General features: G+C 45.2%; 1 protein-coding gene across 1 annotated transcript; it reads left to right on the plus strand.

Annotated features, from left to right (window-relative positions):
- The first annotated feature begins 102,170 nt into the window (after window positions 1–102,170).
- Window positions 102,171–233,947, plus strand: SMAD6 (SMAD family member 6). The gene is made up of 4 exons (XM_086958004.1): window positions 102,171–103,923; window positions 144,062–144,118; window positions 175,229–175,306; window positions 233,234–233,947. Exons 1-4 carry the CDS (start codon window positions 103,197–103,199, stop codon window positions 233,776–233,778), a joined length of 1,407 nt encoding a protein of 468 aa, XP_086814130.1. The 5' UTR covers window positions 102,171–103,196; the 3' UTR covers window positions 233,779–233,947.
- The last annotated feature ends 54,411 nt before the right edge of the window (window positions 233,948–288,358 follow it).

A 288,358-nucleotide genomic window follows, 5' to 3' on the forward strand; every position in this document is an offset into this window, starting at 1 on the left:
GAGAAGGGGGCACTTATAGCGCCGATTCCCTCTGAAATGTTTCCTTCTCAGGTAACCCGATGATTTTGACATGTGTGCAAATAATGCAGCCGGTAACCAGTCTTAATAATCTTTGTAGGTAATAAAAAGACCTTTACAAAATAAAGAAACAGTTTGGCCAAATCCTACGGATAAATAATCCCCTTCACTCTAATAGAGTTTAGAAAACACAAATAAGAAGGTACTCTAGGCAACATCTTTCTCTACAGAAGTCGTCCCCAAAATGTCAATAGCACGTGCAGAACCTCCAAATTGATGGTATGTTAGGCAGCCGAGATGAAACCTTAGGAAGCCACATTATCAACCAGGAAAGAGTAATTTGGCCACCCAATCAAAGCCACACGATATTTACCAATCTGTGACCTGTGCACGAGCAGTGTTTTTAATTGGCAGGTACTCTCTAGTACTCAGTGACTGTACTATTATAATTTAAAATAAAGAGTACCTGCACTTCTGCAATACATTTAATGAGAGAGTACCGGCACGTCTCAGGATTAAACATGTAGTCTTAAGAGTGAGTGCCTGCAGTTCTATATTTCCATCTAAGAGCTGTGTACCCACTTCCTATAATACTCGCATGTTCAGGAGGTTAGGGATGGTTCCTATCCATGCCTTACTATATCGGCTCACCCCCTTGGCCTTGCCAGCATCTCTGCTTTGCTGCTGCCCAATAGGAACCCAGCATGAATGCAGATTGGCAATGGCAAAACAAATTACAAGTGCCCCCTATAGCTCTTTTTCATCAGATAGCTCCGCAGCCTGGTAGGCTTCGACCTAGAAACAAGTTCTTAATTCGTACAAACCAAAGGAGACAGTTGCAGCCTGGCACTCAATGTCTCATGTCACGCAACTACAGATCTCTCACCAGCCTAGTTTTATTGTAGTCGTAAACATAAAACGAGTACGACGAACTCTCTTTCCTTCAGAAGTAAAAGTTTTGTTATCTTTATGGGGCCATGTGTTTGGCCCCATAAAGATAAGAAACCTTTTCCGGCAGAAGGAAGTCTGATGAGCCCGTCCAAGTGGTCCGTCCGACAAAGAGAAAAGTGTACGTCAAACTAACCTCATTCCCAATGGCTGGCCACTGTTTAGCATAAGCGGTGATGCCGGCCAATGGGAAAGAGGGGCGGGGCTTCAAGCCTGCTAGTGAAAGCTCCTCTAAAACATAAAATCTCGCCAGCGAGACTGCGCATGCGCAGCCTAAGCATGCGAGACCTAAAAACGGGATGTGCATTATTGTTAGTCTGCGGAGCAAATACTCTGCACTTTAATTTGCATGTGTATAGTGACTTGAATATAACACACACGAAAATACCCAGATGGTTTTAGCAACTATACCCAAATTGTAAGCTGAAACAAAAAGAAGGGGAGAGAAATGGGGAGAATTATGAATTATAAAGACAATTATTGTCTTAAAGATGCAAACCCTCACTCATCCGAGGGTGACATGCCTCATCATTGGGTTCCCTCTTGCACACTGTGGCCGCAAGGTACACAGTGTGGGCTACAACTCTCCCTCCGGAGAGGAGCGTGAGGTGTTTTTTATTTCGTCCAATGTTAAGATGAAGGAGGGGCAGAGTGCAAAAAATGAAGCATAAATAGTGAGTTAAAACTATCTCCACAAAAAGACACAAAACTTTAATAGTTGTCCTAGGCGGATAGAGATAAAAACAATGTGAAAATAGGGGCATTGATGTTCCCTATATGTCAGGTCAACATGTTTCTGCTTTGATGACTAAAAGTTTGTGACATTCGTCAGGACCAACATCTTGTCACTCTGCTACAACGTGAAAAATTATAAATTACCATACTTAATATATATGGAGAGTTAAGGAACCAGCTGCAGTCTGGTCCGTTATCTGTGAATAAAAACCATTCACTATTAAACCTGCTCATTAGCCACAATATCCACAAAACCCATACAACCAGTGTTAATAAAAACCAGTGCGATAACCATATCACCGCACACGTGTGAGATGGAATTATATCACCTCACCACTTTCAGAAAGATCATCTACTTCTTCCTTCTCAGGTCCTAAATGCACATGTAACAGGAATCTGGAATGTAGCGAGCAAAATAATAAAACACCCTTTAAGGCGGCAAAACTAAGCTCCGCCCCTTTTCTGGAAGGTGCCAGGAGCTTCCCTACTCTAACTGTGGGCAGGCTGAAATGGCAACAATGTTAGGGGACTCAGCCAGCTCCTGGCAGCTAGAATGCGCCTTAACAAGACCACGCTGCAGTAGCAGGGGCCTATGGCAGCATCTGCACCTAGCATTGATTTTAACATTACCCTGGGCATTTTAACCTAACAGGGCCTATACAACTACATTACAAGGGGGGACTTCCAGAATTTAGGGGAGCGAAAAGCAAAAAATTTCCGGGAAAAGGGCCAAGTCCAACAAGCTCTATGCGTTCCTTCACCTAATTTAGCTTGCATAGCTCTATAGAGTTTTGCCACTATGTGAGTGTTGTCTGGGTTTGTGATTATCAGCTGCACTGGCTCTAGCGTTGGTGGCTCATTTGGGTAGGAGGAATAAAGTTTTTTTATTGCCTCGCGGAGTCTATGATTCGTAAACCTGAATAATAATGTTTGGTTACTGATATATGAAAGATCATCAGAGGTGATGAATGTACCATTAATTTATAGATCCCCCATTACCATTAGGCCCACCTGCTGCAACAGTTCTACACTACCTTTGTCAGGGGTAACAGATAGTGAAAGGTGCTGATTGAGCGGCATATTAGGTTCATACAGTGGGCTTTTGTGATCATGCAACCCATTTTTTGCCAAGCTGAGGATGTAATGCTAATTGTATTAATTTCATATTTGGACAGATGAGGTCTGTGATATGGTAATATGTTAGCTAGGTCTATAGGATTGGCGTCTACATCACCTACTGCGAGGTGCGGCATATAACGTACCGGGTGATACCAATAGTGGGCGTATTGAGATGTGCACATAAATAGTATTTTTGTAGAGGTTAAGGGAAGACTTGGTCTGGCAGTTCGGGCTGGCCAGTTCCTATTAGAGCAGGATCAGGGCTGATTTGCTTTTTGCCGTGTCCACAGTGCAAAATAATGATGGGCCAGGATGCTGCCCAAAGTAATTTTACAATGGCTGAGATTGGGAAACATCACTTACAACGCATTTATTACAACGCACTACCATTACAACGCAACCATTACAACGCAAACCATTACAACGCATTGCGCTGGGGGGCGCTCTAGGATAGGGAATATATTTAATTTACTATCCAACACCTTCCCTACTATCCACGGGGACTGCAGTTGGAATAGTAAATTAAATAAATCACTATCCAGCGCTTAAAAGCACTATGCGTTGTAGTGGTATGCGATGTAAAAACCGCGTTGTAACAGCAGGCGTTGTAATAGCCTGCGTTGTAACGACACCGATCCCTGAGATTAATTCAATCATTCCATCCATTACTGTTTTGGATAACATTCTGGGCCAAACATGGGATGTTATGCCCAGACGTGGGTCCTGTACACACTGTGTCATTGGAACCAAGCTACATATGGCTGATGATCCCTAACTAGGGCAAAGCCAGTCCGCGGTTGCTTGTGTCCCACTTTAGGGAAGATCTGACTGGACTGTTACCATTGGAGCAGAGCCAAGACTGATTTGCATATGGCTGGGTCCAAACTGAGGTGGAATGTTGTGCAAAATAATGATGGAGTGTGATACGGCCCTGAGAAATTATCAGTTGCTGAGAATAATTCAAGAATTCCATCATCAGCTTTTTGTGTACTTTCATGATGTGAGGTTAACTCTGTCTCCGATCCACCTAACATCTGGGTGCACCACTGAGTTGTTCATTTTCAGGGGGTAGAGTATCCCCACAGGAGTGATCATCAACAAGGCACAGGCATTATATGTTATTATTCAGACCAAACACAAGTGAAATCCTCCTTGAATGTCCACAGCCATGCGAGGTCTAGACCCATATTGAAAAGCAGCACAACTGCATGAACGAAGTCACAACAGAAAACCTGATCATGGGAGGACAAGAATGCACCTCACAACTGTTTGAGTAGCCCGCCATACTAGAAGAGTCTCTCCGCACACCAATAGTGAACTGAAAAATATGAACGTGGGAGTTATATTCAATCCTGACCTCTCAATCATTCCCCATGTCAACACAGTTGTCAAGAGCGTCAATCTTCAGCTCACTTTCTCAAGAGAATCCTCTCACTCCTCCAAACTGATCACTGCCTGTGATGAGAGTCCTTGTGGTGGTCCTCTTACACCACTATAACATCGTTTAGAGCTACACAAAACTCTGAAAGAAGGTTGTACACAGACTACAGATGCTTCAGAATCAGAAAGAAACAAGCATTTGCAATGCAATAGGTCTCGCATTAGGAAAGTTAGAGCTATTGGTCTTGTAAATGACAATTTTTTAATTTATGTGTTGGTTTTGAAAATAGCTAAATTAATAGCTTTGTCATTTACAATGCCAATAGTTATAACTTTCACAAATGTGACACCTATAGCATTTGTAATGCAACATGTTGTGTATTTATGTGACTTACATGTATTGATCTTTACGTCTTAATTAGAGCAGCACATAATTATATATTTTTTTCTCCTAACTTTGAATTGCCTTCAAATACATGCCGGGAAAGGGAGGGGGGGTGGAGTTATTAGCTGCCCTGCTGGTATGCTGATCCAAACAGCGGACAGCAGCCACATTTATGCAAGGACGGGGTGGGGAGATAATGAGCTCAGCATTGCAGCATGTCCAAGCTCTGAGGCGGAGCGTTCTTCTGTTAAAAACAAAATTAAGTAAAGCATGTGAAATGTAAGCATGCACAACATGGGCAGGACGGAGATAAGGGGCTGTGAACAGCAGGCACCATTCATGTCAGTGGGACGCCCAGAAACCGGAAGGTCCTGCTGCAATTAAATATATTTGCAATTCTTTGGGATTAGTAGACTGGAATGCCATAGTTCAGGGACATAAAAAAGTATCACTAGATATGACGCGTTGAAATGGAATTCCGTACCTCGCTTATCTCATCATCTGACTGTTGTGACCTAGTTAGTGACTGCGCCAAAGTGCATGAAAGTGACTCACTGCCTTTTATTCCCTGCAATCTACAACACAGACCGCAAATCCAAAGCTAAAAGAGGCGTTTAAGAACTGTCGGTGATGACGTCGCCACAGCACGAGTCCTGGAAGGGAAGTTTACTAATGCAGTTGTTTTCAATTGTATCAGAATGAAGAGCGCTGATGAAAAAGACCAGCTTTAAAAATACTTTATTTCCGATGTTTTAATCGGATAGGACACATGTCTTTGTCATGTGTCGTTTGAGAGATTAAAGCAGGAGCCTGTGTTATTTCCCTGACCACGGGAAGAGGATACAATAATAATATTTTAATGAAAGTAAGGGGCTTCAGAAGGCGAGGAGACATAAGGAAGCACAGACTGATAGAGGTGGAGAGGGCAAATAAATGGAGAGAGAGCGTGGAGGCAATGAACTAGAGACGGACAAGGGAATGAAGCCAAGAATAAGGAGGAAAAAAACCAAACATCGCCGCCGGCCTGCGACCAGGAAGTCAGGCAGGCCGGGCGGGACAACCGGAAACTGGAAGTAGGAGGGCGGGAGCCTACCCCGCCTCCCACGGAAGAGCCGCGGCTGTTTCGAGCACCGGAGCAGGCAGGAGCATACCCTGCGCCCCGGTGCACTCGCCCTGAGATGGAGGGAGGAAGAGTCCTGCTGCCGGCGCCTTCCACGAGGCTCCCCGGAGTGAGGGAGAGCCATAGAGGAGCCCTGCAGCTGCCGAGGAGAGCTGCCGCACCAAGGAAGCCGGTGAGTTGCTGAGCTGCGAGGGTGGGGGGCATGTGTGTGTGTGTGTGCGTGCGGCGGGGGGGGGGGCTCTGTGTGAGTGTGTGTATGTGTTCTTGGAGTCTGTGTGTATGCATGTGTGTATGCGTGTGTGTGTTTAAAAGAGGCTGATGACTGTGGGGAGGGGGTGGGGGTGCGCGAGCGAGTGTCTGTGTGTGTGTGTGTGTGTGTATGTGTATGCCCACGCATGTGAGCGAGCGAGTGTCTGTGTATGCGCACGCATGTTGCTGCAAATGTAGAAGGAGCCGACGTGAGCGTGCACGAGGTGAAATCCAGAGGAAAAGCGTGTGGCACCCTCTTGTCCAGTCATTCCCCCGAAGTCGATCACTATAGTTGTCGATTTGGACTGCATCCTACGGATGCTTACCAGCTCGACCTAAAAATGGGTCTGAATCTGCAGTGACACAACACATGAAGCAAGCCTTGAAAGCACTCCTCTGGCTCCCAGTAGGTTCAAGAATAAAATTCAAAGGGGCAGATTTACGAGTTCTGGCGCATCTCTGCAAATCAGCAGGGGTGCGCCAGAAAAGATGCGACACGCAATTCCCTCCCTGTGCCACCACGAATGTGTCACATTTACAATGCGGCGCAATGTGGTGCAAGGATAGGGCGATGCGTGTCTCATCCTGTGGCGGAAGGGAGGCGCATTGCTGGAGTTGTGTCACAATAACAACGCAGCTCCAGCAATGCTCAGGGGCGTCCTATACCTAACATGTTGCGTCACTCCTTATGCCTGCTTCAAGCCGGCGCAGAGTTTTGACGTAGCATGGACGTAAAAGTGACTTCGTGAAATCATGTAGATTTTACTGCGTCCCTTTTACGAGGCGTTCCTTCGACGGAACGCCCACCCTGCACCAGAACGCCCACATGAAACCTAATGCAGGTTTCATGTGGCGCAGGGCTTTACAACGTGACACATCTGCCTAGATGCGTCACGTTGTAAATAAGGCGCAACGTGGAGCATGGTTTACGCCACTGCTGCGTCACAAAAGTGACGCAACAGCAGTGTAAATGTGGTGCATGGGGCTTGTAAATCTGCCCCAAAATTCTTTGCACCATGTGCAGGCCTTGCTTGGGTGAGAATCAGGATGCCTGAGTGTAGTAACCTCACCTATGTGCCCAATATAAAAATAAATATAGCAATAGCATCTTCCAACGATCCTTTGGGGAACAGACGTGGAACACAACCCTTTTAATCACGAGGGTCTGGCTGGGTAACTCCCTGAACTCATGTCTCAAGCCTTGGCTAAATAAATTAAGACTTTAAAAAAAATACAGCCTTGAAAACAGAGGTTTTGAAGCATGCATTTGACTAAACCTCACGCATACGGTACAGGTACAAAAGAATATCAGACTGAGATCTAGAGCTCTGTAGAAATCAATGCGAGGTGTGATATAATTTTTTTTTTTAAAAGACATTATTAACCGCAGTGGCACACTATACCAATCCCGAGTACAACAGCCAGCTATTTTCTCATAATATATGCAACTCCCACCAGACAAACTTTTCAGCCGCTGTGCTATGGAAAAGTGCCTCACAAGCTTTTATGGGAATCTGGTTTTGATTCTTTTGTATAGTTTTTTCCCCCAGCTGTGAGGACTATGTATTTCTCATTTTTTTGGACAACTTGTTACATGCTTGTCTACTTGTATAATCAAAATCTAATAAATATATTAAATTCAACCACACACAAAAAAGACACCACCTAGTCACACATTGGCCGGCCTTAGACGTTGTGCGAGCTAGTTCTTTCATTATTTATTCTCTGTAATCCTGCATGGTAAGGCCTTCATTTCTGCCGGCAGGGCAGCCACAGTGCTGGAGTGAAACGTCCATGTGACAGATACACACCTCTAAAACAGTAAGAATCCTCTTTCGTTATTAAAGCGTTAACAAAAGGGTCGATATAAGATTACAAAAGCTCTCTTAAGGCAAGCCTAATATGTGAAACGTGCAGATATCACGAAAACACAGGAGACTTGTGGACATTCGGGAAGTTTTGGTGGGGGTTGGGCAGAGTGCTATAGGAATTTACTTGACCCCTTGATCTGCACAATTGAAAAACCAGGGAGATCTGTTCTTGGAAGCTGTCAGTGAGGTATTCTTCATTACACAAGAAGAGTGGGAGCCCATCACTCACAAGTGCAAAGTGTGCCCGACAGGGCAACTAAATATCGGGGAGGGTTGACAGGTACCTTTGCATTTGAGAACTTTCTCCAACCCCCTCCCCCCAGCACGAGTTTATTTTCTGCACTCATACCAGTTTAAGGAGAATAATGCTTCATGTTGGACACAGTTATTTCTTGTGAAGCTTGTGCTTCTAAACTCTGTTTTGTTTCAGCATGTCTATAATATTGAGAGCAAACCATCTTAAATCAAGGCACAGCCGCATAATGTTTTTCACAGTAAAGCTTTTTAAATGCTCCTACATGCATGATACATTTTCTAGCCTTTTGGTTTTTGTGTCTTTAGACTTTGGTCTCTGGGTGCTGTCTTTTTAAATGCTCCTACATGCATGATACATTTTCTAGCCTTTTGGTTTTTGTGTCTTTAGACTTTGGTCTCTGGGTGCTGGCTTGGGAACAAGAATGACTAGTGGGTGTCCGGTTGGTGCCCCATCTGCTTTTATTCCCTTCACTCTGCGGGTCGGTGTTGTGAGCTCTGCACATTAAAGCAATCAAGATAAAAGGAAAAGGCTACGATGGTTTCTGATAGGGCAGTAGTTCATAATCATCTCTTCATATTGTGCTTTGGGAAGTTAACACACTAGGGGGCATATTATCAACAACTAGCGATATTTATCGCTAAATAAGCTTAGCGACATTTTTTTTTATCGACGCGCATTGCCGGATTTTATCGCAGAGATAACGTGCTATTAGCAACGTTTATTTCCAATGCGATAAAATACCCGGCGATAGCGGCGAAATGCGTGAAAATCACTCGGAAAACAGCGATATTCAGGCATTATCGCTAATAGGGTCTTAGCCTGAATATCCATCTCCCATTGGATATGCAGGCTAACAAGTGGTCTGAGCAGGCGTTAGGTTTTGGTGATATTCGCGCTTAGTGCACATTTTTTCAGCGCTACGCCTGTGTTGATAATAGACGATAGCGATGTTAGCAACTGCTTTCAGTCGCTAACAGGATGGGTACACCCACTTTGCATGTCATAAGCGATAAATATCGCTGACATGCAAAGCGGGCCCCAAACCCCTCGCTATCGCCTAAAAGCTGTCGCTAACTATCCATCTAGAACTCCCACTTGTAAGTAATACACGTGGCTTTACCTGTTTATAGCAATTCACTCCACTATAGTAAACCAACATTATGGTTCTTATAATACTTTCCCTGTATGTTTATTGTATTCTATTCAGGAGGAGTGTCTTATATATTATCATCAACACTGCACATTTATGGGCCTGTTGTTTGTTTTTATAAAACGAATACAAGAACAGATACCTCGAAATCGATTTTATTAGTAAGTGATCCATCTTAATTCCATCTACTGCAGAAATGTGACTCCAGCCCCATCAATGGTTATATAAAGGGCGAAGTTTATTATCACTGTTCAGACAGAAAGTGGTTTCATATCTGTAAAATAAATCGAGAATAAACGGTAATACAGACCAATACTGTTTAGAATAGGACCAGTATAACATAAAGTCATGCCAGGCATTAAGTAAACATCTTTTTTAAGGACAAAATATAAATATATATGCTTCCTCCATCATTGTTTTACCATCCACAGGTATAGGCTAGATAAATAGCGGACCATAGCTACTGATTATTTATCCAGACCTCTTTCTGGTCGCTTCTAAAAATAGGCGTCTTCTCATTTACAGATAAAATCGTCGTGCATCTGCACAGAGCTCTATCACATTCATCTTGACCTGCCAACTGAGCTGAAACCACAGTATATCTCTGTTTGCCATCTTTATTGTGGTAAGAATACTCATCCCATATACACTTCTCAAGGATGGTAGCGAACTGTCTAACAACAGTCATAGTAATGTGTTATAACGATTAGGATGATTGAACTAGTCAATTTGAATAGGACATTTTAGAAATTGGTGTAAATATGTGTAGATATGAATGTATTGTATTTTTCTAAGATGTATGTATATAAATGTATATATTTTTGTAAAAAAACTTTTCCTTTCCATTCTACTCTAATTATTCACTGTGTGAGGCTATACATTATCATATTGAAGGCTTTAATTCCATTCTATTCTAATTATTCACTGTGTGAGGCTATGCATTTTCATATTGAAGGCTTTGTTGACTTTATAGTGTAATGTATCAGGTTACCTATTGTGCAAGTATATATATATATATATATGTAATAGTTCTTTTCTTTTAGTGAATACCGGTATTTATCAATTTGTTATGTTAGAGAGGCACTCATATTGTATCATTTACATTTATGTCCTGTGTTTTATAGAGTAGTGGATGGCTACCTGATGAAGGCATGTATGCCGAAACGCGCATTGTAAGACATCTGCCGCACTGCCTGAGTCAACGTTTTCATCTATCGCATGAATTTGCATATAGTTTCTGATAGTGTATGAATTTATCCACATGTAATTTATTTCTGATTTTCAAATGCACTTTTGTATCATTGTTCCATCTATTTAAATATGAACTTTGTATAAGTCAACAAAAAGAAAAAATAATTTAAATAAACTAATCAAAATAAGCATTTCTTTTGTTTATCAGGTTGTTGTAGAGTGCTTATCTCATATATGTCTATAATTGAGACATAGAAGGGTATTCTTTCAGCTAATAATTGTTTAGAACCTTTTTTAGCTATACTTCCTTCCGCTAACTGCTGTTAGCGACAGCTTGCTAAAAGGGCGATAAAATTATTGCCGCTTTGCAGCTGAAAACGGCCCCTAAAGCGGCGATAATCTCATATCGTCTGCCTTGATAATATGCCCCTAGGGTTTTTAGAAAGCAGGGGCCTGAAAACAACTTCCGAAGCTCTCCAGCAGATCACTGTACTTTAGTGCTCGGAGCTGCATGGTGATTGGTTGTGTTACAAGCTTTGCACTGTGAATCATGTCCTAGTTTATGGGCAAGTCCTGCTAGGTAACAAGAAAAAGAAGACAGGTGGGATCTGGGAACTGAGTGTAGAAGTACGAGCCAAGGGAAGTGCAGCAGCCTACGTGAGTGATCAACATTGTAAGATAAGTTACCGAAAACTCCTGACTGCTTTGTGTGTGCATCTGTGAGTGTCTGCAGCCATTTTTGTGTTTGAGTGAGAGTGCTTGTATGTGTATGTTATGGGCCTACTCCTCGCATACTAGTGACCCTGGCATAATTGCGGTATCCATAACATGATAATGCGTGCCCTTGGTATACTGCGTGCCCTGGCAAGATTGTGGTAATTCTTGGCATATCATGGGCATTTGTGCTAAAATAGTGTTTTCATAAAATTAATACATTTTTGCATTTGGAAATTTAGTTTCTTTTTACAATTTTTTTTATTAGATAGCAAATAAACTGACAACTGACAAGATGGAGTTTATTCACTTTCTAAATATATGTATCAATAAAACCTAAGCTAATATTAGAGTCCATCAGTAACGAGATTGGTACTCATGTAAAGCCCTCTGATACCTGATATCCTCGGGTCTAGTTCACACTATGAAAAACTCTAAAAAAAAAAAAATTTTTAAAGGTGTGGTAACCACTACTGCAGATTTCCCTCTTAGATTGGTGTAAACGGTCTGCTGCATGAACCTATTGGCTATCCGTAACGTAAGCTAAGAAGTACCACTGGTGTATGGGCAACAGGGCTGGACTGGGAACCAAAACCGGCCCTGTCAAAGTGCTCGGCCGCCCCCATGCCGCTGAGCTCTTTTCCATGGCCGGTTTTTGGCCGATTTTGTTACAGGGCCGATTTTGCAGCTATGGGAAGGGGCCCAAAACCGCCCCCCTCCCCGCTACGGCCAGTCCGGCTCTGATGGGCAAGTGTAAGTGTATCTAGATGCTGTTTGTGGCATGATGTTTTGATATAATTGTATTTTTTTTCAGCCTTTCCCTTCAGGTAGATTCTTGTTATCCCTGAGAATCTACTTGGAAGAGACATATAGAAACATTAAAGTCGGTGCAATTGAGAAGTTAGGAACAATGCTATGAAGAATGACAATGCGAAATTGTATTTTCTGAGTTGCATGCATCACCCATGGCTTTTTGCACATTTTTATGAAAATTGTGCAAAAATGCATAATTTTGCCACTTTTTCGGTCTCGTCTGAGCCAGCACATGCGCTACTCTGGCGAGACTTTTAGTTAGCGGGCTTCAAAAAGGCAACCACAGCTTGTTGTGAGGCATTGAACGTGCGGTTATGTGCTCACGCGCGCGCGCCTTGATCCACCTCTTCATCTTGCTTGCTCGCGCTTCAGCGCACCTCCCCCTCCCCCACCACAGAGCATGTCTCGCGGACGCGCGTCTTGTTCAGGTAGGAGCGGATCAGTGTCTTTCTGAGCACCGCCTGTATTACAAGCTAGAGACCGGCGGCAAACTAAGCTTCCGAAAAATATAACCACCATCGTCACAAATTATGTCCAGTTGCCAATTTTTTTTTTTACTTTAAGTGCTTCTGTTGGCCCTTTCACAGTCCCCGGGCCACTAAGTCAACAGGACACTTGCTGTCGCGGTCTCGTGCCTGTCATCTCGCGTCAGTGAGTGTGGAAGCACAACCGTGTTTGCAGGAGTGGTGTGATGGAGCCCGCTCAGTTGTAAGAAAATATTCCTGTACTCCAGTGAAGCCATTTTCATGCAACGGGTGATGTCTGACGATCTTACTACGGGTGATGTCTGACATCTGACGTCCAAACCCGCCTAGTAAATAAAAGCAGTGACGTGATTTTAAAGGAAGGTTACATCCCCTTGTGTCCTTGAAAGTTAGCAATACTACCCCCAGCTGTACATACAGACACTGGACTATGGAAATTTTTTGTTGCCAAATCATTCTGTGCCCATGTAGCGCTTCTCTTTTTCTGTTCATCGACGAAGATTTTCTTTTCCTACCTGCGCTTCATTTATCGACTGGACACATCTCGTGTGGAAAACAGTAACACATGCCAGTCAGTCAGTCAAAGAAACTTTATTCGGTTATTTAAAACCATAAAAGCAAGACATGGTATACAAAACAAGTTTAAAATTCAATTAAACATATATGAAAAGACATTACTACACCTTCATAGGAAGTACAAAGAACCGAATTTTGTTAAAAATAAGTGACTGTAAGAGCAAGTTTACAGTAACACATGCAAGTGGCCATCTCAGCACTGTAAGAGCTGGTCATTTTGTAATGTCATCAGTACTTATTTAATCGCTCCCAGAAGGCTTGAAGGATGGCCTGGTCCCTTCAAGAATTTCACCCCATGACACTCCAATACTAGCCACTACTGTTTCTGATTTCTTGCGGGATGCTATTACTGTTGTAGCCATGCAACACAATCCTGGGAGTCCAGTGCGAATAGGAACAGGCCGGAGTCTGTAACCAGTTAGATTGGAAATGAGGTGCCATGAAATAGGACTTTCCTTTTCTAGGTAACATTTGTAGATCTTCCTGCCATTGAGGTGCACTGGAGAGCAAAGGTTTCATCAAGACGAGATTAGGAAAATCAGCCTGAGAGCCCTCTCTAGTTGTGTTGGTAGAGCTGTGTGGAAGCCCAGGTTACAGACTCAAGGCATGTCTCTCTAATGCCCAGGTTTCCTGATCATAGACCCCTGAAGGTTGTCATAGGGGCAGATACTGACCTTTGGTAGGCAGCTTACTCTATGACGCCGAGTGGAAAGTGGGAGGATTGCGAAATCCAACTTAATAGCATTTAGGAGCCAATGCTGGTCATCTAGATTACTGAGACACCATTTTCGGGCAGATGCCTAAGCAGTCTGACAAAAGTCTAAGCCTGCTAATTTGTTCCCTCTGCCAAGGCATATTTTAGAGAACCTTGAAATGCTTTTCAGAGAACAACAGAAAGGAACTTGGCGCATGCAACGGTTTTTATTGGAAAACAGCTCTTCGTTATCCTTGCGTCGTTCTTTCTGTAATTCATCTCTGCTTCATACCCCCTCTCCGAGTCACTCCCTGACTCTCTCCTTCACTCTCTCTGTCTTGTCTCCCCCTCTCTCCCATCTCGCAACCTCCTCCTGGCTCCACCACATGCCATTTTCACCGCCCTATTGTGTGATTGTGTCTGTTGGTCTGTTTGCATGAATATGTGCCATCAACCTACCTCGCTTCTGTGAGCCGTCCTCCTCCCTCACTTCAGTGCGCTGCCCCCCTACTTCACTTGTCAGCTGGCTCACTGCCTCACTTCTGTCAGCCGCCCCACTTCTGCAGTTCTGTCAGCTGCCCCCTATAGACTCTCTATCTGCTGCTTTACCCTCTCATTCGGCTGCACCTGCCTCCGCTTCTGTGACACCCCTCTGTTCTGATACCCCTCTTTCCTTCAGTCATTCCAGTATCTGCTATCACCCTCCTTTCTTTCTGCCACCCCATCTGCTTTCTCTCCGTTCCTGTGCTCACACCTCTGAATAGTGCTGCGTCCCAGTGTAATCTGCTGCCTGGCATCTCCAGAATGAAGAATAAAACATAGAAAACCGACCTCGAAAGCCAAGTGGAGGTAGTTTGCACAGAGACCCTGCACAAATCGCCATCATCCTTTATGAGATATTTGCACCGCATTAAACAATGATAGCGTAAATGTTGGGCAGCCCCCTCTGAAGTTAAGAGCTGCAAAATAACCCCTCTCTGAACCGTTATCAGCGTTAGAGGTTTGCAGCCATGTTACAAAACAATCTGCAAGAAGGCCATATTGCACATCTATGTAAATCTGCAGAAGTATGCATTGATATCACGTGTGAAGGACGTTGGTGGTGAGTCATAGGGTGACACAAAGATTAACAAACAGGGGGACCGATCCACTCTAACAAGCATTTACAAAATCAATAGATCTTGGTTTAATTTGCCAACGAATTTGAAGACAGGCATGCTTAACGAGCAACCGCTCTTTTTGCCTTGTGGTGAAAAAAATACGAACCAGAAAGAAAGAAACACAGTAACAGTAAACCATTACCTAGAAAACAAAAAATATATACACACCATGTTTAAAATGTAAGGTTTTAAAAGTAAGTATTAATTACTATGTTTGTTTAAATGTTTGTACTTGATGCCAGTCACACATTCCCATGTGAAAACCCTACGCCTAACTTTAGTTCTAAAAAAAAAGACAAATCAGAAACCTTTTACATCTATATTTGGTTCTTATAGCAATCATGCATCCTAGAGACCTCTTCAGAGCGAGAATATAATAAACTCATAACCGGATCACAAACCGCACACAATGCCTCGCATCATTTAATGTATCACAAATAATTGCTTTTGGCTTCATAGGTTTTCAATAATATGAACCCGAGGAGTTTGAAATATAAATGATCATAGTTAAAAGTGCATGGCTGCTTGAATCTATTTATGTTTCATTGCGTAGCAGCTCATATACACATGTTCAGTATGTCACACTTCGGAAATTACTATATTTTTAAGGGCTTGTGATCTGGTCAGCTGCAGAATGGCAGATTTTCTTACTAATCCCCACACGAGGCTTCATCACACATCTACAGAGTGCCAAGGTAGGCCTATTTGGTTTACCAATACTTCCTGATGCTGTTTTACATCAGCAAAAAGAGCCACAATAAAAAAGAGAGATGAAATGGTTACTGTAATGGCAAAAACAAAGGGAATCAACAGTGAACCAAGTCCGGGTGGAGGCGTTAAATAAGCACTAATGAGCCACCTGGCCACCTGTTCAGTGGAGGGGAGGGTGGGAACACAATGGAGTAGCTGAGTGGGGTGTAAAAATAACAAACATTGGCATAGCCAATAGCTCTCGCCTTTGGGGCCTTATAAGTGTTTAGTTATCCAGCACAATATCCTTGGTACAACAACATCAAGTGTTGCATGGCTAAACACTTATAAGGTCCCAAAGGCGAGACTTATTGGCTATTCCAATGCTTGTTTAAACATTCTTACTGAAGCAGGGAAATCCCAACAACCCTCAGGAGGTGTGCGCTTGCTTGGAGCATCGTGAACATATTGAAGTATTCCATGAATGCCAATTCAGAACCTACAGCTCTGTAGCATATTTATGTCAAAATGAATCTATAGAATGATATATTCTGTTCCATATTTTCGAAATGTTCTAGCTGTGGGAACCCCTCACACCCGAACTTGCTTGTTGGAAAGCAGCCTTGCTCACTCGCTTGGTGAAAATGTGACGTGGGCATGTAACCACACCACCTTCAAAGATGACTGTGATGGACCAGTACCACAGCACCACTGATATTAATGTGAAGGGCTAGGACAAAGGTCATGGTTGACACCGGGCAATGTGTTTCTGCCTTGCTGAGCCTGAAACTATGGACAGGTATTGTGCAATGGGAAGATCCTCAGCTCAGATTGGAAACAAGAAATGTAATCCATGAATGAATACTTTCAATCCATTAGAAATCATGTATGTGCATCTTTTAATAGAGTTTAAGGGTCAGGAAGACAGAAATTGTGGATTTAAGGTATGGATAGGAAACAATCTTGCAATATACCAGGAAGAATCACAGTCATTGCGGGCAAGATGAGTTTTGGAATACTGACTCTATTCAGCAGCATGGGGTACAAAACACTGCAAACAGGCCTGGGAAAATCCCCTAGCCTTACTTTGCAATTAGGCTAGTTAAGAAATGTAAACAGTGGATGCCCATTAAATTGCAACCAATTCAGATAACAATGAGGACTACTGGATTTTTCAAATGTCTTTTGTAAAACGTTTATACTTAAGGTTTGTGTGTTGGGCTAGAGGCATGGGATATCCAGGATCTTACAGACAAAAAGAAAAAAACAGATGTGGCTCATTTGAAATGGCCGTCAACACTCACAGGCTCATAGAATCCATGCTGACGTTAAATGGTCGGGCCCACAGTTCCGAAAGGATCCTTTCAGCCAATAAATGTTCTCCTTTACTTTGGGTGCATTTCCTCAGATTCTGGGGGAAGGACAAAAAACATGTCTTTTCTTCTGTACAGAGAGCTTCGAGCAACGAGACATATCTTTGTCAAACCCCTGTCCAATATTAAATTAAAGGCATACATGCCAGAAAGTATACTTAATTATAGTGCATACTGAGCTGAGTTGCCTGCAGGCACTTGAGTTACAGTGGTGAAAGGTAAAAATTGAGGCAGTTGGAGGCCAAAGTCAGCTCGGCTAATCACGCCATCTGCCTAAGGGCCCAAGGTCCTCCCTGTGTCTCCATGTACCCCACCATCGCCACTTGTCTCTCTCTAGGTGCACCTACTCACACAATATTCACGCGAGTATTGTCAGCTACCACATACAGCCCAGGCCATGAGGCTCCTGTTGCTGTCCCCCACCCATGCCCAGGCCTGCAGCATGTCTCAAAAGGTGTCCCATCTTCTCCCACTCTTTACCCCTGCACCTTATGGCAAGCACCGTGGGTGTCTGAAGCTCCTGAAACTATGCCCGGTACTGTGCCTCCTCACTATCTGCCCGTGTACCCTTACCCACTGCTCATAATCCAAGTCCCTCAACTCCTGAGCACTGTCTCCACAGGTGTCCAGACCTGCCCCATGGCTCTGGATACCCCAGCTTCCACACTATCTTCCAACGTACCTTAAGCCAGTAAACACTGCCTAGGTACCTCAAGCTCCTAACCTTGTGCCTACATGCATTCACCCCCCTCTACCATATCTCCCTAGGTATGCCAGCATCAACATCTTCCATCCATGTCCCTTATGCACACAGTCCAGGTGGCTCTAGCTCCTAACACGGTCTCTCTATACTAGACCCTAAGGGATGCTGGACAGCCACTAAAAGATCAATGCCCTGTCCAGAGTATGTAAGGCCTCTATGCATGCTCAGTAGGGTGGACTGGACATCCACTGCTTTGTGGCAGATGTTACACAACTGCCAAACCCTGAATAGGGCCCTACTTCTCCATATAACTACCCATTTACTATGTCTCGCTAGGCACTCCACGCTCTTCATAATATCAACATACACTATACTGCTTTCTCTGTTTGCTCATGTGCCCCAAGACCTTAACCGCATCGCTGCGGCGGCTTTTCCCGCTGTGCGCGGCAAATTCGAAAATACCGCGTTACGTGACGAGCTGGCCTTGTCATCCGCGCAGGACAGGTAAGCGCGATGACGAGCCCAGCTCGTCAATAGCCTCAAAGGGGTTAACACTGTCTGCCTCAGTGCCTCAAACTGCACACACTTTGCCCACATAATCCACATTTCTCGCATGATCTCTCCATGTACCCCATACTACTCACACTGTCTTTCCACAAGCGCATCTACTCACACTCTCTCCACATACCCCATGCTGCATGTACTCTCTGCACATACCCAATATTCCTCACACTCTTGCCACATACTCTATGCTCCTTACCCTCTTGCCACATGTCCTATGCTTCTCACACTCTCTCTCCACATATCCCATGCTCATCATACTCTCTCCACATCTCCACATACTCCATGCTACTCACACTCTTGCCACATACCCTATGCTTCTTACACTGTCTCTCCACATACCCCATGCTGCTTGTACTCTCTGCACATACCCCATGTTCCTCACACCCTTGCCACATACTCTACGGTCCTCACACTCTTGCCACATACCCTATGGTTCTTACACCCTCTCTCCACATATCCCATGCTCCTCAAACCCTCTCCACATACTCCATGCTCCTCACACTTTTGCCATGTACTCCATGCTCCTCAAACTCTTGCCACATACCCTATGCTTACCACACTGTCTCTCCACATAGCCAATGCTCCTCATACTATCTAAGCTCTTCTGAATGGGTGCATGTTTCTTAGGCTTCTTACACTCCCAGGGCCCTGATGCGATCTTCCTATATCCCCCAAGCCTCCTACTGTCTGTCCTTGCACCCCGAACTCTCAATATGATCTTTTTCTGCACTCCAAAGCTAATCACCCTTCTGCCTTAGTTCCCACATTACCACTGTCCCCATGCTCCCCATAGTCTGTCCATGTCCCCATGCTCCACGCCCTGCTTCTCCAAGCTCCCCATGCTCTGCTGTACCCCTCCCCCTACTCCTCACAGTATTAGGCCATATTTACCAAGTGCCTTGTAGTTTGTTTAACCCCTAAACTCCTCACATTGCCTGTCCATGTACTCCAGGCTCCCTGTGGTCTGTTTACCCGTGTCCCGCCTCAAAGCTGCTCACACTGCCTGGCCAGATGTACCATGCCTACATCACAACTATAACTATGGCGCCCCACTCTACCATGCAGTGTGTTCTCACAAATTATGTGATTTGAGATGTCATAAATGTTGTTATCCTACATCGGATTCAGTAATCCCTATATAAACTCCAGTCCCTAATTTCTTACTAATCAGCGATGTGTGACGCACCAGGTCCCCGATTATAAAGAATTCAACTATTATACATTACAAATTATTATAGACCCAGCAGCCGAGGTGGAGGCAAAAGGCAGGTCAGGTCATGGAGCATAATTGAAGAAGCTGTTTAGCAACAAAAAAGGGAATGGTTGCTTTTCTTTCTTCTGCTCTATTTTAATAGCTTACAATGATAACTTGATAAAACATGTTTATTTTTTGTACGCCTGAGACAGAGAAAAGCTAGAATCTTTTTGCATGTTTCTACACTTTGTGAGCTACTGCTGCTTGTTTTTCGTTTTTTATTTTTCAAGCTGACTTGTATTGAACTGTTTCTAATATCTGTTTGGAACACATATCTAACAGGTTTTGGTCTGTTTAAGTTGGCACAATGTTTTTATTTTTATTCTTCATGTTTGCAAACATGCTCACTCTTTCATATGACATAGCTTTGCACCAAGGTTTTAAGTGGTTTGTGGTAAGGGTGATGGCGTGATCTTGTATTATATGGGATAAAGTACCCCCTGGTGTACATGATAGGGAAGTTGCAAGTCACCTTGGATTCCATAACCTTTGGCCTCGTTCCTATATATGGTTATGAAACTCCTCGGTCACTTGCAATATCCTTATAATGTACGGCGGGAGGTACTTTATCATTTATATAAATGGTGTGACTTTATATGACGTAATATGAAAGGGTATAAGCAGTGCATGGAGAGGGGGTGAGTTAAAGTTATACTTGTATGGTTTGCAAACTGAAAACAGTGTGTATAGAGGTGCACTAGTAATAATAATGTGAAGGTTGTGCATACATTTAAATGCAAGGCATATATGTAAATTTCCAAGTTCTAATGTAAGTTCGGTTTGTTTAGCGAGAAGAAATAAAGTTGTAGTAATTTAAAGGTGTTGCATAGATTAAAAATTTAAGGTATAACTATAATTTTAGAAATTGTATTGTTTGTGTAGTTTAAGTTTGGTTTGTATATAAATAATAATTAAAGTTTTCCTAACTATAACTAACTTGTAACCTTTGTTTTTCTGCATTGACTTTCAATGTTTTATATATACATTTAAAACAAATGTGTTTCAAAACTTACAATCCGGTGTCATTGAATGGAGTGACTTAATGTGGAGTGTCATACAATACAGTGGAGCGGAGTGTAGTACAGTGGAGTGTCATAGAGTGGAGTACAGTGGAGTGGCGTAGCATGTAGTGGAGTAAAGTGTAAAACAGTGGAGTGGCATCACATGAAGTACAGTGGAGTGCTGTATCATAAAGCGTCGTAGAGTGTTGTACATTGGAGTGGAGTGGGATAGAGTGTAGTACAGAGTTGTACAGTGGAGTGTACAGGGATAGAGTGGAGTAGAGTCCTGTAGAGTGGCGTAGAGTGTAGTAAAGTTTTGTAATGTGGAGTTTCATAGAGTGGAAAAGAGTATCTTACAGTGGAGCGTTGTGGAGTGTGGAAAGTGGCATAGCATGGGGTAAAGTACTGTATAGTGGAGTAGAGTGAAGGGGAGTCGAGTGGAGTTGCGTAGGACAGAGTGAAGTAAAGGTTCATAGAGTGGAGTATTATGTTGTAGAGTAGAGTGGTGTGGAGTGGAGTACATTTGCCTAGTGCAGCACACAGTGGAGTAAAGTGTCATAGAGTGGAGTGGTGTGTTGTACAGTGGAGTGGTCTGGCGTGTCATAGAGTCTTGGAAAGTGTTATAGAGTAGAGTGGAGTGCCACAGAGTGGTTTAGAGTGTTGTACAGTAGAGTGGTGTGGAGTAGAGTACAATACAGTGTGTTAGAGTGGAGTGGCATATAGTCGAATATAGATGAGTGGCATAGTGTAGCATGGAGTGATGTAGAGTGGAGTAGTAGAGTACCGTAGAGTAGAGTGGAATAGTGTGTCAGAGTTGAGTGCAGTAAATTGGGTGTTAGGTTGGCATAAAGGGAGTTGTGTAGAGTGTCGTACAGTGGAGTAGAATGTCTTACAATGTCGTAGAGTAAACTAAAGTGCTGTATAGTTGCACTGCCTAAAGGGCACTGTTGTACAGTGGAGTGCTATAGAGTATTGTAAGGTAGAGTGAAGAGGAATAGAGTGTCATTGAGCAGGTGGTGTAGTTGACATGGCTCCCACTGTGAGCATGGGAAGCTAATGTCTTTTGAGATGTCATCAGTGATGTCATGAGTGATGTCACTGACCATGTCATGAGTGATATGTGGGTCATAAGAAGTGCATTGCGGGGCGTGAGTTATAGTTAGCTCAGCTAACTATAACGGCTGAATTTCTCTGTTTTTGTGTGTGTGAAATCTGAGCCGAACCATAACTCCCCTGGAACCTTTGGTTTTTGAAGTGAATTTCTAATTTCTAAGGTTTTTTAAAATCTAGTTCCTAACTATAACCTTTTACGGCCCATGTAGCCTTTGTTTTTTTCAGTGAGTATATATATATATATATATATATATATATATATATATATATATATATATATATATATATATATATATTTGGTACGTTGTCGTCTCAGCAGCCAATGATTCGGTAAAAAGACGAGGCAAACCCAGTATCTGGTGCGTGTTATTTATTTTGAACCCAACACCACTCTGCCATGACGCGTTTCGGCCTGGCGAGGCCTTGATCACATGACAACGTCACGGAGGTGGACTAGCCAATTTAAGGTGCACAGTGCCATTGAAAAACATAGACATAGACAAAATACTTCAAAACATATTGTCTTAACGTCAAGTAACGTGCGTGGCAATTGTTATAATCACAATTTCTTGCCATTAGTAATTGCACATAATTTAAACAATATATGGTTATATTGATTATCATTTGCAATTTAAGAATAATGATAAAACACAATAAATACTTCTCTAAAATGTTTTAAAATATAAATATTCAAATTCATTGCAAAGATAAAAGACTTGGCTTCCCTAAAACCATGGTAAGAGGGTGTAATTCGGACTGCAATACCCAGCATGCCACAAATTGAGGGGTGGTTACATTACAAAGGGTGAAAAGTAATTGCAGTCTGCTCCGTGTTTTTGAACTTTCCCCTTCCCTATTGAATAAGATGCAGGTGCATTGAAACGCGTCAGGGACAGAATCATTTGGGAAAGTGAGCTGGTTTTAACAGAATAAAAAGGATGTTTCCTGTTCTTCTGCGGAGTGGCGTCTCTGAGCTCTGGGGCATCTGGAATAATTTTGGCACGGCGGCCTCGGCCGTGGGAGATTGCACCGCCTCATGGATCGAAGAAGAGGTCTGTCTGGCTGTTTGAAAAACGGCAGCCAGTCTTCAGCACGGAGGAACTCTGTCATTGAAAACCGGAGCACTTTCCAGAAGCCCACTGGAGGGCTACAAACATTGAACAAGAACATTTGGGGTGCAAAAATGATAGCAACTACACGGACCCCACCAGAGGGTGTAATTCGGACTGCAATACCCAGCATGCCACAAATTGAGGGGTGGTTACATTACAAAGGGTGAAAAGTAATTGCAGTCTGCTCCGTGTTTTTGAACTTTCCCCTTCCCTATTGAATAAGATGCAGGTGCATTGAAACGCGTCAGGGACAGAATCATTTGGGAAAGTGAGCTGGTTTTAACAGAATAAAAAGGATGTTTCCTGTTCTTCTGCGGAGTGGCGTCTCTGAGCTCTGGGGCATCTGGAATAATTTTGGCACGGCGGCCTCGGCCGTGGGAGATTGCACCGCCTCATGGATCGAAGAAGAGGTCTGTCTGGCTGTTTGAAAAACGGCAGCCAGTCTTCAGCACGGAGGAACTCTGTCATTGAAAACCGGAGCACTTTCCAGAAGCCCACTGGAGGGCTACAAACATTGAACAAGAACATTTGGGGTGCAAAAATGATAGCAACTACACGGACCCCACCAGAGGGTGTAATTCGGACTGCAATACCCAGCATGCCACAAATTGAGGGGTGGTTACATTACAAAGGGTGAAAAGTAATTGCAGTCTGCTCCGTGTTTTTGAACTTCCCCTTCCCTATTGAATAAGATGCAGGTGCATTGAAACGCGTCAGGGACAGAATCATTTGGGAAAGTGAGCTGGTTTTAACAGAATAAAAAGGATGTTTCCTGTTCTTCTGCGGAGTGGCGTCTCTGAGCTCTGGGGCATCTGGAATAATATATATATATATATATATATATATATATATATATATGTATTCAAAACAAGTTTCCATACTCGTCTAAAGAAACGTACTCGACACTCCAAATTTGCAGGTGCATGAAGTTTTAATGGTAGGAAACAACGCGTTTCACCTCTCGGCTTGATCACGTTTCAGCCGTGAAACCCGACAGTGCCCTTTAAATTTTGTTAGTAAACAATGAAATAGGACTATCCCAGTGTGAAAAACAAACAGTGCAAAATAGTGGCGGCCATTATTGACTGATGTTACAAAGTATATTTCACTTGTATAATGCAATACAGGACTGAGAATACAACGTTTCAATTATATATATCAATACAATAACGCTAATGTATCTTAGCATTATAAGTGGACCTTCTAAGTAAATATGACGAATGTCCTGCTGTTTTGCCACAAACATTATCTAGCCATAGATGTACGCACGATCATGTTAGCGTCTAATACGACATTATTTATAAAAGTCCAACTTTCCACTGTTGTTAGAGTCCCGCCCAAGTGGGCATATTAATCGATATAAAAGTTTGTTCACAGCGTCCATTCGATTTATCACGTGCTATGGTCCCGCCCCAGTGGGCATGTGACCTGATGTTTAATAGCACTAGTCCATAGTTTTAACCCATCCGTTGCAGATCAGTCCACAAAGTGGTTTTCAAGTTAATGGTCCAACCAAATCATTTCAGAAAGCCTATAAAAAGTTAAAAACATATATAAAATCAGACACCTGGAAAGCAACTATAAATGCAAATTAAGTACATATTTCATACAGTATTCATGAAAGGTGTACAGCCAATTCTTCATTGGAATTTAACCCATTGGGGGTCATGCATTCAAAGTCTATTATATATCTCGACTCAAGTTTTCGTAGGGCCAGTTTCCTGTCACCTCCACGAATTCCCATATCGATCTTATCTATCACGACCATTCTTAAATTGTTCACATTCTGGAAATGTTGCTCATGGAAATGTCGTGCTACAGGGTACTGTTCATTGAGATTTTTGATTGCCCTTAGATGTTCCATAACTCTCTTCTTCGCTGTATGTATTGTACTGCCTACATACCATTTGTCGCACGGGCAGATGAGTACATAGACACAGTACATGGTGTTACATGAGAGTGATTTGCGAATAGCAAATTCCCTACCAGAAGTGGGGATGGTTAAAGTCACACAATCCTGCCCACTTGGGCGGGACTCTAACAACAGTGGAAAGTTGGACTTTTATAAATAATGTCGTATTAGACGCTAACATGATTGTGCGTACATCTATGGCTAGATAATGTTTGTGGCAAAACAGCAGGACATTCGTCATATTTACTTAGAAGGTCCACTTATAATGCTAAGATACATTAGCGTTATTGTATTGATATATATAATTGAAGCGTTGCATTCTCAGTCCTGTATTGCATTATACAAGTGAAATATACTTTGTAACATCAGTCAATAATGGCCGCCACTATTTTGCACTGTTTGTTTTTCACACTGGGATAGTCCTATTTCATTGTTTACTAAGAAAATTTAAAGGACACTGTTGGGTTTCACGGCTGAAACGTGATCAAGCCGAGAGGTGAAACGCGTTGTTTCCTGCCATTAAAACTTCATGCACCAGCAAATTTGGAGTGTCGAGTACGTTTCTTTAGACGAGTATGGAAACTTGTTTTGAATATACAGGGTGACCGGGAGCCCTACCTCGACCCACCCGAGAGCGAGAACTGGCAAGTTACCGGAACTGTTTGTGCAACATATATATATATATATATATATATATATATAAATATATATATATATATATATATATATATATATATATATATATATATATATATATATATATACACACACACACACACACATATATATATATATATATATATATATATATATATATATATATATATATTCACAGAAAAAACCATAGGTTTTAGGCCATATATAGTTAGGGATTTGCATTTACAAAACCTTATTTTACTCGCATAAAACCATTGAAATTCGCATATATAGTTAGATGCGCTAACTATATATCGCGCACCCGCAATCCACTGCTGATGATGTCACATATTACATCATTCATGACATGGTCAGTGACATCACTGATGACATCATCCAGTGGCTGTCTGTTTCTGTAAAGTTAAAATATGTCTTACATATTGAAGAATGAGTGGATTTATAAGTGTCTGGATGAAGGATTTAGTAGGTGCATGACTGACTGTATGAGAGAGTGATTAAATGTGTCTCCCTGAGTGCATGGGTTAGTGACTAAACTATCTTAATTTGTGCATCATTATATCTGTTGTTCTATGAACTGCTGCATGTGTTGATCAGTAGCTATATGAGTAACTGTATGGGTTATTGATTGGTTGTCCAAGTATTTGTATGGGAGAGTGAGTGTGTGTGTGGGTGTGGCTGGGAGGTGTGTGACTCTGTGCATACATGTGTGAACAGTTTATTCACTAGATCTATGGGTTCAAAACTGCATGTGGAAACAGCTGTATGGGTGGTTGACTGTGTACGAGTGTATTGGTGAGTGAATGGATATCTCAGTGCTACATGTCAAAGTAAGTACATATGTAAAACACAGTACATGTGAGAGTTCACATATATAAATTACTGTGCATAAGAGCCAGTGAATGTGTGAGTGGCTGTATGGATCATTGTGAACTTGTATCAGGGATTGTATAAAAGAGTAAATATGTGTTAGTATATGTTTGAATAAGTAAGGTGTGTATAACTGTATAGTTGAGGATATGGAGGTGTGATTGATTCAGTGCATGACTGACTAGGTGTGTGAGTAACTCCATGGATGAGTGACAGTCTGTGAGTGTCTGTTTACCCTGAGTGTATCTAAGGTTATATTAGAGTCTGAAGAGGTTCATAGTATTATCACATGAATGATGTCATCAGTGATGTCACTGACCATGTCATGAATGATGTAATATGTGACATCATCAGCAGTGGATTGCGGGTGCGCGATATATAGTTAGCGCATCTAACTATATATGCGAATTTCAATGGTTTTATGCGAGTAAAATAAGGTTTTGTAAATGCATATCCCTAACTATATATGGCCTAAAACCTATGGTTTTTTCTGTGAATTTGAATGGTTTTTTAATACCAAATATCAAATGCTGTCAAATGTCAAGTACATGATAGGTAAAAACATTTTCGTGTTTATGCACGCTGATGTGCTTTGAACGCTGCCCCCCCTCCCCCCCTCTTTTCTCTTACCAGTACTCTCTCTTTGCAGATAGTGAAGGGTAGTTAACGCAGGCCTTTGCCCCCGTTGTAATCCGTCGTGCCTGCTTCTCTCTCTATTTGATTGATTGCTATCCAAGCATTTACTGTTTTAGAATTGGTTCTCTTTGGTTCATTCTGTATTTACAAACAAGCACAGAGTCGCAATACTCTGTTTCGTCTTTGCAGATAGTGAAAAATAGTTTAAAAAAACAAAAGGAATCGAGCAAAATCAGTAGGCCACTAATGGGATCTGTTTTTGACCTCGCTAAAATAGAAACATTAAGAACAACCCCTCATGAGAAATACGAAACTAGTAAGATGAAATTAGCTCCACACCATGATGGCTGCAAGAAAGCTCGACTCCGCCGCCCACCCCACCCCACCCAAAATAACGACAAACCCTATGCAAATATTATAAATATATACAACACACCAGCAAAGTAACAGGGTAAAACGTTTTATTAAATAACTATATACATGACAGCCTGCTGCAACATCGATCCAAATGCCTTTTGGTGACTCTTCCATTGTCAACATTGTCCCACAATCCGTTTGACCTGAAACGATTACACAAATAAAACATTTGTGAGTTTTAAATTTCCGTAGAAGTATAATTCACCAATAGTTTTCTCTGTAGATCTTTTTCCATTAACAATCCCAGTTCCATCACTCGCCCAGGATATCACTACTGTTAGTTATCATTGTTGCTTCTGTTTTAATAAAAATGTTTTAAGGTGTTTACTGTTTTTGTTGCGATGTATATATTTATAAGTTATTAAAGTGTAATAATCCTACTATTTTTTTTATCGATTATTGCTGTTTGAGATATTCCCTGTCTACAAACAGAGAAGAATAGAAATATTCTGTCTCCCTTTGCAGATAGTGAAGGATAGGTAATGCAGACTTTTGTCCCCCGTTGTAATCCGTCATGCCTGATTGATTGATTGGCTGGAAATTTATTGTTCAAGGAATAGTTCTTTCGAGGAACTCTCTGTTTGCAAATAACGTGGAATAGAAATATTCTGTCTAGTCTTTGCAAGTAGTGAAGGGTGGGTAATGCGGACCTTTGTCCCCCGTTGTAATCTGTCACTCCCCACTGATTGAGAAACTACTTCCACCCGGACCATTTATTAGAGGTACATCATCTGACTCAACCGGAGAGAACCCCTAATAAAGAAGACATATGTAAAATACGAAGTAATCCCTGTATCCTGTTAAACAGAAACTTTAGCATGAAACACACTTGAAAAGGAAAGGAAAGAAATCGAACAAAATCATTAGGCCTCTGATGAGTTTTTGACTTCGCTAGAAATAAGAAACATGAAAATGGTGAAAGAAGCCAAGCTTGATGTTACGGCAGCCACGAGGTAGCTAGGCTCCGCCACCCCCCCACTGCTCCAAGCATGTCTGTCCCACTGCCCGCCACGCCCAATAACGGTAACATGAAATAAATACAAATCAGCAGATACCTACCCCCATTCCGGAAACTCCCGAAGTGCAACAGGTTCGCGGCTACGCCCATCCGGAAGACGAGGCCTTCGGCACGTGTGGGGCGAGTCCTGCTGGCAGCCGTCGGCCGGGGAGGTCATCCCGTAAGGTGGGCCAGGAGAGGAGCCGAGGTCGACGGGATTCTTCTTCTTTCTTAGATAATGACTGCGACAACGGGGGGGATGTCTTGCATATGCCACCGACCCCCCCCCTCGTATCTCCTGGTCTGGCCCCGGCTTGATATGAGCTCCCCGTTCGGGCCTGAAGCGGCGCCCTGCAGGCCACGGGGGGGATGTCTTGCCTCTGCCTCCGACCCCCCCCCTCTTATCGCCTGGTCCGGACATCACGGATATCAACGCCAGGTGTCGGCGTGGGGTGCGCTGGGAGGGAGAGGCGGCGCGAACGAGCCTCTCCCACCCCCCCAGGTGGGGGCCCCTCAGCTGCACCCCCAACGCTCCACTCACCCAACAAAAGGGTTCGTCCACTCTTGCGATACAGCGACGCTCCACTCGCCCAAAAAAAGGGTTCGTCCACTCTTGCGATGCAGCGACGCTCGACTCACCCAACAAAAGGGTTCGTCCACTCTTGCGATGCAGCGACGCTGCACTCACCCAACAAAAGGGTTCCTCCACTCTTGCGATGCAGCTACGCTGCACTCACCCGACAAAAGGTCTCGTCCACTATTGCGAGGCAATGATGCTCCGCTCACCCAGCGGGGGTCTCGTCCACTGTTGCGGTGCAACGGCGCTTCTGAGTTCAACTACAAAATGAGCCCTGCATCCAGAAACGTTCTCCTCAACTTTGAAGATTCTATAAGAGCCACGGGGGCCCCCGACCCCCGATGGGGAATGACTGCCATGATCACCCACGGAACGACCACGACGTAGCCGCGGGACGTCGGCGCGCTCGCGCCGGCCGCAGTCTTGAAATCACCAAAATCCTGCAAGACTACCAACTTGATCAGTTCCGGTGGGACACCAGTATGACCCGGTAGGAGAGATTTTTGCCTCCCACCCCTCTTTGACTGATGGTTCATGTCGCCAGTCCCCTCTACTACCCTTCAACGTAAACTTTTGGACTGCCGAAAGAGGTCCCCGTCCAACCACGAGTTGGTGGAGACATTTTGACTATACTTGGACCTTCCAGACCTCACCCAAAATGGCGCCGGTACAAATGAAACTATTGTGCCCCGATTGCTCAGCCTTGATATCATGAGATATGTATGCAGTTTTTAGCACATGAATTGATATGGGATAAGACTGATTATATGTTCGGACAATGAATTGATCCGGGATGGGTATTGATTATACGTTCGAACAATAAATTGACATGGGACTTGTACTGATTACACATTCGGACAATGAATTGATATTAAGTTCTAATACATCGTTGATTGCTGTATTTATTGAAGGTTAGAATTGTCGACACTTTTGGTACTTGCTCACAATGAATTATCGATATGATTTTGTCGCACTTGTCGCACTTTTTACTGATTATATGTTCGGACAATGAATTGATCCGGGATGGGTATTGATTATACGTTCGAACAATGAATTGACATGGGACAGGTACTGATTACACGTTCGGAAAATGAATTGATATTAAGTTCTAATGCATCATTGATTACTGTATTTATTGAAGTAATACTGATCTCTCCGCATGAAATTAATTTTCCACATGCTACACAAGTCAATCTCATCTGCCCAAAGTTCTTTTGCAGATTTGGGACCGTTTCCCTTGCCTCTGACTCACTTATTGCTAAGTCATTGGTGGATGTTTTTGCCGGTCGGGGGTTATCCCCCAAATCTCGAAGTTGTGCTTTAGAATAATTAAGAGGGTGCCACCTCTCCATGTGCCGATGCATGGTATGATTACCATAGCGCTATTTTTTTTCGGTCCCTCTCGAGAGTTTTTTTTTTGCAGATGAGGCAGGTAACGAACTTGGCTTTAACTTTCTTTTCATGAGAAGGAAAAGAAAAAAATTGCCAGATAAGATTCACTTTCACATGGGACGTTCTTGGCATTTCTTTTAGTTTTTTAATGTACACGTTCATAAAACGATTACGTAAATGAAACATTTGTGAGTTTAAAATTTCCGGAGAAGTATAATTTACCAATAGTTTTTTCTGTAGATGTTTTTCCATTAACAAACCCAGTTCCATCACCCGCCCAGGATATCACTACTGTTCCCCATGTCATAAACCATTGTTGCTTCTGTTTTAATAAAAAATTTTTAAGGTGTTTACTGTTTTTGTTGCGATGTATATATTTATAAGTTATTAAAGTGTTATTTTCCTTCTACTTTGTTGGAGTGCTATATATTTTTAATGTGACACATAATTGTAAAGACTTTGATGTACAAAAAGGCATCCCTGGAATCTTCCGCTTCAGGCTCAGTCCCACACACCCTCACAGTGAGAATCCCCTCTCCAATCACAATACAGGATGGTTATCAGATTGCAGGAACGCGTGTAGTGTGACGGATCTCATCGGGTGGGGGACTTGATCTACTGTAACTTCTTTGAAGAGGGGTGATTCTTTACAGTTGAGGCCATAAACTACATCTGCAGGGCTAGGTGATAGCCTGGGACGGGCCTGGACAATCGGACACAGAGGAAGAGGAGTGTCAGAGGGTGCAGTAGTGAATAGGGTGAAAGGCAGGTGTCGGGCGGGCACAGGGTGTGATTCTCAGAGAAGAACAGCGCAGATGGGAGGAGGTTTCTGGCCCATGCATGAGAGAGAGAGCAGGAGTGACCAGTGCGTGGGGGAGATGCTTGCGAGGGTGCAGACAGTGGGTCTGGTCAAGGCATCTAAAATAGCTGCTGTGCTCGACAAAAGTGTGGCATTGCAAAAAAGGCAAGATGGCGCAGACAATGTTTATCAATAATGATTTATTTATAACAAATAAAATATTTACTCGCAGTGACAAAATGGCGGTCAACACTTCCCGATTTCCATCGAATCGAACGTTAACAGACGTCACGCAGCAAAAAAAATAAAACCCTCACGCACAACCGCTGGAAGACATGTATCAACATATATGAGCCTCCTCAGCCACCCTCACAAAACATAAGGGATCAGGATACGTCTCCCGTACCCCCTTATACCCTGTAATTTAATTAAACCGAAACACAAAATGGCGAATTCCCGTTTCGCTACCAGTTTGCGGCCCGGTTCGCGATCCGGGAAGCGCTTCTACCGAGAAAAATCTAATTTTTTTTATTTTCCCCATGGGACCCTTTAATAACCCCAACATCATTCATAGGGGGTCAAGAGGGGTCTACCTTGCCCCCTTTCATTAAATTCCCCCTTCGTTTTTCACCTCTTCTTGTCTCTCGATCCTACCGAGAGACAAGATGGCGGCCGCACCGGACTGTTTAGAATGTTGACAGACACCGGAGAGCCAATCAGCATCGCTTCGCAAAGCTCCGTGACGCGAAAAGTACGCGATCTGGAGCGCTATCTGGGACGCTGTCACAGATATATAAATTTTTTTAAACGTTAATTTCTCAAAATCCACTGGAGCACATATATTGAGACCCAGCAAAGGCACATCGGGCTAACAGTCCCTACAATTTTGCCAAGTTTCGTGCAAATCCATTCAGTCGTTCGAGCTAAAAGTGAGGCCAAAGGCCCTATGGAAAAATGAATGGGAAAAACGCGTTTTGGGACCCCCCTTTTTTCTCGGCCCCCCCTTGACGGAACCCCCCCAAATTTTCAGGGGCTGCTCAGAAACAAAATGTGCCATTTTCCTGAAAATTTCAGCCGATTCCGTCCACAAACGCCAAAGTTATTAGACATAGAATTTTCAAAAGTTCCATAGAGAAAAAATCCTAACTATATATACCTACTGGCTATCGCCAGTAGGTAATATATATATATATATATATATATATATATATATATATATATATATATATATATGTCACTCAAAAAATATATATACATTACAATGTAAAGCACTCTGATACCCTCTTGGGTCAAGTTCGCGCTATATAAAACTTTATAAATAAATACATTATTATTATTATAATTATGATTTATAGTGCGCATTGGCCTGATGGAAAGGAGGTCACACCTCCCTCCCTGACCGGCTGGCTAGTGAAGTGGTACATCAAGGTGGTTAGCTTCAAAGGATGTACCACCAGGTTATAAGCAACCAGACTACCTCACAAAAGAAGAACCTTCCCTCCCCCTTCCTCCAGGAACATTTACAACTGGGCAGGTAGGAAAATTAGGTAGGAGGTGTACACCCCCAGAACCCACACCATTAGGGTAGACTACCTGTTCTGTACAACGGAGAAAGACTTATGACATTTTTAATAGAGGTAGAATAGTGGGTTCTGGGTAGAAAAGGTGACACTCCCGGATGTGGTCACTTCAGAGGTGGATTAGCCGCTGGGGTTAGTAGCCCATTGATCACTTGTACCCACACCTGAGCACCCCTAAATTTAGGATTTAAGGGCTAACCCTGACACCAGAACTTCAGTTCTGAATAAACCTGCATCAAAGAGGACAAAGAAGAGACCTGAGTCTGCAACAACAGGACTCACACACATCAAAAGAGTGAGACTCAGCACATGTGGCAACACTCCTGGAACTGCATGATCAAGGTTTGTCCTAGGCTAAAGGTGGGTTCACCCAGACAGAGTGACCCATGTGAGAGCTGGAAGCAACTCTAGACTCCCCTAGACTAGTGGCACCAGTCCCCTGGAAATTGCAGGTAAAACAAACTCCTGATCGGTAGAATTACTGGACATCGGACCTTCTGAGGGATCTCCCAAATCCAGATGGTCTAGTGCATTGTTGAAACTGTAATCCTGCCCTCTCATGAAGTTTCAGGCAGCTATCGCGTTCCCCAGGACCACCGGATGTCGAAGTACCTATCTGCTGTACTTACATCTGCAAAGGCTTTTTGGTCATCAGTCTGGCAACTGGTCCCTTCACTTGATGCTGTATCAAGAGGGAACTCCATACAACTTTAGACTTATGTAAGCAGGGGTCCCATTGCTGAGATTTTGCACCCTGTTCCCTTGCAGTACCATGTAAGCAGTAAGAGTAACTCTCCCATGACTCCAATTCATCACCAAGTACAGACAGGATGATTCTGTACTGGGCCAGGTAAAACTGAACTGACGGTTGTGGCTTGGTCCTGGGATCCAGATCACGTTTACCCTTCTTGGGTTCCACACAACTCGACTTACAAGTGAACGATTGTCACTATCACTTTTTCTCATTGACCGCAATACAAACGTTCTGCAGTACTAAGTTGCTATGATTTATGTTTTCTTCTAAAATCCATAACTCTTGGGATATGTAGTTGATTTTGGTGTCTAAATTGATATAAAAACCTACTTTTTTAAAATAAATTGGTGTTGGATTTCTTTCAAGTTGTGTCAATTACTTATCGTCCATGTTGGCACTCTAAAATACTTGACACATGTTCCTCTAGTAAAGCCGGCCTGATCTTTGCCACACTACCAGGACTGAGCTGAAGATTTATTATTGTGAATCCAAGTGCATCTTTGGGGTCTGTAAGAGTATTGCATGGTGAAGCCTAACCAGCATCACCACATAATACTCCACCTTCTTACTACTAGTAGGAATAAATAATGTTAACCGTATATTTTCTTTTAGATCACAGACACCTGGGAGGTTGTGTATCTATTGAAGGTCTCTGGAAGCCCTAACAGACCAGGCATCTTCATATATGTCATTTCTCCTCTCCAATTCCCGTTTCCACAGAGGGCTGTTGTGACTTAGAGGCTGATATATACAGGAGACACGGGAAATTAGATTCTGGAGACTCATCTCGCTCCTACAAGATATTAACGCAACATTTCATCAACAGGTAGGTTGCGCACCGACATGACAGAATTACAGGCCCAAGAGCACTAGTCTTGTCCAGGCGAGATGAAGTCCCAGAACCCCTCCTTGTCTGATGTTCTTGCAGTACTTGCAGCATTACAAAATGAGAGTAGGGATCTGTGACCAGTGCAACAATCTCAAAGTGAAACACTAAAATTAACCCAGCGATGAAACAAATTACAGTAGGATCCAGGTACACAGCATCAAAAAACATCTGCGAAGGAAACTAAGAAACAGTTGCTAAAGCTTCCTACTTTTGATTACACTGAATCACAAGAGCTGAACTAGAAAAAGGAGCCTCAGGTGGGGATGTATCAGTGAGTTCGGTAGTGAAAGTAGTCACAGTGCAAAGTGTGCTGTTAGCTTCACCTGAGTGTTTCTTTGGCGAGCCGTCTAAATTTGCTACATTTTTTAATCATTGCCAGTTGCACTTTATGTGTAAACCTAGTTGTTTCTTCGATGATCAATCTAAAGTGACATTTGTGTTTTCGTATATGATTTAAATCACAGCCACGTGGTCAATACCTCTTGTGGGATAAAATTACCCTATGCTGTATAATCACAATATATTAAAATCAGAGATGCAAAAGTTATGACATACATACTTTTATGCAATCTATTGAGATGGAATAATTATATTTAAACCAGGCAATAAAGATCTAATTACTGAACTGACCACCCTTAATAAATCAGTAGCAGAGTCAGGATGTCCTCACGAAAAAAGAGCACCTCTGTTTTATGGAGGCCTGAATGGTGAATTCAAGGATCTATTAGCCCAAATGGTGGATCCACAAGAGAATTGTGACAAGTTAACGGGGAAGAAGTATAATAAGACTAATAGTCCCAAGAGAGAAAATAATTGAAAAGAGTGTGGAAGAGCCTGGACCTATGCAGATAGGCAGTCTTCAACACCCCATATCCTCTGAAGAATGACAAGAAGGGCTTGACAAAAGATCATGTTTATAGTTTATACTGCAGAAAAGCAGGTCACTTCTTAAAAGATTGTCCCAATAAACGTAAAGAGGGAATTAAAACACCGCTCTCATCCCCAAAGCAGTAGGCACATGCTTAGATCCGGTAATTGAGGAAACCAAATTGCCGAATTCTGCTGATATGAAGGTCTTTGATTTAGGTATCACCAATGGAAAATATCCCATCAAGCATTTTCACATTCCAGTGAGTTTAGAATGAGAACCCAATTACAAGTTGTCCATTGACATTCAGGAGCAACAGGTAATTTTATGGATGCCGATTTTTCTCATAGATTAAGTATTCTAGATCCATGGTGGAGAGTATTTGCACCTTAGATGGAAGAGAAATATTGGCTGGCCCTGTGAAGTTTTGTACAATCCCATTGAGACTGCCCATGGAAAATGAACACCATGAGCTAATAAACTCTGATGTTATAACTGCCATTCAATTCCAGACTATTCTAAGAGTAGCGTGGCTGTATCAACATAGCCCTGGTATAGATTTAGTCAAAGGTTCTCTTACCTTTCCCTCCATATATTGTCAACAACATTGTAAAAGACCCCCTTTTGAACTTGTAGCACAATCTGTAGGTGAATTAGAGGGATTGAGGGTAATTGTTCAAAAGAAATATCAAAGTGTTTTGATGTTTTTGACAAACAAAAGGCTAAAGTGTTGCCCCAACATAGAACTTATGATTGTAGAATAGACCTACAACCAGGACCCAATTGCCATGTACCAGGATATAGACCCTTACTAAAAAGAAAATAGACATCTACAGCAATATCTGGATGAACTACTTGAGAACGTGCTTATTTGTCCCTCTCATTCCCCAGTCTCTTCTCTTCTGCTTTTTGTCCCAAAAAAGGGGGAGAGAGCTACAAACTTGTATTGATTATAGAACTCTTAATTGAGTAATAATAATGAATAAATACCCTTTACCTTTTATTTTATCCCTTTTGGATCAAGTAAAAAATGCTACTGTGTTCACCAAGATTGATCTTAGTTTAGAGAAGCCTAATATTTGGTACAAGTTAGAGAAGGGATGAGTGGAAGACCGCTTTCTATCCCACATTTGGTTTATTTTAATATTTAGTGATGCCATTTGGCTTTTGTAATGCCCCAGCAACCTTTCAGTATTTTTAAGAAAGTATTACGTGATTTCATTGACATCTGTGCAGTAGTATACAATGATGATATTCTGTTATTCTACAAGACTATGGAAGAACATGTAGATCATGTTAAGAGTATCCTGAAGAGATTAAGAGAATGTCAGCTATTTTCCAAATTAGAAAAGTGTGTTTTTCTTGTGAAAGAATTGGAATTCTTGTGGTTTATTATATCAGCACAAGAAATATTAATGGATCCCAAGAAGGTAGAAGCAATTCAAGAATGGAAATCTCTGCAATCAATTAAAGATGTACAGAGTTTCCTAGGTTTTACTAAGTTTTATGGGAGATTTATAGACCAGTTTTCGGCTTTGAACTGTCCAGCTACTGCACTTCTGAGAAAAGGAATGCTTTTTCATTGGAGGCAGGAGGCAGAAAATGCTTTTCAAACCCTGAAATTCAAGTTCATCAGCCCAATGCTTAGCCATCCTGATCCCTCTCAACACTTTATTGTTGAGGCTGATTCATCTGAAACAGCTGAGGGTGGAATACTATCTCAGAGACATATTAGTACGGGTCAGAAAGACCCAGTGGATTATTATTCTCAAAATTAAGTTCACTTGAATCCCACTATACTAAAACAGACAGGGAATTATTATCAATTAAGTATGCTTTTGAAGTGTGGAGATACTATTTGTTGGGGGCACAACATACTGTCACCATCCTTACTGGCCATCGTAATCTGCAATCCCTCACATCTGCCCAAGCCTTACTGGCCAGTCAGTTTCAATGGCCTCAATTTCTTGCACAATATGATTTTGTAATAACCTTTCAGAAAGGCAGAAAAAATGGTAGGGCTGACGCACTCTTTTGATATGGTCACAATCCACAAGAGAAGGTTCAAGATCCCAGTTTATCAATCCAGAAGAAAAAAGGCTAGGGCTAACAAGACCTCAGACTTTTTTATACGGGTGCAGCAGATACAAGGAACAGAGAATAGTAAAAGCATCTTAAAAAAATATAATAGAGAACAGAAATAAAAGTTATGTTTTATAAATGGAGGTATAAAAATGTACCAACTCAGGAGTTGCAAAATCAAGCTTCAGATTGGTGTCACAATAGCAAAGAACAGATCATCCAGGGAAAAAAAGAACATTGGAATTGTTACGTAGACACTTCTGATGGCCAACTATGGAAAAAGATACACAACATCATGTTGCTACTTGGCCAGTCTGTGCCCAGAATAAGCAGAATCATAATGCACCAGCAGGATTATTAATGCCCATTCTAGTTCCCCCTCGACCCTGGCATACTGTATCATTCGACTTTATAGTTGAATTGCCTCGTACTCCTCCTGAAGGTTTCAGTACAATCTTAGTTATTATAGACCACTGGGCTAAAATGGCACATTTCATTCCTCTAAAACAACTTCAGCTAAGAAATTAATGGGGGTTTTCACACACACAGTAGTTAGCCTACATTGGAGTTCCATAATGTACTCATTTGAGATCAAGAATCGCAATTTCTTTCTCATTTCTGAAATGCAGTGCATGAATTGATGGGGATCAAAATACCTCTGTCATCTAGTCACCACCCTCAAAAAGTTGGTCAGATGGAAAGGGTAAATCAGTGTTTAGAGCAGTACATTTGATGTCAACTGTTACTGGATAGTACACATTGGAATGAAGTGTTATGGATTGTTAAGTTCACTTATAACAACATGGTAAATGAATCTATAGATTTTCCCCATTTCTTTTGCACCTATGGTTTTCACCCAAAAATGTTAGATTGTGAAATACCTGCATCTCAAACTGTTCCGGCCACTCGTGAATTTCAAGAACACTTAAGTAGAATACATCAAATATACAACAAAACCTAAGCCATGCTAAGGACAGATAAAAATGAAATGCTGATAAATACAGAACCCCTGAAAAGGACTATTCTGTTGGTGGTTTAATATTGCTAGCTACAAAATATCTGAGTTTCAAAGAGACTAATACATTCCAGCCTTAGTATATGGGACCATTTAAAATCTGTAAAGTGATTAATCCAGTAGTTCTGAAACTGGACTTACCACCAACTCTAAAGGTACATCCTGTTTTTCATGTGTCTTTGTTGAAACCAGTGGGTGAAGGAACACAAAACTAAAGGAGAAATGATACCCACATAATGTGGTTGAACAAGCACAGAAAAGGGTACATAACATCCCACGAGCAACATTACTGGAAACAATAACCAAACCTGAATCAGATGCCCTTATATGTGTTACAACATATAACACGCAATACAATACAATCAAAAAAATCATAACAAAGAATTGGAGAATACTTATATCTAACAAACTCATGGTCAAATCTCCCTTGTTCTCCTTTTGTAAGAACAGGAGTATTCTGGACATGTTGGTGCATAGCTCTGTGGAAAAACCTCATAAGGAACCAACCACGTGTCAAAGGACATTTACCCTGCGTATCTTGCACAGCATGTGCTTTTATGACACAAAGTAAATTTATCAATCTCGACCTTCCTACCCTTTGGGAACAAAGACATCACACCAACTGAAATAGCTGCAATGTTATAAACACTATCATATGCCCTTGTAACATGCGGTATATTGGAATGATCATGAGGAAAATAAAGATCAGGACTAATGAACGTAGGAGCGCCATCAGATGTAAGACAGGTGCTACCAAATTAGCCACACACTTTTTGGAAAAAGGACATACTGATGTAGACCTTATATGGATCATAATAGAAAAATAGATAACAACAGGGCAGTGGCTAAAAGATTATTGACAAAGGAACAGTGCTGGGTGTAAAAACTAAGGACTCACAAAACGAGTATGAATGATGAAATCCCGTGGGCCCAGCTGAGATACTGAGAATGGCCCACCTGAGCTAAGCTCTGTAAGAATGTGTGTAATTTGAACACATTCTTAATATTGAGGATGAGTTAATAACAACACGTTAACCAACCCCAACATTTGCCTTTTGATCAACTACATACCTCTATGGATTTCCTTCTCTCTCTTATAGCAGGCCCATAGTCTATGTGTACATGTTGACTGCTCTAACATGAAAACTCATTAAGTATAAATACAGCACAGTTTTATGTCTTGAAACCTCGGATTACATTCCATGTACATAATACTTTTGAAACGCCTGTTTTTATTGAGTGCTATTGCTTTGCACAATAAGGATTACATCCACTTGACATCCTTTATTTATATGCGGGCATTACTAATGACCAATCTGTTTTTACTATAACACACCTTTCACCCATCCCCATCAGAATTGACAATGGCGTGCATGGCGGAACGTAATGACTACAATACCCATGATTCAATGGGTCTGTACATCATCTGACATGCATGCTATCCGCTGCACACAGACCGCGTGATGCAGAAGTGACCTACGCCCGTGAAATAGGAACATATAAAGAGTGGCATCCTCCCAGAATATCTCCACCAAAGCTGGGAGGACGAGGGCAGGCGAATGGCTGTGGAAATCCATTGACGAAGTAAGTGATGAGACGTGAGGTCGCCGATTGAAGGAGTTCGTTTCCGATGATTCTAACAGGGATACTCTTACGTATGATCTTCGGATCGCTAACTCTCCCTCCTTTTTTCCCCTCACTTATCTCATCATTTTCCTCTCACATGTAGTGTGTGACTTAAGGGTACTTGAACAAAGGGGGAGTGCAAGGACCACCTGCACTGCTTCCAAAGGCACACCGATAGGAGAGTGAGCTCCTGTATTGAATTTTCTTTTCTAGGTAATAAAGGTATTGAACAAAGTAGTCAGTAGTGATCCATTTTGGAATTCATTTAATCGATGAGTCACATATTACATCATAGTGACTGGTTAGCAGAACAGTGCATTGGCTTTATTTCTTAACGACATCCATTAATCCATAAATTATCCCTATGCATTTTGGGACAATGCCCTTCGTCAGGGGATAGTGGAAGATCTGAAAATAAACATACTAATATCAGGAAGGGGAGCTGGCTTCCACGAAGTGAACATCACAGTCAAAAAGCTGAACATGCGAGTGTTAGTGATAAAAAAACGGGACCAATGGGTTCTCGGATAAATCATGCCTGCAGTGGAAAAGAGTGATTGTCACAAGAAAAGTGCGTGAGAGCTAACAAAAACCAACCGTTAAGTGTATAATGATGTGTACGAAAATCAGAGCAAGCCGGAAAAGCCGAACAATGTGAAGCGATCACCCGTGGGTAACACCCGAAGTTTAGGTGCACTCGGAGAGAACAAAAGCAAGCTTAACTGGAATACAAGAGTGAAGCGGTCGAGGAGTGTAAAGGACGTCAAGTGGCTTACCAGATGTCAGGTGTAGCGGCGCACGACATGCGTGGCTATCGTGGGTCGGTGTTCGATTGTTGAACACGGAAATACATACACAGTGTAAAAGATAGAAAACGGACTATCGTAGGTGTTAGTAAACATGCCGGTGATGACTTATCGAAAAGTGAAAAACGACAACGGCCGTAGCCAGATAGTGAAAATAAAAATGTGGATGTGATAGTCAAACAGAGTAAATCCACAAGTATATCAATGTAAAATAACGTAAACAACATGAGCCGGTAGCGGCAGCCATCTTGGAATGGTCAATCACACTAGCTGATTGATGCAGGTACCATCAGGAAACATTAAGAAAAGCCCAATAACAATGTATATCATAATAGTGAAGAAAAGAATTAAAGCCTGAAAAAGATAAACGAAGAAATGTCAGTGAATAGAGAGGTAGATGAATGTTGATAATAGTAAGGAACCAAAGTTGGGAGAGAAAGGCCACAAAAGGATAATAGACAGTGCTAAAGGGTAAAAGAGAACGAAATGTAAAAGCAGGGTAGACGTGTAAGAATGGTTGAGGTGATGAGTATAAGACAGGAATAGAAGATATTTACAATGAGATAGGGTGGACATGTAAGAATGGTTAAGGTGATGAGTATAAGACAGGATTAGAAAATATTTACACTGAGACAACGAATCATTATAGGAAACAACTATATTCAAGTCTGTCGTTGAGGCCTTTAGGCTGGCAAGCATCAAGTCTCTTGATCCAAACGGTTTCTCTCTGGAGGAGTCTTTTTCTATTATCAACGCCTGATCTCAGCGGGACAATCTCTAACACAAGGAACCTCAGTTGACTCACGTTATGCTGGTGTGTGGTGAAGTGAGCCGCCAAAGGTGCTTTGGTGGTTTGGTTTCTGATGGTGCTTTTATGCTCAGTCAAACGAACTTTAATTTTTCTTTCAGTTTTACCTACATAAGGCAATCCGCAGGCACACTTTAGTAAATATACTACATTCTTGGAGTCACAAGTAGGGTTAGTTAGTAGTTTGATGGCTTTCCCTGATGATGGATGATTCAAAATATTCCCAGGGATAATGTTGTGGCAATGGCTGCAGTTGAGGCATGGTTTGGGGCCTGAATAGTGGATGGAAAGATCAGTGGGTTCAGTCTCTAGGATGTTCTTAATGTTTTTGGCTCTCTGGTATGCAAATAGTGGTCTGTGGTTAAAAATGCCCTGAAAGTCTGGTTCAAAACGAATCATATCCCAGCTTTTTAGGATGATGTTCTTAATGACGGTGCTTCTTGTAGAGTATTTGGATACAAAAACTGGTCTCTGTTCACTGGTGGATTTGATGTGTGGGGACAAAAGATCCAGACGAGTTTTGGTTGCTACACGGTCTTTGGCTGCTTGCAGTGTATGTTCTGGGTATCTCCGATCTCTGTATTTTTGAAGTATTTTTTCTTCCGATGTTTCGTAGGCTTCTGGTTCAGAACAGATCCTTTTGGCTCTTAATAGCTGAGAGTAGGGTAAATGAGTTTTGAGGGGGGTAGGATGACAGCTGGTGAAGAGCAGAGCATTGTTTCTATCTGTTGCTTTAACAAATAGATTAGTTGTGAGCTTGTTGTCAAGTAATGTCACCTGTACATCCAAAAATGGTAGACTGTGAGGGCTGATGGTGTGCGTGAACTCTATATGATCATCAAGATCATTGATGTATTTCAGAAATTCAGTGATTTCATCAGGTTGGCCAATCCAAATTAAAAAAATGTCATCAATGTATCTCCATAAGGTCAGGATGTTGTTTGACCATTTGTTGTGACTCAAGATGTGGTCAAGTTCCATACGGTGCATGAACAGGTTCGCATAGCTGGGGGCTGCACAATTTCCCATTGACGTACCAACGAGTTGAAGATAGTAATCATTGTTCCAGGAAAAGTAACTGTGATATAGTGTGAACTGTATGAGGTCAAGTATCAGAACTTTCAAATCATCATCGATCGGATGGTTGAGTAAAAAGATTCAATAGCTTCAATGCCCCTGTTATGTGGGATCGATGTGTATAGAGCACATACGTCAATTGTTACCAGGGTGTATAGAATGTCAGGCTCCAGTATGACTTGCTGGAGACGGTTCAGGAAGTCAGTTGTGTCACGCATGTAAGTTGACATGGATTTAACAATGTCTTGCAGGTATAGATCGATGAACTTTCCAGTAGGTTCATGAATGGAATTTTTAGTTGAAACAATGGGACGAAAAGGTGGATGGTTCAAGTTTTTATGAATTTTAGGAAGCATGTGTATGCTGGGACATTTTGGATGTGGTTGTATCAGATATTTGTGGTCTTTGTCTGTAATGGTTCCCATTGACAATGCTTTATCTAGAATGACTTTGAGTATGTTGGAAAAAGCTTCAGTGGGATCACTTGGTAATTTCATGTACAGGTTCATATCACTGACGTGATCCGTGACGCTTTTGTTGTAAAAATCGCTGTCCATGACTACAAGCGCACCCCCTTTATCCGCTTTGCTGCAAGTGATGTTGGGATTGTTAACAATTTGGTTCAGTGCTCTTGACTCCCTGCGTTTAAAGTTGTTATACTTGGGGTTGGATTTTTTGAAGCTTTCTCTGATGGAGTTCAAGGTAATCGTTTCAAATGAATCAAATATTTTGTGACTCACTGGAGCCACAAATGTACTTTTGCTTCTTAAGTCTTTACACACATGTTCAACTGGAATATTGGTGGGGGGACTCACATTGGTAAAGAAATGTCGAAGTCTTAAGGTACGCATAAACTTATAGAGGCTTATCTCAGTTTCCAATTCAGAGGTGTTGTATGTTGGGACAGAAGTGGTTCCACGTTCAAGAGTAGACAATTGTAGTTGAGACAGTTTTGTTTTTGATATGTTGATCACGAGGGTTTGTTGCTCCTGGTTGCCTGGGCAATCGGTGTGGTTTTTTCTTTGGCGATTTCTACTCCGCCTGGTTCGACGTTGATAGTTTGGCCTGTTTCTAAAAAGGAACACCAGATGTTGAGGCCGCAGTTTGAGGAACATTATCAGATGGTTTGGGCGGTGCAGTACTCCTGAATGACCTCCCATAGTTCGTGTTACCTCTTTGTGAAGTGGAACCATCAGTGGAACTCCCTTCATCTGAAGATGGGTTGCTATAAGGTTTTTGTTGTCTGCGCTGGGCATAGACTTCTGCCCAACTATAAACCTCCCCCAGTTTATAGTCCATGGTGTCACGTTTATATTTTCAGATTTTTCTATCGTTTATCTCTTTTGTGTATTTGTCGAGTTGAATGTTGATGTCAGCAAGAGCTTTATCAAGATCCTCTTTGGGCATGTTATTATCGAGGTTGTGTTGAATTTGTGTTATTTCTTTTTCCAAATCGTCGATGACTTTCGAAAGTTCTTCAACTATGAATAAAATTTGGTCTAATGAACATCGGTTAAGGATGGCGTACCATCGTTCCGTGAATTTCGGATTGTTCCGACAGAGAGTTGGCTTCAAGGCGATGCGTAAACCTCTCGGAATACGTTGGTCTTTATGATATCTAATTAGAGTTCCAGCATGTAAACGTTGGTTAATGATTCTTTTAGAGGTGTAAAGTAGTTGTCTCAACATACTTGGGTTGGAAAAGGTGCTCGTGGAAGAGGGATCAACTTCCTGAATCAGAGAGTAAATGCGACTGGTTTCTTCTGGGGTAAAACCAAATGTATCAGCCCGATTGGCTGTAGTGCTGGCAATTTCTTCGTAAGACATTTTGGGATGGGTGCCCGCCAAAATGGGCCAGAAGTACGTTGAAAACCAAAAGATGTGGGGAGATGGCGGCACTCGTGGTAGAAAGGTTCAAAAAGGTAAATAATGAAAGGTTGGTATTCGTATTTTAGGGTTTCAGGAAATAGTCCCTTCAAGCCGGTAGGGACTGATAGTTATAATTGAACAAAGGGGGAGTGCAAGGACCACCTGCACTGCTTCCAAAGGCACACCGATAGGAGAGTGAGCTCCTGTATTGAATTTTCTTTTCTAGGAAATAAAGGTATTGAACAAAGTAGTCAGTAGTGATCCATTTTGGAATTCATTTAATCGATGAGTCACATATTACATCATAGTGACTGGTTAGCAGAACAGTGCATTGACTTTATTTCTTAACGACATCCATTAATCCATAAATTATCCCTATGCATTTCGGGACAATGCCCTTCGTCAGGGGATAGTGGAAGATCTGAAAATAAACATACTAATATCAGGAAGGGGAGCTGGCTTCCACGAAGTGAACATCACAGTCAAAAAGCTGAACATGCGAGTGTTAGTGATAAAAAACACGGGACCAATGGGTTCTCGGATAAATCATGCCTGCAGTGGGAAAGAGTGATTGTCACAAGAAAAGTGCGTGAGAGCTAACAAAAACCAACCGTTAAGTGTATAATGATGTGTACGAAAATCAGAGCAAGCCGGAAAAGCCGAACAATGTGAAGCGATCACCCGTGGGTAACACCCGAAGTTTAGGTGCACTCGGAGAGGACAAAAGCAAGCTTAACTGGAATACAAGAGTGAAGCGGTCGAGGAGTGTAAAGGACGTCAAGGGGCTTACCAGATGTCAGGTGTAGCGGCGCACGACATGCGTGGCTATCGTGGGTCGGTGTTCAATTGTTGAACACGGAAATACATGCACAGTGTAAAAGATAGAAAACGGACTATCGTAGGTGTTAGTAAACATGCCGGTGATGAATTATCGAAAAGTGAAAAACTACAACGGCCGTAGCCTGATAGTGAAAATAAAAATGTGGATGTGATAGTCAAACAGAGTAAATCCACAAGTATATCAATGTAAAATAACGTAAACAACATGAGCCGGTAGCGGCGGCCATCTTGGAATGGTCAATCACACTAGCTGATTGATGCAGGTACCATCAGGAAACATTAAGAAAAGCCCAATAACAATTTATATCATAATAGTGAAGAAAAGAATTAAAGCCTGAAAAAGATAAACGAAGAAATGTCAGTGAATAGAGAGGTAGATGAATGTTGATAATAGTAAGGAACCAAAGTTGGGAGAGAAAGGCCACAAAAGGATAACAGACAGTGCTAAAGGGTAAAAGAGAACGAAATGTAAAAGCAGGGTAGACTTGTAAGAATGGTTGAGGTGATGAGTATAAAACAGGAATAGAAGATATTTACAATGAGATAGGGTGGACATGTAAGAATGGTTAAGGTGATGAGTATAAGACAGGATTAGAAAATATTTACACTGAGACAACGAATCATTATAGGAAACAACTATATTCAAGTCTGTTGTTGAAGCCTTTAGGCTGGCAAGCATCAAGTCTCTTGATCCAAACGGTTTCTCTCTGGAGGAGTCTTTTTCTATTATCAACGCCTGATCTCAGCGGGACAATCTCTAACACAAGGAACCTCAGTTGACTCACGTTATGCTGGTGTGTGGTGAAGTGAGCCGCCAAAGGTGCTTTGGTGGTTTTGTTTCTGATGGTGCTTTTATGCTCAGTCAAACGAACTTTAATTTTTCTTTCAGTTTTACCTACATAAGGCAATCCGCAGGGACACTTTAGTAAATATACTACATTCTTGGAGTCACAAGTGGGGTTAGTTAGTAGTTTGATGGCTTTCCCTGATGATGGATGATTCCAAATATTCCCAGGGATAATGTTGTGGCAATGGCTGCAGTTGAGGCATGGTTTGGTGCCTGAATAGTGGATGGAAAGATCAGTGGGTTCAGTCTCTAGGATGTTCTTAATGTTTTTGGCTCTCTGGTATGCAAATAGTGGTCTGTGGTTAAAAATGCCCTGAAAGTCTGGTTCAAAACGAGTCATATCCCAGCGTTTTAGGATGATGTTCTTAATGACGGTGCTTCTTGTAGAGTATTTGGATACCAAAACTGGTCTCTGTTCACTGGTGGATTTGATGTGTGGGGACAAAAGATCCAGACGAGTTTTGGTTGCTACACGGTCTTTGGCTGCTTGCAGTGTATGTTCTGGGTATCTCCGATCTCTGTATCTTTGAAGTATTTTTTCTTCCGATGTTTCGTAGGCTTCTGGTTCAGAACAGATCCTTTTGGCTCTTAATAGCTGAGAGTAGGGTAAATGAGTTTTGAGGGGGGTAGGATGACAGCTGGTGAAGAGCAGAGCATTGTTTCTATCTGTTGCTTTAACAAATAGATTAGTTGTGAGCTTGTTGTCAAGTAATGTCACCTGTACATCCAAAAATGGTAGACTGTGAGGGCTGATGGTGTGCGTGAACTCTATATGATCATCAAGATCATTGATGTATTTCAGAAATTCAGTGATTTCATCAGGTTGACCAATCCAAATTAAAAAAATGTCATCAATGTATCTCCATAAGGTCAGGATGTTGTTTGACCATTTGTTGTGACTCAAGATGTGGTCAAGTTCCATACGGTGCATGAACAGGTTCGCATAGCTGGGGGCTGCACAATTTCCCATTGACGTACCAACGAGTTGAAGATAGTAATCATTGTTCCAGGAAAAGTAACTGTGATATAGTGTGAACTGTATGAGTTCAAGTATCAGAACTTTCAAATCATCATCGATCGGATGGTTGAGTAAAAAAGATTCAATAGCTTCAATGCCCCTGTTATGTGGGATCGATGTGTATAGAGCACATACGTCAATTGTTACCAGGGTGTATAGAATGTCAGGCTCCAGTATGACTTGCTGGAGACGGTTCAGGAAGTCAGTTGTGTCACGCAAGTAAGTTGACATGGATTTAACAATGTCTTGCAGGTATAGATCGATGAACTTTCCAGTAGGTTCATGAATGGAATTTTTAGTTGAAACAATGGGACGAAAAGGTGGATGGTTCAAGTTTTTATGAATTTTAGGAAGCATGTGTATGCTGGGACATTTTGGATGTGGTTGTATCAGATATTTGTGGTCTTTGTCCGTAATGGTTCCCATTGACAATGCTTTATCTAGAATGACTTTGAGTATGTTGGAAAAAGCTTCAGTGGGATCACTTGGTAATTTCATGTACAGGTTCATATCACTGACGTGATCCGTGACGCTTTTGTTGTAAAAATCGCTGTCCATGACTACAGCGCACCCCCTTTATCCGCTTTGCTGCAAGTGATGTTGGGATTGTTAACAATTTGGTTCAGTGCTCTTGACTCCCTGCGTTTAAAGTTGTTATACTTGGGGTTGGATTTTTTGAAGCTTTCAGTGATGGAGTTCAAGGTAATCGTTTCAAAATTTCATTGATGACATCTGGTGTCAGTGGAGAGGGTCTGAAGAAATGCTTACCCAATTCCATCAGTGGCTTAACACCAGACATCCAGACATAAAGTTCACAGTAACATTCAGCAAAACATCTCTGACTTTTCTTGATGTGGTGGTTTTTCCCTATGATAATAAATTGACAACTACCTTGCATCGCAAAGATACCGACAAAAATACGATCCTGCACTATGCAAGCTACCACCCCAAAAGTCTAAAATCCAATTTGCCCTACGGACAAATGTTGAGGATCCGAAGAAATTGTTCCAGGAAGGAAGACTTCTTGATCCATTCGCAGATACTAAGGGATCAATTGCAACGGAGAGGCTATCCTCACAAACTTTTGAAACATTCCACCACACGGGCATGGAACACCCCAAGGGAGGAATTACTGAATTCAATGAAGGAAATCAAACCCCTTGAGAGGCCAATATGTGTCACCACTTTTGGGCCTTATACGAATAAATTGAAATCAATCATTCGAAAGAACTGGCACTTAATCAAGAACTCAGAAGTTCCAATGGAGGAGCCATTGTTTGCCCTAAAGAAGAATAGAAGTATCGCACAACACATAGTTAGAGCCGACCTGGGCACTAGCCAAGCCAAAACTGACCTGCGCACGTTATGGAAACTACCTCCCGTAACCGGCCACCATAAATGTGGCTCGTGCGTTTCTTGCCCCAACACAATTGAAGGTGAAGAGTTCTTATTTAATAACACAAAATGGATACACAAAGGATTCTCAAATTGCAAAACGACCAACGTGATATATGCAGTCATGTGCCCTTGTCCCAAGCTGTACATAGGGAAAACCACACAAAGAGCTAACCAACGAATAGCTCAACACAGATCGAGAATTAAAAACAAAGTGCTGTCCGCACCCATGGTCCAGCACTTTGTGGAACAAAGTCACAGTGAGACAGACTTCAAATGGACCATACTACAGGCCATGAAAATCCCCCCAAGAGGAGGAAATATCGATGCCATGTTACTCCAAAAGGAAGCATATTTAATTCTAAAATTTAATTGCGTGATGGATGGCCTGAACGAAATGTCCGAATTACAAAGGTCAAATTATTGAGGCCCCCGTGAACCCCGCCTATCCCCAAAACTAATATACTCTGAGGAGATCAGAATCAGAGCACTGCACTTGTAACAATGACTACATTAGTCAACACCATTAGGTAAACAAATGTAAAAAATCCGTAAAACTACATATCCCACAATGCCGAGCAGCATTTTTAAATGGGAAACCGCGTTCCGCTGAGCGTTGGAATCTTTTCCGAACATCGGCAAATAGAGTGAGAGTCACGCAGCGTGCAGACCCCAGGATGCGGCGCTCACAGACATAAATCAGGGTAAGCTTCTCCCGGTATCTAAACCGAAGTTTTAAACTAACTAAAAGGTGACCGCGCAGTAACGGCAACCAATGTTGTGCCCCCCCCCTTTTTCATTGTAGAACGTTGAAGTATCGTCAAGTGGATAATTGAGCAACCAGGCAATAAATATAGCAACGCGTGGGACACTCGCTGCAACACGTACAAGTAAGCGGAACAGACAACCGACACATACATAAGTATAGCAGTAATTCTGGACACAAATTGATATTTAACCTCTGACTTCACAGAACAATTACCCATGCGGAACGCGCAGCTAAACTTCTCGAAAAGGTCACCGATGTAGTGAAGGATTAACACGATCATATACACAAGTAAGTGCTAGTGCCCCATAAGTATATTAAAGATAGGAAGTAGTAAAGAAGTTTAAAATCTTATAATTTTTTACCTACCTCTAATTCCTTTAGGTAGTGGTGAAAGTTTAAGATTTACTTGATGCCCCAACTAGAAAACAGATCCCAACATCCATGCGAGACCAGGTAAAATTAATGGAAAGGTTTTTCCTGTTTTTTAATTGGATGAAGCAGGTTGGGGAAAAGGAGATACTAAATGTCCCTTAAATCTTACACCATAGGTACACAGCCCAGCCCTGATGAAGAACCCCAGTGACCAAAGAAGGGTTTGGAAACGCGTCGGCTATCTGGCTGTCTAAAAACGACGCACACATAAATATAGGGCAATCTATTTCATAAACAAATGTACCTCAATGAGCTTAGGTGTACATGATTCACAGTTCTTTTCTTTACTTGAAATGTAAATATTGATGAAAAATTTTCACTGCTTTGTTTTGTGTTTGAATATATCGAAAGCACTGTAATGGATGCAAAAATGTGTTTAAAATGTGTCCACAGTTGAAGGAATGTTTTTTCACTCTAAAAATTGTATAAAGATTAAATGTACTTTGATTAAGCTAATGTATGATAAATACACACCCTCCTGAATCATTGGAAGGAAGGTTTACACCAGCTGAATAAACAAGTTTGGTGTTACAAACTCGAGCCCTGGCACCTCCCTTCTCTCAACTGCAGCATTGCCACAACATTATCCCTGGGAATATTTTGAATCATCCATCATCAGGGAAAGCCATCAAACTACTAACTAACGCCACTTGTGACTCCAAGAATGTAGTATATTTACTAAAGTGTCCCTGCGGATTGCCTTATGTAGGTAAAACTGAAAGAAAAATTAAAGTTCGTTTGACTGAGCATAAAAGCACCATCAGAAACAAAACCACCAAAGCACCTTTGGCGGCTCACTTCACCACACACCAGCATAACGTGAGTCAACTGAGGTTCCTTGTGTTAGAGATTGTCCCGCTGAGATCAGGCGTTGATAACAGAAAAAGACTCCTCCAGAGAGAAACCGTTTGGATCAAGAGACTTGATGCTTGCCAGCCTAAAGGCCTCAACGACAGACTTGAATATAGTTGTTTCCTATAATGATTCGTTGTCTCAGTGTAAATATTTTCTAATCCTGTCTTATACTCATCACCTTAACCATTCTTACATGTCCACCCTATCTCATTGTAAATATCTTCTATTCCTGTCTTATACTCATCACCTCAACCATTCTTACACGTCTACCCAGCTTTTACATTTCGTTCTCTTTTACCCTTTAGCACTGTCTGTTATCCTTTTGTGGCCTTTCTCTCCCAACTTTGGTTCCTTACTATTCTCAACATTCATCTACCTCTCTATTCACTGACATTTCTTCGTTTATCTTTTTCAGGCTTTAATTCTTTTCTTCACTATTATGATATACATTGTTATTGGGCTTTTCTTAATGTTTCCTGATGGTACCTGCATCAATCAGCTAGTGTGATTGACCATTCCAAGATGGCCGCCGCTACCGGCTCATGTTGTTTACGTTATTTTACATTGATATACTTGTGGATTTACTCTGTTTGACTATCACATCCACATTTTTATTTTCACTATCTGGCTACGGCCGTTGTCGTTTTTCACTTTTCGATAATTCATCACCGGCATGTTTACTAACACCTACGATAGTCCGTTTTCTATCTTTTACACTGTGTATGTATTTCCGTGTTCAACAATCGAACACCGACCCACGATAGCCACGCATGTCGTGCGCCGCTACACCTGACATCTGGTAAGCCCCTTGACGTCCTTTACACTCCTCGACCGCTTCACTCTTGTATTCCAGTTAAGCTTGCTTTTGTTCTCTCCGAGTGCACCTAAACTTCGGGTCTTACCCACGGGTGATTGCTTCACATTGTTCGGCTTTTCCGGCTTGCTCTGATTTTCGTACACATCATTATACACTTAACGGTTGGTTTTTGTTAGCTCTCACGCACTTTTCTTGTGACAATCACTCTTTCCCACTGCAGGCATGATTTATCCGAGAACCCATTGGTCCCGTTTTTTTATCACTAACACTCGCATGTTCAGCTTTTTGACTGTGATGTTCACTTCGTGGAAGCCAGCTCCCCTTCCTGATATTAGTATGTTTATTTTCAGATCTTCCACTATCCCCTGACGAAGGGCATTGTCCCGAAATGCATAGGGATAATTTATGGATTAATGGATGTTGTTAAGAAATAAAGTCAATGCACTGTTCTGCTAACCAGTCACTATGATGTAATATGTGACTCATCGATTAAATGAATTCCAAAATGGATCACTACTGACTACTTTGTTCAATACCTTTATTACCTAGAAAAGAAAATTCAATACAGGAGCTCATTCTCCTATCGGTGTGCCTTTGGAAGCAGTGCAGGTGGTCCTTGCACTCCCCCTTTGTTCAATTATAACTATCAGTCCCTACCGGCCAGAAGGGTCTATTTCCTGGCATCCTAAAATACGAATACCAACCTTTCATTATTTACCTTTTTGAACCTTTCTACCACGAGTGCCGCCATCTCCCCACATCTTTTGACTTAAGGGTACCCCTCCCTCACTCCTGAGATATATGACACCCATCAGTTGTGGGTGAGTGAAAGTGTATGAAGCTATACCATGCATTTGTAAAATCCAGAGGACAATATATTTTTATAATTTTTTTTTACTTTGTTTAAATAAGCGTAGTGTCTATCTATGTATGTGGGTCTAAGCATATGTCATATGTTGTATGTCGCAAAACACGCCTGATATACATGGTTGAAAAGAGTGAACACAACATATAAGGGCCATTATTATACCGCCACTAGATTTATATCCACGTACAGTGTAGGTGATGTAATAGCTGCTAATGGAGAACCACTTGATACTCCACAATATTAGCAACGTAGGTGCACAAGGAATGTATGCACTGGCCTCTACTCTAAGTTGATATAGTGAACACGCATGCAGTGGGATATGCTTGCACCGTCTTTATCACAATTGTGGTTTATACGTTCAGCTGTAATGTTTTTGTAAAAATACTCCATATAAATGTGTACTTTACTGAAACACTGGCAGGGCAAGTATTAACTTTGGCCAATTAATTTAGTGCATGACATTGTTCTGCATTTGACTATCCAGGGAAGTTTTTATTTGATACCCTGATGAAAGCCCAGGACCTTTTTAGGCCATAGTGTAGGGCTGAAACATGTTGGTCAACAAAACAAAGGGTCATAGGACCATAACAGTCCATATTACCCCTTTCTTATTTTAGCCTTCCCACCATCTCCACAAATAAAGTGATACCTTGGAGAAGGTGAGGGATTTTTATTATCTAATTAATCTCCCTGGTCACCCTTGATCCTTAAGTGCTCCCTGAAATACGGTTGAGCCCACCCTGACCTTTAGAAGTCACAGTGAACCTGATGAGGAAGCATGACACTATTAGAGTGTGTGAGGGTAATATATAAAAAATGATTTTTTTCCTTTCCTGCCCCAGCCTTGCGGAGCTAGCTTTTCTAAGAGGGGTGTGCCAGATAGCCACCCCAACCATGCCTCATGTAGTCTATACTATTATCCTTGTAACCTGCGGCGGAATACTTTTTTGTAGTTTCAAATGAAGGAACACATGCACCAACTGCTCCACTAACTGTTGACATTGGAAATAGTTTGGAATATTGTGAGAGCAATTTTCGATTCCAAAAGAGTGAAAGGACAAATTTCTTATCTGGTTACCTGAAAAGGATATAAGTCTGAAGATAGATCATAAGAACCCCTGGGTCATGCACTGCGATTATCCGTACAAACCCAAACTGGTGGCATGACCTTTGTGAAGGGTGCACTGCAGTGGTTACGACGTGCCTCCCGATATTGGGTGCATGGTGCAGCCAGCATGGCTCCCAGTATGTGCCATTGGGAAGCTGAGGATGCACTTCTTGATCATTTGTGTTTGCCCCTCCCTTCCTATGTGCTGTTTTGGGTCCCAAGGCATAGAATAAGACTGCGATCCAGAGCCTGCTTTTTGCCTGTAAGTAGGGGTCCTTCATGGCATTCTGCTATTTTTCTGGATTTTCCTTTGGCCTAATTTCTCAGAAAGTCAGTTATTGACCCCAGTCCATGTAGTCCTTTCAAACCATTTTTAGTTCCTAAATACCTACCTGCAGATTTTTGGGAGAGGCCTGAAGCTGCTACTTACTTCTGTTTTCCTGTGTTTGCGCACCTTGTCCTGGAAATTACAAAAAGTAAGTGAACAGTCACCAACAGAAAATTATCCATCAATCCTGGTAAGACGTATATTACTTTATTATTATCAAAGTACTTACTGTCTTTGTGGAGCCTGTATGCATTTCTTTGGTGTGCAACTTCCTCTTCTGAGTGGTATCATGCATTTTAAGAACCTAAGTGACACACACACACACACATATATATATATACATATATTACCTACTGGCGGTCGCCAGTAGGTAGTTATAGTTAGGACCTATGTTCCGTAAGAAATCCCCAACATTCTATTTGAATAACTTTGGTGCCAGTTGACGAATCTTTGCGAAATTTTCAAAACTGGTGGGGCGCTCCGGTTTGCTCCTATCCTGAAAGTCTCGAGGTGATTCATCAAGCGGGGGCCGAGAAAAAAGAGGCATCCCAAAAGTGTTTTCCCCATGCAATTTTCCATAGGAACCTTTAATCGCAGCTACAGCCCGAACTGCTGAATGGAATTACACCAAATTTGGCAGAAAGGTAGACCTTGGTTCAGAGTTGTGCCTTTTTCTTAAATGGTATAAATCTGTTCAGTAGTTTTTTAGATATTAACGGAAAAAATACATATATATCTGGGCGGAGCCTAACCATATATCTCATCTTGAGATCTGATTGGCTGTCAGCACTTCATCCAAGAAGTGTTGGCAGCCATCTTGGGACCAATGTACATGGGAGCACCTCATTAAAAAGCATTGCAGTTAATAGAAGGTTTTAAGACTTTAGTTACATTATAAATCATTTGTTGATGGTACCATACTCATTTTAGGAATTGTGGTGTGTTCTAAGGTGATTTTACCATGTGAAAAAGCCTTCTGCTGGGATATCATGAATCATGTTTGAGAGAAAACTATTTTCTCACGCTCTGACCTATAAGCTAAACTGAGAGCATATTTTCTGTAAATTCACGTTATCTTTCTCAGTCATGTTAGAATGAAGTCTGACATTCTCAGGAAAACATGTACATCCAACATAGGCAGAGACTGTCAGTTGATTCCTTTGTGTTCTACTGCAGCTTCCCAGAGTGTTCTAAAGTACAACAAGAGCGCTAACAGTCCTCCTTATGACACTCGTATTGCACACCTGAAGCCATCTTGATTGGAATAAAGTGGTTACTCTTAAAACATCTAATTTAAAAAGGGACAAAATGAGGGGGTTCATTTTGTCATAGAAAGTGTGATTAGTGCTGCAGAATGAAAAATGAGGGCACATTTAGAGTGACTTCTCAAATCCTCTTCCATTTCATTAAAAAATTCTGACATGCAGACTGAAACATGCACATGAGACTGTAGTAAATGAGGAAATTAGGAAACTTCATAACAAATATGTCTCCCAAGAGACAAAAGAGACAAAATGTAGCACAAATATCACCCAGTAGAAGCCCAAGTATAGCCCAGTGACAGAATGTCCCAGAGTCTTCTAAATAATAATTAGAGCGCTAACAGTCTTACTTATGACAAAAGTAAGGCACACCTGAAGCCATCTTGATTGGAATAAAGTGGTAACACTTAAAACATTTAATTTGCAAAGGAATAAAATGAGGGGGTTCATTTTGCCATAGAAATTGTGATCAGTGCTGCAGAAAGAAAATTGGGGCATATTTTGACTTCTCAAATCCTCTTCTATTTCATAAAAAAATTCTGACATGCAGACTGAAACACGCACTTTGAATACCAGCAGCAGACTGCCCCGGTGTCAGGTTGTCAGCAGCACAAGAATGAATAAATTGCCACTAACCTCTGCCTAGCAGCCAGCTGGAACGATGTTGTGCAGAGAATCCTCCCTCTTCGCCTAAGCACTACCTTCCCCAGTGTAACTGTACACAACTAGGAAAGAGAGCACCCAAGGGAGAAGGTAAGGGGACAAAATAATAAATCATGCTGGAACGTCTTACTTCCGAGTTCTGGTCTCGGTGTGTAATCAGGGACACTGCATATGAAATATTAACAAAATACAATTACCAACAGCACTGGCATAGGCTAGACTAAAGCAATAGAAGTCGACAGTCATATGTCATGCACACAGTAATTAACAGCAAGTACAGCAAGGCTTTGTGGAAAGAAAAACCAGCAGCCAGAAATCTCAGGAATCCTCCAAAGCTCTGGCCAGAAATCATTAATCACCAAACTATTTGAGCACTGCTTGCAATTAGCGAAACATCACACAGGTTTACAACGTGGAATAAGGTACTGCTCTTTAAGTTCCGACTTCCAGTTAACTCCACCAGGGAACAATTATTTATTTATTTATGTAATTTTATATAGCGCAAACTTTACCCAAAGGTGTCAGAGCGCTTTACATAAGGACCAGTTGAAAAACATAAGGACTTAGGATTACATGTGTTACATGAACGATACAAACAAAAAAAATTGCAAATGTACAAGATGTAAAGTCACACAAGGAGATACAATGGATATACTCTAAGAGTCACATAGGAATGGTATATAGTACAAAGGTCTACTGCATATACTAGTGATTAGAGTTATCTCTATTTACATAGGGAAGGGATATGACTGGATATACTCTAAGAGTCACATAGGAATGGTAGAGAGTACAAAGGTCAACCGCATATACTCGTCATTAGAGTTATCTCTATATACATAGGGAAGGGATACACATGGATATACTCTAAGAGTCACATAGGAATAGTAGAGAGCACAATAGTCTACTGCATATACCAGTGATTAGAGTTATCTCTATATACATAGGGAAGGGATACACATGGATATACTCTAAGAGTCACAAAGGAACGGTGGAGAGCACAGCGGTCTACTACATATACTAGTGATTAGAGTTATCTCTATATACATAGGGAAGGGAAATGACTGGATATACTCTAAGAGTCACATAGGAATGGTAGAGATTAGAATACGCATAAGAAGCGTAAGATCAGTTGCACTTTGTAGGAAACAATAAATAACGAAATGAAAACTTCAATGTCAGCAAAAAGCTGAAAGTACAATGCAAACGTTTCACTGTTATCTCCAGACGAACACAACAAGGTACCTGAAGCCTCCTCGCTAGGAGACTTAGAACAGAGTCACGGCCTTCCGATGGAACAGAAGCAGTGTGGAATAATGAAACAATAAACACCTCGTCTCCTCGCGGGGAGACGTGAAAGATGAACGGCAGTCCGTGTTCATCAAATGTTGCACTTGAAAGGAAAAAGGCTTCTTTTCTCCGTCCACCGGCAATCAAGAAACCTGCCGAAAGCGAGACAGGGGAGCGCAGCTACAGGATTTGGAAGTTCCTGCAGACAGGAACCGCGGTTCTTTTGAAGTCCTCAAGGAGTCACGGCAGTACAAAACTCGGATGCACGCTGGATGGAAAGCGTCCGCTTTCCCTCGGTACACTGATAGGATTGTCAAGCGCCGGCCCTTTGCCCCGGAACCCATAATATAATGGGCGGGCCGCAGTGGAAAGCTTCTGAAGTTCTCTGCTATGCCCCTTTGCCTTCTGGGACTAGTGCAGAGACCTGTCAGGTTTCTTAAAGCATCGTCTATGCTGTTCTAGGCTAGGCAGGGTTTGTACTCTGCTCTGCCCTGTGTGTATGTGATATGTGAACGTGACAGTACCCCCTCTCAAGGATCGCCTACTCGGCAGTTGTCCTGGCTTTCCAGGATGGTCTGCATGAAAGCGTTCTACCAGATCTGGACAGTGGAGATTCTGTACTGGTTCCCATGTTCTGTCTTCCACCCCATAACCCTTCCATTCCACCAAATACTGAACACGTCCCCTCACTAATCGGAAATCTAGGATCTCCTGCACCTCATATTCTTCTTCCTGTCCATCTACCTCCATGGGGAGAGGCCGTGCGGGTAATCTCATATTAACTGGGCAGAGCTGGAGCAAAGAGACGTAAAAAACAGGGTGGATACATCAGGTCGGGGGTAAGGATAGTCTCATCGCTACTGGATTGATGACTTTTTCTATACTGTAAGGACCAATATATTTGGGCTTCAACTTGTCCACCCCCTTGAGGTGTAGGTTCTTTGTTGCCAGCCAAACCTTGTCCCCCACTTCGTACTCTGGTTCTTCTGTTTTCTTCCTGTCTGCAAAGCGTTTGTGTGCCACTTGTGCCTGGGTAAGATGTTGTTTAACGTCCACTAACACAGCTCTCAAGATGCGCATAGTGTTCATGGATGCTGGGGAGCTTGGATTCAATGGGCCACTCAAAGGGAACGATATTGGTATGATACCCGTACAGGCAAAAGAAGGGAGAACACCCTAGTGTTGAGTGTTCTGCATTGTTGTACGCAAATTCAGCCATCCACAGCAGTGGGACCCAACCAGTGGTGTTCTATAGCGTAAAACATCGGAGATATTGTTCAAATGTCTGATTGAGGCGTTCTGTTTTTCCGTCTGTTTGGGGGTGATAGCTGCTAGACAGCCTGTCATCTATCTGCATCGTTTTACACAGAGCCTTCCAAAATCAAGAGGTGAACTGTGAATTTCGATCTGTGATGATAACACTGGGAATCCCATGAGCTCGAACCACATGCCGAAGAAAGATGAGAACTAATTCGGAAGATGTAGGCAATCCTTCCAGAGATATAAAATGTCCCATCTTAGTTAAATGGTTAATGATCACCAATATTACAGTCTTCATTTTGCAGGGGGGCATTTCCGCAATAAAATCCATTGACGCAGTATGCCAGGGTCGAGGAGGAAAAGGCAAGGGGTGTAGCAAAGCTGTGGGTTTGGAATGGTCAGCTCTGCTTTGCTTACTTACAGGACAATTCCCAATGTATTCCTTTACGTCTTTTCGTAGTGTGGACCACCAGTATGAACGTTCCATGCAGGCAATCGTCTTATGGATGCCCAGGTGTCCTCCTAAGGAAGTATTATGAGCCCATGATAGAACTTGCTGCTGTAACTCGGGGGTTGGTTTATACAATGCATGAAAATGGTACAAAAGGTCCTCCTTCTCCACCCTGTGTTCGGAGTCTTCCGGTATCCAAGCCTGGACATCGACGTTGGCTACGGAGATCTTGAGGTCCTGCATAAAGTCTTGTGAGGTGGATACTGTTAAGGAAGAGAGTTGGACGTTTTTCTCAGCGAGAATCAATGGGGGGTCCTCTTCTACCGGCCTGATATGATCCCCTGGGTCTTCTAGACGCGAGAGGGCATCCGCTTTCCCATTCTGTGGTCCGGGTTGGTACTTAATGACGAAGTCATTATCGGAGAAAAAGAGTGTCCACCTTAATTGTCTAGGGGGGAGGGCCTAGGCGGGTTTTAGGAACAAGAGGTTTCTATGGTCGGTATAAATTTCAATGGTATGGTGTGCCCCCAAAAGGTAATGCCGCCATTCCTCGCAGACTCTTTTTATCGCTAATAGTTGTTTATCAGTAATTGCGTAGTTCACTTCACTGGGCGTAAGTTTCTTAAAGAAGTACACTATGGGATGTAGCTGTCCAGTCTGGGGATGCCTCTGTGACAACACACCTCCTATGGCGTGCTGAGACGCATCTGTTTCCATGACAAAAGGGAGAAGTGGGTCCGGATGACGCAAAATGGGATATTGTACGAATCTGTTCTTTAGGTCTTGGAACGCCTGGGGTTGCCTCTTCATCCCAACAGTATGGAGTCTTTTTTTGGAGTAGCCGTGAGATGGGGTGTATGACCCTCGAGAAGTCCTTAATGAAACGCCTGTAGTAATTGGCGAAGCCTAAGAAACTCTGAACAGACTTCACATTATGTGGGGTTTTCCATTGCGTGATGGCTTCCACCTTTCTCGTATCCATCTGGAATCCTTGAGCATTAATCACGTATCCCAAAAATGCCACTTCTTGGACATAAACAGGCATTTTTCCAGCATACAGGGAGTGTTTGAGCAGCCTTTCTAGGACCGCCTTGACGTGTATGACATGTTCCTGGAGGTTCGATGAATAGATAAGTATGTCATCTATGTAAACCACGCAACAGGTATCCAAAAATCCCCGCAGAACCTCGTCCGTGAAATATTGGAGACCTGCCGGGGCATTGCAAAGCCCAAAGGGCATCACCCGGTATTCAATCAGCCTGAATTTTGTCCGAAAAGCAGTTTTCCACTCGTCACCTCTTTTTACTCTGACCAGATGATAAGCGCCCCTCAAATCCAGCTTGGTGTAATAGCGAGCGCCCTTAAGTTGGTCTAAGAGAACGGGAATCAAAGGAAGAGGATAACGTTTTTTTACTGTTACAGGGTTTATCGCTCTATAATCGATGCAGGTTCTCAACTCGTTACAGTCCTTCTACGGAATGAAGAAAAGAGGGGATGAGGCAGGTGAAGAGGAATGTGTCCGGATCTGCTCCACGGAACTCGATTGTAGCTTACAAGGGTCCACCTCCAAACGTCACAAGACCTCTAGTTTAATCACACAGAGGCCTTGAGCCATTAGGCGAGGGATAAATGAACCAGGAAGGGAAAGGGAGGGGACAGCTGGGAAAGGGATATACCTGTAACGACAAGAACATATACACAGCTATTAATACTTAATCACTCACAGTCTACTCTCATTAATTCTCGCTAATGTGAGCCATAGGTATCTTATGAATCAGAAGTAACCAGCCGTGGTACAACACCGCAATCTCTCTTGGCACCCTATGTACCTACAGGAACACACAAACGTAGGTAAAAGAGCAGATACACCCATGAGAACCCAGTACAGTATGACTCAACCCTCTCACATCTAACATACCATTAAACGAATGCCAGAGAGCGGTAACTGGGAATCTGATAGGTAAGGTAATTCAGAAGAGACTCTACACAATCATCCGTAGCCAAAACAGGAAATCCTCTCCTCCTTATTTGTAGAATCGGCAGTGCGGGGGAAGCAAGAACCACAGCACTCCGCTCTACTGTGCATAAGGCTGGCTTTAATATAACTAAAGTTTGTAGAGTAACAATCCTGGAGTTAATAGCAATCCTGCAACAGGAGCAAGTCAATGCTTAAAGAAAATGATCCTTAGACAGAAAAATAAACAGGCTCCTTTAGACGGGTGCATGGAAGCGTGTGGCTGTCCTTTACCACTGCGCTCCGCGAACCCCGCACCCAAGAAAACAAGAAAGAAACTCTTCGTAGTTTAAAGCACTACGTGTTGGAGACAAACGGCAGCGCGTGGCTACCTACCACCGCGCTCCGCTTTCTCGGAAGTGAGGCTAGCAGAATACTCGCAAGGTCTGGACCCCCCCGGACGAAAACAAATCCCGCTCATACCTCGATTAAAGGTCTTTGGGCAAAGGTCCGATGCTGCTGGGAAACGCCAACCCGCTGTCTGCAGGGTCCGTCACGGGGCAGCGTCTGTGAAACGGCGTCTCTGGCCAGCGTCTTCGGGACTAGAATTACACGCAACAGGAAGCGTGCGTGCGACAAACAAATACTCCCTACAATGCCGGGAGTTCTGGGTAATGTAGTTCAGGGCTCTGTCTTTCACTACATAGTTCTCGATTCTCTCGCTCGCGCTACGAGAGCACTGTATTGCAGGCGCGACCTGTAGGATCCTGACAGTATGTCCTCCCCCCTAGCGCCTATTAGGGCCAGGCCATCGAGGGTATCGACAGTGATATGCATGAACCACCACAGGAGCATGGATGTTCTGCACAGGCTCCCAGGAATCATCCTCAGACGAGTACTCTTTCCAGGAAACCAGATACCACAACACACCCCTCCGATACTTTGAGCTTTAATGCTCCTTACCACATACTCAAACCCATCGTCGCACAACACAGGAGGAGGCGCACGCCTCCTGGCATCGTAAGCAGGTTTCAGCAAATTACAGTGGAACACCGGATGGATTCTTAGAGTCCCGGGAAGTTTCAACTTGTATGCCACTGGGTTCACTTGTTTCGTGACAATGTAAGGACCAGTGTATCTAGGGTGAAAAATGCTGCGCAGTTTGAAACAGATGTTTTTGGTGGAAAGCCAGACCTTGTCCCCTACTGCGTAAGTTGGGCCTGCCCTCCGATGTTTGTCCTCTCCTCTTTTGTACTCAGCTTTTGCTCAACAGATGTGCTTTGATCTTACTCTGTACCGCATGTACTTTGCGCATCTGCTCCATCACCGTAGGTTGCTCAGCCACCCCATCAGGGATGCTAATGGGGAGAATTCGTGCGTCAGACCCATACGTGGCGCAGAAAGGTGAAACCCCCAATGAACTGTGCCAGGCGTTGTTGTATGCCACTTCTGCCATCCACAACAGGGAGACCCATGACTCTTGTGCATCCGCGGCATAACATCTAAGATATTTCTTCAGCATTTGGTTAAATCTCTCCGTCTGGCCATCCGTCTGTGGATGGAAGCTAGTGGAGAGGGAGGACTGTATCTGCATTGCCTTGCACCACGCCTTCCAGAACCGGGCAATGAACTGTGGGCCTCTATCCGAGATGATCACCTCTGGTACCCCGTGCAAACGGACCACATTGTTCAACAATAACTGAGCGGTTTGACTGGCTGTGGGGAGATTTACGCAAGGAATGAAATGACCCATTTTGGTGACACTGTCAACCGTCACCAGGATCACCGTTTTGCCTTGATCAGGGGGTAAACCCGTAACAAAGTCAACACTGATGGTTTGCCAGGGTCTGTTTGGTGTTGGTAGCGGCATCAGTAGCCCTTTCTTTTTTCCTGTCTCGTTCTTAGCTCGAGCACACTCCTCACATCTTCCTACCCACTCGATTACATCTCCTTTGAGGGTGTCCCACCAAAAGTGTCGTTGCAATAACTGTACTGTTTTGATTACTCCAGAGTGTCCTGCCAGTACGGAATCGTGACACCATGAAAAGGCCTTTTTCCTTAAAGCTACGCTAGGGATGAATAGCTTGGCTTCCTGAAAAGGCAGTCCCTGTTGTAGAGTGCGATCCTTTCCCAACGCAGCCCAAGATACCCATGCATCCAGAGATCTAGAGGTACGTATCAAATCCAAAAAGGTGTTCGCCTGTACTACACAAACCACCTTCCCTGGATCCACTATCGCCTCTAAGGGCTTGGTACCTGCGACTTCACCAGGACGTGACTGTCGGGACAAGGTATCAGCCTTCTTATTTTCTGCCCCAGGCCTGTAAGTGATGATGAAGTCGAATTCGGAAAAAAACAACATCCACCTCATCTGTCTTTGTGTTAAGTTCCTTGCGATCTTCATGTACTGAAGGTTTCTGTGATCCGAGAACACAGTGACCGGGAAAGCAGCACCCCACAGGTGCTGACGCCACTCCTGGAATGCTTTCTTTATTGCCAACAGTTCCTTTTCCGCTATAGTATAGTTTGTCTCTGCTGGACCCAGTTTTTTGGACAGGTATGCTACTGGATGCAGTTGTCCCGTGATCTGATTCCGCTGGGACAATATGGCCCCTATTGCTGTGTCAGAAGCATCCGCTTCCACTACAAACGGATATTCAGGTTTGGGATGAGCCAATATGGGGGCAGAGGTGAAGGCATTCTTCAAGGTTGTGAAAGCTTTGTCTGCTTCTAAGGACCACTTAAACGAGACCCCTTTTCTGAGCAACTTCGACAGAGGAGATGCCACCAAGGAAAACTGTGCTATGAACCTGCGATAATAATTTGCAAAGCCCAAGAAACTCTGCACTTCTTTCACTTTGCACGGCACTGGCCACTCCTGGACAGCCTTCACTTTTTTTTCTGACATTTGTAACCCAGTAGGACTTAGAACCACCCCCAGAAATTCCACCTCTGACACCCCAAACTCGCACTTACTGAGTTTACAAAAGAGGTTGTTTTCCCCCAGTCTCTGTAGAACTTGAGACACATGGCGTTGGTGGTTTTCTATTCTCTCTGAGTAGATGAGAATATCGTCGATGTAAACGACTACACATACATCCACAAACTCCTTCAAGACATCGTTAAGGAAATACTGAAATGCCGCCGGGGCGTTACATAACCCGAACGGCATAACAGTATACTCATATAACCCATAACGAGTCTTGAAGGCAGTTTTCCATTCGTCGCCTTCCCTTACACGCACCAGATGATACGCCCCTCGCAAATCCAAGCGGGTGTATATCTGGGCATCCCTTACTTGGTCTAACAGCACTGTTATAAGTGGCAAAGGGTATCGGTTTCGGACAGTGTTTTTGTTTAACACCCTGTAGTCCACACAGGCCCTCAATTCTCCATTTGCTTTTTTAATAAAAAACAAAGGTGAAGCTGCAGGGGATCTGGAGGGTCGGATAAACCCTATCTTGACATAATGGTCGAGGTATTCTTTTAAATGTGCTGTTTCTGGAACTGACAGGGCGTAAACACGACATGAGGGCAACGTGGCACCCTCCACCAGATCTATCCGACAATCATACAACCGGTGCGGGGGTAATTGTTCTGCCTTACTCTCACTAAACACGTCCTGGTAACACCGATATTCAGAGGGTAGGATGACCTCTTTCTCCGCGGCAGTAGCCACTACCACCAGAAGAAAGAAAGCCGCCATAGGCGGTGTCAGGGAAGAGTCCAGGTGTTCCTTGCATATCTCCGACAAAAACCGAACCTCTTTTGTATTCCAATCAATCAAAGGGTTGTGGTAGCTTAGCCAGGGCATTCCCAGAATTACCTCATACTGAGGGGCTACTATTATGTTTAGTGACAGTTTCTCTCTGTGCCATCCCTCTGGTCCTCTGAAAGACAATTCAAGCACTTCAGTTTGTTCTGTTATTAGACCCGATATTAACGGCTTCCCATCCACGGCTAACACCTCCTCAGGGATCGCTCTGGTGACTCGGGTCAAAGACAATAAAGCCACTAGGCTACTGTCTCCAAAATTCCCTGTGTCCCCGGAGTCAATCATGACTTTGACCTGATGTACAGTCCTCTGGCTCTCCAAGCTCATGGGAAGAACGATATGTGTCTCAGTTTCTTTTAAAGCCAGAACCGTTAAGGAAGGGATCTTCAAAGGTTGGGATTCCCTCTGGTCTTCCGTCGATCACCTGGCACTGCTTCTGCCTCACCAACCAAAGAGACTGCTATACTCTTACTCTTGTTCCATACCCCAGAAGACTTTGGTTTATTGGGGCATTCTTTGACATAATGTCCTTTTTTTCCACAATATAGGCATAACCCCAGGGCTCTACGACTCTCCTTTTCTGCTCTGGACAATGGTGCTCTTACGGCTCCAACCTCCATGGGTTCCGAGCCTGGGTCAAAAGAAGGCAATGACCTCTTGGGAACGTACTCAGACCCCCCAGGAACACGGTCCCACCGTCTTCGCTCACCCCCTCTTTCGCTTTGTCTACCATCTAGTCTTAAGGTTAGACTTATCATGTCTGAGCAGTTAACCGGCTGAGGATCTATCTGGGCTATGATGTCCTTTAATCCGTCTCTTAACCCTTGGTAAAAGAGCGACATCCTTTTTTCCTCTGGCCAAGACGTCTCTGCCACCAATCTATTAAAGTCAGTCAAGTAGGATATCAAATCCCTCCTGCCCTGTCGGAGGGTGAGCAGCTCTCGGTCTGCACTAAAAGTCGTGGCACGCCTATCGAATACCCTCTCGAATTCGGCACGAAAAGCAGCCCAATCCGAGAGGATGGCGTCATTCTTTCTTACCAAAGGTACCGCCCAATTGGCAGCATCTCCAATCAGGTAGGGAATGGCGAAAGCTACCCTTGAGTGATGGTTTGGAAAAGAGGCCTGCTTGCAGGAGAAATGAAGCATTATTTGCGTGAGAAACACCTGCGTTTTAGTTGGGTCGCCCGAATACCGTTCAGGGCTAGGCAACAGTATGGGAGGGGGAACAGTAACCTGCACTTGTGCAGTAGACGCGTCAAAAGGGTTTCTACTAAGTCTGTCCACCTTGTCTCTCAAGGCGGCCGCCTCTGTCTTAGAGGCTGCTAGCTCTTGCTGCACCAGCACCAAGGCATGCAGTACATCCTCTAATGTAGCCATTGCAACCACAATCGAGTCGGGTGGAGCCTATTTCGTGGGCGTGTAATTCTGTCCGGATCTGCTCCACGGAACTCAATTGTAGCTTACAAGGGTCCACCTCCAAACGTCACAAGACCTCTAGTTTAATCACACAGAGGCCTTGAGCCATTAGGCGAGGGATAAATGAACCAGGAAGGGAAAGGGAGGGGACAGCTGGGAAAGGGATATACCTGTAACGACAAGAACATATACACAGCTATTAATACTTAATCACTCACAGTCTACTCTCATTAATTCTCGCTAATGTGAGCCATAGGTACCTTATGAATCAGAAGTAACCAGCCGTGGTACAACACCGCAATCTCTCTTGGCACCCTATGTACCTACAGGAACACACAAAAATAGGTAAAAGAGCAGATACACCCATGAGAACCCAGTACAGTATGACTCAACCCTCTAGCATCTAACATGCCATTAAACGAATGCCAGAGAGCGGTAACTGGGAATCTGATAGGTAAGGTAATTCAGAAGAGACTCTACACAATGATCCGTAGCCAAAACAGGAAATCCTCTCCTCCTTATTTGTAGGATCGGCAGTGCGTGGGAAGCAAGGACCACAGCACTCCGCTCTACTGTGCATAAGGCTGGCTTTAATATAACTAAAGTTTGTAGAGTAACAATCCTGGAGTTAATAGCAATCCTGCAACAGGAGCAAGTCAATGCTTAAAGAAAATGATCCTTAGACAGAAAAATGAACAGGCTCCTTTAGACGGGTGCACGGAAGCGTGTGGCTGTCCTTTACCACTGCGCTCCGCGAACCCCGCACCCAGGAAAACAAGAAAGAAACTCTTCGTAGTTTAAAGCACTACGTGTTGGAGACAAACGGCAGCGCGTGGCTACCTACCACCACGCTCCGCTTTCTCGGAAGTGAGGCTAGCAGAATGCTCGCAAGGTCTGGACCCCCCCGGACGAAAACAAATCCAGCTCATACCTCGATTAAAGGTCTTTGGGCAAAGGTCCGATGCTGCTGGGAAACGCCAACCCGCTGTCTGCAGGGTCCGTCACGGTGCAGCGTCTGTGAAACGGCGTCTCTGGCCAGCGTCTTCGGGACTAGAATTACACGCAACAGGAAGCGTGCGTGCGACAAACAAATACTCCCTACAATGCCGGGAGTTCTGGGTAATGTAGTTCAGGGCTCTGTCTTTGACTACAGAGTTCTCGATTCTCTCGCTCGCGCTACGAGAGCACTGTATTGCAGGCGCGACCTGTAGGATCCTGACAGTATGTCCTCCCCCCTAGCGCCTATTAGGGCCAGGCCGTCAAGGGTATCGACGGTGATATGCATGAACCACCACAGGAGCATGGATGTTCTGCACAGGCTCCCAGGAATCATCCTCAGACGAGTACCCTTTCCAGGAAACCAGATACCACAGCACACCCCTCCGATACTTTGAGTTTTAATGCTCCTTACCACATACTCAAACCCATCGTCGCACAACACAGGAGGAGGCGCACGCCTCCTGGCATCGTAAGCAGGTTTCAGCAAATTACAGTGGAACACTGGATGGATTCTTAGAGTCCCTGGAAGTTTCAACTTGTATGCCACTGGGTTCACTTGTTTCGTGACAATGTAAGGACCAATGTATCTAGGGTGAAAAATGCTGTGCAGTTTGAAACAGATGTTTTTGGTGGAAAGCCAGACCTTGTCCCCTACTGCGTAAGTTGGGCCTGCCCTCCGATGTTTGTCCTCTCCTCTTTTGTACTCAGCTTTTGCTCAACAGATGTGCTTTGATCTTACTCTGTACCGCATGTACTTTGCGCATCTGCTCCATCACCGTAGGTTGCTCAGCCACCCCATCAGGGATGCTAATGGGGAGAATTTGTGCGTCAGACCCATACGTGGCGCAGAAAGGTGAAACCCCCAATGAACTGTGCCAGGCGTTGTTGTATGTTAATGTTAATGTTAAGCCGTACTTTTTGAGCGCACGGCTACCCCAAAAGGGTGTCCCGGCGCTTTAGCAAAGAGGCCCAAAGAGACAAGAAACCAAAGGCATACACACTACAGTCGCAGTGGATTACTTAGTGAAGAACAGAGTCTTTAACTCCTTCCTAAAAGCCAGGAGGTTGTTCGCTTTCCGAAGAGAAAGTGGGAGCTCGTTCCACAAACAAGCTGTCACGTGTTGGAAGGATCGGCCTCCCATCCGGGCACGTTTGACCACAGGCACCTCCATTTTGGCCAAGTCCGCTGACCGCAGCGACCTCCGTGGCACATAGAAAGCAATACGCTTCCTAAGATAGTTGGGACCGATCGCATGAAGGGCTTTAAACGCCAGAGTGAGGAGTTTAAATCTGATTCTACCAGAGATTGGCAGCCAGTGCAACCTAGCTTGTAGCGCAGAGGCGCTGGCTCTCCTGGGCAGGCCATAGATGGCTCTGGCCGCCGAATTCTGGACAATTTGCAGTCTGGATAAGAGATACTTAGGTAGGCCTGCAAAAAGCGCATTTGCATAGTCCAGGCGGGATCCCACAAGCGCCTGGACTACATTCCTACGATACTGCAATGAAAGCAGAGGGAGGAATTTCCTAAGCATCTTAAGGATGCCGAAGCATTTCCCTGATAATCCCAGAATGTGTGGACGGAAAGAAAGATCATCGTCAAACACCACTCCAAGATTTTTTACCTGAGAAGATGGTTTCTCTGGGGGGAACATGTCCTGGGGCCACCATGTCTTCCAACCCGGATCAGGGGCACAGCCGAAAAAGAGCAGCTCAGACTTGTCTGAGTTGCATTTCAGGCTGTGCCGCTGAAACCACGCAAAGACTGCACTCAGACAGTCTTTGATTCTGCCGCCGTTGAAGACCTCTCCCTTCCTGCAGGTGAACAGGAGCTGGGTGTCATCAGCGTATGAGATGACCCGGGCCCCAAACGCCTCCGCTACCTCCGCTAGAAGGGCCATATATATGTTAAAGATGGTGGGGCTCAAGATCGAGCCTTGAGGCACCCCCACCTCCAGCGAAGGCATTTCAGCCGAGAACGGCGGAGCCCAGATCACCTGTCGGCGGTCGGCGAGAAAGGATTGAAACCAGTCCAACACCGTCCCTCGCAGACCAATCTCCCTGAGTCTTGAAAGGAGACCTGCGTGTGGGACGGTGTCGAACGCCGCCGACAGGTCCAACATGACTAACATAGCCTTTCCCCCATGATCGAGCGTATGCCACTTCTGCCATCCACAACAGGGAGACCCATGACTCTTGTGCATCCGCGGCATAACATCTAAGATATTTCTTCAGCGTTTAGTTTAATCTCTCCGTCTGGCCATCCGTCTGTGGATGGAAGCTAGTGGAGAGGGAGGACTGTATCTGCATTGCCTTGCACCAGGCCTTCCAGAACCGGGCAATGAACTGTGGGCCTCTATCCGAGATGATCACCTCTGGTACCCCGTGCAAACGGACCACATTGCTCAACAATAACTGAGCGGTTTGACTGGCTGTGGGGAGATTTACGCAAGGAATGAAATGACCCATTTTGGTGACACTGTCAACCGTCACCAGGATCACCGTTTTGCCTTGATCAGGGGGTAAACCCGTAACAAAGTCAACACAGATGGTTTGCCAGGGTCTGTTTGGTGTTGGTAGCGGCATCAGTAGCCCTTTCTTTTTTCCTATCTCGTTCTTAGCTCGAGCACACTCCTCACATCTTCCTAGCCACTCGATTACATCTCCTTTGAGGGTGTCCCACCAAAAGTGTCGTTGCAATAACTGTACTGTTTTGATTACTCCAGAGTGTCCTGCCAGTACGGAATCGTGACACCATGAAAAGGCCTTTTTCCTTAAAGCTACGCTAGGGATGAATAGCTTGGCTTCCTGAAAAGGCAGTCCCTGTTGTAGAGTGCGATCCTTTCCCAACGCAGCCCAAGATACCCATGCATCCCGAGATCTAGAGGTATGTATCAAATCCAAAAAGGTGTTCGCCTGTACTACACAAACCACCTTCCCTGGATCCACTATCGCCTCTAAGGGCTTGGTACCTGCGACTTCACCAGGACGTGACTGTCGGGACAAGGTATCAGCCTTCTTATTTTCTGCCCCAGGCCTTTAAGTGATGATGAAGTCGAATTCGGAAAAAAACAACATCCACCTCATCTGTCTTTGTGTTAAGTTCCTTGCGATCTTCATGTACTGAAGGTTTCTGTGATCCGAGAACACAGTGACCGGGAAAGCAGCACCCCACAGGTGCTGACGCCACTCCTGGAATGCTTTCTTTATTGCCAACAGTTCCTTTTCCGCTATAGTATAGTTTGTCTCTGCTGGACCCAGTTTTTTGGACAGGTATGCTACTGGATGCAGTTGTCCCGTGATCTGATTCCGCTGGGACAATATGGCCCCTATTGCTGTGTCAGAAGCATCCGCTTCCACTACAAACGGATATTCAGGTTTGGGATGAGCCAATATGGGGGCAGAGGTGAAGGCATTCTTCAAGGTTGTGAAAGCTTTGTCTGCTTCTAAGGACCACTTAAACGAGACCCCTTTTCTGAGCAACTTCGACAGAGGAGATGCCACCAAGGAAAACTGTGCTATGAACCTGCGATAATAATTTGCAAAGCCCAAGAAACTCTGCACTTCTTTCACGTTGCACGGCACTGGCCACTCCTGGACAGCCTTCACTTTTCTTTCTGACAATTGTAACCCAGTAGGACTTAGAACCACCCCCAGAAATTCCACCTCTGACACCCCAAACTCGCACTTACTGAGTTTACAAAAGAGGTTGTTTTCCCCCAGTCTCTGTAGAACTTGAGACACATGGCGTTGGTGGTTTTCTATTCTCTCTGAGTAGATGAGAATATCGTCGATGGAAACGACCACACATACATCCACAAACTCCTTCAAGACATCGTTAAGGAAATGCTGAAATGCCGCCGGGGCGTTACACAACCCGAACGGCATAACAGTATACTCATATAACCCATAACGAGTCTTGAAGGCAGTTTTCCATTCGTCGCCTTCCCTTACACGCACCAGATGATACGCCCCTCGCAAATCCAAGCGGGTGTATATCTGGGCATCCCTTACTTGGTCTAACAGCACTGTTATAAGTGGCAAAGGGTATCGGTTTCGGACGGTGTTTTTGTTTAACACCCTGTAGTCCACACAGGCCCTCAATTCTCAATTTGCTTTTTTAATAAAAAACAAAGGTGAAGCTGCAGGGGATCTGGAGGGTCGGATAAACCCTATCTTGACATAATGGTCGAGGTATTCTTTTAAATGTGCTGTTTCTGGAACTGACAGGGCGTAAACACGACATGAGGGCAACGTGGCACCCTCCACCAGATCTATCCGGCAATCATACAACCGGTGCGGGGGTAATTGTTCTGCCTTACTCTCACTAAACACGTCCTGGTAACACCGATATTCAGAGGGTAGGATGACCTCTTTCTCCGCGGCAGTAGCCACTACCACCAGAAGAAAGAAAGCCGCCGTAGATGGTGTCAGGGAAGAGTCCAGGTGTTCCTTGCATATCTCCGACAAAAACCGAACCTCTTTTGTATTCCAATCAATCAAAGGGTTGTGGTAGCTTAGCCAGGGCATTCCCAGAATGACCTCATACTGAGGGGCTACTATTATGTTTAGTGACAGTTTCTCTCTGTGCCATCCCTCTGGTCCTCTGAAAGACAATTCAAGCACTTCAGTTTGTTCTGTTATTAGACCCGATATTAACGGCTTCCCATCCACGGCTAACACCTCCTCAGGGATCGCTCTGGTGACTCGGGTCAAAGACAATGAAGCCACTAGGCTACTGTCTCTAAAATTCCCTGTGGCCCCGGAGTCAATCATGACTTTGACCTGATGTACAGTCCTCTGGCTCTCCAAGCTCATGGGAAGAACGATATGTGTCTCAGTTTCTTTTAAAGCCAGAACCGTTAAGGAAGGGATCTTCAAAGGTTGGGATTCCCTCTGGTCTTCGTGTCGATCACCTGCCACTGCTTCTGCCTCACCAACCAAAGAGACTGCTATACTCTTACTCTTGTTCCATACCCCAGAAGACTTTGGTTTATTGGGGCACTCTTTGACATAATGTCCTTTTTTTCCACAATATAGGCATAACCCCAGGGCTCTACGACTCTCCTTTTCTGCTCTGGACAATGGTGCTCTTACGGCTCCAACCTCCATGGGTTCCGAGCCTGGGTCAGAAGAAGGCAATGACCTCTTGGAAACGTACTCAGACCCCCCAGGAACACGGTCCCACCGTCTTCGCTCACCCCCTCTTTCGCTTTGTCTACCATCTAGTCTTAAGGTTAGACTTATCATGTCTGAGCACTTAACCGGCTGAGGATCTATCTGGGCTATGATGTCCTTTAATCCGTCTCTTAACCCTTGGTAAAAGAGCGACATCCTTTTTTCCTCTGGCCAAGACGTCTCTGCCACCAATCTATTAAAGTCAGTCAAGTAGGATATCAAATCCCTCCTGCCCTGTCGGAGGGTGAGCAGCTCTCGGTCTGCACTAAAAGTCGTGGCACGCCTATCGAATACCCTCTCGAATTCGGCACGAAAAGCAGCCCAATCCGAGAGGATGGCGTCATTCTTTCTTACCAAAGGTACCGCCCAATTGGCAGCATCTCCAATCAGGTAGGGAATGGCGAAAGCTACCCTTGAGTGATGGTTTGGAAAAGAGGCCGCTTGCAGGAGAAATGAAGCATTATTTGCGTGAGAAACACCTGCGTTTTAGTTGGGTCGCCCGAATACCGTTCAGGGCTAGGCAACAGTATGGGAGGGGGAACAGTAACCTGCACTTGTGCAGTAGACGCGTCAAAAGGGTTTCTACTCAGTCTGTCCACCTTGTCTCTCAAGGCGGCCGCCTCTGTCTTAGAGGCTGCTAGCTCTTGCTGCACCAGCACCAAGGCATGCAGTACATCCTCTAATGTAGCCATTGCAACCACAATCGAGTCGGGTGGAGCTTATTTCGTGGGCGTGTAATTCTGTCCGGATCTGCTCCACGGAACTCAATTGTAGCTTACAAGGGTCCACCTCCAAACGTCACAAGACCTCTAGTTTAATCACACAGAGGCCTTGAGCCATTAGGCGAGGGATAAATGAACCAGGAAGCGAAAGGGAGGGGACAGCTGGGAAAGGGATATACCTGTAACGACAAGAACATATACACAGCTATTAATACTTAATCACTCACAGTCTACTCTCATTAATTCTCGCTAATGTGAGCCATAGGTACCTTATGAATCAGAAGTAACCAGCCGTGGTACAACACCGCAATCTCTCTTGGCACCCTATGTACCTACAGGAACACACAAAAATAGGTAAAAGAGCAGATACACCCATGAGAACCCAGTACAGTATGACTCAACCCTCTCACATCTAACATACCATTAAACGAATGCCAGAGAGCGGTAACTGGGAATCTGATAGGTAAGGTAATTCAGAAGAGACTCTACACAATGATCCGTAGCCAAAACAGGAAATCCTCTCCTCCTTATTTGTAGAATCGGCAGTGCGTGGGAAGCAAGGACCACAGCACTCCGCTCTACTGTGCATAAGGCCGGCTTTAATATAACTAAAGTTTGTAGAGTAACAATCCTGGAGTTAATAGCAATCCTGCAACAGGAGCAAGTCAATGCTTAAAGAAAATGATCCTTAGACAGAAAAATAAACAGGCTCCTTTAGACGGGTGCACAGAAGCGTGTGGCTGTCTTTTACCACTGCGCTCCGCGAACCCCGCACCCAGGAAAACAAGAAAGAAACTCTTCGTAGTTTAAAGCACTACGTGTTGGAGACAAACGGCAGCGCGTGGCTACCTACCACCGTGCTCCGCTTTCTCGGAAGTGAGGCTAGCAGAATGCTCGCAAGGTCTGGACCCCCACGGACGAAAACAAATCCCGCTCATACCTCGATTAAAGGTCTTTGGGCAAAGGTCCGATGCTGCTGGGAAACGCCAACCCGCTGTCTGCAGGGTCCGTCACGAGGCAGCGTCTGTGAAACGGCGTCTCTGGCCAGAGTCTCCGGGAAGCGGAAACACCTAGAATTACACGCAACAGGAAGCGTGCGTGCGACAAACAAATACTCCCTACAATGCCGGGAGTTCTGGGTAATGTAGTTCAGGGCTCTGTCTTTGACTACAGAGTTCTCGATTCTCTCGCTCGCGCTACGAGAGCACTGTATTGCAGGCGCGACCTGTAGGATCCTGACAGAATGTGTGATAAAACCAGATGCCAGGTTCTCTTCAAGATACGATTTTAGGTAACGTGTTTCCGGGTCCGTGAGGGCGTATACCCGACTGCAGGGTATATCAGCTCCCGGTATGAGCTCGATTCGGCAGTCATACACTCTATGAGGTGGTAATTGGGTAGCTTTTTGTTTGTCGAAGAGAGAGTTATACTCTCTAAAAACATCAGGTAAGATGGTAGTACTCCCAGAAATATCCAACGCACAGGCGTTTGCCAATATACTGGCCTGTGTCTCGGCGGTTTCATCGGTTTTAGTCACCTTCTTAGTACAGTGTTCTTTACAAAAAGCAGAACTCAGGGAAATAGTATGAGCTGCCCAGCTCACCACAGGGTAGTGCAAGGTCAGCCATGGCATACCTAAAAAGAGACGAAACTGAAGTGCGTCGATAAGGTCAAACTGAATATATTCCCTGTGTTCCGTTCCAAACATCATCAATATGAGTGTGGTGTGACATGTGACGGGTCCAGAGATCTATGTAGATCCATCGACTGATTTCACAATTTCGGAACTTCCTTTCTTTTCCCACGGAATCCCAATGTTCTTGGCATATTCTTGGTCCATATAATTCCTGGTCGAACCAGAGTCCAACAAGGCTTCTACCTCAAGAGCGGTGGTCTCATTCAACCATAGAGAGACGCAAACGTTCATGTGTGCTACAGCTGCTTGAATGGTGTTTGCGATGACGGAAGAGATCGATGCACGATGCTTGCCCAAATCAGAGGTCTCTGTCTGACTTGGACTTTTTAGTTTCCCGACGACTCGTGGGTTCCCAATATGGTTTGGGCTCTTTGTGTGGTACTTCGTTCAGGGAGTTGAGATCTGGCTCGGCATTCACGTATAAAATGCCTTCCTTTGCCACAATATAAGAAGAGCTTCATTCTTCTCTTTTCTCGTTCTTCAGCGGTAAGAGGCCCTCGGATACTGCCTATTTGCATGGGCTCGGGCCCTTCAGTGGTCTTTAGTTGTTCAACAACTGGGAGTCGGGGTCACGAATATAGGAGGTGCGTTTCGCCTCTATTACTATCCCCTCTTCTCTCTTGTAGGCGGTGGTCTTGTTGTATAGTAAGATCAATCATTTCCTCGCATGTTGAGGGCAATTTTACAAAAAAAAAAATTGTCCAACCTGTGACAATACGTCCTTCAGTTCACTCCTTAGTCCTTGATAGAACAAGGTAGTTCTCTTCTCTGGTGGCCAATCGGTTTTGACGACTAGGCGATTAAACGTAGTAATGTAAGACAACAGATCCTGAGAACCTTGACGTAGAGTAAGGAGTTCACGATCCAACGTCATCATATGGGACTTCCGATCGAATAGTTTCCTCATCTCTAGACAGAAGTCTGGAAACATGTGCAACACAGGGTCATTCTTTTCCATTAATGGGAGAGTCCAACTAGTGGCGTTTCCACCCATATATGACTTCATAAACGCCGTCTTGGCGGCTTCGTCCTGGAACACTGCCGGCTTACAAAAAAAGTGCAATCGACATTGGTTAAGGAAGGTCTCAAACTTCTTGGGGTCGCTGTAGAATCTTTCATGAGGTGCCAAAGGTATGCCTGTGTTCTGGATCACGTGGACAGTCGGAGATGAGGCGGAGGTTGTTGGGGGACCAGGAGTAGCTGCAAGGAACCCACCCCCTGCGTAGGGGTATTCTGAGCAAGGGGGACTGTCCAATCAGGAGGAAGGAGAGTAGCCTCTCTAATGAAGGAGCCGAACCCGGGACTTTTACGTGACAGACCCGCTACCTCCCTACGTATCGTGCCCATTTCTTTTCTTAATTCTTGATTTTCTAACCGTAATGTTTGGACCTCCTGCTGCAGAGCATTCAGGCTTTCCACCAACTAGGCCAACACAACGTTAGTGTCCATCGTTCAGGCTTGGCGTCAGTCTTGGGCTTGACAATCTGTCAGGTTGTCAGCAGCACAAGAATGAATAAATTGCCACTAACCTCTGCCTAGCAGCCAGCGGGAACAATGTCGTGCAGAGAATTCTCCCTCTTCGCCTAAGCACTACCTTCCACAGTGTAACTGTACACAACTAGGAAAGAGAGCACCCAAGGGAGAAGGGAAGGGGACAAAATAATAAATCTTGCTGGGACGTCTTACTTCCTAGTTCTGGTCTAGGTGTGTATTCAGGGACACTGCATATGAAATATAAACAAAAGACAATTACCAACAGCACTGGCATAGGCTAGACTAAAGCAATAGAAGTTGACAGTCATATGTCATGTACACAGTAACTACCAGCAAGTACAGCAAGGCCTTGTGGAAAGAAAAACCAGCAGCCAGAAATCTCAGGAATCCTCCAAAGCTCTGGCCAGAAATCATTAATCACCAAACTGTTTGAGCACAGCTTGTAATTAGCGAAACATCACACAGGTTTACAAAGTGGAATAAGATACTGCTCTTTAAGTTCCGACTTCCGGTTAACTTCACTAGGGAACGGGACGCATAAGAAACGTAAGATCAGTTGCACTTTGTAGGAAACAATAAATAACGAAATGAAAACTTCAATGTCAGCAAAAAGCTGAAAGTACAAGGCAAACGTTTCACTGTTATCTCCAGACGAACACAACAAGGTACCTGAAGCTTCCTCGCTAGGAGACTTAGAGCAGAGTCACGGCCTTCCGATGGAACAGATTAGTGTGGGATAATGAAACTTGTAGTGCAGAGACCTGTCAGGCTTCTTAAAGCATTGTCTATGCTTTTCTGGGCTAGGCAGGGTTTGTACTCTGCTCTGCCCTGTGTGTATGTGATATGTGAACATGACACCCGGTGAGCAGTAGCTTTACTACAGTGATCTAATGAGCAACTAGAGTGCTAACATTCAGAATTTATGGCAAATGTGTGACACATCTGAATGCCTTCTTGATGGAACCAATGGAAAAAACTGAAAGTATTTCCTACTGAGGAGACTGCAGTAAATGAGGTAATTAGGAAACTTCATAACAAATAAGTCTCCCAAGACGGCCACCAGAGACAAAAGAGCCAAAATGTAGCACAAATATCATCCAGATGTAGCCCACGTATAGCTCAATGACAGAATGTCCCAGAGTGTTCTTAAGAACAACTAGAGCGCTTACTGTCTTACTTATGACAAAAGTATGGCACGCCTTAAGCCATCTTGATTGGAATAAACTGGCAACCCTTAACCCCTTAAGTGCTGCTGACGGCCAATGGTCGTCAGCAGCGCTACCTCCCCAGTGCTGCGCACGACCATTGAACGTCCATTCAGCACTAGTTCTAATGGACAGCGCAGCACTGGGGAGAAATGTTTACACGCAGCTAAGGTGTTAAAACATTTAATTTAAAAAGAAACACAATGAGGGGGTTAATTTTGCCATAGAAAAGATGAGTAGTGCTGAAGAAAGAAAAATTAGGGCACATTTTGAGTGACTTCTCAAATCCTCTTCTATTTCATTAAAACATTCTGACATGCAGACTGAAAGATGCACTTTTAATACCAGCAGCAGACTTATGTGGTGAGCAGTAGCTTTACTACAGTGATCTAATGAGCAACTAGAGTGCTAACATTCAGAATTTAAGGCAAATGTGTGAAATATCTGAATACCTTCTTGATGGATTCGAAGTAAAAAACTGAAAGCATTTCCTACTGAGGAGACTGCAGTAAATGAGGAAATTAGGTAACCTCATAACAAATAAATCTCCCAAGATGGCCACCAGAGACAAAAGAGCCCGAATGTTTCACAAATATCACCCAGATGTAGCCCACAGGAAGCCCAATGACAGAAGTGTGCAAAACACTTTTTATTTTTTGTGTTTTTGAAGTTTTATATAGTGCAGACTTGTCAGGTATTGGAGTGCTTTACATGAGCATTGGTTACATCACACAAGAACAAATTCATTTTGGTTTTAGGCATGGGGAGATTAAGTGATTTGACCAGAATCACAGATTGTCGAGCTGAAGCAGAAACCTGGCTCCCCTGTTGCAAAGTCCGCATCTCTGGAAGTAACACCACATCCTCTCCCTGCAACATTTAATAAAGTGATCAACTGGATAAAAAAACATAAAGATAAATAATTTAAAAGTGCTTTGTCGCTATTTGAAAACTCAGAAAATATGTCCTCATTTTAGTTTTTTAGAGCACTAAACATAATTTTGATGCAAATAAGACTCTCTCATATATGTAATTTCTAAAGGAAGTGCTCTAGGTATTACAGTTTTGATTACATCAAGATGACATCAGGTGTTCCACACTTTTGTAATAAATATAGAATGTTAGCAATCTAATTGTTCATTAGGATACTGTTGAGAGGCAGAGGCCAGGGGCACGGACTTTGAAAATTGAAGGCAGGTAGGAGGGTGCAGAGGCAACAATTGGACCACACTGGGCAGGCAGGAAGGGCAGTGGCAGCACAACAGACTATGGAGGGCAGTTGAAAGAGAGCAGGGGCAACAACCCAACAATACAGGACTGGCAAGAGAGGCTGTGGCAATATAATAGTCCATTGTGGGCAGAAGGAAGAGGCTTTAGTAGTACAACCATACATGCCAACAGACCCGATTCAGCCAGGAAACGTCTAATGTTTTTAAGCCCAAATTGGCTTTATTTGATCTGTCTCCTGTCTACATACAATCTCCTCTTTTCAATGTAAGTCAAAGGGGAAAATCAATACCCCATTTTTTTTCAAAACCTCCCTCTTACCAAGTTCAAAATGTTAACAAGTATGGTAAATTGGATCATGGAAGGCAGGAGGAATTGGGGTAGGGACATGGACTCGGAAAACAGAGGACAGGAGGGACATGGAGAGGTGCACCAAACTGACCCTACAGGGCAGGCATCAGGGTTTGCAGCAGCACAATACACCACACAGGGCATGCGGGACGGGAGTGCAGCACAACAATCTATAGAAAGCAATAGGGAGGGGACAGGACCATGCACATGGACAACAGAGAACAGAGGGGAAAGAGGCAATGGTAGATAGCTGACCATAATGGACAGATAGGAGAGAAAGCTGCAGCGTAACAGACCATAAAGGGCAGCAGGGACGGATCAGGGGCATTACAATGGAACAGACAAGCCAGGAGGGAGAGCATAGGGGTCTGCACATGGAAACAGAGGGCTGGGCAATGGGGCAGGGCAGGAGCAGCAAGATGACCATGGAAGTTAGGCAAGACAGGCACTAGAAGCAAGTCACATCATGGAGGGCAACAGTGAGACTATAATGGCATACACACAGACCATGGAGGGAAGGTGGAAGGGGGTCAGGGGCAGCTAGCTGACCACACAGGGAAGGCGGGAGGGGCAATGGCAGCACAGAAGACCATGCATGGCAAGCAAAGGGTTAGTGGCAGCACAATGGCTATGATGGACAAGAAGGAGGGTGCAGGGGCATGCACAAAGGACCATGGAGGATAGAAGGGAGGGTCAGGATCTGGGCACAGACAAGAGAGTTCGGGGGAAGGGGGCTCACAACAGACCATGTGGGGCAGGCAGGAGGAGCAGTTGCAGTACAATAGACCAGGGTGGGCAGAAGAGTGTGGCAGTAAAATGGACCATGGGGGACAGGAGGAAGGGGATAGGGACATGGAATGTGGACAGGCAGGGGGGAGGTGGCAGGGACAGGTTACAGTCATCTGACAATGCTAGGCAGGTGGGAGGGGAGTGGCAGCTCAACAGAACACTCAGCGTAGATAGGAGTGGCAGGTCCATGGAACATGGTGGGCAGAAAGGATGAAGCAGGGGCATGCACACAGACATCAGAAGGCAGGGGGAAAGACAATAGGGGCAGCAAGCTAAGCACAGAGGCTAAGCAGGAAGTAAATTATGGGGCATAGAATTGGGCAATGGAGGGCAGGAGGAGTGGACTGGTACATCATGCTAAATGGAGGGCAGTGGCAGCTCATCAGACCACGCATGGCATGATGGCGGAGGCTAGTCCATGGATTCAGACAACAGATGATATGGAGGAGGTGGATGGAGCAGCAAGCTAACTGTTCAGAGAAGGCGGAAAGGCCAGTGGCAGAACAACGGCCACACAGGGCTGTAATAAGGGAGCAGGGTCATGGTCTTGGACAATGGATGACTAGGAGGAGGGAAGGCTGGAGCAGCAAACTTGGGTGGGGGCAGCACAATGCCAGGCCCTGCTTCCAACCCCCCACCATCCATTGTGATATGCATCTTACTTAACGTTAAAAAAAACCTAGAAATTTGCTGAAAGAAACAAAGATTACAGGGACGGTATAGTTGGACTCAGATTTCACTCAGACACAACCAGTGAAATTCAGCAGTTATAGTTACCTGAGCTAACTATAACTTATGCCCCCTCAATGTACTGCTAATGACCTCAGACATTACATCATTCATAACATAGTCAGTTACATCACTCATGACATCACTCATGACCTCTCAAATGAGCTGTGAATGGAATGGAACTATAATCGCTAGAACTCTATTTAGTGATAGTGTGTGTATATTAACACCCCTTTTTTTTCTTTTCTTTCGTGTATGAACCATTATAAAACGCAACATGCACAGATTAATATGGCCGATAGCCTTACACTTTAAAGTAATGTGCAGTCCATTGTTTATGTTGATGTTTGCAATCCTAAGTATGTTTATTATAAATAAGTCACATTGACGAACATACAGGTATGGCGGTCACAGGGCAAGATATGATGAAATGACATTGTGTGTATATTAACAATTGTTTTCTTTTCTTTATTGTATCAATTCCTGAATTTTCACATCGTGACCAGGCCAATATGGCCGCCAGTTTTTTGGATTAAAGTAATATGTAACCCTTTGTTAATGTTGGCAACTTTAGGCATTTGTACATTTAAATAAGGATGCTACAATGACGTCTTGTATCGTTTTCACGATTTGGACGAGCCGAAATGCGTGGATCACGTCCTTTGCAGATTAAAAACTTCCAAACTACAACCTGAGTGCTGATTCTTTCCTTGTAAGAGTGAGAGGAGATTAAATACATATATATAAAATTCACTGAAAAAAACACAAGTTTCAGTGACATTATAGTTAGAAATTAGCATTTAAAAAACCAAAGAAATTCACTGAAAAAAATCACAGGTTTCATGGGCGTCATAGTTAGTTGGACATTTCACTTGTACAAAACAAGAGAAATTCGGCCGTTATAATTAGTTGTTCTAACTATAACTCGCGCCCCCGCAATGCACTGCTGATGAAGTCACATATTACATCAATCATGACATGGTCAGTGACATCACTGATGACATCATTGATGACATCTCAAATGACATCACTGATTACATCATCCACATGATCATCTGATGCACCTCCTCACACCCTAAAATACAGACTACCATTCTCGAAACCATAGACACATCAATACTAGTGTAGCTACAATATTCTGTGCACTATGCATGCAGACCTCTAACCAGCTACATACTATTCATACACTCTTCTAAATACCCAGTTAGTACCTATGCAGTCTGGGAATCCTTCTGTCTGTCCCATGCACTTCTCCATTCACCCATCCAGCACTATCTACGTATCCCATCACTCCACCAATACCTAAGCCCTTATAAATTCAACAAGCACTTTCTTTGCAACACTGAAATTACTCCAGTTATTAGTTGTATACTTAAGGAATGGCGTGGTCACTAACACAAGTGCTGGTACAATATGTTGTACACTATGCATGAACACCTCTAACCAGCTACAAACAATTGATATGCTCTTCTAAATACCCAGTTAGTATCTATGCAGTGTAGGAATCCTCCTGTCTGTGTCATGCATTTCTCCAATCACCCATCCAGCACTATCTACTTATCCTATTACTCCACCGATACCTAAGCACTTACAAATTCACTATACACTCTGTTTGTAATACTCAAATTATTCTAGTTACTAGTCATGAACTTATGGGATGGCCTGGCTACTAACACAAGTACAGCTATAATATTTTGTGCACTATCCAAACAGACCTCTAACTAGCTCCATACTATTGATACACTCTTCTAAATACCCAGTTAGTACTCATGCAGTGTAGGAATCGTCCAGTCTGTCCCATGCACTTCTTTAATCACTTATCTACCACTATCTACTTATCCTATCACTCCACCAATACGTAAGCACTTATAAATTAAGTGTTCACTCTGCTTGTAGCACTGTCATCATTCCAGTTACTAGTGGTATTCTTATAAAATGACCTAGGCACCAAAACAAGTACACATAAAATATTCTGTGCATAATCCCTACAAATCTCTAAGCAGATACATACTATTGGTTCACTCCATTAAATACTGAATTAGTACCCATGCAGCGTAGGATACCTCATGTGAGTCTCATGCAAATCTTCAATTACCGATCCAGCACTATGTTATTATTGTATCAGTCTGCCAATACCTAAGTACTTATGGGGCAAATTTATAAGCACCCTGCGCCACCAATGCATCACTTTTTGTAATGTAGTGATGGCGCCAGGCACTCTTTCATATATACAAGGAGAGGAAAAGCCACCCTGCATGGTTTTTCCTCTCCTTGTAAATATGACCCCTTCATACACAGAACTTTGCGTTGAAGGGGCGTTCCATAGGTGTTACTGTGGGTGTTCCCACGCAACACCCATTGAACAAGACACATCTCCAGATTTATGAGAAATCGTAAATCTAGAGATGTGTGTGAATGCTGCGCCATCCTAGAGTTGGTGTAGCAAGGCGCCAAGAGGAGAATTGTTTTCATTTCTCCTCATATTTTCCTCTTCCAATGCATGCTGCATTCCACAGCAAAATGCCTATGCCATACTGATTGTTTTTGTGCAGGAAGGTGTCCCTCGCTACACAAAAACAATCTCTACACGACACAGACATCCTTGCACCATGGTGCAATGGTGCCTGTGTCACCGCATGGCTGCAGCTTGTGCAGCATTGCAGAGGGAAGCACAGAGTTGCAACATATTCATGTACATATGTGACATCCCTGTGCTTCGGAAGTGCCACAGTGCAGTGCAACTAAAGAGGTTGCAGTGTCACGCTACAGTACTTCCTCATAAATCTTCACCTATAAATTCACAATACACTACTAATGCATTCTTTCAGTCTATCATGCTGTATACATATATTCAACCAAACTTTCACACATTACATTGCAATTATAGTTCTTTCTTTAACCAGATAAGGTAGTACTGATAAGAACTTTTTTTCTTTTGTATTTTTTATGTGAACAATTTTGTATTTTTTTTGGGTGTTTTTACAAAAAATGAACAAAACAAAGAACGAATAAAACAGGAAACTTTTGGAATTACTTATCATTCCAAAAGCAACAATAACAAAAATTAACAACGATAGTTGCGCTGCACAGCACAAACTGCATCCACTGACTGCTCACCGAAGCATATACGTTTCTAACACTTTACGCAGTGTTGCTCGAGAAAAGCGAATTCCGGCCTAATGTCCATTGCAGGTGTTCCTGAGGATGCTCCAGACGTACCTGCCACAGCAGGTGAGGGGTTCAAAGCAGCTTGCCTCATTTCCTCCCGAGCAAGATTGAGAGGATGTGTGGTCCAGAGATGCTTGTACATAGAAGCAGTGCCACAAGAGTATTTCTTTTCACTGCCTCTTGACAGGACTCAGTCACAAATTTTGCATGTCACCTTTCTCACATTTATTTTCTTCTCTCCAGGAGGAATAGTGAAGAATTTCCACACAACAGATTCCGGCCTCTGTGGACGTGGTGCCTCCTGCAAGAATTCTTCTTCAGAAGATACTTCCTCCTGCTTCTGCTGCTGTCCAGATGCCATTTTGTATGATATTTTTTGAAAAACACCAAACAAAACAAGCAAAAATAAATGGCATTGTCATTTACAATGCCAATAGCTTAATCGCTTGCAAATGCATGACCTATTGCATTTAGACCCACACAGAGCCACACACACAAAGCCACCCACACACACAAACAGAGCCACCCACACAGAGCCAGCACTAAGTTGAAGGCTGTATGATGTATCAGGGTGGGGGGCGAGATGGGGGCCACTCCTTGGCTAGGCACCTAAAGCAATAAAATGTTATTGTCCCTCTTTGTAGGGCATTTGAGAGCAGGGTTTGGCAGTGTAATACTAGGGAGAGGGGGAAGCAGTTATCAGTCACTTAAGTAAATGTGTACTGGTGCGAACATTCACATACGAAGCCAAACGCTTGCTTCGTGTCTCTCTGGAGTCAGGCATCATTGGTGTACACCTGGCTAACCTGAAGTCCAATCACAAGCAGTCTCCTGAAAGTCTGGAACTCGCTAGTGCAACAAAACTAAAGACAAATCTATCACCTCACACCCCCAAACACTGTAGCTCTGGCTGCATTCAGCCTGTGAGGCTTACAGGAGGTGGAGAACTGTAGAATCCCAAGCCACCTTTTTGATTACGAGCTGCAAGAGAACCTAGAACATACCCAGAGAGAGATTTAGATATTACCAATTTAGGTAATGGGCAATACAATTCACTAGCAGGTCTATGGCAAGTAGATAAGGGATCCTATTTAAAATACAGGTAAAACCTTTGCAAGCACCAGGGGCCACATATCCACGTTATTCAAACTGTTGATCCAACCCTTAGTCACACACAAAAATGAAAGTACTTATCCAGATTTCGGAGGAGGCCATAGGCAGGAGGAGACATGGTGCAGGAAATAAATTGATGCTACACAGAAAACACTCCATAACTAGCTACTTCCCTTTGTATGTACGATCTAATTAACACCAGGATAGCTACTAGGAAACAGCTGAGAACTGCATGAAAACGCACAGTTCTTTAAGGAGTTGGCAAAAAAATGTTGGCAAATGATGACGACGGGCACCAAATGTTTAAATAAAAAAACAAGTTGACGAAACAAACACACTACCAGGTAGATACTGGACCCTACAAATCGTTCGCCCTTTAAAGTAGTGACTTTAACAGAAAACACCTGGTCAACAAATAAACTCACTCCTTCACAAGGACGCTGGGGGTGAACGTCCCACAATTCACGAGGAGTCTACTGGATTAATATGACGTGCGCCTCATGTAAACCTCGCCAGGTGTATCAAGGCACTATAAAATACCACAACCAACACCTCTAGAAAGGATTCAAAAAATATATTTACATGTGCCATCGCATACTGTTTATCCACAGACCGTGCGTAGTAGCCGAAATAACAGTAACAGACCACGTGTGAATCCGGGGAAATACAAACAGGTGCACGTGATCCCACCTCGCCCGTTTTATTAGTGGGAGTTGGAGCCGCTGCAAGTGTTAATTCTAAAGTAGAGTTTTGCCTTTGAAAGGAGGCGCACCCACTAGTGCCAGCTTACAGTGCATTCTACCTAATAAAAAAATGCTTGTTAAATGATCTGGTGAATCCTTGCCTATACTTCTTAGGGCATACCGCGATAGTGTTTTAGTACCTGCTGATTCTCTTTTTTTCTTTCTTAGAGAACCCTTTTCCGACAACCCTCCCGAATTCCCCAGTTCCATACAATGTACTCTTACTGTTTGTTGCTGCATTGTAACCATGTCTTCCAGCAGCTCCACTTGTCCTCCGCTCTCTGTGCAGTTCTGGTGGATTGTGGGGGTTTGAGTCTCTCGCATCCACCTCCTCTGCCCTTGCCGCTATGAATGGAGAATCTTTCATTTTGGTCGTGGGGGGCACTAAAGCTGAAATACGATATGTATTGTCAAGCCAGTGTTATGTGAGGCATTGCTTGAAAGACACTGGGAAAGACTGAAACTGAAACGAACAGTAAACCGGACCACCAGTAAAAATGGGTGCAGGTCCCCCACTTGCATACCCCGGAAGCAGCCTTGAACTGCAAAAGCCCATGTGTGCAGTGGGGGAGGGCGGAGCTGAGGCATTACTAATGAACGAGCGGAATAACGCTGTTTCTACAGTGCAGTAGCGATTGCCAGCAAAAAGCAAAAAAAAAGCATTGGTTGCCCGTCCGCTAAAGTGACAATAACGAGACACGCTCTGTGGCGCTGGGGGGTGGGGTTTGAGGGGAGGAGCATTGAAGCGCTGCGAACGATGTGCAGGGAATGCCATCAGGACCTGTCACACAGCCTTACCGGAAGTCAGGCAAGGTTACCTGTGACGGGGGCGGGGCGGCGTCCGGACCGGAAGAGGAGGCAGGTGGAGTTTAAGCGTCTCGCGGCCTGGGGCTCCTGTGAGCGGTGGAGAGCCCCGGGGCCGCCAGCAGAAGCAAGTGTTGCGGGCTACCTTGACCAAGAGGGAGCCCCGGGAATGGAGCAGGCAAGAGCCACAGCGTGTGTCTTGGTGCCTGCCCCTGCCGCGTGCTGACAGCGGAGTCCCTTGATTGACCCGGTAAGTTGAAAAGGGCTGGGGGGGGGCTCGGTGCACTTGTGTGTGTGCTCGTGTGTGTATGTATGTGTGTGACGGCGTGGGGGGGCTCGGTGCACTCGTGTGTGCGCGCGTGTGTGTATGTGTGCGGGGGGGGTGTGTCTGTATGTATGTGCCTGTGTGCATGTGCGCTCGTGTGTGTGTCTGTGTGAATGTGCATGCGTAAACAGCAGCTGGCCACAGAGCGCTCGTACTTGTGCACGTGCCAGTTTCAAATCGCCTCCAAGGAGATGCGTGCGGCCAGGATTGTCTCCTGGAAAGCAGACATGCCGACAAAAGGTCTCTGGCGAGAACGAGCTTCCGCGCGCTTAGTCGAGACCTAAAAAGGGTTCTTGTAGGAAAAGAGATAGCTCTCTCTTAAGATGCTCCAACAAAAATGATTAAAATGAGTCGGGTCCTTCAATAGTCACAGTGGGAAATGGTATGAACCAATGAAAAAAAAATGTTTTAGGTCACATGGGATCCGTGCACTCTGCGCTCGCGAAGCACGAACTCGACGCGACTTCGCGTTTATTATAAGTACAAATATATTATTTTTATAAATATCTTAGATAATCTCTTGCCCTAATATGTATATTAAAGACACATACATATCATTTTAAAACATAAAAAAAATTTGCGGTAGTCGCACACCCAGCGCGCCCCAGCACGTATATGACGTCATGCAGGACCCGCCACGGTACAAGCATCGCATACCGTAATGCGCATGTGTCGCGAATGCGCATGAGCAGGAGTCGCGGACTGGTCGCATACCAATCACGCACATCACATATTATTAAATGTATATGATGTAACTGAAAAACACGCAGCCGTCGCACACCGTACGCGGATCCTTCACAACTTTTTTAAATGGCGGCTAGAATCCGCGCACTCACCGTGATGTGAACGCTTTGGGTGCGCGACTCCGAAAAAAAAATGGAAAAAAAAGAAAATAATAGAAATATATTCAAATAAAAAAATAAAACAAAAAAATTCAACAATATTTCAGTTTCAATTTTTTTTAAACTTTTTGTGTCAATTTTCAGAAAAATATGTAATGTTATTTAATGAATAAAATATTTAAAAATAAACAGTTAAAAAAACTGTAGAAAATCAGTACAAAAATAGGTATAACTACTATTACACTTAAAAATTAGCATTTAAAAAACCTTTGAAATGCACTGAAAAAACCATAGGTTTCAGAGACATTATAGTTAGAAATTAGCATTTAAAAAAGCCTGAAATTCACTGAAAAAACCACAGGTTTTATTTTTTTTTTTTTTAAATTTTTGTAAACCTTTATTCGTGCATATTAAGAGAACAAATACGGGCCTACAACCTTCAGGCCGGCCACGATACGGTTAAGCACTGATACAAGCATTACAGCCCCTGCGTTCCAACGGTCAAGATTAGCAACGATTTACGAGATATACACTGGAGAGAACCTCGACGCCAGGGGGAGGAGAAGTGAAGGTTAATTTTAAAGTTTTTTCAAAATAATTGTATCAAGGAAAAAGTCAGTAAAGAGTAAGAACCAAGGAGATTCGAGTCCGCACGATATCTTCACCAAACAGGAGAGCGGCAGCATCAATAAACAGCAATGAAGTAAAATCTCAGGCAGTGAGGCAATGCAGTTGTATAACAGGATAGTCACTTGAGCAATTACGCACCCCTCCAGTGCCGCCCTCCCACTGTCAACCCCACACCCGGACCCAGAATCGAAACAAGTATAGCGCAGAAACATAAAAAGAAAAAAAGGCCCATAGAACTAATCAGAACAGTAATTACCCCCCCACCCTACACCAATGCGGAGGCTACGGCCTGCCCCCCCCCCCAGCATAGTGCCTGTCGCCCAATAAACCCGAAATATAGACAAAAGAGAGAGTAGGAATAGAGTAAAGAAAGATAAGAAAACCTCACACATATAATAAAGGGGGTGAGAAAAGAATAGAACTATTCTAATCTAAACTCCCAAAAAGAAGAAAGTGGGGAGGAGCCTACGTATTTTCAGAGCGCCCTAAACCCTCGGCCATCTATGACTTCCACACACTGAGAACCCACTACCCCAGAAACGGTCTTGTGGAAATGAAGTATCGCAGCATTTTAAATGAAGGAAGACAAATCGCGACGAGTGCACACAGCATAGACATACAGTTCCAGTCCCAGTCCAGCCCATCCGTGAAGCCATGGCGGTAAAAATCAGTCTAGCCCTGGCCCGATCTCGGGCTTGAGATTAAGCCAGCCCCTACATGAGAGCCCCGCATCCCGTACAGACAAAGACAATATGGCCGCTGTGGAGAAGATGGTGAAGAAGGATCACAAAATGGCCACCGACCAGCTGCAGAAGTCCCCTCGTCCACCACATAAAGTCCAACCATGGCATGTAATGTACAGGAGTCCCACAGAAAGGAGGCAGTAGGCCACCGTAAACGATACATCAAAGATGTTTGGTGCTTCCCAGCAGGATACTCTTGCAATCGCGGTGAGGCAGGCAACAACGAAGCAGGTATCAATGGACGGGGATACAAAGTATCCGATGTTGAGCTTGAGAGCAATTGATCCTGGGTGCCGGGAAAGCCAGTTGCAGGCACCAGTACTGCACAATCACACACAGGTATTAGCAGACCCACGCCGTGTGGAGGACAGTCGGAGTGCTCACGTCCCGCAGCCGACAGTATAGAGTCAAACTGCTCCCCCAGCGCCTTGAAGCCAGCACACATTTGTAGACGAAGGTCCCGTAGGGCAGCCAGAATGGAGCCGCATGTCAGCGGAAGCTGCACCCCCACGTCGGCAGCAATCAGGGAGGGCACAGTGGAGCTGGTGTCTGGTGGAGGGAGGGCGAAGCAGGCATTGGGCAAAACCGGAGTAGCACCCCCCCGCCGCGAGCAGGCAGACAACGCCATGTTACACCGTCGAACGGTACAATGGCCGGGGGGGGGGGGTCGTAGCAAGGGATTAGTTCCCCTCCGGAGTGCGCCGCAAAGGGATAGCCAACAGTCGCCTCCCTTCCCTCGGGTCCTCTGCGAAACTGACTAGGCAATAGAAGAAGGGGGTCGGCAGTCTCCCACAACTCGGTCCACAATTCGGGGCAGGAGACCCGCTGCACCGGGGCTTACCGTACAGCCCCAGCCCTTCAGGCGCAGGGTGCAGGAGATGTCTGGCCGTCCCCCCCAGGCTCAGCTGGCGACAGTCCGTGGTGGGAGGTGAGGTCGGGACCGCGCGGCTCAGGTTGGCACTAGCGGGTCCGGTGACTGTGGAGCCCTCCGCGGACCGTCAGAGGCAACAATGGAGCAGGGGTCCAGGGCGGAGGAAAAAAACACCCATAACTCCGGCATCCGGGCGGGCTGAGACTCCGGGAAAGCGGCGGCGTAGACAGCGCGTCGTCGCACACGTTGCACCTCGAAGATCGACGAGGATAGGATTCAGGATGATAGTCCGAGGCCAAGGGCCGACGGAGCCGGGCGCTCAAGCGTCTGCTCCGGTCGCCATCTTGGCTCCTCCCCGAAAAAACCACAGGTTTGAGAGACGTTATAGTTAGAAATTAGCATATAAAAAACCTTAGAAATTCACAGAAAAAACATAGGTTTCAGGGGTGTTATAGTTAGCTGAACATTTCACTCGTACAAAACCATAGAAATTCCTCCCTTGTAGTTAGTTCTGCTAACTATAAGTCGCGCACCCGAAATGCACTGCTGATGATGTCACATATTACATCATTCATGACATGGCCAGTGACATCACTAATGACATCTCAAATGACATCACTGATGACATCATCCACGTGACAATCTGATACCCCTCATCATACATTAGTATAACCTTTTCATCACTCACTGTAAAATACAGAGTACCATATTTGAAACCATTGACACACCAATACCAGTTACTACATACCCACTCACTGATTCCTAAGTCTACACACACAACTACCCATTCAACATAAGAATCACTTATGCATGCAGTCACTAATTAATAGAACACTATCAAATGCACTTATACACATATATAGACATTGACACATCAGCAGTCATCTTAGTCGGTTATGCATTCATCCTACTCACTCATGAAAAAAATTAATCACACTTACATTTACTCACTTACACAGTTATCCAACAACACCTCATTTATTCAAATACATAGTAACTCATAGGTAATATGTTAAAAAAATCACCATTACAATTATACACTGACTCTTACATTTACTTATTTATATACACCGACTCTCACAAACAATACCTTTTATTTTTTTACTTTGTTGAAGATGTACAACTAAAACATACAAAAACACACAAATAAATACACTCAGTCACCCACATGCACTCTTAAACCTATGCACCTAGTCAATCAACCATTCACACATCTATGCATAGAGCTACACGCACACCCCATCCACCCACACACAAACTCAGTGTCCCATACAAATACTCACCCAACTAATCAATAACTAATATACACATTCATGTATTTAGTGAACAACTGATGCAGCATGTTATACAACAACAGAGACAGTGATGCCCACATACACATAGTTTAGTTACTAATCCATGTATTAAGTCAGACACTTTTAATTACTCACTTAGACAGTCAGACAGCTAATAAATCCTCCATCCAGACAGTTATATATCCACTCAATCTTCAATACAGATTGGTATATATATACACTGCATATTTAAATTTCAAACTAAACCACATTCACTGGATGATGTCATCAGTCATGTCATCAGTGATGTCATTTGAGATGTCATCAGTGATGTCATTGACCATGTCATGAATGATGTAATGTGTGACATCATCAGCAGTGCATTGCGGGTGGGCGAGTTATAGCTATCAGAACTAACTATAACAGAGGAATTTCTATGGTTTTGTACGAGTTAAATGTCCAGCTAACTATAACACCCCTGAAGCCTATGTTTTTTTCTGTGAATTTCTAAGGTTTTTTAAATGCTAATTTCTAACTATAACGTCTCTAAAACCTATGTTTTTTTTCAGTGAATATATATATATATATATATATATATACTAGCAGCCCGCCCCGACGTTTTCCGGGTATGAATTGCTGCCGGCCAGTAGTATATTGTTTTGTAGGATTTCGTTTAGATAGCATTTCTTATCTGTGACTGGCCTGTGAAACGTTCTGATTCACAGTGCACCTCTGATGCACTTAAGAGTGCGCGTTCAGTAGTGTGTGAACTCCAGTTTCCCTACTTTATTTTTCCTTGCAATATTATATAGCGCGAACTCGACAACATGGCATGAGCACAATTTACATTACAGAAGAACACATTCATTTGTGGTAGGCACGGGAGACAAAGCAATTTGCCTGGAATCACAGGATGTTGAGCTGATGCCGAAATTCGAACGTAGCTCCCCAGCTCTAAAGTTCGCAATTCTAGAACGTGTGGCAGGAGGTGTGTCAAAAGTGTATGTCGGTGCTGGCCATCAATGAGAGAGACCTGTGCATTTTTCAAATGGGTGGTGAAAAAATATGAGTATGTTGCTGGAGATGTGGGCCGCCGTGCCACCAATGTACTTACCGGGGAGGGTAAACACCCATTATTCCGCAACTTTCTTTCCGCATACCATACTCCGCATACTTTCATTACGAAGGTACCATGACTCCCCAATGCCATTATAACGCATGACATTACATTTGATATGCTTTTACCACGCATACATTTACAACGAAATTTGTTGTAAACGCATTTATGGTAAAAGCATGTTTTTTTATGTTTGGATAAGGTAAGTATGGGTATAGGGGTATATGTTTTGGGTTACTGAGGTATATGTTTTGGGGTGTTTCTGTATTTTAAGGGTTCAGATATAGTTTTGAGTTATTGGGTACAGGGGTAGTTTTAGGGTTTAGGGACAGGTGTGGGTTTTGGGGTACAGGGGTATTTTTAGGGTTCAGGGCTAGGTTTGGGTTTTGGGGTATAGGAGTATTTTTAGGGTTCAGGGGTAGGTTTGGGTTTTGGGGTTTAGGGGTATTTTAAGGGTTCAGGGCTAAGTTTGGGTTTTGAGATACAGGGGTATTTTAGGGTTCAGGGGTAGGTTTGGGATTTGGGGTACAGGGTTATTTTTAGGGTTCAGGGCTAGGTTTGGGTTTTGGGATACAGGGATATTTTTAGGGTTCAAGGGTAGGTTTGGGGTTTGGGGTACAGGGGTATTTTAAGGGTTCAGGGCTAGGTTTGGGTTTTGGGGCATAGGGGTATTTTAGGGTTCAGGGGTAGGTTTGGGTTTTGGGGTACAGTTGTATTTTTATGGTTCAGGGCTAGGTTTGGGTTTTGGGGTACAGGGGTATTTTTAGGGTTCAGGGGTAGGTTTGGGTTTTAAGGTACAGGGGAGGTCACTTCAAGAATAATTGCCTGGTTTTATTGCAGCGTGCTGGTGGTACACCTGGACCGCGAGGCCGAGGTGGCTTTCAGTCAACACCTAGGGGGAGGGGGCGAGGTACAATGTCCTAGGATCAATGTTCCTTTCTGCCTCAAAATTCCATGAATTATTTTGGTCAGCAAAATACTCAGTCTGCCCATTATTATAATGACAATTATTGTATGGAAGATGAGAATCAGGGTTTCTCTAGCTAGGACAGCCGTAGACAAAGTGAGGGAGTCATTTCAGTTCCACTGGACCAAAATGGGCCTTATGTTGATGTTGTTGCGCTTGGTGTGTCAAAGCCCTTTCTCTTCGATACTGGTGCAACGAAGAGTTCTATTATCCACTCTAAACTCCCTGGGGTACCTTTGTCTGGCTTAACAAATGTTTCTGTAGGATTTTCTGGTGCCCCAGTTCGTAACCCAGTTTCTTGTCCTTTGCCTATCTCCATTGCTCCTTATGATTTGGAGGCTCCGCTTATTTTAACGACTGGTTGTGGCGAGAATTTGTTGGGGTTGGACTTGTTAAAGAGACTGTATGCGACTCTGCATTGTTCTCCTTCTGGTGTACATCCTACTTTAGGTAAGAGATTGACCTCCCCGACATATTTGTCTAGAGACCAACTGCCTTCTGAATTACGTTCCGTGCCTGCTACTCTTTGGGCTACAGGCCCCAATGATCTTGGTCTCTTTCAGATTCCACCCTATGTTGACACCCTCAAGTCCAATGTTAGGCTACCTCGCATTCCTCAGTACAGAATTTCGAGTGAAGGTGAGAGAGCACTGATGGCTATCATTTATGATCTGGTTGAGAAAGGTGTGGTTGAAGAGGCTAGAGGAAATGTGTGCAATAGTCCTGTTCTGCCTGTCCTTAAACGTACTGACTCTTCCCAGCCACCTGTTTATCGTTTTGTGATCGATCTCTGGCAGGTCAACAAGATTGTTGTACCCCAGTTTCCTGTCGTCCCAGATATCACTGCTTTATTGACAATGATACCTGCTTCGGCTGCCTGGTTTTCGGTCATTGACCTCAAGAATGCTTTCTTTAGCATTCCCATTGCTGAGGAAAGTAGGGATATTTTTGGTTTCTTTTTGGGAGGCCGAAGTTTCCGGTTCAAACATGCCCCTCAAGCCTATTGTGAGAGTCCCTCCATTCACAGTCAGGCTTTGAAAACTAAGCTCGATGCTTTCACTTTGCCTCCAGGCACCACCCTTATTCAATACATAGATGATCTGTTGGTTGCTGCTGATTCTGAGGAAATGTGTAAACAAGTTACCGTCTCACTGTTGCATCACTTGTCTGACCTTCATCATAAGGTTTCGCCCTCTAAATTACAATATTGTCGCCAAGAGGTTACCTACTTAGGTCATCTCTTGTCGAAGGAGGGACGGCGATTGACTCATGAAAGAATCCAAGCAGTTGCACAAATGTCTGTACCATGCACACAGAGAGAGGTGTGTGCCTTTTTTGGCATTACCTCTTAATGTAGACAATGGATTCCAAATTTTTCTTTGTTAGCGAAACCTTTGTTAGCACTTACCCTTAAAGATACACCCCAACCTCTCCCTTGGACAGGGGAATGCCAGAAAGGTTTTACTGATTTGCGTACTTCCTTGTGTTCTGCTCCTGTGTTGGGTACTCCGGATTACAGCAAGCCTTTCACACTTTATGTGCACGAGAGAGAAGGTTGTGCATTGGTGATAAGCAACGCCCGTGTGCTTATTTTTCGGCTACATTAGACCCTATAGCTAAAGCATTACCTAGTTGTCTGAAAGCTACAGCAGCAGCAGCAGTTTCTATTCGCCAATCTGCTGGGTTGGTGCTAGACAATACGCTTATTTTCTTGGTGCCACATGCAGTGGATACACTTCTAAACAGGACAAAAACTCAGCATCTTACGAGCGCCTGTTTATCCGGGTATGAGCTGACGCTCTTGGCTAGTCACGTCACGTGCACATCAAGCGATGTAATACCCTAAATCCAGCTTCATTGTTACCGATCCCAATAGAGAAAGACATTCAAGAGCAACATGATTGTTTTCTCCGTACAGAGAAGGAGACAAAAGGTAGGATTGATTTAAAAGATACGCCGCTCCTGGACCCGGATGGGAACCTATGGGTGGATGGTTTGTGTTTTAAGCTCCCCAATGGTGAAACGACTGCAGTCTATGCTGTTACCACTTTGCATACAATTGTGGAGACAGCACGCATTAGGCAGAATTCAGCCCAAGCAGCTGAATTGATAGCTCTGACTAGAGCTTGTGTATTGGCTAAAGGGAAGAGAGTGAATGTGTTCACCGACAGCCAGTATGCATTTGGAGTGGCCCACAGTTTTGGTCACCTTTGGAGGGAAAGAGGATTCTTTACCTCACATGGTACTAAAATACAGCATGGTCAGTTAGTGAATGACCTTTTGGAATCACTTGCTTTACCCACTCCGATTGCATTTGTGAAGTGTAGTGCGCATAAGAGGATCACTGATGATGTGGGTGAAGGAAACGCTTTTGCGGATCAGATAACGAAAGAGACAGCGAAAGATGTGACGAGTCATATGTATGTTGCTGGACCTGCTAGATGGGTCAGTCAAGGAGGAATGTGTGAGGACACAATAGAAAGTGTGAAAATGATTCAGGAAGAGGCTACAGAGAAAGAATTGTGTAAGTGGAGAGATGGTACAGGAATGTTGGATACGACAGGGTGTTGGATAGAATTGTCGGAACACCAACGCTGGCTGTTACCAGATGCCTATGTACTTCCAGTAGTAACTATGGCGCATGCTCCAGCCCACATCAGTGCGAAAGGAATATGCAAGCTTTTGGCTCCAGTATGGCAGAATGCAGGGATTCCTAAATGTGCAGACAATCTTGTTAAACATTGCATTGTTTGTTTGATGCACAACCCAGGAAGAGGGACACCAACCCCAGCAGGCCATTTTGCTCCCCCAACGTATCCTTTTGAGGTATTACAGATAGACTACATTCAAATGGAGAGATGCAATAACCTGGAGTAGGTCTTTGTGGTGGTGTGTGCCTTTTCTAGATGGATAGAGGCCTACCCCCCTAAAGGACAATACTGCCTTGTCTACAGCCAGGGTCCTTCTGAAAGAATATTTCCCGAAGTTTGGTTTACCTCGAATTGTCTGGAGTGACAATGGAAGCGAATTCGTGGGTCAAATCATGCAGAAAGTATGTGCAGGTCTTGGTATTAAACAGAAATTCCATGCGGCAAACCATCCTCAGTCAGCAGGTTTGGTAGAGTGCTATAATGGCACTCTCAAGCTTAAACTTGCGTAGATACAAGCCAGCATAAGTCTTGCCTGGCCCGATGCTTTACCTTTGGCTCTCTTGTCCACCCGAACAGCTGTTCATTCTAGTGTGGGACTTAGCCAATATGAGATTGTGTTCGGACGCCCGCTAATGTCTGGGGTGTCCCTAGACCCAAGAAGTACTCTGACATAGAATACCCAATGCTAATTGACTATCTGCATGACCTTACCACTAAATTGCGTGTTCTCCATCAGCAGGTACAAGACACCTTGCCGGAGGCTTCCTCAGATCCTGGGCACACCCTCCAACATGGCGACTGGGTGTGTCTAAAAAACTTCCAAAGGAAGAGGAATTTGGAGCCTCGCTGGCAGGAGCCGAGACAGGTCCAGCTGACGACACGTACAGCTGTGAAAGTTGTCGGGAAAAAGAACTGGATCCATGGTGTGCACTGCAAAAAGGTGCCCTTGCCTTTGCCTTTCGATCAGTGGGTCCGCGAAGGTATAGGTGATTGTGAAGGAGAGAGGGCCCCCCGTTTGTACCTTTTGGTGATGCACACTTAGAATGGACTCAGTCTGAGAGAGAGGACGATTACGTTTTGCAAAAAGCTGTACCATTGCATCTCAGAATAGATACAACTGATCCAGAGACACTTTTTCGAGACCAAACTGTGCCAAATAAGGACAGATATAATTTGAGGCCTAGAGTGGCAAAATACATTTGAAACCTTTTTCCTTTTTAAATTGCATTTGAAAATTCTGAATTGTATATGTGATACTGGATTCATCCTACGTTAGGTTGAAGGGTCGTGGTAGGAGACCTGAGTCGTGGCAATAGGTCTGCAGGACTTGCAGTGTCATAGGACAGCTAATAACCACAACTGAGTGAGATAGGAAGATTGCCACGAGCAACACTTTAGGGGATGACTTCTGGTGAATCAGAAATTGATAAAAGAACCAAAATGAAGAAGAAATATTGTAAATTATTATTTAATAGATGTGGTGTAGTGCGATGTGTTTTAACTTTGCTATGTGTTTTATTGGCTTGCGTGGGTTGGGTTACTCACACTTTGCAGCCAACATCTTTACCTATATCTACCTCCCAGCCCATACCTTTTCGCACTACTGCTTCCCCACACTAATTTCATACGCTACCAGAGCATGAGCAAATTAGGAGAACGGAGTATTTTAACAATTCCGTCATTCAATTGTTACACCAGCATCAATTGTTGATCAATACCACTGATTGCTGGGTATGTGGACTTTTACCCCATAATACAGATAAAGGAATGCCATATTTAGTTCTACCCTTCTCCCTAAAAGGATCTACTTGGGCTTACACCTCTATGTTTGCCAATGCATATGAGAACCAACATCGACATCCTGTTGGTCCGTATAGGGATGGAATTGACGTTAGTCATGAGGCACTAATAAAAGGAATAGTGGCTATGTCAAAACATTATAAGAAATGTAATGAATTCCACACTGACGAACGACAAGCATACATTGATTGGAATGTGACACATTATGTCACTAGTCTTACAGACAGAGCCAAAAGGAAAAGATCCCCACCTATATATACCGTACCTCACCAAGGTCACGTATGTCTCCAAGGAAATGGTCAAAGTCCTAAGGCACAATTGGGAAAGAGCACTTGTAACATTACATATACCTATGCATCCCAAACGTCTCCACCACTAGTAGCGTCTCAAGGGACATATTTCGTTTGCCATGACAGAGCCTATACATGGCTACCAGCCGATTTCTCAGGAACTTGTTATATAGCTTTTCTCCTCCCTCCAATATATACAGCTCCTTCTGGACATCACAAGACAAGGTACGGTAGAGGGGTTATTGCTTTGGAAGACACAGCAGGACAAGAAGGAGGCGATTTCCTTAAGGGATTCCTCCCATTTTGGGGGCCTATGGCCAATAGTAGAAATATCAGGCATCTCATTCGAGTAGTTCAAGCAACAATAAATGAAACTGTCGGAGCACTGGGTAATATAACTGCCGAGCTTCAGGGGGATCGCCTTATGACATTACAAAACAGAATGGCATTAGACATCATTCTTGCAGATCGTGGTGGAGTCTGTAAATTGATCGGATCCAGTTGTTACATTTACATACCTGACAACGCCCCTACAGTATACCAGGCCATCTCTAAATTATACCACATTGCTGAGTCCATCCACCAGGACGAAGGAAATTGGTCTCTGATGGGATGGTTTTGGGGACTACTGTCTACATGGGGATGGAAAGTATTGACTTTTTTTGGAGTAGTTTTGGCCATCATCTTTGCGTGTTGCCTTTGTTTACAATTGCGCCCCGCAATCTGTGGTCTTTGTGCCACTATGTGTGTCCCAAGACCCATGTCACAGAAAACAGAGAATATGAAGATGATGTTGCAGCAACAGCTTGACGACCTCATGACCATCGACATTGATTCAGATTAGCGTGAGTCTTTGTGAATTGCCTGCGTAATGACAAACGGAGGGTCTGAGGTTCTTTAATTTCGACTCCATCTTACATTCACCGCCATTTTGTGTTGCCTTTACACAGGCTGCTCGATGAACGAAGCATCTCTGCCCTTTTGGACTGCAATGTGTCGAAAACCCCCTCCGTCCTTGTTTTGAAACCAATCTCAGACACTAGCCGACCTAACTAACCCTTATCTGGACTACCTAATCCCCGTATCAACTATCTGTTAGCCTTTAGTATTCTTCTCTTGCCTATCTTATCTTTTTGGCCTTCGCTATTCTCTCCCTGTGTTTTCCTATTTCACAACCTTTCTTTTGAAGCATACAGACATGTCCTGTCATTGCAACACTGAACCATGGGTACCAGTATTGATTAACTCTGGGGGCTGGATAACACACAACATGTAAGCAGAGAGCATTCTGGTTGCACAACACCTTGTTTTCAAACTCTTCTGATTGGCTAAAACTTTGTGCATTGGGTGTATGTTTGTCCAGATGTATTTTGGCTATAAAAGTTTGTGAGCCACGGAGTAAAGTGGCAGTCTCCTGAGAACCTACTTGGTGTACTTCTTGGACAACTGTGCTTAGCTGCAGCTAATAAACTTGGTATTTCTACGCCAACAGAGTATTCCGTGTCTCTCTGCAACAAGGCAGGTGAACTCAAAGATTTCAGGCGTACCCTGCGCCGCCAGGCCCAAAGGCCCGGTTCTTCAATGTGGCATAGAGTGGAGTACAGTGTTGTAGAGTGGAGTACCATAGCGTACACTAGTGTGTGGTGGAGTGGAGAGGTATAGAGTGGAGTTAGGTAGAATGCAGTGGAATGCCATAGAGTGGAATGGAGTGCAATTGAATAATATATAGTGCATTCGCATAGATTGGAGTGGGGTACAGTGGAGTGGCATGTCATAGAGTGGCGTGGGTTGGAGTGGGTGTTGTAGAGTAGAGTAAAGTGGCATAGAGTAGAGTGGCATAGACTGCAGGGGTGGAGAGTAGAGTAGTATGTTGTAGAGTACAGTGAAGTGCTATAAAATGGACTCCTGTAGAGTGGAGTTGTGTACACTGGAATAGCATACAGTGGAGTGGCGTAGAGTGCAGTGGCATACAGTAGAACAGCATAGAGTGGAGTGGAGTGAAGTGCAGTGGAGTAAAATACAGTGGAGTGCTATACAGTGAAATAGCGTCAAGTGGATTGGCGTAAAGTGGAGTGGCAAACAGTAGAGCAACGCAGAGTGAAATTGTGTAAGGTGAAGTGGCTTACAGTGGAGTATCAGAGTGCAGTAGACTGTTGTAGAGTGGAGTGGCATGTTGTAGACTGGAATTACTTGTCATAGAGTGGAGTGTTCTGCCGTCTGTTGAAGTGGAGTGGTGTGTCGTACAGAGGAGTGTTGTGTCATATAGAGGAGTAGAGTAGAGTAGAGTAGAGTAGAGGGGAGGGGAATGGAATGGAGTAGATTGGAGTGAAGTGTCGTAGAGTCTAGTGTAAAGAAGTAATTTCAAAATGTCTGAATGGCTGTACATAAAAAATTTCAAGAATGTAGAATATGATGTGTAGAATAACGAAAGGCAACAATTTGTGCTTCCTTGCATTTCTATAGATTTATCAAGCAACGCAGGGCAACATTTTGTGGCCTTGTGTTACTTGGTAAATCTGACGTAGGTATTGCATTGCCCTTGCGACACTATGCGTGATGCAAGGTTACCTCAATATAGTGATAAGTGTGTCCCTTTGTAATATATTTTGTACTATAAACACATTGGTAGTAGTTTTTTCCTCTACAGGAAATGGAACATCAGAACAAGAAGTGCGAATACCGCTAGGAGGAGACTAAACACTTGGATTACGGAGAGGAGCTCATTAGGGTTCCCTACCGGCTTTTTTCATGGATAATTACGTTAAGGAGTTGGATTAAGGATTCCTTCTGTTCGAGGATACTAAGAACCGAGTGCAACTACAAATGGGTGCACTCTCAAGCTTTGGAAATTATCATAGACTGTTTTGACGATAAGGAGTTGCTTTTTTAAAGCCTCTAATACATATCCAATCGGGAGTAATAGACAACTTGGATCCACTGTTTACGCTGGGGTTGACCGCGATCACTTTCGCTATTGCCTTGATAAAGTCTAAGGCAAGACGAAACACGTGTTGGTATAGACACTGTCTTAGATGCTGGATGTAACACCAACAAGAATAAAGAAACATCATATTGAAGAATCTGAACTGTTTGGACTTTGTATATTTTAGTATGGCCAAGATCATAAAATAGAATATGGTTATAAGCAAATCGTCAATCAAGTGATGTTTGTGTGGTACTTATGATCCAGAACAAATCGTACTTTTCCGATATCTGGGGATATTTTAACTGTTTAAGGGTGTGCTTACTGATGCTCTTTTCTATGTAATATATTGTGCACTGAATGCTGCGGTAACTTGATAGTGTACCATGGTGCATGCCGATGACAAGGCAGTATATAATTTGCTAATGGCTGCCTATACAAATTTAAGGCAGGCATATTTTACTACACTTTAGCTGTGTTCTAGGTTAGGGCCTTAAATATAAGTACGTATTTTTTTATTGTTGTTTCCTACATATTGCCACTTAATTAAAGTGTTAATAGGTAGAGTAATGTATTTATATTTTTATATATCTTTTTTTAAGCTTACAGAGTACTGCTAGTACCTAGAAAGTACCATGCTTTAAACAAATTAACCTTTGTTTAAAAGTGTTTTTAAGTAGCGCTGTATTTTCTATGTATTTCCGTGGTACTCCTTACATTTTGTTTAAAGAATTAAATATGTAAAAAAAATAAAAATACACTTTAGTACACTAAATTTCTGAAATATAGTGTGTATTTTTTTAAACATTTAATTTTTTTCTTTTCTTTTTTTAAGTACCTCAGTACTTCCTAGATAAAACTTTTTTAAATATATATGTAAACTATATACTTTATTACTGTTCCATATGAAGTGTAATCCGAACTAATTGCTAATGCGAAGTGATCCGAAGAGCATGTATGTACTTGTGTGTCTAATTTAGTGACCAGGGAAAGCGAGCACACACTATGATAGATTGCGGTGCTTTCACTTCAGTGACACCCCCGCGAGCCCCTGGATACTTGGACTGCTGGATCGTTCATCCGACAACGGTACAATGGACCCTTAGAGTTGCAGTTCTGTCATTTTATAGCGCTACGACACCACATTTGAGGCACCAAGCGCTATATAAATTATCGTAGCCTGTTGTTGTTTTATCCGTATGACATATGTCAATCTTCAGCAAAAGCCTTAAAGACATTACTACCCGTTGGAGATCTCGCACGCCCGTTGCAGAGCGCCTAGAGACGACTTCTTCGAAGTCAGTGTGATGTAAAGAAGAGCAGGTAAATAGGCTTAGCTTTGTTGATTTTCTTGCTCAGCTCGAGGTGAATGAACCTCGATCGACTGAACGGAGTTGTGAACTGCTTCAATGCAACCCGATAAAATGACTTCGTTGGCATTGAGAAGAGTAGGCAAATAACTAAAACAAATACAGTTACACCCAAAATAAAGCATAACAGTAGACGGATTGGGAAGTCAGAAAAGGCAGAATTCCAGTTAAATGCGGTATTCTTCATTTAATAATAAAAAAACGCAGCTAAATGAACCTGTGAAGGGGTGAGACGCTGGGTAGCCAGGGGAGGGCAGGCCCTCTCTCCTTTTCCTCCCAGGCGCTCTTTACCAGAGGGGGAGGGGTATTCCGGGGTGAGGGTGGAAGGGATGGGTTTTCCTTTAAGAGTTAAGAAACTTGAGAGGCTGTTTGCTCAACAATCAGAGCAGCGCGGAGCCGCCAGTGTGTCTAGACTAGCACATGGTGGGGGGACAGCCAATGGCTCCAGCGCAGAAGTAGGAGGCGTGTGTGCGTCTCCGTGTGTGTGTGTGCGTGCTCCACAAGAACAAAAAAAGAGAGCGAGAGGGAGAAAAGGGGAAAACAGAAGGAAAAAACTCTTCAGAGCACTGCTGGAGCAGCCGGGAGCGGCGCCGCCGGGAGGGCCCCTTCTCCAGAGCCAGCCTTGCTCCTTCTCAGACGCGCACGGGACCCCCGACTCCCCAGCAGCCGCCGGGCCTTGGGGGCGAGGTCTCCGTTCCTTATAAACACAAGGATTTTACAGGACGTTTCTTGGCTTCTTTGCTCGGCGCTGCAGTGGAAGTGCGGTTTTCCTGCCGCTTTGCTTGCTTCTTGGTAAAGCTGCTGTGCAAGGGGGAAGAGTCTGAAAGCAGCCGAGGGTCGTCTCCATTTCACAGACAGAGCCCCCCGCATCTGTGGCCCTGCACACTCGAAACCTCTGTGTTGTATCCATTGCAATACAAGCGCCCCGAAGACTGTCCACGCTAGAGCAAGCACATCGTCGTTCTCCTCCTGTTGGAGCCCCCTCGGTGGGGAGAGTATCCGTTTCAAGCACATGAACTGAGGGTTCTCTCGGGTTTTTACCTTATTTCTTTAATTTTGCCATTTTTGGCCTCAGAAACTGGAGGGGCTCCCATGCAAAGAGGATGTTGGCACTTTGTGACTCTGTGAGCTGATGGTTTTCCACTTTCACGAGCAGTTCACATCCGGATTTACCTGGCTTTCCTTGGACGTGCTGTGACCCCACACGCGGACGTCACTTTAAGGCGAGTTTCTGCGCGCTTCGTGGTGTGCAAGTGAGGGATAGAAATGTAGGACCCCCCTCACCCCCATACCCGTTTTGGATGTTTCATTGATGTTTGCGGGCTCCGGACGGGCATCTGTTGTTTGCAGTTCGATGGACTGTCTCTTCGGAGGGGCCGGCTGAACGTGTGCTGCCCCCGGAGGGGTGGTGCACGGAGCCCCATGCATCTCCGGGTTCCTGCCCCCGAGGGGGACTAGGGAGCCAGGCAAGATCGGACCCAGGAGCCGGGGGAGGAAGGAGGGGGAAGCAACTCCGGATCCTCGTCGCATGTTCAGGTCCAGACGCTCCAGTCTGGTCCGGCGCCTTTGGAGAAGCCGAGTGCTGCAGCAGGGGGAGCATCGGGCCGGGGGGCGTCATGGGGGCTGCTCTGCCAGCCCCGGGGCCAGGCACGGTGGCGTTGCTGGGACCGAAGTGGGGCCGAATGCAGGTACTGCTGGGATCTCATGGGGGCATCATGGAAGCCCCGCGGAGACCCCTGGGCGGTGGACAGGGGACACCTCTGAAACCGACAATGGAGACACGTCTGCGACCCCCGAGGGGCTGGACGGAGGGGCAGCAGCGAGCCCGGAGGACTCGGACAGGACGGTGACCTGCTGCCTCTTCCAGGACAACTCTCCCTCGAGCCCCCGGACCCCGGCATCCCCCCAGTCCCCCGCCATGGCAACCCCAAGGTCCCCTGTTCCGCCCGACCCCGAACTGAAAGCAGTCACCTACTCGCTTCTCAAGCGCTTACGGAGCCTCGAGGCGCTGCTGGAGGCCGTGGAATCCAAAGGAGCTATGGTAGGGGGCTGTGTCCCGCTGCCCCCTCGCTTGGCCGAGCTGCGGGTGGGGGGCTTGCCCGCCTCCCCCCAGTGGCTACTCTGCAAGCTCTTCCGCTGGCCCGATCTCCAGCGCCCTGCCGAGCTCAAGGCGCTATTGGGCTGTCAGAACTTCGGGAGGTCGGAGGACAGTGCCTGCTGCAACCCCTACCACTACAGTCGTCTGTGCGGGCCAGGTGAGTTGGTGACGGGGGTTGGGTGTAGTGGGAGAGAGGGTGTGGTTGGGGAGAAGAGAGTTAGGGCAGTGTTGTGGGAGGTAATGTAGTGTTGATTCGGGTCACAGTCCATGCTTCTGATGGTGGGCAGTGTAGTGTGTCTCTGGAGTACTGATGAGATACTGTGTCCATGAGCGAGAGGCCATGGCAGTGTTGGGATGGACGGCGTTTCTGTGTGTGTGTGTGTGTGTGTGGTGGGGGGGGGGGGGGAGCATAGTTGCACAAGATGGACCAGCATCTCTCTGTATGGGGGAGGGGTTGTGGGACAGTACTATTTTTTAGGATGGATCATTGTTTCTCCGTGGGAGAATACGGGGCACCGTATCTCTCGGGAAGAGAGATGGGGGCTTCTCTGGATGGACGGTGGCTCTTGGGAGCCGAGCATGGATGGGCAGTGCTAGGGAGGGGGTGTGACATTGTCGGATCAAAAGAGGAGTATGGACAGTGTTTCTGTGGGTGGACGTTGTTGCTCCGGGTTGGACAGTATGGTACAGAACTTCTCGAGATGGGCAATGTTTTTTTGACAAGAGACTAGAGTATGGATCAATGCTTGTCAGGTGGACAGTGTTTCTCCTTGGCAGAGTATGGGTAAGTTTGGACAGTGTTTCTCCGTGGCAGAATACGGGGCAGTGCTTCTCGGAATGGACAGTGTTTCTCCGTGGGATAGCATGACTGTTTTCACATGGTAGATGTTTTTCTTAGGATAGAGCCCGGGCACCGGAGTGTGGGCAGTGTTGCACGGGAATGATGAGAGTATGGAGGTGGGTTCGGAAGGGGGTGTTTCTCGGGGGTGGGGAAAGAATCACGTGTGGGTTTATTTTACATTTTTTTTTCTCGAGCAGCGATGAAAACAGTGGTTTCTTTGAAACTGGTCCTATTCCTGGGGCTTGGAGTGAGGAAAGCGCCTTCCCTGCGGGAGTGCTGACCGCGGTGATTTCTTGGGTGCAAGCGATGGGCGGGGGTATCTGCAGGCTGACGATGGGAGAAGAAGTTGAAGGCAGTATTTTCCTGACAAAATGTATCCAGCAACAGTTTAGGCAGGTGTATGTGTGTGTTTTTTTTTCTTCTGGACCAGATGCTGACAATGAGGCAGGTGATTTGTCAGGGGTCAAGGAAGAAGGAATATATATGTATTTTTTATCAGGCAGAAGCCGAGGCAGGGCTTTCCCTGGGTCAGGGATGTGGTATCTGGAATCTGAAGAAAAGACGATTTTTCCGGGGAAGAGTAAACTGTTGGTGATTTTCTGGGAGTATAACTTCTGGGATCAAGACATTTGGTGCCTCTGTGGCAGCGAGTTGAAGCTTATGGTTGCTTTGTGGTGGGGATTGGGGCACGGCTACTGGGGAGCAGATGCATATAAACAAAAGTGGAGGGTGCCTTCCAAAACGAGCAGTAAAGTAACTATGCCCTGTTCCCCAGTACTCACTGTGTAAACTACATGTGTTCTTATGGAACCCACACATACACCCTAATAACTTTTTATGCTTCATCAGGTGCTCACCACCAGGTGGGCTCAACCTCGCAGTGAGAGGGAGCACTTTGATATTCTCCAGACGCTTAGTGTGATCTCAGGATGGAAAATGTTGAAAGAATCTCCAGGGAACCCTAACCCAATCCTTTAATAGGAGGGGCTGTGTGATCTGGTAAACAATATAGCGCGACACTAGGGCATTTACTGAGCCAGTGTCTGTCTTCTAGGTCGACATGTGTCATCTGCTTGCAAGATGCATAGACTTCATCAGGACCTTTAAGACCCTTATACTCTTAACCTATACTGAGGAGGAATTATGCATTCGCACGTGTTCCATGCAAGATCAAGAGATCCTTGCCCAACCCTTCTGTACAGGGCGAGTTGATTGAAAACTGGAGATTATCCGCTTCAAGAATCGTGGCAACGGATATAATCCCGGTCTCATGGGAGCAAATGCGGGGGCCTGCTGGGATCAAAGGTCACACATGCACCAATGCCCAGTGGGGACTTCCTAACCCAAGCCCACCTGCTAGAGAGTACCTCACCAGGTGAGGACCCGATGATGAAGCATGCTGCATAATTAGCACACGGGTATTCAAAATGGATTCATGTATGCAATGGTTTTAATTAATCAAGCATAATAAAAATGTACCTTACCGTACCTGGGTGAGGGCTCTGTACGAGCACATGTAGTGTGCCTGATGAGCACTAAGGAGCAGGGCTTAGTGACTGCGTATTTGGGAGATACTCTCCACTTCTGGTTATGTATATCATTTTGGGGAAACTGAGGGCCTTTTCCCACATAACTGTTCCCCTTCCCTCTCATTGGTTTTGGTACTGGGGTACAGAGCATGAGATAGCTGATTTCTGTGGGGCAAGGGAATAAGGTAAAGGTTGAAGCCAGTGGTTTCTGTGAGGAAGAGCGTTATGGAGGGGCATCTCTCCGTCACTGGAAGGGGTACATGTTTTTTATATGCACTACCGTTTCCGTTGAAGTGTATGTTGCCTTTTGTGTCTGGGGTGGGGCAAATGGCGTGCAGAGGGTGGTATCCCTCGGGCGGGGGAGGAGGTTGGGAGTCTGATGGTTTCTTCGACAGGTGGGAATTCATTCTTTGGTATGGTGCAGACTTGCCCTTTATGGCAGTTGGTGTGGCAAATGCCTTCACCGGTACAGGGGGTGAGGCACATAGGTTCCCTGGGGCATGCAGTGAGTCTGGGCGGTTTTTGGGACTGATGATGAAGTCGTTGGTTTCTCTTGGTCAGGCATTGAGACCAATCAATGGTTTCTCCATATCAGAAAGTGTGCTAGGTAGTTTCTTTGAAATCGAGGATAGAGCAGGTAGCCTCTTAGATCTGGGAGTGAGGTAGCCTCTTAGATCTGGGAGTGAGGCAAGCTGTTTCTCTTGAGGCACGAGGTGTAGCTTCCCTGGATCTGGGGGTGAAGCAGTGATTTCTTCGAGGCTGGGAGTGTAGCAAGTAGCTTCCCTAGGTCTAGGAGTAAGCTGTGTGGTTTGTTTGGGGTCCAGGAGGTGGGCAGTTTGAAAGCTAATCACTTCTCTAGGGCAGTGTTTGTGGTGGGTTCTTCTCTGGGACAGATGCTGAGATTGACAGATTCTCCTGTGCCTGGGACAGACCTCACTTTTCTCCTCGTGTGTTTGTTGCATATTCCGAATAATACTTATGATTTGCTTCTGAAATGTCCATATTGTTAGTCACCCGCTTGATCCAATGGGTACTTTAGTATGTCAATGCATGAGTTTAAAAAAAAATGCAAAGTGTACATCATACGCTAGAAGAGTGTCCTGGGGTGTTACGATCGGTGTAGGGTGCTGTTCCTAGGAGCCCTACGCCCTCGAGTGATATGGTTGCGCAACGCACCCTTAGGGATAGCCCCCCTCCAAGGGTGCAATGCGCAAATTCTATCCTCTTGGGTTTCTTAGAATGCTTAGCGTGTTGCATATAGAAGTTGTCAAAAAGGTGCTGTACCTTTGAATGCCAGGAGGGCACAGCGTGTACCAAGTCTCTCCCTTAGGCACATGAACAGACTCCTTGGCAGAGTACTGAAAATGAGGCCACAAGCACAACTGTGCAGTGATGAACATACGTCACATCCGCTGTGGTTCTAGACACCCACTCATCCTTTCTCTCCTTCAGCATCTCACCTCCTGCCTTTTTCCATAGAGGTGGACCCTAACACGTCACCATCCTCAAACAGCCTAGTTAAAACCTTTCACTCGGGTTTCTGTACTTTTCACAAGAAGCTGCACTTTCACGGCTAGCCAGCTTCATCACTTCTGCCTTTCACAGTCACCCGCCTGCCCTCACCTTACTGCTAGATCTTTTGGCTGCTTCTGATACTGTTAATTATTGTACTTTAGCATTTTTTGGTATCACGTGGGCTTGAAATGTGCAATAAAATGTGTTCCGTACAGGCACCCCCAAACTAAGTTTCCCGGGGCTCCCAAATTCCTTGACATCCACTGTGTGTAGCCAAGGTCAGCCTGGGACACAACATAGGCCTGCCCCCACCCCTCCAAAATGACCCCCATTGGCAAATCTGATAGCTAATAAAACGTAGTAACCTTTTTGAAAATTGGGCCGCTTTGAACTTGTTAAAGACTGTTTTGTACGGTATATGGGAACAAATGTATTTGTGCTTGCTGCAGCCTGTTTGTGGTGATGTCATGGAAATCAACAGCTCACAAGATAATACAACAGGCCCACAAACAGCAAAAAAATGACCCATACACTTGACCTTTCAGACTAGCCCATCAGAGAGTGCATGACTGCCCCATGGCCAGTCCGACCCTGGGTGTTATACACACTTGGATGACCTCTGTCCTCATTCACATGTTTTGTGGGTGGCCTGAGACGCAACAACAAAGTGACTTATGGCTGGCATCAGCTCTGACAGGGCTGCCTCCTTTTCGTACTTTACTCAACCTCTACAGGACATTGCCTCCACACTTGTTTTTTAATGCCATCTATATACTCATGTTACCTAACACTTCTCTTTTTCCATTGCCTATGTTTACCCTCCTTTAGGCAGATGAATCTATCGCACTGCCATCCACTACTCGATGGCACTACGTGTGGTCCCCCGTCTTAAGTTCCTCCCAAATTGAGTTTCTCTGGTTCCCTCCTTTTCAGCACCTATCATTCTAAATAACTCCTTTATCTGTCCTTCTAGGTCCCTGACATTTGCTCACTCCTCTATAAATCCTCTGTTCTGTCCGGCCTGTTCCAGGGATGTTTTTTTATGTTCAGTTTGAATTTCCTGGTACCCTACATCTAAAGCGCATCCCATTTGACCTGTACTCAGCTCAATTGAACTGCCAGGCCCTCTCCGTTTCCCACAGTATTCTTTTGCACCAATTATCAGGATCCTAAAGTTAGCCACTATAATCTTGTGCAAGTTACTTATCGTTACTCTCACTTCATGCTGATACCAAGCTGGGTGGTGCTTTGCATTAACATGGCCATATAGAAACTAATGACATGTTCAAAACAGGGGAAAACACTTCTCCTGCAACCCAAGATTTTGTGGCACTGCACTCCTACCCAGAACCTAAGATCTACCCATAGCAATGTCGTTTCACCCAAGCGCACCTGCACCGTCTGCATGTTCTAGTCCTATATATTAAAGTCTTTATCTGTTGGTACACCTTACTAAGAGTGATCTGTGCATACCACTCACTGAAAAAAAACAGTGATATAAGTGATGTCTCAGGTGAAAACGTAAGTTTAAATGTAACGTTTTCACCCAAAAAAACAGTGGAATTCATTAGGTATAGTTAAAAGAAAGTTATTTTAAACTCGTGCCACCAGCGTGCACAGTGCTGTCGTCAATGATGTATTGCTGTTATCGATGATGTCATGGAATATGTGAGGTCTGAAGCAGTGCGTGGCGAGGTCTTGAGCTACAGTACTTCAATTACTGTGACTGGTGAATTTCAGTGTTTTTTAGAGTTTAAAAATGTTATATTTTAACTTGCTGTTTCACCTAACTTTAATGTTACTTTAACCTTTGTTTTTTCAGTGAATTTCTAGAGGTTTTTTTGTGACGTGAAGTAATATTTTTGCTGCCATACCTGTAGGCAAAAAGCGGTGCCACGCACAGCCTTTGGAGGTAGGCCCAGCGACCAGGTCCTGCGCCCAACCCTCGCCATGCAAGGCATTTGGCTGTGCGTGGCATGAGGTTGGCAGCCAGGCCCGGAACCCCGTAACTGGGCAGCACCTATGGTCTTGCAACACCATGTCCTGTGTGCCACCCACCCCTTATGTGTTGTTGTGCGGTAGTACTTATGTGAAATTATGTGAATTCCGCAATGAGCCTAGCTGTAGTACCGCAAAAAAAACATTGATCCCAAGTGTACCCTCAGGGCATACCTCGCTTACCCCCTTATCCTTTTCTTTTGTTTTCTATGACACAGGCTGCTATATATTCCTCTTCATGTTGCAGCCAGCCTACCGATCCTGTGTTTTGATCTCATGCTACCACGTCACTAGATATGTATATTTTTTTAACCTTAATTTCTCAAAAATTACTGACCAGATTTAGTCCAAATCACACAAAAAGCAGTATTAGAAAAGGCCGGGCCTGCTGTACCTGGCATTACACTTGTGACCTGCAGGCTTAACATACATATTTTCAACTCGGCCTCAACCCACGAAGCTATTTTATAGGCTACAGCAAGCCTCGTGTGTACTATGGTTGTGTAGAGCATTCCCTCAACTTGTATGGCCCCAGAGCTCTCTCTGAATCCGGGTGCCTTTTACGGTCCTGGGGCTCTTGTGACCAGGGTGTAAGAAAGATAGCATTTTTATTGTTTCAAGATATTTAAAACCATCACAATATAAAAGCCAGTCAAAATATAGTATAGCGTGATCATTCAATAAATAAAACAGCATTCGATTCTGTTGGGGCCCGATTTGTGTGTGTGTGTGTGTGTGTGTGTGTGTGTGTGTAAGTGGTCTGTTGATAATGTAGTTGGCTGTACTTTCTGTTGTTTAGATGTGACGCCTACTGCATCATTGCTGTCCTGGTTGGGGTACACTAATGTATTGTTTGTCTGTGGAGCATTAGGGGCACAGATGAGCAGGATTTTGCACTTTCTTTTATTTTGCCGGGATGCGCATCTGCTCGTTGTTCTATTTCGAGCTTCCTTTTCACTGGTGTTGCTTTGATGCCATTCTGTGTATATTCGGGTGCTGATACAAATAATTGAACGCTCCACGGAGGTGGGTACGCTGCGCCAGCTAGATGGCTTTGGGGCAGTGTTGTGCGCAAGCCCGCAGCCCACGTTACATATACGGGTGTTGGTGGCATGCGAATTCAGTATGAGCGACTTCAGGGACATGCAGGCCTAATCCAGACCGAATGCATACAGCCAGGGTATCTGCATGGCAGCGAAAGGGAGTCCACGTGTCAGTCAATGCCACTCTGCGTGCCATGCTAGGGGGCCTTCTAATGGCGCGACCTGGTGAGCCTGTAAAGCGCCTTCAGTGACAGGTGCCCGGGGTGCGCGCGTGCCACCTGCAGTCTTCTGTTGGGTTTGCTCAGCCTTTCACCTTTCCTCCATCAGTAGTCAGTCAGTCAGTCAATCAGAATAACTTTCCTCCATCAGTAGATAAAAGAAGGCCCTTGAGGTGGGATTTGATGGGTGTGCGCATCCATGACAGCATTTACTTTGTAATTAAGGTACTGTTAGTAGCAGCATTACTCGGAGGAAGGGTGGCACTTTACGAGCTGTGCCACGAGGGGACGGGAGAGTACACCCGAGAGCCCAGCCCTAGGGACACTTTGGTGAATGCCAAGTCTGGGAGTGGCTGCGTGTGCCAGGTCCAGGACGGGCAGCAGGAATATTGCAAATGTACCCTACCGGAATGCTCACCGTAGGCATTTTGTTTAGATACTGTTAGAACACAACGTGGCACATAACTACACGTGCATTCTTTATGCAGTAGTAGATTCCCAGCGAGAGAACTCAGTGGGTTTATGAATACACTAAAAGAGTATAGAACAGCCTCCTGGTCGCAGGATTGTATCTCGGCGGGGCTAACCAGCCTGGCACCTTCCTGAGGTTGAAAGCATGAGTACCGTTGGATTAGACAGGGGGAAAACTCATTATCAATCAAGATTTTTTAAGTAAGTGCTAACGAACAAAAAATAGCAACTAGGTACTAGAAACCCGGTGTCACTCTAGAAGAGTGTCTTGGCTATTTTCTTGGGTGGCAGAATGTGCCAACTCGTCTGGCTGATTTTAGGAGCGAATTCCGGGCATGGCATGAAATACCCGTGAATGCCTCCGTGTCCGATCTTCTTCCACATGTTGGTGATACAGGAAGATTTTATCTTCCGATCTTGGACCTCTGCCAGGGACACACGTTTTGCAAGCTGGTGGTAAGGAGCATACCGCACCATTGGCCACTTGGCACCCGAAGCAGCGGGAACCAGTGCTTGTTCTTTCAAGGCCTGTCACACATGGGCGCACATGAGCAGATACAAGCACTGTCCTTGCTGTCCCGTGCTGGAACACCTGCAGTTTTGTCAGGTTAGCTTTCGATGATCAGTGCAATAGCGACTACCATTAATCTATATCACTACCTAGGATGGCGCTAGACACACCTGTGCAATTAGACAAACCACTTGGTATTTTGGCTTTGCAAATGATTAGCGCATTGAACATCGAAAAGGGATGTCGGTGTTGCACCATCATATTTGAAATTTACGGAACGGACCGTGTTAGCACGCTTTTTCTTTGTTTGTTACACAGTGCCGCGGAAACAAATAAGAAATTGCACAATTGGAGAGTAGCTGTACTTGGCAGCCTCAAAGCGCTAGCCAGAATAGAGAGGGGAGATGGTCTGTCAGTGTCAGGTGAGAACAGACAGTTTGCAGAAGGGGGGTGGCACAAATAGGGTGGACGAGATCTCCAGGGCTCTGGAACATGTTATACAAATGCACTGATGCTAAACTAGGCGCACAGAAGACGAGGCGAGGGAAACCTATGAGAGGGAACGTAAAGTGTCATGGGCCTACCTCTTAGGGGGGCCCCCAATTCACCCTCAGGGCTATCAATATCAGTGACCTATCAAGTCTCTGGGCCCCGAAGCACATTCTAGGGCGGGGGAGGGGGGTGTTATTTTGTGTTGTGCCTTGGACGATGGAAGAGAGAGGAGCGAGGGCACGTATTTCTCTGAAGGTGGAACTGGACTTCACCGCATGTGGGCTCTCGGACCTCACATCGCAGAGGGGCATGCACACCTGGTCTCGAGACCAGATCAGAGCATCAGGGACTAATATTCTGGTCCTGGCTGCTAACTGAGTCTGTGGGTTCAAGTCTTGGGACACTTTAAAAAAACAGTTGCACTGAGTGATGTGGAGCAAGTGGGAAGCAGGGCCACTGAACATATTCAGCGGTGGAGGAGCAACTTATGCTGCATGGATAACTATATTAGGCTGCAACAAAGGGCAAATTATGTGGCTCATTGTGTAGCTATATTACTTTTATGACATTGTAACATACAAGTGAATTCTGTCTGGGCAAAAGTTAGTTTCCTCTTATTGACCATACTGGGCAGCATCATGGTGATGCTTTAAAGCACGGCCAAAAGGCAGTGTGTGGGTATGGGAGGCAGATTGGTCCATGTTCGTCAAAAACCATGGATCCAGTCTGGAGCCTTCTTGTATGACTTGTCTTCTCTAGTGGGACAGTAGGTTCAGTTGAAACCAGTAAAGGCAACAGACCCAATAATGGACCGCTGTTGTAAATGAGAGTCCATGGCTGGAGCCCCAGTGGTCAATGATCTGGGAAGTCTACAAATGTTGGAGAAATAGCAGTTTATACATGTTCTATATTAGGAAATGTCCTCAAAGGAAAGCTCCTTTTTTCCTTCAGCTCTTCTCAGCCGTCCACTGATACATGATTGCAGCTGAATGAATGGATCACTTGTGACTGGTGGATCGCTAGATAGATAATCTGATGTATTCTTGGTGGTATATATGATTGTACTGTTTGCATTCGGAGGTATGTTTATGTGAACCTGTTCTTTATTTGACTCAAGGGAACCTTTGAAATTTTGGATCGCTAGATAGATTCAAAACCTCTGTTCTTGGTCATGTGATCTTCAGTCCAGCTCTGCACATAGCGATTTGTAGATCTCCTTTCAGGTGACTTTGGAGCTCACCTCCCTTCCTCTTTTACAGCTCAGGAATTTGAAGTAGTAACAACACAGTGGGACCATGCTCATCTAGAACATTAACATTTTAAATGATGGGTTATTTTATTCAATGGACTTTTAGAACTGTTGTTTCGAAGACTAGACACAATACAGTATTTCTGAACTCTAACCCTGGTGTGGTGCCTCTACGCCGCAGTGTTCCATTTGGCTAGAAGTCACAATTCTCTGAAGAAGGGGAAACTAGTTGGTGCGATGTGAAGATGGGAGCCAACACCTTTATTCACACATCACACCCAAATGCTCGGTTCCGGTAATATCACAGGAAACAGTGGCTAGCATTTCCTGGAAAAGAGCTGAGTAAAAATGTTAAGTTAAGATTCTCTTCCAAAACCTACTTCATTTGAGCTAGAAGTAAGACCCTTTATAGAAACAGGCTTGCAGAGGACCGTGGTCAAGCAGAGGTGTTGATTGGGGGAAATCTACAGGTGTTGCTTACGGCGTTCGGAGTCTCGCCACTGGTGGTGCATGTTGCACGGTTTTTCAAAAAGTCTGCAAGATGACGATTTGGATCACTTTGGCCCTTCTGGTCTTTTTTTACTAAGATTTTGACCTGGTATTATTCTGAGTCTTGAGTCGACACAAGTTTAGGTATGGATAGCTTTTGCCTCCTCTCAAGATTAGCTCTCACCCTACATTTTTGCTGGCTCCTGTTGTCACTCAAAAGAAATTAAGCTCTTTGTGGGGATGATCTAATGGATTCCTCCCAAGGCTCACTGTACATCACCAACTTGCTGCTAGGTACGTCAGTGAGTAGGTACTCAGTCTTCCACCTTCTTTTTTCCTTTCGGTTACCCAACAGCTCAGATCTTCCACCTCTGCAGTACAGCTTGGTCAGGGTTTCTTATGATCACCAGTAGACTGTGGACTCCGTGTCAACTGAATCGCCCTTTCCTCCAGAGTGCGATGCCAAGTGGTGAAGGCGAAGGGTGAGTCCTTTTGCCTTAGGAATGTCGCAGGGAACCCAGACGTCCTGACGGCATTGAAAGGCAGGAAGATGCCATCTCCCTGGGCGGACCTCGCCAAAGGAAGATGCTCCATTAGCGAAGGTCTTGAGAAGGGCTTCAACTTTCTGTCGCTGGTACTGAATGCAGAGTTTTTGTAGAACTCTGCACCTTTTTATAAGACCAGAAATGTTTTTGAAAAAACGTTTTCCTGATAGGGAAGCTAATCTACATGTTGTTAAGGTGACTTCTACCGTTCCTCTAGGGTCTTGATTTTGCTTTCCAGATTGACTGAAGACAATTAAAAATGTAGCCACAGGGAAACATGAGTAGCCGTAGTCTTCAAACTGAAACCCTTTGACTTGAAAAAACACAGTACAATTAGAATCTGTAGAAAACCTGTATAAACATGCATAGCTGCTTCATGTTAGACACCAAGCTTCTTCAAGACTGCTCCAGAGGCATATAGCTGGTGTGTGAATGGACCAACAATGGGGTTAGATTTTTGACGCTTTAACAGTCAGAATAATACACCATCCATATCAAAGGTACTTCTTGCAAGAGTGAAAAACTGACTTTGCCGTGCCTGGGTTTCATTTCAGACCTGTAATATAAAGGTTATGGTCATACAAAGATCTCAACAGGACTCCTCCTAGGTCCTCTGAGCTATCCTACTGACTAGCCCATGTTCTTTATAATGTATTCATGTGAAGTATTTTGCTCCATGTTGGCATCATATAAGATATTGTTTATAAACTCAGACACAAGAATAATTGAGATTTTTTTACTGACACTCACTCTTTTATGGAGAGGCTGACTTAAACTCGTACAAGGGAGATATGTGACTGGTCTGTGCCCCTGCTGTACTGACCTTTCAATGTATTTTAGTACCTTGGCCTGTCAAGACATTTTCAATTTTCTTTTGAGGTACACATCCCTTCGTGGATGTGAGGTGTAGATGTTTGTGGATTTACGCAAGGATGGAGAACCAGATTATGCAATATGGTTGACTAAATTATGTGGCAAGAAAATGCACATTCTGCGGTAGAATTTGGCACATTCTGTGGCACAATTGTTTTGACATTTCAAGATAACATATTATTTCCGTCTAGCCAAAGTTTCACGTTCTTAGTACCAGTTTGTTGCCTGAATACCCAAAGGAAGTGTATTCCAATTTACAGCACTGCGTGTGAATGGACCAATTTCCCCAACTTCTGCTCCTGTAGCCAGGCACCTAATTTATAAGGTGGGACCTAGATCCCTATTGACGACCAGGCACATATTTGGAAACTTTCACGCTAGAATTCTAGGACTAGATTAGTTAAACCCCCCCTGCATAATTTAAGGGATTGTTAATAGGATGGTCTTTAGTTTGTGCAACCAATGAAGTTGCTGTAAATTAGGAGAAGCCTGGTCCTATTTCTGAAGATTAAATAAGAGTATGGCAGTTGACTTTTGTATATGCCGCAGTCAGTGTATAATGATCTTGTTCAGGCCTAGGTAGATTGCTTGGCAAAAAAACAACGTGAAAATGAATGAATGGGTCAATCGCACAAATCTTCTGTACCATGGTAAGAATGGGAAGAGCTATCTCCTAGCACAAAGATGATGGTGGCATGATTTGGAAACCGTTGCAATCTAATCTGATAGTCAAAAGAGGGATTCGCATCTTCTGTAGTTCGCAGGTTCATAACCTTCTTAGCTGGAGTAGGTGTTGAGCCCATAGACTAGTGTCCCACTGGACTGGGATGACAGATATCTTGGTTAGACTGGATTTAATTTGAGATATCAATTCTGCGTACATCCGCCCCTGTAGCTACACTTGCTCGAGGAAGGTCTGAGGTCTCGGCAGAGGTGTGTTGTGGAAGATGGAAAAGAAGTTGTGGATTGTCTTCATGCACTGTGCTGATGTAGCCTTGCAGAGGAAGTGGTTCTAGGTAGAGAATAAAAATGAAAAGGAAAATCAAAAAATATTCGAGTGCACCACCCACCTGTGAGGTAGAGCTTCCAAGATAAAAGTTCTCAGTTGTACTTTTCTTATGAAAAAGACACCCGTTATTCCATGGCTGTCCCAGCAGTTGCATATTGTTTTAATTTATGAATGAGAACTGCAGGGCCTATGGCGATGAATGAAGAGGATTAAGTCCATCTGGATCAGTGTAACGACACTGTTGCCATCTGCAAACATCCAAATGTCATCCGCTGCAACTTGCCTACAGTCATCCAGGAGAGCCCTAATCCACACAGTGTTAAAGCTGAGCAATGTCTACTTGTGCCAGCATGTTGGTAAATAAGGTCGCCTGAACATGTGCCAAAAATTGGCTAGGCCAGCGCTACTCAAGTAAGGTTTCTTTGTTATAGACCTAATACATGCTGTTATTAACTTCGAAGTGGCTACTCCAGAGGAGAACTTCAACAAGCCTATCTACAAGGAAAGGAGGTGAAACACCAAATTAAAACACTGCTCATTTTAAAGTTTTCTCAATCCGTATCGCTCAGGGGGAAAAGTGCATTGCATTGCATACTTTTCCGAAACAGTAGAAATCACATAATTATCAGTGTGTAAAATGCTATTCTATGGCCATTTCCTAATACAGGGGTGACAAGAGCCATTGTTCATTGTCAGGTAACAGTTATGATCACAAGCAGCATACTATTCCAAAAGTGGCTGCCACAGGTTTGGAACCAGTGGGCCAATGTTAACCTACAGCGGTCAATTTTAGGTCAGAATGCAAGCGATTTCTCTGTACTTCACTCCACCACCAAAATCTTTTTGGGTCAGTGACTTGCTGTTAGGGGAAAACGAGTGCAGTTGAGCCGTAAAAAGTTAGATCCTTTTTTAATTGTATGTGTTCACACCCTTTTTTTTATTTTATAAAAAAAAAAAACATCTAGTGCTCCTGATACAGACCAGAATTTCGTCTACCACCATAGATTTCATGATCCAGCGGGGGCTGTGGACAGGCTGGTCCTGGGATGACACTGCAAGCCTATTGGCACTGAAGGAAGTTGGCCCTTCTTGTGCTTTCGGGACATTCGGGTTAATTGGGTCCAGGCTATTGAGTACAACAGCCTTTATAGGAAAAACTAATACTGGCCCTGCAGGGACGCACCACTCTTAATCAAGAGCAAGATGGCTGCCATAAGTAGGATGAACGCTGTACTCCGACACCACAGGCCTGGGTATTCAGTGCTTTGTGGGGTCTGGGAGGGAGCCTGATCAGTAGGAGTGAGGCCATAGCACATTATTCCCAGGTACTCATCAACTGATGAGAGATGCAGCTAAGGGTGCACTAGTCAAGCAGATTCCCACCATTGGGCGCTGAGAAAATGTCTTCTGCAGGTAAGTGGGTCATCTTGTCAGCAGATATGTGACCCGTGCTCACCTTAACTTTATGGGGTCATGCCTCAAAGGCCCATAGTCTTACTTAGTTTTGAAAGTTGTTTGGCTGTCTTGTTTCTCTTGGATCCCAACTTCAGTGGGCCTCCAGTGGCCAGCTGGACAGGTCCAGATCTGAACACAGGCAGTGGACCCACCTTTTGGTAGGGTGACCCAGCTTGATGCAGAAGGCAGGCAGTGGTAGACTTTTGCAGTTCAGGGATAGGTTCACTTGGTTGTCTCTACTGGGTAAGAAAGCGGGCACTACATCGGGCATTGCTCGATCCATTCTGGCTCAGAGGACCAGCGCTTATAGGAAGCTTGGAGATGGGCATTTGTCACTGTTCTCCATTGATGAAATTCAGAAAGTCGTGAGCACTAAGTAAGGGCCAAGGGCGTCCATTTAGGTGAACTAGGCAGGGCTTTCTTGGCCTAAAATGTTTTATGTATTTGGCCAATAAATCCTAAAGTGACCAGATGGAGAAAAAACACTCCATACTTGTACCACCGTAATTTATCTGTGTCTTTTGGCAAAGGGACGTATGCAAACATGTCTGTGTTGCCTACAGGTAAATGGAGGATCTCTTGGCCTGGGCAAAAATGTTGTTACGTTGGAGTAAGCGGAGTCATTTTGGGTTACTCTTTTGATCCAGAATTACAGAAAATTATGAGATTATACCCGTTTGTGTAATTATGGGTAATAAGGCACCAAAATCCTACAGCAGGATGTGAGAAACAATGAACTTAGGGAGCGGCTCTTGCTGTTCGTGTTCTGTTGCATTTTGCACTATTTTCTTGGCACAAAATGCATTCTTGGGACCATCTTGGGTGTGAGGGTGTATCTTGCGTTCAGAAATTAGGGCTAAGTGCTCAGTTGCACTCCTCGTGTAGTCTGGGCAGAGGCAGGAGAGCAGGTCAGGAGCAGAGAGCACGTGAGAGCTGGGAAGGTATAGACCCCTGAGGAAGGGTCCCTGCCCCGAAATGCATTGGGTTCATGTGAAGTGATGAAATATAATCAATTCACCAAATCATGGAGTTTATGTTATGATTGAACAATAAACAACAAAAACTGATGAATATTGGATACATTTTCTCGTGAATGATTTAAGAATGAGAAATTTGTGGATGACCTAACGGTCTAAGTCGAAGAGTGCACACGACCACCAAAGGTGGGACTCTCCACCTTTTCTAGTAAATCATCAGAATAATAGTGTTCCCAGACAAAACACTTCGGGAGTAGTTGCACAAAAATCAAAATTTGATTAAACTAATCATTCAAACTGATAAAAACGAGTACACCAACGGATCTTGTATCATCTTTCATAGTATTGACACGTTGGCGGTGTCCCGGTCTGCGTCTCTCATCCCGGTGGAGTTCTCCAGTTCCAGTCTGAGCATCTCTCTGTCGGTGTCAGTCTGTTCATTGTTTCTGTGTGTATGGCTGCCTGTACCAGGGTTCACGTGTTGCCCATCCTCGGTGTCCCTGTATTGTGAGTGACTGTAGTCCCTTTGCCTTCCTGACCTTGATTCAGTCTGGATGTCTTTGTAAGCCCCGGTGTCTGCTGGGGCCGCCTGCCTGTCCCAGTGCCCTCCCGTCAGTGTCACTGGATTGCCGTCATGGTTTCAGTATACTTGCTGTCACTTTGCAGGGTATGTTCTGTTCAGGTGTCTGTCTGCTCGACCCCTTGGAAGTGTTTACATTCTCCAGTGTCGTCGTGTTTTCCCTATGTAATGTATGTATTTCGACGCTTCCAGTCGCATATATCCTTTCTCAGGCTAGGCATTTCTTTGTTAACGTGTTATCACGTCAGGGGTTAGTTTTGTCCGACGCGGTGAGCATGCCTCTCATTCCGACCGCACCATATGTGCCAGCTTGTTGCAGGGCCACGTGTCCAGGTCTTTGTGCCCACTTATTGATGTGTGTATTCTCAGACTAATGAGGGGAGGCTCGTGTCCCAGTGTAAGTGTCCCAGTGTGTGGCTATATCAGGAGAGTCCCACACACAGTGTGACTGTCCCCCTTTCCCTTGCTTCAGAGGGAGGCAGTCCCTGCCTACCACAGCCTCAATGTGTGCATATTTCCTATCCTATTTGAAGCATATCCCTTTCCCACCTTTGATCTATTTCCTCACCTAGGGTCACTGCATTCTCTGTCCCAATTTTATTACTGATCTGTTCCTGCTCATTGGGTGACATGGTGTCAGTATGTTCTCTTACACAATGTGCCGGTCTCCTTGTCCCAGTGCACTTACATCCAAGCATTTTGCATCATCAACAAAAAAAATCAAAAGAAGCGCAAAATCTTGGGGCGGTCGAGGGCTCCTCACTCCTAATGAATGTTCAAGTGGACTAACCAAGTCAGTTTTCTCCACTAGGCAGACGCTTCAATGCATTTTCCCCATCTTGGATATTCACAAAAAGTTCAAGCAGCAAAACGTGATTATACAAATAGTCTGTCACAGGATTCCAGTTTCATCCATGGGATCTCCCCACAAAAATCAGAGCTCGGGTCCAAGATTACTTTTACATCTAAAACTACGTACACACATCTCCTAGCCCTGAAGGCTCTCCACTGGTTACTTGTCACTAGAAGGTCCTCATGTAAACTGTGATTTATCACCCAGAAGGCAAACAACTGTAAAGATCCTGAATTCCTCCAGATGAAAATAACCAAATACTCCAATGTCTAGGGGTTTACTTTCCAGACTAGCACCATGAACAATCATTTCCCCTTGAAATAGAAAATAGGTGACTGCACTACTTGTAACGGCTGCCAAGTTATAACAGTCCCTCCTAGCAACAACCACAACAAAAGAGCACTGGCAAAGTCAATCGGTCTCACCTATGCAAGAGCTATGGGATTTGCCAATATGTTTTAGTAATGTTGTACACCAGAATGGATGATGTTTAGCATGGCCAAAATGTGTGGGGGTAAAGAGAGTGGCGTGGGGTGGATTAGAGTGGAGTGTTATGGAGTGGCTTGGAGTACAATAGAGTTGATTGGCATGGAGAGGAGTGAAATGGAGTGTCATGGAGTAGTGCACAGTGTTGTGGAGGGAGTAGAGTGTTGTAGAGTGGAAGGGCATAAAGCTGAGTGGAGTACAGTGTCAGAGTTTATTAGAATGGAGTGTCATGTAGTAGTGTGTCATGGAACAGAGTGGAGTAAAGTGGCATGGAGAGGCATAGAGAGGGTTGTGTAGAGTGTCATAGAATGGTGCAGTGTCGCAGAATGATACAGAGTGGAGGAAAGTGCTGTTAGAGCGGAGTGGCATAGAGTGTCCGTAGAGTAGATTTTAATGGAGTTGAGCATCATAGAGTGGAGTGTTGTAGAGTGAGCTAGAATGAACTGGCGTAAAGTACAGTGGTGCAGAGTAGATTGGCATAGAGTGCAGTGGCGTAGAGTGTATTGGTTTTGAGTAAAGTGGGGTAAAGGGCACTGGCGTAGAGTGCAGTGACTTGGAGTAGCACAGAGTTCAGAGGTGTGGAGCGGTGTAGACAGGACAAAAAAATAAAGCCAGCAAATAGAAAGCCTGAAAATGTGAATTACAAACCACAGAGTCAATGGTAGGCAATCGGCAGAATGAATTCCTAGGTCAAGTTTCTGAACGTCCACAAGATGTCTTTAGCAATCCAGACAGCTGTGCTGTCTAGTAAGCTGCGACCTTAAAAACAGAGCCATTGAAACCCATTTGGAATTTAGAAGAAAGTTTAAGAGCTGGATATTCCCAACTGACAGTCTTGGCCACCCTGATGTAGTTTCTTCTAAAAAACAGAAAATGCAATAAAAAGAATGCCTGCTCTGTCCACATACAGAAAGACGCTCTGACCAGTTTGTCAAAGAACTTATTGAAGAACACAATCTATTATATGTGCAGATAGACCTTCTTTCCTCCCAGTGCCTGTGTAATCAAGTACTCTCACCTTGCTTGAACACTCGTGCTGTCATTCTACTACTTACCTGCTCAAGATTGCTTGCACTTCGACAAGCTGTATCCCATTGTATTGCAAAAAACAAAAAAAATATTTATGTTCCTCAAATATCTATCTTCATCTGCCTCACCTGCTACCTTTTTTCGACCAGTAATCAAAACTGCATGTCCTCTTGTTTACATTCCCTTTATAGTCCTGTGAATTTATTGCTTCTCAACCCGTGACCGATAGTCTACAACATCTCATTTTTTAAAGAAACCAATAATTCTCTGACTTGTAATCTGTCAGCTCTCTAATTCTCCTCTTCCCTGCTATTCACTCCACCAATCATTTGCATGAACTAAAATACCCCTCTGCCCCTCCTATCAGACTTATCTAACTCTTAATACCACCAAATAAAAACTGGGATAAAAGCATGCAAGGGTCTCTTTTAAGAACACAAGCCTAATCCCACTAAACAAAAAACACTAAATTGCCTACTAGTTTTGGATTCCAAAATAGCATGCTACTCAAACACCTCACTACTGCAGAAAAAAGAAAATAATGTATAGTTTTATTTTTCAGAGACTTATCCTGGCCTCCGTTCTTAGCCTGGCTGCATCTCTGAGACGTAGAGAGTTGGATACTAGCAAGTATTTAAAGGGTTAAAACTCTTAATCATTGACTGTCAATGCACATTTTTCTTAGTTACCTTTTATTGCCGCCTTAGAAATACTATACATTTTTTTTTAATGAGAAAGTTTGGATACGTACCTGATAAACCCCATAGCGTAGATTAGTGTTAGCTAATTGACTAATACATTTCTTTTTATTCCTCGCTTTTAGATATATTTTAATAGTTTAATGGATTGTAATGATTTAAATGAATCCAACAATACCTTTCCTTATTCTTATACGTCCTGTAAATACTATTGCAATACAATCTTATAAGAGACAGGGTTGCCAAGCACCTGAAGTTCCTCACCAACCATTTCAGGTTGGCTTTCATAAAGGAGACTGGCTCCTTCCAGTTGTGTCAAATGGGCCTTTTGCTGACCCCCACCGTTCCTTGTACCTTGAGCAATGTGCCTTGAACTGAGGTGAATAGCAGCCCGGCCATCCACAGGAATGGCTACAGTCTCTGTACAGATAACCTTGCTGAGCGTTCTTAGAGTCTGTAGGAAAATCAGCAGATGTGGAGAACTTCAATGTGCATATTGTTATTATTGTGCCATTGCAGACACATTTAGCCAATTATAATGGATTTTGGGCAGATAGGAGTAATGCAATTGTAATTGAAATTGGTCAGTATTCTGTTATTTCTGATGCGAAGGTGAATTAGTAGCCCCCTGATGCAGGGGATTGGGGTGGCCCTCTACCTCCATAGGGGGGATGCAGAAGTATATATATTTGCTCCTGTTTTTCTGGATAAAGAAGACTTTCAGTAGCATTAACCATCATCAATAGAGCACTTTGTGGACTAGTTTTGAATTGTTTGATACTTTGCAGGATTGATCCAATCTTTTGACGCCCCAGAAAATGTGTATCAATGCAATCATAAGCAATAGCACATACTATAAGAGCACCCATAAAAATCGGTGTGTATTGTTTTATAAGCAATTCTTATTGACCCAGTTCTTCTGGGCATCTTGCAACTTTTCAGCTGTGTGTAATCGAAGTCCTACTTTCTATAGCTGGGCTTCTTCAGCAGGTCAGAAGCAAACAGTCGCTCTCCCAGCCCATTCATCAGAGGGCACTACTCCCAGCTTCCATTTGCTTGCAGCCCAAGACTTTCCTTCACTAAGAGATTTTCCTCTAGGGACAACTGGAGGCAGCACACACAAAGTCGCCCTTTACCGAACATTTTCACTAACAAAAAGCCACACGTGTTTGCTTTGCCAGTGATTTTATGATCTTAAGCCAATGATACCAGATCCATCTAAAAAAAAAAACAAGCATTTACAATGCAATGGTCTCGGCATTATTAAAGGTAGAGCTATTGGCATTGCTCATGACATTTTTTTTCTTTTTTTTAAACATAAATAAATGGTATTGTCTTTTACAATGGCAATAGGTGAGCATTAGAGAGTAGTAGAGAGTATTCACAGAGCCACCCACACTCACAGAGCTACACACACACACCCACACCCAGAGAGCCACCCACCCACACCCAGAGAGCCACCCACACACACAGAGCCACCCACACACACGCAGCCACCCACACACACACACAACCACCCACACAGAGAGCCACCCACACACATAGAGCCACCCACACAGAGAGCCGCCCAGACACAGCCACCCACACACAGCCACACACACACCCACCCACCCACACACACAGCCACCCACACACACATCCACCCACACAGAGCCACCCACCCACACACAGAGCCACCCACCCACACACAGAGCCACCCACCCACCCACAAACAGATCCACCCACCCACACACAAATCCACCCACCCACACACAGAGCCACCCACCCACACACAGAGCCACCCACCCACACACAGAGCCACCCACCCACACACAGAGCCACCCACCCAAAAACAGAGCCACCCACACACACACAGCCACCCACACACACACACAGCCACCCACACACACACACACAGCCACCCACACACACACACACAGCCACCCACACATACACAGAGCCACACACACACACTTAAACACCTCTAGCTAACACAAAGCCTTTCCACTTAGCATACATTTGCACGGACAGTGCACAGCCACAAACTGTCTCATCCTGCAGTAGATCAATGATACATGCCGCATCTGGAGCACCTTTCCATTCAACATGCAGGCACGCAGAATGCAACTGGGGAATTTCAAGTGCAGCAAAGCATTGTACTGTACAGTACTAACGTATCGTCCATGTTGAGTACTAAAACATACACATTCCAGCCATCATCTGGCTACTGTATGCTCCACCAGTGCCCCCTGCTGTAGAATTCAGAACACTGTCCCCAATGAATAGCGTGCACTGCACTAGAGACGAACCCATAGTCACAAGTGTTCACTATTCCGCACAAGCTTTCTTCTGTCAGGTGAGCCCTGACCCCTCTCCCCCCCCCCCCCCCCCCCACCATACACACATACCCGTCGTGCAGGCACCAACAACAGCATGTCAGTGATGTGCGTGCAGAGCGTCAGAAGCAGTAAGAAAACCCTAGTGACAGGAGTGCACTGCATAAGAGACAACCTCCGTTACCAGTTCACAGCACCAGCACATCAGTGACAGGAGAGCACTGCAATATAAGCAGCACCCAGCTAGGAAAAAAATCAGTATCAATATGAGGAGAGTAACCCTTATACGTCAAGGGAACAGGGTAAAGTAAAGCTCAAACAAAGTAAAGGGAGTTCCCTTGAGTTTGCTGAATTTAGACTGGTCAGTCTATTGTCTAATAGGTGACCCACACACATTCAATCACTCCACAATATGTGTGTCTAAATTTAGGAAAGAAATCAGTCCTGCGCACCAAAATAAAAGTGGCCCACATTAGTGAACTAGAAAGCCCAAAAAAGTGCCCATGTTTACAAACTGGTGCAATTTTAAACTTGTGAAGGCATTATTTTTGCAATGTATGGATTTAAGCTTGCTGCAGGAAATGATTGTTTCCAGGGAGAGATCAACAGTAAAACCAGCCCAGCAGACATAAAACAGGCCCACGAACATCCAAAATATAAAACCTGCCCACACTCTTACTCTTAGACCAGCCTATCAGGCACTGCCTGCCTGCCCGATAGGTCTGTCGGACACTGTCTGTAATAGACACGGTTTATGCCCCGTAACTTCTGGGAAGTCAGGTCACAACCCTGCAGAAATTCTAATGTCTGCAAGGGTGATGAGAGCGCGGTAAATCCTATTCTAAAACTAAGCCTGTTTCTACGTGAGTTTTCCAAAGCTGCATTCTAATATTGCCGAGCAGTTTCTGATTACACTAGGGCAGTTTAATGACATTTATAGGAAATTATATCGAAGTTTAAAGGGCTATGCTCTCAATAGAGTTGATGAAAATCACTACTGTGGCTTAAAGAGTTGAAATAAAACGACATTTTGAAACCCGAGGAATAGAGAGGGAGAATAACGTGTGATTTATTATTAGAAAGAGGCCGGAATGCTTTCTTTGCCCATATCTAGAACCGATTACCGGTAAGCATCTTGCGCACATAAGTGCCAGAGGGATGTTCTGGGCCGACAAATGCCGGATGTACTTTTTTAATCAACGGGGAGGGGCTGTCTGCTCTGGACTCAGTTGGGGCGATGGCGAAGCGCTGCAAATACCGGCGCGTTTCCTTTCTGCGGAGGCAGCTACCCTGCTGACCGCGGTGGCACCGCCTCGCCTTCCGCGCGGGAAACCGTCTTATCTTTCCCAGCTGGTCTTTCATCCCCTTGAAGTGTAAATCCGCGCCCGGCGGACGGCCGACTAATGAACGCCGGGAGCGGGATCAGAGCCCGGTTACTGCTCGCCCCCGGAACCGGGCCCGAGAGGACGCGCGCCTCGGCGCTCCGGAGGGACGCGCAGAGACGCGGGCGTCTGAAGGAACGGGCGTCATCCCACCCAAGGCCTTGATGCAACGCGAGAATCGGCAGTAATTGATAAAATACATACTCGCATTTCCCAAATGGCCATCAAAAGAACATCTGAGCAACATGAAAGTGATTCGTAACACCATCTAAAAACTAGTACGTCACACTTTTTAGGGTTCGATTCCGAGCCAGGCGGGTAATTGGCGTGCATACGTACATGTAGCAGACTTCTGCAGGTACACAACAAATGACACCGTGTCTTTTTTCTACAGGCAATTACTTTTTCTAATGCAGAATACCCTTTACCTCATCAACTGGAAATCCTGCTTACTACAAAATAAGCGGGAGGGGGGCGGGAAACAGACGCTCTGAAATGCACACACGAGCGGGAGGGGGCGGGAAACACACACACGGACAGCAAAAATACACGGAGAGCGGGAGGGGGCGGGAAACAAACAGGGGGCGGGAAACACACACACGGACAGCGAAAATACACGGAGAGCGGGAGGGGGGCGGGAAACAGACAGGGGGAAGAAGGCACGGAGGGAAACAGCCACGATCTTACCTTCACTGCGAAGGATCGAAAATGGCGGACACAAGCTCCGAGATTTTTTCCGATTTGGGGGCGTGGTTTTGATGTTCTGAGTGACGGACAACGTCACTGTCTAAAGAACATCAAAAATTACGCCCCCAAATCCGAAAAGGACGGAGCTTGTTTGGAGTGACGCATCTCTCCTCCAATGGCTGGCCTCCGTTTAGGAAGCCAGCCAATGAAGGAGAGAGGGGGCACGGAGGCGGGACCTTCGCCGCTACTCAAACTCATTAAATCTCCGGCCTAAGACTGCGCAAGCGCAGCCTTTTAGGCCTTCGACCTAAAAAATTGAAGGAGATCCGGCTTCCAGGTGAAGATCTGTAGGCAGGAGAGGTGGTTGGTTGAATCCTAAGTCATGAGACCAAGCAACCAGACTTGAAATCTCCTGCTCGTGTGTCATGGGACGCAATCTGTTCTACCCTTGTGCTGACGTTTCATACCATCAGTGCAAGGTTCAGGATTCTCTTTCTTAAAAAATATATATTTTTAATTTTGATTGATTGATCTCCTGACCTATATAGATTGCACGCTGCCCCAAGTCCGTTGTGAATAGTTCATTAAGTGGATTATTTGATGTGCATTCTGAGTATGTACATGTGTCAGAATAACTTGTAAACAGGGCATGGTGAGCTACTCGTGCCTCGTATTCCAAAACTTTAGACCTTTTCTGATGTACAAAATTCATCATTTAATCTCCTCATGCACCCCCCTCAGTTACTTAAAGTGCTACTGGCTGCCCATTTTGCTCGGAGTTAAACCTAGGGGCAGAGGATTTAAAGTATTGGTTCCCCAGCTCTGGAACTTGTTGGGTAATTATATTGTAGCACTTAAGAACGTTTGGCATTCAGAGGAAGTGTGAAATGTTCATCTGCCAGCGGTGGTTTTGAACTTGGGTTTTTTTTGCCAAGTTTTCTTAATGCTATTCATGCTGCCAGAAGCACCACTCATAAATCAGGCAGCTCCGCACAAATTCATTAGAATTACGGTAGTTGATTTAAGATGACCTTGCTTGCTCCTTTTGGCACACCCTGGGCCTAGCTAGTTTTCAAAAACATTTATTTACCTAGCATGTAGCTTCATACTTTCTGAAATGTAGTCCCGGGCATTAAACATAGTATTTGTCCAAGAAACATATGAAGACCTGGAGCAGAAACCTGTAATGTTCCACATTTTAGATGCTGTATTTTAATTTATTTTCGACATGGCTACCTTTTTATCCGTCTTTATTAACGAGGAAGATTGAGAAAATGCCTTTTAAGTTTAGCTCTTAATGTCGATGAAGGTACCTGTTGAACCAGTGCCTAAAAGGGGGAGGTACTATCCAGCACTGAGTACCTGCACTTCTTTAATTTGAATGGCCGATTACCTGCACATCTGAGCCCTGCTGCAATACATTTAATGAGAGAGTACCTGCACTTTTTTTTCAAAAGCAGACGGGTACTCGAAAGAGTAATAACCTACACTTCTAAATTTCCATTGAAAGCACTGCGTGGAACAACATACTCGTGGATAAGCGATGTGGCCTAGCAGCTAGATGTGCTGGCTTTGGAACTGGGTTCAAATCTCAGCTCTGGCTCATCATTCTGGGAAAATTGCTTCATCATTCAGTGCCTTAAAAAAGTCTTGTTTATTTATAAAGCTCTTTAATTCACTCAGGCCATGTTTCCTCTATATAAAACTGCAAAAATAGTGTATATTTGGCTCCTTCATTGTAAGCTCAATGACCTTTAGTAAGAAAATGGATTTGGGTGACTGCCCTCCTCAAAGAATAATCACAGCCTCCTCAGGATGAACCTTCAAAGACAGCCAATTAACCTGAGCTAAACCTCCTACTAGGAATGGCATGGAGCAGAAAGGATTAATTTAGGGAAATGTGTAAAGTATTTATGTAGTACCAAAACAGCAATAATGTCAAAACCATAAAAATCCCTAACCGAATTACAAAAATAGAGTAAAATGTAAGATTCAAAATGACAAAAATCTAATAAGGGGAACTGGAGGTATAATTTTTTTGCAGTACAAATACCCCCAAAAAGAAAAACGTACCAGTGATAGTCAGTGGTCGTAGTAGACTGGGACCTGGGCGCAGTTTGAGGATTTGAGGATACATCAACTGGATTCATCCTGGTCAAAGATTTTTCTTTCTGACTCAGTCTTTTAAGTCCCAATGTATCACATAAGCCCCCCAGAACCCCACGGGAGGCACTCAGAGACTCAAAGGGTCTCATGTTGGAGGCCAACAGCAGAGTCCAGTAGGTACAGTTTTAACTGGTCAGCTGGGTAGTTACATTAAAAGGCGTCTTGCAGCTTGTTGTCTCCCTGTAGCCACCCAAGAGGTTGGCCAACTGTCCCTGGCGGTGCACTTTTTTTGTCTTGGGTACAAGAAGGAGCAGGCCCAGTCCTGCAGGGCTCCTCTCACATCATAGACAGCAGGCCCAGTCCTCTGATCTTCTGCAGGTCCAGAAAGTGTTCTGAAGTGGGTGCCTGGAGAAGCCCTATTAATGTCTGACATTAACTAGTGGGTGGGAAGACTCCTGGGCCCACCCTAACCAATGGGATAAAAGTTCCTAGGGCCAACTCTACCCACTTGTTCAGTAGTTCCGGTTTGCCTTTCTACAAATAGACCCAAAATGCAATGTGTCAGAGCAATTTCAAGATGGCAGAAGCCTTTGATCACACCAAACTGGGGCTCTGGGGGATGAGGTGTGAATGGGGAGTGCACTATGATAATCCCAGAGTCCTCCTACATCTAACACTAAAATCTAGTTTGAGGCAGGCACTGTACCTACTACAAACCCAGAAATGGAAGTTTTTTAGAACAAAATCAGGATCCCCCCCTTCACCTAGATAGTGGGTACACAAGGTATGTATTGGCATCCTGTTCTCTCCATTTTAAGTAGGCCCCATGTGTTGCATTGTCAGCAAAAAAGGAGGCCCGCAGCCCCCATCCTGCAAATTCTGTTGAGTGCACCGGAGATATCGCTGCCCATATTGTTGTCTCCTGTGAGCCATTTCCCATCTATTCAAGACTAATCGCTGGCTGAGAGAAGCTGGAGAGCTAATACAAATTAGCCGCCATGAACTTCCAGCAGGGAACGGTAACTTTCTTAAAGTTACGTCTCCTTAATATTTATTGAAAATCAGATTTCACTATTGAATTAGATTTTAATAACTATTAAAAATTGTTTTTCTTGTTTGTCCCATTCCCAAGATAGAGTATTCATATTTAATATTGCTTAATATACCAAATCTGTTGTAAATAGGAGCATGGAACCTGGTATCATGTAGGTTACTTTATTCAAGTCTTCAAGATGTTAAGTTAAGTTACAGAGAAGACCCACCAGGAGTGACTACCTTGCCACTCAGCCTGCCTGGTTCCAACTGCCAGTTGTCACCAGGCTAAGCCCCAAACACTCCATGATGTCACCCAAGGTTCTAGTGGTGACATCATGTGAGTGACTATGAAAACCCAGAGGTAGAAAAGAGACAGGCTAAATATAACAAAATCATATTATAATATGATCATAACATATAAAAGGGAGATTTCGACCTCACAAAAGGGTGGATTTTGACAGGTTGAATTACGTTTTTACACTCCCAACAGTCAGGCTACACAGGCTAGGCTTGAAGCCATGATTGCACCCCCAATATAGTGGATGGCACAATCTGTACTACAGTCTACAAGTGACATTTATCTTCCAGGCTTCTGCATCATATTCCAGGGATTTAGAGGCAAGTTAAATGCGCCAATAAGAAATAAGCCAATTTGCCCATGATTATAGGGGCAGCACGTGCACTACTGGTTTGCAGGGGTAAAGTGCATAGTGGACTAAAGCAAACAGAACTAAAGAGTCTGGCAAAACACGAAAATTCCAGTGACCATGCAGAGAAGGTGGACTTCCTACAGATTTGATGTTAAAGGTGTGTCTGTTGTATTGGTAGGGCCACTGGAATTATGCTGTAGTGGAGGACAAAGTTATGTGGCAGGGTTGAAAAATAAATGATGTTGCTAGAAAAAAACAAGTTATGCTGCATATTGCGGCACAATGAGTAGCAGTATTATTTTATCATTTGGTTATTTTAACACATATTAACACTGTCTGGATAAAATTCCACATCCCTCCTACCAGTTTAACACCTGAAATAAAAGCAATCAACAACTGAAAGATTATCCATTAACAATGACAAAAGATCTGCCACTGCATGCAACCACAAGTTCTGCTTTATGTTAAGTAACTTTTAAGCTAGAAACTTTGGTTTGTAAATCCAGAGAGTATATAGCAGGAGCTGGGTTGTGTAGCAAATCCATGATTATATGGTAACTGCTGTGGCTACAGACCCGCACAATCCAGTGGCTTTGTCTACCAGCAGGACTCTGAAATGCAGAGTGAAAAATAGCTGGTATTTTATACAAGTATCAAGACTGGGAAAGAGCTGCGGTCAATTTTCTGGAACTGTGCAACAGGATGCTGCAACTGAATCCAAACTTGAGAATTCAGACATGAAGCAAAGTTTATTTAGACGTGTTTTTTACTGTGTTTTGGAAAGAACGGGGTTACAGTCGGCCCCTGTACCCATTCTTGATGTCATGGCAGTGAAAACCAGTTCTAAAGAGATGTTTGCTAAGTGATGTAGCAGCCAGCAGCTTTGCCTCTTGGCGCTGTGGGGACTGCAAGTGCTTGGCAATCTTCATCGTCTGGACATTGGTATTTCACATACTATCTGTACTAGAGAAAACTATACTCTCCTAATGAACTTCTGCCTAGTCCAGCTTGGCTCAGGTGGAATTTTACTAACCCAAAGGCTGTAGCACTTAACCTGAAATGGTGAATGAGTGTCATGTTATGGTTCCCTGGTCTTCCTGTGCCCTTTTCAGGGTAGCTCTTTTGTTTTCCAGCCCTCTTCTTTCTCTGCCCTCACTCCTCTACTTGCCCATGTCTCCCTACCACCATGCCCAGACAGACCCCCTGGGCCCCACTTAATCAGTGTGTATAGTCTGTGCCTCAAGAGTCTGTCCCCGTGCCCTCCTCATTGAAGCTATGGGGCAATGTCAATGTCTCTGTCCAGTCATTACTGGCTGGAGGGAGGGAAGAAAGCTCGGGGTAGCTATGAAAATATTTTTGAGCAAAAGAGGAGTGAGCGTCTGATGTGTTCAGGCTCCAGCGGGTGGGTAGGAAAATGACATATCTTCTGTATAATTATTTGAGGTTTTCTATAGTGTGGACCACCTTAACTAGACATCACACTGGTACAGATAGATTTATTTACTTTTTAAAAAAATTACAAAGGAATATAATTACATATACCCGTTTAAAATCCATTGGGTCGATCAAGTGAAAACGATTGCCGACGAATCTAGCTTTAGAGGAGCCCGCCAGTAAAGCCAGATGTACAGATACACAGTCTCTCTAGCGCTTCCATTCCTTTGAAAGTTGTGAAATAACACCGCACAGCAGCCCTCGACCAAGTGTGGATACACCTGGAGACTGCAGTAGCTGGCAGATGATGCGAAATAAACTTTAATGCTTTGGGGCCAAAACATTTTATTGTAATTTTTGAAAGGGGAAATGGCCATTTTTTTTCTGTTATAATAAGGGTTCGAAATCCATCAGTTTTTGGTCGCCCAGAACATGACCCAAGTTTGATTATTTTTGAGGGGTACAAAGAAGAAAACGCATGAAATAAATGTTTCCTTTTATGCACAAAAATCTAGTGTGGGAGATCTTGGTGTTCAGAATTCGACAGGAATCACACAAGTAAAAGCCCGTTGAGCCTAAAAACTGAGTTGCGTTTTCTTATGTGTTTATTTCTTGAGCAACTTTCAGGAAACCGCCTTGGAAAGGCTAGTTTTGCCGCGGGGGCCCTGGTGAGGGTGGGAGTAAAGCAGATTTGTTTTTTCCTTTCCTCTTTGGCCTGGCATTCTGACGCTCTTTGAAATGAGATCAGTTTCAAGTTGTGCTTTAAAAGCCTTTCCCCCCTTTCCCAAGGAGGTCCCTGCGCTCTTCAGGAGGGGAGCGCTGATAATACACAGTCTGCCTGCTGCTGGCGCCAGCCTGGCGAGCTGTTTATCTGGCTGGCTGCAGAGAGGCAATTACCTCTGTCTCACTTAAAGCCACAGCCTCCTCTTTTAAATGCCTTATTTTATGAAAAGAAGAAAAACAATTAAAGGGTTGTTTTCCCGTTTAAAGCTCTCTCGCGCATTTTACACACAAAAAAAGAGACGGATTAAAATCTCCTAGGAAAAAAAGTTCGGAAATGTACATTTAAAAAGCTTAGAAGCCCTCTCTGAGGTTGGTGGTCTCAATACGCCCCTTCCGCTCCGTTTGACATTCACTGGTTTCTTAGTTATATTTTTTAAAAGATGGTTAGCAAAGTTTCCCTCCTCGGTGCTGAAGAAATGACAACCGTTTGTAACCGCGGAAATATTGTGCACTCTGCTTCTAAAATGCTTATTAGTGAGCGACTGGAGGAGGTAATGGTTAACTTAGCTGGTTAATGCACCTATAATAAAGATGTAAAACTAAGGTCGCGCGCTTCTAAAGCACGGTAACTGATCGCAAAAAAACGCAGTGTGTGTATATAGAGCAGGTTAGTTAAATAATTTGCGTTTTAAAGTAATTGCTTGTGCCACTTAAAGCTACTTGTAGCGCGCTTGCTTGCTTTCCGGGATACTTCTAGTCGAGGGGTCGTGACATTAGCATTTTTGGTCGAATATTGGCCCTTTACGAAGCTCGCTTTGCAAGCTTGGATTGTCTCTTGGTGGCCTCTGACACGCTGCCTGTCTGTCTGCAGCCTTCTCTCCTGAGCTTCTCCAGCGCTGCTCGGCTAGGACACGCCCCTTCTTGGAACAAGCATTTGCAATGCAATAGGTCTCGCATTATTTAAGTTTGAGCTATTAGCATTGTAAATGGCAATTGTTTTTTGCTTTATGCTATATATTTTTTTTACATAAAAAGCTTCATATAAAATATGTTTTATTAAAGTTATTTATGCAGTATCTAAATTTTGTTTGCATAAAACAGTATAATAATATCTTAGTAAAAAAGTCAAATATTTTAATGGAAATTCACCAAACGTTCATTTATGTGTTGGTTTTGAAAATAGCTAAATTAATAGCTTTGTCATTTACAATGCCAGTAGTTATAACTTTCGCAAATGTGACACCTATAGCATTTGTAATGCAACATTTGTATTTACGTGACTTAGATGTATTGATATTACAAATAACAATGGCTTTTAATTTTTTTTAATACTTAATAAAAGTGATTGTAATTTATAATGGCAATAGCTTAAACTTTTGTAAATAACTTTTGTGAAGATTATGTTCAGTGTATTTTATTGTAACAAAATCCAAGAACAGAAGTGAAATATTAACATCTTTTTGTGACATTTGTAATAAAGCTTGAAACATTGAGAGAACATATTTGTGCTGTGGTGGTGCTGAGTGATGCTGTGGTGGTGCTGAATGGGGCTGTGGTGATGCTGAGTGATGCAGTGGTGGTGCTGAGTGGTGCTATGGTGGTGCTGTGGTGGTGCTGAGTGATGCTGAGTGATGCTGTGGTGGTGCTGAGTGGTGCTGTGGTGGTTCTGAGTGATGCTGTGGTGGTTCTGACTGATAATGTGGTGGTGCTGAGTGACTGTACTCACTGTCACTCTGCACTCACTGTCACTCTGCACGCACTGTCACTCTGCACGCACTGTCACTCTGCACGCACTGTCACTCTGCACGCACTGTCACTCTGCATGCACTCTGCACTCACTGTCACTCTGCACTCACTGTCACTCTGCACTCACTGTCACTCTGCACTCACTGTCACTCTGCACGCACTCTGCACTCACTGTCACTCTGCACTCACTGTCACTCTGCACTCACTGTCACTCTGCACTCACTGTCACTCTGCACTCACTGTCACTCTGCACTCACTGTCACTCTGCACTCACTCTGCACTCACTGTCACTCTGCACTCACTCTGCACTCACTGTCACTCTGCACTCACTCTGCACTCACTGTCACTCTGCACTCACTGTCACTCTGCACTCACTGTCACTCTGCACGCACTGTCACTCTGCACGCACTCTGCACTCACTGTCACTCTGCACTCACTGTCACTCTGCACTCACTGTCACTCTGCACTCACTGTCACTCTGCACTCACTGTCACTCTGCACTCACTCTGCACTCACTGTCACTCTGCACTCACTCTGCACTCACTGTCACTCTGCACTCACTGTCACTCTGCACTCACTGTCACTCTGCACTCACTGTCACTCTGCACTCACTGTCACTCTGCACTCACTGTCACTCTGCACGCACTCTGCACTCACTGTCACTCTGCACTCACTGTCACTCTGCACTCACTCTGCACTCACTGTCACTCTGCACTCACTGTCACTCTGCACTCACTGTCACTCTGCACTCACTGTCACTCTGCACTCACTCTGCACTCACTGTCACTCTGCACTCACTGTCACTCTGCACTCACTGTCACTCTGCACTCACTGTCACTCTGCACTCACTGTCACTCTGCACGCACTCTGCACTCACTGTCACTCTGCACTCACTGTCACTCTGCACTCACTGTCACTCTGCACTCACTGTCACTCTGCACGCACTCTGCACTCACTGTCACTCTGCACTCACTGTCACTCTGCACTCACTGTCACTCTGCACTCACTGTCACTCTGCACTCACTGTCACTCTGCACGCACTCTGCACTCACTGTTTCTGCACGCACTCTGCACTCACTGTCACTCCGCACTCACTGTCACTCTGCACTCACTGTCACTCTGCACTCACTGTCACTCTGCACTCACTGTCACTCTGCACTCACTGTCACTCTGCACTCACTCTGCACTCACTGTCACTCTGCACGCACTCTGCACTCACTGTCACTCTGCACTCACTGTCACTTTGCACTCACTGTCACTCTGCACTCACTGTCACTCTGCACTCACTGTCACTCTGCACTCACTGTCACTCTGCACGCACTCTGCACTCACTGTCACTCTGCACTCACTGTCACTCTGCACTCACTGTCACTCTGCACTCACTGTCACTCCGCACTCACTGTCACTTCGCACTCACTGTCACTCCGTGTGTGTGTGTTTGGGTGTCTACATAGAGCCTCTGAACCCCGGCACCAATGCTCCTGCTGCGCTAATGGAGGCTACGGCTCTGGTCGGTGCATCTGATTAACGAAGGAACTGAGATTAGAGAAGGTTTAAACCTAGTTCATGGCTCTGGGCCCACGGCAATGGAGTACTGTAATGTTGCTGCAGCACCTGGCCTCGCGCTTGTTACATTAGGGACAAGCGTACGTTTTCCGGTCCAAGGTGCTTGAATGTGCAGAAATGGAAGCGAGTGACAACGAACTTCTGCTGCATGTCTAGCTGCCACAATCTGATCCGAGGATGCATGTCCATTTTTCTGTACTACACCGGACACTCAACACTCCTCACTGGAAAGCACAGGGAGCACATTTCCTTAAATAATGTAAGAGCAGAAAGGTATTCCATCATCAAACCTGCACCATTAAAGGCCCTTCCATGATGTTAGCGTTTCTGACTCCCCTAGCTCCGATACCCCTGTGTCACATCCTGTTCGGTGACACACTAGCTCCTCCGAGAAGAACAGATTTTCCGGGAAGTATTAAGGAATATCTGGTTCTAGACAAGAAAATATACAAAGGTACCATGTGCAGCAGACAGCCGCCTTGTGCCCTACAGCACATTACACTCTATGACGCAATGCAAAATGGAGGGGGCCCACAGGCAGAATTTGAAGAGGGCCCCTGAGTCTCCCGTATCTCACAGACAAATCTTGGCCTTCAGTGTGGGCTCACTGGAGGATTTGCAGTCACTCTGCACCAGAATTACGGCAGGGTGTACTTTATGCCCTTTTTACATTAACATAGTCCCTCATATTCAAAACTCCCTCTCCGCCATTCTTCATGTCTCTACATGAAGGAAATGATGTCTGGTGAATGTTGGAGCTGTTCAACAGGGCCTCAAATCACAGCAGCGCGTATATTGTAAAAGCGGTGCCAATTCTGGAGGATTGCATGCAATACGTGTCCCCTCTTTTTGTTGAACACGGTCCTCTGCCTACCTCCTTTAATCCCACTTGTAAAAGAAATATGTGCTGTTAACAGTGAAAACGAAAGCCGGTTGTGACAGTGACTGTAAGTGCTCAGAGAAAACCTGCATTGCAGCATCAGTGTTCTGATGCACCGAGTCCTCTCAGCACCTCAGCCGTCCCCGCTGCTCCAGCCGGATCGTGTTGTTAGAAAGATGAGCTCCGGAGCTCATCCCTTGAAAGGCCTTGCCTGATAATGCGCAGGTAACACCTAGCGTTACTGAAATCCGGAAGTGAGTTTGATCGCAACACAAGGCAATCCGCAAGTCCTTTGGAGAGGCAGTAGTGGCTGGCCACTGAAGCACACATAGAGAGAGGACATTTCTGCTCTTGCCCGCATCCAGAGATAGATGCACACGTATGCATGCACACCTCCGCGCCAGTCAGACGTGCGTACATTCACAACTACAGGTGCAACGTCATATACACACATTAACACACACACGGGCCACCTGTGAGGGAATTAAACTGTGTCAATGTCCTGAAGAATAGGCTCAGGGAGCAACTCTAACGTGTGTTATATAATGAGTTGCGAACTTACAATACAAACCAAATGGGCACCAGGGGCATAGTACAGGCCCCTTCAAGCGGGGGAGGGGGCACGGTTGAGGGAGGCAGGGGGCTCTACTCGAAACTAAATTAAGCGAGATCACGTCCCTCGCCTCACACCCCCACCACCTCCTTGCGAGCCGCTTACCTTGTGCATTCCCTCTGCTGGTCAGCACCGCGATGACTTTACCGGCGCACGAAAGATTCTTAAGACACTTTTTGTCTGTCTGTTTGCCATGAACATTCCGTGTCTTCTACCAGGAAGTCAGGCAGGCCGGGCGGGACAACCGGAAGTAGGAGGGCGGGAGCCTACCCCGCCTCCCACGGAAGAGCCGCGATTGTTTGGCGCACCGGAGCAGGCAGGAGCCTACCCTGCGCCCCGGTGCCGAAGAAGGGAAGAAGAGTCTTGCTGCCGGTGGGAGCCGCTGCACTGAGGATGCCGGTGAGTGGGGCGTCGCCTTGTTGGGGGGGGCGGGGGGCATCTGTGTGCGCGCGCGCGGCGGCGGACTGTGTATGTGTGTGAGCGTGCATGTGTGTGTGTATGTGTATGTGTCCTGGAGTCTGTGTGTATGCGTGTGTGTGAGGGGGGGGGGTTGCCTGTCTGGGTGCCTGCGTGTCTGTGTAAGTGTAAATGCGTGTGCGTGTGTGTGGAGCCGAGAGGAGAGGGGCTGGTGTGTGTGGAGGGGTCTCTGTGTATGCGTGTAGGTGACGGGGGTGTGCCTGTGTATGCGTGTGTATGTGCGCATGCGTGAGTGCTGTGTATGCGTGTGGCTGTGATGTGCGCATGCGTGAATGTTGACGCGCGTGCACGCAGCTCAATCCACGCTCGTCACAGTTTTGTGTCCCTCATTCCCCCGTGTCAGCCGACTATAAGTCTCCGCCCTGGACGCATCCTTCGGATGCGAATTCCAGGGCGAGACCTAAAAAAAACCGTAGTCCCGGAGCCTCGGGCTCCTCCGAGGCAGACATGCTGTCTGGGGCCTACAAAGAACTTTAAGTGGTGGCTGCAAATAGAAGGTGTTGCCCTGTCCAGCCCCAGAGGAACAAATGCAGTTCTGCATTCAAGGTCAAGCAGACAAGAAACATTCCACTCGTATCTGCACATCGCCCCGGCAGCCTTTTATCGAGGGATTTCAAACTAGAACGGAGACGCCCTGGCGACGAGGCACCCCAGAGTGCTCTCCTTTCGGCTGAAGCTTAAAGTAGTGATTCGGCGACGGGTAGTGACGTCACAAAGCCGCGCCGACTTTAAACTGTGGGATGCACACTATCAGGCGCCAGGAGTATGCCTAAATTTGTGGACACAGGGCCACGTAAACAGTTCAGAAATCTTAGAGTCGAGCGCCCAGGTTGTAACAATCCGCCTACTGGAATAAAGGCCTAGGTACCCACAAAAGCTGCCAGTACACGGGACTCCTGAGTTCAAAACACTCGAATGTTTTAGGATGCCATATGAGGGCAAAAACAAACTACATATGTTTCATATAAGACCCTGCTGTGTCAGTGTAAGATGAATTTCAGGTATGTGAGCTCTTCTCGACTGAGACTGCATTCATGGGTTGTGTGCTCCATGCTAGCGCTCTAAAGTGGTAACAGGGACAAATGCTGCATATTTAATTTCTCAAGTAGTAAATGTAGTGTGCGCGACGTGACAAACTCTCCCACTTCCGGCAACTTTTGCTGACTGCCTTTTCCACACTGTGACCTCTGTGGAACCACCAATTACTTCGTAGAGGAACGTACTCAGTATCCCAGGACAACATCAAGGCGTGTTTCATCCGAAACCTTCTAGTGTCTAATAAAGGCTGAGGGGGGAGGCCAATGTAGCTGTAATCCTGGCTCCTGTAAATGCTACAGTTTAAGACCTATGTTATGGTAATTTGTAGTGCACACTACCACGCGGGAGGGTATCTTGGTGATGAGTAGATGTGAGTCTAGCCAATCCTATGGCCTTGTGGGACTATTTAAAAGCCAGGTCTTCAGCTTCTTGCTGACTTCAAGAAGTTAGGAGAAACTCTTATGGGTAGCGGCAGGACATTCTGTGATTTAGGAGCAATGTAGGAGAAGTCTCGACCGCAGAATCTTGTTTTCCAGATGTGTGCAAATTGGAATCTGTATGAGCGGAACTGTCTCGAAGTTTTGTGAAAGCAGAAGAGACTGTTGGAGTATGCTGTGCCCGTGTTATTTAGTGCCTTGAAAGAGTGGGCGAGGAGTTTGAATTGATCTCGTTTGTGTCTGGTGAGCCAGTGGTGCTCCTCTAGGTGTGCTGTAATGTGACTGCAGAGTGGAAAGTTGACTGATTCTGGCTGCAGAACACGGAATAGTCTGCAGCCTTCACATGAGTATTTTTGTTAATCCCGGCATAGATACTGTGCTCATCGTACAATCTGCTTGTGGCGAGGTTGTGCGTCTCCTTGGTATGGAGCATGAGGCAGTGACCGCCTTGACTTGGGCAGCCATGTTGAGTTTGCTCTCGATGGTCCCAAATTTCTTGGTGTTGGTAATGGGGGTGGGTGTTGGTCCTAGCTCTGTTGACCACCAGGTGGAGTCCATGGTGAAGTGCTCTTCCGAAAGATCACAATTTCGGTCTTGTCAGTGTTCAGCTTCAAACAGTTGGTCTTCATCCAGTGAGCGATTTCAGTCATGCAGGCATTAAACTTGATCCGGGTACTGGCCATCTTGTCAATCAGGGAGAGAATGATGCTGTGTGTCGTCAGCGTGAGAGAGGACGTGGATGTCATGAGAGTGGATGATGCTGGTTAGAGGGATCATATGTGTGTGTTGAAGAGGTCGGTCTCAGGGAGGATCCTTGCGGAACTCGGTAAATGAGGTCTCGGCCATCCTTGGCGTTTGGTGCCAGACTGACTGGGTCCTTCTAGTCAAGAAGGAGCAGATCCATCAGAGTGCATGTCCTTGGATTCACATACTTGACAATGTAGATGTACTTCATTCGATTAAAAAAATGTCATCATAAAAGTATGCAATTTATACAATACAATTAAAAAGATAAAAACAAGAACCCACCAATCCTTGTATACATACAGCATCACATACTACCCAAATTCTAAAATCAATAAAATATACACTAAAAACAGATACATGAGAACCATGAAAACATCCTACCAGGGGGACATCTGGCAGTTAGGTTGAATGGGGGGTGGGCTTGGCCCTCCTCATACGTGTCTGCCATGCACTACCCAAGTATTTAGCTACCCCACACACCATAGCAGTAGAGGACGTGTCGGTGCAGAGGACCCGTAGGGCCATTTTCTGACACCTAAGGCCCAGTCCCTTGCATGATGGTTTTAACCATATCTTCCTGGCGACCCTATATGCCGGGCAGGCAGAGAGAAAATGCGCCACAGACTCGTTGGGGGCTGTACAACCAGGGCAGGCTTTTGATAGACCACCTAGATTGTTCCACTCGGAGGTGAAATCATTCACCGGGAGGGTCCCAAGCCTAAGTTTTAGGTAAAGTGATCTATCCAGAGGTTTCCCTATGAACTCTAGGAAGGGTTCAAGTTTCGTTGTCCATTTGATCTCGAGGAACCGCTCAGAGAGAGGACCCCCTGCACCTCTGCATGTGGCCACCTCCTGGACCCAGTCCTAATAGAGCTTCTTGATCACTAACTTGGGAGGCGGTGTTTGGCTCATCCATGATTCACTCAAGCCCAATTGCACAACCAGCTGCCTCAGATTGCTCAGCCACTTGATCTTATTACCCGTATTGAGCAGAATAAGTTCATCTAGAGCTGCTGCATAGTTATGGAGCTCCCGGGTCCTTCTCAGTCGCACCCAAAAAAGTAGTGGGCGCAAGCGCACTATGTCTTTAAGGGGGCGCCTACTCAAATCTAGCCGTAGTGGGATTAGCGGGGTGGAAACTGGGAGGGCCACCAGATCTCTCATGAACTTGTTTTCAGATATAACTAACTCCGTTGTGTTCTCGAACCCCCACAGCTCGGATCCGTATAGGGAAGCCAGTAATACTGGGCCTTCATAGATTGCGAGAGTCGGTGCCACAGGTTTACTCGTCGACTCCCGCTTCTTGTGGGCCTTCCTTGTATCCCCAAAGGTGGAAATTAACCAGTTGTGTTTTTAAGCCAATGAAACTAGAGATTTGGCCTATCTACTTATTGAGAAAGTCACTGTGTTTCCCCTTTTCTGGCTATCCCAAATTTGACAAAACGGCTTCTACCCTTCTAAATGATTTAAATATGTAAAATTACCTAATCTCATATCCAAAGCATGAAGCCCTCCTTCAGCTGTGGATGGAAAGCCCTATGAAAATGGGAATTCAGATTGGGAAGCACATAATGAATACTCCTTAAAACAATCTTTCTTAAAAAAATCTGCAAAAAGGATGTGTATATGTTAGTGCGCCCAACACAGCAAATCTCCTAGCAGAAGTAGTATCTACTAAGGAAAAAGTTTTTAGAGTGAGAGACTTCTAATACACTTCCTGTATCAGCTCAAATGGAGGATTCTTTCATGCTTCGAGTACCAAAACAAAATCTCATGAAGGAAATAGCCTGGGAGGTATCGGACAGTTGTTTGCTAGGCCCCTAAACTACAGAGAAACCAACCCATCATTCCTACGATTTTTCCAAGAACTCCTAATGGACATTATGGATGCCCACTGTACCGCTAGAGTAGCCTCTCTTAGCCCCACTGTAGATCCATCCCGTAAAAACTCAAGGATGTAAATACAATCAACAGTGGTGGGATCCAAAGCTTTTCTAGGGCCTATCGACCAAAAGTGCCCCACTGACTTCCGTAGCACCTAAAGGATTCCTGTCTTAGCACCAGAAAGAGAAGAGGTGAAGGTACAGTTGATTACTTCGATCCTCAGAGCTGTAAACAGAGGAGACTAGTTGGCGTGGGGCCCTGCTGGGGCTATCAGAATTACCTGAACTTGCTCCCTCCTCACTCTCAATAGGAATTCTTTATCAGTGGAAACGTAGGAAAGGTATATAGAAGATCCTAGGGTGACCTACACAGCAGAGCATCTACTGTGCAGACCTACTTCTCCCTTCCCCTTTAACAGAATTTCTGAATCTTTTCATTCCCTGTGGAAGCAAATATGTCTGAATGGTAGACGCCAACGATGCTCCAAGAACTTGAACATTTCTGCATGCAGGGCAAAGTCCAGAAACGAGTGGATCTCTCTGCTCAATGTGTCCGTTAGTACATTGAACACTCCCTGTATTTGAATCACTGAGAGAGAAATCAGCAATTGTTAAGCCCTCAGGAATAAGATGGATAATCCACCAACTCAAGTCCCTCATCACCTGTCGAGTTAGTTTGATCCTTAACAACAAATTCTGTGAACTTGGATACCAGATTGCCAGAATCCATGCCATTAGTTTATGCAGTTGGGATATTTCTGATCATTCATGGTCCTTCTAGATGGCTACTGCTACCTTATCAAAGTCCTTTACCATAGATTCAGCTAAATCTGTTGAATAGGTTACTTGCTTTTAACATGAGATTTTTTGGCAGAAAACACCTACTTTAAAGAATAGATCATTCAGCTTCTTATCCGTAGAATCTGCTGGAGAACAATCCTCCAGGTTCATTGAAGTTCTACCAGGAAGGGTGTAGTTTAGGCATGTTGAGCGTTTTTACAGGGGGCAGAGATGGATGGTGCATTTGGTGGTGAGTGGTCGGCGAATTGAAGGCATCCAAAGTCATGGTTTGACAATATAAAGGTACAATTCTGAAGTAATGTCCCCTGAAATAAATACCTCAAACACATATGTTGCTGAAAGTAAAACCCACAACCGTTGCACATTTACACCGTAAAAAAGCATGCAGAAGCCAATGTGTACTGCAAATTTCCATTAAACAAATTAGGTGAGATCGTTTTTATTGATGGTATTACATGAAATCGGTTTCTACTAAATAACATACAACCGTGCTTGCATAGGCACCGGGGGTGAATGTATGTACCCCTATCTCTGGGAGAGGAGTTGTTGGCACCATGGGGATGGTGAGTGAAGGCCCTTCGGCACTATTACTTCTAGTTTGGAGACCCCTCACGGAGGTGCGACATTCACCCATGAATGAATACATCTAAAAGATGTGGGCTCCCAGGAGTGGGTGAGGGCACCCCAAAGTGGTTTTTGATCGTCGCTGGCAACACAAGAATAATATTTTGGGTAGGTGACTCTGCCAATCCCTCCCTCATTGGGGAGCTGGACACATACAAAAGAGCTGGGAAAGCTTCCCTTGCATTTAAAAATTGCATGAAGTTTCAGAAATTACGCATGCACATTGTCCTTGATGTCTGCCGCTTAATGTCGCACTGATGTGAAATGTTGGTCTTTCATTTTGCTTGCAGAGTCCCCACCACCTCCATACTCCCGGCTGTCCCCTGACGTGGAGAGAAAGCCACTGGGTGAGTGAGATTTTGATTTGTTCAACAGCCGCGTCCAAATCATATGATTTGGTTTTGTAAAAGTCTCTTGTGCAGTGCTGCAGCATGATTCTGTGGACAGTATAAGGTAACGCATAAGCTGTTTTGTGATACAGTAAGGTCAACTAGATAGGATACCGGTAGACTGGTCACTTTGTCTGGGTTCGAGAGCAGGATCTTGAGGACTTGGGTGTACACAAAACCATTCTTGGCTCCAAGAGTGGACAGGATGCAGTGATACAGATGTCCAACAGCTTTCAACACTGGATTCCAAAGTGAGGTGTATGGAATAAGATGTTGGTAGACCGAGGCCTCCCAAACTGGGTTCTGATGATCGGGCCGTAAAGAGGAAAGGCCAAAAGAAGACATCCATCTTTGCCCCTTTAATCGCGTAATTGAACTGTCTAAATGGCATTTAAATATGAACTCAGGTGCCTTCCATGAACCACCACAGTAGACTGACATAAAAGCCTTAAGTCTAGTTTTAGCTCTTCCTCGGCAAAGGTTGTTCTTTCCTTGAGATTCTACATTTAGGTGGTTAAGGGTGCAGGAATGATGGTCATTGAAAGGCTAGCCTGTTGTAAAAATGTCCTGTATGTTGTATACTCTGCCTTGTACCTCTTTCTCCAGCTGATTTCACCCTTGATGTGTGCAGTATTGGAATCCATTGGATGTGCTTGCATGGTTCAAGCCCTGGAAGGTTATAATCGTGTGCTCACATCAACAGCCCACCCCTACTTTCAAGGAGCTTACCATATTGCTACACAAGGTAATATTGCGGTGTTAAAAGTATTGAGTCGGCCAGTATGCAAGACACACTGCCTCATTTTGGAGCAACACCATACAAAAGAGACCCCAACCCCCAGTCTGACAACCATATGCTGGCAAAAATCTGATTTGCTGAGTTCTCAAAGCCCCCTCCCCGCCACCCCTTTAAAGTTTTGAGGACATCTGACAAAAAACACCAGATGGCGGTGATAAGGGTGATGAAAGACTAATAAATAAAACAGAAGGGGCTCTAAGGGTAACAAGGGAGCTAGAAAAGGTGCTAGGGACAAGGGTTATTGTATGTTTACTAGGGTAGAGGTGCCAAGGTCCTGGTAGATGTGGTGGTTCTGTGGAATAGGCACTGGCGCACAGGTTGGAGTAGGGATGCAATGGATTACAAAGTGGCAATAAGGTGGATTAAGAGGTTTAATAATGAAGGTGGGATTAAAAGAACTAGTGTAAAGGCATGGGTTTAGGTACTGTTATATAAGTCCAGCGAGAAGTCCTAGTGTTTGTGTGTATATAGGGCTTGAGTACCTAGTATAAAGGTGCTAAGGTAAAGGTGGAAAACAGGAGTAAAAAACATAGTCAGTGCAGAATGGGGGAGTAACTAGCTACGGTATTGCTAGAAGGATGAAGAGACGTTAAGAGGGAAGATGTTCAGGAGAAAAGGAGCGCAAATAGGGTTAGAGAGTTCAGTCTGTTAAAGGAAAGTAGGTGTTTTGCAGCATGAATAATTTTTTGAATCCACATGCTGTGTGTTATTCTGCATATAGTGATTGGTTCTGGTCTCTTCTTGTTGGTCCTACCTCCTCTTTTTTGTGTGTAGGTGGGCGTAGGCTGTAGCCATTTGGTGCTATGTCCTTCCTCCTATGACGTCCCTCAGAAGCCCTTGTGCGTGGTCGCCAACTTCACATTTTTTCCCCACCTTTGGGCCAGGAAGCTACAGCTGAAGCTCCGAGGGCACTGAGAGTAGTTACATCACATACTGATGGATTGCCAAACAAAAAAGAAGAAAAGGAAAATAACAGAGGGAAGAACACTGAATAGGAGATGGATGTGCACCAGGAAAGGGAACAGACTATGCAAGTCATCGACTACTTAGTCAGAGAATGTATAAAAGGGGAGAGAGAACCACCCCGGGGAAATGGAAAATACTCCCGTTAGGTTCTGCCGTGAGTGCCACTGATAATTTGTCCAGAAGAACAACTACAAGGTCTGCAACCTCTGTCTGCTGAGGGACCTCGACACTAAGACCTGCAAAGTGTGCTCCAAGTTCAGGCTCAAGACCATAAACTTGGCTGCTAGGGAATAACCGGGCATAATGAATCCCCATGCGATCATGCAGACACAAAAGAATGGGGACTCAACGCTGAGGGACCTTGGACTTGGACTGCCGAGTGAGGAAAAGGATAACGTTGAACAGACAGACATAGCGGAGGCAGAAGGCTCCAACATAGTCAGATGGATGTGCACCGGGAAAGGGAACAGACTATGCAAGTCATCGACTACTTAGTCAGAGAATGTATAAAAGGGGAGAGAGAACCACCCCGGGGAAATGGAAAATACTCCCTTTAGGTTCTGCCGTGAGTGCCACTGAAAATGTGTCCAGAAGAACAACCACAAGGTCTGCAACCTCTGCCTGCTGAGGGACCTCGACACTAAGACCTGCAAAGTGTGCTCCAAGTTCAGGCTCAAGACCATAAACTTGGCTGCAAGGGAAAAACCGGGCCTAATCCCCATGCGATCATGCATACGCAAAAGAATGGGGACTCGACGCTGAGGGACCTTGGACTTGGACTGCCGAGTGAGGAAAAGGATAACGTTGAACAGACAGACATAGCGGAGGCAGAAGGCTCCAACATAGTGAAGGATCATGAACTCAAACGAATGCACTCTTCAACGAATACACACCCAGCCACTGGAAAGAGGTCATATAACTTTTAAGATCCCACCCAGAGCAATTCAGAAACGGGGAGCCGCACTGGTAGAAGAGGGGAAAATAATAGCAAACACTTGCTTAAAATCTGCCTTAGATGCGGCTGCCATGGCCAGAAGGCAGATGTTCACAGGAATATCTGTGAGGCGACACGCCTGGCTGTGGGTGTCCAAATTCCGAAATTAGGTTAAGGCAATCCCCATAAATGCAAACTTTACAGGAGAGAACCTGTTTGGAACAGCTATAGATGACAATCTGTAGCAGCTAAAAAAGGACAATGACACAGCAAAGGCCATTGGGGCGCAGCAGTTCCGGGTCAACCCAGAAGGAGTAACAAACCCAACAAGAAAACCCATGTGCTGAAGAGGCTTCCAAATCACGACAACTCCGCTATCTTATCAGCAGACAGCCCATCAACAGGGGTTACACCTACTGTAACAGTCTTGGCTTTTGCAGTATCAGTCCTTTCGGGGCAGAGCCAGGGGAAGATGCAACGTTCCGGAGGAGCAAGCTCCTCCAACAATTGATTTAACAGACCATAAACCCTACCACATAACACCAGTTGGGGGAAGAATATAGATCTTCCTGCAGGAATGAAGGTGGGGTTGTCTCCGACAAATGGATGCTCGACATCGTCCAACACGGTTACTGCGTAGAATTAATAAGGAGTCCACCTGTGGCCAGACCAAAGACAAGATCGCATGGAAGAAAAAAGGCACTGCTTGCAGAGAAGTTTAGGAACTGCTAGAAAATAAAGCAATGGATAAATTGCCCATAGCAGAAATCAGTTAAGGAAACTACTCAACATACTTCCTCACTTCAAAACTGGAAAAACTCCTAAAACCAATCTTGGACCACCACTTTCTAAACAAGTTCATAAAAATGTGAAAATTCTAAACGTCCACACTGCAAGAGGTCATACCGCGACTGAGAAAAGGACCACATGACAACCATAGACCTCAAAGATGACTATCTACACATTTCCATGAACCACAAATACAAGAAATACCTATGATTCGGTGTCAACAAAAAAACCACTACCGATTCAGGGTTCTCCCCTTCAGAATGTAAGCACCCAGGGTGTTCACGAAGAGCCTAGCCACAGTGGCAGACCACTTGAGGAAGAAAAAAATCATGTTTAGCCGTACCTAGACGACTAGCCAATAAAAGTAATCTAGTGCTCGCAATGTGAAAAGAATACAGAACAGTCATGGACACTGTCCACAGACGGGGGCTCACAATACACTTGGAAAAGTTCTAGGAGCCAGAATCCACATGGTCAAGGGAAGAGCCTTCTCCACTTTCAAGAGGATTCAAGCAATAATGGAGCAAGCTTTCCTCTACCGCAGGTGTCAGTTTTTGACAGAGATGTGGGGGATATAATGAACATGCTGACCTCATGCATACCGTCGATCCCAGATAAAAGACTACATATGAGACCATTACAAGAATGGATCCAGAAACAATGGTCACAGGCAATGCGGTGTTGGGAGGATCTCATGGTTGTATCACAGAGTGCAGAAGTAGATGACATGGTGAAACATGGAAACCATAGAGGTGGGCAGACCTTTCATGCAACCAACTCCAGCGATGACAATCATTACGGATGAGCCCCACACAGGTGGGGAGCACATATGGAGGAACTACAAATCAGAAGGCTATGGAAGGCCGTAAAGTGGCCCATCACATACATTTCCTGGTGTAAAGATGGTCTTTCTGGCCCTAAAAGCCTTCCAGAGACAGGTATTGGGAAGGACTTTGCTAATCTAGTCAGAAAATACAACCACGATGCTCTACCTAAACAAGTAGGGAGGAACAACATCGCTTGTACCGTCCAAACTAGCCAAGAGATCTGGAGATGGGCCATTCACAGTGAAATAACCATAATAATGACACACCTGCCAGGCATACAAAGTGGAAAACCAAATAGTCAAAGCAGACTGGTATCTGTTTCACATGCATGGGAAACGAACGAACGAGCACTCCAAGAGGTCTTCCGTCTGTGAGTTACTCCAGACATCGACCTGTTACCTACCCCAGACAACACAAAATGCCCAGACTTTGTGTCCAGGGCACCCACGCTACCGATTCCAGGGTAATGCCCTGCTGATAAGACTTGTCAAGGCAATTTGCATAAGCCTTTCCACTGTTTCCCCTCATACCTAAACAAGTGCAAGCTGTCACAGAGAACATTGATCCCAATTGTCCTACAGTGCGCAAGACCAGCTTTGCTCTCAGATCTTGTGGTAATGGCACAAGGAAACATAAAGTCACCAGAAATTCATGTCATCCTCTCCAGGTAGGGACGGAAGATCTACCACCCAGAAATGAGCACCCTGAGCCAAGTGCCCTGGCTCCCAAAGATAGTTTTCACACTTGAACCTACCTAAACGATCCATGGATATTCTCAAAGAAGCTAGAAGGACAAATACAGGGAAGTGCTACACAGTAAAAAGACAGAGAGATGTCCTGTGGTGCAGAGGCAAAAGAATGTTTCACAACAAAACAGGGGACACCATAGTGATCAGATACCTCAGTTACCTGCTGGAAAACGGGCTAGCATGTACCTTGCTGAAGATACACCTGGCAGCAATAGTAGCCTACACAAGGGGACATATATGAAGAAGCCTCTTCGCAGCAACACGTCTCAAAAAGTTCTTAGAGGGAGCAAAGAGAGTAGCTTCACCCAGGTCCACAGATATCCAAACATGGAACATCAACCTGGTATTGACACAATTTCGGAAGGCACCATTTGAACTGGAACACAAGGCGGTGCAATGGTTCCTAACCTTGAAGAGAGTATTCCTAATTGCAATCACGTCACTGCGCAGAGTGAACAAGCGGCAGGCAGTGACCATCCAAGAACCCTACCTGCAAATACACAAGGACAGGGAAGTCATGTGGATTAGCCAATGTTTCTTTCCTAAAGTCATATCACTATTCCACTAAACCGCGTGGACATACAAGCGAACACAGAGTCAGAAGTGGGCCAAAGAGTACTGAAACATCGATTTGCAAGCTCAAATCCATATGACACCACCACCAGGAGTGACCAGGGATACTACTATAAAATCAATGGACAGCATGTGAATCCATAAAAGGATTAATGCTGCAAAACAAAATGCTTACTTGCCAGTTGGATACATTTTGCAGCTTGAAGAGTTTTCTAGAATCACGTGCAGCATTCCAACTCCCCATAAGAACATGAAGTGAGACAAAAAGGGAAAAGATAACCCAGCACTAAAAGAGATGGAGGAAGCCTGCTAACCCAGGAACTTGCCAAGGAGGGAAAAAATAATCTGAAGATGGTGACCGCGCACAAGGGCTTCCGGTATGCACATCTGATATCATAGGAGGATGGACATAGCACCAAATGGATACAGGCTATGTGTAGCAACGAAAAAGAGGAAAGTAGACTAACAAGAAGATTCCAGACCCAACCACTAGATGACCTAATAAGGCACGGCATATGAATCCAGAACACTCTTCAAGCTTCAAAGCTACTCCTATTGGTAAATAACCATTTAAATCTACTTGATTCTGGCAAAAAAAGTACAAAAGGCATTCCGTCCGGCTGAATTTAGTGTTAGGAATGGTGATAACTGGAAAGGTTTAAGGAGCTAAGAGGGATCTGGCTCTGATGGACAGTGTCAGGAGTCCCCACTGGTGGGTTCGGTGAGGAGCCAGCACTTATGGGCAGTATGAGGAGCGGGCACTGTTGGGCAGTGTGAAGCTGGTGGAGAACGTGTGGCTCCGGCACTGCTGGGCAAGATAAGCTGGCAACGGTAGACAGTGTAACAAGTGCAAAATAGCGGGCAGCGTGAAAAGCTAGTACTGGTGAAAAGTGGCACTGGTGAGCAGAGGGATAGACCTAGGAGGAAAGCTGAGATTGTCTGATGGACATTGTAAAGTACTGCCATCTGCTCACTGTGAGAAACAGACACTAGAGAACATTTCAATGGTATGTATTGGTGTATACCATGAGGATCTGGCACTGGTGTGTAATGAGAACGTCTAGTGCTGTTGGGTAGTGTGAAGAGCAAGTACTCGTGTGGAGCATAGAAAGCTAGCAGGGCAGGAAGCTGTAAGGAGATAACATTTGTTAGTGTAGAGGAGGCAAAACAATCTTAATATTACATCTACAACTGCTGCTGGCTTGTACAATGTAGATGGTTTGGTGCAAGAATGCCAGAGTGATGGGTTCATTGTTTCTGTTCGACAATATTTCATATCATGAGCTTTTATCGTACACATTTCTAACTGGGATATGCATGACAACCAATGGTAATGCCCTTTGATGTGGTACGCATCCCATAACCTCTTCCATGCGTCGGATGGTCCCGGTCACGGTGGGCGTGAGCGTCGAACGGCTGGGGGCCGTCCGATCTGTGCCCGCATCAAATCCCCCCACACCGTGGCAGAATTTGCCCCGTGGCGAAGCGGTTAACTTATTGCCTGGTACTGTGACCTATTTTCTTAAGGCCAATGCCACAGTCTCCTCCTAGTGAGCCAAGGCTCCAATGTGCCCAGTTGTTAAAAGTGCAGTCAAGTAGCACCTGGATGACCTTATGTAGGGCCCAGGTTACTGGTACTGTGGGATGTACGCTGTTTGGAAGCAGCTCCATGGAGTCTTTTTGGGGACCCTATTTCTAAATGGTCCCACACTCTGATGAGTGAACTGTGTCCATGATCCCTGCCTTCATCTGCCTACCTGAACTTGAACATGGCGATTGCAATATCAGCATACAAAGAAATGGGTGATATTGGGGGGAAAAGTATATTGAGGGGTCACTTTGGTGTGTAAAGAACATTGAGGTAAATGGAACATTGCCAGAGTTGGTGTGGGGGAAATTCAACAGGGAAGGAACTGGATTGCATTGACCTGCAAAAAGCAAGTCTGCATATGCATGGTAGAAGAAGGGCCACATCACTGCACAAGGAGCAGGGCCCTGCTGGTGTGATGGGAAGTGCGCCCCATTGGCATTGAAAGAACCAGATGATGTTGGAGAATAAGGTACGGAATGATTCCGCTGTACAAAGAACACTGTCACATTATTCTGATGAAGCTGACCACATCTGCATGAAAAGTTTTGTGCCACATTAGCACAATCATGCTGGCATAATACGAAATTTGGTTATATTGGCATGGAAGAACCAAGGCACCTTAATGGCCAACTTGACATATTGGTGAACAAGGAACCAGATCCCATTTGTGTACAAGGCGCCCACTCATGATGTTGGAGAGAGGGCTTGACTCTTGTAGGGCCGGATGAAGACACAAGGGAATAATTCTGTTTTAAAAGCAGTGACAGGGCCGGAAACAAAAGGTTTGATTTCAGATTGAGTTAGGATGGAAAAGCCTCCTATTTCTAGAGAAGTACTAAATGCATAGGAGAAGCCAATAGTGGATTTTGGCACATGACTCTATTCTAGATTCACAACAGTGCTGTGTATTTTTCTTCCATCTAGTGGGTTGGGCAGAAGGATTTCCTCAAACATGTATAGTTTTTAAACGTAGGCGTTTACTGTAGAAGGGGACAGTATGACTCACATTCGTAACCAAAAGCGTACAGTATCCAGTTCTCTACCTCCATCGTCTGATTATTTTTAGGTTTTGTGTTAGCAGTCAGAGACCTTTTGATTTTACTAAATTATGTATAATATTTTTATAGGGGCTCCCAGCCAGAACTATTTATCCAAAAGTCTCTTATTGTGCCATTCAAATTTTTTTTCTTCCACCAACCACAGCGTCGAGCCTGGGTTAATGTGTCTGCCCACTTCAGCCATTTGCTATCTTTACTGTGGGTGATGGCATTCGCTTAAGCGCCTGAGATTACGACGGCAAGGTGTGCTTTTTAGGACTGGAAATATATTTTTGTTTTAGCCAATTTTGAGATTGTCAGAACCCAGCTAGTTTCTACTAAAAACAAGGTCAGAGAGAAGCGGAAATCTTTTGATTTGACTAAAATGTTATATATTTTCGGCCAATCCTTTATCCTCTTCTATTGGTCTATTTTTGTGCCAATCACATTTAGCTAATGTTTATAGTTTATATTGACGCGGGCAGGCAGCCCCACCCCCCCCCAAATGCGTTTTTCAAAAACCGTGATAAGACAGAACAAACATTGACAAAGCCATAAAAGGCTGACAGCCAACGCCAGATCTATGGGCTCAGACAATTCTTGTTCCATTTGCTCTGAGTTCTGAATGAAGCTCCGGATTAAGTGATGTTGGAGTAGGTTTTCAATGGAGGTGGGGTGAATCTTGCACTCCTGCTGCATATTTCCATAACCCTCCATTTTAACGAAAAACGAAAAGACCATCATTTTAGAACGACTTTCGAGTGGACTTGTTAAAACAGCGACGGTAACCGAATATTTGTGGCTTTTTCTCTTTAGTTTTTTTTTTTAAGGGTGAGGTACTAAGGGGAGGGTAGCCCCTCCGAATCCCGCCTGAGCCCATAATTAGAGGTGTGTGGGTTTGGGGCTGGCAGACTTGTTAAAACAAGGTGCGCTGGGCAGGGAGGCGAGAGGAAGGAAGGAAGGCTCACGATAAACAACCTGAAGAATTTTAATAATGGCAATTAAAGTTTACTTGCCGAATTGTTTGCAGGCTGTTACTGTAACCAAGCCCGCATCAGCGCCAAGTCCTAACCTGCTGCTCCGGGACAGTACGCCCACTTCTTCCCTCCGTTCTACTCCCGTTCCCTCCGGAACAGGGTTCTATTTATATTTAGAATTATTCATATCGATTGCGATTACCAATATTCATTGAAACACGGCTGATGAAATAGCCTCAACTGAGCAAAATATTTCCTGTTAATCTAATAATGCTGCGTTGGTGTCAGCACGGTTTATGGCTCAGTATGAGGGCGCTACGAAGTACAAAATCGGGCGCAAGCTGATGTTGTCCCCGTTTTACATGTGTTGGTGGTTACAGGTGTTGTCCAAATTGTGCATCGTTCCATATTTTTTTTCTCCTTCAAATTACATCTGGGAGGAACTTGGGTGGCCACGGTGGTGAAAAAAAGGGTAATACCCCCAGGTGAAACCAGCCATACCGAAAATGACTGCATGTTATTCCCCATTGCTCAGAGGAAAATATCTTAATTGGATTTAGAAAAGAACAGCCTGATACTACACGGTGATGGGATTTCCCCTGGGCGTTTTGATGTTTTTGCACTGGCGGTTGCAATGATGTCGTTCTCTTTGTCCATAGCTATTAGTTATTTTATTTTATTTTCCGTGTTTTATATAGCGCAAACTTGACCCGAATCAGGTATCAGAGCGCTTTACATAGCGCCAGTTGCATTACATGAGAACACATTCCTTTTTGTTAGGCACGGGGAGATAGTCATTTGCCCAGAATCACAGGATGTTCAGCGTCATTGCCGAGACTCAAACCCAGTTCCCCAAATTCGAAGTGGACCGCCCTAGCCGTTAGGCCAACTCCAACAAATCTGTAAGTTCCTTTTGTGCGGACCTTGAAAATAGCTGCAGGCTGCGTCGCGTGCTGACCCCAGTCCAAGGGCAAAACAATACGAGGACTTTTGAATGCAGCCCCCCCACCCTGGTGAAAGGAGTTGTATCAGGGTAAAGCCTTCATTCAGGAGTCTATTAGGAATGTAAAGGCGATGCCTATTACAGTCATTTTAATATGTGACAAAGTCACCAGATTGGCCAGACTGGCCACCCACAGCCGGCCTTAGCGCTGTTGGCACCCGGCGCGACAATCATTTTTGGTGCCAACATACCCCATGACCACCTCCTTGGATTCTCTCACTACCATCGGGCATAAGTGCCACTCATCTCTTCATTCATAAGTTATTGCTAAAGACAGCGCCCCCCCACACCCCTCCTGAGGTCTGCGCCCCCTCCACAGGTCACCGCCCGGTGCGGCTGCACCAGTTGCACTGCCCTAAAGCCAGCCCTGGCCAAAGCCATCAAGAAACGCATTCCCCTGAGTATCTGAGAGCTGCGTTGTCTGTCCTCTTAGAGATTTGTATACTCTTCTTTGCCTTCAAATCTGCCATGTGAGTTCTTTGCTGTTCCCTCAGTGCCGTGAGCTCTCGTCCACCTCTGAGTTGTCAGAGCTCTGAACATTTTCCTTTGACCCCTCGAGCTCTGTCTGGTTCCATCATCTCTGGGATTCTGCCTGGGCCACCCTCTCTCAGGTTCTGAGAGTCCGATGACTCCCTACCTTCCCTGCCCCAGAGCTCAGTAAATTATCAGCTTCCCATCTGAACAGACAGGGGTATGTCCCGCAGTTAACAAGTGACTTTAAAAAAAGTTAAAACTTTTTGTTTTTCCTGAATCATTCCTAAGTTATCATCTCTGAACCGTTGTTTAGGGACATGCATTGGTAACTTTGGTAAGTTCAATTTTTAAATGCACAATTTTTCTGTTAGTGTGCTATAACTAAGATCGACTTGATTCGCAAGACAGAATCCGCTGTCGATCATTACAAGATGTTGAATAAACTACAGGGTCAATGGGGTACGTTAAAAAGTGAAGGGTGAATAGAATATCAAAGACCGTATGGAGGTCCCCTTCACCCGTTAACAGAAGTCACTGAAGACACGGATCCTTCGAAAAGGACTCCCAATTGGCAAAAGCCCTTGAAAAATAAAGTTCGTCGAAGGTTTCTTTCGAAAAGGACACCTCGGCGCTGAGAAAAGAAGGGCTAACATCATCATCGACGGCCCCGAAGAGAAGCACTTCAACCCTCGACGCCGAACATGCCATGAGATGGAGAGGAAGAAGAGGCTGGAGGCCGAAATGGTGAGCATCCTACAGTAGAGAAAAAGCACTTCGACAAGAAGATGAGCCAATACACCATACCGCCGAAACCCACGTTCGAAGTTGAAATGGACGACGAGGACACGGAACTGCCGAAAACGCCCAAACCAGTCGAGGAACTCTGAGACTAAGACTACTATTTCGAGGGAGAAGGCAACGAAGATCTGCAATCCTACCGGGACTCGACGTCCTCAGAGGCACAAGACTTGGAATGACAAGATTTCAACGCTGAATCACCAGAAGAAGGGGTAGACACTTACTCTTCGAGGCCCTTGCTGCCAGACGACATAGGGATCTACAACATGGTCGTACAAAAGGCTGCACAGACTTATGGAGGGAAAATAGAGGAGAAGCCCAAGGCATGTTTCTTCCTGGAAACTCTACTGCCTCAACAAACTAGGAGCCAATTCCTGCCCGTGCTCCCTAGTGTGCTGGATCAAGGAAGAGAGACCTTTAAGGAGCCAGCAATATGCAACGCTGTGACCCCTAGAACTGAGAAGAAGTACAAACATTCTTGAAAGGACCCTACATACACCCAAGGGTCAGTGCCAGCCAACTCCATAATTGCACCAACAGATAGGAAGAGGGCCAATGTACCCACTAATGCCGGACCACCTCCAGACAAGGAGAGTAGGAGGATGGATCTCACAGGGAGAAAGGTCGAGAGAAATGCAGCAATACATTGGCGCATTGCTAACTCCAACGCCCTGATCAACAGGCACGCATACCAACACTGGGATAAAGTGGGGCAGCTCCTAACTCATCTACTAGACCAGTACCAACAAAGAGCAGCTCACCTGGTAGAAGAAGGAAAGAATATGGTGAACAAATGCCTAAAATCGGCATTTGATGCTGCAGAAACATCGAGCAGGCTAATGATGATAGGAGTGACTGAGAGAAGACATGCATGGCTCAGAATTTCGCGATTCAAGCCAGAGGTGCAAAGCAACATCCAAAATACACCTTTTAATGGAGAGCAACTGTTCTACACGGCAGTTGACAACAAGTTAACGCAGCTCAAAAAGGACAACGAAACAGCAAGGTCCATGGGAGCGTTGCCGTTCAGGGGAATGAGAAGAGGCACACCCACGAGAAGGCCGGATAGTAGAGGAGGCAACGGGCCTAGCACATCGCACCAAAACGTTCCAGCATGGATACCAAGGGAACAACCAAGACCAGCAGCAGCAGGGACAGTAGCAGCAGAACTGGCAGTACCTGCCCCGGGGACAGTCCTTTCGAGGGCGCGGAAACGGACCAGGACAAACACGAAGAGGAGGCCAACAGCCCTCAACCAAGTGACTCCACCATGGAACAGGCCCCCACTCTAGCAACACCTCGGGTGGGCGGAAAGACATAAAGAAAAACTGCAGCCGAACGTTCAACAACAAACAGTACCTCAAACACTCAACACAGATAGGGGGAAGAATAAGAGACTTCATCCAGGAATGGAGGAAAGTCACATCGGACAAATGGATACTAAACATCATACAATACAGATACTGTATAGCGTTAGAAAAAGAACCTCCGAAAATAAAACCAAGAAGCAAGGCACACTCGTTAAAGGAGCTCTCGATCTTGCAGCTAGAGGCGCAAGACCTGCTCAGCAAGGAGGCAATAGAGGTGGTACAGCAAAACCAAAGGAACAAAGGGGTTTACTCAACTTACTCCCTGGTGCCAAAGGTGGGCGAAACACTAAAACCTATCCTAGATCTAAGGTTCCTGAACCAATTCATAAGAACTCAAAGATTCAAGATGACTTCCCTACAAGAGGTAATACCACAAATACAGCAAGGGGACTTCATAGATTTAAAGGATGCATACTTACACATCCCCATCAACCAGAAACACAAGCACCTGCTAAGGTTTGTGATCAACCAAAGCCACCACCAGTTCACAGTACTGGCATTCGGCCTAAAATCCGCACCAAGGGGGTTTACAAAATGCCTAGCAGCTGTCACAGCACACCTACGAAGGCAAGAAATACACGTATACCCCTATCTCAACGACTGTTTCGTAAAGGCAAGTTCGTACAGCCAATGCAAACTACACATTCAGCAGGTCACTAATGCTGACAAGACTGGGTTTCTTGAGCAATTGGGAGAAATCGTCAACAGAACCAGAACAAATCAAGATATTCTTAGGTGAAGAGATCAACACCATACAGGCCAAAGTGTTGCCCAGGAGGAATAGAACATTGGCGATACTGAAGGAAACACACCATTCCACTGGGGATAGACCTACTAGCAATACATCTCCCAGGAAAGGACAACGTGGAAGCACACAGACTCAGCAGGCAGACATCAGCATCCCACGAATGGGAGACAACTAACAGTATTCCGGAAGTGAGGTACACCGCAAATAGACCTATTTGCAACACTGCAAAATGCCAACACTTCGCATCCAGACAACCAGACCATCGGTCACATGGGAATGCGCTATGGATAAGTTGGTTAAAGACATTAGCATACGCTTTTCCCCCTATACCACTGATACACAGGGTACTCAGCAAATGCAGGATCAGCAACATGTCACTGATACTAATAGCACCTTAGTGGGTCAGACAGTCCTGTTTCTCGCAAATAGTGGAAATGGCGCAGGCACCAGCACACAGATTCCCAAAATGAAGGGACCTGTAAACAATGCAGAACAGAAGGGTGCCACACTCAGAGCCAGAGAGCCTCAGCCTGGCGGCATGGCTCCTGAAGACCTAGAGTTTGCAAGCTACCGGCCAGCACAATAGCAGTGCTCAGGGAGGCAAGAAGGCCTACCGCTAGGAAATGCTACGTAGCAAAGTGGAAAAGATTCTCAGAATGGTGCATTAGAGAGAATCTGCAAAGAAAGATCACAAGGGAGTCAACAGTACTAAAATACTGAACACATTTACTGCAAAGTAAACTCAGCTACACATCCGTAAGGATACACTTAGCGGGGATTGTGGCCTACACAAGAGGAGAAACGTGGAAAAGTTTCTTCACCTCCCAGGTAGTAAAGACATTTCTAGAAAGAGCAAAGAGGATCGCACCTCCAAACAGAATGCCAGCACCATCATGGAACCTCAATGTAGTGCTGACCCAATAGATGAAGGCACCATTCGAGCCGATGCACAAGGCGACACTGCACATGCTCACGCTAGAGACAGCCTTCTTAGTGGCTATCACATTACTGCAAAGATTAAGTGAATTGCAGATGCTAACACTTCAAGAGCCCTTCCTGCAGATACACAGTGATAGGATTGTTATGAGAACAGACCCACACTTCATGCCAAAGGTGGGGTCTCGGTTCAACATCAACCAAACAATCCAAATACCTAGTTTTTTCCAAAAACCAACCACAAGCACAGAGAGAGCACTGCACACACTGGACGCCAGGAGGGCGGTGATGCACTATATAGAAAGGACAAAGGAGTGCAGAAAGACAAAGCAACTCTTGTTTCCTTCACAAGCAGTTTATTGGGACGACCAGTTACCAGAAATACCATTTCACAATGGATTGCATAAACCATACAACTATGCCACAAACAAGCTGGGCAACTGTTACAAGGAGCAGCTCATGCTCACTCAACAAGGAAGAAAGGAGCAACAATTGCTGTCCAATGAACAAAGAAGCGCTAGTGGGACAGAATGTCTTACAGCATATATTCGGTAACCAGTGCTCATCTTTCACCCAGCCACTTAGCAGGATATTTCCAGACGTGGGTCCCTTGCTCACTTTGCCACTGGATGCAAGTTAGTCTGGCTGCTGAGGGCTGTTAGCCTGAAACCGGTCCCAGGATTCTTGTTGCGGTCCAGGGAAGACGTGGCTTGGCAGTTCGGGCTGGACTGTTCCCTTGAGGCACACTGTCAAGACTGATTTGCATATAGCTGTGTCTGAACTGGGGTGCTGAAGTGAGCTAAAGAGCGATGATGGATTCAACTCAGGTCTGTGAAAGGGGGTGAGTGTCTGAAAAGTTTCAGTGCTCTGTCCATCATCTATATTGTGTTAGAGCTGGGGCGAGCAAAGGCAGCACGCCTCGCCAGAGGAAAATGACACCACACCGCGGGGATCCTCCCCAGGCCGACCCCTGAGAAGCCGATGGTGCTGGGTGAAGGTGCTTCTAGGTGTTGATGGTGTCTACGGAGCCCCACCCTGGTGTAGGCATAAACATAAGAGGATTTTGGTGCTTGAAGTGGTGGCCTTCTTCCGGGATCCATATAGAGCTAGCCTCCCTGAATGATCAGGGGGAGCTTCATCTGTAGGTGAGTCAGTGATCAGTCAGTTTAGTACACCAACCATTTTGCTGCTGCATATGGACGGAGTAACATGGGTCCTACCCTCAATTCTTTTTCTTTTCCTTGCTTTCCCAGGTGACCCCCCTCCCATGGTCCAGGCAGAGAGGCAGGACAGGTTTCCACTACAACGGTGCCCCCTCCAGACGTTGCCACATTTAAACGCCGAAGGTCCTGAACTGACTGCTGAGACCAGGCCTATGTCCCCCACTTCGGGCACCCAGTGGCTCTTGAGTGGTCACTGCATTGGACCCATATGCTTGATGCACTACGTTAACTGTTTGAGCAGCGATATGTTGCTCTGCCGCCCTGGGGTCAGGAGTTGGAAAAGTTGTTTCATTGTTAGATTTGGTGCTCCCCTAACAAATGCAGGGTGTCAAAGCCTGGGGACCGCCCACAATACCGATGATCAGAAATCCACTCACCCAACCAGCACCCCTCTTACCACTTGTCAAATCGCCATGGATAGAGTATTGTTCCTAATTTGGACTGTCTGGGACATGGGCACAGCTGGGAGGTGTCATGCTGTCCACCAACAAATCGGGTGGCGAGGAACCCACGTAGCCTTCATGCAAGAAACATATCACCCAGGGAAGGATCAGCGACTCCAGAAGTGTTGGAGGGGGAAATTTATTGGGTCAAATTATTCAGCCTTCTTCAGGGGGGGGCACTCATTTAGATATGTTCCTCCTTAATTTTTAAATGCACAGGGGTTGCGGTGGACCCAAGGAGGTCATATGTGTTTGTGGAAGGGACATGCATAGTTGCGGTTTCTGGCATGCATATCGACACTGCTGTTGACGAAGTGATACCACCTGACTTTATTCAATGGGGTCGATTTAAATTGCGTAATTGACCCCCACCTAGATAGTTCTGCCCCCTGACCCATTCCCCCTGCCGTCACACTGCACGCACCGACACACCTAACACTGCGGCTTACACATTGGTAACTAGTAGATAATTGGCAGATCCTGAACCCAATCGCTAGAGATTTTTCCTTTTATTCCTCGTCCCACGATCTAAATCTGTGACTCAAACGCATCCTTTCTCATCCTATCATATAGCTTAAGGCAACAGGGGTAGAAATATCTAGGTAAGGCCCTCTCCAGCCACAATTCAGTACTGTTATACACTGCATGGGGGACTCCGCCCCGTCGGTACCTACCTAGCACACAGCCCACTGCACTTAAGGACCCAGTGCTCCTTGAAACAGTCTGTGAGACTCAAGCTAATTGCAAAGCCAAGAAATAGTAACACAACCACCATGCAACTGGTGGAGTGATAGGTGATGAAAGCCGTGATCCACGGTCCTTGCATTCATGCAGTCATAAGACTATGGCGCACTAATAGTCAAGAACCCACAGAAGTGGAGGCCTCATTGGGGGTGGGTGGGGCCTCGAGTGGGTGACGTGTCAGACAACACAGCGCAAGCTGCACTGTTGGATGCACAGGCCCGCCATGCTTGGTTGCTTGAGTCACTGCGTTGCCTAGACTACTAGGCAGGCCAAAACAGGATGCATTCAGAGAGGAACAAGCCGGGCCAGCTTCCTTGTGTGGCTGCTAAGAAGTGCATTAAACATAAAACGGATCACATGTATCCGCATTTCCCTATATTCAGTCGCCACCACTCAGGAGACTATCAAGGGTGTGCTCTATGAACACTACCAGACCCTCTACAACCTCGCACCTATCGAGCGGTGGGCTGCTGTTCAGGAATTCCTGTCCACAATTGTGCTGCCGGGGATACCCGCAGGGTATAGGAAGCCTTAGTAGGGCAAATAACTGAGGAAGAGATACGGTGTGCCATCTGTGCCTCCCCACCTGCAAAATCATGGGCATTTATAGCCTCCCTATTGAATCCTACAAAACCTATGACACCCTCCTAGTCCCTAGGTTGACAGAAATGTACTCGACCGCCGTGGCGGTAGAGCACCTGCCCCCATCCAGGAGAGAGGTGCTTCTGGAGTCGCTCCCGAAACCAGGGCCCAAACTGGCAGAGGTTGCTTCATACAGACCGCTATCCGTGATGGGCCGTGATTATAAAATCCTTATCAAGGTACTGGGAGCACATGCTCAAATTGATGCACCAAGACCTAAACGGGTTTACAATGCTCAATATCTGGAGATTGCTCAAACTGCTCCATCGCACTGGCCCTACATGGCATGCTTGATCCTCGATATCGAGAAAGCATTTGACACCCTGGGCTTGGACTACATGTTTCAGATGCTGGGTATCCGAGGCAGGCTCCTATGATTGATTAAACTCCTTTACTCTGAGAGGACCAGAGTCAAGATAGGGTGACATTACTTGCAGTGGTTCCTGATGAGCAGGGGCAAGCATCAGGGCTGCCCCTTTTTGCCCTGGCGATGGAAACCCAAACCACCAGCAACCGCAGTCTCTACATGCCAGAGGCTTAGAAATTGGTGACCAGCTTCATGCTGTTTCTCTATATGCTGACAACATCCTTGTTACATCAGGGATGTACGCACCACCATTCCGGATGTAATACATATTCTAGACCGCTTCAAAGACACCTCAGGACTGAGTGTCAACTGGGGTAAGACCTGCCTATTCCTGGTGCAGCTCGACTGCCATGCCCAGGTCATTAAGGCTGGGGCTCATGTCCTTCGGTGGGAGCCGTGACCTCCAGGAATCTGGGCATTATTATATTCCATTTGGCTCAGGATCTAATAGAAAGCAAGCTCACAAAGGCGATTTCCTCTCTGCTGCTCCAGATTGCCTTCTGGTGCTCCCTTCCTCTCACAGTGCAGGGCCAGGTGGCTTATGTTGTTCAGGAGGCTCAAGTACTTTGCAAACCTGCTGCTACGTATTCCTTGTGGCACCTTTCACGTTTTGAATTCTATGACCACTACTATCTGCCTAAACAAATCCAATGGCCTCGCAGGACACAACCTAGCAGAAGTGGGTGCGGAGACAGGCTGGAGTGCAAACCCAGATACAGGAACTTTTTCTCCCTTGTACTGAGTTGCCAGCGCCATCAAACAACCTCCTTCGAGTGAAGCCCTGCCATGTCTTCTTGGTTACAAAATGTCAATTTATAGAGCTTCAATTTGTGTAGTTCCATTTACTGTAATCCCATGGGTGCCAGGACCTTCTCGGCACATTCGGGCAAGTCAGGCAATTTTTTGTCAGATTCCTATCATGATTCAACATTGATTGCCTCTGTGCTGGCTCTTGATATCATCTTACCTGGGTGTGGTCCAACTGGTTGGAGTTTTGTAGACCTCTGGGTGTCCCGAAGGTCCTTCTACATAGCCGAGGTTTATAAGTGTACCCTTTATTGGCCCACTGATGCGCATCTAATGAGCAACAGGTACATATAACTCCAGTCCCTTCTGGGGAACTTATAAAGGTCTGAATATCACCTGCTCAAGTTCCAGAGTTTGTGGAGACACACATTTCAATACACTTTCAGAACAGGTACTGGTGCAGTTATCATAGAGATCAGAGGAAGTCAGCCCAAGTATATTCTGCAACAAATGTTAGCAGGTCCTGAATTGCCAGTGCTTCTGTTTCTGGACCGCAGAACGTGTTTTTTTTAATTTACATGTTCTAGTACAGTAGACATATCTCCTGCATCAGTTGATCACTTATCTTCCTCTTTGTTATGTGGGCATGGGAGTATCAGACCTCAATCTTTGTTCAGCAGTCCTCAGGTCAGACTGCTCCAGAGTCATCTTGCTGTGAGGTTGCCATAACACAAGTTGAGAATCCACTGTGACAGCTGGGTGAGGTTGTGAAGGATGAAGAGGTATTAGGTTTGACACAAAAATATTCTTCATAGATTGCAAGTGCTTTCTACCCTTCATAGATTGCAAGTGCTTTCTACCCTCTATCCATCAGCTGTTTTTCTGCATTACTTCAGTTCATAGTATGTCTCTGTACTTTGCGGGTCCTCCTTCTGACCTCCTTTACACTGTTTTTTCCAGATCTTGGGATTTTGACTTTAGTGAATGGTGTCTTCAGGGGATCTTCTATGTGTTTGTGGAGCTGCTATTATGTTTTGCATTTTTTAGTAGGTGTCTGTGTAAATCACACCTGTTGAGTGCTTCGTAACTGGCCACAGACCGATGGGTTCTGCTTTCCATTCTGTCTGCCTAGTAATCCAGTTGGGGATCTACAGCGACTTCCCTTTACTTATTGTTCCTTCCCTTTACTTATCGTTCCTTCAGGGAATCGAGTTCCAGGGTTCTCCCAGTGTCAGACACGAGACAAGTTGAAGTTGTTGACCGAAGAGAGCGGTTGTCTGGAGAATGGCCAGTATTTGATCAGGAGCCCTTCCATGTTACAATTGAGTTGGATGCGCAGCCAATTCCAATAGGGACTATGAATGAGAAGTTTTTTCTTTGCCTGGTATGGTTACGTTCCATTCTCTGTAGTTTCCTTAGGATTGCTTTGTTGACTGCTTTGTTTGTATTTGTTTCTTCTGAGCTCAACTTCCATTCCAGTGTGCTGCTGGGAATCTTTTAAAGAGCTATGACCTTTTTGAGGTAGGGGAATTCTCAACTTGGGAGGGTTTCAAATTTCCACCTTCCAGTCCCCGTGTTCTGCCAAGTATCTAAAGTTCTGATTTTCCCTTTGGTATTCCAAGTTACTTGGGTCCATCTGTTTGAGTCTGAATTTCTGCTAGACTTCCTGCTTCTTCTGTTGAAAAGATGTTATTTTGAGTTGATTTCCTCATTAATGCAACAATGGAATATATGGTTTACGGCATGCCTAGCCTCAACCTGTGGTTGCTGAGATCTTTTAAATGGTAATTGAACGTGCCATTTATATAGCGCTTACTGCTCTTAATAAGGTGTAGCGCGCTATACAAATGTTTGATTGATTGAGTTTGTGACAAGTAGTAGCATGCTCATGAACCCAAGGTTAGAGGTAAGCAGTTAGTATAATAGTAAAACTTTTTTGTGTTTCCTTTTGGATTGGTTTTGGTAAATGTGTTAATTTAGTGCTCATTGAGATCTCATGCATTTACTGTATCGTTTTGAATGGGATGGATTCATCGAAGTGGATCATTAAAGGGAAGATTTGATCTTTTTTTATTATTAATTTCTGATTATTGGTACTGATGGACATGTGCGACTGTTGGATGAATTGGATAAAGAAGCGAAGAGTTTGGATAAGGTGTCTGGGAGTCAATTGTGATTTGAGAGATTTGGGATAAGTGAAGAGAGTGGAACTATGGGTAGACATTAAAGGGGATATCACCCCCACACCCTCATAAGTGAAATTGAATGTATATACATATAGAAAAAATATAGACATACCTGTAGGAGAGTAGGGTCTGCAATCCTATGATCACCCAGATTTTTTGCTTTTGTTTCACTGGTTTACGACTTTCTCTGGCTGTGGGCCTGCCAATCAGACCCACAGCCTGGCTGTTCTCTTTCTAAATTACCTCATGTACCCTAGGTGCATCTACCAATTGGTACTGGGCCACCTTATCAGACCCTGTAACTCAGGGCATAGGTGTACCCAGGGCTGCCAGGGGCTGCAGCATGTATTATGCCACCCCTGGCTGGCCTCCTAAATTTGACACAACTGGCTGCATGACAGCTGGGGCAAAGTCGTGTAATCACCCTTTGCTGTAGGTGTAGTATACCTATACCTAACCCTAAAATGGACACACAGATTCCTATCAGTCACTCCTATGGCAGGCCTTGACAATCCTGAAGGCAGAGTGCTGGGAATCGTGTGAGATGGTGCTCTGGCACGAGCTGAGCCTGTCTGCAGCTTGCGGAATCAAGTCCTAATAGCTGTTCCATGATATCGCATACCATATACTCTTAAGTGCATTATAATCCTCGCGGTTAAATGCTATCTTTGGTATTGCTTTATCAAAACATGTCGAGTAAGGTGTCATACGAATTGGAATACTAACCCCTCGCCAATTCTGGCGACGGGGTTAGCATTCCACCCTTCTAGAGGGACACGACATGTATGTAACTGTGAACCCCGGTTAAAGTTAACTGAAGCCTCAGCTCCACAAAATGGATGCTGCCACCACAGACACGAGTCTGACCCCCTGCAGCTGGGAGTCCTTCCAGTGAGGGGAGCCTGGACAAAGGGTTTCCTGTCAGGGGCGGTGCTAGCACCGTCCCAGACATGGTTTTGTGTATCCTGGGTAGGCAGGGCTTTACAGGAAGGTGACTGCTGAGTGGCACCCCGGTGCTCACTACGCATAGGCCGGTCTGAACCAGTTCCAGGGGCACACCAGCCCCTGGCCTGGGGAAGTCCGGCATGGCTGAGGGGTGTAACCACCCCCCACCTAGTCCCACCCATAGGCAGGACCTAGTCACCGGGTCAGCCCCCTTTTTTAGTATAAAGATAGGAGCGGGCCCCCTGTTCAAATTAGATCATCTTTGGAATCAAGATACCACTTTCTTCGAAAGGACTTCACGATTTCTTCTTCAAGATTCTCCCTTGTGGCTAAGGAGTAGTCACCCTGCATCAAGCGGGCACCATCCTAAAGAACACTGCGGTCTGCTGCAAGTCCTTCATCACGAATCCGACGACCCAGCTCGACGAGACCCGGCTTCCCTGGCACCTCTGACCTCTACTCACCTCTACAGCCAAGCTGAGAACCGTGAGTGCGACGAGACCTCAAGGGACCGACGATCGCCAAGACTGCACGACATCTTTACTGCAAGCCCACCGTGTGCTCCACTGGTGAGTGCTTTGGGGTCCGAGAAGCCCCGACCCTGCGCAGCTCCAGCACCCAAGATCAGCCCCCCTGCATCTCCACGATCGGCGTGGGGCCCTTCTGCTGTTTGCTGTGCACCGCGTTGTTTGGCTACTAGCCGGCTGGCTTGTGGCCTTCTGAACGACGCCCAACGACTTCACGACTGCTGGTCTGGTTGCTCCAGGCTGGCCCTTGCTTCCTTGTTCAAGAGAGGCACCCCGGACCCTCCTGGTCCACTCCAGACGCCATTTTAGGTCCACCGCGTGGGCTTGAATTTGCCAAGGCTTTGTTGCCCAATCCTGGGTCCAGCGACGCCGACAGCTTCCATCTTCGTGGGACAGCTCGATCCTCCATCCTGGTCGCCGACAACGCCTCCTGGTCCGTGAGATCTTCGAGTCAAGCGTCACCCACTCACCTAGTCGAGGTGGCTACCATCCGGTGCCCTCCTGGTGCCCACTGACTACTGGCTAGTAGTCTCGAACTTGGTCCCCTCTGCTTTCAGGTGTCATCTATCTTCGAGATCCAGGCTTGGATCCAACTGAACTTTCTTCACTGGTCACCGGCCAGCATCTTTTCTTCCGGCTCCTGGTCCGTCTACGAGGATTCCCGACGTCTTTTCAGACCTATGCAGCTGCAGCCCCTGGGCTAGGTAACTTCGGCATTTCGGTGCCCCAGCATAGCCTCACTATCCAAGGGTCAGAATCTACTTTCGTTTTCTCCCTACCAGGTCGGGTTCGCCCGAGAACACTAACTTTCTAATTCCTAGCTACCATAGACTTTTGTCCCGCATCTCGCGTGAGAGTGCACACACTGCACCCGAGTCCCCTAGGCCTCCTAGAAGTAATCTAACGATTCCCTAGTCAAGTCCTAGCGATTCCAAAAGCTATTAGTACTGTACTTACCTGCTAGGAATTTCGCATTCCACTTTCAGAGTATATGGTTTTCCGTGCCCCTCGGGCATTTGTATATACTGTGCTAACTTAAGTATTTTTGTAAGAGTTTTGGTTTGTGCTTAGTACCCTGTCCTCATAAAGAGTACAGGGCTGTTGTGATCTTTAAATAAATAACTGTTTATTTTCATAACACTTGTGTGGTGTCCTTTCACTTGGTATTCAAGGGGTATATGTGTGGTAAACAGCTGGCTTAACGCGCCCTCTCGAGTCTTTAGCCTTAGACTGCTCGTATCCACGCTACTAGGATAGCTGGTCTATAAGGTTGACTTACAACCAATCATCAATAAGGGTTGCTGGACTGATACATAGTGTTCACTAGAATAGTGAGCACTGCATATCAGGCCACCTTCTCACATTGGTGAGCAGCGGTTGGGATTTGAGCTTGCTGTTGTTTTACCACACGTATCCTAAGAATATCTTGTTGAAAGATCACATAAGTACTGTTAGGTACATATAACTAAAGCTTAGAATACTCTGAGTTCTACTGAACCAGCTGTTGTAGCTCCTCAAGGCTTAGCACACCTTGGCTGCAACTCTTAGCAAGGGATCAGTAGGTAAACACATAGTGTAGGTAGGTGCATCACTTACACCACACTAGAAACAGTATGTCGGACAAAGGAGGAAACACTGAGGTTCCCCTTGTGTCAGTTGACCCTCCACAGGTCATCCCTTCAAGATATACTGCGCTTAGCTTCCATGAGTTACGACAAGTGTGTACCTCTAGGAAGATTAAGCAGGGGTCTAACCCCACAACTGCCTTTCTGATTGGTCTCTTAGAGACTCATGATGCAAGGAGGGCTGGTAACCCAGACCCTTCTAATTCAGATGGCAACATGCCCTCCTTACAGGGTCCCTTTGATGCCCAGGACCATCCTCTTCAGGAAGCAGATGATGCTGATGATGAGGATGATGATGTGGTATCAGGGGATGAGGCAGAAAAGGAACAGGTAGAAGTCAGCAGACTAACCAGGTCCAACTTAAGCAGACATGAGATGGGCACTAGGGGACCCTTGGGGCCACTCTCAGGTCAGCTTAACATTGGGAATGGACGAGATAGATCTCTATCAAGAGGCTCTATCAGATCCCTTCATACCAATGGCTCTCAACGTTCCTCTCAAAGGGGAATGACATCTCCCCAGAGGAGAATGTATGAAGCTAAGGAAAAGGCAGCCAATCTGAGGATTGAAAGGGAAGAACTTGCCCTGGCCAAAGAGAGGCTTGCCTTTGCTAGAGAGCAACAATTGAGTGGGACAGTCCCCACTGGTGGCAGCATTGTACCTAGCAATAGGGAAAGGAGTTTTGATACAAAACACCTTGGTAAGATAGTGCCCCCCTTTAAACAAGGGGATGACATCCACAAATGGATTACTGCTTTGGAGAGGGCCTGCACTGTGCAAGGTGTTCCCCCAAGTCAGTGGGCAGCTATCTTGTGGCTCTCCTTTGAGGGTAAAGGAAGAGACAAGCTCCTCACCACAAGGGTGGAGGATGCTAATGATTACCAAGTCTTGAAAAATGCACTGGTTGATGGGTTTGGCCTAACCACTGAGCAGTACAGGGTGCTGTTCAGGGATACCCAGAAAACTCAGTCTCAAGATTGGGCTGACTTTGTGGATTGTGCCACTAAGGCTTTTGAGGGCTGGTTGCTGGGCAGTAAGGTTACTGATTATAAAGGATTGTACAATTTGATGATGAGAGAGCAAATTTTAAACAATTGTCAGAACCAGTTGTTGCATCAGCATCTTGTTGACTCAGATCTGACCTCTCCCCAAGAATTGGGAAAGAAGGCAGACAGATGGGTTAGAACAAGAGTTAAACAGAACCAGGGCCAGAATCAAGGTGGTCAGAAGAAAGCAGACCAGAAGGGTAAGGATTCGAAAGGGGAACAAAATGACCAGAAGTCTTCGACAGGTCCCCAACAACCCAAAGAGGGTGGGGGTCAGGCTCCCCAAAAGAAGAAAGAAGGCCAATCTAAAAGGTGGTGCCAATACTGCAAAAGTAAAACTCACTGGTTTAGTGAGTGCACCAAGAAAGGAGGAGGGCAGACTCCTGCCACTGCAGCCCCTAAGGCACCTGGGCCCCCTAGTACAGCCAGCAGTGGTAGTGCACCTCCCAAGGGTTTGGTAGGGTTAACCCTGGGTTCTGAGGGGAGTGACAACTTAGTTGGCACCCTCACTCAGGCTGTCCTTGTCAGTACAGGGGATATGGATATGTCCCCTGACATAAGTCCCAATACTTTGGGCAAATACAGACAGACACCTTTTATTAATGGAAAAATGGCTCAGGCCTATAGGGACACTTGTGCCAGTGTCACAATGGTGACACCTAGCTTTGTGGACCCTGGACAGATCATGCCAGGTACAGAATTCCTGGTGACCAATGCAAGCAATGTCACTACCAATCATAGTATGGCAATTGTAGCTTTCTCCTGGGGAGGGGTAACTGGCCAAAAGAAGGTTGTAGTTAGTTCAGACCTCCCAGTGGATTGTTTGTTGGGCAATGATTTGGAGTCATCACAATGGTCAGAAGTGGAGCAGAGGACTCATCTGGAAATGTTAGGTTTGCCAGCACATGTGTTTGCTGTGACTAGGTCACAGGCCAGAAGATGCCCCACTGAACAGGTGCTGGATCCTGGAACAATGGACCAGACACCTTCCAAGAAAAAGAGCAGTAGGGTTAAGGCTGTGCCTTCCCCCTTGCCCCAGGTTGTGGATCAAGTCTCAGAGGAGGCTGACCTGCAGGAATTGAGGGAAACTGAGCCTAGAGAGTTTGAACTTGATCAAGTTGAATTCTTGGGTTCAGGGGGACCCTCAAGGGAAGACCTGGGGAAGGACCAGTTAGGCTGCCCTTCTCTTGAACCCCTCAGACAGCAGGCTGCTGCTGAGGCTGCTGGGAACGCCACAGGTACCCACAAGGTATACTGGGAAGATGGACTCCTGTACACTGAGTCAAGAGACCCCAAGCCTGGCATGACCAGGAGGCTGGTTGTACCCTTGTCTCAGAGAGGTTTCCTCCTTACCTTGGCCCATGAGATTCCCTTAGCAGGTCACTTAGGCCAGACAAAGACTTGGGACAGACTTGTCTCACACTTTCACTGGCCTCACATGACTGGATACTACAGAAAGTTTGTCAGGAACTATGGTTCCATTGTGACACCATTAAATGAACTGACAAGTAAGAAAATGCCAAAAAAGGTTCAGTGGACAGCAGGCTGTCAAAAAGCATTCGATGACCTAAAGCAGGCCATGTGCACAGCACCTATCCTTAAGAGTCCAGACTACTCCAAACCATTCATTGTCCAAACAGATGCTTCTGAGTTGGGTGTGGGAGCTGTTCTTTCTCAACTGAATTTTGATGGTCAGGATCAGCCCATTGCTTTTATAAGCAGAAGGCTGACCCCCAGAGAGAAGAATTGGTCAGCTATTGAGAGGGAGGCCTTTGCTGTGGTTTGGGCCCTGAAGAAGCTGAGGCCATACTTGTTTGGCACTCACTTCAAGATTCAGACCGACCATAAGCCCCTCTTGTGGCTAAATCAGATGAAGGGTGAAAACCCCAAACTGCTTAGGTGGTCCATTTCCCTACAGGGGATGGACTTTACAGTGGAACATAGACCTGGTACTGATCATGGCAATGCCGATGGGCTCTCCAGATATTTCCACTTAGAACAAGAAGACTCACCTGGTCAAGGTTAGCTTATTGTCCCAAAGTTTGGGGGGGGGTCATGTAGGAGAGTAGGGTCTGCAATCCTATGATCACCCAGATTTTTTGCTTTTGTTTCACTGGTTTACGACTTTCTCTGGCTGTGGGCCTGCCAATCAGACCCACAGCCTGGCTGTTCTCTTTCTAAATTACCTCATGTACCCTAGGTGCATCTACCAATTGGTACTGGGCCACCTTATCAGACCCTGTAACTCAGGGCATAGGTGTACCCAGGGCTGCCAGGGGCTGCAGCATGTATTATGCCACCCCTGGCTGGCCTCCTAAATTTGACACAACTGGCTGCATGACAGCTGGGGCAAAGTCGTGTAATCACCCTTTGCTGTAGGTGTAGTATACCTATACCTAACCCTAAAATGGACACACAGATTCCTATCAGTCACTCCTATGGCAGGCCTTGACAATCCTGAAGGCAGAGTGCTGGGAATCGTGTGAGATGGTGCTCTGGCACGAGCTGAGCCTGTCTGCAGCTTGCGGAATCAAGTCCTAATAGCTGTTCCATGATATCGCATACCATATACTCTTAAGTGCATTATAATCCTCGCGGTTAAATGCTATCTTTGGTATTGCTTTATCAAAACATGTCGAGTAAGGTGTCATACGAATTGGAATACTAACCCCTCGCCAATTCTGGCGACGGGGTTAGCATTCCACCCTTCTAGAGGGACACGACATGTATGTAACTGTGAACCCCGGTTAAAGTTAACTGAAGCCTCAGCTCCACAAAATGGATGCTGCCACCACAGACACGAGTCTGACCCCCTGCAGCTGGGAGTCCTTCCAGTGAGGGGAGCCTGGACAAAGGGTTTCCTGTCAGGGGCGGTGCTAGCACCGTCCCAGACATGGTTTTGTGTATCCTGGGTAGGCAGGGCTTTACAGGAAGGTGACTGCTGAGTGGCACCCCGGTGCTCACTACGCATAGGCCGGTCTGAACCAGTTCCAGGGGCACACCAGCCCCTGGCCTGGGGAAGTCCGGCATGGCTGAGGGGTGTAACCACCCCCCACCTAGTCCCACCCATAGGCAGGACCTAGTCACCGGGTCAGCCCCCTTTTTTAGTATAAAGATAGGAGCGGGCCCCCTGTTCAAATTAGATCATCTTTGGAATCAAGATACCACTTTCTTCGAAAGGACTTCACGATTTCTTCTTCAAGATTCTCCCTTGTGGCTAAGGAGTAGTCACCCTGCATCAAGCGGGCACCATCCTAAAGAACACTGCGGTCTGCTGCAAGTCCTTCATCACGAATCCGACGACCCAGCTCGACGAGACCCGGCTTCCCTGGCACCTCTGACCTCTACTCACCTCTACAGCCAAGCTGAGAACCGTGAGTGCGACGAGACCTCAAGGGACCGACGATCGCCAAGACTGCACGACATCTTTACTGCAAGCCCACCGTGTGCTCCACTGGTGAGTGCTTTGGGGTCCGAGAAGCCCCGACCCTGCGCAGCTCCAGCACCCAAGATCAGCCCCCCTGCATCTCCACGATCGGCGTGGGGCCCTTCTGCTGTTTGCTGTGCACCGCGTTGTTTGGCTACTAGCCGGCTGGCTTGTGGCCTTCTGAACGACGCCCAACGACTTCACGACTGCTGGTCTGGTTGCTCCAGGCTGGCCCTTGCTTCCTTGTTCAAGAGAGGCACCCCGGACCCTCCTGGTCCACTCCAGACGCCATTTTAGGTCCACCGCGTGGGCTTGAATTTGCCAAGGCTTTGTTGCCCAATCCTGGGTCCAGCGACGCCGACAGCTTCCATCTTCGTGGGACAGCTCGATCCTCCATCCTGGTCGCCGACAACGCCTCCTGGTCCGTGAGATCTTCGAGTCAAGCGTCACCCACTCACCTAGTCGAGGTGGCTACCATCCGGTGCCCTCCTGGTGCCCACTGACTACTGGCTAGTAGTCTCGAACTTGGTCCCCTCTGCTTTCAGGTGTCATCTATCTTCGAGATCCAGGCTTGGATCCAACTGAACTTTCTTCACTGGTCACCGGCCAGCATCTTTTCTTCCGGCTCCTGGTCCGTCTACGAGGATTCCCGACGTCTTTTCAGACCTATGCAGCTGCAGCCCCTGGGCTAGGTAACTTCGGCATTTCGGTGCCCCAGCATAGCCTCACTATCCAAGGGTCAGAATCTACTTTCGTTTTCTCCCTACCAGGTCGGGTTCGCCCGAGAACACTAACTTTCTAATTCCTAGCTACCATAGACTTTTGTCCCGCATCTCGCGTGAGAGTGCACACACTGCACCCGAGTCCCCTAGGCCTCCTAGAAGTAATCTAACGATTCCCTAGTCAAGTCCTAGCGATTCCAAAAGCTATTAGTACTGTACTTACCTGCTAGGAATTTCGCATTCCACTTTCAGAGTATATGGTTTTCCGTGCCCCTCGGGCATTTGTATATACTGTGCTAACTTAAGTATTTTTGTAAGAGTTTTGGTTTGTGCTTAGTACCCTGTCCTCATAAAGAGTACAGGGCTGTTGTGATCTTTAAATAAATAACTGTTTATTTTCATAACACTTGTGTGGTGTCCTTTCACTTGGTATTCAAGGGGTATATGTGTGGTAAACAGCTGGCTTAACGCGCCCTCTCGAGTCTTTAGCCTTAGACTGCTCGTATCCACGCTACTAGGATAGCTGGTCTATAAGGTTGACTTACAACCAATCATCAATAAGGGTTGCTGGACTGATACATAGTGTTCACTAGAATAGTGAGCACTGCATATCAGGCCACCTTCTCACAATACCCACATATCTAAATATATAGCAATGTGTATATATATGTGCACACACAAACGGTGTATTTGCAGATTTTTACATACAAAGCACAAATCCTACTATATAAAGATCCGTGTGTACATGCAACTAGTAATATTTACATGCTCAGTCATTCCTGTGTGTTGTTTATAAACATATATGGCGTGTTCCTAACTAAATACATTTTTGAACCTTAAACGTGCCTTTCCTATAATCATATTTACATACTGTGATATATATATGTGTGTTATCATAGGGGAAAACGCCATAAGTACACAATCATCTACTTAAGTAATCTATAAAAAATGACAAACCTATAAGTTAATCTTTATTTTTTTTTCGTTTTTTATATTTTTTATATGTTTTTTTATGACAAATGGAATACATATGTGTATAAAGACAAACCCTGATATCTAAATATATAAACGTCACTATATCTATACATACGTGTACAATGAATTGCTCCACATATATCTATACTCATATGTACATACATGTAATATTATTACTTGGTCAAGCATGCATGTGTATATCCTGAATAACTGTACATAAGCAGTATGTTGTTGTTTTTTTTAATATCTAAAAAAATTGTTATACACTTAGGAGCATTCCATATGATCATATTTCGATACTAATACATATATGAAGTGCCATAGAAAGAAGCACAGATAGAGGTGCAGTGAGCACTTCACAGATCCTAGGAGACTTTCTGTGGTGTTTTGTAGTGTGGGATCATATAATTGCTTGTTTGTTTACATGCTGTATTCATACTGACCTTCATTCTGCTCCAAGTCCTGTAAATAACAGGTGTTATAACTCAATTAAATAGTACACAATTTATTGACTTGGGACGTATGGGAGGTTGAGGTGGCTTTGCTAGGATTGAATCTGGTGACCTGTAGACTACATTGGATATCAGCGGAAGTGTTTACCTTACTGAGTTATTATTTAGGGCGTGGATGTTAGCCTGATTATCAGTGAGTGGCACTGTGTTGTGCTCTATCCACTGGACCCCGCCTAATGCTTTTTATTCATTGGCCAGGTTGGTGTGAAAGCACCCGTGCTTTGGTCTACCTCATTAGAAATGATTGTAATAATTTTATATTTAATTTTTGTTGAAAAACAAGGTTTTATAGTTTTTAGGCATTGGCTTCTTAAAATATTAATGATAATAAGCTAAAATCACCTTATCCTATACCTTATCTTTCAGAAATCTCCGATTGGACGCTGACGTACACTGAGACGGAGCCCACCAATTCACCCTATGGCACTGCCAGCGACTTCTCTGGTAGGTGTCTCATTGCCATTGGCAAAAATGCAGTATGTGGCAGGGATGACAGGCTGGTGATGGAAGGAGCCTGGCCCCCTTCATTAACCTGAAAACTGACAGTTTTACGGCATTAAACAGGTTATGGTTGATGGCTGTAAAGGAAAGGAGGCCCAGTGGTTGGTATCTCAACTGTACGAGGCAGGAGAAATACAAGTGGCGTTTTTGAGGTACAGAAACTCTAGATAGCCGTATGAGCGGGAGAATGTGTGGTATGTGGGCTGGGGCTGGAGGTTACGGTTCGCCATACGGGAGAAGACTCAAGAGATGCACTAAGTGGCAATAGCTTGGGGTGTTCTGATGCAGATGGAAAGTTATACCAGCACTGGTAAGTGCAGACCACTGAGTATGGCGTTGATCCCTGAAGGGCCTTATGGGAGGTGTGGTGTCCTACTGGGGAGGCCACTTTTGTTGGATTTATACAGTCTCACAGCTTCTTGGCCTCAGTCTCTTATAGAGTGGCCTGTTCTGGAAGAACCCTCTGTTGTTCTGTGTTTTCTGAAGGTTTCGTGTGGCCTGTTGTACCCATTTCTAATGCCTCATGTGGAACATTTGGTCCAGTTATTGGAGCCCCATCCATTGCACTGACTGTGTTCTGGAGCTCAATTCTTCTGAAAGATAACCCCACAGACAGCGGAATACAATGTTGCTTGGTTTATCCTGCCATCATTTCTCATTCTTAGATTAAGAGGTGTCCCAGGATGCTCGATTGGAGGTTGTAGAGGGAATTTTCAAGCTTTAAAAGTTTTTTTTGTAACCCTATCAAATCGAATCACATGGCTTTAAAAAAAAAATCGTGTCTCTATAGATGCTGTATTTATTATTTTTATCTTGTCTGCCTCTGTGGCGTTTAGTGCATATGTAAAGAATATATACCTTTCATTCTGATAGGATTTTATTAGAAGATAGGCAAGTACATCTAAAAAAATCCGGACAAAATTGATCACATGTCTGAGTCTTTCACTGCTGTGATCATAACGCACTTTAATATGGTCGGCCGGTCAGAAAATCCCTTTCAGTCTAAAACGGTCGTCCTTGATTGAAGTGTGTGAAAACTCATAAAAAGTTTGCTAAATTACACTGTGAAAGTGAAATATTGTTAGCTCCTATCTCACAAGACTTTTATTTTTACATCAGGGCACGCCTCATGTTAAAAAAGAAGTCTCACGCGGTACTGGCAAGACACTGGTTGAGGCGGAAAATGTCCCTTGGCAAGAGAAGATATTTTCTGCATAAACCGGTCTCTTCCTGACAAAAAGTATTCAAAATTGTGTAATGCAGAATTTGTAATAATTTCGCAAATGTCACCTAAAGAAAAATGTGGGAATTTTGCTGTGTGGTTAAGATTTCACCATGGTGTAATCCTGCATAGAAGTATGCAAAGTGTTTCTTGCTGGCAAAGTTTCACAAAGTTGCCAGTGTTCATCCTTGATACATTTTGCAAAGTTTACCAGCTTATCTTCATCTAGGCAAGTTTTTATCTTCGCGTTGTGAGAGGACCATATCTGCTTCTCATTATAATTTTCTCTGCATGTTTTCATCTTACTAAGCTTTTTGTGCTCACAATGAATATTGAGTTTCTCCTCTGAAAGTTTATCTTTTGCAGAGCTTGGACGTGTGCAATGGCTTAGCGCAGTAAAGGAAAACTATCCTGCAAAGTTCATCTCACGCAGACATTTTTTTAGTGTTAAATAAGTATAGGTGCAAGATACATTTTTGCAAAACGCCAAGTTTGTTTACGTGGGATCGGGAAAGTGGGAAAATTTGCAAAGTCGCTTTCTTTTTGATAACCTATACGAAACCTACTAAAAAAAATCTTTGCATACCTCTAATCCTCTGACTGGAGAAACATTGTGGGTCAGAAACGGCTAGAAACTCGTAACATATGGTCTAATAAGTATGATAGCATGCACGTGTCCGAGGTCATCTTGCCGGGTCATCTGCACTAGTGCTTCTTGATCGGGATTTCGTTTGTCCATGGTGGTCCGGGTTAAGAACCTGCACGGCATTGGAAGTCAAGCTGACAAATTCGCACTCCACTGTTGCCCGGAAATGGAAGTGGGTAGGAACAGGGCATGTCACTTATTAGTCTAAATAAAAGGTGACAACATGTTTTAAAACTGGTGCAAAAACGTAGAGCCAAATGTATGTAGACCTGGTCGTAAACTACAGGTCGCAATTTGCAACCAGTATTTTTGCGATCATGTATTTTTTTGCAAATTGATCTGTGTGTTAATAGGTCGGTTCACAAAAAAAGTTTTCTACTGGTCCACAATTCGTCTTACCTCATGAATATTAATGAGGTATGTCGCAAATTGAAACCCACTAGGAATCAACACCATCACAGGGATGGGGCCTGCTGAGGTCAACTGACCACTATGTCTGGGATTGCTTTTTAATTAAGCTTTTTTAATATATATTCAACCGGTCCCCCCTAAAGGAAAACTGGATGCATTTACAAAATAATAATAATAAAAAGCATAACTTACATTTTTTAACAGTAGGGAGTAGTCTACTCTTAAATATTTTTTTCAACATTTTCAAAGAGGAAATGGTCCTAAGCAGACCATTTCCTGACCAACGCCAACTAACCTAGACTTCAAAATCCGAGTTACTTCTCTCTCTTGACATTCAAGGATAGTTGGTGACCGGACTGTGTTAACCACCTTATTTTTCATGCTGTATTTTTTTATCCCTGGTTTGTTTCCTTACTGCCTGCCTACGATGTAATGCAATTTCCGTCTGTTTTTATGTTACAAGGTGTATGTAAAGCGCTCTGATACCTACAGGTCAAGCTAGCGCTATTTAAAATAAAAAAAATATAAAAACTTCCCGTTATGCTAAGTAATTTCTTACCAGTACCTTTCAATAGTTGGTAAAAAATGAATGTTTTGCAACTAGAATTCTTTTGCAAAACATACATAGTACTGCTAATCGGAAAGGATGCCCTAAACACGTTCCTTCAAATGCAAATTGGTATGTACTTGCAACCTCAAATTGTGATTTGGAAGCATGTCACTGAATCACAAATTGGATTTACATACCAAAATACCCTTTTGCTGTTTAATTGGGGCATTTGTGACTGCAAAAAGGCTTTGTACATATGACCCTTAGTTTTGTCACTGTGACTGCTGTTTACACTTCTCGTTCAGAAATTGGCTGTTTGATGTATGCAGTTGCCAGTTAGCATCTTATGCAATATTGGGAGCCAAGGAGTGGGTTTTGAACGTATGTGGTAGGAAATTGGCTCCTGCAACGGTTGTACGTATATTTGACTCTCGATATTGTGGGACGGTGCTAACAGGACGGGGACGACCCTGAACCCCCTGGTTTTCAGACCAAAGGTCTCACACAAATGCTACATGCCTGTGCACACGTCTACAACAATTAATCAGCCAACACGTTTTGCATCTGGGGAAGTACCCCTAGACTTCTTTAGGGCTTTCTGGCAATGGGAAGTAGATCCGAATCTCTCTGCCGGTTGTTCTTCCATCCCGGCTGAATAATGGTAGTAAGGATTACAAGCGGATTGGAGGGGTCCAAGATAGGGACCATGGTGTTGTGAAAGTTGAGACTTCACTCTAAACCCGTTATACTTCCATCCCAGCAGCTATATGTAGATGTGTGCACAGACCTGTACCATTCTTTTTTAATATTGAATGAATGAATGTGGTCGTATAGAGCGCAATTTAGCCCAAGGGCATCAAGGCTCTAGAGCGGATCATCCAGCACACAAACCGAGGGGACAGCCTTACAGATATGCCTCAGAAAAAAGCCAGGTTTTTAAGGCCTTATGAAACAGAGGAAGAGAGGGCTGCCCTGATAGCTCTAGAGGGAGAGAGTTCCACAATCTGGGCGCCACAATGGAGAACGCTCTACCACCCCATTTTGCCTTGGCAAACCTAGGAACCGCAAGAAGGTTTTTGTTGGAAGAACGAAGAGATCTGCAGGGGGTATAAAGATGAACAAGTGACTTAATGCCCTCCGGACCGGTGCCATAAAAGGCTTCATGGGACAAACATAGGATTTTAAAAGTGATCCTACAGTGCATCGGAAGGCAATTTAAGTTCTTACGTGCAGCCAAGGCTGAGGCGTATCTAGGGAGGTTCAACAACATCCTCGCCGCAGCATTCTGAACCATTTGAAGACTATGGATGAGACTCTTGTTGATGCCCAGATAGAGGGCATTACAATAGTCCAGTCCGGAAGAAACTAATGCCAGCGTGGCCTGTTTGCGTCTGGAGAAAGATAATGGGAGATCTTTCTGAGGATCCTGATGATCCCAAAACAGGTGGAGACGGTCCTGTTTACCTGACGGTCGAAGGAAAGGGCAGTGTCCGTTAGCACCCCTAGGTTCTTACCATACTGGACTGGGCGGGGCCATTCCCAGAGCGAGGGCGACCACCAGTCCCTTGATCAGATTTCCTAATTACCCCCAAAGATCAGTACCTCAGTTTTCTCCCTGTTCAATTTCAGTAAGTTCTGAACCATCCACTGAGAGAAAGCCTCCATACAGCTCCTGAAATTCTGGGCAGAGTCCTTCACAGAGTGAGTAAGAGACCATTATTTGGGAGTCGTCTGCGTAAGACAGCACCTCCAACCCAAATGATCTCACCACCCTTGCAAGGGGGGCCACATAAAAGTTAAAAAGTGTAGGGCTCAATGAAGAGCCCTGAGGAACCCCACAGTGCAAGGGTTTAGGGGCAGAAAGAAACTGACCCAGTTTCACTCTCTGTTCTCTTTCAGTAAGGAAGGAAGCAAGAAGTCTCAGAGCAGGGCCCTCGACACCTATCTCTCTAAGAGGTGAAACCAGTATAAGGGGAGATGGAGTATCGAAGGCCGCTGTAAGATCCAACAGGACCAGGAGAGTAGTATGGCCCTTGTCGACCTGGGAAAGGATATTGTTGGCGACTGCAGTGAGGGCAGTTTCCGTACTATGGTATCTCCTGAAACCATGTTGAGAGCTATTCAAGAGGGCAAAGTCCTTACGATAGGTACTGAGGTGTAGATTAAGATAGGCCTTCAACATCTTTGCAGGAGCAGGGAGATGGGGGCGAAAATTTTTCAAGACGCCTGGATCTAGGGCCGGTTTCTCCAGAAGCGGTTTTACGACCGCCGTCTTCCATAGGGAGGGAAAGACTCCCTCCGAAATGGCACAGTTCATAACCTTCATAAGAGGTGGAATAACCACTTTCCGGTAGGTTTTCAGCACTTTAAGCGGGCATGAGTCTAAAGGAGAGCCCGACTTAGTACTGTCTAGAAGCTGATCCACGATCTCGCGTGACAAAGGGGGGGAAGGAAAGAAGACTCTGAGTCTGCTCACCTGGCTAACTCCTGACCCCTGTAGAGGGAGGAGGGTTGGACGGCCTAAGGCAGGAATTTGAAGATTCCAGAGTAGCATAGATATCAAGGATTTTGGCATGAAAAAAGGCAGATATTTTGTCACACAGATCCTGAGATTCCACAATTGAGTCTACTACCTGAGGAGAAGTTAAGGAATCTATGACCTTAAAAAGATCTCTAGAGGAATTAAGGGAGGCGGTGACTTTAGAGAAATAAGCTCTTTTTTCCTCCATGATGGCTAATTTATATTCCTTTAAGCATTGTTTGTCGTTCTTTCTCGGAGGGATCAAGATGAGCCCGCCATAGCCTCTCCTGTTTTCGACAGCCTTGTCTCAGCTGTCTGAGTCTGTCTGAAAACCAGGGGGCCGAAGGACTTATCCTCGCTGAGTAATGCTTCTTGGGAGAGGCCAGAATAGCCATTGTTCCTAAAAGAGTGTGCGAGAACTCCAGGGCAGCTGAATTAGCGTTGACGGATCACCAAGCTCCAGTTTATTGGCGAAGGGGGAGAGTGCTTCATTATTAACAGAATTAAAATTCCTTCTCAGCTCCCGCTTTCTAGGACCAGACGAAGGGAGTACTGCTACCTAGGATACAGGTCCAGCGGCACAGCAAAGTGGTCAGACCACGTTAGTGGGACAGGAAGCCCCACCTTCAGCCTAGGGTCATAGGGGGTATACACCTGTTACAACGCAACTTTTACAACGCATACCATTACAACGCATTGCGCTGGGGGGCGCTCTAGGATAGGGAATAAGTTTAATTTACTATCCAACACCTTCCCTAGTGTCCACGGGGACTGGAGTTGGAATAGTAAATTATACTTACCACTATCCAGCACCTCTAAGCGCTATGCGTTGTAATGGTATGCGTTGTAATGGTCGCGTTGTAATGGTAGGTAGTTGTAATGGTATGCGTTGTAACGTCATACATCCGTCATAGGGCCATTAGAAAAAACCCCATTGAGAGTGTGTCCTGCCAGATGGGTAGGGCGTTCCACCAACTGGGCCAGACCGCAGCAGCCCAGAGTTTCCAGGAAAACTTGGGTATACCTAAGTCCATATTTTCCAAATTAAAATCACCAAGGAGAGTGATATTAGGCCTCTCGAGGAATGGCTCTATCAGTTTAATAACATCCTGACTAAACGAAGATCTAGGCCCTGGTTGCCTATAAAACAGGAGGCCAGAGAAAGAATCTGAAGGGCGAGATTTAATAGATAAATAGAAGGCCTGATAGGGATCAGAGGGAGTGGGAAGGGACTGGGTACGACAGATAAGAGAATCCTTGTACAGGATTCCCAGTCCTCCTCCTCTGCGGCCTATTCTGTCCATCGTGGACAGCGCATAGCCGGTAGGACTTGCTATTGTTAGTGTCTATGCAAAGAGTCCTTGTTCAGTATTCAGCCAAGGGACTTCGCTTTGCTTACAGTTGTAGGTTGTTCTCCTAATGGGTTTGATTCCATTGTCCATTTTTAGGTGTGAGTATTGTTGGTTGGAGAGATAAGAAGAGATTGTTTTATCTGGAGAGTTTTTTTGGAGTGTTCGGCTAGCCATGATGTTATTACTTCTAGGTCTTTCAGTAGGTTTATTGGATCTTATTCGGTTTATTTGTGCATAGAGCGGGGTTGCATCTGTCAGTTGGTCTATATTTAAGCTTAGTTCTCTGATATTTTCATTTAGTGATTACTCAAATAGGTTAAAAGATTTTGAAACACAAATGGAACCTTGTTTTACTCCATGTGGTGACAATGAGGGTTCATCTGATGGGTTCTCATATTTACTATGTAGGGTTGTCCATGGTAGTCATTTGCCCATTTTAAAACGGTACCGTCCCTTCCTACGCTTCCTGAATTATGATGAGACGAGTCGGACAGTACCAAATGAGGTCAAGAAGGCCTAGCATGCAAGATCCTCCACTGACTTTAGCTCACCACTGGTCATTGATACAGTTGCTGTTTCAGTGCTGCACCCTTCTCTGAAACCACATTAATTGGCATCGAGCAGGTTGTATTTATGAATGTGCTCTTAGCTCAGAGTGCATCTTGGCTCTTTGTAGTCTGGTTCAGAAACTGTAGATCTGGTCCCATTTTGAAATGTTCTGTGGAGGTGATCTTTTTTTAACAGGAGTTTGACTTGACCTTTCTGCGGGCTGCTGGGAATGTACCTTCGGCCACTGAGCAGTTATTGATTTTCAAGATGTGAGACACGGTGGTTTGGGTTTAGGAGGCGGGAATCTCGGTTTCTATCATGGCATGTGAGTCATAGATGGCTTTCTATAAATTATATTCGGGTATTCACTGAGATGGGTTCAAAATGATGTCTCACCATTGGTGCTCAATCTGTGACTATTATATGGAGTGTCCACAAATGCCATTGCTGACCTTTGGCAGTTTGGGCTAGCAGAATCGTGTGAAATGTTCTAGTTTCGTTTTAGAGGCGCCCAGTATAGCTGGCTGAGCATGGAGATTTTCTTGTTCAGGTCAAACAGTTTTTTCGTCTATTGTTTATTTGAAGATTGTGTTATTTGCCGTATGATTTCCAGTCTCTCCCCACCCCATCCCACCCCACCCCCAACTCACTGATTTTGGGAATGCTGCTGATTTTTTTGCTTTCTTTTTCTTTTTCATGGTTATTAATGGCGCCGACATAACTGGAGCCACGGCAGTTCAGTTCGTTGATGTATGAGTCACATCTTGACCTGATTGAGAAAGTAATGATGTTGCAATATTTTTCCGAGAGTGAGTACATAGTGAAATGAGACAGGGGCTATAGTCCTGAGAGAAAAGGGTATTTCTTTGTGTGGGAGGTATGTTGTGTGCCCATGAGACGATAATCATGGTCCTGAGAGAGAGGATGCAGTTATTGGTACTCGGAGGGCTGAGGTGTCCATGAGGCAGAAGGTACCCTCATCAGAAGTGGTGATTTGGGAGCCTTAACACAAGAGGGGTGGTCCTGAGAGAGAGGATGCAGTTATTGGTACTCGGAGGGCTGAGGTGTCCATGAGGCAGAAGGTACCCTCCTCAGAAGTGGTGATTTGGGAGCCTTAACACAAAAGGGGTGGTCCTGAGAGAGAGGTGACATTTCTTTATCCTGGGCGGTGTGGTCATATTCTCATGAGATATAAGGCCTTTCTTTGTACGGTGTGGCTAGTGTGCCCATGAACCATCCTCCTGAGAGAGATGAGCCATTTCTTTGTACTGTGGGGTTAGTGTGCCCTTGAAGCATCCGGTCTGATAGAGGGGGTAATTTCTTTAGCTTTATGCTAGATGATGTGCATGGCCAGGAGGTACAGTACTGAGAGCGAGGCGGTTTATTTGTGTACTGTGATCTTTGTAGGTCAAAGACAAGGGGCAGTGACATAGGCGATAAGGCTGTGAGGGAGGCTATTTGCCCTGGCACAGAGGACTTAGGCTCTCAGCTTCAACCTTAGTGAACACCTTTTATAGAAAGTAACCACTTTTCTAAGATCTGCCGGAACTACTTCCGGTTTGATGATCGACGGTATTAACTTGTCGACGTGGTTAAAGTTTAATACATTCTATGTATTTAATTGTTGTACCTTTTTTTTAAAAACATTAAAATGTGAAATAAACATTCATGCGATGCAGGCAGAAAATAAATATAACCTTGAGATTGCTCTACTGTATTTCGTGTGGTTTTATGAAATCAAGATGGGGAACCACTTCACAGTTCTGAGGTGGTCACTAGTGTGTGCAGACCTGCCCTGGGCTATGGTGGTCAGTGCTGTCTGTACATCTCGCTATGGCTTCTATGAAGTAGTGATCTCAGATATAGTGATGCCCGAGCGTCTTCCGTAGGGTATTGGCTGGGGGTGTGAAGTGACATGCCCATCAGGAGGGCAGAACTAACCCTGGGCAAAGCACTACGCTACGCTTGCGTAGTTTGTGAAGTTTGCGCATCTTCGCACTACGCGAACTGCACGTAGCACAGTGCGAAAATGCATAACGTAGTGCAGCGGTTATTTTTTGCTTGCTTGCGGTCCTCAACGTCCAGTTGGCGACCGCGAGCAAGCAAAATGACATCCTCGCAAGACTTTTTCCTTGTTCGCGATCAGCAACATCATGTTGCCGATCGCGAGCATGGAAAATAAACCTCCCAGCGAGATGCTCAACGCGGGGAGGTCTGGTTTCTCATTGCGAGTGGTCGCGCATACTTGCGACCTTTTGCGATGAGAAACTACCAGTCCGCGTTGAGAAAGCTGCAGCTCGAGTAAAAATCTACTCGGGCGGCAGAAAAGTACAGCTCGCACTGTGCAAGATGCCATTTTCAATGATTGCACAGTGCCGGATGCTTGGCCACACTGCAATAATTGAAAACTACATCTTGCACAGTGTGAACATGCTACTACGCAGTTCGCGTAGTGCTACGCATAGCTCGCATAGTGCGAAGTGCACTTCGCATAGTGCAACTTCGCGAACCCCGCCCACCCCTAGGCACGACAACAATTGGAGGTTCGACACAAATTTTTGCCAAATTTTTTTAGTCACGTAATAATTTTTTTCCTGCTAAAATCCCTCAAAATGCATCCCTGTGAATAGCTAAGTTTGTTGCCGGGTTTCATATTTTAATGAGCCGGCTAGCATTTTTTTTTTAAAGATTTGAGCTATGTTCTCTACCAAGGGAATGTTTCTCACAATATGAATTACTTCTTTGGGGAGGGACGTGTCGGACAGAGATGTTATATAAGGGAACGACCTTAATTCCTCCCCGGCCCCCCTCCATCCCACCACCCCTGGGAGCCGCCGGGTTGTGATCCAGGATGCCGACTTCCCGTTTTCAATAAGGCTGTGAATTGTTTATTTGAGTGAAGAGACCAGGCCTCAGTCTCGCATCCTGCCCTGCAGCCGGGTCAGGCGCCTCTGTGTGCGAGCAGAGCCTGGCCCTGCGCCAGAGAGGAGCCTTGCTCTAAGATAGGGATCTGTGCTCGAGGGAAGGGTTCCGTGCTCGAGGGAAAGGAGCTGTGCTCACGGGGAGGGGCCGTGCTCTAAGATAGGGATCTGTGCTCGAGGGAAGGGTTCCATGCTCGAGGGAAAGGAGCTGTGCTCGAGGGAAGGGATCCGTGCTCGAGGGAAGGGATCCGTGCTCAAGGGGAGGGGGCAGTGCTCTAAGAAAGGGATCCGTGCTCGAGGAAAGGAGCCGTGCTCACGGGGAGGGGCCTTGCTCTAAAATAGGGATCTGTGCTCGAGGGAAGGGTTCCATGCTCGAGGGAAAGGAGCTGTGCTCGAGGGAAGGGATCCGTGCTCAAGGGGAGGGGGCAGTGCTCTAAGAAAGGGATCCGTGCTCGAGGGAAAGGAGCCGTGCTCACGGGGAGGGGCCTTGCTCTAAAATAGGGATCTGTGCTCGAGGGAAGGGTTCCATGCTCGAGGGAATGGAGCCGTGCTCGAGGGAAGGGATCCGTGCTCAAGGGGACGGGCAGTGCTCAAGGGGAGGGGCAGTGCTCAAGGGGATGGGTCAGTGCTAAAGGGGAGGGGGCAGTGCTCAAGGGGAGGGGGCAGTGCTCTAAGATAGGGATCCGTGCTCGAGGGAAAGGAGTCGTGCTCAACGGGAGGGGCCGTGCTCTAAGATAGGGATCTGTGCTCGAGGGAAGGGGTCCGTGTTCTAAGAAAGGGAGCCGTGCTGGAGGGAAGGGGAGGGGGCCGTGTACCAAGTAGGCCCTCTGCTCAAGGAAGTAAGTGCTACTGGAAAGGAGCCATGCTCTGCAAACGCAGGAGATGTGCCCCGTGACCGAAAGATTTGCTCTAGGGATGCGATTCTCTCCAGGAAAGGAAGAATGTCTTACTAAGTTGCTGTGTTCCAGGATTGGCAGCCGTGATCTACGGAGGTACTACACTCATGCAAAGGAAGCTGTGCACCAGGAGGGACTGAATTCCAAGACGAAAAACTGGTCTCCGGGATGGCACCATGCTTCAGGAAAGGGAGTCCTGCTACCCCAAGGGGGTACTATACCCCAGGAAAGGAAAGACGGCCTACAGATATATTGTGATCGGGAGACGCCGCTGTGCTCCGAGGACGCAGCCATGCTAAGCTCCTGGAGTGGAAGTGGAGATCCGAGGTGCCTGTGCCGCAGGAGATGAAACCTGATCCGAGAACAGTATCCATCTACTTAAAATGAAACCTTTGCTCCAATATATGAGGCCATTTCCAACGAATGAAGCTGTGTCCCATGAAAGGAGCAGGCTCTAGGAAAGTGTACTGTGCTTCAGAAATGCCAGCCTTTCTCAGGAAGTCAGAGTACCAAATCAAGATGCTGCACTTTAGGAAAGAAAGTGGTATATGACGAAATTAGGCTGTGTTCTGAGAATTTATCTGTGCTTTAGGAATAGAAGCTGGGAAATGAAGCTGTGCGCTGAGAACTGCAACTGTGCTTCGAGGACTGCAGCTGTGCTCTGGGAACTGCAGCTGTGCACTGGGAACGACAGCTGTGCACTGGGAACGACAGCTGTGCACTGGGAACGGCAGCTGTGCTCTGGGAACGGAGGTGTGCTTCGAGAACGGCAGCTGTGCTCTGGGAACGGCGGCTGTGCTTCGAGGATGGCGGGCACTGGGAACGGCAGCTGTGCTCTGGGAATGGCAGCTGTGCTCTGGGAATGGCAGCTGTGCTCTGGGAACTGCAGCTGTGCTCTAGGAACGTCAGCTGTGCTCTAGGAACGACAGCTGTGCACTGGGAACGACAGCTGTGCACTGGGAACGTCAGCTGTGCTCTGGGAACGAAGGTGTGCTTCGAGAACGGCGTGCACTGGGAACAGCAGCTGTGCTCTGGGAATGGCAGCTGTGCTCTGGGAACGGCGGCTGTGCTTCGAGAACCGCGTGCACTGGGAACGTCAGCTGTGCTCTGGGAACGGCGGCTGTGCTTCGGGAAAGGCATGCTTCGAGAATGGTAGCTGTGCTCGGGGAACGAAGGTGTGCTTCGAGAACGGCGTGCACTGGGAACGGCAGCTGTGCTCTGGGAACGGCATCTGTGCTCTGAGAACGACGGCTGTGCTTTGAGAACGGCGTGCACTGGGAACGGCAGCTGTGCTTCGGGAATGGCGTGCTTCGAGAATGGTACCTGTGCTTGGGGAATGGCAGCTGTGCTCTGGGAACGGCAGCTGTGCTCTGGAAGCGACAGATGTGCTCTGGAAGAGGCAGATGTGCCCTGAGAATGGTAACTGCTCTTCGAGAACGACAGCTGTGCCTCGAACGGCAGCTGTGCCTCGAACGGCAGCTGTGCTTCGAGATCGGCAGCTGTGCTACGAGAACCGCGTGCTCTGTGAACGGCAGCTGTCCTCTGGGAACCGTAGCAGTCCTTTGAGAACGGCAGCAGTCCTTTGAGAACCGCAGCTGTCCTTAAGGAATGGCGGCTGTGCTCTGGGAACTGCAACTGTGCTTCGAGGACTGCAGCTGTGCTCTGGGAACTGCAGCTGTGCTCTAGGAACGACAGCTGTGCACTGGGAACGGCAGCTGTGCTCTGGGAACGAAGGTGTGCTTCGAGAACGGCGTGCTCTGGGAACTGCAACTGTGCTTCGAGGACTGCAGCTGTGCTCTGGGAACTGCAGCTGTGCTCTGGGAACTGCAGCTGTGCTCTAGGAACGACAGCTGTGCTCTGGGAACGACAGCTGTGCTTCGGGAACGGCGTGCTTCGAGAATGGCGTGCTTCGAGAATGGTAGCTGTGCTCTGGGAACGGCAGCTGTGCTCTGGGAACGGCAGCTGTGCTCTGGAAGCGACAGCTGTGCTCTGGAAGAGGCAGATGTGCCCTGAGAATGGTAACTGCTTTTCGAGAACGGCAGCTGTGCCTCGAGAATGGCAGCTGTGCCTCGAACGGCAGCTGTGCTTCGAGATTGGCAGCTGTGCTACGAGAACCGCGTGCTCTGTGAACGGCAGCTGTCCTCTGGGAACCGCTGCAGTCCTTTGGGAACCGCAGCAGTCCGTTGGGAACCGCAGCAGTCCTTTGAGAACCGCAGCTGTCCTTAAGGAATGGTAGCTGTGCTCTGGGAATGTCCGCTGTGCTCTGGGAATGTCCGCTGTGCTCTGGGAACTGCTGCTGTGCTCTGGGAACTGCAGCTGTGCTCTGGGAACGGCAGCTGTGCTCTAGGAACGGCAGCTGTGCACTGGGAACGGCAGCTGTGCTCTGGGAACGAAGGTGTGCTTCTAGAACGGCGTGCACTGGGAACGGCAGCTGTGCTCTGGGAACAGCGGCTGTGCTTCGGGAATGGCGTGCTTCGAGAATGGTAGCCGTGCTCTGGGAACGGCAGATGTGCTGTGGGAGCGACAGCTGTACTCTGGAAGCGGCAGATGTGCTCTGAGAATGGTAACTGCTCTTCGAGAACGGCAGCTGTTCCTTGAGAACGGCAGCTGTGCCTCGAGAACGGCCGCGTGCTCTGTGAACGGCAGCTGTCCTCTGGGAACCGCAGCAATCCTTTGAGAACCGCAGCTGTCCTTAAGGAATGGCAGCTGTGCTCTGGGAACGGCAGCTGTGCTTTGAGAATTACAGCTGTACTTCGCTTCGAGAACGGCAGCAGTGCTTCAAGAACGGCGGCTGTGCCTCGAACGGCAGCTGTGCCTCGAGAACGGCAGCTGTGCTTCGAGATCGGCAGCTGTGCTACGAGAACCGCTTGCTCTGTGAACGGCAGCTGTCCTCTGGGAAACACAGCAGTCCTTTGGGAACCGCAGCAGTCCTTTGAGAACCGCAGCTGTCCTTAAGGAATGGCAGCTGTGCTCTGGGAATGGCAGCTGTGCTCTGGGAATGGCAGCTGTGCTCTGGAAACGGCAGCTGTGCTTTGAGAATTATAGCTGTGCTTTGCTTCGAGAACGGCAGCAGTGCTTCAAGAACGGCAGCTGTGCTTCGGGAACGGGAGCTGTACGCAGGTACCAGCAGCTGTGCTCTAGGAGAGGCAACCGTGCTCTAGAATAACGGCCTTGTTCCAAGAAGGTATAGCATTCAGTAAAGTTGCTGCATTTCAGGGAAGGAATAAAAGCTTGAATAAAGGACTCCTCCAAAGATGGACGATGCACTAAAGGAAAGAAAGCTGCGCATTTAGGAAATGCTCTGCTTCAGGAAGGTACTGTGTTCAAGGCTGTTACTGTGCTTCAGCAAAAATCCGAACTTTAATATGGAACCGAGCTCCGAGAAGAGAATCTGTGTTTAAATAGCAGCCGGTTTGCCCCCGTACACTTCTCTACATGGGGAAAGGCTGCACTCCTGAAAGGCGTCTTGCACCAGAAAGGAAACCATATCTTAAAGTTTGTGCCTTGCTCCATCCAACAAAGAAATCTAAGCTCTGCAGGAACCTTGTTCCCAGGATAGTTCCTTCTTGAAAGAATGAAAGCAATGCAAGGTAGAAGGTACCACTTTCTCCAATAAAGACTACACGTGGCCCAAGGACAGTTATCAGTTTTGTCCCATTAGGATTTAGACCTTGTATTAATTCTCTTTATCTCCTGACGTCTATAAAGTGTCTGGTTGTCTGCATTTGAATCAGTTTAGAGCTCTGTTAAAGCTCAGATAGTGTTGTGGCCACAGGACAGGACCAGGCACTCCTAGGAGATAGAACAATGGGTCACTAAATCATTCTTACTTTCCTGGAGAGAATCGCCTCCTTAGTGATCTGCACCGCATACAGTACTGGGCTCTAATAAGATAATCCTAGACAGTAAAGCCATGCACCAGGAAAGGATGGAAGACATGCTTTGGGAAAGAGAAGAAGCTGTGCTACAGGAAACGAAGCCATGTTTCTGGAAAAGTGGGTGAGCAATGCTGTTTTACGCCAGGAATGGTGTCATCTCCCAATGAAAGAAGCCTTGCTTCAGGAGTGGAACCCATGCTCCAGGAAAGCAAACCATGCTCTGAAAATGATTGGCCTAATGCTTCCGGAAAGGAATCTATGGTGCAGGAAACAATTCCATGCCCTGGTTCCTGGTCCTGTGATGTCTGATAATGGTACCAAGCTCCAGAAAAGTAAGCCATGCTTCTGGGAGAGAATCTGGCTTCCCATGATGCCTTAGAAAAGGTTGCTGTGCTCTAGGAAAGAAAGTGTGTGAAGAGAGGGAGGTACCCTGATACTAAGAAAAGGGACAGGGCAGTGAAATAAAGAAAAACAAAGTGAGTCCCTAATCAAAATGCAATAAGTGTATGTATCATGTGCTGTACAAGTAACTGTGCAGTGCAGTTCAAAATTAAGGTTATCCCAAATACATAAAACAATCAATCAAATACAAAGTCGCTTAACCCCTTCTCTGCACTGCGAATTCCGCCGCAGCGCGGGGGCTAGGGGGTGAGCGCAGCGATTCGGTGCTCATGATGGCTCCATGCCGTCATGAGTCACAGGTGGCGTGTGCTCATGACGGCGTGGTTCCGTCATGATCATGCCCGCTCATTAATTCGCCTGCACAGGTGAAAAATTAGTGCCGCGTGGGAGGAGCTGCGTGTGCTCATGACAGCTCCATGCCGTCATGAGCACACGCCACCCATGGCTTATGACTGAAAAGCTATTGTCACAGTATCAATAAAATGTATTACAAATAAAACATTATAGTCACATGTTGGTATAAAAACATCTCATTTTCTTAATACATTGTTATAGGTATACAACACAAGAAAACTACACAAAGGTCTCGCAGCGTTTCGGTGAGATGTATCTCTTTCACCTTCTTCATGACAGAGTTTTCTAAAAATTTCTTCACATTTAATATACTGGGAACAGAAAGGTAAAAGGATGTCTTCCGTGGTGTTTATTATTGATAATAGAAACCTTAAAATTGGTAACCAATATATGAGGGTTGCGTTCGTTGGAGCCACCGGTCACTCAGGTTAAATATTAAAACATGAATACCATATCTAAACTGATCCATCCATAGAACTGCAAGTATTCCGTGACTTGAGGTTCAATTCTCAGATTTTTTCCTTTTCGATTATTTCGCCGTTTTCAGTAATTGGCGATGAGATACTGATCTGGTTGCTATGAGAATATTTCAACAGTGAAAATTCAAATCTAATAAAAACACATCGGCCTCCCTGCTTCCAAATAAACGACTTCCGGGTCAGGATGTTTTAATATTTAACCCGAGTGACCGGTGGCTCCAACGAACACAACCCTCATGTAGTCGTTTCCAATATTAAGGTTTCTATTATCAATAATAAACACTGCGGAAGAAATCCTTTTACCTTTCCGTTTCCAGTATATTGAATGTGAAAACAGTTTTAGAAAACTCTGTCCTGAAGAAGGTGAAAGAGATACATCTCACCAAAACGCGGTGTCGACCATTGTGTAGTTTTCTTGTGTTGTATATCTATAACAATGTATTAGGAAAATTAGATGTTTTTATACCAACATGTGACCATAATGTTTCAATTGTAATAAAAAAGTGATAGTGTCACATTACCTTGCCCAATTGTTTTTAAGCAACTATGTATTTGATTGATTGTTTTATGTATTTGAGATAACCTTAATGTTGAACTGCACAGTTACTTGTCCAGCACATGATCCAAACACGTATTGCATTTTGATTAGGGACTCATTTTGTTTTTCTCTAGAAAAGGAAACCATGCTCTGACATGGTGCCCTTGCTCCAGTCAAGAAAGCTGTGCTCCCGGAAAGAGAAGCCACGCTCGGCCCTTGTCCTGTGCTCAAGGAAAGTAAGCAATTCCCCAGGACAAACAATGCTCTGAAAACGGAGCCATGCTCCAGAAACGTAACCCAAGGTTCGAGAAAAGAAGATGTGGTCCCAAAAGAAAGATCTGCTTTGGATATAGTCCTGTGCTCCGGCAAAGTAAGGCTTGCTTTCATCATAGAGTTGTGTTCCATGAAAGGACGCGAATTTAAAGGACAGTGTGATGTTCATAGGGCAGTCTCCGGACCCAAAAAAATGGGCTTTGGTCAAATAAAGGTTCCCTGCCTGCCTCAGGAAGGACACTGTGCTTCGTGAAGGAAACGGAGACCTGGGCACGACTCTCATCTCTTGGAAGCTGAAGTGATCCAGGCAAGCTGCAAGCCGTTCTTGGCGGCCGGGAAAAGCCGTCCCGAGTCCTTGGACCGTGTTCCAATAAAGCAATGCTGGGAAGGCACCCTAGCTCTCGGGTCAGCCGCGTGCTGCAGGAGAGGACGTGACGGGTGAGGATGCTCTGGAGATGGCGCTGCAGTCAGAGGCAGACAGCCGTGCTGCACGACATGACGAGGTTCCTGGGGGGATATTGAGGTGCTTTAGAGATGGAAACCGAGGGGTCCGTGCCTTGCGTCTGCAGTTTGAGCTCTACCTTCTCCTGTGTAGGCTGCACACCGCCTGCCTGGGGGTAACCTTTCCAGTTTCCTTGTCATGGCGGGTTATACGAGTTCCATGCCAGGCAGTTATTGTGGTTTCCAGACCGTGTCCAAAGTTTTCCGAATTATAATCTTAGGCTCACGTCCTGGATGAACTCCGTCATTATTGTGTACTATTGAAGCTTGATTGTTCGTGTTGTTAGCAGCATGTGTATAGAGCAGTACCGTTGTGTGCGTGATGCTGTAGCGCCTTCTGGTCGCTTACCTTGCCTTCTATCTGACAGTCGTGTATACGTTTATTGAGGTGTCTTCAGTGTACACGCACCGTATTTTGTATCTAGGCGAGAATGCAGCCATTTTATAATAATTCAGTGTGCTTTTGCACAGCTCCTAATGCCGCGGTTCATGCCGTTTCCAAGCGCTGTAAATATGGGCGTTTAGTTCCTGGAACCGACTTTCTGTGCGGAGGCCACCAGTGACTGCACGTCCCGCGTTTGCGAGTGACATTCCTGTGCCCTGGTTATGGAAGGGGGGGAGGCGCTCTTGGGCTGCACGCCGTTGCTTTCTCGGAACCCCCTTCTCGTCACCCCGCAGGCCCACAAACCAGAGCTTGCCCAACGCCTCCCCGCCAGAGCCCACCCTCCCCCACCTCGATGGCTCCCTCCTTTCCACCCCCCTCCCCCCTCTCTCCCACTTGCTTCTATCCCAGGGCATTGGGTTACAGGAGGGATCTCGGCTGCAGGAATGCGCGGAATGCAGGAAACACCGAGTGATTTACTCTTAGACAACATTATTTCAACATTTAATTGAAAAGTCTCCTTTCATCTTTGAGGCATTAGTGGTGGAGCCGGGGTCAGAGGGCATTCCTGCCCACCCCTGTCACCACGGGGGGAGGTGGGCGGTGTGGCGGAGTCTCTCAGGCGGCTCATGTTCCCTGACCTCTGAAGGGTTTTTATCGGAGAACAGACTCCCAAACATACACCCAGCCAGGCATTCTGGGGGCCCCTCGCACCCGGGTAACAAGGACACGGGCGGGGGAGTAAGGCGGCGATGTTGAGCTCCTCTGAGGCCCATCTCCGCAGCCGGGGTTGCTCTCGTCTCTGTAAAGACCATGTACCAACTCACTATGCCATTATTGTACATGCCCTCTCGCAGGATTACTGAGGTGTGTGTGGGGGGGGGGGGGGGGGAGTAATCTGCCATTACAAGTATCTTTGGGGGGGGGGGGGCAAGGGCGGTTGGAGTTTGCGGGTATCTCAGCAGCACCGAGGCCCATTCAGAGCAGCTGGGTAAGGGGCCCGTCACAAAACGGCGAGTGTGAGGAGGGGATGGACTCGTTGGTGGGACCCATCCTTTATTTTTATTTTTAGTTTTATATAGCGCTAGCTTGACCCGTAGGTATGGGAGCGTTTTACATGTCCACTATAAATACAGAAGAACATTGCATTACAAAGTAGGAAGGCGGTAAGGAAGCATAACAGAGATTATAACATAAAAATACAACATGAAAAATGAGTAAACAGTGCAGGGAGATTCGTTGATTAAGACTGTAGATATTGTGTTGATAATGCCCCGTATGCTGAGGTGTTACCCCTTGACATCCTAGACCCCTCCCAACCCCAGCGCAATCACAGGTTGCGCATCCAGTACCTCCACCCGAGTGCCATCGCCCGCCAGAATGTCCGCTCTCGCACTCCGTATCCGTCTGGTGCTCCCTCCTCCCGACCGACCCCTCCAGCGTCTCGCGCGCCAGCTGACATACATTCCACTAAACTGCTTTCTTTTCTCGTCTGAGTAAATGAAGTAGTGCGTGCCGGTGCAGACGCACTCTCGGAGTTCAAAGGTCGAACGCTGAAGCGCCTGGGTGTACTGAGAGGGAGGCTGACTGGGGCTGCTGTGTGATGGCGCTGACGCACGAGCTGGCTCTGCTGCCCAGGGCTGCAAGGAATAGAATGGGGCGCGAGGAGTGCCTGGCCACTCCACAGTTTCCACACCCTTCCCACCTTTGACTCAACCCCCTTTTCTAGTTGAAGGAAAAGCAGCCGCGAGTATCCGCTCACCCACGGCTAGGCTTCACAGTCAGAGCAGGGGCAGCCTTAGGCATGTGGAAGCTGTGCACCTGCACAGGGCCACCAAACCCCAGGGGCTACCACTCCAATATATATCCTTAATATAATAATCCTCTGAGGATGGATACATATTTGCGTGGCGGCCCCTGTCAGGGATTTGGCGGCCTCCGACTCCGTTCCACTTCCAAACACCCTGATCCCCCCCCCTCTTTACTGGCCTCCGCGCTCCCCCCCGCCTGGACCCCCTCTTCCGGGGCCCCCTACCTACGCTCCCTGCCCAGGGCCGCTATGAGCCTAGAGCCGCCCCTGGTTAGAGGAGCTGGTGCTGGGGCCGGGTGGGAGCGGGGCCCGGGAAACTGGATTAGGAGCTGGCACTGGCGCGATGTGAGGGGCTTTCACTGAAGGATACTACGAGGAGCGTGCACTGCAGGGCACAGTGAGGCGATTGTGCCGGATTGCACTGGGAGGAGGTTGCATGGGTGTAACTGTGAGGAGGTTGCATGGGAGGAACTGTGAGGAGGTTGCACTGACTGGAGGAACTGAGAGACGCTTGCACTGGGGCGCTTTGTGAGGCGATGGCATGGGTGGGCACTGTGAAGGGCTTGCACCGCTGGGCACTGCAAAGATGCGCACTGGTGGAACTGAGAGACGCTTGCACTGGTGGGCTGTGGGGCTAACTGGTCCTAATGAGCAGAATAGAGAACTTCATTGGTGGGCAGTGTGAGGATCTTGGTCTGGAGGGGAGGCTGTAGAGCATGCATTGTGAAGAGTTAGCTTTGGAATATAGTTTGAGGAGTGTGCACTGGGGAACAGGGTGGGCTACTGGTTCCAATTAGCAGTATGCTGAAATTGATGGACAGTGTGAGGAGATTGCACTATTAGTAGTTGGTACCAGTGGGCAGTATGAGGAGCTTGCATATTTGGGCAGTGTGTGGATTCTATTCTGGTGAACAGTGCAGGGAGTCCACACCTGTGGGCAGTGTGAGGAGCGTGCACCGATGGGCAGTATGAGGAGCCTGTATCAGTGGGCAGTGTGATGAGTCCACTGCAGTGAGCAGGCAGCGTGAATTGTCTGTCGGATGCTTCGCACCTCTGCATTCGCACCACACCATTCTAGCAATGACCGCACAGCCGAGGATAGAAATCTAGGGTTGAAGTGTTAGAGGCCGGGGCTGCCAAACACACGTGTACTCCCAGTCTTCATTTAAGCACCACACAAATCTGGAGCAACCCAGCAGATGTACTAGCCGCCCTCCTTATCAGGTCCATGACTCCATGGAATTTAATTCCCTGCCAGGAAAGTCTTACAAGTGGCAGCTTTATATGAAGAGATCACTGTTGTGCTCAAAGACCTACACTTTTTCAAGAGAACAGCAACGTTAAAACTTGGGAAAACGAGTTCGTGGTCAATCACCAAAGAAACAAAGACCGCGCCAAAAATGTCCCAGACGGAAGCTTCAACTCACAAGTGGGGTGTACCCTGAACCATATCCTCACAAGGGCTGTGATAACCCAAAGACTGTCAAGACCTACAAAAGTGCACCTTGTGCGTCGAATAAAATTAATCATTTATTTAGCATTTCATGTTATACACTTAACAAAGAGAAATATTTCGATTATTCAATACTTTATTGTTGAACAAAGTTTTGGTATTCAAGTACCCTATTCATGTCCCCTTTTATGGTTGGACAATTGAACCCCATCACCACTTCCTTCTAAAAAACAGAAATACAACACATATGGACAAAGTTAAAATAAATAAATATAAATGTATCTACCCCTCCATCCAACTGATAGAATATCATGGAGGCCCAGCCCTAATGATTTTACAAAATCGAACTTGAATCTCCTGTTTCATCCAGTTTCAGTACCATCCTCCAGAGCTCATATTGTGTTGACCTTTTAGTCTCCTTATTAGCAATTCATAGAGACCATTCCACCAGACTTGATGGAGGTCCAGCAATTCAGTGATAACCTGAAGATTAGAGCAAAGCTAAAATTACTTAGCATTGCACTGCCAGCTGCTGTTAAATGTTATCACCCGTGTTCATATAAACCACTCTCCTCCAGTCAAATTCCTATTTATGAACTGCAGTCTACCGCATAATCTCCCGACCTCAATCAAACTTTCTGTGATTTTAACTTTGCTCAAATCAGGGCTCGACCTCCATGATACTCTATTCTTTAGCCTTTGGGCTTGCTCTATCTATCTATCTATCTATCTATCTATCTATCTATCTATCTATCTATTTAGTACATTTTTAAACTTTGCCCACGTGGTTTTATTTATTTGTTTTTTTAGAAGGAAGTGGTGATGGGGTTCAATTGTCCCACTCTAAAGGTGATGTGAATAGGGCACTTGTATACCAAACTGTGTTCTATATGAAGGTTTTGACTAATCAAAATATTTCTCTCCTCTGTTTGTAAATTGTAGTGCATGAAATGCTAAATTAATTATTAGATTCATTTGATTCACCAGGGGCACTTTTGTTCGTCTTGACAGTCGGAAGCTTCAGCAGGACAGCACAAAAGTGTAATCTGTGCCATCCTAAGGATTGGGAGTTTTTGACCAACTCAAAGGATGTCTTCACAAGCGTTACGCACTAGATCCAAGACAAACCACACCGCTTCGTCAGTGTGGACGACAGGATTGAGCCAGGCCTGGTGCCACCTTGTCTGACTAAATTTATTGGTGCTTTCAGATACAGCTCTTGTGTTCCTAGAGTTGCAGCCAACCATCCCATTCCGATCACGCACTCGGGTGAGACCCATTGTCTGTGTACATAGAGTAGGGTGACCAGATTTTCAGGACACAACAAACGGGACACTCATTGACATAAAAATAGAAATAAATGATGGCACTGGTAAATGCATAAACATTTAGTCCAATTTGTATGTCAATGTCTTTTCCGATTTTTTATATATATATATATATATATATATATATATATATATATATATATATATATATATATATATATATAGCTGCGTGTGTTTGTGTGTGTGTGTGTACATATATATATCTCCAAAACACTTAGGGAATCCCAAAGAAAAGACAAGCACTCTAAAGCAGCCTCAAATCCAATATTTATCTTCTTACGGCAGCATCATGGTGGCACCAAAACATTTCAGTTTGGCTGAGCCTTTCTCAGGCTGGTGAACCCCACCTTTCTAAGAACCTATATACAAAACAAACCTCATAGACACAGAAAACAGTAAAATCATGGTTAAATATACCATATCTTTTTAGAAAACACAATATCTCATGTTTGGCATTTCATTAACAACGTTCAAAATATACAAAACTCCTTAGCAGCAACTGGGCAAATAATCAAATACAAATATTAACCAATGCATATTTCAGGCGATAAGACTAATATCCGTGTTGCCAGGTATAGTATTGGATGCATATATATGCTGAAAACTTTTACTAGTATCACCTCCTTATACCGCTGGTCTCCATCTCGGGTTACCCTAAAACACATAGTGTTCATTCCAACAGGAAACTAAATCCAGCAGCACATATTTAATCATAAAGTGTACACTGACACCATATTCTATATGTTAAGCATCCAAATTATTGCCAGGCACCGTATCTATATTTTAAAGGCCCAATCGCACTGTCCAATACCATAATCAATTACGAATAAGGCATCAATTAACATGTAAACATCAGACATATTGTGTATATGGCATTGAATAAAATGGTTCAAATATAATACATACAGGGCAAGTGACTACTATTGAATGAGTGATTTTGCATAATAAATCTCAATGCACCACCTATACACACAATACTTATCAATGACATGTAATCAAATATACATTTTCTACAAGATCAGTTCTAGTACAGTGACTGTTCAATTTCTCCAACCCAGGTACCTAAAAACGACAAACCTAAAAAATATAAAATAAAAGGAGACTGTGATAACCACAACCTGGAACAATACCAGAAAATACATAAAAATCTAAGTAAAAACACCAGTATACATTCCTATATAAACCCAAACTAGTCACCCAAATTAAAGTGTCATCCAGCATCCTATAAACCTAGAGATGTCATTACTCCATCTCCATCAACCTTCATATCTGGAGAGAAGACGAGACCTAACTAAAACAGCAGTTATCGATGCGCCTTCACATAATTGTATATCTAATCAATTCTTGATATTTCAAAATATAGCCTAAGGTAATCCAAATAGGCCAACCAAATTCGGAAAATATATTCATATTGATTCACCTGATGCCTTATCCTAAGAATATAAATTCAGACAGACTGCATCATTCTTGCCAACTCATTCACTGATAAACTGTAACATACACATAATGCTAAATAGAACCATAGGCCCAGTATGATGTGTGGAACACAGACAGTTACCATTATGTGTCCATAATTCTATGTACTCTGCCTACGTGATCTGCCAATTCCTCATCTTTATTGAAACCAATGGGGTGTTTTGTTTGTAAATCCAAAATATATTTGGATTCTAAGTGTCTCGGCCTTCTTGTACAGTTCCCCCCACTCTAACAACCGCACAGAATGTTAACAGTGACACATCACACTCATGCAGGGTGGTGAAGTGTCGGTCAACTGGATGGGCAGCATCCACATTCCTAATTGCTCTTTGATATTCCAAGATATGTTTTCTTAATGGAAATGTGGTGCTACCAATATGCATTAAGATGCATGGACACCGTAATATGTACACACAAAAATCAGACGATCACGTTAAAAAATTGTTTTCTGGATCTCATCTCCGCACTTGTAGGAGAGTTTTCATGAGCATTGACCATAAACCTTCAGGCCTTACATTGCCCGCTCCTGAAACAGCCCATGGCACTCTTTATCCACATCTTATCACTTGGCATTTTCGCATAATAGCTATGAGTAAGAATATCCCCACTTATATAGGAGATTGAAGGCCGAACAGTCAAACATTGACCTATTACGCTATCGTTCAGCAAAATTAGCTAATTTTTGCTCTTGATCTTACAAATGGTATATGAAAAGATCTATTAAAGGTAGTGATTAGTCGTATTGGTTCATCATTAGGGGTATCCCATGTTTTCGGAAATCAGTTGTTTTCATGGGATTTCCTGTCATTTTTAACGTTTTATTGGCATATCCCCTCTCCTTGAATCTAGTATTCAGCAAGGCTAGTTGTTCACCAAATTCCTTTTGTGAATTACAATATCCTTTCATTCTCAGTGTCTCCCCATATGGGATACTGTTCACCAAATTTCTGGTATGGTTGCTTTTGAAATGGAGCACACTATTGCCTGCTTTTTCTTTACAGAACATTGTAGAATGCAGTTTACCCCATCAACCCAGAGTTCAATATCCAAAAACTCAATAGCCCCTTGACCCATCTTGATAGTAAACCTGAGATGAAACTGATTGTTATTCAACAGTTGCACATATCTTTGTGCGTTCTACACAGCACCATTCCACAAGATAAAAAGATCAGCAATATATCTTGTCCATATTAGTACATCATGAGTAAATTCCTCCTACTTGTTCGCCCAGGCATCCTGCTCCTCCCACCAGCCCATCACAAGACATGCGAATCTGGGAGAGAGGCAGGTGCCCATTGCGGTCCCAATCTTTTGTCATTAGTCCAACATAAAAATCATTTCCTTGAGAATGTATTATATTATCTCAGGTAGCATCTTATTGTGCTCGGAAAAACAAACTGCCCACGTCATTAAATCGTGCTCACAAACTTTCAACAAAAACCATGTTCAATACAAGTATATAAAGATACTACATTCACATAGTGATCATAGCATTCAGATTGGTTTAGTTGCCTGTGCACTTCTCTCTCATACATATCAGAATCCAAAACTACAATATTACTACCCTTATCGAATCGTATATATTTTCTAAGACATGTGGGGCTCACCACCTTGAGAAAGGCTCAGTGAAACAGTAACGCGTTGGTGCCACCATGATGTTCTGAAAGAAAATAAATATTAGATTTAAGGCTGTCCTGGAGTGCCAGTCTTTTCTTTGGATTTCCCAAAGTGTTTTGTATATATTGAGTGGGGAACCGCACCTGCACACCCGCAGAAGTGTTGGAAGGGGTCCAGCGACAGTTGCTGATTTGGCAAGATATATCACACAACAGTATGACAGAGAAACGTTTTAATTGTCATATTCTCATGCTACATAGGTGTATCTGGCATGTAGCATATCAATTAAATACATCCTCGGTCATGCTGGGGTGTGTTGCAAGGGGACCTTTATGTTTCTGGCCTTGGGTGATGTGCTCTACAGGGGTTGATTCACCACCCCATTAAATCCTGCTGTTCCGCCTGACCTAATTCATGCAGCACAGTAGGAAACTTTTAAACACATATATGCCCCTGGTGTCATGCGAGTGTGGGTGTGAACGTGAGCCTTCACAGCACAGTGATAAATGTGTGTGCTCACTGGATCCTCTCTCAAAATTGGGATATTTATTTATTTTTGTAAAGTGTCAGGACGTGGAGACAGTCATCGAACAACCGGGACTGTCCAGGCTTATCCGGGACGTCTGGTCAGCCTAGTGAAGTGTGTGCGAAATTTTCGTAATTGCACAAACATTTTGTGAAAAGACAAGAAATGCAAAACCACCATTTAGCGCTGTATTTAAGTGGACACAAAAATGCATTTTGTGCTATAGCGCAAAAAAAGAGCAGTGAAGAACACCCCCTCGCATTCAAGTCGTTTGTGCTGGCAGAATTTTGGAAATTTCGCTTAACGTGAAATTATGTGAGATTATTCCAGCATAAAAAAAATTGTCTCTGCCCCCCTCCGAACTTTATAAAGAGATTGTTCTTTTTCTTAAATTCCTGCTTTAGCAGAAGTGATCATGTGAAGGTTGGCCCTGAAGACATCATACGAAATGATGTTATATGCCATACAACCTTAATGATATAAAACCAAATGATACCACTGGAGGTTTCGCCGCATTACACGTTTTGTAAGGGGGACAGAGCAAAAATAATAAAGTTTCCTAATATTCGAGTTATTGTTTCACAGAGCAGATGCAAGGAGATAGAAAAGGGGCTTTAAATAAGGCAGAACATTGATTTCAAGATGCAGGAGGTGGGTTTATTATTACTATTGCTGCACAGATCTTTATGGCGCTATGTGATTGGCGAAAGCTAACTATGCATGGGCCACATACATCTGCTAACCAGGAGAGGGCAGCATGGAGTGTTCTGCAGAAGAGACACCACATAGAAACATCACATTGTGCAGAAAACGCACAATACCAACGTTGAGGCTTGCCTCTAGTTAGCCCATATATTTAAATAGGCTAGTCGTAGCTGACATGTCACGCAGTAACATATTTTGCGCTGTAAGTTGTTCTTTTGTAGAGATTGTGCCTCCTACTCTTGTTCCATAAGCCCACTAGGCACTGGGCCTTCACATCTGCCTTTTTTCAATTGGTCTTGAAATCCTGAAGCAAAACGAGCAAGTTTCTGTGCCCACGCCTTCCATTTGTCACAGATGCATGTGCCAAGCCTCACTGTGGTGATACCACACTGGCAAACACCAGGAGATGATGGACGGAGCGCTGAAACTTTTCAGACACTCACTCCCAGTCACAGATTTGGGTTGAATCCATCATCATTCTTTAGCTCACTCTGCCACCCCAGTTCAGACACAGCTATAGGCAAACCAGTCTTGACTCTGTGCCTCATGGGAACAGTCCAGCCCGACTGCCAAGCCATGTTTTCCCTTGACCGGAAACAAGCATTCTGGGGCCAGTTTCGGGCTAACAGCCCTCATCAGCCAGGCTGGCTAGAATCCAGTGGCAAAGTGAGCAAGGCACCCACGTCTGCGCATACCCCGCCGACTAAGGACAAACAAAGCAAACACAAGGGGATGATGGACGTTGTGCTGCAACTTTTCATACACTCACCCCCAGTCACAGATCTGGGTGGTATCCCTCATCATTCTTTAGTTCACTTTGCCACCCCAGTTCAGACACAGCTATAGGCAAATCAGTCTTGACCCTGTGCCTTATGGGACCAGTCCAGCCCGAACTGCCAAGCCATGTCTTTCCTGGACCGGAAACAAGAATCTTGGGCCCGGTTTTGGGCTAACAGCCCTCATCAGCCAGGCTAGCTTGAATCCAGTGGCAAAGTGAGCAAGGGACCAACGTCTGGGCATACTCTACCAACTAAGGGTGGACAAAGCGAACACACAGAGATGATGGACGGAGTGCTGAAACTTTTCAGATAACCACCCCAGTCACAGATCTGGGTTGAATCCATCATCGTTCTTTAGATCATTTTGCCACCCCAGTTCAGACACAGCTATATGCAAATCAGTCCTGATCCTGTGCCTCATGTGAACAGTCCAGCCCGAACTGCCAAGTTTCAGCGCTCTGTCATCATCTCCGTGTGTTTGCTTTGTTCGCCCTAAGTTGGCAGGGTCAAGTCAAGTCAAGTCAAGAGATTTATATAGCGCGCTACATACCCATAGGGTCTCAAGGCGCTAGAGGAAGGGTGGGGAATTACTACTTGGGTCCCTTGCTCACTTTGCCACTGGATTCAAGCTAGCCTGACTTAGCAGCGGTGCTACCCCAAAACCGGTCTCAGTATGCTTGTTTCCGGTTCCGGCAAGACCTGGCTTGGCTGTTCGGGCTGAACTGTTCCCATGAGGCACAGGGCCAAGACTGATTTGCATATAGCTGGGTCTGAACTGAGGTGGCAAAGTGAGCTAAAGAACGATGATGGATTCAACCCAGAACTGTGACTGGGGGTGAGTGTCTGAAAAGTTTCAGCACTCCGTCCATCATCTCCTTGTGTTTGATACCACACTGGCCCCATCAGTGCCTCCACTCAGACATTTCCAAACGAGGACCAGGCCCCTGAAAGCAAGCCCACTACACACCGGGCTACTTGAGTGCATAGGGTCTAGGCCTTCTGTTCCCTGGTGCAAGTTCCTTTACAAAATATGTACATTTATGGAGCGCTTACTACCCCTGATGAGGCGTTGAAACACATTTTCCCCATTTATTGCCAGATGTCTATGCACAGAGTAGATACTGCCCACCCCAGATCTACCCTAAACATCATATTCAGCTCTGGGTCAATATTAAATAAATGTCTCTATTAAGGGTCGATGAGCTGGTGCCCTGGCCCACCTCTGACATTAGGGCGAGGGCAGGAGAAGAGCCCCCTGCCTCTGTGGCTTGATCAGCCTGGTGTCCCTGACACAGGATCCCACGAGTTCTGTCTGGTTCTGATGTGTCTCCCTGTCGTGCTCCTGTTCCCCTGTGCTCTCTCCCTCTCTGCTCCTTTTCTTCCTGTCTGTCAGGCGAACAGGCCCCACCGCTTGCAGCTTACGTTTGCTTTGTCTGTGAGGAGCCTTTTTGAGACTGTCTGACCTATTCCAAGGTGCTGGTAGAAAGAACGATTGTTAACCATGATTGTTCGTTGCTCCTCTGATTGTTGGACATATTTGAGAGATGCCAGGCTGTGATTGCTCACCATCTCTGTAAGATGTCGGTCTTTGAATGTTAAACATGTCTGAGAGATGCCTGCCTGTGATTGTTAATGCATCAAAGCCATGAGGTACCCTCTCAAGCCCCAGTAAAAACCACTCCCCAAACAACGCTTGTTCACAGACAAAACAGGAAATGCTGGACAGATATCCCTGCACCCTCACGCACACAGCACTGCTCAAAAGCTGCATAGTTTGTAACGGGAAGTTCTCCAACAGAAAACACTTGTCACGCACAAGAGAAACAGTTGAGTTCTATAGTTATCCCACAAAACACACAGCAAAATGCACACTCTGCAACCTCAGACATACACGGCAACCGTCAGACGTTGAGGCCGAGCAGACCCAGGGTTGCACACATACGACAGAAACATGCATGTGACAGAAACTTGCATGTCTATCTATAGGCCTACTAGACTCGTAAGGAAATGCACTACCAGACTCCACAGGACACGACTGGGCCATGCCATTGGCAAACCCATGTTTACACATGCCGAATCTTTAGTATAACATATGCAAGTGCATTGAAACCCGGTCTCCCGTGAGCTATAAACCGAAACAGTACAGTGCAAGCCCTTGTTAGTTACCACCCATCTTTTAAGTAGTGTGTTTCTATGATATGCTATGGTTGCTGCATTTATACAATGTAGCCGTAATCTGGAAAGGGTGGAATCTTTTACCCAGGTACAGCCTTAGTATGCCCTACAGTTCCACATACAATGGTGTAGGCTTTCGTGATATATCCTTAGATAACCAAAACTGTGAGGGCTTAGCTGTCCAGTCAATGGGCTGGCCGGAGCAAGCACCATCTTTATCAGTTTACTGTTTCTTTTGTTAAAAACCGAGCCACAGCTGTTCCGTTGTTTTTCATATTTATGTCACTGTTTGCTCAAGTTCAGTGGATAAATACAAAAAAGGCCAATCCATTCTACTCCTATGCCCTGTTCCCTTTCCCCAGGGCCATTGAATTTGTGACCTACTTAGACAGAGGATTGGAGCCCATTTTTCCCCAGAATTAAAATAAAAACGTAATATTTGTAATCTGGTGCACACATCAACCTGTCGGTGGATAAACAGCTGAACCATTGCCTCATGTTGTACACTGTAGTGTATGGTAATTTAACAGCCCGATTGTTGAAGGCCACTGACGGAGCCACTCAACCCGCATCTGGGGGCAACTATCTATCTGCCTGTATGATCATTAAGAAGTATTGTGAAACCGTGAGTGTTGGGAGACCGATAAAGCGTTCTCAAAGATCATACCTGGGGAGGAACTAAAGACACAAACTAGTAAGTAGTCAGTCCAGTGAGTGAGTGGGCTGAACATGGATGGCCCTTAAAGCTCCAATATGCGCCAGCCCTGGGGTCTGTGGCTCGTGCATACCCCACAAGTCTCGAGAATGTAAGCAGAAACATTGGGAAAACCCAAGTAACTGTGCTGAATGACTTGTACTTTGTTACAGCGACATTCCTTTCTATTATAACATTCTCTTTGTGAAATAGGGATTTAGATAGGAACATAAGTAACAGGGAGACAAGCCCACCACACTGCAGCCTTTCAGTATCCAATTCCTTCGGTCCTTTTGACAATATTTCCCCTATCTGTTATTTTGCAGTGTCATGCCTGGAGCAGTCATTCAGTCCTCATTGGTCTCACACACATGTGCAACTGATCATCAGTAATGTGGTCACATATGCCCCAGTTAAATATTTTGTGTTTATCATTCAGCCTTTGGCTATTCTCCAAGCAAAATACCCTTTTTGCTTCAAAGCAAATATTATTTAGGAGAAATCATCAGTTTTCTTCTGCGCTTTCTCGCATGTCTGATCCTGCACACCACACCTATGCTGTGGCTTTGACATCACCATGGCGGAGACCAACCCTCCCCTAGCTCTCTGTAGATCTGTTGAGTCGATGTCTGGACTTTGAGGTGACTAGCACCCCATACATAGGTGCATGTTGGAACAAATCTATTAACAAACAAAACTCACACCACCTTCGATCGATAAGTCCTGCCACTATAATCTAGAAACACACCTTCAAACCGAGTGGAAAAAATCAGAAACACTCTCGTCTTTCTTCTGACGACAAGCTGAGAGCTGTCTCAATCAACCTTTCTAGGTGGGATAAGAAAATACATATATGTGATATTGCGGCCCGGCAAGGCAAGTATCTCTACTTTAGGCTTCTCACCAGGCTTCCTCTCCTGGTCACATACTTTAATTTGATCCCAGGTACAACCCAATTCCGCAACATGATCCTGTGTATGTACTTGTCTCCAAATATCAACCGGAACCAACAAACCAAAGAACATATCAATATCTGCAAGCGTAATTACCGTTGAGGAGGCTGCCTTACTCAATTCTTTGCAATATGCAGTAGGATTTTCCCAAGGGTCAGGTAACTGAGTCTTAAGGGAGAAAACCTCACCCCTTTTCCATGGAGAATAAGCCCACTATTCTTTGAAACGGGCCTCTACCCGTGGTGTAGTAACACCATTATGCTGATCCTGCAGCTCTTGTATTTCAGGGTGATCTATGGGGTGGACCTCCCTCATCGGAAACTGAGATACTGTCTTCGGGCTCTTCTCAAGCAGCCTACTCCGATAAGCAACTAACGTCGCAACATTACCAAAAACTTGACCAGCCGCCATATCAGCAACGTATACATGATCCTTAATATCATAGATAATCTGCGGTGCTGCATCATTGAAACACTGCTCCCAAAGCTTGATCAAAGTAGCCGACATGTGCTTGACGGCATGTTGTTGTACAAAAGGCTTATAATCTTTCATCACACCTCACACATCCTCCACACTATAAATGGGGTTACTGGCCCATTGCGCAGCCTGGTTAGCCACTATCTCCTTCTCTGCCTCTTCTATATCAGATCGCACCAACGTTTGTCTTAATCGTTCCTTAAATTTCGTCGAGTCTCTATCCTCAGGGCCACATACTGGTGCCCCACCACTCCGCAATGTCGGGGAAAGAAGGAACACAGTGGGAGTGATAAAAGAGGTAGTGGGTACTAAAGTCGCTGCTGGCTGGGTCGTGGGTGTAAGAGCTGGCAAAAGGGATGCCAGAGCAATAGGCATTGCAGGAATGCTAACAGTTGTAGTTGCCACAGACGGTGAAGACAAAGAAAGGACAGAAGGTGCCTTGGCCAAGGCAGTCTGAACAACAGTAACAGAAGCAGAAACAGCATACACAGAAGAACCGGGTAGCTGGGCCTGTCGGGGAAGAGCGCGATATACCCTCTGCGGGGCATACGGAGGTGGGGGTCGAGTATCTACCAATTCTTCCACAAAAACATCATTTTCTTCTCGGGCTACATAAGATTTATCAATATTCAGTCGAAACCTCCCATCTTCACTTTCAATTCCTATCTGCTACTTCTCCCTATCATGCGTTACAGCTTTCTGAGTCCATGTTTGTATTCTCCTCTTCCGGGCCTCTATCTCTGAACACCAGTATTTTCAAAAGTAATCCAAATTTGTTATGTTGCCGGGCAAAGTGTTCACAAACACTTTGTATCCAATGCTGTCCTCAGACAGTACCAAATGCAAACCAAAATCGGTCCTCAGACCTTACCAAAGACAAACCAAAATGGTACCATATCCACAAAGAACAAAAACAAACTCACCTGATGCACAAAGGTCAAACATTTATTTTCTACTGCCGACTCTTCGGACCACATGGTCAAAACCAAGTTTTCGCCGTTCAGGACGCCAGTCGGGATGACCGCTAGGCCAGACACCGACCGGCCAGACAGACTAGGCAGATGCGAGCTCAAGTCTCTTGTGCAGGGATCCCTGGTCCACCCGTCCGAACCGACCTCCACACCTGTCTGCGGGCGAGGATGGGTCACCCATTGGAGTCCCTGTTCAGGCGCCAACTCAAGGAAGTGACCCGATTAGGGGCACCCAGGTCTCTAGCGACCACCTCTCAACCTTCCACACAAATGAAGAGTCGGTCTGACAGTAGAGAATGCAAACCAAGTATATTTTATTCAGGTACACTCGAGCAGAATCCAGTTTGACCAGCCTCCTAGGATTGCTGCAGAGGGACTGACTTCAGCAAACATAGAGATACATTTTGTACTTTTCTGAACCGGTCCCGCCCATACTGGAAATCTAGTAGCAGGTGTAGCTAAAACAAGGAAGTACAGTAAAACGAGTCTCGCCTGTGAGACCGGACACACATTATCTTTATACCAAGGTCATTCTGTTCGTGTCTATCGCTAGGCTAGTGGGAGAAAGCTTCTTTCTATGGGAAAAGATGAGTTAATAAGAACAGTATATTCATTAGCAAAGCAATACCGAACCTTGAAGAAATGAACATTTCCACGGCCTGCTTCTCGAGTCAGAGAATACGTAGCGGACGACCTGATCCAAAATGGTGGCTTAACATAAAATGGTGCAGTGAATGCTAACTTCACACGAGAACAAAGCACAAACAAAATGGCAAAACATTTTCATTTAATTAATGTGGAGTCCCACAGTCACAGCCGACTGCAGCTGAGCACAACCTTCATCTGGTCCATAGCCTAAAATACTAGAAGCAGGCTACAAGCACTTTCTCATCATAGGGCTGCCAGCCTGCCTGTCGCTCCTGTAATGCAACCATGCCACTCTCCCATCTCCTAGTGACTTAAATCTTCTAATACTTATGTGCATTCTCTTTTACTTTCCATGCTAGATTTCACATCATCTCTTCCAACCTTCAGCCTCACCATGCTTGGACTTGTCCCCTCTGTGGATCATTTTCACAGCTGAGCTCCAAAGTCCCTCTCTGTCTTAATTTTGACCAATGTCTTGTCTCTTTTTTACTTTGTTTCCTCCATTGGATCCTGTGTGACTCATTAACTATCAAACCTGATTTGCTTCCAGAAATAGTTGCTCTGCAGACAGTCCTTTCTTTCACCTCCTTCCCATACCTGACTCCTGGCTTCATGTTCATCTAAATATATACATTTCATTTTTTTTCTGAATGAATGTCCCACTCTCTTGATGTCCAGCCACTTTTTTCTTTCAATCTGTCCCACAAATGTCCTCACTCTGCCCTATATGCAATTGAACATCAAAGGCGATCTAACCTTGCAAAGGACTCGACAGGGAGAGCAAAGGGACATACAGGCTTCAAAATGGCTGACACAACAATAAAGTGGATGGGCACACCGGGCATGTGGTGGGTCAGCTTGTCCCCACGACGGAAAAAAATTATGGAGCAAGCTTGAGAGCTCAGACATCGTTAATTTACCTGGGTAGGAATGACCGGACAACAATGGATGGGGCACACCTGTTGGAAACCATGAAAAAAGATCTAAACTCAGAAGCTGTGGTATAGGGTCCTGCTGGGGTCATGGGGCCTGAGACTATCCCACCATTCGAATGCAGAGGTGCATTGTCACATAGTGCAGTAGACAAATCCAGGAGGAGAACTTAATATTGAAATTCAGAGTTTTTTGCAAAACTTGGTTTGAACCCGTGAGCCAGGCTTTTGTGGAAATGAAGGAGTCCGCCACTCAGGGGTAGGCATGCAGATGTTCACATGCAACATCTTGAGAGCCATCGAACTGGCAAATTGACAGTAAAAAAAATCAGGGAGCTTCAAAGGGCCATCAACCCCATAGGTGTAAGGTGGTAGAAACTCAAGGGGTCCGAAGGGGAGCAATTGATACCCCGCAGACGCTGTGATGCCAGATGGCAGGAGCAGCAGGGTAAGAGTAAAGTTACCCAGTAACGCACTTGCAGCCCTAAATCCTGGCTTGGGAGTCAGGGACCAAACTGACCGATAGTAGCAAGTTGAAGACAGGAATATGCAGGGTACGAGAAAAGGGGCAAAGACACCTCCCAAAGGCTACATATTATGTTTGATATCTGAAATCACGATGCAAAATGTTTGCATGACAGTGATGTTCTTGCCTGAGAGCAGTGACTTGAGATAACGTGTTTGTTTGCATAATAAACTGCAGCCAGCATACTCCACAATATGTCTCTTATAGCTTACAACAGTCTTGATGGGGCTAATGTGGGCTTGTAAGGAGAAGTCCTCCCATTGAAAAGGTTACGAATCTCTTCCGTTTCTATTGCGTCAATGTTAATAATAGCATGTGACACAACTCTGCAACTTACAGAAAAAAATATTTTATACTCTTTAGCTCCATACTTGCAGCGCATCCTCAATTACTCTTTTCATTCTTCTCCCAATTTGATCTTTGATTATGTATGGTCTTCACTGTGTTTGGCTTTGCTGTTTGTTTCACTTCTCAAGTGTGTCTCTGCGTTCCATTCTGTTTAATACGTGTTTCCCTCCATCCTGTGCTGCCACTCGCTGCTGCCTTTTACAATGTCCCTTCGGTCTTAGGCTCTGAACTTCATGCATTTCATAAAGCAGCTAACCTCATTGCTGGTCCTTCACGCTTTATGCTTCAATAGCTTATTCCCATCCCATTGCATACACAGATACGAGATCGGGGGCAAGTGTTCTCTTACATGTTATGTTAGGTCAATATGTATAACGCAATCGATCACCTGTGAGGGTATCCAAGAGCTGGAGCAGGGACGTAGTCTGGGCGAAGCTCCTAGTTGAACAGCCAGGTCTTCAGTTTCTTGCGGAAGCTGAGTAGCGAAGGAGCTGCCCTGATGTGTTTGGGACGTTTATTCCAGGTCTTGGTGGCAATGAAGGAGGAGTACGCCCCTGAATTGCTTCTGCAGATGTGGTGGACCCGTGTCAGGGTGAGAGATGCGGACGGCCCACGTTTGGGTGAGCGAGGTAGAGGGTAGCTGCCTGGATGTGTAGAAGAATTAAAGTCCATCATTGAGCTACGCTCGTCTGGTGGTTTGGAGGGCTGTGTAAGCGTGGACCAGCAGTTTAAATGGGCAATGTTTCGGGTTGGGTAGCCAGTGTAGTTCAGTGAGGTAGGGAGTGATGTGAGCTCTCCTGGGGATGTCTAGGATGAGTCTGCCGGAAGTGTTTTGGATGGCCTGGAGCCTTTGCATGAGCTGGGTGGAGATGCCAATGTAGTGTGATGCCGTAGTCAAGTCTACTGGCTATGAAGGGTTGGGTGATCGTGCATCTTGTGTGTGTGGGGAGCAGTGCTTAATTTGATCTGGTGGATTCCAGAGCTGGGCACTGGCACTTAATTGTCAACACTGGTGCTTGTGACAGTCTGCCACAAGGTGGCGCTGTCTGCCTAAATTACAAATACCCATAACAACAGATAACTATTAATTCACTATACATTAAAAATGACCATAACCTGTCACCCAAGCCATTCTTATACCTTTGGGGGCCTGGAATATTCCGAATTGTTTCACTTGTAGGGTAGGAGTGTGACAGTTAGTAGTTACGTTGTTGTTGTTGCTGTTATTGGCAGCATTGCCGGGGCAGTGTGTGCTGCCAGCTGCAGTGGCCTCCTGAGGAGTAGTCTGGCACTTTTTTCTTTTGAAAATTAAACACTGATGGGGTGCAGTTTGAAAATCTTGTGAAGCATACTCCAAATGAGGCAGCAGGATGCGTTCACAGCATTAACCTGTTTATTCATCATGAGTTTGTCGTTTAGGATGTTGCCATGGTTTCTTGCATGTTCTGTGGGGTCAGCTTGGGCCTCAGTTTAGATGGCTACCAGGAGAAATCCTATGGGGAGCTCTTGTTTCTATAACATCACTTCTAAAGCTTGGAACAACCTCCCACTCCACATCAGAACCTCCTCCTCCTCTTTCTGCAAGAGGCTGAAGATTAACAAACCTATCCTAGGCAGGGCTATGCATTCACACCTGCTCAGAGCCAGGATACACTCTCCAGTGATAATGTGCTTCACAAATACACATAGAATAACATATTTCCTAACTATATCCCTTTCTCCTTCCTTATTTAAGACTTCCCCGTCTATTTTTGTGTATAGCGTCCTTCCTGAACTCTTTCAAGGATGACGTAATTCTACACGTAGCAAAACGCTTCCTCTTAACTTACCTGTTCCCTGAAATTCTTTCCCTCTGGCTGTAACAAACTGGTGCACAACACATACAATCAAACACATACATGGTGCTAGTTATGATTAGCCTATCAGATAGTTCCTATTTCACCAAGTAGCTGCTACCACTCACATGTTCTGGTGGACTGCTGAGCCCATGTATTCTTTTAACTTGTATTCTTTATTTTAACAGTACGTACATATTCAAGGTGAAAAGCTTCTTGTCTAGTCTGTATCTATCCAATGGAAAGCCACTGCCAGTAAAGCATGAGAAAGACTTGCCCACATTTGGAGGTACCTTTGATTTTAAGTTTGCCTCTTTAAAATAGGGAATTTCATGTAAGTAGTAGATTTGATGCTTTCTGCTCCAAATTCGACATGCTTCGGAATGTACCCCTTATTAGAGCCTCCTGTAAATGTTGGCATATTTGACGTGCCAACATGTTCGTGGTTTAAATTGCTGGATGTGCAGTCATTGCTGCAAGTCTCATAATTCCGATCCTTGTGCGAACTCTTGCCCGGAACATGTAATCATGCCCCGGGTGTTATATGATTTGTTAGCTCATATCTGCCAATTAGTTGGCCATGTAATATATTTTGCGGGTTTGCCCAAAAGCACTGGTTAGACTTCCCATGAACAGGCCATGTCCAATAAGGGGAGGGTGTTTGGTAAGTTTTCAGTAAGGTGTGTCGTTGTGACCTGTTGAGGGTGAGGTGTTTATAGTGATGTCTCTGCAGAGTGTATCACAGTGGAGTTGCATTTCATTTGACCTTTCACCACGTGTCAGTAGTGCCTAATAGTCTGTCAGCTTGGGGTCTTAGTAGGACACATGCTGAACTGGGCACGGCTCTACTTTCCTAGGTGTTAGAGGAGTGTTGGTTGTGTGACACATATGAGTCTGATTGCATTGCTGAGCGTGCTAGCTTGGATTTCTGTGTAATCTTACAGTATGGGTTTTAAGTTGTTGTCTGGGTTCATCGAAATAAGTAAATCTCTCTGTGAATGTGATTTACTCAGGACAGCACTATCCTGGTGATCTGACTCGACCCTTGTCCCCTGATTCTCTTGTCTCTGACTTGATCACTTCAGTCTCCTTTTCCAAGTGCTTGTGGTTCTCCAAACATGCTTGTAATATTTGTATATCTGATAGAGACTTCTATCCGTAGAATTATCCCGGTCGTCAGACTGGGGAAAATTCTACAGTAAGGAATCTGCAGCTAGATGGAGCCTCTACCAGATAAGGTTTTGCCGAAGGTAATAACTTGTCCATTACAGCAACAGGAATTACTTGGCCTCTTGGTACATTACATTTTTGCGGGTAGACTTCTGTTTGCTTCTGTGAGTTTACCCGTTGGATGGTCTTCGTGGGATGTGGGGCGTTCCACCCTCGACTTGGTCCGAGTAGCGATGTTTTTTAGGGAAAGGAAGGATCTGGCAATCGAACCTAAGCTGACTAAGCCAGAATTCAGTTGTAGTGGATTCCTGCAAGAGTGGTGGTGTTCAGGTCTTGTGGCTCTGTACTTACCCTGTGTCAATTATGACACTGTTCTGTGTAGACTGTAGAGGTTTACCTACGGGAGCTATGAGATAGGTGGGTTGATGTACACAAAAGAAGCCAACAGGTAGGTATTTGATGTGATGTACAGGTTTAGATCAGCAGAGGAAGGCAAGGCTCTGTGCTCTGTAACCAGTGGGGTTATACTGTCTAGGTGAGGGGTAGCTCTTCTGTCTGTTACAAACAAGGGGTAGCTGTGCTGTTTGAAGTGAGCAGGAGATCAGTCAGCTGAGCAAGGGTTTGTTCTTCCAAAGGTGAGAGATCGCCCTGGGGAGGGATAGCTGTGCTGGTGGCGGTGTGTGAGTGATAGTTCTGTGTTCTACACTCCTCCGGGATTAGTCAGCTCAGCAGAAGACGGGTCTTCTGTGGAGGCAAGTCTACATTTGACCTATTGCTATGGTTGATGGGAGGGAGGGGTAGGGGAGACCCGCTCTCTCATTTGAACATAGAGGCTCGAGAGACAGCTGATCCCCATGCTGTATGCCCTCTCTGATCTTACTGCAGAAGGGCCTAGGCTGCCAGCGTGGCTTCTCCAGTGAGTCAACAGTTTTGTAATCCTGACCAGGGTTGCACAGACATTGGCATGCATTAGAGATGTGGTAGAGGGAACAAGGATCAGAACTCGTCCAGTTTCTCTCAGAGAAAAACAGATCTCGACAGCTGCAAGCAGAACGGCTTAAGACCTAAATTGGTAGCTCTTAGAAGTTAAGTTAGTAAGACACATCCCTTTCTCCTACTGGTGTGTTGAAGACTATTTTCTTTCAACCATGCGAATTCCATATACAACATTGTAACTCCCAGGTGGGATGCACCCAGATATTTGATGGGTATAAGTCATTACCTGTTTCACGTCTGTTGCAGAATATTGTTAATACTTCCAAAAGTGTTACATGCACTTTTCTACTCTGGTGCGCTGCATATTATTCTTTCTCTCCCTCCAAAGTGTTTATTATTTTGTTGTTTTTGCTCATGGGTGTGGAACACACACTCTTCACTCGCTGGTATGTTTTGTTGTTTCAGTCCTATGTTTAAATAACCTGAGGAAAATAACGTTCGTCTTGGGTGAAGTTGAAATTTGTCACTATCTCGATGATGGGGGCAATTCATGAGTATTTGGTGGCAATCATGGTGCTTCAAGGAAATGCGGGACAGTCAGTGGTAATTCATGATGAACTGGGGCAGTCACAAAGATCTTGTTCACTCCACTGTCATTTGGGACAATGGACAAAACATCTTTGCAAATTCATCGCAATCTGGTGGCACATCCATAATAATTTGTGGTGATTCATGAAGATTTGGAGATGATTTACGATGATCTGTCTTCCAGGGTAACATTTTCTGCAAATATATGTTCGGTTTGCCATTTGACTTGACACATAGGGACGTCCTTGGGTATCTGGTGTACATGACTTGTGAAATTGCATATATAATGTAGAAAGCACATGAGGGTACTTGTGAACGTGTCCTGTGATATTGCTTATATATGGCTGTGTATATGAAGGTACTTTCCCACTGCAATGAAGCATTTTCAATACTTGTGAGGTACTAAGGAACTATTATGGGTGTTTTCCTTGCATAAAAGTTGCTTAACGATTTGTTTCCGCAAAACATTGGTGGCCGGAAAATATTTCCACTATTGCACTACTTGTTGGCAAAATATGGTTGGTGGTGCCTTCTCTTAAACAAGAAATATACTTCTTGGTGAAAATGTAGCTTGCAGGCCGCCCAACCCTGACATTGAATGAATGAATGATTGAAATATCTTGGAAAGCGCATAAATTTGAGGAGGCGTCTTGGCGCTGAGAAGATCAGTAAACAAGGGCGAAGTCCTAGGGGATAATTGGTTAAACAACCAAGTTTTTTGGTTCTTCATAAACGCCAGGAGCGTGGGTGCAACTTTAAGTTCCGGAGGCAGACAGTTCCACAATAAAGCTGTGGTTCTAAAAAAGCTTTTGCCTCTCCAAATGACCTGCTTAAAGGGAGAGACCGTCAGCAGGTTGTCTGTGCCTGACTAAAGAAGTCTGCCGATGGTGTACCATACCAGATTTGCCTTCAAGTAGGCAGGTGCTTTTCCGTAGATTGACTTGTATGCCAAGCAAAGAGCCTTACAGGAAATGCGGTGGTGGACGGGGAGCCAGTGCAGTTGTCTGATAGCAGCCCTAGCCGATTGAAATTTGGGGATTTTAAGAAGAAACCGAGCGGCAGCATTTTGAATGGTCTGAAGTTTTCTAAGTGAGCCTTTGGAGAGGTTGGTGTAGAGACTAGGGTAGTAGTCTAATCGCGAGAGTACTAAGGCTAGGACTACCGCTTTCAGTAAGCCAGCCGGCACGAATGTCTCAATTTTCTTAATGGTTCTGAGCCAGGGCAAGGAAGACGAGGTAGTTAGGTTAATTTGATTTTTTAAAAATTCAAATCCCTATCCAGCAACAACCCCAAGTGTTTTTACTTTAGAAGTTGGCGTGGGTGCCAGACCTAAATCTGATGGCCACCAGTGGGACAACCACATTTCTGGATTGTTACCAAATTGGATGCCCTCCGCTTTTCGTGGAGTTCAACTTTAAACAATTGCAGACCATCCAACTGTTGACTGCATTCATACATTTATTAAACGTATCACCAGCCCCACTTTCACCCTTTGCCACTGATACAATAATTTGAGTATCATCGGCATACGATGCCAGGAAGAGCCCAAAAGATCAAATCAAAATGGCAAGTGGAGTGATGTAAAGATTAAATAGGGTTGGGGATAGGGAAGAGCCCTTAGGTACCCCACAAGGCAAATAGAAGAGCCCGGAGTTAAAAATCCCACTTAACAACACTTGTTGGTGACCTGACAGATAAGATTTAATCAACACCAATGCTGAGTCGAGGAAACCCAAATTCTGCAAACAGTCAATATGTACTTCATGATTGACCCTTATTGAAGGCCGCTGAAAGATCAAGCAAAATCAGCACTGCATTACTTTCCTTATCAAGGGTTGATCGAATTTCCTCAAGTGGCTGTGAGCAGCGCAGATTTAGTGCTATGATTTTCTCTGAAGCCGAAGTGCATATCTTCTAGTAAATGAGTAACCTCCAAGTAGGAGGAAAGTTGGATGTTCATAACTTTCTCTGCTAACTTAGCCAGAAAGGGAAGCCTTGCAATAGGGCCATAATTATTGGGATCAAGCGGATCCAGAGGGGGTTTCTTCAGAAAAGGAAGTACAGGCGCAGCTTTTCAGGCAGATGGAAAAACGCCTGATTTAAACATGATGGAAAAGATAGCTGCAAGGGGACGTGATATAACTTCAGGAACCAGGTGAATCACCCAAGGGGTTGGGGAAATCAGACTTAATCAAAGGTATGAGTCCAACAATCTGTGCTGCAGAAAGAACAGCAAAGTGCCCAAAGCTCGCAGGCTTAGCGAATGAGTTAGCGAATAACAACGATGTACCACTGTTGTAGGAATTGTAGGCCTTTCGCCTGAAAAGTTCTGGCTACTGAGTTACAGAACTCTAAATTAGTGGTAGCTGTATCAGCTTCCTTCCGGATGGGCAGTTTTTTTTATTATTTGAAAGAAGGATTTGGAGGCATTAGTTGATTACTTTATTTGTGTTGTGTAGTAATCAGTTTAGTTTTAGCCTTTAGAATTGATTCTTTAGAACTACTAAGACAAATTTTGTATCTCTCTCTCTCTCTCCTCACTGCAATGATTAGATCCCCATTTCCATTCTGGTCTCCCGCACAACCACTCCAGCTCTTTAATGATATCATCCAAGGAACCTGCCCCTACTGCACTCTGTAGAGTGTAGAGGTCTTGCCAGATTTCCAGGATGGTGCTAGAATAGGAATGTTGTGTAGTTTAAATAAAGTATGTTTGGAAACTCGTCTTTATGCCATTCCCAAACATATATTTTTAACCGTGCTCAAAAAATAAGTGCTGGTGTCCAATTTTTAGGTCTTGCACACAGATCACTTTGAGCGATCTGTTGTCGAAGACATATTGTGGACAATAACAATCCTTACAGGGGCGTTGGCTCCGTCCTTTGCTTACCCATGTTTGTCTTTCTTTTCAATCTTGCGTGCTTGCATATTTATAAAAAGGCTTTCCTTCCTCTTCTTGTGTTTATCCCTCCCCTTGAGCATAGCTTCTTCACCATCCTTTGATAGGACTTCTGTCCTTCTTACGCTCCACATCAGGGAACTACTTGCTCCTTTTTTTTTTAACACTGTGGGAGTGCATATGTTTCTTTGCGCTCTCCATGGCATTCTCTTGCCCACTACAGATCCTCACCCTGCACTCGGAGTTGCCCATTCCAAGCTCATTCATTGCTACCTCCACTTATCCTTCACACTTTGCCTCCGTAATTCACTTGTGCAATATTTTCCTACCTTCTTTCTGCCTTTGTCACGGTTATCCTATCTTCCTCCGCACCCCTTCTTGTCCCCTTTGTCTTTTTTTCCTCTTTTCCCCTGGGTCAAGGCCTGGTGAGAAAACAATGCCCCGCTCTGCAAATATGAGCGCCAGCAGCCACCACCTGCAATAACCGACACAGATTGAGGAGTCCTTTTTTAGGTCACGCCTAGGCAACGCTGAACTAGGAGGGCCTTTAGCCATCGGTCTTCAATTTTCAAGCACTGCACTCATGCTTGTGGCAGCATCCACCTTACGGGAGCGAGCAGCGGCGCGCTAGCTCACCTCTTAATCTCCCTTTCTCTCACAACATATGGCTCTCGCGCCGCCGCTGCTTGCTCCTGCAAGGCTGCTGTGGCAGGCGCCGGGCTGCCCTTGCGTTGCCGGGCGGTGGACTCCAACCATGTGCCTGCTGCCCGATGTCTTCGAGCTGCCATTAAAGGGACTATCTGTCTCAGGTCTGATCAACTCAGGGGTGGGACAAACCTGACAGCAACATTTCTGATTTGCAAGTTTGGTGATGCTATGAAGCAATGACTTACTAATACCTTCGAGGCAGAAGTCTCTTTCACCAATGATATCGGCTGTGATTGCTTTCTTTTGGGTGGATGTGAGGGGTCTCACTCAGCACAAGCGTAAAAGCACCTGTAGTCTGAAATCTCGAACTGCCACATTTCTTTAATTCAGCGTCTCAAGATTTTAAAGGGCGGTTCGCTGGGATGCCCCGGTTCTATTTTGTTTTTTATAATATGAATCGGATGTACGCAATTTCAGCTTAAAGTACGTTTGTTCTCAATGCTCCCCACCTGCCGGATTCTTTTCAGAAGGAGGCAAAAGCTTTCAATACACTGCGCTGTTTTCAGCCTCACCTTAATTATGGGGCATGTGTCAGTGCCAGGCTTCCCTTGATTAGTTAAGAATAATTAAGACACTAAAACTTTGCCCACATCCTCGGAGTAAGTCTCGCCAATGGGCCTGGGCTCCCTCTGAAGCAGTGTTTAACGGCTGTCAAACTGACACTCTCGAGCTACGCGTGCGACTGTCTCCCACCGGGACCAGAAGAAGGTGAGAACCAGGCAGTAATCGTGAACTGCCGCCTGGCACCACACACCCGGCCCGCGGCGTGACTTAAGCGGCAGCGATGCCAGTTCTTCTGGTCTCTGCTGGCCCTGAGATTCTGCAATCAGAACCATTAGGTCTCCGAGGAGTGCTTATCCAAACCCTGCAGACCAGGAAGCGCGAAAATGCTAAAACCATAAAAGTGGTAAAAATGAACTACAGGTTGTTTCTATCAGGAACTCTTATGGTTGAAAGCACGACTTAAGAACTAGTTCAGGGGCATTTTTCCATCAACTAGCAAAATCCAGTTAGGTTCTTAAGCTCTGCAAAGGTAGCTTCCTCTAGATAAGTTGTATTATGATGAATTGCTATGGGCATGATTTGAATTGTATTATAGTAAGCACGTACTGTGCATAATTCTGCCATCTACCGGGGTGACTTTGAATAGTATCTTGTATTTCTAATTCTGAAATAGTGGACGTTAACTACAGGCCTTTCTCTAGTTGCCTCGATGAGGACTCCGCACTCGCCCCAAAAGCCCACAATGTCACATCATTCAGTGCCACTTTATAGAATGTTTTTAGGTCGAGTTTGGGCAGCGCATGAGCTGCTTTGCAAGGCATGCTGTATTAAGGTATGGACGTGAAACTCCGCTCACTCTCTGCCCAGTTTTTTTTTCATTGGATTGTGTCATGGTCCATTGTAAAGGGAGGCTTTTCGTTAGTCAATAGGCTTAGTAGTCCCTCCTTAGTACAATCTTTTCCCATTGTATAACCTCCCATGAGGGCACCCCCTTTTATGTATGTTGTTGCTCCATAAGTTTTAATTTCAGCCTCCGAGCACTATTTTCTCAAAGAGCTTTGTCCTGTCTGCTCTTGCCCGCAGGAAAAGGCAGGACACACTCTCTCCTAACGCATTTGCAATCCAATAGGTCTCGCATTTACGAAAGTTTGAGCTATTGGCATTGTAAATGACAATGCCTTTTATTTATCTGTTGAAAAAAAAATAATAATAATAAAAGGCATTGCCATTTACAATGCCAATAGCTCAAACTGGCATAAATGTGAGACCTATTGCATTGCAAATGCTTGTTATACAGTTGTGTTTACAAATCAGCTAGACTGGGGAAGAAAGACATTCACCCAAGCAGGAGCCTACCCCTCGGAAATCAGAGGGGCTTCTGTCAGAGGATGTTCTTTGCTCTCTATTTAATAAACTATTCCCATGGATAAATGTACTCCGTATAATTGTTGTTTTCCAAAAGGCTTCAGTTCAGATACTCCAGGTCCTGGCCTGTGAGAGTTGTAAACGCTAAAGTGTGAAGATTTGCCATTTTCAGCTGTAGATGGTGCCTGTGATGTTGAATGCCAAGGAAGACCACCATGACCATGTTTCTGACTCCATAGTGGTGCAAGGGCTAAGAAAATTGTGATCCTGACCAAGATGAGGATGATGTCTTTGCCAATACATCTTAAATCTAAAATACATCCATTCCTCAAGTAAACTAGTTAGCAAACCTCGTTAACCTCCTCAAAAGAACCCCAAAAGGCACCTCTAGCACACAAGAAAGTGAAACAAAATGGCACCAGATTTAAATGCCATATTGATGGTGCCAGCCCAGAGACTTGCTGACCGTCCTGAACCATCAGCCTTGAAATATCAAAAGCGACCTTGAGAGACAGTCCTAAGCGACAAATCCAACGCCAGCTTCATGGCCCATATACAAGGCTGGGGAGTCCTTTGAGGCTGATTAATTCCCTCTGGAAAACTCCTAGTATTCGACATTTTTAGATTTCTGAGACATTTAGACAACTAACAATTGGGATGAGATTTTAGCCTGGTCTGCGGAGAGGAGCGTGAAAAGCTATGGGGTGACTACGGGATCGCTTCATTGGCACGCCAACTCTGACTTGGTGATGGTCACCACTGCCAGGAAACACGTTCAACCAGGCTACACTGCAGTACCCCCAGCAGGCCGAGATGAGACTAGAGACAGTGGGTAAGGATGGGATGCCAGGGGCCGCCATTTCATGTGGATTACTAATGAGCGCGCCGGCAGGATAGCACACATGGAGGAACTTGTAAAGTCTTTATCGGAGGCGCAGTAAAGGAAGGCAGATGCTATTGTTAAGTAGAGCATTGTAATTGCAAACACCTGCTTCTGGACCTCCCTGGATGCTGCAGACTCCGAAGAGCAGGCAGTTGGCAGCTGGCTGGATGCTTGTGTGAGTCATGGCGAGAGTGCCTGGATCTCAGCCAGATGTGCAGGCACTAAACATGCACTTTGATGGAAATCATTGGCTCGGGCGAGGAGTCAACGAGATCCTAGAAAAGATTAAAAAGGAAGCCGACCCTCAACATCAATGGGAGCTTTACAGCTTAGAATTCCTTTGCGTAAGTAGGAGCCACAGGCAAGAGACAATAACACCAGAAACCTGTAGTATCAAGGCTATACAACCAGACATATAGGTTTTCACAGACTTCTTCATTGCATCAACCTGAAATGCCCCAGAAAGACTTATTTCAGGGAAATATTCAGTCTTCCACTTGAAAATAATCCACCCGGGGAGGCAAGGGCTTGAAGTTTCACTTTCCTGTGCTTCAACATCCCCATCGGGGGGACACTGAAGCTCTTCCTGCAGACCTCGCAGATCACCTCAAACAGGTAAGTACTGCAGATCATCACCTGGGGTGACTTCATAGAATTCATATAGACTTCAATTAACCACAGACTGAGGCGCAAGGTCATGAAACCAGATCATTTTCATTGACTCTTGGACTTGAGCACTCCTAAAAATTGAGCTATCAAGGGAGAACTTGCAGGGGAGGTAGGAGAATACTTCCTGTTCTTGAAACATGACACCTAAGGCCAACACTAGACTTGTCAATTACATGGGTAAATGAAAACCATGCGCTTCCAGGTCATATTACATGAGGTCGTCCAGCTGCTATTGAAGGTGACTTTATGACAACAGGGACCTTAAAAGGTAGCTTACTTGTAGTAGCCACACACAGGGACCACAAAGGGTTTCTACTATTTGTTGTAAGTGGAAAACATTACGAGATAAGTTTTGCCATCTGGAGTAGTATTTAGTAAATATCTATCCAGCCATCTGTCTCAGCAGAGAAGCCATGCATGTTTACCATTATCTATGCAAGTGGTTGGTAATGGGAAATTATTTTCAGCAATGTCAACAAGACACTAACATGATGGTCCAAAAGTTGTTTTAGCTGAATTTCGAAGAGAACGTAAAACAAATTCCACTATACTCCCACACCACAGAAGGGATTCTTTGGAGTGGATGGTCATCAAATACGTTTAGATAGGTAAGTGTATGGGAGAGATAAGCTACGTTCCAAGAATCATTCCGTCTTATCAGATGCATCAAAATCTGATCGGTGAAGATGGTCCTGCAATGGCAGTGATACTTAACCATCATTGGTCGGACATGGTTTAGAAGGTGCTAGTATAGCCGAACTTACTCAAAGTGTGTACCTGAGAAACCAGTAGCTGAATTCGTGATTGGAGCATCCTGCCCTTGAGCTTTTAGAATTCAGATATTTAGATATCTGCTGCAAGATTATGCTACATGGGGAAGTGGGAGCAATTTGGGGTATAGTGTTTGCACTTTGTGGTTTGGTGTTTGTCCTGCTAACTGACGAACAAGATCTATTACGACACCTTCTGCACTTCTACACTTAATAGCCGAGCATTACTATATGTCCAGCAGTGGTACATTTAGACTTATAGACAGGCGGGTTATAGTAGGAATGAAAAACAAACACTTCCAGTCAGAGCTTTTCTAGAGTAACTTAAAATAATGACTGCACCATAATTGCTACCATTTTCAGCATGGAATCTGTCTCACTAACTTAATGCCATCTCCATTTAAGTCAAAGTGTAAAACCCCCATTGAAGTGTTGCCTTTCAATGTGGCTTTTTTTTTTTTAACATTCACTTCCTTAGGCAAGTTAGTGATTTACCAACCCTCACAATTTAAGAACACTTAATACAGTTTTATTAGGACAGGGTTGTTGTACAAACACACCCACCAGTATTGCCATTTACCATTTCCTCCTCTGTTTCCTTTCCAATCAAGCAGTATTTTCCAACATTCTTTTCAAACGTTCAGTCTGCAGCTGAGTGACTGCTGCACACATCCCATGATGGAGCAGACGTTCAGATACACTAGATGCCTCTTCGTAGCTTATGGAAAGCCACACTAAATGAAGGCAATTACCAGAATGGATCCCACTAAATTATGTGGAAAGAGAAAGCGAATTATGTGACATAATACGACACCTTTTGTGGTAGTACTGCTTCACTGTTTTGTCATTTTCCCCAATGTTAACATTGCAGGCCGAAGATTTCACCTCATGTTTTTCAGTTGAACCCTTAAGTACAGGAATTAGCAACTTTAAAGTGTCCTGCCAACACGCAGCAAACGACCTGCCACTGCAACACGTGTCAATGTTTTAGTAACTTTTGATCTATTCGGGCTAGAAACATTTTGTTTTTCTTACAAATCTTCAAAATCTGCACAAGACGATAGATTATGTGGCAAATCCATCATTTTATGTGGATAATGCTGCAGACTTGTATAACTTCTGATGACATGGCTATCGACGGGCAGATAGTTTACAGTAACACCAAGACCAGGCTTTACCTGGGAAAAAACTAGCCCTCGCTTTCGCATGTAACCCACCTGAGATCAATCACTCCTACATGATGGGTCCCTGCAGCTCTCAGCCTGCGGGTTCTCTCCCACCTGAAGCCTGATGTTGGAAAGTGCTTCTCATAGCTGTTGGAGTCAGAGCGTTGTGCAGCTGGTATTGTGCATGCATCGAGGCTTCTACACATTAATGCTCCCTTCCTAACACAAGCGCGCTCCGGTAGAAGTTCTTTTCTCCACTGCATAACCCTGAGGTGCCATACTGATGTGCTTCTGTCCCGCACTTGCCCCTTCACCTCGGATTCAGCGTGGGCGTGATCACGGCACTCTGGTCTCAATTAAGTGCCCTAAGCACTTTGCAGCCCCCGGGCTGCATGCTATATGCATTGTCTTCTTGTGTACGGGTCCCAGTCTTTTTGTTACAAGTGTAGTATTTCCAGAAAGAAACACTTGGGAGCAGTGAGCCTTGCAGTGGCTCAGAATGTGTGGGGTTAAGTGGTAATATCTCAACAATATAACACAAACACACTTGTAGCTAATGGACTGCGCAGGCTTTTAAAGAGGTCTGTAGGTTAAATAGATGCAGGTTTACATAAGTGATGCCAGGCCGCATAATTCGGGAGATGAAAAGCCACAATATCAGCTGGAGCTCTGCGGATTCGATGCGACGCCCTCGGCTTTACAGGGATGCAGTGCAGAAACCCCTGGGTCTTAGAGAAAGCAGAGGCTTGGGGCGGTTATGCGACCGTACAACGCAGGTAACATGGCTTTGCCACGCATTTTTTAGTGCACGTTTTTCCTGCGAATTTTCGTTTACAACGCATGCCAATACCACACATTGTTTTTAGATTTAAAAACAATGTTTTTGTGGCGGTAAACTTACCTTAAATGCGTGGTATTGGCATGCGTTGTAAATACATATTCGCGGTAAAAATATGCGTGCTAAAAAATGCATTGTAAAGGCACCACGAGGTAAAAACCTCGTTGTAACGGCTGTTTCCCCTTGGGGCGGACATTTAAATACAAAGAGTAATCATACAAATAGTGAGTGCCAGGGACAGAAGCAGCGGGGGCTAAGTCAGGGCAAACGATTGAAGCGACCTGGAGCAGACACAAAGGAGCAACTTTGAGTGGATGGCCCAGTGTTCATTGGCTGTTGACTACCAAGAGATGCTTCTGCTGTAGTTCAGTGTCGGCACTCCTGGTTTACAAACGGATGCATTGTCATTCATAAACCTAAGCTACATATTGCGCTTGATGAGATGGTGAGAACCAGGATCCGGGGCCTCACAATCAAATTGTTAATCTCTGCCTCAAGGTCATAATCAGGTAAACTTTCATGCAAATATCTGAGAAAAAGACGCAACTACACATATGCTTGGGTATGTATGTATAATGTGTGTGTGTGTGTGTGTAATAAAAAAAAATATATATATACACACATATTAATGTAAAGCACCGTCCACTAGAGGTACATTTATACGCAACTACACATATGCGTGGGTATGTATAATGTGTGTGTGTGTGTATGTATATATATATATATATATATATATATATATATATATATATATATATATATATATATATTGACGCACATCATAGGTCCAGAACCACCAGGATCCCTCTAGGAACACTAGAAATCCTTGGTGAAAATCGCCATCTGGCCAATGAAACACTTGTATCTCTTTTCACTGTAAAAATTGTCTCACCCATTTAGCACAACTCACCAAAAAGTCATTTTATTTCACTTTTGCTGACGGTCATATCATGCACTGTATGTTATCCTTGAATGAAGCAATTTGTATACAAAAATGAATGAATTCTGTTACGATTTGCACAATACAATCCCTTGATCGCACAACTTCGTATTTTGAGCATTTATTTCTCAATCTAGCTGTGTACCAGAGAACACTTGTTGTTTGCATTAATAAGCATTGTCAAAGTAATGTCTTACCCAAAAGAACCACTTTTTTACTTAACTATATATATATGTATATATATATATGTGCAACAAAGATACCAGTATCTCGTACGCTCTCAGGAACCACAAAACAATCCAGTCGTCTTAAATCTTTGGTTTATTCACACCAGTGTGAATAAACCAAAGATTTAAGACGACTGGATTGTTTTGTGGTTCCTGAGAGCGTACGAGATACTGGTATCTTTGTTGGACATAGTTATTTCCGGGTGCTTCACCGGAATGTACTCCCCTTTTCGATGGGTCACAGCGTTGCAGTAGAAGCAGTTTTGTTTTGGACATTTTATATATATATATGTAAAGCACCGTCCACTAGAGGTACATTTATATACATTGATGATGTTATATATCTCTTGCAATGCACTAATGGATCATTAATCACATTTACTCTTGACTAACGAGTCGCCACCCAACTCTTGCAATGCAGTAATGGACCATTAATCAGAATTACTATTTACTCAGTAGCCGCCACCCAACTCTTGCAATGTACTAATGGAACATTAATCAAATTTACTATTGGCTCAATAGTCGCCACCCGACTGCTATTTACACTTATGGTGGAATGTCTAGTATTGCGTTATTTGGACATGACGGTATGTACTAAAGATGCCTTCCTTTTTCATTGTGAGCCTTCGTAAGTTCATTGCGTTGTTCTTCCACCAGTGTTTGATGACAAAGACCAGTCCATACTCTGCTGTCTCTGGGGTGCCTTTAATATCCCTTCACCCCAAATGTAGCCAACGTGGTTAGGGGCACAAAGGAGGCGGTCCTAGACTACCTAGAGTATCAGAATCTGTGATTTTACAACGTGTATCTGGGGTTTGAAGCTCTGGTGGCCTGGCATTCAGCGCGCTGCAAATTCCAGTGCATCAATGGAGTCTCTGGAGCAAATTGATGGGATCAGCCAATGTGCCACCTAATAGGAGCTGACATGTGACGGCTTGGGGGCAAGGGAGTGGGGAAGCGTCTGTCATACATTGTCAGGGAGCTTAGTACCCACATGACTAAAGAGCTGGGAGCCGTGCCCAAAGCTGCACTTGAGGACACTTCAGATTTTGGATGGAAATGCCAAAGTATAAGCCATCTTCCTGACTTCCCCCACACCACTCTCACATTCTTGAGCACCCATTCACAGACTCCACGCCTCAGACAGAGTAAACACACACAAACACATGCCCACCCACCAAGCAAAAGCTGTGAGCATCTTTCATTGTTTGCATGTCCTGAGAGGACCATCGCTTAGAGCTGCCAAAAGTCAACATTTTTTGTGTAGACGTCATGGTTCTGGGATAATTGTAAAAGTTGCAGTTCGTAGGGATGTCGGATGTTCCAGTTCCGAAATAATCACAGGTGATGTGGATCCAGGTTTATTCAGAGGTGGTCAGCCAGGTTGGCTTCACACGCTGCGGTGCTCTGGGATTTGAAATAACCTTGGCCTGCTGCGCTTGCTTTGTGTGGCTGATTGTGAATTCTATGGCGCGGGCTCTCCGGTCTGCGAACTCATCTTATCACCCTAATGAATAGGACAAAGACCGGAATTAAAACGTATGACCCGGACGTTGTTCATCATTTTCTGCAGGACAAACATAAGAAGTGATTTTTTTATGACGTCACACTTAAAACAATGTTTGCAGTGCAGAAGTCTGAATGGTCAGGTAGTTGGCTGAATTCAGCCATGTAATGTCTTGAGCAGAGGCCTTGGACTTGGGGTTCAGCTTGTAATGTGTGATATCTACAATAAAGGACGGCTTAGCTGTGGTTGTTCATCTAATCTTACGGGGAAAGGGAGCAGAGTTAATGTTATGTATGTGTGATGTAGTTACTAAAGATCATAGGGTTCACATCAGTAAAGCCCAGGGCACTACATTCAGATTTTGCATGTATGATCAGCAGACACACCCATGGCAGTAAACTATGGTTGTTAATTTGTGACGCCTATAATGAATTCCAGGGACCTGGGCTAAGGTTGTTCTCTTGAAGTGGCGGCATTATTACGGCTGGGTGTTAAGGTATAGTTGTTACTGTGATATCATAATAAAAAAGTCAGTGAACAGATATATGTTTTTTTTATCGGTAGTGTCCTCTGAATTTGGAGGTTGTTAATTTGAGATGTCATAAGTGAAAGTTAAAGGACTGAGTTAAAATGTTCAATATTTAGCAGTTAGAGTGACAGTGCTGAGCTAAGGGTGTTTGCAAATAAGTTTGGTCTTCGAGTTAAGAGCCCTCTGCTGAGGTGATCTGTGTAAATTTGCTGGCCACGCGTTTAAAAGATGGGTGGGAGGGTTGACTATGTATTTGTAAGACTAGGAATTCACATTAATATAAAACTAAACAAATTCCAAGCGAATCACTGCAGTCCAAGGCGCCTAGCTAAAGATTATTAATTTCTCATGTGATCCATACCAGCCAGGACGTTGATCTGACCAGGTGTTGAATCACACCTTCTCAATTACCCAGGCCTTCTCAATTACCCAGGCCTTGTTTAGAGGCGGGTGCCAATGGGTCATCTGCCAATGATCGGTGGATGCCCCACCTGCCCAACTCCTAGTTCTTCCATCTCATTAAATGCCTAGAGCCTCTGCTGGTTCCTCTGAGGGAGACTCCTTCATTTGGTCCCACCTGCAACATTCCTGCTTCCTATGCCGCTATTGCTAGTATTGAGCAATTTCACTGAAAGCTGTGTCACCGAGTCGGCAGAAGCGCTTTTCATGAAAAGTCCCCCTTAATCAAGCAGGGGTGCAGTGTTTCCAGCAAAGGCGAGGAGGTGTCTGCTGTCCCATCGGTTTGGTAGCCCACCCAGCATTCTTTATATCTATGGGCCACTAAAATGTGGGACTTGTGATTACAAGCTTCCTGACCTAACTTCCCACATAAATGGATGAATGAGGGAAATCTGAATACAAGATTGATCCCATTTTTTTTATTTTTCAGGCTTTAAAAATGAACAAAAATCCCTTCCTTTTCTGTGTGACTATTGTGTGGATATACGTGGGGTTGCTTTCAAAATTGCTGAGCTATACATATTTTTATTTTATTTAGGGCCTTATTCAGTGGTGCCTACCAGGTGGAACTGCCTGTGTGGTGGCCATCCCAAATATTTGGGGGCCAAAGTGCTCTAGTGGACACAGTGGAGGCACTTAAAGTAACACTGCAAAAGCCAGGCTCACCAGCCTCCCAAGCAAGCTGAAATAGCCAACATATTTCAGGGATTGTTGTAAAATCTCCAAGGCTTTTTCATTTTTTTTAAAAATGACAGCCAAGCTACTTTTTACTGCCGTCAGAAAAACAGCGGCTCATTCCCTTGTAAAGGTGGTGGGAAATTTGTGAGGTGAGATGAGGCCCTCTTAACGCCCACCCCTAAACATCCCTTTGATGTTTTTTGCACAAAGCCTGCTTTTTAGCCAGAGGGGAATTTTACCTATATCATCTTGCATTTTGTTTCCTTTCATGGTGGCTGGGTAGAACCATTGATTTTTTGATTATCGTGGAACCTTTTTAGCCCAGGTTCACATTCTCCTTCTTACAATGATCACATGCCATATCATAATTTAGCGTAAAAGGCCATTTATTAGGACAAGGCTGAAAAACATGTAATCAACTATAGCATAACATTAACATTTAAAAAACATCAAAACATCTGTAATCTGTCATTCCCTCTTTCACCAAATTTTCACTCCGGTGCCCCATACCATGCTTCATTCTTTCCCCCTTCCACTCACTGGCCTCTTTCCATTCTCCAGTCTCTCTTTCTCGTCCCTTCCCAAACATCCTCCAGTAAAAACTCTTTGAACTGTTTGAAGATTCCCTCACACCGCCTTCCTTTGCCACTGCTGCCTCCAACCCCGTGGGGTGGATCTGCCCGTATGTGTATCTCTACCCCCCAAAATACTACCTACACCCTTGCAACCTGTCCGGTACCTGTAAACGCTGTTAACATTATCCCCATAAGCCAAATTTTGCAGGGTGTGTGGACCTTTTTATTTCTTTTATCTGACCAGTGGTGCTCAGGAGTCCGGAACAGGCCGAACACACCTCTCCTGATTCCTGTATAGCTAAACTTAAAGCTACCTCTTCCACCAACCTACCTACCCACTCTCTGCCTGGCCGTGCTCCCTACAAGAATTTTCCTGGGGTTAAGATTAGGCTGTGACTTTCTCTTCCCCAGGGGACCTTCATTCACATCTCTCCTTGTGGTATTTTCTTTCCAACTCTTGTTTTTTAGGCTTTCCCCTTATGCATCTTCTGCTTCCCTACCACCCTTTCTATCATCTTCCCTCCACCACATTCACATGTCCTGACATTGGTGACTTTTTATTTCGGCTTCCGCCGAATTCTGCGTGCTCCCAGTTCTAAGCCCTGTCTGCCCGCCTTTTCTGTGCCCGCCTTGTCTGTGATGGTCAATTTACAATGATTTTTTTCTTTTTGTTTGCTTAACTTTACTGAATTGTGTTGTTAAAACAAGATTCTTTTTTTTCCACCTTTTGTGGTGATTTCTATTTTTGTGGTCTGATTTTCCTGAATCATGACATTCTACGCAGAACATGTTTGTTCGGATGCAGGATGAATCACTGAATACACACAGGCGTCTGCATTGTGTAAGAAGGATTAAGTGAAGGTAGTTGAGGCTCGTGCTGGGAAGAGATCAGTGATGCTTACATACTAAGTAGGACGTTGTGTTTGATGCTGTTTGAACACCAAGCTGTAGAAATTACGGCTTTTGAATATACTGCCAGTACTTATTATGCAGCTGAGTCGTACTCTTGTGAAGTCTTACAAGGATAAAAGATGGAGCCTCATTCACAAAATTGGAAATTGTTACCTGTCTAAGAAACATTAGGACAATCCAGATTTTTATTTCCGGAAACAAGGGTTGTGTTTGTGTCTGTTGGGTTTCACTGCTGCGGGGGTTTAAGATAAAAATAGTAAAGATTAAAACAACTGCTAAGCAGGCCATTAGTAGGAAAGTTTAGTTGCGTGTGCACATTCATTTATTCTAGTTAAACTCTTTTTTTTTATTGAAGAACATTATGTAAAATACATCACTGCCAGACATGCAATAATTACTAAGAGGTTTAAACAGAGATGAGAATTATGCAAATCTCTAAATGCATAAATAAAGATTGAATATAGGCAATACACAAGTCAAATACGCTGGGTTTCATTGTTATAAGATAAAGGAAGTAAAGAGAGAAGGAAGGGAGGGAAAGCGAGAAAGAAGAATAGAAGTATTGAGTCGGATTGTGATATAAGAAAAAAAGAAGTAGCAGGAACAAATATAATTATGCATAAATGCAGGCCACGTACATATAACAAAGATAAAAATTGATCGTTATTAGCTGTAATGAGAAGAATTGTTAGTCGAAGCAATATACGTTAAATAGTGCTATCCATATCCTTTTGCGTTCAGTTGATAACTGTACTGAGCTGAGATTATATTTGTCTAGCCTATGATGCTGGCACACTAAATTCCACCAGCATGAAATAGTGATTTTGTCGGTGGACTTCCAGTTGGATGTGACAAGTATTTCCATTGAAGTCAAAAGATCTACAAAAATCCCCAAATTCTGTTGGTAGACCAGACATCATGCATGCTGCCCAGAAACAGAACATCATGTGAAAGCTGTATAGGAACCTGAGTAATAGCATTAATGTTTTCCCAAACCAGAGGCAAAACATTTGAATTTGGCAAGAAAAAAACATACAAACAGGTGTGAATTGCATTGCCAGCAAATGACTTGGTGAATAAGTGTAGCCTTAAACAAACACACAGGAATGTAAATCAATCTATTATAAAAAAAAGTATGTAGTTTGTGTGAAAGTAGTTTGTATTACAGCTGACCACTCATTATACTAAGGAACATAGTACATGGGCGAGTGTAGGAGGTAGATAACTCATTCAGTGACATAAAAGAACCTGAGTGGAATAGCTGTGGGATGAGGAGTATTCATTTGTTCTTCCAAGCTTTCCTTCGTAGAGGCTTCCCTTTTTGTTTACTCCATGTATTATGCCAAATGGGAACATTTAGGAACTTCGTGGAGGAACTGAGAGGAGGAATGGGAAATGGCTTCAATACGGTGGAAGGAAGCCTGTGAAACAGTTACGGGCGAGCAAAATTTAGGAGGATTGGGCCTAAAAAGAATATATTGTCATGGGAAAGGAGACAAAAGTGCACTTTCTAGAGTGAACCATAATTTATGAGGAGTGCAGTATATCGAGACAGATAAAACAATATTTGCTTGATGCCAAAAGCTGTATGATAAGTAATGAAGTTGGGGAAATTAACTCCACCAGAAACGTTGGGAAGTTTTAATTTATGTTAAGAAATTTGAGGTGATTTACCATTCCATAAAAATCTGGAGAAGGGTTTATCAATTGAGCCCAAAATACCCTTAGAGGTCTCAATAGGTAACATTATGAGAAAGAAATTAATAATGGGGTGGAGCATCATTTTAATAGTGTCAAAGCGACCCCACCATGAAAGGTATAAATGATGGAGTTTAGAAAGGTCATCTGTATTTGCTATAAGCGTATCCTTGAGAGTATCACAATACCATATTCCTAAGCATTGAATTCTGGTGCAGTTCCAGGAAAGTCGCAGATCAATAAATGGTTGTTTGAGGCAATAGTTCTTCAATCGCATTACTAAAAATTGATCAATTTTTAATTTGTATTCCAAAGCATCGGAATAAATATTTTTATTAAAAAATGCACTGAGAGAGCACCCTGGATGAGACATAACTAGAAGGATGTCATCTGCATAAGCAGTAAAGGTAATGTGAATTTTAAAACCGAAAATCGTCTGAATGCCTTAATTGGTGGAGGAAAGGTTCCAGAACTAATACAAGAAATAAAGTTGACAAGGGACAACCCTGAATAGCTCCTCTGTTGATAGAGAAATAAGGGGATTGTATACCACGCGAGTAATACAACAAAGAGATATGTTTTAGAAAGTGAGGGCTGATTCCATGCTACTGTAAAGCTTTCATTAAGAATCACCAGTTGAGGCTATCAACGTGCACATCCATGCCCAAACCCGAAATGATCCAATTGCGCACACCTAACCACATGTTTTTCTGTTTTACAGATGCCATGATGTCTCCCACATCCGGTGCCAAACAGAGCCACTGGTGTAGCGTGGCGTACTGGGAGCATCGCACACGGGTGGGCCGTCTCTATGCCGTTCACGAGCAGTGCGTAAGCATCTTCTATGACCTACCTCAAGGCAGCGGCCTGTGCTTGGGACAACTGCAACTGCAGCACCGCAGCGAGGCTGTGTGCCGCACGCGCAGCAAGATTGGTCAGGGAATCCTGCTGAGCCGTGAGCCTGATGGTGTTTGGGCCTACAACCGCAGTGAGCACCCTGTCTTCGTCAACTCCCCGACCATGGATGGCACTGATGGCCGGGGCCTCGTCGTGCGCAAAGTGCCTCCTGGCTATTCTGCCAAAGTGTTTGACTATGAGCAGCCAGGACTCTCACACCGCACTAGTGTGCTGGGATACACAGATGGACCCTATGATCCGAACAGCGTCCGTATCAGTTTTGCCAAGGGCTGGGGGCCTTGTTATTCTCGACAGTTTATCACCTCATGCCCTTGCTGGCTAGAGATCCTTCTCCGCACACACCGATAATCGGTGCGCCACACAGAATATCCCAAATTATCACCTACCTAGATTTAATATAAAGTTTTATATATTATATGAAAATATATATTATACATGTAAATAAGGGGGGCATTTTTACTGTGTCACTATTTATGTACTGTGCAATGTGTGTTTGGACATAAAACAAAACAAAAAATGCACTTTGTCTGAAAAGATACTTTCAAAGGGGGAACGATGCAGCAGAATTGGGCCACAACACCTTGTTTGATCTGAATTGTTTTTTTTTTCAGATGGTATAGAAATACACAGAGAACTATGCCAGCCACACTTTGATAATAAAAGATTCTCTGTATGGGTTATTTTGTAACTATGTGCTTATTTTTTTGTATGTTGCATTGCGAGAACCTTTATACTCCCAGGCTCGTCTAAGGTAACTCACTAGAGCATCTCAGACTCTCTGCCCTGCGGTTGGAATGCTTACAGAGCTATTCGAGATGAGCCACTGTCCTGTTTAATTTACCGTGGCACTGTCTGCTGCCTTGTAGTGTGTTGGTCAAACCATGGTGTTCAGGGCAGAGTTTGATGGAAAGCTTCTCCTTGGAGAATGTTATAGGTTTTAGTCAAAATTATGGTCGAGATTTTTCTGGGTCCTGGTCTGCATGGTGAAGTCTGCTGGAGGCCCTAGTATTCCAGATTGGAAAATGTTGGAAGCTAAGTCTTCATGAAGAGATTTGTTGGGACCACATTCTGTTGGGCAGGGGTTTCTTTCGTGCCCTAGTTTGTGGGAAGGAATGTGTTGGGACAACAGTCTGCTGGGGGAATACGAATGCGGCCCTCCCTCATTTGAAAAGAGGATTTTTGTGAGGACACCTCCTGCTGCAGTTAGTCTGGGTTTACTGGAGTGGGGTTTTTGGGGAAGCTCAAGGCTGCTGTGTAGAGTTTGAGAGCCACCTGTCTGCTGGCAGGAAAGTAGCCAGAAAATGTAAATGCTCACCACTTAAAACTAAACCTCCAATGCCACAGAGAGATCAGCTCAAGTAAGTCTGACCTTTCCTATAAATGTTCCATTTACCCTTACTTCCACCCGCCTATACCTTCCTCTTCCTACCCTTGCATCCACCTCAATTATTGCATGCTCTTTCAGTTTTCCATCTATACACACTTCTTTCATCTTTTCTTCTTCCCATCGATTTCCTGCCCATTTTCTCAATTCATCGTTTTTACTCATTCATGCATGCTGCCACCATTCCATCCTTCCAATTGTCATTGTGTTCATTAATCCATAATTCCCAACCAGTTGGTGCATCCTTAACATGTTTTCTGCCCTCCGGTTGGTCACAGAGAACAAGAACAGAGTCAGTACAGTACGAACAGTGGCTGAACACCAGCAGTAGATGCTTTATGAATGAGGTTTCAGGGATTGATCATTTGCAGAGCTCTATGATAAAATGTATTATTCTCTAATATTAGTATTATTCCACAAGCTCAATTGTTTAAGGGTTGAGCTGTGAGTGGCAATGGTTTCCTTGGTGCGACAAGCATATTGTGTAACTGGTATTACCTCAGGACTGTTGAGTGAATCAAGACGCAGCTGGTGGAAAAGTCAAGCCAAAGACATGGAAACGCTGTGAGCTTGAAGCCATGGTAGGTGGTAGGAACTAGGTGTCATGTAAACGGCAGCTAAAACTGAATACTTGGGGGAGGAGTTGACCGCAGTGGTCTATGATGGCAACACTAACAGCACCCAAGCCCCCTACAGTTCCTAAAATCGAGGCACGTGTTTCAGTGCTATCGTCAAAAACTTCTACCGTTCTGTTTTGGTTGGTAGGCTGTGCATTAGTAATGTGGTTTAATTGGAAAAGTTTAAAGATGAATGTATGAAGCTCAAGTATTTGTGTACATCCAGAAGTGGCAGGGTGCAAACCACTGAAAAATCAAATTTCCATCTGTCAGGTAATATGCGTGTCTGTTTATTTATTTATTTATTTATTTATTTTGAAAGTTTTATATAGCGCGAACAAGATCTTTGCAGATACCAGAGCGCTTTACAAAGAAGGGGTGCGAACAGGAGAGTAAGTAACAGGCCAATTAGGCTTAGCGCAATTGAGGTAATAAGTGGGGTAGGTACATGAGGGAGCATAGTCAAACAGGTAAGTCAATAAGGCTAACAGTACTAATAGGTGGAAGCAAAGACAATCATGTAAATCGATAATACAGGTAATAAAAATAGCAAAGGGATCGAAATAAGTAGCACAGTTCGGTGCATAGTCTTAAAGAGTCAGAGATAATAGTTCAAGTGTATTTAGCCATGAGGATAGCTTTTACTTCTTTCTTAAAAAGTGTGGTGGAGGAGATGAGCCTGATTTCGGGAGGGAGTGAGTTCCAGATCCTGGGTGCCATTCCTGAGAAGGAGCGTTTATACTTTTTTTCCTTCCGGAATCTTCGAGGCTTCAGCAGAAGATTATTTGCGCTTCTAGTGTTTCTGGTGCCGCCAGAAATTGTCAATTTCTGAGTTAGGTAACCGGGTGAGCTCAGGTGTACCGCTTTGTGTGTCATGCAAGCGATTTTCAGATGTATTCTGGCTTCAAGAGGTAGCCAGTTCAGGGATTTCAAGTCAGGGGTAATATGCGAGTTCTTTTTTGACCCAGTGATGAGTCTAGCCGCAGCGTTTAGAGAAGCTCTTAGAGGTGCGGTAGTAGTTAGGGGGAGTCCGCAGAGGGCGATGCTGCCATATTCTATTCGAGGGATGACTAGTGATTGTACTGCAGTTCGGAAGTCTTTGGCTGGGAGGAAGGGTTTAAGTTTCCTCAAGATATTGATTTGGAAGTTCGCTCCCTTAGTTGCCTTGCTGATATGTTGCTGCATGTTGAGGTTGGTGTCAAGTGTTATGCCTAAAGATTTTGCTGAGTCCACGATAGTGGGTTGGACATTGAGTGCGGTTAGGTGTTTAAGCCAAGTTTGCGTGGTAGAGATCTTCGTTGGAGGTGAGATCAGAAGGAACTCTGTTTTCAGAGCATTGAGTTTGAGATGATTATCTGCAAGCCAGGATTAGGTACTTCTGATCGTTGAGTTCAGGAGCAAAATGTCTTTGGGGGATTGTAATTTGAGATAAAGTTGGGTGTCATCGGCGTACATGTGAAAGTGTACATTAGATGCTTGTAGCAAGGTGGTGAGAGGGTCCATGACTAGGTTGAACAGAGTTGGGGATAGTGAGAAACCTTGGGGGACGCCTAGCGATACAGGTATTGGCGAGGACATCAGGTTGTTGCTCTTGAATTTCTGCGACCTGTTGTGTAGAAAGGAAGTGAACCACTTGAGAACAGTACCAGATATACCCATTCTTGTGTTTAATAGTTCGAGTAAGTTCTTATGTTTCACGGTGTCGAATGCTGAAGAGAGATCCAGAAGGATGAGGAGGCAGGTGTCGTTTTGATCTAGGATTTGAAGTGCATCGTCAATTATGTGAGTCATAGCAGATTCTGTACTGTGCCCTACTCGGAAGCCTGATTGATGAGGGATAAGGAGATCAAACTGATCAATGTGTTTAGTCAATTGTATTTGTGTATAGGTGTGACTTGTCCAATTTTGCAGGAGTCAGGTATGGTTCCTTTTTGAAGTGAGCTGTTGATAATTTTAGTCCAGAGTGGGAGAAGCAGAGGGCTAAAGTCTTTTACAGCGTTAGCAGGAAGGGGGTCCGTGAGGTGATTGGATGGTTTCAAGGTGCTGAGCAGTTTGCCAATTTCTTCTTCAGAGTAGGTGCCAAAGGATGACCATGTGGCATTGTTTTTTGGTTCAGTGGGTGCTATGCAATGGGGCTTGGAGTAGAGGCTTGCGTCAATGAGGAGATCACTCTTTATGTTGTCAGTTTTTTGGATAAAGAATGCGGAGAAGTCTTCACAGGAAGGTGCTTCGCGCACAGTGCTGAGTGGTTGGGGTTGTTCCTTGGATTGTGCTCTGAAAAGCTCAAACAGTTTTCTCGGGCGGTTTTTTGCTTGGTCGAGCTGGAGGCTGAAGAAATCTGATTTTGAGCGTTTTATTTTCCTGAAGTAGGCGTTTCTCTTTTTCTTCAGAGTTTTTAGGTGTAGTGCAGAGGGAGCTGATCTCCAGGTGCGTCTAGGGAATCACCAGGAACCGAGGGGCAACCTACTGGAGACTGCTACCCATCCACTGAGTGGGGTAAGAGGCTATGGTTCCACCCAGGAGAAGTCAAAGTTGAAGCCAGAGCAAGAAACTGATACCCAAGTCCCCCAAAGTAGTAGACTTTACGAATTTCTTACAGAAGCATCTGAGGTGCAAGCTACTGTAAAATACAGCTGCCAATGGGCACTTTTAGATGTCTGGTCACCTGGCTACAAATGGACACTGCATCCCACTATGATAATAGATAGTCATGGAGTCATACTGGGAGAGAAAGGGAACAACGAAGTGGAAGACCGTGCTTCCTGGGCCACCGCGTCTGATAGGAGTGTCTCACACTGGACTGACCGAGATGCAATCCACTGCGTGTTCTGTCCCAGAGAGATATTCAAGTGAGTTGAGGCGAATGGGTTTGGGGGTTGGGGGAGGGTAAGGAATCGCACTACAGCAGGAAATACTTGCGTGTCTCCGCTCATACGAAGATAGTGGGAGAGATGTCAGGGGAGATTAAGATTGGGGAGGAGAGTGGCTGGAGATTAAGATTGGGGAGGAGAGTGGCTGGTATGCACATGATCTGCAAGTCCTTGATTAGCCAGGGCTAAATGTTCTTCAGCTGCAGAGAAGGAAAAAACTGGCAGAAACGCCACTACCTCAATTGGTAAATGCCAGCACCAGGACTAGTATCAGCAGATTAGGTAGAAACAGTAATTGGCTGACTACCAAGGGCTGCAGATGCTAAACTGTTGGGAGTCAAATTGGAACTGGTTGGACCCTGCACTGTCTTTCTTCCCTCCTCAGCATTCCTAGATCAGAAAATAAAACCTCACCAAAAGACCCTATGGCGTGAGATACAAACAAAGGTGAGTTTAATTCAAAGACCCGCAATCTTAAAACACCGAAGGAACTGATTCTAATATATGGTTTTTTTTAGCCTCAAAAGAAGGTAAATGGTCAACTTCCCAGGTGCCTTAAAACGTGTACCAGTGCCGACAATAATATTACAAAAAAATGCCTTCGCTGAAGGAGATAAATGTTTTCGCACCAAACAATTGATGCCAACTGGTATTAGAAAGAATGAATGTGGCTCCAGGATCCTCCCTTCTCAAGCGCAAATGTTAGTCTGCATTTGGATAATGGTGAAGATGCTAGGCGGCATTCAGATGATAAGGAAGAGACCTAGTTTCTCCATTCCTTGCTTACAGGCACAGGAAACACTACAGTACACTACACTTGATTCAGTCACTAAGAAAAGAGAGTCTAAAATGTGGCTGTAATGTCTGAGGAAGCAGAGTTAGAATCTCCATTAAGAGTCTTGGAACCAATACACCAGGCGCCTTAAGATCTTTATTAGCTTAAATAATCCACAAACTGCATCGAAGGGAGAGTCCCACAGGCATGGGCGACGGGGATCCAGTGATCTAGAAAAAGGACGCTTGGAACTTTAATAAAAAGAAGAGTGGGTGGACTGCAGGACTGAATCCCCAGATTAACTAAAGCAACCACAAATCTCCTCCTCTTCAGGGGAGAATCAGGTAACATTTGCAAGTGTGTTGTAAAGAACAGCATAAAGGTTTCACATAGCATTGTGACTGAAAGAGAAGAATGATTTCTTAATTGAATCTGTATATTCATTGACATTGTCGACATACTTTGCAGTAATGAGACAAATAGTAAAACAGACTGAAGGTGACATTTCAAAAATAGAAGCTGCAAACGTGGTAAATCAAAGAATAGCATGAACGATAACCATACACATCAAAATCCAGTGTGCATCTGTGGTTGCCCCAATGCTGGTTCAATGATTGTCATCAAGATTTGGGAACGTGAATTTAATCCAGCACAATAGCAGACCACATTTTGAGAATAAAAGCAGGATATTAAAAGCAGTAAGATGGCAGACACCTCTTCTTACTGTATAAGAATTGACAATGCCAAATTGACACCTCCCTCAAAACCATCACAAGAGGGCATATGCAAGTGTCAGAGGGAGAACATTGCTGTCCATTTTTTTATCACAAGTACGAAAACCACATTTGTAAGGATCAGCATAGATTTGCTTTCAAGGCACTATACCTGGTTGAAAGTGCCTAAGTTTAGGCCAGAAGTATACATCCGGGTGCAACGTGCCATTTGTTAACTCGTCTTTATTCTGGGAACAAGTGAATAGGCAGGCTGACTAAGAGAAGCCTGACAAAGATGAGTAAACAGTCCTATTAGATCACACTTTCAGGATCACTCACAGGCTTACCAACAGGAAACTACTCAACAATGGCCAATCGGTTTATACAACAATAAGGAAAGGCAGAAAAGTTGGGAGGGCACTAGAAAAGACGCTACCACAAAAAAACAATGCAATTATTTATCTGGAGGTTTTAGATTGTGATGCATTTTTCCTTCTGGTTAATTCAGGTCAACCACCTCTTACAGCTCTAAAAAGTGGGTTCACAATCTTTCATGGATCGTGGGCTCCCAGGGATTTTCTGCTGTGCTTCAGTTGTTTGAAGGTGCGTTGGATTGAGTTGTGTAAAAACAGTGACACACAAACAGCTTTTCAGACAGATAAGTCTGACGTACCCTAGGCATTATCAGAATGAAATAATGTGCACACTTTGATAAATGCACCAAAACACAGGGCCGCAAGGAAAGAGTATTTACCACTACTTCTACTAGAGAAAAAGTTCTACTTTTCACAGGAATATCACGACGAGAAAGAGGTAAAAATCAATTGAAGCATATACCGCACCTCAGATGATTAAACAAAGGGGTTTGAGAAGAGAAATTTCAGAAGATAGGTTGATGAAGGCATACCACTCGTCATGGTAAGAGGCTGCGTGGCAATGGTACAGGAAAAATACATATTTCAATATACCTATACATCCGAGACAGAAGAATAAAATTCACAGTAAGTCGAAAGCATTGTTTGTACCTTATTCTACTTTTTAAGTCTGGGTTCATGCAAAAACATGCAGATTCTGCTCTCTCACTTTAGATCAGCCCACTTCATCCATTGTTTTATTTAACTGTCGTTCATATTTTGCTTCCATCCACTACAGCAGGGGCAATGGCTTAGCCCACTTTAGACATTCGTTCTCTTGCACTATGAAAGACCACATTTTACCTTACTACTTGTGCACATCTGCCTAAAAGAAGAGCTCTTTAGTGCCAGGCCTATGAACAAATACACTACTTTGCAACTGCTTTTTACTTTACGTTCTTTGGGCTTTTTTAGTCATATTTGTGTGTTTGAGCTATATCTACAGTTTAATGTAATTCAAAGTCACCAGTACATTTTCTCTACACCATGAAGAATCACAATTTCCTGTGATATGCATTAAAACTAAACAGAATTTCTAAAACACCTTAACTGTTCTATTAAAATTATATGCAATGATTTTCATTAAAAAAAATGGTATGTGTTAGGATTCTCACTTAGGTGGCGGGATGTTTCTTTATTTCCTTATTTTTATGGCAGATCATTACAGTAACAAACAAAACCAGCATTGGCATAGCCAATAGGTCTCGCCTTTGGGGGCGTTATAAGTGTTTAGATGGCGCTATTGGCTTTAACGTTTTTATTGTGCGCGCACCACAGTGATGAAAAAACGCCAATGTTAAAAGGTGCCGTAAATTTTTAAGCTGTGTACTGTGCAATGGGGGGAAAGGAAGCACGCACCACAGCTGCGCAGAGGCGTTATTTAGCAGCTGGTGCCAGCATGCACGCACAAAAAGCAAGTGCTAATAATTAAGTGCTCATGTGCGCACCGGCAGACACCGGCTCAAATTAAGCCCCCAGCAAGGGCCTGTGTTAGTCCCCTGGATCGAGCGAGTCCGAAAAGCAATGTGAGGAAATGAAGCACGCACCGCAGCTATGCACTGTAGAGAGATGTCAAAGGTAGCACGCACCACAGATGCGCAGAGGCATTCTTTAGCAGCCAGTGCCAGCAAGCACGCACAAAATGCAATAGCTAATAATTAAATGCCCATGTGTGCACCGGCAGACGCCGGCTCAAATTAAGCCCCCAGCAGGGGCCTGCGTTACGCCCCTGGATCAAGCGAGCACCAAGAGCCTGTAATACAAGGGACGCCTGGTATGCAGAGGCTGATCTGTAGGCCTTCTGTTAGTGAAATGTGCTGGCTTTCTGAACTGTCCCTGTGTGCAGGCCTCCCACAGAAAACTTTAACAATAGTCCCAAAAACAAAACTTCTTATAATGCTCAGTGTCCTTTATTTTGTATAGTAGGCACCTTGTTGGATGGTTTTGGCATATCAATATAATCAGTGTAGCTGAAAAATAAAATAACGGTGGGAGCGTGGGCCTGTTAAGGGTTTTAACGATCCTGCAGATTAACAGAGCCTAAGCACTTACGTATGTTGCACCAATCTTGGGAGGAGACAGTGGAAGGGAGAGGGGGGGGGGGGAAGAGTGAAGGGGCGGGTGAGGAGCCAGTGAAGAGAGATAAATTGCAGCGATAAGAAACAATACACATACTGTTTACTGTAGAGCCGTCTGTTTAAAGTGTGAGAGGGGTCTGCCTCCTGTTACAGTGGCGGTACTGGTGTGCTTCCTGTCTGGGCAGCACAGGGGCACACATGTTGCTGCTGATGATTTAAAAACTAACAAATCTATATCTTCTATACTAATATAATAAAGAGAGAGCCCAAACCTTTGAGGCGGGTAATCTCAGGAACCACAGCACCAATCACAACACCCAATACAGCGTTGGAAAGGGCAGTTGCAGCAGAAGGACATAGGCTATGCGGACGCCCACCATATACATTTAAAAGGTAAAAGAACCGTGCCAGCAAAGTAGTCCCTTGTGGGCGTGTCTGCGTTGTGCTGTGGGCGTGTGCTGGGGCGTGACAAACACTGGGGGCGTGTGGTACGTTCCGCCCTTCATGCCATGTCTCATATCGTGTGCTGTGGGCGTGTGCGGGGCGCGGGATTATGGAAAAAAAAGCGAACATTGTGCCCAATATTTCATTGTTTTTTCTTCCCAGGTTCTGTACAATCCAGCTCCGGGTGTCTACCCTGCTCCCTTTAAATACCCCTGTACCCCATAATCATAACCTACCCTTACTCCTTAAAATACCCCAACACCCTTAAACACTAACTCATCTTAACCCTATAAATATACCCTGTACCCCAAAACCCAAACCTATCCCTAAACCCTAAAAATACCCCTGTTCCCCAAAATCCAAATCTAGCCCTAAAAATTCCCCTGTACCCTAAAAACCAAACCTACCCCTGAACCCTAAAATACCCCTGTACCCCACAACCCAAACCTAGCCCTAAACCCTTAAAATACCCCTGTACCCCAAAACCCAAACCTAGCCCTGAACCATAAAAATACCCCTGTAACCCAAAACCCAAACCTACCCCTGAACCATAGAATTAACCCCATACCCCTAAAACCCAAACCTAGCCCTGAACCCTAAAAATACCCCTGTACCCCAAAACCCATACCTATCCCTAAACCCTAAAACTACCCCTGTACCCCATAACCCAAAACTATATCTGAACCCTTAAAATACCCAAACACCCCAAAACATACCTCAGTACCCCAAAACATATACCCCTATACCCGTACTTCTTATCCAAACATTTTTTTAAAACATGCTTTTACCATTCATGCATTTATAACGAATTTCGTTGTAAATGTATGCGTGGTAAAAGCATATAAAATGTCATGCCATGCGTTATAATGGCATTGCGGAGTCATGGTACTTTCGTAATGAAAGTATGCGGAGTGATGGTATGCGGAAAGAAAGTTGCAGAATAATGGGTGTTTACCCACCCCCGATAAGTACATTCATGGCACGGCGGCCCACATCTCCAGCAACATACTCATATTTTTTCACCACTGATTTGAAAAATGCATTGATCTCTCTCATTGATGACCAGCACCGACATACACTTTTAGACACACCTCCCGCCACAAGTTCTAGAATTGCGAACTTTAGAGCTGGGGAGCTACGTTCGAATCTCGGCATCAGCTCAACATCCTGTGATTACAGGCAAATCGCTTTGTCTCCCCATGCCTACCTCAAATGAATGTGTTCTTCTGTAATGTAAATTGTGCTCATGCCATGTTGTCAAGTTCGCGCTATATAATATTTCAAGGAAAAATAAAGTAGGGAAACTCGAGTTCACACACTACTGAACGCGCACTCTTAAGTGCATCAGCAGTGCACTGTGAATCGGAGTGTTTCACAGGCCTGTCACAGATAAGAAATGCTATCAAAACGAAATCCTACAAAACAATATACTACTGGCCGGCAGCAATTCATACCCGGACAAAGTCGGGACGGGCTGCTAGTAGTGTAAAAAAGGGCAATAATGTCAATGCCAAAGTTGCAAGGAATAATAAAAAAGAATAATATTATCGTACTATCACAGCACCTTGTGGTGGAGTAGTTTGTCCCTCGGCTGGGGTGGAGAGAACGCGCCCTGTAAGGAAAGCTGCACGGTCCAGCGCCTTGGTGCTTCTGTCAAGGCGCTTTATAATCTAGCTCATGGCGGTTGGGTCTGTCCCTTGGCTGGGGTGGAGGGGACGCAGCTTGTAAGAAAAGCTGCAAGGTCCAGTGAGTTCACAAATGCTAACATCGGAAACCTGGCTATCTGTGTGTGAAATTTGTTTATTAAACAGAAAACAAGAGAACCACATGGGTGTGATGTAGGGGGCACGTGCAGTAGGGTGAAGGAAACACGCACCACAGCTGTGCACTGTGCAGTGGGGTGAAGGGAAGAATGCACCAGAGTTGTGCAATAAGGTGACAGGAAGCACGCACCGCAGATGTGCACTAGGGTGAAAGAAGGCACGCACCATATACCTGCACTGTGCAGGGTTGTGAAAGGAAGCACACGCCACTACTGTGCAGTGGGGTGAAAGGAAACACTCTCCACAGCTGTGTACTGTGCAATGGGGACACAGGAAGCTGTTCAGTGTCTGCAGTACCTGGGAGCCTCCATCGATACACTCAAGGCAAGCGTGTGCCCTTCAGAGGAGGGACGCTTATCAATCCTTCGGAAGGCTCAGGCTCTCATGTCCATTCCCTCGCCGACGGTGAGGACTGTGTCCTCTCTCCTGGGTTCCATGTCTTCTTGTATCTTTCTCACTCCTCATGCACTCCTCCACATGTTTTTTTGACAGTAATATTATATTAATTTTATTAAAACACTTTCTTGGGCTGAAACATTTAAAATCAATGTATTATGGTGTTATTGTGGGTGAACTGATTGAACAAAATGGAGCAAAGCATAATAAATTGCTCAAAGCAACAGTGACAAAGATTTAATTAATCACATTCTGCCAACCCTTAAAATCAATTCAGAAAAGGGGGTGGTGATGAACAGAGTGTCTGAATTGAGCAGACCACTCTTACCCAGTCCAAAGATCAGGGCTTGATCCATCACCGTTATTTATCTCACTGCCCCATCCCAGCTCAGAACCTGGCTATATGCAAATCAGTCTGTCCCTGGCCCAGTGCATCATGGGAACAGGGCAGACTAAACTACCAAGCCAATTCTTCACCAGAAAGGAAACAAGCTACCGGGGACCGGTTTCTGGCATTTCAGCCGTCTTCGGCCCGGCTTGCTTGAATCCTGATGGAGCAGTGAGAAAGGGACTCATGTCTGAGTATACCCTGCCACACCTATAGTGGCCAAAATCGATTCAGAAAAGGGGGTGGTGATGAACAGAGTGTCTGAATTGAGCAGACCACTCTTACCCAGTCCAAAGATCAGGGCTTGATCCATCACCGGGACGAAGACAGCTGTAATGCCAGAAACCGGTCCCCGGGAGCTTGTTTCCTTCCCAGTGTAAGAATTGGCTTTTGTAGTTTGGTTTGCCCTGTTCCCATCATGCACTGGGACAGGAACAGACTAATTTGCATACAGCCAGGTTCTGAAACTGGGATGGTGCAGTGAGCTAAAAAACGGTGTTGGATCTAGCCCTGATCTCTTGACTGGGTGAGAGCTTTCTGCTTAATTCAGAGACTCTGTCCCTCACCACCCCTTGTTGTAAATATTTTTGTCCACCCTAAGCGTGGAAGGGTATTCTCAGATGTGAGACCCTTGCTCATTGCACCATCAGGATTCAAGCAAACCGGGCCGAAGACGGCTGTAATGCCAGAAACCGGTCCCCGGGAGCTTGTTTCCTTCCCAGTGTAAGAATTGGCTTTTGTAGTTTGGTTTGCCCTGTTCCCATCATGCGCTGGGACAGGAACAGACTAATTTGCATACAGCCAGGTTCTGAAACTGGGATGGTGCAGTGAGCTAAAAAACGGTGTTGGATCTAGCCCTGATCTCTTGACTGGGTGAGAGCTTTCTGCTTAATTCAGAGACTCTGTCCCTCACCACCCCTTGTTGTAAATATTTTTGTCCACCCTAAGCGTGGAAGGGTATTCTCAGATGTGAGACCCTTGCTCATTGCACCATCAGGATTCAAGCAAACCGGGCCGAAGACGGCTGTAATGCCAGAAACCGGTCCCCGGGAGCTTGTTTCCTTCCCAGTGTAAGAATTGGCTTTTGTAGTTTGGTTTGCCCTGTTCCCATCATGCACTGGGACAGGAACAGACTAATTTGCATACAGCCAGGTTCTGAAACTGGGATGGTGCAGTGAGCTAAAAAACGGTGTTGGATCTAGCCCTGATCTCTTGACTGGGTGAGAGCTTTCTGCTTAATTCAGAGACTCTGTCCCTCACCACCCCTTGTTGTAAATATTTTTAACCCTTAAAATCAAATGCTGGATTGCTTTCGGCTGTGTAAAAGAAGGTTTGAGGCATGTGTGCTGCAGATACACATGCTTTGCATAAGTCCGCCATCTTGCGTTGGGCTTGCATGATGGCAAGTTGATTCTGTTCCAACAAATTTTCTTCGAGTCAGAGGTCTGCGTGACTCCTCTTCTGGGTAATGCTGCGCATGATCATCAACGCCATCTTCAGATTGATTTATTCCGCCAACGGGTTCGGACATAATTTCTTGCGCTCCTGTTCGAGACTCCTTCGGGCTCCATTCAGTTCTTTAGTACCTCCACTCAATGGTATTGTGTCGATCGGTTAGTTTATTGCCTCCGAGCGATCACCATTTGCTATCTTGGCCTACAGGCTTTGCCTGGTTGGGCGAACTTTCGACTCCAAAGCCCATTGGAGAATGACCTGCTAATGGAATCCACTCCTTTCTGTTCCTGTCCATATTGTAACTCAAAGTATCCTCATATCGACAAATACTCCATTTGCAATCAATGCCTCTCGCCCAATTATTGAGAAGGCCTGTAAGTCTTTTAGATCTAAAAAGACCCTTCAAGACCGACATGCTCTATGCCTAGAAATGTAGCACAAGCAATGTAACGGACATCTTTGGTCGAGAATAGGAGGAGGATGAAGAAGCTTCAGCTGTACACGAGGAATCACTATTGATACATGATTCTGATTCAGAGTCCCAATCCGATTACGACCCAGACTCTCTTCAGCTGATACAGAAGCATCAGATAGTGAGTACCCACACCCCTGACCCTAAGCCCAAAGCATCGGCCTTGACCGAAAAGATAGCTCACAGTCCGCCACTGCAAAAAAGCCATGACGTACACCGAAAGACTGATTCCAATGCCCCGCCCTCTGGCTCAGCACCTAAAGGTCGGCCTACAGTAGGGGCCTCCACCTTCTCCACACCAGGGCCTACAAAATCTTTGGTCTTTGCACCAAAATACAAACTTTCAATTTCGAACCCAACCACAACTAGACATAACCTTCCGACTTCGAAAGGCTTAGTTTTGGGACCGAAATCTCCACCGCAGCCAATCCGCAAGCAATTTCAAGAATGGCTAGACCCGAAACAAAAAAGACTCCAGATTCATCTTGGAACTAAACGAATAGTTCTCCAGCCATCAAAATAACAATCTTTTTAAAAGCAGTTCTCTTTTGAAGAAGCTTTGGATGTTCCTGCCCAACCCTTAAAAAAGAAAGGATACTGCTACCAGTGCATTGCACATCCCTGTACCATCTTCACCTACTCTACAAACACCACCTCCACCATCTACTCTACCACCTCACTCACCACATTTATCTGATGCAGGTGATATGTCTCCTCAATTATCAATGGGAGAAAATGATCAGGACATTCCACAAAACATTCACTCGGGGGATGCTTTGGATGATTATGACATAGAACCCGAAGGGGCTACAGACGTTGATCTATATCCCACAAGACCATCAGCACCTGAGTTTGCCTCTACATATCAGGATTTAATAGCACGTGCAGCAACTTTCCACCAGATATCCTTATATAAGGTTTCAATAGAAGGGGATTTCCTTTTTGAGACTGTCTAATGCACAAAGAGGAGCACAATATTTACCATTACCTAAAGGCATGACCCGTCCACATTTTGAAAGACCCTGTCAAACCTATAATAACACCATAGATTGACAAAAACTACAAGTGAGCGCCATCAGACCCTACCTTTATTAAATGTCACTTAACCCCAGATTCCTTAGTAGTCTCAAAAGCAAGGAAAAGGGCTAACTCCCAAACATCAGGAGACACACCAACTCCAGAAAAAGAATCTAAGATGATAGATGCTTCTGGAAAATCCAGAACGTTTCTGTTGTTAGAGGCAAGATGGCGACCGCTACGCTAGCGGTGTGAGCTGCTCTTTCCCTCGCTCCCGACTGGAAGGAAGAATTGGATGGTAGCAGATAGGAATTGAACCCTGTTTGCCCTTGAAGACGGGCCGCTGAATACCCGCTTGCTGTTTTGGCTCTTCTTGGCATTACGGCATTTCCTCCCTCTCCGCTCCCGGTTCCCGGCTTTTCTGGCTGCAGCTCCCGGCTCCTCCGGCATCCCCGGCTGTGTCTCCCCCGGCTTCTTCGGCTTTCCGGCTTCTTTGGCTCCTGACGCTGGGCTCCCGTTCCGGCGCTCTTCTTGAAACCGACGCCAAGACTTCGGTGCAACGCCAGGACCTGTCGGGCGGAATTTGATGCAGCTGCTCCTTTTGCTTTACTCCTGGTGGATTTCCCGGCGGATTTCCTTGCACACACTCTCATATCAGCGATTTCATTCCTGGCACCTTGCTCGGCTACCGTTTAATCTCTTGCATTTTTCTATAATGCCTCCAAAGAACGCTAATGCTCAATTGAAACTCCCAAACACCAGGAGCAGTAAACTGAAGTCAGTAGCGGTACCGGACCTGAACGGGGCTGAAGAGACTGTGACTACTGGCTCAGCCCAGGGAGCTAAAAAAACTGGTGAGTCTGCTGCTGCTTTATTAATTAAACAGGGAGGAGAGCATAGTAGTAAGAATGTATCACAAACATTACCTGCTCTTTTTGAGAAACAAGCAGCAAAAAATGCTTTGGTGCAATCTTCTCAAATTATTCACCCGGATGGTGTTTTGTTGTTTCCCTCAGAGAGCACAGAAAGCTTGGCTAGGCATCTTCTAACTTTTGGGGAGACCGGGGGTAATGAACCTGGAGCTGAACCTGAACCTGAATCTCAACCTGGAGTCGAATGTATAAATGAAGTTATAAATGAACAGGAACAGGATATAGCCCCATATTTCATTTCTGCCACAGATCCCCGGCTAGATTTTGACCCACCATCAAATGGCATTCTGGGACCTGTAGTCCCTTCTGAATATAATGGTGCTGGTGCTGTTGGTGCTGTTGGAACTGTTGGAACTGCAGTCTTTAACAAAAACTCTATTACATCTGAGGGGGACACAACTAAATTAGTGGCGGAATCTGGTGTTCTCCGAGAAGGTGATGAAGCTTCAAATCTAACCACTATACAGGAGGCTAATGAATTTTTATTTTCCATGTCCAATTTAACATCAGATGAGACCCTGGATAAAGATTGGGCTGATTATCCAGTAGAAGATAGCAGCATGGAAGAGGAAGAAGATGATGGAGTTAGCGAGAACTCGCCCGGCTCGACTATTACAGTCAAGAAACTTCGGTTGAGGAAACTACCGTCTTAGAGAAACAAATCAAGCAACCAGGAAGACCAGCAATCAACTCAATCATGCTCTTCAAATGGTCAAGTACTTTCAGAAACAATTGACTCTAGTTCTGGCCCATAGGTGACTTTGTCAATGATCTACCAAACTATGCTTGCCCATCGATCTGACACAAAAACCGAGATTGCACGTGCCCAAGCCACTTGCCAAAAAGCCAAAAACGCTGTTCGACGTATGTCCAAAATATGTACCGATATGTCAGCTAGGGTATCAGAGGCTGAGATTAGAATATCCACCTTGGAAGATGAAGTTGCCACTCAAAAAAATGAACTTAAACAAGTCAAAGCACAACGAAACAATATTAGTTTTAAACTCACCAAGCTTGAAAATCAGTCTCGGAGGAATAACCTACGAGTTCTGGGGGTTCCAGAAAATTTAGGTGGATCTGATGTACGTAAATTTGTGTGTGATCTATTTTCCTCAGCATTTCCTGAACTGACTTCTCGGGATTGGCAAGTGGTAATCGAACGTGCTCATCGTTTTCCTTTTTCTTTAAAATCAAAGCCAAAAGAAGGGGACTATCCACAAGCGATTTTGGTTAGGTTTAATAACTTTCCGGCCAGAGAAGCCGTCTTTGACCTAGCCAGACCTGATAAAAAACGTTCTGCAAAAGGGTGTAGTTTCTTTGTGAGACCCGACTTTTGCCAGGCAACAGTGTCTAAACGCTGGCATCTTAGACAGTTAATCTCTGGTTTTCAAGAAAAGGGCGCCACGGTCTACCTTCAGAATCCGGCCAAACTGAAAGTTACTGTAAAAGGACAAACGAGATTTAGTGTGTCTGAGATTGTTGCCAAAGAATACCTAGCTTCTTTATGACTGTTTGTTAAATATGTCGCTAAATGCGTATAGATAAGCATTATCGTGTGTAGTTATACATAGTTTCATTTTGAGTGTATTTAACTACGATGACTCTATGCTGATTTAGAATTTTTAGGCTGGTCCTGGCTGGGTTAGGTCAGGCTAGGCTGTCAATCTGCTTGCCTTTTTTTCATGTTTAGCTTTAAAGTTCTTTCTTTTTTCCTTCGAGTCAGATGTGAGGCGGGGGGAAAAGCACTCGGTGATCCCAGGGACTGGCTGTCCCTGTGCCTCATAAGGTGGGTTGGGGGTGTGGGTGGGGTGGTTGGGTGGGTGTGGGTGGATTGGGGGTTGGTGGTGGTGGGGGTGTAAATCTACAGCAGCTGGAACTGAGCATAACTTGTATATTATGGTACTTATTCTGTACGGTTTTCTTTTTTCAGATAGTTTAATTTGTCTTATTAAAAGTCTTGATAATAGCATCATAAGGAGATCTCTAATAAATAAATGTTCAAATGGCAAGAATAATAAATGTTTGGTTCCTGGTGAGGACTTGCCGACATTTCATTATTATTTTCGCTGATGGGTAGGGAAATTAGAATTTGTACCCTTAATGTTAACGGTCTTAATGATAGTAAAAAGAGAGGAATCCTTGCCAAAATGATATATTTGCTACAAATTGATATTCTTTGCCTCCAAGAATCTCCTGTTTCTTGGGGGAAAAGAGATCTATTAAAGAATCTGGGACTAGACCTGTTGATTTGTTCCAAACAAACAGGAATTAAACGGGGAGTAGCCATACTTATGAGGCGGAATTTAGGTACTGTTCTTCAGACATCAGCTGATAAGTGGGGTAGGTGGGCCTCGGCTGAAATTCTACTATCTCTGAATAAGATTATGATTTATTCTGTATACGGCCCTAATCTAGATGACTCAGAATTGTTTAATTCTTTAAACCAGGAGCTAGCATTATATAATATTCCTATTATTTTTAATGGAGACCTAAACATTCATTTGGAAGCTAGTTTTAATATTAGGAAAAATTAAAGTTATGTTGGCTCTAAACCACGGACGCTCAAGGCTTTAAGGTCTTTGGTAATAGATAATGGTCTCTTTGATGCTTGGCACACTTTACATTCTGCAGTTCCTGGGTATAGTTTTTCTTCTGCCCCACATAGGAAATGTGTTCGTCTCGATTATTTTTTTCTTTACCAGTTCTTTTCTGATAAATATAAGAGACAAGTTCTTCCAAAATTATTGTCTGATCATAACCCTATTCTTCTCAGCTTTAACTTGCCATCTATTGGGCCGTCCTCTCAATCAACTTGGTCTTTCCAGAGGAATCTGTTACTACAACAAGATTATATACTTTTCATGTCAAATATTATTCAAGAGTTCTTCCAGATAAATAATGGATCTGCATCAATTCCAATAGTCTGGGATACATTTAAATCTAGTATTAGAGGTGAAACTTTAAAGTACTCGAATTTTCAACATAAATGCAATCGTGATAAATTTAAAAAAGATTGCGACTTGGTTCTAGAAGCAGAATTACGATTGGCAGAAAGTATTAAAAATAATAAGAATGTAGAAGAATCTCAAATTGATTTATCCATTAAACGTAATCAAGTTTATTCTCACATCGCTGACCAGGTAGCATTACGCTATTTTCAATATCGTACAGAAAGTTATGAACTGAGCAAACAAACAGGGAAAGTTCTGGCCCAAAGACTTCGTCAGCGTGCAATGTCTAATGAGATCTTTAAAATCTTCGATATAAATGGAAATGCGAAAACCTCGAAAGGTGACATTGTGGTTGCATTTAATGAATTTTATAAAATACTTTATCACCAAGCTAACCAGCCATCTGATTTAGATATTAAACAATACCTTGACGCAATTCCTAGAACCGAATTATTGACTGAACAAAAAGAGATACTTAGCGATCCAATTATCTGGGAAGAAATAGAATCAGCCATTCTTAGCTTAGCTGCCGTCAAGGCAATGGGACCAGATCAGGTTCCATTGGAATTTTATTGGGTCTTTATGACTGTCTTAAAGCCAGAACTGACCACGATTTTTCAGTCTGCTTTTGCCGGCTATCCACCAGCATCATGGTCGTCCGCCACAATAATCATTTTTTTTTTTAAAAAGGTAAAAATAGTGAAGAGTTAGGCTCATATAGACCCATTTCTCTTATTACGGCAGACAGCAAAATCTTTTCTAAGATTTTGGCTAATAGACTAAATACATTAATGCCATCTTTGGTTTATATTAGACAACCCAGATTTATTTTCAAAAGAGACACTACTGATCATGTTAAAAAAATCATAGCCTTGCTGGATTGGGCTCAGGCCTCGGAGTCCCCCGTTGCGGTGGCCCTGTTGGACGATGAAAAAGCATTCGACACCTGGGGGTTTCTGTAGTCCGTACTAACCTGGATGGGATTTCTACATCACTGCAGTAAAAGTGCTTTATTCTAATCCCAAAGCAGTTATTAGGGTTACAGATATCAACTCTGAAGGTTTTTCTATATCAAGGGGGACAAGGCAAGGCTGCCCCTGTTCCCCCTTGTTGTTTGCCTTATATTTAGAACCCTTTCTCCGTAAACTATGCACCGTAATAGACATCACTCCTGTAACAATTGGTGAGAACCGCTTTAAATACTGGTCCTTTCCGGGTCAGAACAGTACATGACCCTCTGGTCTTTCCCTACCTGGGGGAGGGGGGTGGCAGTAAGGTCCTGCAGTTCATTTTAATGTCTGTGAAGTTTGAAACTTTTGGGCCTTCTGTCTGATCGTGGCACAAGACCTTTGGCAGCCTACCAGTGTCTGGAAAGCACAGTGCTTGGTGGTTGGTGTCCATCGGATGTGGAGGTGAACCCCTGCAAGATCTTTTACTTTCCTTGGCATATGCCATCTCCTGGCATACCTCAGCTTGGCGGCGGGGCAAGAAAGCACTGGTTCTTTCAGTTTCTGTCCTCGAGCAAGTTTTAACCTGCCGTTGTGTTTCCATCTGGTTGCGTGGTGAGGTTGCCATAGTGTTGGCTAGTCTGTAGTACGAGAAGGGTTAGCTACAAGGGTGCTGCGTCTTGCGTATGACTCCAGTTTCTTCACAGCCTGTAACCCGGCGGCATTTTCCTTCTGTCTCTTTTTGTGGATAATCCACAGTGCCACTTTCGGTGTCCAAGCAATAACGTGTCTCAAAAGAGGGCTCTCTTCCTGTGCATGATGCTGCTTTGTCGAATGGGTCTATGTCTCTGTACAGCTTGAACCTTTGAATTGTTTCTGACTCTGGGTAAACAGTCACTCTGTGGGCTACATCGGTTTCTGGTTGGCATGTTTGGCTGTTTAATGATTGGGAGTCATCATGTTGGAACATATCAGTTGGCAGTTCAGGGGGGCAAATCTGTTGCATCTGTGCTTTTTCACACATAGCTTGAGCCAACTTTGTTGGCAGACGATACGGGACCCATTCTGTCTGTAGATCAATGGAAAAGCTTTTGACCACTGCGGTTTAAGTTTTCTGGTAAACACTTTGACCTGTTTCAGTTGTCTTTTTGGTTGTGACCTTCTGCACGTGTTCTGTGAAGGATGCTAGTGCAATCCGAGGGTTGTACTCCAGTTTGGGCCAGACAAAGTCTTTGCATGGCTATTTCGACTTTAACGTAAATGTATTCTTTTAGGTCGGTTCAATCTGCGGTGGCAGAGCAGATCTGTGAACAGTTTCCACTTGGGATAGGAGTGTTTGTCTTGGGGCAGACACTGGCCAAGCGCACCCATCTGGCCGCGTATAGGTGGAGGGAGTCTTGGCCTACTGCATCCCTCTGTGGCCGGTGGCAGCGGGCATACTAGGACTTTAGGTTGCATGGGTACTCTGCAAGTCGCTCCCTGCTGTGTTTGAGGAGCCACATTACTAGGAGCTTCCATGGGTGTTACAACTCCGAGTGGGCAAGTCCCTCCTTGAGAGGGTTGGACGTACGTGGTTCTACAGATCATATCTTGATGCAGTAATGGTTGGGCCCTCTGCGGTGCCCTCATCTGAGGAAAAGGCACGATAGGGCTGCATACATAATTATGCTGTCAGGGTTGAGGCGCACTTGTAATGCACATTTCTGGGTAGGATAGAAAGCTCTGGTGCGTGACTGCAGCACTCGAGGTTTGCATCATAAATTGCTGTGGCGAGCAAGGAAGCACGACTCCGTCCCTCCCATTGGTGATGGGCGGCAGCGTGTCACCGGTGAGATCAGATCCTGTTGCAGTGAAGCTGGTCGCCGAGGTCTGTCAAATGCTTGCTGGGGTGGAAGCCTCTGAGTCATCCCACTTCCTGTTTGATCAGGGGCACGCCAAGCGTAACCCTCCATAGCTTGACTTCTTGACCCCTCAAGGTCAAATCAGCGTGTGTCTTAGTCGTTGGTAAAGATCATGTTTATCCTCCTCAAGATATATGTTCTGAAGTCTCGGTGATCATAACGCGCCTGTGATTCGTTCTGGTCAGCAGATGTCAAAATAGCAGAACGCTATGCTGCCGTCTGTGACGTCACAGCTTCCTAGCATACAGCTTCTTCAGAGTAAGAGGCACACACCTATGCGTGCATTCTTCACTAGATAAGGCTTGCACAAGGTTCTCTTTAACCCCTTCAGTGCTGATGACAAAGCCAGCTCGTCATAGGTTTTACCTGCGCTGTGCTTATGACGAGCTGGCTTTGTCATGAACAATGGGCATCTCAAGACTGCAGCATAGGACGGGAAAACACCTTAGCAGCCAAGGTGTTAACATGATTGCAGTCTCACGCGATCAATTTCTGTGCGGTTTTAAGGCACATACTGTAAATGGCGAAGTGGCGTTCCCCAGGGGTATAGTTTTCATTTGTAATCTTGAACTTATTTAATTTGAATTAATGTGCATAAATGGCAATTCATAACAAGCGACACTGAAAGCGATCGCAAAAGCAATCGCTATTGTAAACAAGTGGTGCGCGCGGGCCACACACGTGGTTTCAATTATCGCGCCCTTGTCTGGGCACGAAAATTGAACCACATGGCCTATTGGTGTCTAATATGCGCACCAAGTGCGTAATAGACACAAACAGGACATGGGCGGAGCAATGCGCCCGCCTTTGGCCAATTGCGTGTAGTCTTTAATACAAAGACGCACACAAAGGCCAATCGCGGAGCACAAAAGGAATCGCTCACGCACGAGCGTGTGCGATTCCTAGACCAGACTCAATACCCAGTTTTTTCACATACTTAGGGGGTCATTAGGATTGCGGTTTTTCCGCATCCTCGGGGCCGGCGGAAGCCACCGCCGGCCCCGAGGATGCGGAAAAACCGCAGCAGACTGACCAAGGACCCACCGCCACATTAGGATGGCTGGTGGGTCCTGGTTTCCGTCCGCAGCTTTTCCGCCGCGGGCGGCTTACAACCGCGGTGGAAAAGCTTTAATATGGTGACGGTGTCTTCCAGACACCGTCCACCATATTTGGATGGGCAGTACAATATGCTTTTCCGCGGCGGGTTTTCCGCCGTGGAAAAGCATGCGGAACTTCACTGCGGGGGCCCGTTGCGGGCCCCCTAGGTGAAGGGGGGTGGGGGGTGCACATGGGGGGTACCTATGGTACCCCCCTGCATTTGCGTGCACAAAGCAGCAGGCACCGCGCGGTGCCTGCCGCTTTGTGCACGCAAATGCTGTGCATGCTTTTTTAACATTGCGGCGGGTGCAGCTTCAAGCTGCACCCGCCGCAATGTTAAAGATTGAGGATGTGACCGCCACCCTGGCGGTCACATCCTAATCTGCATGGAGGGACCTCCGCAGCCCCTGCGGATGGTCCCTCCTACTCTATGGTGGCGGACGGACTCAGGTCCGTCCGCCATCATAATCGGCCCCTAAGTGTCTCACGCTGCGCGTGCACTGCCTACTTCCATATACCTATTCATCCCACCACAGAAAATATCTTAAGGTTTCTGTTTCGGGGAAAACATAATTTCAAAGTTCTTCCCCTCAGAATTACCACTGTACCAAGAGTATTCACACAATGTCTAGCAGTGGAAGTAGCACATCAACGCAGACAAAGCATTCATTTCTTCCCATATTTAGATGACTGTTTAATAAAAGCAAACACACTTAGCCTTTGCAAAGAAAATACTCAACAAACCCTAACCTTGTTATATCAGATAGGGTTTACCATCAACCTACAAAATTTGCATCTACAACCAGCCAATATACAATCATTCTCAACAAGCATTCAACATCGACATACCCAAATGCTGACAGAATACGCAACATAGTAACACTAATTCAACAGTTTCAGAGTCCAATCCCAGCCAGAACAGTTCTGCAACTTCCGGGAATGATGGCATCTTGTATTTCAGTAGTCCCACATGCCAGACAACATGCAAGACCTCTACAAGAATGTCTGTCCCATCAATGAACTCAGTCACTGGGTCAACTTCATAATCTAGATAGCCGCACACTCTCTGCAATGGTGGAATCCACAAAATCTGTCCTAAGGGCAGCCGTTTCAAGACCCAGTTCCACAAATAATTCTAACAGCAGTTGCTTCCCTAATAGGTTGGGGTGCAAATCTCCAGCCAATCACAATTCAGCGCATATGGGATTCCAAACATAAGGATCTCCATATCAATCACCTAGAGCTGCAAGGAAAGTATTCCTAAGTCACTTACAACACAAATTTGTCCTCATTCAAACAGACAATATAACATCAATGGATTACATACTTAAACAGGGGGCACACTTTCTCCAGTTGTCTCAGCATAGAGAATATGGAGGTTAGCGATACATCAGAACATTAACCTTGTAGCAGAACATGTCCCTTGGACAAGCAATCACATTGCGGACTTTCCAAGCAGAACACAGCAACAATTACATGAATGAGAACTACACCCTGCGGTTCTTCTACTGTACTTTCAGAGGTTGAGGTTCCCACAAATAGATCTATTTTCAACAAAACAAAACGCAAAATGACCACACCTCGCAAGCAGGTATCCACATCACCAGAGCAAAACCTAAGGGGATGATGGATGGAGTGTTGAACATTGCAAGCACTCACCCCCAGTCAACTGATCTGGGTTTAATCCAATATCATTCTTAACTCACTCCCACCCCAGTTCAGACATGGCCATATGCAAATCAGTCTGACCCTGTGCCTCATGGGAACAGTCCAGCCCGAACTGCCAAGCCATGTCTTCCCTGGACCGGAAACAAACATCCTGGGACCGGTTTTGGGTTCATAACCCTCATCAGCCACATCAACAGTCCAAAGGCAATGCTCTATGGATCAACTGGTCAGGGATATTTGCATACACTTTTCCACTACTCCCACTACATCTATTCGTGGTCAGGAAACTCAGACAAACATCTTCTACTATGATGCTAATAGCTCCAACTTGGGCTTGCCAACCATGGTTTTCAACTCTGTTAGAGTGATCTCTAGTTCCACAAGATAAGCTTCACCTCAACCCGGAACATCTCTCACAAAACCAAGGGACACCAAGACATCCCATTCCCAAAGAAAATAATCTTGCTATTTGGATCCTGAAGTCTTAGAATTTGGTTACTTAAATTTACATCAAGAATGTATTGATAGTCTTAAAGAAGCTGGCAAACCTTCTATAAGACAATATTATGCGGCTATATGGAAAAGATTTGTTCTATTCTGTCGCAAACCAGATTAACACTTCATGCAAAACTACAAACAATAATTAGTTACTTATTGCATCTACAGACTACAGGGTTGGTATATAATTCTATATGATTACACCTTGCAGCTTATCTGCAAAATAGACATAATTTATCATTATTCAAGATCCCAGTAATCAAAGCCTTTATGGAGGGACTTAAGAGTCATTTCTTGTAGACATCCACCTGCATAGAACTTAAACATTGTATTAACAATACTAATGGGTCCTCCTTTTAAACCATCACTCTTGTCAATTGCAATACTTATCATAGAAACTTGCCTATTTAATCGCTATTACTTCACTTAGTAGAGTCAGAGAAATATAGGCACTAACCCGTGAAGAACCATTTTTCCAACTACCGAGAGACAGAGTAGTACTTAGTACTAAACCCAAGTTCCTACCAAAGGTAGTCTCCAATTTTCATATTAACCAATCAATTGATTTACCTGTTTTTTCCCGCAACCAGCCTCTGTTTCAGAAAGGGCATTACACACTTTAAATGTCAAAAAGGGCCCTAATGTATTATATCAACAGAACTAAATCATTCAGAAAAGCAAAACAATTGTTTATTTTCTTTGCACCTCCTCATATGGGAAAGGCAATTTCTAATTCGGGCATTTCAAGATGGATAGTTAAATGTATCCAAATATGTTATGCATCGCAGTGAGGGTCTCGGTGGGAAGCTCTCTCACTGAAAAGTGTCCCTGATGGAGGCAGTAGTAGGTGCAGTTACAGGATCAGGAAGGTGGGTCACAACACTGGTCAAAGTCAATTCTAACTGGGGAAAACAATTATGTTGCCGCCCTGACAGTTTGGGTAGTACACATGCAGGAACTAAGAGGATATCGAAGATTAACCATGACAAAAGATAAGGTTTTAGCATTTAAATATTTTTTACATTTGCCACTGGATGTGGCCAAGGCGGAGAAAAGGCCAATTTGAACTTGTTCTCTGTCCATGATATAAGATTTTATGCATTGAAGGACAGTACCTCAGCTTGTATAGTTCTCTAGCTGATGTAATAAGATGCCATAATCAAAGAGTCAAAGGTCGCATGTAGGTCAGAAAAGTCTCAAATCTTCTGAGTCACCACCATCTGCAGGTCATCTATAACTGAGGCAATTGTCTATTCTGTTGTGCTGTCAGCTTACATGTCTTCTAACAGACCATTACCTGAGCTCCTAGTGGAAGTTCTTTCTTGTTTCGAAACGAGGACTGCAACTCCTCAGGAATCAGTTTGTTGTCACCCTGTTGAATCATCTGTACAGAAATGGAATTTTCTTATTGTTACACGAGTCTAGTTTCATATAAGAGAACCCTCCAGGGATCTTCCTCTACAGACCAAATCACCCTGGGGCACCGAGATCAGAAGCAAAACTAATTATTCCCAAACAAGACCTACCACTGACTTTAGCATGTTTGCTGTAATTTTTTATTGAAGGAATTTGGGAGTCACTGCAAAGTTTTCTGGGATCTGTACTGCCAAAGTTTCCTCAAGTTAATGAAAGACATCTCCCTCCTATGGCTTGTTAACAAAGCAGAGTCATTTTCTCATTTTAAAAAATATGGGGTGTTGTGGGTTACAGCACCTTGGAAGGATTATTTTTAGTTTGAATCTGTCACAGATTCAAAAGCTGCAGATTACTCAGTTTGGTCCAGTCTTGTGAGGTGTTTTTCATTGTGGGAATCAACCATTGGCATGAAAAGTAAAAGGCTCACCCAAGACATAGAATGCAGCCCTCCAATGGCTTCCCACAGTGCCATCTTGTTTTGCTTTAGCTGATCTCTTGGAATAGCTAAGGAAAAAGAAAACAAACAAAGCACAATACTGAGAACTATCAAATATTTCTTACAGGCCAAGACAGGGAGACTGGATGCTTTTGTCAAATGTGATTTTAATGGCAAGAATGTCTGGTTTACAGGAGTTTTAATAAATTAAAAAAGTAAGAGTGCTATATTCAAATGTTTTAATAAACAAATTATTGGACACAGCTGGGGATAATACACCTACTCCTTACTGAATATTATGACATTGTAGTAGTGGTCAACCCTGCCAAAAGTGTACTACCTTGTGAAACCTTCAACATTTTGAATTACACCATATTAATTTGTAGCTCTGCAATCTAAAGCCCCTCAAACGTGATGTTGTAAGCGGTCCTCCTTACTGCTTTTCTGCACTCTGTGCTTGACTGTATTAAGATGTGCTGCTGTTGTGTGGAGATGCATAGCTGTCAATTGTTCCCATGGCAAATGTCCCACTTTAACTCGGAACAACCTTTTATCAAACATCACATTGTATTCTGGGACTTTGAAGTTTGGTGTTAATATTATGACTAAGGGTTCAAAAACCCCAGTAGCAAAGTGCAGTTGTATAAAAAGCTGGGATGTTCAAGGTATCACACAAAGCAATTGAACACTTTGCAGCTATGAATTTTGTTGGTATGTGGAAAGTCTCGTCAAAGTTTCTTCACTATCCCATGTGCATGGTGACAGTGCTCTTTTCACAGGTACCTTTCACTACACCTTACATTGAACGTTCAAAGCACAGGGTAAATTTGATAGTACATTTTTCCCAACCAGTCATTTCACCAATCCATAAAAGAATTAAACACTGCCAAAAGATAAAATATGAATTGAACGTTCCCGTATACTCTACAGTGTATAGCGTAATTAAATCCAACCTAAACATGCTTTTTAACTCTACATGTGTAGTCCAAGCACACAAATTGGAGGAGTCAAAAGGAAGAGGAAACAATATTTCAGTGCCATCCCTAAACAACAAAACCCAAGCAGACTAATCTTAGACCAGTCTCTTTTGCTGGTACGTAGTATAACAAAGTTACATTGTGTTGGGCCCATATGACTCATTTTGTCTCACTTTCGTTTCCTTAAATAGAATTTTAGTTTGTGGTTGTGCAGGTGTTTATCAGTTTTTTTATGTTTACACTGATGATGGTTCTTTCCCTTTACATAGGGGTGTATTTGTTACTTCAGGTATAAATCTAAAACAGGATAGCCTATCAATGACAACGCACAAAAAGACAACAAAACTCAATGAAAACAGGGTAGATCTATCTCAGCAACAAGGAGTAATGAACAGGTAGTTAAGACAATACCAGTTCAAAACCAGTTCTATCAGCATAAATCTAAAGAAACAAACATCCCAGAAATGTTTCAGAAGAGTCACCTACACTGCACTGTACACTCAGAGATGTACGTTGTTTAAAGAGCCCAAGATCCAATAACGGACGCAGGTTAGAAAGATGGTGACAAGAACTGACTCCATCCATCTGCAGACCAACTCTTGTGATAAACCATCACACAGTCAACATACATACACTTGCGTTATGTTGTAAGGTTGCAAGATCCCACACCCGCCTTTTCTCCGGGAAATCACTGCAGGGAAAAACAAACCTATAAGCAACTTCCCACACCCCTTTTGGCCCAGAAAGATAGATGGAACCCGTCAGTATCCCTTCACTGCATCGATTTTGCAATGTAACATTGTTTATATATTAATGGAAGTCAATAAACAGTTCATCATCACAGAGCAACAACAAAAGTAACATGAAGGAACTTGTAGAAAACATTCCCATGAGAAAGCTTTTGGCAATCCAAGTGGTCTCCATATACCCATTACCCTTGGGATGATGGCAAGTCATATCAAAGGTCCCCTGGTGGAGCTTTCCATGGTAATTATCCACAAACACATTTAATATGTAAGTACAGGGAGTGCAGAGTGTGAGAACACTCACACTCTGATAAGAACTCAAAAATAGGTGTAAGAAATACACAGTAGTCTTATAAAGACATCATGATCAGGGAGTTCTTAAACAGGAGTACCACAGACACAGGCAGTAGGTAAGGATGAGGGTCATGAAACCTAGTCATCCTAAAACATCTTTAGTTTTGGGCCAACTCATTACCAGGTTAGTAAAGGTCAGCCTGACAGACACTGTTTAGTTTAAGGTCAGGCAGACAGAAGCTAGACGTGCTGGCACCTGCACATCTACTGCATGTCTAGCTCCTGGCTCCCTGACCTGAAAATAAAGAGTGTCTGTCACGCTGACCTTTGTTCAGCCTGACAGACACCTTTATGTAGGATAAAAGGTTGGAGGGTTGGCGCCTCTGCTGCAACTGATGTTGCGCGATGCAAAAACTCTATAGCACAACACACAAAGTACTTCATCCATTTTTGAAAAGCTTCTTTAAGGTAAGAGACATTTCTGGTTTTAAATACAATTTTCCTAATAAAAACGACAATTTGTACATTAAGAAACTGCAAAATAGATTGCCTTTTAGAGTGGGACGGTGAGAGCCTACACATATAACATACATTATCATTGTTCATAAAAGCTGATCTTTACCTTTGTGACCTTTTCTTATTATCTCAATTTGATGCACAAAAGCAGGCTAAACATAAATGTGTGCCCTTAAACATTACATGAAATAACTAGTTTTGTTTTTCGGACTAGAGCCATTCTATACAATATTACTTCCTATGATTAACTTTTAATATCTAGGCCGTCTATAATAATTAGGATAATTGCTGCCCCATGTGGAAGATTACAACATCTGTGGTTGTGTCCTGTGCAAAGGTGTGTATCACTGGAGTTGCGTGTGCCTAGTGAGTACATTTCATAGGTAGGAGGTCAAAATTCTGTGAATTGGGCACCTTACTCAAATGGTCATGCAGTTAATACTGCTAAAAGTCGCCTACTGACCATATACATTTGTTTTCAGTTCTATGACACAATATCAGTCGCAGCAATATTGATTTAGAAAAATATTGCCTAAAAAGATCATTAACAAAAATATTGTCTTCCTATACTTAAACAAGAAAAACACAAATATCACTACAGAAATATTGCAGTTAATATCTCTAGTACACTAACATTGATAATAAAAATAAAGAAATACAAAATATCACAACAAATTTAAATCACTTTAAATATACACAACCCCACACAAATATTGCAATATCCAACACAGCAATATTGAGTACCAAATATTGTTAATATATAAAAAAAGTTTAACTATATTCAAATTCAGTTAAACATTCTTTATAACAAAAAATACAAAACAACACATGAAATATTGCAGTTGGTTTATTACATTTATTAACACAAAAGTTATAAATATATTATAAACTATTTGAAACTATCATTACACTAAAAAACATTACCCCAATATTTGAAAAAACAATTATTGGAACACTTCTAACAATAAATATATATTAAAGTACATATATATTAAAGTACACCAGTAAACATACCTTCAAAAAATATATATCTATAATATTAACATATAAACATTAACACCCACCAAATAATGACTACACTGAAAAAAAAATCAAACATCAAATAAAACAACAAAATAAAGGTATATCTAACTAACCAATACAAAAAAGTTTCTAATTAAATTATCACTATAAAAGGCACACAAATCTGCATTAACTTGTTACAAAAAAAGCAATGACTGGAAGAAAGCACACTCTGCTGGACTGTCCACATAGAACAAGTAGAATCTAACTACAAAACTAAAAGCCAACTCTAAAACGTAAGTAACAATGCCTAAATTAATTATAAATAAGTAACGCCAACACACAAACCTAAAACTTAAACACAAAAATTAATGTTATGCTATCTATATATATTTCCCAAATGTAGGAAGCACCAGCGGAGTGGTCAGGATGGGCTGCGGCAAGAAGATGGACAATTGAGAGTGAGCCAGAGGGGCTGGCAACAAGCAGACAGACAACAGGGAGTGGGTGGTATAGGCTGGGGACAAGCTGATGGACAGCTTAAGGTGGGCAGGAGGGGCTGGGGCAAGCGCACAGACATTGGAGGGTTGGGGGTGAGTCACACACAGCAGACGGAGAGGGTGGATGGAATACGGATTGGGAGAAGTATACGAGAGAGGCACCTCAAATGCGTGCACTCTCCTAGAGTGCTTAAACAAAAAAAAATAGTACCTCAATAAGCAAGCAGTGGAAGAACCGGGGCGGCTTTATTTTTATTTATTTATTTTAGGGTGGTGTGAGTGGTGCGGCCGCACTAGGTGCTCACCTGGAGAGAGGGCACTGACCTCAAGGAGGGGGGCTGTGTTTAGCATTAACTTACAATTTACACACACCTGCTGACGTGTTCCCTGTTTGTTCAACTTTCAGGCAGCAATAAAAATGTTAAGATAACTCTTGTGAATAATGTTCCTGCTGAGCGAGGGATTGAAATTGTGTCTAAAGGCAGTTATGCTTCACCCTAAAGTAGCGCATAGGGTAAATGCCAGCTGCAAAGTACAGATCTGTAATTTATGTGGATAGCTGAGTGAATTAGTAAAGCCAGCCTTTTACAGCACTAAAAAATAAATGAAATGTGTGTGAGAGAGGCGCTATGCAGAGATGATAGTGTTGGCTGGTAGCTATCCCTAGCATACGTCACCACCCGTGGTAGATGGAAACCACATCTGAGCTATCCCATCATCCCTGGCATATGATAGTCACCCTTTGTGTGTGTTAGCAATACTTAGCATTTGATGTGCATCTGGGTGGAAACCGTGGCACAAGATGACTATCCATGGCATTTGGTAGCCTGTCCCAAAATACAGTGAGCATCCTTAGGCATTTGGCGAAGTTCAAGTGCATTTGGGCTAGGACATGTTGGGCTCAACCTGTTCATTTTCAAGATCAACCTGGGCTTGTGCTGCTCTACGTGGGAATATGAAGAAATATCTGTCGATTTGAGGCAGTAATAAATAAGAGTACTTGATGCGCATTGCAAGCTCACATTTAAATCAAAAACTGTACTTGAAAAAAATATTGAGCCCTTAATTGGTGTGAATTTTATTTGTTTACCAAAGACGAAAAACTGATTTTTTTAGGTCATGATGTTTGGGGAGCATGAGAATATTTACCTAGTAACAATAAATGAAAATTTTAATGTGGTGCTCAATAGAACGTATTTCCCAAAAAGGTAGACTTTTATCTTGGGAGGAGGAGGGGGGGGGGGTTTAGCAAACTTTGACAATGGAATGCCGCCTAACTAGGGCATTAAATTAACAATTTTAGGAAATTACAGACTTTTGCCGGAGGAAAACGAGTTTGTTTACTGGAAGTGGAAAATTGTCACTCAGGTGCAAAACAAATGGTTATTTGAAAATGTCCAGAATTTGTTTGTAAAGAATGATTTAGTTACAAAACAGAGGAAAATCTAGTGTTTGATAATATTAGTATTATGCTTTCGAAAATTGAGGTGATTTTTGGGACGTATTATTGTATTCACTAAAATGAAAATCAGACATTTTGAGACACAAAAGATTTTCATCAAATTGAATGCTTTTTTCCTGGAGGAAATATATCATTTTCAGACAATAACACGCTGGCATTTATGGATAAATCAGTGGATTTCAAAAATAAATGTAAACATGATATTTTTATTATTATAAATGCTAAGTTGGTAACATTATTGCTAATGTCCTGATATCATCTCCTTTGTGGTAGAGGGCACTTACTTGCTGCTATTGTCTTTCTATCATGACTTATGTTGAGGCACTTCGAGATCTGTTTTGCTAGTTGCTTATGAAATTGTTATGACTCCATGTTAGTCTTCTATCTTAGGAGACCTGAAATTAACTTTGCAGGGAATTGGGAAAGTCTTTACTAATCCACTCCATGTTAGTCTTCTGTCTTAGGAGACTTCAAATTAACCTTGCAGGAAATTAGAAAAGTTTTACTTATTAGAACCCAGACCTGTACTCTAGCAAGATGCATTTTTCTGATTCACAAATTGCTGAATACCTAGAAGATATCACTATGGCCTGCCTTGAACATGATGATTTGTTACCACTACACGAACGTCTCTCTGTGGAGTAGGTGTCAGAAGCTATTGCTGGCCTGGAAATGGGAAAATCTCCCAGTTTGGATGGCCTCTCTGAGGAATTCTACAAAGTATTCAGTGAGTTTTTGTGTCCACACCTCTTAAAAGTATATAATCGAACCCTCGCCAAGGGGCACTTGCCACCAACACTTCGGGAAGACGTAGCTATACAAAAACCCAATAGACATCCACAACTTACTAAATTGTATCATCTGCTGTTTCTCCTTAATATGGACAGTAAGATACTCGCAACGATAACTGCGACCAGATTGAGGCAGGTAATTAAAGGTCTGGTCTGATCAGACCAAACGTGGTTTATTCCTGCTAGGTTCACCCCTGGCAATATCCATCCGGTAGTTGCTACAATGCATCAGATAAAGCCAGAACTTCCTGCAACATGTGTCTTCCTAGATGCAGGGAAGGCCTTTGATTCCCTAGAATGGACGTTCGTCTATGTTGTCTTATGAAGGCTGGGACTGGGAGCTCAAATTTTACGTATGATCTCATTGTTATATTCAGCTGGAGTTCTTACTAACCAAATCCTATCAGAGACAGTGGTTCCGTCAATTATTTGCCATTTTAAATGGAGCCACTGGTGTGTAAACTGAGACACCATGTACACAGAGGGTTTGTTAACCCCTTGCGTGCTGCCTTGGCTGACGGGAGCACTACCTCGCTAGTGCTGCCGTCGGTCAAAGGCCGACGCAGCCCATCCCACCTAATAGAACGCATGCACCGCGGTGGAAAAAACGCAGCGGTTAAGGTGTTAAATCACAAAATTCAATGTATAATTTTGGATGAGGATTAACTGGAGTAAATACAAAATATACCAGCTTACATCAGTTCCTCAAGAAACCCCACTGGAATATGCTCTGGGATGAAGGGAGGGCTCAGTTAAAAATGTACGCATTAAAATACATAGAAACATGGAGATAGTCCTTAACCTCATAGATGCTATTAAACATTCCTCCCCAGTGCTGCGCTGTCCATTGGAACTAGTGCTGAATGGACGTCCAATGGTCGTGCGCAGCACTGGGGAGGTAGTGCTGCCGTCGGCCAATGCACCGAGGCAGCACTTAAGGGGTTAAGGATCATCACGGGCCTGTGATATCTGAACTACATAAACAAATGGATAAATGGATCATGCTCCCCTTTTCGATAGCAGGCAGAGTAGCTCTCACAAAAATGATAATTATGCCCCAACTTATTTTTAGCTCTTTCTGAACATACCTATCACTCTAATCTAGTTGTTTGTCAATGCATTGAGATCTGAACGTAGTAGACTGGTTTGGATTGGGAGACAAGTTAGACTGCAATTGGAGATTATGACACTACCAATAGTTAAAGGAGGCATGGCAGTACTGGATCTGGAACACTATTACGTATCTGCACACACTTTCTTTGTCATCAATTGATACCTCCCCCAACCTCTCATACCAAATATGGTTGTGGAAACTGAACGTATAGACCCAGACAAATTAAACTCTTGTGTTTTTTAGCAACTACCTTACCCCAGAGATGCTGTTGATACAATGGTGGCTACTAACAACGAATGGCATCGACTGTGGTCTATGTGAGGGTTACAGATACTATATTCACCAGATGCCCAATTCTAGACAACCCAGTCATGCCCATAACTACTGAAAAAGTTGTAAAGGATTCCCTTATTAAACATGGTACATAGGTGTATTGGGCACTTTCCTATCATTAGATCATTTTAAAGATAGATGGGCAAATAATACGTTTGATATGTTTATGTACATCAGAGACGCACAGTACGGGCTTACTGCTGTGGGTTTCCTCAGGATCCTAAACAGTTTAATCCCTTATTAAATTCTTGAAACTTGGGTTTTGCAGATAAATAAGTTGACAATTGCTGAATACCGTTTTAGCTACCTGCCGCCTATTGCACTTTAGGACAGAGACTTAGAAGAATTCTGGAAACAATATCCATGAACTATAAACACAAACTAATACACTGTCAATTGCTCCATAGATTATACCTACTCCAGATTACATATATTAGACAATCACAGACCCACTAAATGCCGCCGCTGATATCTTACATCTTATACGGTCATGCAGACATTTTGCTACTTATCGGCAAAATATACTACACATGATATCCCAGGTACTTGAATTTGAGGTACTACACACACCAAATGTAGCCATATTGGGGTATATGAAGATAGGGTGCTAAAACCTGTGAGATGCCTTGCTGCTGTATTGTTATTACTTGCTAGAAGATAGCTTTACACTGCATTGAAGGCCCATTAACTATATTTTCTGGTTTTATAAGAGGTGTTACTATCTGTAATAGCAATTCAGAGACATTTGCTAATCTGCAGCCTATAAAAATCTAGGCCTAAAGATACATGGGCATCTTGTCCTATGTACTTAAAGCGTGATCAACAATGTGAGCACCTGAATGCCCAGCTGGCTTCGACATCAGATTAATCTGTTTAAGACATTTCCTGTAATTATGAATGGAGTCGGAGAGGGTATTTAATAGGATTGAACTCTAGACTGTACACTCCTTTCTAGGACCCGCTATAAGATTGTTTATATTAAGAGGTGTAGCCTGATTTTCCTTTTCAAATCCATCTGTATAACCTAGATGGTCTGTCTGTGGCCTAAAGCCTGAGACTGTGAGATTGGAGTCACTTTTTACTTTGCATGCTGCTCGTCCCATCACCTGTCAGATGGCTACTCTTTTATATATTATGAAAATCCCCTAAGAGATAGTGTGACATGGAAAGGAAAGGAAGAAGTGGAGGGAGATGTTTCTATTGTGAAACAATGGCATGTGGTCAAATCACATTGTATACTAAGTACTTCAACTGCCTGTTAAATTTTTTAGTGACTTGGAGAACATGCATTGTTACATGCACTGTTTAGTTTCTTTTTTCAAACGGTGATCTGGAGTGGGGACAGAGTTCAGTTTTTTTTTAAGGAATATTTTTATTGGTATTTACATGTTACAGAGTACAAAGTGACATACACCTAACAACAAATATCAAGTTTATAGGGCATTCACATGGGACATTACGGCATACGGTAATGGCTGTGTTCGAATCTGGTTCCGATATTTGTTTTACAGTCTAGTCGTGTCTACCCCACATACTTGCGCACTTATAACATTGAACATTTAAGTTATTGTGGACGGTCGTGTGTTAGGTTGATACATAAGACATTACATGGAACATAAAATTGAAGTGCGGTTATTTAGCGTCAGGTCGTCGGACCGTCTTGGAGTTGTGTTTGGCTGTTTGGTTCAGGGTTATTGTTCTTCATGGCGGTTTGAATGGGTTTAGTAATAAGTCTAGTTTTGACCACATTCCTCTGTTGGGGTTATTCCATGGGGTGTGTCGGAGTGCAGTGTTGTCCGCCCCCCTGAGAAATGTCACCCAGTTCAGCCATCCTTTGAATGTGATTTTGGAGGTATCTTTCCATTGGGCTAGAACTGTTTTGACTGCCGTCGTCAGAAGGAAGTCCAGGAGGATTCTGCCTGTTGTGTGGCTACTACAGATGTGATATGGGCAGTTGTAGTAGTGACGAATGTACTGTCTAGAGTGCAGCCTACTGTTTTGTTGATGAGGTTGAACACCTTCCCCCAACATTTGCTGACCTTACTGCAGTGATAGATGAAGTGTGCTAGGTCCCACTTTTCTTTGTTTTTACAGTCCACTTCTTTCAAAGTTCACCAGCCATCATGCGTTGATGAGTGTGTTCATTCTTTGGAGGTTCATGTAGGGTGTGAGTTAACTCTAGGCGCCTGCAGTTTGTGCATACTGCCAGCCCTTATCGTGTGTGAATACAGTGTGTCACTGCACTGTAAGACCTGCGTTTTCCAGTGCTGATAGTTCCTCTGGATGTAAATAAAACGATAAAGTCTTGCACTGTACGGTGAGTCACTGCAGCATGTCGATACCGTTGTAAGTCAATGCAGTGTATACGTACAGTGAGTCCTTGTAGTGAATGAGCACAGATAGAGCATCTACAATAGTTAAGTAGTGTAGTCTGTAATGTTTTAGCTCACTGTATCATATGGGTGTAGCGTGAGTGCCTTCAGCTCACAGTGTTAGCTTATAATGCGGAGAAAGAGCGTACATCTAGGCATTGTGTGCCTCATTTGCAAGCCCATTGCGCCACCGGTGTGTCACTTTTTTAGACGCCGAGGCGGCACAGTCTGCCTGCCCATATTTACAAGGCCACATATAGTCAAAGTGACTTTTCATGGCCTTGTAAATATGGGCCCCTTTCACGCGTTACCCTGAGTGAAAGGGGCGTTGCATGGATGTTGCTGTGGGTGTTCCCACGCAACATCCATGGAACCTGACCCATTCCCATATTTGCAATGTGTCAAAAACCTGGGAGTGCGTTAGAATCCTACGCCTCCCATGGGAGGAGTAGGAGTGGTGCAAAGAGGGGCTCTTTCAATGGGTGCTGCATTCTGCAGCACACATAGAAAGAGCAAATCGCCTTTAATGATTGTTTATGTGCAGGAAGGTGTCCCTTTCTGCACATAAACAATCATCCCTGCAACACAGGCACCCTTGCACCATGGCGCAAGCAAAAGTGCCTGCGTTGGCCCGTGGCTGGTGTTTGTGCGCCGGTGCAGGGGAGAAGGACAGGAATGCGCTGTGTCTTGTAGATACAGCACAATCCTGCCCTTTTCTTTTGACGCACAGCAGCACAACAGAAAGGCTTGCTGTGCTGCCATGTGTCTAAATTGTGTAAATGAGGCCCACTGTGTGTAGTTCTAGCACCATAGGGCTGCAGTGTAGGTGAGTGCATTGTGAGAGTACAGTGAGAGTGCCTGCGCAGGTTGTATACGATACATGTACCTGCAGTGAGCGGATACAATGGGGGATAAACAATGCTTTCATCTGCAGTGTGAAATGGTGTTAATGACTACAACAAGAGTTAGAGCGTTAATGTAGAGGAGCACTGCCGCTTCCACCACAGCACGACGAGTTATGGGCACTCAGCTCGCGCTGGAATGCTCCCGTTTACCATCCCAAATCCAGCTTACATTTTTTTTTCTTTCTCAAAGCTAAATCTTTCCTGGCTCACGCGTGGAATGTGGAAAATACTTTCACGTTGCCTCAAGTTTTTTAATCTCTTTTTTGGCTGCACTCTGCGTACACCCAGGCTTGGATGGCAGAGGCAGCGCACGAGGCCCTGTGTGTGCGCGCGCACACTCGGCTAAGGGCCGCAGAAGCCAGTGCAGGAAGCCCGGTGTGTGCTCATGTACACAGCCTTGGAAGGCAGTTCCTGAGTCCGAGATATAATCTATGTGTGCATACCCCGTGGTGGGTAGGTAGGCCAGCGGTAAACCAGCTCTCAGGAGCCACAGACGAGTAGCCAGCTTGTGATGCCAGAGACAGTACCCAAGCCCTTTCCAGGATGGCAGATCCAGGCCGAATTAATGACAGGGGGGGCTCACTGCGCACCTTTCACTGAGTGTGTCCGTGCACTCTATTACAATGAACGTAGGCATTAGTGAAAGGCTGACTGATTGAATCCGCCGGCCAACCTTTCACTGTGCAGACAGATACACGGCCTGCACTTTAAAGGGGGCCGAGATGTCATATGCAGGCAGGTGCAGAGAATGACTGCTCTTGCCTGGGGTTGTCTGAGAGAGGGTCTAAAGGACCTTTCCTCCATTCCAAGGAGCCTTTTCAGGGGCGCACTGACTGCGCACTACATGTGTGCAGCGCAGTTAATGTGCCTCTTAATGGCATCTTTGCGTCTAAGGCAGATCTATGTGGCAGTACAAAAATGTTTCCTCATTTGCAGGTCCTCTTCAGATTGCACCAGCGCTACATGTGCGCACGTGTGATATGTATTCCAGAAATAAATAGCTACAATGGGAGCAGGTATCCCCTGCAGATGGGTGCAGCGAGAGAGTGGCATGTCCACGTTCTGAAGGGGTGCGTGACTGTGTCTACTACACAGCACAGGCACAGAGGCAAAGTGTTTTCGCATTTGCATGGGACCAGACCTCTTGCAAATGAGGGAACTCCTCCTTGAGATCGCACGAGTGGTACGTGTGTGTTTGCACAATCTGTATTACATAGCGCGGGGACACACTGTTCAGTGTAACCAGGCGCTCAATAAATGGTTTTATTATTATTAATATTATTATTATTATAAGGGACTACATAAGCATTTGTGGCCCTTCTGGGATACCAAAGTGCCCCAGGGCACAAAAAAAGCAAATATTCAGCCCTCTGCACTGCCAGGGCACTTTTAATAATGCAGCCCTTGTTTGTGAGGTCAGGCATAAACCCATCCTAGACTAGCAGATCCAGTCTCTTAACCCCTTGTGTGCTCATGACGGAGCCGCTCCGTCATGAGCCTCGGTTGAGCTGTGCTCATGACGGAGAGGTTCCGTCATGGCCCGCTCGGCGCGCCTGCGCGGAGCGTTCTATTGAGCGGGCGCGTTCGTGACGGAACTGCTCCGTAACTAGCACACCTCGACCGCGGCTCGTGACGGAGCGGCTCCGTCACGAGCATGCAAGCGCTGCTCGACCCCCCCCGCCCCCTTAGCGCTGCGGCGGAGTTCCCGCCGCAGCGAAGGGGTTAAGCCGAAGCTGTGCATGTGAGCTTATCCTGGTAGTGGAATGCATAGGGGCATATTTACTAGAAACTGACGGAGCGCGGTGCAACGACAAAATTGGTAACGCTGCGCTCCATCAGTTTCAAAAGTCCGGGATGCGCCGTATTTGCAAGAACGCAGCGCACCCGTGCGTTTGCCTTAGCGCTGGTGCTAAAGAAGCTGCCTAGCGCCAGCACAGGCACCCTTGCGCCATGTTGCAAGGCTGCCTGCACTGCAGAGGTGATTGTTTATGTAAATGAAGGGTCACCTTCCTTCACATAAGCAATCTTTACAGGCGATTTGCTGTTTTTATGTGTGCTGCAGAATGCGGCACACATGGTAAGAGCAAAATACGAGGAGAAATGAAACATTTCTGCTCGTATCACTTGCTTAAGACCAGGTATCCCATGGAGGCATAGTTGGTGCTGCCCCATACTTTGTAAATATGGAGCAACGTCAAAAAGTAATGGATGTTGTGGCGGAATGCTCTCTGCAACACTCATTGCATGCTCCTTTCCTGCTAAGTGCTGCGTGACTAGGGGCCTTATTTACAAAGCGGCGTTAAGTGGCTTAACTCTGCCTTGTAATTAAGTCGAAGAACTTAATGCCACAAGAACGTCAGAAAAAGTGATGTTCTGGTGGCATTAACTCCTTGTAAACATGCCCCGTAGTGTCTGCATCTACTTTTTCCATATGTTCACTTTGCTTGGGAGGACAGATACATTGACTCAATATGTTCTATCTGGACTGCTATATCCAATGTTAGAGACACGAATTGTGTGCACATTTATTCTTTTAACAGGGACAGATTCAATATCTGAAGTCAGATGCATGTTTTTATATCCGGCCTTCAACAATGGATTCAGTGCCTGAGGCAGAGTCTGTGCTAGTTTAGCCAGATTGCTATAGCTTGCCCACCGTTTGTGACCTAGCCTGTGTGCTTATGATCAGCCTGGTATGGCAGTGTCAACATCAGATTCGTTAAATCGTGCAGGTGTACACTCAGTCTGGAATTCCAGATACAGTGTGTAAAATATTGGGTTACTGGCTGATTGGGGTATGAGCCCTGGTCAAGCAGCAACCATAATTTTCGTCAGGGTGGGGCACAGGCGAACTCTAAATTAACCCACGCTCAATCATATGGTAGGTTGGCACAGAGCAGTCAGGCTTAGCTTAGAGCCAAAGTGTAAGGTATTTGTGAAATACTTCAAACAGTAATAAAGTAAAAGACCACACAAAAAGGACCCCACACCAACTTATAGAAATAGAAGTGATTTTAATAAATAAAGCAAATCCAAAGTGACAAAAACCATATTAGTGGGACTGGAGATATTGAATTTTAAAGATTTGAGTAGAAATAGTGCCAAAAAGCACAAACCACCAAATGTGATTATCTGTTTGCGCAGAACTGGGGCAAGGTCACAAATTCAGGATGGCTGAAATGGAGAGCAGGCCTGCCACAAGGACCCAGTTGGGCCCACTGAACAGGGTACCTTAAACCCTGGTTTGCAGAGGATTGTGAGGATCCACATCAAAGATGAGTAGCGTAGCCGGGGAGATGTATCGGTGCTGAGATGCGAGGGCCTGCATCGTAGTCGAGGATTCCTCTGATGGAGGCTTACGATGTAAAGTCCTGTGTTGAGAATGCAGCACGCAGTCAGGGCGATGCGTCGATTCTGAAGAGCTGCAAGAATGCGATGCAGAGTCTGTCATCATCATCGAGGCTGCTGTTGATGAGAGATGCAAAAGCCTTCACCAAGGATCCATCATGCAGTGGTGGTTCTGATGGACTGTGGTGGCGATGTAGGTCTCTGCAACAGATCCAGTCCACGCAGAGGCAGAGATGCGTCGGTTATGCTTGGGTCTCTGCCATGCAGCAGAGGAGATACCTCAGTTCCGCTGGATTCACAGAGGCTGGCTGAGCATCTTAAGCCCCTCTGTAAGGGTCCAGGAATGGAGTGGCAACACTTGGAAAGGTAGACTCACAAATGTCAAAGTCCAGGTGCAGGGCCAAGGTTGTTGAAAGCCTATTATGTCCCTGAGGCAACAGGTCAGGAGTCCAGCCAACTAGAACTTGGAGTCACTCTGGGTTCTAGGTTCAAGAGATGCAGGTCCAGTCCTTCTCACCCAGACAAGAGGGCAGTGTGAGAAGTTGGCCCGATATGCAGCGTTCGCTATTCTAGCGACCGCTATGTATCGTTCCAAGTACCCTTATGGTGATTGGTTGTAAGTCAACCTTAGACCAGCTATCCTAGTAGCGTGGATACGAGCAGTCTTCGGGCTAAACTCTAGAGGGCGTGTTAAGCCAGCTGTTATACCATCACATACCCCTTGAACCCCAAGTGAAAGGACACCACACAAGTGTTATGAAAATAAACAGAATATTTATTAAGAATCACAACAGCCCTGGACTCTTTATGAGGACAGGGTACTAAGCACAAACCAAAACTCTTAGGAGAATACTTCAAGTGCACAATTTAAACAAGTGTCCGGGGACACGGGAAGTTTAGTGGTCTCGGGCGGACCCGATAAGGCAAGTCGGAAGCGAGGGACTCGGGACCCTAGAGTAAGGAGGCTATGCAGGCACCGAAATGCCGAAGTTACCTAGCCACGAGGGCTGCGGCTGCACAAGTCTTACAGGCGTCGGGGTCTTCGCTGACGAGCCAGGAGCCGGAAGAAAAGGAGTTGCTGGCCGGCGACCAGTGCTGAATAGTTCGTAGAGATCCAAGCCTGGATCAGAGATCGTTGATACCTGAAAGCAGAGGAGACCAAGTTCGTACTACTAGCCAGTAGTCAGAGGGTACCAGGAAGGCACCGGTTGGCCGTCACCTCGACTAGGTGAGTGGGCGACGCTAGGCTCTGCAGTCTCACGGACCAGGAGGCGTTGTCGGCGACCAGGATGGAGGTGCGAGCTGTCCCACGGAGGTTGATGCTGTCGGCGTCGCTGGGCCCAGAAGTGGGGCAACAAGCCTTGGCAGATTTCAGGGCCACGGGGTGGGCCTAAAAATGGCGTCTTGAGTGGACCAGGAGGGTCCGGGGTGCTTCTCTAAAAGATGGAAGCAAAGGCCAGTCTGGAGCAACCAGACCAGCAGCGTTGGTTGTCGGATGTCGTTAAAGAAGGGCACAAGCCAGCGGCTAGTGACCAGACAACGTACTGAGCGGCGAGCAGAAGGGCCCCACGCAGATCGTGGAGATGCTGGGAGACTGCACTTCGGTGCTGGAGCAGCTCAGGGTCGGGGCTTCTCGGACCCCAGAGCACTCACCAGAGAATTGCTTCGATGGTCGTGCTGATTAAGAAAGCGTGCCGGTTTTGATGATGGCCGGTCCCTCGAGGTCTCGTCGCACCCACAGATCACAGCTGAGCTGATGACGTGGGTAGAGGTCAGAGGTGCCAGGGAAGCCGGTTCTCGTCGAGCTGGGCTGTCGGATTCCTTGAGGAAGGACTTGCAGCAAACCGCAGAGTTCTTAGATGGTGCCCGCTGGTGCAGGGTGACTACTCCTTAGCCACAAGGGAGAAATCTTGAGAAGAGTCTCGAAGTCCTTTCGTAGAAAGTATTCTTGATTCAAAGATGATCTAATTTGGAAGGGTCCCCGCTCCGGCCTTTATCCTAAAGAAAGGGGTGGGTACATGACTAGGTCCTGCCCTAAGGGTGGGACCAGGAAGGGGGGTAGTTACACCCCTCTCCCCTGCCGGACTTTCCCCAGGTCAGGGGCTGCGCGCCCCTGGAACTGGTTCTGACCGGCAGATGCGTAGTGAGCACCGGGGTGCCACTCCGCAGTCACCTTCTCGCAAAGCCCTACCTACCCAGAATACACAACCCTGTCTGGGACGGTGCGAACACCGCCCTCGACAGGAAACCCTTTGTCCAAGCTCTCCTCGCTGGAAGGACTCCCAGCAGCAGGAGGTCAGACTCGTGTCTGTGGTGGCAGCATCCATTTTGTGGAGCTGAGGCTTTAGTTAACTTTAACCGGGGTTCACAGTTACGTACATGTCGTGTCCCTCTAGAAGGGCGAAATGCTAGCCTCATCGCCAGAATTGGTGAGGTGGCAATATCCCGATTCGTATGACACCTTTGCGACATGTCTTGATAACGCGATACCGAAGTTACCGATATGGTACGCGTTATCATGGAACAGCCATTGGGTCTTGGTTCCGCAAGCTGCAACCGGGCTCGGCTCGGGCCAGAACCCAATTCACACGATTCCAAGCACTCTGCCTTCAGGATTGTCAAGACCTGCCATAGGAGTGTCTGATAGGACTCGGGTGTCCATTGTATGGTTAGATATAGGGCTACTATACCTAAAGCAACGAGCGGGTACGCTACGTTGCCCCAGCTGTCGTGCAGCCAGTTGTGTCACATTTAGATGGCCATCCAGGGGTGGCATAATACATGCTTCAGCCCCTGGTAGGCCCTGGGTACACCGATGCCCTGAGTTACAGGGTCTGACAAGGTGGCCCAGTTCCAATTGGAAATGTACCTAAGGTACATGGAATCCATTTTAGAGAGAGAGCAGTAGGCCCGGGGTCCTGATTGGCAAGGCCCCCGGTCAACTAAGTCGGAAAACCAGCAAAACACCAGGCAAAAAGTCGGGGGTAACCATAGTCAGGTATCTACCTTCCTACACAACCCCCCCCCAAACGAAAGGAGATAAGGCTATCCTTGTCCAGGTAAGCCTATATTGCCTGAGTGGCCATATGAGGTGGTACATGCACTGGCATGGTTACCCCCTGTATCATGGTCCACTAAGCAACCCCTCACCCTAAGGGTATCTGAGGGTCCCCACCATAGGGAATCACTACCTGTGGCGTGCTTTGGCAAAGTAAAAGGCTGGTGTGGGAATGGAGTACTGAAGTGAGACTCCACTACTGTTGGGCTCAACTTCCTCCAATCACTATCCACCATATGTGCCTTTCTTTCCCGTACTGAGTTGCTATGAGCTCTCAGGGTCAACCTCTGGCTACCTAAAGCAGGAGGCTGAGTCCCTCTGTTTGGCTTACTGGAGGGACAGGTCAGGTTTGGGGTTTTTAGGCCCCCGGTTTGGCTGTGCCCAGCAGTGTCCAGCTGTGGGAGTTCCCTAACTAAGTTTAAGGGGGATCCCTCAGGAGTTTGTTTTATTTTCACTTGGCTAGAGCTACTAGCTTCAGTGATCCTAATCTGCTGATTGGGAAATTCTTTTGGACAGGGGGCCCTTTGGGGTCCACCACTGGCCTCCCTGACCTCTACAGCCCTGGGCTGACTGAGGCAGGGTAGAGAGGGGCAGGTTACCTGCTCCAGACCGGGTCCCACCTGGGAAGGTTCCACTGTCATCAGGGGCTCTGCCAGGCTAGGCCTGACTACCTCTGGGGCAGTTCCTTCACCAGGGGTAGAGTCAGTTCCCTGAGGAGGCTGGCTCTCACCTAGTGTCTGGGAGGGGGAAGACTTTTCTTCCTCCTCAATGCTCTCTGTTTGAGTGGAGTGATCCATTGTTTTAGGCTTCACAACACTATTATCGGTCTGAGTTTGAGCTGTGGCCATCACAACTCCACCAACCTTTTCAGGAAGGGACTCAGTTTGGGTTTGGGCTGTGACCATCACAGCCTTGCCAACCTGTTCAGGAAAGGCATCTTTCTGGGATAGGGCTGTGACTGGCACAGCCCTCCTGACCTGTTCAGGGAGGACTTCTGGGACTGGGGCTGTGGCTATCACTGCCCCACTAACCTTACCATGGAGGTTTACCATTTTAAAATGGGTTTCTTGCTCGACCTCAGCCCAGGCTGAAGTCTCTAAATCATTCCCCAGTAGGCAATCTACAGGCAAGTTTGGTGACACTGCCACTCTCTTGTGACCAGTGACACCTCCCCAGCTGAGATTTACCACTGCTATGGGATGATCTCTCTGTACTCCATCAATGTTCACTACCTGGTATGTGGCACCAGGCATAAGTTGCCTTGAGGGGACTAGGCTCTCAGCCACCATGGTGATGCTAGCCCCTGTGTCTCTGTAGGCGTCAACTTTTGAACCATTGATGAGGGGTTCCTGTCTATACCTGCCCAAAGTGTTGGGACAGGTGGTGAAGTTGGCAAACCCCATGCCAGTCTCACAGACAAGAGTATCTAAGTCCGGGGACCTGGTTAGGCCAGAGTCCCCAGGTACTCCCAAAGAAAATGCACCCAGATTCTTGGGGGCACTCCCACCACCTGGGGGATTACTACTAGTAGTAACAGGAGGCTGGGAAGCTTTATTTGGGGGTATGTTCTCCTTATTGTTGTTGGCCTTGGGACAACTGTGGTCAGTTTTGTAATGGCCCGCCTGTTTGCAGGTGTTACAATAAGGTTTCTTTTGGGTTTTGGGATAAGTTGGGGACCCACCCTTTCCAGAGGAATTTTGGGGCCCTGTGGTTTGATCAGAAGATTTATTCCCACCCTTCTCTTGAGGCTTGGTCGATTCCTTCTTTTGGTCACCACCCTGGTTCTTCGGCCTGACCCTGGTTCTGACCCATTTGTCCGCCCTCTTACCCAATTCTTGTGGAGAGGTCAGATCAGAGTCTACCAGGTGCTGGTGTAATAACTGGTTCTGACAATTACTTAAGATGGATAAGGTCAGGGTCACCTCGGGTTCCCTCGAGGGGAGGCATTTCCATTTCGGGATGAGAATGGTCGGTGTTACCCGCCTTCCTGGCATCATAAGTCTCCAAGAGACCAATCAGAAACGGAATGGTAGGGTTTGCACCCTGCTTAATCTTTCGAGACGTACAGATCTGTCGCATCTCATGAAAGCTAAGCGCAGCATATCTGGAGGTGACCTGTGGAAGGTCGACTGACACGAGGGGAGACTCCGAGTTTCCGCCTTTGTCCGACATGCTGTTTCTAGTGTGGTGTAAGTGATGTACCTACCTACACTATGGGTTTACCTACTGAGCCCTTGCTAAGAGTTGTAGCCAAGGTGTGCTAAGCCTTGAAGAGCTACAACAGCTGGTTCAGTAGAACTCAGAGTATTCTAAGCTAGGTTATATGTACCTGGAGTACTTATGTGATCTTTCACAAGATGTTCTTAGGATACGCGTGGTAAAACAACAGCAAGCTCAAATCCCAACCGCTGCTCACCAATGTGAGACGTTGGCCCGATATGCAGCGTTCGCTATTCTAGCGACCGCTATGTATCGTTCCAACGACCCTTATGGTGATTGGTTGTAAGTCAACCTTAGACCAGCTATCCTAGTAGCGTGGATACGAGCAGTCTTCGGGCTAAACTCTAGAGGGCGTGTTAAGCCAGCTGTTATACCATCACATACCCCTTGAACCCCAAGTGAAAGGACACCACACAAGTGTTATGAAAATAAACAGAATATTTATTAAGAATCACAACAGCCCTGGACTCTTTATGAGGACAGGGTACTAAGCACAAACCAAAACTCTTAGGAGAATACTTCAAGTGCACAATTTAAACAAGTGTCCGGGGACACGGGAAGTTTAGTGGTCTCGGGCGGACCCGATAAGGCAAGTCGGAAGCGAGGGACTCGGGACCCTAGAGTAAGGAGGCTATGCAGGCACCGAAATGCCGAAGTTACCTAGCCACGAGGGCTGCGGCTGCACAAGTCTTACAGGCGTCGGGGTCTTCGCTGACGAGCCAGGAGCCGGAAGAAAAGGAGTTGCTGGCCGGCGACCAGTGCTGAATAGTTCGTAGAGATCCAAGCCTGGATCAGAGATCGTTGATACCTGAAAGCAGAGGAGACCAAGTTCGTACTACTAGCCAGTAGTCAGAGGGTACCAGGAAGGCACCGGTTGGCCGTCACCTCGACTAGGTGAGTGGGCGACGCTAGGCTCTGCAGTCTCACGGACCAGGAGGCGTTGTCGGCGACCAGGATGGAGGTGCGAGCTGTCCCACGGAGGTTGATGCTGTCGGCGTCGCTGGGCCCAGAATTGGGGCAACAAGCCTTGGCAGATTTCAGGGCCACGGGGTGGGCCTAAAAATGGCGTCTTGAGTGGACCAGGAGGGTCCGGGGTGCTTCTCTAAAAGATGGAAGCAAAGGCCAGTCTGGAGCAACCAGACCAGCAGCGTTGGTTGTCGGATGTCGTTAAAGAAGGGCACAAGCCAGCGGCTAGTGACCAGACAACGTACTGAGCGGCGAGCAGAAGGGCCCCACGCAGATCGTGGAGATGCTGGGAGACTGCACTTCGGTGCTGGAGCACCTCAGGGTCGGGGCTTCTCGGACCCCAGAGCACTCACCAGAGAATTGCTTCGATGGTCGTGCTGATTAAGAAAGCGTGCCGGTTTTGATGATGGCCGGTCCCTCGAGGTCTCGTCGCACCCACAGATCACAGCTGAGCTGATGACGTGGGTAGAGGTCAGAGGTGCCAGGGAAGCCGGTTCTCGTCGAGCTGGGCTGTCGGATTCCTTGAGGAAGGACTTGCAGCAAACCGCAGAGTTCTTAGATGGTGCCCGCTGGTGCAGGGTGACTACTCCTTAGCCACAAGGGAGAAATCTTGAGAAGAGTCTCGAAGTCCTTTCGTAGAAAGTATTCTTGATTCAAAGATGATCTAATTTGGAAGGGTCCCCGCTCCGGCCTTTATCCTAAAGAAAGGGGTGGGTACATGACTAGGTCCTGCCCTAAGGGTGGGACCAGGAAGGGGGGTAGTTACACCCCTCTCCCCTGCCGGACTTTCCCCAGGTCAGGGGCTGCGCGCCCCTGGAACTGGTTCTGACCGGCAGATGCGTAGTGAGCACCGGGGTGCCACTCCGCAGTCACCTTCTCGCAAAGCCCTACCTACCCAGAATACACAACCCTGTCTGGGACGGTGCGAACACCGCCCTCGACAGGAAACCCTTTGTCCAAGCTCTCCTCGCTGGAAGGACTCCCAGCAGCAGGAGGTCAGACTCGTGTCTGTGGTGGCAGCATCCATTTTGTGGAGCTGAGGCTTTAGTTAACTTTAACCGGGGTTCACAGTTACGTACATGTCGTGTCCCTCTAGAAGGGCGAAATGCTAGCCTCGTCGCCAGAATTGGTGAGGGGGCAGTATCCCGATTCGTATGACACCTTACTCGACATGTCTTGATAACGCGATACCGAAGTTACCGATATGGTACGCGTTATCATGGAACAGCCATTGGGTCTTGGTTCCGCAAGCTGCAACCGGGCTCGGCTCGGGCCAGAACCCAATTCACACGATTCCAAGCACTCTGCCTTCAGGATTGTCAAGGCCTGCCATAGGAGTGTCTGATAGGACTCGGGTGTCCATTGTATGGTTAGATATAGGGCTACTATACCTAAAGCAACGAGCGGGTACGCTACGTTGCCCCAGCTGTCGTGCAGCCAGTTGTGTCAGATTTAGATGGCCATCCAGGGGTGGCATAATACATGCTTCAGCCCCTGGTAGGCCCTGGGTACACCGATGCCCTGAGTTAGAGGGTCTGACAAGGTGGCCCAGTTCCAATTGGAAATGTACCTAAGGTACATGGAATCCATTTTAGAGAGAGAGCAGTAGGCCCGGGGTCCTGATTGGCAGGGCCCCCGGTCAACTAAGTCGGAAAACCAGCAAAACACCAGGCAAAAAGTCGGGGGTAACCATAGTCAGGTATCTACCTTCCTACAGGCAGCACAGCAGCAAAGCAGGGCAGCAGTTCCTTTAGAGTAGCAGTCCAGGAGAGTGGCAGTCTTTGCAGCTCCACCGCGGTCCTTCTTCCTAGCAGAGTATCCAAAGGTACAGAAGCTTATTAAAGTGGTGGGGTCTAGGTCCAGTGCGTATACCCAGTTGTACCTTTGAAGTGTGGAGAAGCTTCTAGAGGCATACCTTTGAAGTCCACAGGTGCCCTGATTTCCTGGCCTTGGCTCCAGACTAACTACAGGGGGTAAGAAGCCCTTCGTGTGGAAGCAGTACACAGCCTATTCAAGAGTAGTTGGGCTGGGTCCAGCTCCTCCCTTCCAGCCTGCCAGTGATGGCCCATACAGTCACATCTAAGCTCCCCATAGTGTGTAGCAGTCTAGGAGGCATACACAAAGCCCAACTGTCAACTACACCCAGGCATATGACTTAGAGACAGGCTGCTGGTACTAATTGGCTAAGGCAAGAAAGAGGCAACTTTCTATCTAAAAGTGTAATTTTCAGAATTGTAATTTAAAATCCGACTTCACCATAAGTGAGGATTTTAAATTGTGATTCCAAAGACATCAAACACAAACAAGTTACCTGTTCCCATTTGGAAATTGCACCTATAAAATGTAATGAGGTAATTCCAATATAATTCTATTGGAGAGGTAGGCCTTACAGTGGTGAAAGATGAATTTAAGAGTTTTCCACTACCAGGACACGTAAAACTTAAAGGAACTTGCCCAACTATTTAAATACACTGTACCCTGCCCTGGGAACCTACCTCACGGGTGACTTATATGTATTAAAACGAAAGGTTTGGGCCTGACATATGGTTTATTTTTTGCAGGTTGAAATGGCAGTTTAACACTGCACACACACAGGCTGCACTGGCAGCCCTGAAACACGTTTAAAGTGCCACTTAAGTTTGTGGCACAACCAGAGTTGCAGGCCAGCTAGTACCATTTAATTTACAGGCCCTGGGCACATGGTAGTTCTACTTTACGAGGGACTTACAAGTAAACTAAATATGCCAACTGAGTATAAGCCAATTCAACATGTTTTAAGGAGAGAGCACAAGCACGTTAGCATTCATTAGCTGTGGAAAAGTGTGCAAAGTCCTACGGCCAGCAACAATGAAGTAAACAAAACAGGAGTTCTGAAGGCAAAAAGTTAGGGGAAACCATGTATAGGATGCAAGGGCTAACACATTTCCCCACCCAGCTGAAAGTGGGGAGACCTACCCAACCCCTTAGGAGTTCTCTTCGCTACGGCAGAAGAACCCAGAGAGACCATAATCATTGGCATGGTCTGTTTAAGGACGGTGTTCCACTGTAAAGTCCATTTGTTGTAAGGAGATGGATTGCCTCAGCAGTTTGAAATTCTCCCCCTTCACCTGCATTAGCCATCTGAGGGGTCTTTGTTCTGTCTGAACCCAGAAGGGAGCAACAAACAGGTATGGGCTCAGCTTCTTCAGTGCCCAGACCACTGCAAAGACATCCCTCTCTATTGCACTCCACTTCTTTTTCCTGGAAAGTAACCTCCTACTGATGAAGGCTACAGGTTGATCCACATACTCTTTGGTCAGCTGTGAGAGCACGGCCCCTATGCTATATTCTGAGGTGTCCGTCTGGACAATGAACTCCATGGAGAATTCAGGGGCCTTGAGCACGGGTGATGTGCACATTGCCTCCTTCACTTAAAAAAAATAAATGTTTTTATTGTTTCAAAATACAAACAAGACATAGAGGAGGGCCATCATACACACAAGGCATCAGACATTACACACTGAGAGAAACTCGGCAGTATTTCCAACATTTAACAAGGCTCCTGGACCCTATTCCAAGTCTATCTCTATGACATCAAGCTCTCTCAATCAATGCAGTACCATGTCCGATCCCAAAATTCCAGGTCCTCAGGCAATACTCCATGCAAGGGCCCTCCTAATCTATGAACCCCCAAACCCCACGCCCCTGCTGCCTGCGCCATAATACAGCCAAAGAGTGTGAATAAAGTACTATCTTAGTATATGATCTGTGTACTGGTCATCTCATCCATTATACTACTAATCGCTGTGGTCTCCCGGAAGTCGGGGACCCCCCCCCGCGCTCATCTCTCCAAGACCAGAGGAAACCGCCTACGCCTGCTCCACCTCAATCGATGAGCCTGACTCCGAAACTGTTTTGGCATCCAGCATCTTGAGTTCCCTCACCAAGGCCTCCCGCGCCCGCAGCGCCTCCAGCGCCCTGTCGCTATGGGATCTATGGGCTTGTTGCATTCGAACAGAACCCTCGCTGCCCGCCCACGTAAGGAACGCTGCTTTCCATCTAACGTAGCTAGGGCCAGTCGCTGCCTTCCAGTGTGATGTGATTTCCCTTTTAGCCATGATGAGACCCAAGTCCATAAACTTGCTAGTTATCTTATTTTTGCTAGTGTGCGGGAACCAGTGCAGAAGACACTCTCCTTTATCTATGTCGACCTGCCGCGCAGTTACTCTGCAGAGTGAAGTAGTTATCTCCTCCCAATATGTTCCTAGCTGAGGACAATCCCACAGCATATGGCTCAGGTCCGCTCCCTGCAACTGGTACCGGGGGCAGTTTGCAGTATCTATCCTAAAATACTGATTAATTTTAGCTGGCGTGAGGTATGCCCTATGCAATATGAAGAATTGGATAAGTTGGAACCTAGCATTCCTGGTACCCTTCCATGCTCTCTTAAGTATATGTGACCAGGTCGCGCCCAGGATAGCCCTATCTAAGTCTGCCGCCCAATGCTCCCGCAGTTTTTGTAACTGGTTAAGCCCTTCCCCCAGCATACGTTTATAGAGGCAGGTGACTGCCTTATACATACCCGCTGCCATCACTACATATTGGCATGCTTCGCTTAATGGTGGTTCTGAGAGGCCAGCGCCCCAATGTTTCTGTATGGCTGTTATCAATGCTGCATGCAGTCGGAAGTGGCCGCGTGGAAGACCAAAGGTCTCCTGCAACATGCCAAAGGGCAGCAGTGAGCCATCCGCGTACAAATCGCCCACCATCTGCAGACCCAGCTCCTCCCAGTCCGCAAGACCGGACCAATCGCCACGGTGCGGCAACGCCGTGCACATGCCCAGTGGTATCTCGGGTGCGTACGGGCGCTGCACCCCGATCCTAGAATGAAAACATTTCCAACAATGCCTCAGGGTGCCCTCAACTATCGATAAATCCGCAGTCCTCAGTCGTTGCTGTAAGATCACGAAGGACAAAACATGTCTTGGCACCTCCGGATCCGTCCTCCCCTCCGGTCCCCTGAACTCCAGCGCCACCGCCTGAGTGAGAACCTGGAACTGCGCAGCCAAATAGTATAATTCGAAATCTGGGGTGGCAAGGCCCCCCTCGGCTCTTGGCCGCATCAGCGTTTCCAGTGCTACTCTACGTCGTCCCGCACCTCAAATGAAGCTACCTACTGCAGAACGGAGCTGCCGGAAAAAAGCAGCTGGTATTCCTATTGGTAGGGTCCGGAAGAAATATAAAAGACGAGGAAGTGCCACCATCTTCATTAGCGCAACTTGACCCGCCACCGACAGCGGCAGTGTCCCCCAAAAGCGCATACTACTCCTCAAGCCCCTCATCGCTCTCTCAATATTACCTTCCATGAGATCTTCCTGGGCATGATACACCTGCGTCCCCAGATAGGGAAGGCACCTCGGCTCCCACGCCAGCCCAGATGGTAACAAGGGCGGGGCGCATGTACTAGATACTGGAAAAACGCAAGTCTTTGCCCACTTAACCCGCAGGTCCGAGATGTCCCCGAAACGGTCAAGGAGTTTGCGCGCCCCATCCAGGGCATCTCCTGCATCTTCCAGAAACATTAGAAGGTCGTCCGCGTAGCGCGAAATATAGTGCGCATGACCTCGGAGCTGAAGGCCCCTGTACGCTTCCCCGCTCCTAGCGCGCGCCGCTAATGGCTCAATCCCAAGAGCAAATAACAGCGGGGAAAGAGGGCAGCCCTGCCTAGTGCCCCTTCCCACCGGGTAGGATGGAGAGATAGCCCTACCCACACGAACCCTAACCGTCACCGACGAATACAATATTTCAGTCCAACGGACATATCCGGCACCGAGCCCAAACGCCGACATAACTGAAAAAAGATAGGGCCACTCTAGGCTATCAAACGCCTTAGCAATATCAACCGAAAGGACTATTGCGTGTTCATCTCTTCCACAACCTCCATCCAATATTCTTAGCAACCGACGTATACTACTGGCGGTATTGCGCGTCGGAATAAAACCAGCCTGATCCGGATGCACCAGCCTTGTCATCAAGGGGAGGAGCCTGGTAGCCAACACTCGGCTCAGTATTTTATAATCAGTTGTGAGCATGGAAAGAGGCCTATACGCAGCTGGATCAGTCGGCGGCTTCCCTAGTTTGAGGAGCGGAACAATGATGAACTCCCTAGTGGAGGCTGGTATCAACCCCGTCTGTCTAGCCTCGTGGTACACCACCAGTAATCTAGGAGCCAAGAGGTCAATATATGTCAGATAGAATTCAATAGGCAAGCCATCGCTACCCGGTGTTTTATTGCGCGCCAATTGTTTGATAGCGCAGCGGATCTCAGCCAGTGTGATATCCTGACCAATAGCCTCTGCCTCATCTTCCTCAAGTACGGGTAGTTCCAATCCCTCATAGAAACACACTAATCTCCATCTCGCCAGTCTGTAACTGGCTTGTATAAAGACTCGCATAGAAGGATCGGAATCAGTCGTTGATACGATGTTGCTCATAGTCCAGCTGTCCCGTTGCGGAAGCTAACGCCAATATGGGCATGCATCTTGGAGTGGGGTCAGCCAACCAGGCCAACAATGTGCCCACCTTGTCCCGCTCTGCATGCGCACGAGTCAAGTAAGCTTTGTGGTGAAACACCGCTGGCGTTCCACCCCCGCAGCTACGTCTCCTTCCGGGATAGCACCTCATCACGTGTCCCAGAGCCGTCCGAGTGAGACCTCTCAGCCTCCCCTAGGGCCCGTTCACTCGCCTCGATTTCCTGCAGCAGCAGCCTCCTAACCCCCACCCATTTGGCAATACATATCCCGCGAACCACAACCTTGAAGGCGTCCCATTCAAGGGCCGCCGTCGTAGCAGTGCCCGCGTTCTCCTCAAATTAGTGTTCCACCCCATCCCTCAGCAACATTCGAAAGACCTGATCTTCCATCATCTCGGGTCGCAACCTCCAGTTAGTTCTCTGGGGGCGGTCCACCATCCAGCAGAAGTTCACCAATAGCGGGTTATGGTCCGATATGGTACGTATTAAATATTCGCTACCGGCTACTAAAGGCGCCAGGACGGCGCTGCACAAAATGGCGTCTAGTCAGACGTGCAAGTCATGTAAAGATGAGTAATAGGAGTAATCCCTATCATCAGGATGCTGTACTCACCAAATGTCAAGGAGTCCCCAATTTTATTGCCAGCGGGCCCGGGCCCCAGCCAATTTATTAATCGGGGCCGTGGGTAGTGGTGGATGGGATCTGTCCATAGATATGCCAACTACTGAGTTAAAGTCTCCCCCCAGCAATACCGGTGTCGGTAAATAATCTGCAAGGACCGACGACAACGTCTCCAAGAAGGACGTCTGGTCTACATTGGCATAGATACTGCATAGAGTCACCTCATGCCCACAGAGGCCGCCGCGAACCGCAATATAGCGGCCCTCAGGATCCACCAGTTGGTCTAGCATTGGTACCCCAGCTCTAACCCAGATCAGGACCCCTCGCGCAAAGGCTGAGGAAGTGGTGTAGTATAGCTGTCCGCGCCACCTGCGCTGCAGAGCAATCCCCTCCGGCCTAGTCAGGTGTGTCTCTTGTAAGAGAGCTATCTGCGCGCCACTACGGACCAAATAGGAGTGTATCTTATATCTACGCTGCATAGAGTGCAATACCCGAACAT

This window comes from Lissotriton vulgaris, chromosome 2_1 (assembly GCF_964263255.1).
Source record: "Lissotriton vulgaris chromosome 2_1, aLisVul1.2, whole genome shotgun sequence".
Classification (NCBI taxonomy): domain Eukaryota; kingdom Metazoa; phylum Chordata; class Amphibia; order Caudata; family Salamandridae; genus Lissotriton; species Lissotriton vulgaris.

Excerpts from the sequence above, each read along its gene's own strand:
- SMAD6 (XM_086958004.1), top strand. The coding sequence starts at position 103,197 with ATGTTCAGGTCCAGACGCTCCAGTCTGGTCCGGCGCCTTTGGAGAAGC. Across the intron at positions 103,924-144,061 it reads CAGTCGTCTGTGCGGGCCAG|AGTCCCCACCACCTCCATAC; the intron begins GTGAGTTGGTGA and ends TTTTGCTTGCAG. Across the intron at positions 144,119-175,228 it reads CGTGGAGAGAAAGCCACTGG|AAATCTCCGATTGGACGCTG; the intron begins GTGAGTGAGATT and ends CTTATCTTTCAG.